Source organism: Mastigoproctus giganteus, chromosome 7, assembly GCF_048544385.1.
Source record: "Mastigoproctus giganteus isolate SK-2022 chromosome 7, ASM4854438v1, whole genome shotgun sequence".
NCBI lineage: Eukaryota > Metazoa > Arthropoda > Arachnida > Uropygi > Thelyphonidae > Mastigoproctus > Mastigoproctus giganteus.
Genome location: NC_143581.1, coordinates 206767591 through 207010973, shown reverse-complemented (window position 1 = coordinate 207010973; position 243383 = coordinate 206767591). Strand labels below are relative to the sequence as shown.

Here is a 243383-nt window from a genome sequence, read left to right as displayed (position 1 = left end):
ATAATAATAATAATAATAATATTTAGATTTACAAAGCTGGGGGTCCTGTAGTTCCGCAGTGCCTAACAACAAGCCACCCCTATACAGGATGATTCACTACCAGTGCGACAAACTTGCAGGAGGTGTAGGGGGCACAAAGACGAATTCGAATCACATAGCATTGCAGGGTCCGAAATGCCTTCGTCATGCGGTAGAGGACGTTGAACGGGAGGTCGCGTGAACAGCGATCCCGCTGAAAGTCAGCATTTTCGAACCGTTTCTGTTGAAGAAACCAAGTAGCAAAAGTCCTCCGGAGTGCATAATACGCAGGCTCCAATGATTGGACGCGTTGCAGATGGTATGAACTCATTTGGTTTGTTGACAGTATCCTCCATACAGTGGATTGGGAAATACCCAATCGTTGGGCTATCGCTCGAGTACTCGAACTCGGATTGCCTTCTGCAAGACATAGGGCATTCTCCTCATTGTCTGGCGTCCTCGTCGTTCGCTCTCGATTCATGGTACCTCTCGTGAAATAACCAGTCTCACGTAACCTTCTGTGCACACGTGCGAAAATCGTATGATGAGGAGCACGCCTGTGCGGGAAACGTTCCTGGTACAAGCGCAGAGCGGCGCGCCCGTTACAATCCGTAGCTCCATACGCGAGGTGCATGTCGGCCAGTTCAACGTTTGAATACTCGTCCATCCTACTGCCTCGGGAACCGGTTCGCAAATGCTGACTTCCAGCAGGATCGCTGTTCACCCGACCTCCCGTTCAACGTCCTCTACCGCATGACGAAGACATTTCGGACCCTGCAATGCTTTGTGATTCGGATTCGTCTTTGTGCCCCCTACACCTCCTGCAAGTTTGTCGCACTGGTAGTGAATCACCCTGTATACTAAGCTAACAGATTTCTATAATACGGTGCTCCTAATTTCAATATCTAGTTTTTACGTTAAACCTTACGGTATCAAATTCGGGATGTATGTTACGCTATTCGGTATCGTATCAGAATGGCAGCAATTTAGGAACGGTAAAATCTACGGACACTAAGTATTAACTTTCAAAATCGCTATATAAATTCAAAATAAACCCAGGAGCTTGACTAAGACTATTAAGCTACTTATACGCTTAATATTCCGGAAAATAACAATTATGTCTATAAAACGGCTAAATATAAATGAAAACTTAGCGTACGCCGGAGGTGCAAAATATTGTCCAACACGTGGAAAACCTCGTACTCCAATTCATATATTGTTGTTGTTTCTGTTTGTTTTGGAGTTTAAGGAGCATCAGCGGCTAAGGCTCTTTTGCTCGTTGTATATTGTCTGGGAATTGCATGTATTCTTGTATCGATTTCGTTTTCTGGACGAAGAACCTGTATTTTCTGGAGTAAAAGCAATGTGCCTCGCCTGGTACCGATTAACAGAGCCACGTTTTGAAAAATACCCATAAATATTCCTTGCATCATTGACAGCATTCCTTCCCGATTTGGGAAGGACGGTTACTGTATCAACTTTGCTACCCATGAGGGTGTTGATATTGGTGGCAGTATGTAAATAACTAGACCTGAGCTAGTTATTTACATATTGTCAGTTTGAGTCTCGTAGATGACGGTAGGAAGTTTATGGACCTTTTCCGCAACGTGGCTGTGTTAGGGTCTCAGTAACGGTAACATAGTCTATCCTCCCACCAACTGGTGTTTTTTCGTCCAGTGAAACAAAAAATTTGGCCTCAGCACTCATCCAATTTACAGACAATATACACGGAGGAATGTGGTCTTAGTTGCTGATGATCCTAAAGATACAACGACAACCTTTTTTTTTTTTTTTAAGTTTTGGAAGTGAAACTGCTGTGCTTTGAAACTTTGGCTAAATATGCCAAATATTTGCCTAACTGCCAAAATTGTTTCAAATGATCTTTTTTACTATTCTCAATTCAATATCTTAATAGGAATTTATTAAACTATTTTCAATTTAATATTCTGTAATTCAAAGATGTTTTTTTCGGATTAATGTATGTCTACAATAAAAGGACATTGTATTTATTAGTTTTTCTATGAAATACAGTTTGCTACTTTAGCGTCCTCTGGCGTTTTGTGAGTACCATTTGAAATCTATTATTAATTAACAATGGTGTGCATGATATTTTAAGATTTTTTCTTTCTTTATGTGATTTGAGTAGATTTTGAATATATCTGAGTGCAGATGTTCTGTTTTTAGTTGTATAGCTTTCTTTTTAAGATTCATCCCCACTTTAGGTTGCGAAGATATTTCTTTCGATAATTTATTGTATTCCCGCTCTGAGACTGTTTGACATTTGGTCAGCTCCGAAATCTTAGAATGGCGGCTTTATTTGCATGTACAAGATGTAATAGTCGCCATCCTTTTGAAGAACTTTCGCAAGGCCAGCAGTTGTGCAAAGTAAGTAAATCCCGAAAGAAGAAAACTTTAGTGGTGACAATAAGTCGGAGATATTTTCGCTTCCGGAAACCACCACAGATATATCCGATGGAGAACCGTACTGAGATGGATTTCTTTTGATGATCTAATTGGATCCTCAGTGGAACCAAATTAGCGTTCAGTTAGTAGTAAAATAGGCTAAACCGAGACAAATGTGCTATTTTGTGGCAAAACAAAAATCATGTAAACCTTTTGTCTTTACTGATGACTTAATTTGGTGGATGAATAGAAATATTCATTTGGGTTTAAACCTTAGCACTGTAAGGTGCCGATTGAAGAATTCCAGTGAAGAATACAGTCGCCTCATATATGTTTATGTGGAACAACAGTTATACTTTTACAACAGTTACAGCCAGCAAAAAAAGTGATGCTAGGATTACTTTAATATAGGTGTTAATGGTAATGCATGTTAATTTTTATTTTCTTGAGAATTATACAGATTGTAATTCTAAATATCCTCACTCCCTCCACTTCACTTCTGTCACAATTAACTTCATTGTGAGGGTAGTAGAAAGCCCCATTTGATGGTAAGATATAACTAAACTGTTGGTAGTACTTATGTGGTATTATGTTAACATGTATCCTTTTACATGTTTAAAAAAAAAAATACCCCTTTTTGTATCCCCCTATTCTTTAAATTTGTATTGATTAAAAGTTTTGTATGTAAAAGCAAATTCCTGTAAGTCAGACTTTTTTTTATATAAAATTAAAAGATTTAATACTTCTCATTTTGGGGAACTAATCCCCCCCTCACGCACGCACACACACACACACCAAACTGTGCATTACACCAAGTTGCAGAAAGAGACATTTGTATTAAATTTCATGCCTTTTTTTTTTTTTTTTCCCAGTGTAGATTCCAAGGCAAAGCTGAAGCTTTTCTTGTTTTATATTTTTATGCATTAGAGATTACTTTTTAAAAAAAATTGTCAACTGAATTTTTCATTAAAGTCATCTTTATATATGTAAATAGATATAGTTTTACTCTGATAAACTAAAGAATTTTTAGTGTTTTTTTCTTGTGAATAAAAATGAAACTTTTTTTATACCTATATATTTTAGGATTGTCGTGGAGCTTTTCCTGTTGTAAAGTGCACATATTGCAGAACAGAATTTCAGCAAGACAGGTATATTTATTTTGTTGGTAGAGATGTAGTGCTTTTTATATTTATATACAAAAAATACATGCATATGAAGCTTATTACCATAAGTGGTAAGAATAAGCTTCATTATAAAAACTATGATGGTTATCACTGTGAGACACAATGTTCCTTGCATTTTTAGGTGCAGCTTTAGCTGAAACTGGATGCATTAAAAAAAATAAATAACTCATGTCAGCCAAGCACATTGGCATACAAGTTTTTTTTAGTGGGGGGAAGGTTAGAAATAATTTAAAATTACATGCTTTAAAGGTTGTTCGTCATTTTAGCAATATAAGGGATATGGGAACAGAAAGTTTAAATATATTTATCTTAATTGTAATAGTGCCAATAATGGCAGACATCATTCTTGGATCAAAAAGTGTTATGCAATCAGTGTCAAGGGTATATGTGAGAGTAAGTTGTGAAAATAACACAAACTCACATGAATGGCATGGTTAATAATTAGTTTAATGAGATTGTATAGAATCACATAAATACTTCAGATTAAACAATCTAAGTAAAATTATTTGTTTGCATTTTGAAGCTGCTTTTAGCTCCCTTGTCAAGACCACGGAAAGGAAGATAAAGGTTAAAATGCCATCTAATAATTACTTGACTAAAATGAATTTAAATAATTTTACATCACATGATAATTGGAATACCTGTACAATGAACTAAATTCCTTACCTGAAAGATATTACTTTGTTGCTGAAAGACGAGGTTTATTTGTTACTGGATGTAAGCTTTCCTAATTGTCCAGTCCCCCCCTCCACCTTTTTTTTTTAACAACTTCATCAATAATTGATCCTAAGATATTTCTTATCTTCACCTGAAAAAAAGAGAAAGGAGGTGATTGGGAAATCATAGTGTTATTATGTAAGCCTGCAATTAAATTTGTAATTAGTTATTAGCACCCTTAACATTTGTGAAAACCTTTTTTTAGAAGCTTAACAATTGGTACGTTCCAGTCCAATTAAAAACAGGTTTTAAACAGTAAAAGATGAATGAGTCTTATATTAGATTCTTCCAGTTTTTGGTTAGAATTTAATATAATTATATCCAAGCGTTTATCTCGAATTTAAAGAAGTCTAGCATCTAGTTTTATTCCTTTGGTCAATCTTAAAATTCAGTTTTATAATTATTTTTGCGATTGTCTAGCAGTTAATGCAGAAATGTGAATAGTTATGTATTGGTATGAATATCTGTATAGTGTAAGGAAGCACCCAGGCTTTTGCTGCACCTACCAGAAAATAATAAAACCAAGCTAGCTTCCGTTGTTGTTGTTGTTATTTTGGTTTTTAGGAGCATTAGCAACTAAGGCCATATTGCTCCGAGGATATGCTATGCTCATTCCCTGACCTTTCCGCATCCTCCGTATTTGGCTATTACAGGCTCGAACCCAAGTCTAATCAAGAAGCGTGTGCTATGCACTGCTGCTCCTGCCCACCTGGCTACGGAGGCACCTTGGTTTCCATTTTCTAGTCACGTGGACCCAGCTGGTTGAGATGCTGAGGCTTTTACAGTTACTAATGGCCTTGCACAGAGTATTCAGTTACCTACCAGAATATTAGATGGTCCCCCCCCCAAATCGCACAATCTGTTAGTGACGTCATTAATTGTTGTTCCTGGCAGGCACACAAACTGGTCCTAGCACACCTGTCCTTATTACAAAAAATGTTGCTCGTTTCTCTGACAATGGAATCTCCCAATAAAACTAAATCCCATGGAATTACCCTGTAAAATTAAATCATATGGAATCAGAGCAATATGCATTTGATTATTTTGTTCTTGGGCCCAGATTGGGGGTACATCACCTGGAATATTGCTAGAACCTTAAGTTCCAACTTACATTTGTCTCTAGGCACGTGCCCATTTCTGCAGTGACACAGATTCTTCTAGCAGTGCAGTGTTAACCCCAAAGGAGTTGTGCATTATTTAAAAAATTAATTTGTGCTTAAAAATATCAAACAATTGTAAGTACAGAAGCTCATACAGAAATATCTAAGTAGTTACTGACAGCACAGCAAATCCTGAATTCCAGATCACCATGCTACCTAATAATTTCTACACTGTTGTTCCAAAGTTTTTCTGTCTTTACTTAGGAAATAATTTTAATTTTCTCGTCTGATGATAATTAAGTGCTAACTAGTATGGCAGCAATTTATTACCAGCAGCACTCTGTTATGTCGCACATCTTTTTGATTGTTAAAAAAGCTGTCATGTATAGCAAATAATAAAGCTGTATAGCCACTTTTAAAAATTAGCCGTCATTTTGATATCACCGAAACAAAAGTTCTCTGATGATATTCTGGTTTAGCAATACAATACATTTGATAAATGGTATCAAATGTAATTGGTATTGTAAATTTTTCAGGGTTTTTCTTCTGCTACGTAAAATATACAGTAATACCCTGACTTATGCAGTTCTTGATTTTTCCATTTGGCAACACTGCCGCCCACTATCTTCAAGGTCATTTTTCATATGCTATCGATATACGGTGGGGAGTGAGAGCGAAAGATGAACAAAATTCAACTTTGCTGCCGCATGAGCTGCACACATATACAAGAATTTGCATTCCAACTGTCATATTTATATGTGTGCGTTCGAATTCGTGCTCAACTTTTGTCGGAAATTACATCGTTTTCATGAATAAAAAAACTTTCCAGGCTTTAAGGTTTCCAAAGACCGAATGACAATGATGGTCAGCAGGAATGCAGCTGGTGGGTGCAAGTTAAAACCTCTCTTAATTTATCGCTCCGAAAACCCAAGAGTTTTAAAAAATATATCTAAAATTAGCTTACCAGTGATTTGGAAGTCAAATCATAAAGCTTGGATGACAGCTTCCATTTTTGAGGACTGGTTCGGTCACCACTTCATACCCGAAGTCGAACGTTATTGCAAGTCTAAACAGATTCCATTTAAATTGATCCTTCTTATTAACAATGCACCCAGTCACCCTCCTGCCACCCTAATTAATTTCGACCGACGTGTGAAAGTTGTGTTTTTGCCTCCAAACACAACCAGCTTGCTTCAACCGATGGACCAGGGAGTCATCAAAACATTCAAGGCCTACTACACGAGGCGTTCGTTTGCACGTCTGAATGAAGCTATGAGACAAAATAGTGAGATATCTGTTAAAGACTTTTGGAAACAATTCAATGTTTTAGATGCCATAAGAATCAGTGAAGAATCTTGGGATGAAATTCACAAAAAAACATTGAATAGTGTCTGGAAGAAACTTTGTCCATTTTTTTTCAAAAATGAGACAAAAACAACGCCAGAAACTGATCATGTCGCTCATATGATAGAAGTTGTTAATCTTGCCAGGCAATTAGATTTGGAAGTCAATGGTGATGATGTCAACGAGCTGTTGGATTTACATAGTGAATCCAACTGCAATTGTATAACCAACTTTATAAATAACTGCAATTTTATTAAATATTTTTCTTTTAAACAATGAATGAGCTCATAGAGATGCGTGAGCAAAACGTCACTGAATTAACCGACACTTCAGACCCAGTTCCACCAGAAAAGCACATGACAATTGCAAGCTTGACAGGTCTCAGCTCAATTGAATGAAAAGGGCTTAAAAATTTTAGAAAACATAGACTCCAACGAAGAACGCGTTATAGCTACAAAGCAAGGAATAAAAAATTATTAGCTTGCTACGAAGAAATTCTGCATGAAAAAAAGAAGGCGCTGTTGTTGTCAGACGAATTTGTTAGATTTTGTGACGCCATCGACATCGAAATAACTTTTTTACGTAACTCATTTATTTTTTTAATACATAATTTGTATTAATATTTATAAATAACTGCAATTTTATTAAATATTTTTCTTTTAAACTAGTGTTTTTGTTAGTCCTTGGTCTCAATTAAACAAAATTTATATGTATTTATATGCAAAGTTGTACCCCGACTTATGCGAATTCGTCGATTTTCGTCGGACCCACCTATTGCGTAACTTCGGGGTATTACTGTATTAGCATTAGTAGAGGCATATGAGGCAAGAAAGCAAGCTTATACGGCATCAGCCAAAAAAAAAAAAAAAAAACACCTTCCCATTTCACCCATCCATTCGCTCCAAATGTTTGTCTAGTTCTGACTTGAATTTATTTAAGCTGTGACATTCTACAATGACAGATGAAGGTTTGTTCCATTGATAAACCACCCGCTGGCTAAAGGCAAATTTCTGCACATCTGTGTTATTCATTTATATAAAAATTTGTAAAGGTAGTAAAGAAGTAACAGTGTACAGTGTTTTTGAAACCTAATGTAGTGCTGCCAACAACTTATATGTTCATAAGAATTTGCTGGTGTTACCAGTGCTTTAAAATTCAAATAAAATAAATTATCTATTAATGTTAATGTGACAAATTCAGTATAGTTAGGGTTTCAATCATTGCCACTGAAGTGAGATGCTTAGCTATTAAATTTGGATAGCAAATATGCACTGATTATTGTTGCATTTTATGCACTGCATGCTCATTCATTTAGTATTTGTCAATTGTATGTTATGTAGTGTTTGACTGGGAAATTTGCAGAAGTAGGATGTAAACACATTTTTTCAGATTTGCATATTTTTTTAAACTTAATTTTTCAAATATGGAGTTTGCAAAGTTTAATTATCACATGAAGTGATGCCACTTGATTGTCATCGGGAAATGTGTTTTGAGATGCTACAGTAAGTTTGTAGTGGTTGTACACATTGACTTTTTTTTTTTTGAGAATGTATTTGATGTACTAGAGTCATTTAGAAATAAAATATTTTAGTTTATTTGAAATTTCTTTTGTCTCATGATTGTTTGCTTGTTAATGTTCACTTGTTTATTGTTAATGTAACTCAGATTTTACCTTTTGTTTAAAATCAAAATGGACTGAACATTTTTTGAAAATTTTTAATCTTGAGAGTGTGCATTTTGGTAATTTTTTAGTAATACAAGCTCTGTATTACTATTACTGGGTAATACATAGCAATCCACCAGGGAAATGAGAAAAATGATCATTATATTAAAAAGTTGCTACATTGATAGTTCGTAAAATCATCAAAAGAATAAAGAAAAGCTTGACCAGTTAATGTAATTCTACTAATATAGCATAGTATAATCAAATTCAGAATAAGTACTACAATATTAAACAAGAAATATTGAGTATTGTGTGTTTTTCATTGATCGTACAATTTAGTAAGATTATGTAAGTTACATGTGTACAGTAATTATTGTATACGCTATACATATGTACAGTAATCTGTGTATATGTGTAAACACACACACTCCCACCAAAAGTTTGGAATCACAGCATATGACAAACAGTTTTCATTAATTTTTTTCAAATTAGTTTTGGTAATGTAAGTTTTGATATAAAAAAACAACAGTACAAAGTATTTTAAGATTTTTTTTATTAAGTATTGGAAAATTTACAGCAAAATATATATTGAAATGATTAATATTAATAACTGTACTGATTTTTCATCAAAATATCCTCCATGAGATTTTATCACTGCCATGCACAGACATGGTATTCTGGCAATTAATTTTATAATAGTGTCATGACTAAGTTTTGACTAACATTATTCCAGGTGACCTGCAAGGTTCCCCCTAAATTTTGTTAAGATGGGCAGAATTCACAGACTTGACGGTTTAGTAAAGTAAAAAAGTAAACTGCAGCCATTGTCAACTCACTGCAGGATGGAAGTCTCCCCATCAATTCATGTTGAAGGGAATGGACCATGATCTGCCATGCTGGTCCAGTGCAGGTTGGCAGATCGACTGTATTTAGCAGTCAGGGGCTTGAACCCCGGTCTACTCAAAGAGCATGTTCTCTTTGAGTAGAGTGGTCAGGGGCACTCCCGCCCCTGACCACTCGGCTACGGAGGCCTTTCTAGATGATCCCATAAAGGCTGTATTGGATTTAAGTTAGGCAATTGGTGTGGCCACACAATAATTTCTAATATCCTATCCCATTGTTTAGTTGCTAGAAAGTCCCTGCACAGCTTGAACTATGCTCTGTCATTAACTTTTGTAATATAAAATTTATTCCATAAAGTCCGGAGGATATTGCATTGTGTTCAGGAATGTTTTTATAGCCTTCTTTTCTTAAAATTCCTTCAATTCTGACAATGTCTCCCATTCCAGAAAAACAGAAGCAACCCCAGTTCTTGATGGCACCATTTTTTCTTTGGTTCATCATCTCACAAACTCTATGCTTTGATCCAAAAATTTCAGATTTGGATTCATCAATCCACAGCACATTTTTCCACTCCTCAGTTATCCAATGTTGATGGCTCTTAACCCGGGCCAACCATGTCTTTCGATTTTCCAGTTTTAATGAGGATTTTCTCGGGCCAATACGTAACCATAAAGTCCTGCTTGTTTAAGACAAAGTTTTACACTGAATGTAGACACAGGAATTTCTCTGTTCCTATTGAACTTAGCTTGGATTTCAGGTGCAGTAAGTTGTTGATTGCACTTAGAAATTAGTGTTGTGGTTTTGTGCTTCCATTGTTCCTTCCTTCCATCCTAATCGCGGTTTTGTCCTTTAAACAGCCAGTCTCCTTGAATCGTCGAATGGTAATTTGTATACCTTTAAATGAAACATTTAGTTTTTTTGTCAATGTTTCTCATGGAATAACTTTCTTTATACAGAGTTGTAATGCTTTTTTCAACACTAAATTCCTTATTTCTTGCCATGTTTAACACGAAACTTGCACAAAACACTCTTTATGAACACTCTTTATTGATTTTATAAGTTACAGCTCTTATTCCTCAATTTATATTACAGTAATACCCCGACTTACGCTACCCCGACTTACGCGAACTCGGAGTTACGCGGTTCTTGATTTTTTCGTTTGGCAACGCTGCCGCCCACTATCTTCAAGGTCGTTTTTCATATGTTATCGATATACGGTGCGACGGCGGAGAATGAGAGCGAAAGATGAACAAAATTCAACTTTGCTGCTTTTATGTTTTTTATATCAGTGAAGGGGAAACACATTTCACCATAATAACATAAAAACCAAAACAATTCCAGCTATCGGTATAATCGCAAATGCAATTAGATCGAGTTTACTACTAGTTTATAACAGATTTCACTAGCAGAAACGCAACTGGATTTTTATTGTTTTATGGTAGTAACCCCTAGAAATGTGAGGTGTTAATAGTGCCTTTATGGTGTTGTTTATTCAGTTGCTACATGCGCGCAGCTTTGTTTATGCGTATCAAGCGTGCCTCCTCGTTTTGTAATTGTGCTTTATTCCCTAAAAATGAATAAAATACTTAATTAAAAGGTGTGAAAAGGAAGCGTCCTGGTGAAGACACTGCAGATTCAGAGAGAAAAAGAAAAGCAATTATCGATAAACAGAGGCGGACTGGGTCAAAAATTCTTACCCGGGAAAATTTATAGTGGCCTCATACTATGGTTTATGGCCAAAATCACACCGGCCCACCGGGGTTACCCCGGTAAGGCTTATGGCCAGACTGCCTCTGTCGATAGAGAAAAAATATGAAATTGTGAAACGCTTTGAACGAAATGAAAGACCATGTGATATTGCACGTGCTACAGGCCTAAATGAAGCAACGGCGAAAAGCACATGACAATTGCAAACTTGACAGTTTGAAAATTGAAAAGGGCTCAATTGTAAAGGGCTTAAAAATTTTAGAAAACAGACTCCAACGAAGAACGCGTTATAGCTACAAAGCAAGGAATAAAAAAATTATTAGCTTGCTACGAAGAAATTCTGCGTGAAAAAAAGAAGGCGCTGTGTCGTCAGACGAATTTGTTGGATTTTATGAAGCCATCGAAATAACTTTTTAACATAAGTCATTTGTTTTTTTAATACATATTTTGTATTAATATGTATAAAGAACTGCAATTTTATTAATATTTTTCTTCTAAACTAGTGTTTTTGTTAGTCCTTGGTCCCAATTAAGTAAAATTTATATGTATTTATATGCAAAGTTGTACCCCGACTTACGCGATTTTCGTCGGACCCACCTATCGCGTAACTTTGGGGTATTACTGTATTGCAAAACACTCTAGAACCATCTACAACTTTCTACTGCATTCAGGAGTCTTCTGTACCTTTAAGAATTTCTGGAATATTCTAGAAATTTCTTAAATATTATTTTAAGTTTTTTGATTTTTATACATAAAAAATATTTTAATAAAAATTGGTAAACAAGTTGGCCCTATTTTAATAGCAATTTTGAAAATTAAGAAAAATGAAACATGATTCCAAACTTTTACGTATTAGTGTATATACACAGAATCAGTTTCAGATTTTAGAATAATCTGTCAGAATATGCTGTTTCAGTGACAGGGCGTGTTTTAAAAGAGAATTATGAAGCCACATGACAGCGATTAATTCACTTTTACAGTTAGGCTGTGCATGAAAAAAATTATGTACAAGTTCTAATCCTTAATGAGTATTCTTCAGTGATGCTCAACCACAGTAGGTTCCTAATTTTCATCACTACAAATTTCAAGTTTCATTACTTCTGCAATGAAATCCTCTTCAGTTGTACATATCCTGAAACATGCAGTGTTTCCATTCACTTTACTGTAGACTTCAAAACATGTTTTCCCCCTCTAAGTTTAGGTGAAGATGCACCTCAAAAATTTCACTATTATGTTCTGTTCTTCATGACTAACAGAGGAAGAAGCATATGAAGCCTCAACTGTTGCATTATTGAAGGAGAAAAATCTAGCATATTTGAAACAGTGGGTGATCACTTTTCATCAACCTCATTCCATCCTGAAACACTTAAATACATTAAATGCATCTCATACATTTTGTATTGTGTTTCGCTTTTGAGACAATGCACAGTTTTTATTTAATAGCATTCTTCAATTGAATGTCTATCCACTGCTTTGAAGTTTCTCTTCAAAGCAGTGGATTAGACCATGATCAAATGGCTGAAGAACTAATGTCATGTTGGTGGCAGGTACTAAACAGTAATTGTACATAGGCTATTCACTTGGCAATGAGGGGTGAAGTTGTCCACAAACAGCAAAATTTTTATTTCTTCCTGCTTATTTTGTAAGCTTCTGGTCCATTTTTCATAGATTTCTGATATCATCCAAAAACTTAGCTAGTAATATCATGAAATCTTTAAAGCATCAGTATTCATATTATTTCTGGTGCAAGTGCTACTAGGGCCGTATTGCACCTAAAATCAGCAGAGCTTTCCCAATGATTAGAGAGGAAGCTTCTATGTGCCAAGTCAAGTTTTGTCAGTGTCAATGGCTGCACTTTCATCACACATTTTTTTGAAGATGGCCCATGATGCATCGTAAATTTCTGGAGCTGTCCATCAGAAGACTTGAAACCTTCAATAAACATCCAATGTGAAAATGATTTAGCCTTGTTTTTTAAAGATTTTCATCTAGAGGAACATTTTCTGCACACATCATCATAAGCCATTCCAAGAGTCACTTTTCAAGGTCAAGATACTTTGCCTTTTGTACAGTCTGTCCTCGTATAGCACGATAGTTGTGTTCCTAGAAAACCTTGTGCAATATAAACAACAGGCCCTATGGGAAAAGTGGGGTTAGGTGCCGACCACCCAAGATTGAACACACATTTGGAACCAAAACATTACCAAACACAATAAATAATCGGGTAATTTTAATCGTTATAAAATACTTCGTATTTTATAACGATTAAAATACGTAATAAAAAATATAATATATATTTTTATTATAATATAATAAATAATAAATATTTTTTATTATTTATTATATTATAATAAAAATATAATAAATTATAATAAATAAACTGGTAGTATTTTTTAAAACTAAAAAAGTATTTTTTACAAATAAAATACGTATGTTATTCTTAAAAAAATTATTATATTAAATAAAATAGTCGTAATAAAATACTTACGTGTTTTATAATACGTAATAGAATATTGCTAATGCTTTTGCTTCTATCGTACGCAAACTTGTTTTGTGTTTGATTTTCTATCCAAACAGATGACAGCCGTTCCATCCCTTCCAATTCTTGTGTCTTAATCTAATGGATTTTAATTACACTTTGAGTTGTTCCTGCTACGAAAGTTGTTTTTATTTTCTCCGCATTCTTTGTAATTCTCGGCGTTGCCTCATTTAGGTCTTTAGCACGTGCAATATCACATGGTCTTTCATTTCGCTCAAAGCATTTCACAATTTCATATTTTTTTCTCTATCGACAGAGGCGGACTGGCCATAAGCCTTATCCGGGAAATCCCGGTGGGCTGGAGGCCGGTGTGATTTTGGCCATAAACCGTAGTATGAGGCTACTATAAATTTTCCCGGGTAAGAATTTTTGATCCAGTCCGCCTCTGTTTATCGATATTGCTTTTTTTTTTTTTCTCTCTCTCTGAATCTGCAGTGTCTTCGCCAGGACACTTCCTTTTCACACCTTTTAAGTATTTTGCTAATTTTTAGGGAATAAAGCGCAATTACAAAACGAGGAGGCACGCTTGATACACATAAACAAAGCTGCTCGCGTATAGCAACTGAATAAACAACACCGTAAAGGCCGAGATACACTATTAACACCCCACATTTTACTAAAGCACATTTCTGGGGGTTACTACCATAAAACAATAAAAACAATTTCCAGTTTCGTTTCTGCTAGTGGAATCTGTTATAAACTGGTAGTAAACTCCATCTAATTGCACTTGCGATTATATCGATAGCTGGAATTGTGTTGGTTTTTACGTTATTATGGTGAAATATGTTTCCCCTTCACTGATATAAAACACATAAATACATTTTCAGAATCTTCTTCATTCCTATCGTGTTGCGTTCGGTTGGGTGATTCCGCGTTCGACTGCCATTTCTTGTAAACACAAAGGCGAATCGTGCATAAGCGAATTCGGTTCGTGTTATATAAGATATCGTTCCCCTATTTATAAATCGTGTATGATCGAATTCGTGTAATGTAAACACGTGTTATACGAGGACCGACTGTATTCTGATTCTACTAGTGTAGCAGATTTCCCTAAATTTTCGATCTTTCAGAATGGTGAACGATGCACTCTTAGGAATGCTAAACTGTTTGGTGATGTCGGCTTTAAACTGCATCTAGCAAGCAATTGGCACATCGATAAATACACAGTCTATATAACAAATAGGAACTTCTAGTCAAAGGTTACTTTCATTTACATTGAGTGTGAGAAATTGCCAGTGAGTTTAGGAAATTGCCAAATAAGTCACTTCCATGGTCAGCCTGCAAGCTCATCATTAGCTTCAATAAATTATAGTGTTCTTTCAATTTGAAATGTGAATATTACAATAAAAAAATATTAAAAACAAAATAGTGATGGAAAATTTTAGATTGTTGTAGAGATTTGTCTTTTGAGGTTTGTCATTTGTTATAACGAATGTAAAATAGCATTAAGTTTATGGGAAATCAACTGGGACCTACCACATAGGTCATTATAATATGCTGGGATGTTAAAAAGAGGGTTGAAAATTACCTAAACCCATAAGAAATTATTGCACAAGGCAATAATTTCTTATGGGTTTAGGTAATTAACTATATAATATCAATGTAGATACACCATAGTTTAGGCACAAGGCTTTAGCACTCCTTGTGCCATTAAACAACATACCAACAACACCATAGTTTATCCATAAATTTGGACTGCATATGTAGTGTAAAGGCATTGTTTTAATTGTACCTCATATTGTGGGTGCCTTCACAACAAGAAAGCTGGTATTATACTACTTCAAATAACTAATGCTTCTCTAATAGAGAAGACTACCTGTTATTTATTTTCAGTGGATACCACCACCCAGACGATCGTTTCCAAGCTAGTTGGCTTCATCATCAGTGAGGGGCAGGTACCCTGGTTATGCAACGTGCCATCACAGTTGGGAAGTTATTTCCACAATATGAGAGATGCCAAATGGTGTATACATTATTATTTATTTATTTTTTTTTTTTTTTTTTTTTGATTTGGTAGTTGTTGGCGCATCGGCTTCTGTGGCCATATTGCACCTCCAAAGGTTTTTTGCAGTACAGTGATCCAAGCCCGAGGCGGGAATCGAACCCGCGACCTTTGGGTTGCCGGGCAGGTACTTTACCCACTCGGCTAGCCCGGTCGGCTATTATTATTTATATAGTATGAATCAGAGCTGTACTGCTCAATATGTTCTACGTTGATAATAATATTAGTAAAATAATAAGAGGAGTTTACCTCAGTATATCAATATAGTGCGTAGAACACTTCCATGTGATACCCTCCAGAAATTAAAACGGAAAAAACGAAAAAATCGACAGGAAGGAAAACCGTTTTGAGTATTTTCGTTAGATAGGAAGGAAAACCGTTTTGAATATTTTCGTTAGATAGGAAGGAAAACCGTTTTGAATATTTTCGTTAGAATCTTTTAATTGCGTTAATTTGATTTTTAATTGTTTTAAATTGATTTGAATTGTGTTAAATTGATTATTTAATTATTTATATTTTATTCTAATGTACCGGTAAGTTGTCGATTTTTTTTTTCTTTTTTTTCCGTTTTAATTTCTGGAGGGTATCACACGGAAGTGTTCTACGCACTATATTGAGGTAAACTCCTCTTATTATTTTACTAATATTATTATTTATACACCATTTGGCATCCCTCATATTGTGGAAATAACTTCCCAACTGTGATGGCATGTTGCATTACCAGGGTACTTGCCCACTCAGTGATGAAGAAGCCAAACTAGCTTCGAAACAATCGTCTGGGTGGGCGTATCCACTGAAAATAAATAACAGTAGTCTTCTCCATTAGAGAAGCATTATTTATTTGAAGTTGTGCAATACCAGCTATCTGGTTGTGAAGGCACCCACAATATGAGGTACAATTAAAACGATGCCTTTACACTACATATGTAATCCAAATTTATGGGTAAACTATGGTGTATCTATACTGATATTATATAGCATATTGAAAATATATACAGTGGCAGTACTGTTCCATTACTATAGTTGGATCGATTTGGCAACTGTGCAGTGAGACAAAGTAATCATTCCTTAGTGCAGTCTTCATCACAGCATGTTTCATTGTCATGCAATGAATTGTTTTGTGAAACAATTCATTGCATGACAATGGCAGCCAGAACTGATGTTTTGTATTGTTTGACAAAGAATAGAATTTTGTGCTAAAGTGGATCAGGAGACATACAGGATGATTAAAGAATCTTATAGACACTGTGCTTTCAAAATCAGTGGTATTTAAACAAAATAGAGTGATGGAAAATTTTAGGTTATTGTAGAGAAGTCGTCTTTCAAGGTTGAAATGTTTTTAAAGTGGTTACGGCAGTGCTCAGTACATACTGCTGTAACAGGTGCAAACATTGCAAGGATAAAGTACCTGTTAAAGGATAACAGAAGGCTATCATTGCGAGAATAGGTGAGTACTTCCTTTAAATGTTGTCATAATATCGTTGCTGTGGCATTAATACGTCCTGTAGTTGCATTGTATGGCCTTATGCTCCACAGGCCCTTACAGATCAGTAAACACAAAAATGTTAAAAGTTCACGACACAATTAGGAAAACCCCCAGATTTTTTTATCCTAGTTCTCTTGTGATAAATCATGACATTATGTTCGGAGGCTAGGCAGCAAGCTAGTATTTGGAAGCATAAAGATGGCCACTAAAAAAAATTAATGTTGATTCTTGTTTTTTGACACTAAAGGTATAATTTTACACCAGTTTAATCCAGAAAATTGAACCATATATGGCTCTTGTTATGTTACACTTGCATTTGGGTAAGGCAAAGAAAATTTGAGGGGGAAATAATTGTTTCTTTTGCAGGATAATTCAAGACCTAATATCACCTAGGTGATGTAAAATGCCTTGTCGAGCATCAGCAGAATGCTTTTTGAACGGCCACCCTATAGTTCAGACTTCCCTCCCTGTAAGTTTTGGAATTTCTGAACTTGAAAAACATTGGCCACTGTAGTAAAAACATTCAAAAAAGGCCCGCAGCATATCTTTGAAATGTTATTCAGTTGCTATAAATGGTGAAGAAACTAATTCCAGAGACTAAGAATATCTCCAATTGTGAATAACGAGTACCACCATGCAGTTTTTAATCTGTCCTTGTAAAAAATTTCTCATTTATATTATTATGACTGTGTGCTACTTCTCTCTCTCTCTCTCTCGCTCTTCCCCCCCCCCCTATTTTTTCAAAATTAGATCATCTTAAAGTTGAATTAATTTGGTGCATCTGAAACCTCTAGGGAAGATAAGTTTTTGTACTAATCCTGGCACTTAAATCTGGATAGTTTGTTGATCCCTGGTTATTAGTGTTTTTATAAATTACAAATAGTAATTGAATGGCATTTAATAATTATTTCACTGAATTATTATTGTTAACTATTATTATTAACAATAATTGTTATTATACATTTAATTGGATTTTATTTAATATATATTTAATTGAATTATTATTATTGAATTTCACTGAATTATTATTGTTTATTATTATTTACAATAATAATTATTATTGTTTTAATTTTTTGTTCTTTCCTCTTATTTTGGCTTTCTCTTTAGTAATGTTAAAGGAAGCACTGTCACAATCTGCAAGAAATGTGAGCAGAATGTCAAGCTGTATGGCAAGGTAAGTGAATGCTTTTTTGTTTTTGACATGGCTGAAGAAGAATCTTAGAAAATAAATATTAATTTTTTTTTATTATTATTATTATGGAGATACAAAGTGGATAGAGTATTAGAAATACTGCCCTAGGATGTATAGATCTTTCATTCACCTCTTCAACAGTGGTGATTTACTTTGGCATAGATTCTGTGAGATGCTGTTTCTTTTGGAATATTCTGCTATACAAAGTAGATGATGGACAGAAGGGGATCTTCATTCATAATATCCCTTTTGATCTCATCTCACAAATATTCTATTAATTCTGGGATCTACTTGATCCATGGTTGATCATATTTTATTGAAAGTAAACATGCACCTGTTTTGTTTGTTTTTTTAAGAAAAAAAAAAGAAAGAAAAAACTTTGAATTTTTATTGAAATTTCCAAGCATGCTGGCAGATTTTGGAGAATGATGGTTTAATTTTGCTCCCAGATGATTTTGCCACAAACTTTTGACCCAGTCTAAGATCAGAGCATTGTCTGTACACCCTGGTTTATGTGCTTGAACATTATACATTTTACATAGACTCTTGGTAGTGTCTTTCTTTTTAGGATGGCATATGGAGGCAATTTTCTGCAATCTGCCATGCCACACAACATTGCAGCACATTGTAATTTCTTGTTTCCACCAATTCTTACAATAATGCTAGATTGTTTTAAAGATGAAAAGAACACGTTGGAGCTGTTTACCCAGGATGAGTTGAATGAAGTCATTAGAGATCTAGTCCAAAGATAGTGCTGAACTTGTCTCCTAGAGATGAAAGCAGAAAGACTTGGCTAAGAAGAATGTCAAAGCATCTCATTATTGAATAAAGAAACCAAGTTTTGCCTGCATTCTTTACTGTAAACAGTACACTTTTTACAGTAAAGAATTTCTACTGCTATAATAACAATGGAGTTTTTAGGGAATTGTCACAGGTACACATTACATTTGAATAGTGCCTCTTCATAGACTCCTCACAGCAGCAAAATTTGGAAGCTGTTCTCTTGCATAATGGGAACTTAAATCCATCCATCCCCATTGCCCACTGTTTATTTAAGGGAGACATACTATTATATACGAAGACACTACTCAAGCAATTCAGCATTCGGGGGAACATCTTTGGTAACTTCAACATCATGAGCATGTTAATGGATATGCAAGTGAGTTTGCAAAATATTGTCCCCTACGTCTTGGGACAACCATTCTACTCCAGGCCATTACATCAAATGTGTATGACAGTGTATGCTTGCTTCTCCCCCCCCCCCAAATGTGCAGAAGCAAACACACATTTTAATTAAAAGTGAATATTGTGGGTTAAATGTAAAAATGAACTGTGCAAACAAAGTAATATCTGTGACAGTCTAAGTATACATATATTATATGTATGGGTGATAGATTTCTATCTGGTTATATGCATGTGAGTTAGTAAGTAATTATAAATATTGTTTTTATTTCATGTGCATCTCTATTCAAGTGCTGGGAATTTGTTTGCTTAACCTGCAAATATAGTGTGTGTAGTCCTGTTCTTTGATTACTATAATTAGGGGGATAAGTGTGTGAAAAGGATGGCTGAATGTGAATGTCATATATATGTACATTGTTGTACCCTGAATATGTACATTTAAAAAAAAAGAAAGTTATACTTGCAGATTAAGTTGCATACAGGGAGTCTCAAAAATATTGTGAATGGAACAAAGGGGTGCTCTTACGAAGAAAGGCTTAAGTTTTGCAAATTACAGTGTCTGGAGACTAGGCACCAGCAAGGTGATCTGATAGAGGTGTATAAAGCCTTGAATGGTTTAAGCATGCTCAATGCTGATGGGATTCTTCCTCTAGCTCAGAAAAATCACCTGAAAGGGCATAAATTCAAATTGAGGAAAGACAGATGTAGGATAGACGTGCGGAAATTTGCCTTTAGCCAGCGGGTGGTTGGTTGGTGGAACAGACTTCCATCCCTTGTGGTGGAGGTTGATAGCCTAAATAAGTTTAAGGCTCAGCTGGACAGGTATTTTGAACGAACAGAGGGGTGAAGTGGAAGTGGGTTTTTTTTTTTTTTTTTTTTTTGGCTGATGCTGCATAAGCTTGCTTTCTTGCATCAAATGCCTCTACTAATGCTAATGCTATTGGTACAAACGTTTAGGGGAGGTAGGTAACATCTAAAGGAATGTGAATCGCATAGGAACCCGTCACCGTAAGTCGGTACACGGGCTGTTCATCAGTTCGCGAGAGGGAAAACTTCTGGTTTACTCATTCAAGCAGTAGTCGCTGCACGAAGAGCATGCATCGATATACGAATTGTGAGCTGGCAGACATGCATTTTTCCCCATGCGGCACAACATCGCTTCGCAATAAATGTGTGGGCAGGTATGGTCGGTGACTGCTTAGTCGGCCCATACCTGTTACCATCCTGCATGAACTCTGCTAAATATCGGATCTTTCTTGAACAAGTTCTACCAGGGTTACTTGACGATGTTCCAGCAAATGTGAGATGCAACATTTGGACAATATGGGGTGTCGATGGATTGGCCGTGTTGGACCCGTTGCCTGGCCCCCACGCTCACCTGATTTATCGAGCCTTGATTTCTTTCTGTGGGGGGTCCTCAAATCTATCGTGTATGAATCGCCTGTAGAGATGGAAATAGATCTTGTGGCGAGACTTGTCTGCTCTGCTGCTGCTACTGTCAAAGAAACTCCAGGTGTGTGTTCGACCGTGTCCGCCAATCCATGCTGCGTCGGTGTCGCGCATGCATCATGTCTCATGGTGGAACCTTCGAGCATCTGTTGTAACATCATGAAATGCATCCATCTCGTACTTCATTGTTAATATTATGTCAAATAAATGTTTGCCACTAATTACTGTCTTGTGTCATTTCTGCTTCTTGTGCCTCTGCTACTACTATTTTCCCGTGACGTTTCTGGTTATGGGTTCCTATGCGATTCACATTCCTTTAGATGTTACCTACCTCCCCTAAACGTTTGTACCAATATTTTTGAGACACCCTGTATATGTGAGGAAGTGAATGCCGGTCACCTGTGTAAACTAAGTGGTGACTGAGTGAATGTAAATAATGTATTTATTTTTAAAAAAATGTCTGACAGTTGCCATGTTTAGGTGGCACCTGCGTTCTGTCTGGCTGAATGATGATAAATGCGAGATGGCAGATGTGTGTGTGTGAGAAAGTTGTTCTACCATTCAGTCTGCCAATAAATAAGTTAATATTAAAAAAAAAAAAGAAGAAGAAGTGTGTACGTCTGTATATGTATGTGTGACAGATGTATAGCTAGGTCGAATATATGTGGCGTGTGTGTTCTGACAGCCCTCGCCATGCTGACATCGTGCCTTTTCTCTCCTTGGGGTATGGCATGGGAATGCTGACACCGGCTCCATCTGGTCTGGCTGTTGTGGGATCTTATACAGAGAGCCAATGTGCATCTATGGTGTGATCTCCCCACCCCGTATGTGGAGGATGGGGTCCTTCCACAGGGGTGCGCCTAATTACCTATATCCGGGTGGGCAGTCTTCCTTTCATCCACCTTGTTTATCTTCATCTGTTCCTTCCTACTTTCACTGTCTCTTCTGCTCTCTTTTCACTTTCCAGAGCTTTTACCATCCCTGTGGTTGTACTCCCTGTATTCAAATTCTGCATCCCTTATGTGTGAGTGACACCATGTTTCCAGTATACCTACAATGTTTGCATTTGATGAGTTAATCAGTACTTAAAATTCATAAAATTTAGTTACTATGCTCCTAGCATTAGTGTATGTGCCAGTATACATTCGCCTGTTCTTACTCTAAGATACGCTAACACAGCTCGTGTATTTATTTGTTCCATGATGGCTCTCGCAGTAGGGCTTGACGCCCCTGACACCTTGAGATCCAGGCTGCTGCATGTTCCAGTAGAAGCAGTGTAAAGATCACTTTCACCTTTGCCTGCAGCTCTAGTTAATCTGTTAGTCTGTGTATTCCCCCCCCCCAGTTTTCCAACCCACTTAGCAGTGCCTCGATAGCATCGGCAAATATTCTTTCACCTTCTTCTATTTAAGGGTATCCCATCTCTGTAAAACCAGTCTCCTATTAACAAGCACAGACCATGCTGTTTTGAATAATTTTTGCTTGGTAAAAATTATTCAAAATTTTTGCTTGGTAAAAATTACAACTTGGAGTGTCATCAGTCAGAAAAGACAAATTCAATGAACTCTAAAGACAGTTACAGTTAGACGGGATGCAAATTTAAAAGAGTATACACAGCAGTCAAATGCACCTCCGTAGCCAGGTGGGCAGGAGTGGCAGTGCGCAGCACACTCTTCTTGATTAGACCGAGGTTCGAGCCCATGACCACCAAATATGGAGGACGCTGAAAGGTCAGGGAATGACCACCACTTATCCCGGGAGCAATATGGCCTTAGTTGCTAATGCTCCTAAAATCCAAATAACAACAACAGCAGTCAATATTTAAGAAACCCATTAAAGAGTTTTACTCCTTGATATATGCATCTACAAAACAAGTGAACTTATTAAAGTGTTTGCCATTCCTCAGAATTTTGTTTCAGCCCCTTTTGCGGTGTCCCATCAGTGAAGAAGTAGGTACTATGAGTGAATGGCCTGATGACCCAGTGATAAGAAATCTACAGTATGTAAGATGCTTCTATATCATCAAACATTTCACAATATGTGATATGCATGATGGTGTAGAAATCTTAAAATATCACTGAATTTAGGGCAAAGTCCTGTACTATAAGAGCACTATAAAACATAATGATCCAAGTAGGACATGGCGTCATTCTGTACATACGAGGATTGTTCATTAAAAAAGATCATAATTTTTCATGAACAATCATACTGCTTGCTGTTTCTAGCTGAGCCACAGAATTTAAGACCAAACCAAGCTGCATCAGATAACAACTGTGTAGTTAACTTGTGCACACAGTGTGACCTTGGCGGTTGGTCAAGTTTATGCCTGTGCAATAATTGACATGATACGTGAGGAACACCATGCTGCTCTCAAATTTTGTTTCCGTCTCAAGAAAACATCAGCTGAAGCATACGAAATGGTAAAAGTGGCTTGCTTATGGTGAATCTGTGCTTTCATATAGCGCAACTCTCAGGTAGTTTAGAATGTTTAAGGATGGACATGATTCGATCACAATAATCAGTGGTCCTGGAGCTCAAACCACTGCTGTCACCACAGAAACCATAAACACTGTTTCTGTAGTCATAAGAGAAGATCATCATGTGAGGCAACTGGCAGAGACATTGAGAATATCATTAGAAAGCGCGCGCGCACACACACACACACACACACACACACACACACACACACACACACACACACACACACACACACACACACACACACACACAGTATTCTCCATCACAATTTGCATATGATATGTATTTGTGCATGCTGGGTTCCAGAGTGTGAGCAACAGCAAATTCACATGTCAGTTTTTCAGGAGCCTCAATAGATGGTTACTGAAGATGATGAGGTTCTGCACAAGCTGATAATGATGAATGAGACACGGCTTCATCATTTCAACCCAAAGAGTAAGCAGCAAAGCTATGTTTGGAAGTCTGCATCATTGCCAACACTAAAAAAAGCAAAAGTTCTGACCTCTGCAGAAAAGGTTATGGTCATCTCTTTTATTTATTTATTATTATTTTTTTTTTTTTTAATTTTTTTATTTTTTTTTTTTTGACATTCAAGGAATGGTTTATCAGCATGTTGTGCCATGTTATATGACTGCTACATGATTTTACTACAGAAGTGTACTGCACACTTTATGGAATCGCATTCATCACAAACAACCACAACTGCATGCAAGTGGGTCTGAACATCACGACAGTGTGAGACCTGGCATTGCTCACACTCTCACCGAGTAGTTAGCCAGCATTCTTTTTATTATTATTATTATTTTCTTTTATTTCCCATGTTAATGCAGCTGTGAGGAAAACATTTCCAGTTGTCAGAATTTGTAAAGACGTCAGAGGAGGCGATCCTCGGAAGAAAAAGTGGCTTCCATTATGTTTTTGAAGATGTTTGTTTGGGGATTTATTAGGTGCATTGGCATCTGTGGCTATAGTGTGCCATGTTTTTGAAGAATGGCAGAAACATTGGAGTAAGTATATTTCATCAAATGGAGCCTACTTTGAAAAGACCATCAAAATATAGATGATTAATAAAGGTATGTTGTGAAAAAAAAAAAAAAAATTATGATCATTCTTTATTGAACAGCCCTCGTATAATTGAGAAAACTGAGTTTGCTACTAAGTGCATTAATCTCATATTGTGGAGGTAGTTCACAAAGTGTTGCTTCAATGGAAAAGTATATTGCTATTTATTTAAAATGTGTGCCTTTTCCCACACCCAAGTTTTCTTCCATTTTTTCGAGTCTCTCTTTAGTAGAAAAATAGGAACTGGGTGAATAACTTGGTGACCCAATGATAAATCCAATAAATTACATTGACCAATTTTTATGCATAGATTTCGAAAATAATTCTCATAATTTCACATCATGTCACAATTTTTACATATACAGGTTTTTGTATTTACTCATAATATCTGTATCTTACTATGATTTGGGGAAGCAGATAAATCTTTATTCCCATCATGGAAAGTTGCCAGGGGTTGTGACATGACACTCATCTATTGTATTACCTACAAATAATGCTTGCATGTGCTCAAAGATGGCAATAATGTTGGGGGGGTGGGTAACACATTAACCTTGACTGTCTACCTTCCACCTCTTTCAGCAATAGAAAGACAGTTGTGGATGTGAGTACATGTATAGTTTATCTGTATATCTACTGCATATTGTTTGTTTCTTCAGTGTTTTGCTTACCATTGTATCGTTAAAGGGCTTAAGCAGAAGCAAAGGACATGTCTGAATTACACTGGTTTCTGCTGCATGTGTGGGTTGTTTACAACAAAAACTTTGAGAAAGAAAATCTGCAGTATTACTAAATATGCATATTCTTTGTACTTTGGTTTCAAGATTGGTGATGAGGACAAAACTTGGGCACCATATATATATATATGCTGTATTTCTTGCATCACAAAACTGAGGATGTGGATAACTGGGAAAATTAAAAGTATGCCCTTTGATATTCTTATGGAGTGACGAGAACTATACAACTGCATTGACGATTGCTATTTCTTCACAACATAACTGTCAGGAAAAGCAAGCTCAGCATTAAGTATCCTAACTTATCATCTACAGTAAGAATTGCTCCACATAATGATAACCTGCTGATACCAGATCCTCCAAAATCATGGGATAAAAGAAGCAGTGTGAATATAGTGAAGATTCTTGTGTGTTGTTGCAGATTTTGCTGAACCATTCACTTCAACAGTTTAAACAATGAACAAAACAAAAAATTATAATACGCTGCACTTAATTAATCAAGAAGAGTCAAATGACTTAATTTGTGATTTTAACTTTTTTGTGTCTAAAGAGCAAGCAGAACTCTCTTGTTTTAGGTTATTGCAACAGTTACAACAGGGAACTAAAATTACGGTATATCAAAAATGTCATAAAGTATTTTCAAAATACAGGTGACCCCCGTTTAACGCTGATAATTCATTCCGGAAAAACAGAGCACTAAGTGAATCCGCGCTAAGCAAGCGCCGCATTCCCATAAGGTAACATATGTATTTGTGAGTTGCGGTCGGTGCCATAGCATATTTCCTAATCAATAATAAACGTTAGTGAAAAGATGCACGTCACCACCAAATACGGAGGATGCGGAAAGGTCAGGGAATGACCACCGCATATTCCCGGAGCAATATGGCCTTAGTTGCTAATGCTCCTAAAAACCAAATAACAACAACAAAAGATGCACAAATGTCCATCAAAATATTTATTATTCAAATATTTGTGCATATAAAATATTCTGCATTACATACATATGTAATTATGTGGTAACTACTTACGTATCAAAATTAAACTTAAAATTCCAATTAAAATCATGAATTTAATTGATCTAAATTGATTTAATTTAATTGATGAATTTAATCATGAAAAATGTGTCGATTTTGGGTTGAACTTTGGCCCTCTTCCAAATAAACTAAAAGGGGTATTAATTTTAAATCCCCCGCAGCATTACCACCCAACAATAACGTCACCCGATCCTTTGCCACTTTGAAACCTGGCATGTTTTTTCTCTTCTTTCAATATGAAACTTCTTTTAGGCATTCGTTTCCACAAAAGTCCTGCTTCATCTATGATAAAAACTTGTTGAGAAGTATAACACATAATACCCCTCTTCAATAATTTTAACAAGTTCTTTATTGAAAGTTTCGGCTCCTTGATCTGCACTAGGCTTCTCCCTGGATTTTAAATCTATTCAACCAGCCCTTACTAGTTTTAAATGGTCCCTTTTTTTTTTTTTTTTTTTTAGGTGAGTTTTCTTCAGATCATCATATAGGCTAATCTCTCTCTCTTTTTTTTTTTTTTTTAATTATTATTATTATTTTTTTATAATATTTAACTTAATTGAATTTTGCATTGGATGTTATCTTCAATAAAATTAGTCTTTCCATTTCAGTCCTAATAGCCGGCCTAGTCCTAGTTGCTTGCAGTGGAACAGCTATCTTTCCCGCTGGTAAAATTAATTCTTTATTTTTTTTATAATTGTTCTTACAGTTAAACTTGCAAGTCCTAAATTATGGCACACATCCACTTGTCTTTGACCGAAATCGATTCGCTTCAAAACGTCTAATTTAATTTTTAAATTCAGTCTTTTTCTTACATTTATAGTCTTCGTACTGCGCCCAGACGTTGTTGCTTTTTCATTCTTATTGGCCATTATTAACTCTTCGCAAATGTAACTGCATTGGTTGCATTAATTACGATACAATGTTCAAGTAAAGTGTCCATTATGCACGCTGTATAATACTGTACTAAGTGATGACTAGACTTCGGATAAATGCATATAATGCAAATATTACAAGCAATATACTTGATAATTTTTTTTAAAATGTTGATCTTGGAACTACGTAACAAGTAGTTCCAAGATCAACATTTTAAAAAAAATGTTTTTTTTTCACTGTTCTGCAATTAAATTAGTGCGCGAGAAAATTTCTCAAGTCGGCATGGGAAACGTTTTAACCGTATTTTTATATTCATTTTCAAGCTATCGACTCCATCAAATGAAACGATTTCGTTAAATATGCCAAAAATGCAATCTGTAAAAGAACGTTATGGTGATCTGTGACATCATTATAGTTATAAAGCGAACCGCGTTATAACGGGGGGCTGCTATATTTTGTTATGGAAGATAGTATATTTCCGTAAAGATATTGGTGGTCTTCTGAATGAATTGGGCATTGAACACAGTCCTGATGAATGCATATATATTTATCGATGCCTCACAATTAATTTTAAAAGCAATTTTTCTGCACAGTGGAAATGTATTACCATCAGTTCCTCTCATGCAACAGAAAAATATGATATTGTGTAATGACGGGAACAGGGAGAGGAATTTTTATTAGAGAAAAGTAATATAAAATATGTTCTGCTGATTGAACCAAAAAGTGTTGGTTCGGCCAGTAGGACAAATAAACAAATAAAGCTTGAATTAACGAAGACTTTTGTTAAGGTTTCCCAATTTAACAGATGCAAAACTGAAAGAAGGAATTTTCATTGTGCCTCAAATAAAGAAACTCCTCAATTATGTATTTGAAATAAAGCTACAAGTCACTGAACTGGCAGCTGGGTGATCATTTAAAGCGGTTGCACATAGATTCCTTGGAAGAAGAAGAGAATATAATTAGGACTCTGTCAACGTTACTGCAATGTTATAAAGATATGGGCTGCCGAATGCCATTTGGAAATTCATTTTCTTCATTCCAATCTCAGTTTTTCCCCTCAAAATTTGGGAAATGTAAGTGATGAGCAAGAGAACACTTGTCCTCACATATCCACAATGGAAAAGTGGTATCAGGGTTGCTGGGATACTACTATAATGGAAGATTACCACTGGTTTCTTAAGAGGGAAAGCAAAATGGACTAATTACTTCTGGTTATGATGTGTTTATTAGACTAAAGGCCTGACATAGTCGAGTGGTCAGGAGCAAGGGTGCATAGCACACATTCCTTGAGTGGGCCGGGGTTCAAGCCCGTGACTACTAAATACCATAAATATTTGTATTGGTGATTTATTGTAAACTCTACTGATTTGGTTGTCGTGCCAGAGTATAAACAGAAAATTTAAAGTAACAGGTAAGTAACATTTAAATTTAGAGGTATATTACACAATTCAACTGCCTCTTTGTGAACATACTTTGCTTCAGGAGATTAACCGTTAGGTACAAACAACACAACCTACGGGCTACATGACCTTTTTGCATTTATATTTTATTATATACACACAGAGCCTTAAAAACTAATTATCTGTGTTTACTACCTACTTGCTGAAGATAATTCTGCTTTGAAGTCGAAAATTGCCTAAATAGATCATTAATTTGGCATTATTTTCAAAATCATTATTGCATACAAAAAAAATGAGTCATTTTTTTAATATATGTATTTTTTTTAGTAAAATATCCAAATATGAACAACAAATTACATTGATTCACTAGATCCAGTACCAATCTGTTACTGATTAATATTTTAAAAAATTACATGTTTTAGTAAAATTACACAAAATTTATACGGCTAGTTCATAGTCCCTGCAGACTATTTTGACTGCAGTCTGAATGATCTAATTGGGGTTATCTGGGTGTATTGTATTCCAATTCAGTGATCTTAATTTCTCTGTTGATGAAACCATGAAAAGACTGTAAAAAATACACAACAATCTCACTCTTTACTAGCTGGTAAAGAGTGAAATTCTTAATAAAATCATGCTCATCTCATAGTAAAGTTGTATACTGTTAAATATAAAATGAGAATATTTGCATTCCATTAAAAAAGTAGTATGTAAATTATAAAGAAGGATCACTACATATATGAATTTTTACAACAAATAATGGATTAGACAAATGTTGATCTGTAGGTTGTGCCTCTTGAATATCTGCTGAACTTTTTGTGTTGTGTTATGACTAGATTAAATGGACAACGTCATTATTAATCATCCTTGTTGGTGCGATGGCTTCGCATGGTTCTCTGCTTGTGCTGTAAATACCTGTTGTGACCCCCGGGGTTATTATCAAGTCTTTCCTGATACAGGAAAGCTTGACTTATAACAAAATCAGAGGGAGGGGCAATATCCCCTCCAGTAAATTGCTCTCCATTGCCCACCATAGGCGCAATATGGCGTAAGTAGTCCTTGTGCCAGAAATAACCATACCAATACCAATTGCCCACCAAACAGAAGACAGGTTCTTCCCTCACCTGCTTATAGCACTCAGTACTAAGACAATCGTGATGACAACCAGCTGCACGTAAGCAAGAAAGGTAATGTGAACAGATACTCAGGGCCATAACAGAAACTTGCAGGACAACAAACAGAAACCAGTGATGTTGTCAAGCATCGTAGATGGGCAGAATCCATTGCAAAAGGATGAGCAGCTGTTGTTCTTTGCAGATCTACCTTTGATTTAGTTCAATCTTTGCTGTACTATTGGACTCCGAACTATAGTAAACCTTGAAAAAAAAATGATAATTTTGTTATTTTTTTATTTATTTTATTTTTATTATTTATTTTATTTTTATTATTATTCCTTTTTTTTTTGGAAAATTGGAAATGTAAATTAGTGTTCTCTTTTGTTTAATACTTTAACTGAAGAAGGCCCACAAGGGGGAGGGGTTTGGAATGTGGTATACAGGAACACCCATACAACATGGTACTTCTACAACACAGTTTCGCTCTAACACGTTTTATAAATTGCGGCAATCCTTGCACAACATGGTACTTATATAATACGGTTAGAGAATTTCGGTAAACCTCGCATAACAGGGTATTTTTGAGATTTTGTGCAGAGAAACCCTGCTATTATGTTGGATGTAATTTTTAAATGTTTCCACTCTTTTTGAATTCCCGCTGTTGACTCGCTAGTAAAAAAAAAAAAAAAAAATTGAGAAATCACTGTATTTTATTTTGTTGGGAAATCCCTGTGTTACATTCGGTGCTTGTTAAACGTGTGGGAAAATCTAGATTTCAAAGTTTTATTACTATTGGTTAGCACACCAGGCCATCTAAACATTGAAGTTATATTCCTACCACCACAGTTGTACTAGGTTAATACAACTTCTTTCATTCGGCCATTATATCCACCTTTAAAACTCATTCCACCAGAAAATCGTTACAATGGATTTTGGAAAAAAATTTATTCCCAATCTATTGAAGTAATCGAGGCATGGAAACATTTCTTATTTGTGGACCGTATCAGAATCATAGATTTATTGCTGAAAGAAGTAAAACCACCAATATTAAATGCGTGTGGAAAAATGTATGGAAAAAAGTCAGTTCGTTCAGAAAATATGATCAGACGGGCAGAAAATGGAATCGGTGTGATAGTAGAACTTACTACGTTGGTAGGAGGGGAAAGCTTTGATTATATGAGTACTGAAGCCCTCGTGGGTAGCACAGTTGATAGAATCTCCCTCCTCCCCACACTGGCTGGAAAAAACCCAAGTTCGAATCCTGTCGAAGAAGGGAGGAATTTTTATGGGTTGTTTTCACAAAACGGCTGAAGTAGTCAGGTTCTGGCAAGGGTAGTGTGGTTTTTTTTCCCCGGAAACTCTGGTTTTTCATCCAGAGAAAATCGACCTCAGAACACTCAATTTATAGACAATATATACACAGAGTAACATGGCCTTAGTCGCCTATGCTCCTAAAAAAATAAAAAAAGATATGATTACTGAAGATGTTCAAGAATTACTGGTAGAAAAAGAAGCTAGCATAGTGGATTTGGTGCAAATGGCATCGCAGATAAATCAAATCAATTCAGAGAATGATAGAGCAGATAAATTCTAAACTTCCAAATTTTACACTAAAAGGCATATGGAGAGGCATAACGTTAGCTGAACAATTAGAATCTTATTTTTTGACTACAGATTCTTGAATGAAAGGAGCCCAAAGTTCAAAAGGGAGCTTCAAAAGTGCTTAGTGGCATACGATGCAAGTCACAAAGATTTATTAAGCAAAAGCAAACAAACCCAGATTACTGATTTTTTTTTTTTTTTTTTAAAGAGCATTAGCATTAAGAGAGGCATGTGATGCGAGAAAGCAAGCTTATGCAGCATCAGCCAAAAAAAAACACCTTCCCATTTCATCCCCCCATTCGTTCCAAATGCCTGTGCAGCTCAGCCTTAAATTTATTTGGGCTGTAAACTTCCACAACAAAAGATGGAAGTCTGTTCCTTCAATCAACTACCTGATGGCTAAAGGCAAATTGTGACCCTTAGGTTCTTAATCTGAGCAAGAGGAAGAATCCCATCAACAATGAGCCTGCTCAAACCATCAAGGCCTTATACACCTCACTCAGATCACCTCGCAGGTGCCTACTCTACAGGTGCTCTCATCATATTCTCCTTCCTCTTGTGTCTGGGCAGAATTTCAGACGCTTTCACATTCAACCATAACTTGTTACTTTTTTGAACATTGACCTGTAGTTGATGAGTAAATCTGCATATCTCTTATTCTTAATGTCATTAGTTCCAACGTGTACAACAATATCACCTTTTGTGTCCTTAAAAGATATCTGCTCTACAACATCATCAACTTTTGTCCCTAGCAGATATACCCTTGTCCTGTTCCACCTATTCTTCTTGCAAGTATATTCCCCATCTCCCTATGTAGTAGAAGATACACGAAATCTAGAATGGTGTATTTTTGTTTGCTTTTGGAACGTACCCCCCCCCTTTTGTAATTTTTCTTAGTCCCGTATAACACAGTTTCGCACAACAAGGCATTTTACGGGAACCTAATAACCGTGTTATACGAAGGTTACCTTTACTTCAGAATTTATATTTCAGTCTGATAAAGGTATCTTAGCCAACACAGTGAGGTATTTCTTTGCTTGTAACAAACAGAATAGTTTCTCACTGATACACCAGAAGTGTTTCTCAGATATAACTGTAGGATCATGCATAGCTTACAGTTGCTATGATTTTCTGTGGTCTTTAAGTCTCTCTGGCATACAAAAATCAGATAACTGTACACAAAATAAGCATTCCATATTTAGAAGAGCTAATAAAACTGTACTGTTATGTTAGCAAGTAAAAATATTCATATTGGCTACTGCCTGTATTCTGCACTGTAGCTGACAAATTTGAGATGTGTGCAGATACTACTGACCATCATACTGAATGCTGAGTTTAATAAATATATTTAGATTGTTATTTTTCCACAAAATAGACAGGAAATTTATAGACCTCCATTAGAAATTTGCACTAACCATACTGTTGAACAGTAATAAAAGAATGTGTTTTTGGTATTCTGCATGGAAGGGTTTATGTTGTGTGCCTTACCAAAAGGCTTTCATTTGTGCCTTAAGGTATTTTCAATGCTTATAGATATTGTATAGTAAATTGAAAAATTGTACTTATGCTATTTTATTGCACTATCTGAATAATTGTATCAAACATCTGGATAAACATATTATGCATTCTTTTTAATAGCCAGCTGCTTGTGAATACTGCAACATTATAGCAGCATTTATTGGAAGTAAGTGCCAAAGGTGTACTAATTCAGAAAAGAAATATGGCCCACCTCTTACTTGTGAGCAGTGTAAACAGAGATGTGCTTTTGACAGAAAAGATGATAGTAGAAAAAAGGTAGGTTTCTCTTTTCAGTTTTTAAAGTATTTGATTTTAGTTTCTATGTATCTTACTTTTGTTAAATACACACTGCAGATGACACAGGGTAGAAAATTCCAGACAATTGTTTTTTTATATAATTAAATGAGATGTGATCAAAAAGTTTGGTACTGACTTTATATCTTGAAATTACAACATTTGCAACTTGTTTATATGAGTCACACTGTGACTCATATAAACATTGTAATACATAAATTACCCATTTATCTGAAGTCAGCCTGAATTAGCACATGTTGAATAGAGGGTGTTTTGTTGTATATTAAAATGAGTGATTTTACTGTGCAGCAGATTTGTCTCAAATTTTGTTTCAGATTAGGGAAAGGTTCAGCATAAATCGACAAAATGCAGATCAGCTCTTGGAGGTGTTATGTGTAGTCTGCAAGCTTATGTAGCATCTGCAGGGTGTATGTCAAAAAATAAGATACATAGAAATTAAAATCAATTTACATTGTAATAATACAGTCGACATTGTAATCACAGACATGAGGCTCACAAAGTTGAAGTGGGCCACTTATTTGTCAAAGGTGATCTTCACTCTGCCCTGCCCCCCCCCCCCCCCCCCAACATGCCGCCAACTTCAAAATCAATGATTCTGTTACTCAATGTTTAAAGTTTTAGGCGTATCAGTGACTTACACCATATTGCACTATTACGTATCATGTCTTTACAAGTTCGTTCACTGGTTGATTTGCATGCTGTATGTGCTAGAATAAATGTGGAGAAAATTCCTTCCCCCTGAGATTTCCTAAATACAGCCTAGAAGAACCTTTAGAAATTCCTTCAGTCTGTGATAGAGGAATTTCTAACCAGTGGAAGTGGCAAAACACTACTGTCATGGAGGACTCAATTTCTCGTGTTCATGTGTGATCAGCAGCAATCAACATTTAATTATCTGTTAGGTTGTTTGTGAAATTAATTCTCATGAGGCATACAGTCAATTTTAACACAAGATTTCGGAATCTAAGACATTTCAGCCAATAATCTTCATCAGTGTGCTGCTTCTAATTTACACGTTGTTTCTTCTATCATTAGTGGTGATGAATCGTGGATGTTTGGCTATGACCTGGAAACAAAAACTCAGTCCTCTCATTGGTAGATTCCATCTTCTCCAGGCCCTTTAATGAGGCCCCAAAAACCCAGTCCTCTTTTTACATAGAATGCTACCATAGTCAGTTTTTAGTAATGCCTACTGAGTGACATTCGCTTCTCACCTCAACTGTACCACATGACCTTCCTGTCAATCATTATATGATATATCCATTCTCATCTAACTGGACTTCCAGTAGATGGTTTCATGAATTTTTTTTTTTTTTTTTTAATTTCGTTTGTCATCAATCACATAGCTATATGCTCTTGTATTTTTTTTTCTGAAAAGTAACATACAGGATACATTAATCATAAATTTTCTTTCATGTATATATGAATGAAAGCAGAATAAAAGAAATTCACAAAGTCGTATATTTCTTTAAAGTGATTGATAGGAAAGGTCATGTGATACTGTTGCATTGGCAAGTGAACATCATTGAGTAGGCGGTACTAACAATTCACTATATGGCCAGCGCAGCGAAGTTTGCTGTGTATGTATCGGCAAGAGCTACAGTAGAGTAATTTTTACAATTGCAGAAACAATGTCGAAGAGAAAGTGTTTAAGTATTAATGATAAAGCAAAGATTGTTATGACATTGACCAGGGTTTTAAGAAAAAAGATGTTGCGGAGAAATGTGGCATACCTGCAAGCAGTTTATCTACGATTTAAAAAAAATCGAGAATCAATTTTAAATACAATTGAAGGAGGCGCAGAAAAGAAGATAATTACGTTGTGTATATACAAAGATGTTGATAAAGCTGTTCTAAAATGGGTGCAAACGATACGTGAAAAGAATATACCAATATCGGGCCTAATAATTAAGCAACAAGCTCTGAAATTTGCATAGTCCCTTGGACATACAGAAGTTAATGCGAGCACTGGGTGGCTAGATAAATTTAAAAAGCGCCACAGAATTGTGGAAAAGGTTATTTGTGGAGAAAGTGTTAATGTAAGCGAAGACGATTACAACAGTTGGAGGAACAAGATTTTGGAAGAATATGAGGAGCATAAGGATGTTTTTAATGCTGACGAAATGGGTTTATTCTTAAAATGTTTACCGAATAGAACACTTGCTTTTAAGGATGATAAATGTTTTGGCAGAAAACAAAGAAAAGAAAGAATCACTGTGCTAGTTCAAGAAATATGACAGGAAGTGAAAAATTAAGCCTTTTAGTCATTGGAATATCAAAAAACCCAAGATGTTTTAGAGGCACAAAATCTTTGGAAGTTGACTACACCTTTAATAAAAAAGCATGGATGACAAGTGATATTTTTGAAGAATGGATATTATAAAACTAGACAAGTGTATAACAAAAGAAAAAAGGAAAATCATGTTGGTAACTGACAACTGTCCGGCACATCCTGCTAGTATTTCTGCCAAACTTAAAAGTGCGAAGTTGTTGTTTTTACCACCAAACGTAACGTCAAAACTCCAGCCAAATGGATCAGGGCATTATTAAAAATTTTAAATTTCATTATCGAAAGAGAATAATAATGAAGATTGTCAATGCGTTATCAGAAAATAGAAACTTGGAGGTTACAGTTAACCTTAGAGATTGCATCTCTGAACTGGCAAAAGTTTGGACAAACGATGTCATTGAATACAGAAGTCGAACAAGATGAACTGCCCCTTTCACAACTGAAAAACTTTTGAACATTATTAGAATTGTCCGGAAACATCGAAAATGAAATAACACTGGATAGTTATGTTTATGTAGATCACAGCAGAACATCCAAATGAAGATGAAATACTGCTGAACAGTGTTAGATGCGACCATGATCAAGAAGAAATTAAAGATGATGCTGAAGATTCATCAGAACAACCCATAGAAAAGCCAACTCGCGAAGAAATGATTAATGCTTTTAAAACGGTTCGTATGGATCTACAGTTTTGTGAAAATGTTCCTGGTAATGTTCTTAATGCTCTGAACAAATATGAGGTTTTCTTTGAGAATCAGACAATTTTTTAATTGTACTGTGCAAACGAAAATTGCAGATTTTTTTTTTAATTTGTCATACTTACCGGCGAAAATTGCATAAACGTAATTTAAATAAGTATGGTTTTGAAATAAAATACATTAAAAATAAATGTAGATTCGTTTTCATTTTCTAATTAGATAACAATTTCTAATAAAAAAAGATATTCTCTGTATAATGAAATTTCTCTATAACGAATTTTTTTTGCTGGATTTATCGAATTCGTTATAGGGAAGTTCGACTGTATATATATATATAGTGTTAAGGGGCCCTACTGCAAAGGAGATTAATCCAATAGCCAGCAAGCTTCATCATTTCCAAAGTAATAGTTCAGTCCCCAAATTTTTTGAACACACCTCACATAGCTTTTTAAACAAGAACTCAGACCCAATAAGCTAAAACTAAGATGGGGAAGAAATAATAATTTATATCCAATTAGGAAATGATTTACTTTCCTAAGATATGTGCAAATATGACATTTATATGCGTTCTTTAATCATGTCCTGAAAGAATGGTCATAGACATGAGATCAGTCATACAGAATAAGTACTGGTACCACAGTGACTTAGAAAGTTACTTTAATTTGTAATTTGTGCAGAAAGCCTATACTAAATTATGTTCGTGCTAAAAATGCATATTCTATTTGTTAATTGTACGATATATTGGCTGCCATATGCAGTTACAATGTAGATGTAAACTCTCCTATGAAATTGGTGGTTGTGTCATATAAAACTAAACTTTTTTTTTTTTTTTTTCCCTTATAATATATTGACAACCACATGAGATAATATAACTCATGCAAACATTGAGCCCTGGTGTTAGTTTTAAGTAAATATACTGCAACTCTAGATTGCATTTAATACCATATAGTTACAATATCAATTCATCCTAGAATGCTGTAGCATAATGGATATAAGATTTATTTTAATGAACACTAACAAAATTAATGAGATATATTTAAGAGCCATACTGTGATACTAATGAGTATAAAATTCAAAATCAAATACAGATATCACTTAGCTGTATTCCTCAAAATTATGATATAAATGAAAGCTAATTTTCCCATAGATTACATGTAAATTAAGGAAGTTCTGTTCCCTGGATTATACTCCTAAATTTTTAAGTAATAATTGTTGAATAAATTAATATAATGTACACAATAATCACCCCATATTGCTTGTGTATTACCTATTGAGGATCAAAATTTTATCCAGATTTGGGGTGGAATTTACTTTAGTGGCTTGCTGATGCTTGAGGTCTCAGATGGAAGTTGAAGGTTTTCTCGGAAATAGCATGGAGGACTGAGTTTAATGCTTTCTGTTGCTAGGTCTGTAGTTATTTATGGCAGCTAAAGATAGAATTTTCCTATCTTAATACCAGAGCTCTTCTAGCAGTCTAGATCTTTGCTTCCTAGCTTTGAACAATGAACAATTCTTGCATACATTGGAGCAGTGTAGCATTAGAATAGGATGAGCAGGTGCTTGAAAATTGTTGCCAAGTCCTTGTTCTAACATATATAATAGACCCACCTCATCAGTACTGCACTCTGATTGCTGTTAATATTCATTCCTCCTTCTCCAATACCATAAGAACTTCATTTGTAAGTTCCTCCCTGTGTGAGTATAGCAATTCCTCAATCATCTCCATCACCTTCTCAAAGCTAGCACATGGTGTTCTTTTGACAGTGGCATACCTTGCATTTTTCAGATCTGACCAGGATTCCTTAATTCATTGATAACCTCACACCAGATCTTTCTCCGTGCTCCACTTAGTTATCTTAACATATAACTCTGCCATAAGTCTTATGCTTGATATGTCTTTTACATCAGTGTCATTAGAAGCTTAGCAAAGTTTGTTAATAGTAAGCCTTGAATATTGCAATAAATCCCTGATTCACAGGTTGAATTTGGGGGGGTGAGATGTGAACACTACCTTAATGTTATTGAATACTATATTAATGTTGAGGTTAATAAGGTTGTAAGGATAACTAGGAACATCGTCAAGGAGAAAACTTTAAATCACAATTTTTTTTCTCTTGCAGTAGGCTATCAATTCCCTCAACTTTAGCAGAGCATTTGCTCAGAACATACTGTAATCACACACAAGATATTTAGATAATTGACTGCATGAGATCATCCTTGGATTCAGGCACAGTCCCAATAGTTTGGAGATGTGCAAACATCTCTCTTATTCGCAAAAGTGGCTCAGGTGGTAAATAAGTAACTACAAATCTCTAAGCCTGATTTGTTTTCAGGAAAGATTATGGGGGACTCAGTTAAGGGTGTAATACAGGATCATCTGCAGAGGAATGGAATTATAAGGGAATGGCAGCATGGCTTTTTGTATAGAGAAATCATGTTTAATGTAGCTAATCTCATTAGCTGCTATGAAGTCAGAAGAATTGGATGTAGAGAATAGTTTTGGCATGATTTACCTAGATTTCTATAAAGCTTTTGATACAGTTCCATATGAACAATGAACAATTCTTGCATACATTGGAGCAGTGTGGCATTAGGATAGGATGAGCAGGTGCCTTTGGTGATAACTGCTGGGACAAAACAAATTTAGAACAAGAAAAAACCGGGACATTTTCTAATAAAAACTAGGACAGTGGGTATTTAAAACTTAAGCCTTTCTTCATAAGAGCAATCCTTTGTTCTATTCCCTAATCTTGTTACCCTTCTCTGCACTTGCTCCAGGATTTCTACATCCTTCCTAAAATGAGGCCTCCATCGTTTTTAATATTCTCAAATTAATATGTTTACAGAAGAATATATAAACAATAATTAATTGAAAAGAGAAACAAATTACATATTTCATCAGTGGACAAAATAGTGCAAAAAGTCATATTTTAAATGACTTCTGCCTTCCTTGATCAACTTTTCATCATTTTTATTCATGCTGTGGGAACTTCTGCATGTTAAATTCAAGTTGAATTAACACATAATTATGGAATCGGTGATTTTTATATCCAAGCGATTTCACTCATCAGGCCATTGAATTTATATTTTTATAAATATTCTTTCCACATTTCCATTGTGTGCTGGAATGGCAAACAAAAAGTTATACAATTTCTCAAATTCTGAAGTCTATTCTTGAAATTCAATATTTGAAAAAAAAAAAAAAAAAAAGAGAGAGAGACTACCGGCTGTAGCAAGATCTGTTAAGCCATTCAGCATTCCTTTCTTTCAATTCTTCTGTAATCAAATTTTTAAGCAATTAAAACTGATTAAATAACAAATTTTCGTCAACTTGAAGCCCATGTCATTAACATATTTTGCACATCTTCACAAACTGGGGAACTTTTTAAAAGCGTCCACTCCATATACTTCATTTTCAGTAAGGGTTCGACCCATTTTTTTAAAAATAGTTACGGGTTGTAATGTACATCTCAGAAATTTCCTCTTGAAATGCTTCTGTTTCATCCTTTTTATTATTGTTATCCAATAAAATTCTGAGAGCACCCAGAGGAATAAATTTTTCATCAGTGCGTAATGCAGGTATGTCAGTGGTTTCTTGAATATATATACTTTACCTAAGTTACACTATTTTGCACAACTTCAATTTTCGGGATTTGATTATCAAATAAACCAAGAATGTGTTAAGGATTTCATGGAAATATGCTTCGTTACTGGTGATTCAAAAAAAATTTGCAATAGATTTTGGGGACTTTTCCTCTGAATAAAAATATTTTTTCAGTGTTTCAAACATTTTTGATATTCTCTCAACCACATTGTACAAACTCAAACAGCAAATTTTTGAATGGGTCTAATAGAGAAGAAATATTTTTCAGCCATTCAGTGCATACTATGTAAGTTGAACAGTACGACAGTATTTTTACCATGACCATTTCTGCATCACAGGAAAATCTCTCAGCTCCCAACTGCATTGCATTATGCAAAGTACAAATGTGCAGAACATGCAATGTCTAGTAAATTGATATTCATTTTCTCACATCGTTTTTATGACATTGTTTGTGCCTTTTCTTAATGTCCCAAAAAATTTGTTAGCATTATTTGTTCCATAAGGGATGCATTTTTTTTTTATATCAATACCATACTCGCAGAACGTGTTAATTATGAAATCAACAGTGTAATTAGAAGTTTCATTTGCTAGTTAAAAGTAAAAAAAAAAGTAAAGTGCAGCCATTATCAACCCACTGCAGGGTGGAAGCCTCCTCAACAATTCATGCTGAGGGAAATGCACCATAATCTGCCACGCTGGTCCAGTGCGGGTTGGCAGATCGACCGTATTCAGCAGTCAGGGGCTTGAACCCCGGTCTACTCAAAGAGCATGTGCTACTGCACTCCCGCTCCTGCCCACTTGGCTACGGAGGCCGTTTTTTCTAGTTATTCAATTTTTAATATTTTTATCTGAATTCCTCTTTTTTGCAAAAATAATTAGCATTAGCAAGGGCACATGGTGCAAGAAAGCAAGCTTATATAGCATCAGCCAAAAAAAAAACACAGACCCTTCTCATTTCACCCATCCACTCGCTCCAAATGTTTGTCCAGTTCGACAGATGGAAGTTTGTTCCAGCAATCAACCAGCTGCTGGCTAAAGGCAAACTACCACACATCTATCTTACAACTGTCTTTCCTCAATTTGAATTTATGCCCTCTCAGGCAATTATTTTGAGCAAGAGAAAGAATCCCATCAGCATTGAGCATGCTCAAACTTATACACCTCAATCAAATCACTTTGCAGGTGCCTAGTCTCCAGACACTGCAATTTGCAAAACTTCTCGTTTTGCAATTTGCAAAATCTTCTCGTAAGAGCAGCCCTTTGATCCATTCACTAATCTTGTTGCCCTTCTCTGTACTTGTTCCAACAGCTCTACATCCTTCTTAAAATGAGGCCTCCAGACCTGTATACAGTACTCAAGGTGTGGCCTAACCATCACCTTATACAAGAGGATAATCACCTCCTTATCCCTGCTAGAAAAATTCCTGTATGTCATTGACAAGACACCGTGTGCTACTCTTGCAGACTGTGTACTGCTCAGAATACTTCATATCTGCCTGCACAATTATCCCCGGGTCCTTTTCACTCTCGACTACTGTCAGTGTAGTACCACAGAGTTGATACATTACTCTGGGGTTACTGCTTCCCATATGCAGTACTTTACATTTGTCAATGTTAAAATTCGTTTCCACCTCTCAGCCTGTCTGCTCAACTTTTCTAGATCTGTTGCAGCAGCGTACTGTCATTAGTGTCATTAACAATCCTGCTGACCTTTATATCGTCTGCAAGCCTGATATACCATCGTGAATATCATTGATGAATACAGGAAATAACAATGGACCCAACACTTAACTCTGGGGGACTCCACTAAAAACATTAGTCCACAAAGAGCAGTGTCCATTGATTACCACTCTCTGTCTTCTCCCACTCAACCATCTCTTTATCCATAGCAGCAATTTGCCTCCAGTGCCACATGCTCCAATTTGTGCAGCAGTCTTCCATGTGCAACAGTATCAAAAACCTTTCTAAGATCCAAATATATGATATCAAACTTATTCTTTGCATCCAGTTCCTTTGTGACTACATCATAGTATCCAATCAAATTGGTTAGACAATTTCCCCTTAACAAACCCATGCTGTAACTGAAGTCTTGTGTAGATGATCCCGGAATGCTTCTTTATCCAGCACCTCCATTAATTTCCCTGGAACAAAAGGTAAACTAACAGGTCTGTAATTATCTGTCTCTCCTCTGGATCCTCCTTTGTGGATTCTGGTCACATTTGCACATCTCCAGTCCATGGGTACCTCCCCTGAGTCCAAGGAAGCTCTCATAATTATGGCTAAGGGTTTGCTACCTCCTTTAATATAACTGGATAGATTCCATCCACCCAGATGCCTTGCTTATGTTTATCTTCAACAATTTCTCTTCCAATTTGCTCTTAGTTATTACAAGATCATCCAGCTTACTGCCAGAATTCAGTACACCTCTGGCATTCCCCTCCCTGAATAACTCCTCATGTGTGAATGTAGATGCAAAATATTCATTTAGTTTGTCAATGAACAACTAAAGGGAAAATCATTTCTGTTTTGTGTTGCTTGCATCCGTAGATATTACAAAACTCGGTGAATTTTTTAAATCTGCTAATAAATCTTGTTTACAAAATACCCCAATAATGTTTTTAATAAGAGCTGCAGTTTTAGTTTGTGAGCATGAATATTTACCAACTATTTCTGAGTCAAAATATTTCTTTAAATAGTTAATTGTTGCAATCAGCTGATATGAGGGAACTGTAGTGTTAAGCTATATGATAATCCACTGTCAACTCACTTGCTACAGTAAAATGGTTCTTGATTGGATTTTTTGATCAAAAGTACCGTGTAGTATTTAGCAAAAGAAACAGCATTTCCAGGCTGTGTTTTTTTTATTAACTTGGTCTGTTACTTGCAGATTTAAATTTTTATATTTTAGCAATAAATAGACTCATACACCAACCATGAAAATATAAGTATTTTACTGTAACTAAAATATTTACAAAGAAAATAAAATAAATATTTACAAAAACTGCTATTAAATTAAATTAAATTATGTACATTGTAAAAGGCACCTCCGTAGCCAGGTGGGCAGGAGCAGCAGTGCATAGCACACGCTTCTTGATTAGACCCAGGTTCGAGCCCGTGACCACCAAATACGGAGGATGCGGAAAGGTCAGGGAATGACCACCTCATATCCCCGGAGCAATATGGCCTTAGTTGCTAATGCTCCTAAAAACCAAATAACAAACAAACAAACATTGTAAAAAAAAAAACATTAAAACTATGATGAAAGCCTTGCAATAAAATACACTAAAATAAACCGGTTTAAAAACGATAAAAATCTGGAGCTTTTGGAAGCATCGGCTTCCTTCCTCAGCAGTAACAAAACTTCCTGCGGCGCGTCCTTATATAACGGGCTCACAGTACTTATACACGTGGTTCAGTCGGCCCATGGTCTGAACTGGAAGCGGAAACAGCTCGGGAACGTGTCAAGCAAAACCGTTCATCCGTACTTAGGATGATAGTTTCAAACAGAGGATGCATACGCATACCTTTGTCCCTATTCATAATATTGTGGGCCGATGAACAGATTCGTAGGCTCTCGAGTCATTTACGGTTCCAGAACCCATGCGCTCGATCCACAATAACTGCATCCTCTGGGGAGATATGATGCTGCTTCTCCCAAAAATGTTCGGCCACAGCAGACTTATTGTAATCAGCAGTTTTTATAGCATTTGCATGTTCCCCCAGACGATCTTTGAGCCGTCGTTTTGTCTCGCCCACATAACATTCCCCACAATCCGAGCATTTTATCCTGTATACTACTCCACTACCCAGGTCCTTTGCTATTGGGTCTTTTACCCGAGACAACACTGTGTGCAACCTCTGCCCGGGAAGCTGCACACAGCGTGTTTTATAACCCCGCAAAACTCTAGCAAGATGCTCAGTAAGGCCCAGATAGTAAGGAATGTATGCGGTAGCCACAGGAACAAATGGTTCCTGACGGTTGGACTCTATTCCTCTACTAAACCTGTTTATGATCCTCTGAGGGTATCCGCATTTTCTAAGGTCTGCTGTGACTCATCTAATTTCACATTCTTTGTCCTCAGAGGTAGTGCAGTGTGACCCTGCTCTATCTAGTAGAGCTTTCACTACACTATTCTTATGCTGCCCAGCTTGTGCTGAACTATAATGAGTGTACTGGCCTCTGCACATGGGTTTTTTTAAACACTGAAGTTTTAAGCCTAGGGCCTATCCTAGAGACCAGTACATCCAAGAATGGAAAGGTACTTCCTGTCTCCACCTCTGAGGTAAATTGTATAAATTGGGAGAAGCTATTAAGCCAATGGAGTGCATCATCCTCTCTCCCCTTCTGGACCACGGTGAAGGTATCATCAACATACCTTTTCCATTTCTTTATGGGAAACTGACATCCATTAAAAACCCTCTAGGATGATGCACTCCATTGGCTTAATAGCTTCTTCCAATTTATACTCCATGAGGATTCCAGGTTGGATGAATAATGAAGTTGCCACATTACTTGAGCAGAAAAAGACAGCATGGAAAGTTATGGAGCAATAAAAAGTACTGAAGCCTATAACAGCTACAAATTGATCTGTAATAATGACAGAAAAGGTTAGACCGACAAAGAGAGCGAAGAGTGGGGGTAAGGAATTCTTCGCATATATAAATGCAAAGACAAACCAGATCGGACCCTTACGTAATGGACATGGGATAGTATTAAATACTCCAGCTGATGTCGCAGATGAACTCAAGTTACTTTTCATGTATATTTACAGAAGAAAAACCCTTTATGGAAGTGAAGTTTAAAAATATGTAATTAATGATATTGAAATGTCACACGATTATTTAATGAAAAAACTTTCGAGCATACAGGTAAGTAAGGCTCTTGGGATTGATGGCATGTAATTTTAAAAGGAGCTGGCAAGTGAGTGCATCGAACCATTGAGGCTAATTATGAGAGCATCACTGGACTCAGGAGAGATTCCATTGGATTGGAAAAGTGCCAATGTATTTCCATTACGTAAGGGTGATTCTGAGAGTGTAGTGGGAAATTACCAACCAGTTAGTCTAACTTCAAGTAGTAGGGAAATCATGGAGGCAGTGATCAGGGGTGGATCATTTGGATAGGAATGGAATTCTGAAGGGTAGCTGCATGGTTTTTTAAAGGAACAATCATACTTAACAAATCTGATTAGCTATTTTGACAGGTTCACTCATGAGCTAGATTTAGGGAGTAATTTCGACATTGTTTATTTGGATTTCAGCAAAGCATTTGACTTAGTCCTACATGAGTGGTTACTTCATAAGCTACAACAGGTTGAAATCATAGGAAAATTCCTTAGATGAATAGCAAGGTGGCTTCAGGATAGAAGGCAGAGAGTTATGATAAATGGTTATTCCTCAGATTAGGTTAAAGTAAGAATTGGGGTTCCCCAAGGATCAGCATTTGAACTATTGTTGTTTTTGATATTCTTAAATGACAATGTACAGAAAGGATAGGAAGAGAGGAGGGGTTATGCTGTTAATTAAGAAAAACATAAAATCAAAAGAAGGCATTCAGTGGATGTAGATGGACAGTGCACTGTTGAGTCAGTTTGGTGTAACATAAGCACTGTGAAAACAAAAATAAGAGTAGGAATGTATTATAGGCCTAATGACTCGAATGAGTACAATGAACAATTGTACAGAGAAATAAAGTGGGGTAGTAAATCAGAATGTCTTATAATGGGAGATTTTAACTTCCCAGATATTGACTGGAACATGTGGGTTGGTCACTCGCACACTAGTAAGACTTTTGTGGATTTATTGGGTGATTGTTTTCTGCACCAGCATGTTCGAGAGGCAACCAGAGAGGGTAATACTCTTGATATGGTTATCAGCAGTGATCATTTGTGTATTAAAAATTTGCAGATAAAGGAACCACTAGGTGGCAGTGATCACAGTACTTAAAGATATAATTACCATCAGGGGTAAAGGAAAGGGTTTTTGCTTCCGTAAAGGCGAGTACAGTGGTCTTAGACAGTTTTTAAATTCTGTACAGTTGGACCAACTGATGATGTTACCAACAGCAAATTCTAAGTGGGAAGCATTTCATACGTTTCATACCTATTAAGAAATATTGTTCAAGGTTTAGGCCTAAATGGTTGTCAAATGACCTAATGAGACTCGTGGCAGAGAAGAAAAATGCATGGGATGCATATAAATTATCAGGCGACACTGAAACCTATGGCAGATATAAATTAGTCTGTAATCAAGTCACAAAGGACGTTAGGCAGGCGAAGGCAGATTACTAGAAATCTTTGGCAAAGGATGTTAAAAAAACAGCAATGATTTCTTTACTTATATAAACTCTAAAAGGCAGGGGATGAATCCTTGGATTCAGGCACAGTCCCAATAGTTTGGAGGTGTGCAAACATCTCTCTTATTCACAAAAGTGGCTCAGGTGGTAAATAAGTAACTGCAGATCTCTAAGCCTGATTTGTTTTCAGGAAAGATTATGGGGGCCTCAGTTAAGGGTGTAATACAGGATCATCTGCAGAGGAATGGAATTATAAGGGAATGGCAGCATGGCTTTTGTATAGAGAAATCATGTTTAATGTAGCTAATCTCATTAGCTGCTATGAAGTCAGAAGAATTGGATGTTGAGGTTAATAAGGTTGTAAGGATGACTGGGAACATTGTCAAGAAGAAAACCTTGAATCACTTTTTTTCTCTTGCAGTAGGCTATCAATTTCCTCAACTTTAGCAGAGCATTTGCTTAGAACATACTGTAATCACAAACAAGATATTTAGAGAAGTGACTGCATGGCTATTATAATGAGAACATCCTTGGATTCAGGCACAGTCCCAATAGTTTGGAGGTGTGCAAACATCTCTCTTTTTCACAAAAGTGGCTCAGGTGGTAAATAAGTAACTACAGATCTCTAAGCCTGATTTGTTTTCAGGAAAGATTATGGGATCCTCAGTTAAGGGTGTAATACGGGACCATCTGCAGAGGAATGGAATTATAAGGGAATGGCAGTATGGCTTTTGTAAAGGGGAGATCATGTTTAATGTAGCTGCTATGAAGTCAGAAGAATTGGATGTAGAGGATAGTTTCCGCATGATTTACTTTGATTTCTATAAAGCTTTTGATACAGTTCCATATGAACAATGAACAATTCTTGCATACATTGTTCATATGGAAGGATGAATCAGATTGGTCAACTTGATATCGATGGTTTGACTGTTGATGATCCTGCTCGGATAGCAAACAAACAATAAGTATTTTGCATCTACATTCACACATGAGGAGTTATTAAGGATTGAAAATGCCAGAAGGTTATCAAATTGTAGTAGGGTGCTTAATGATTTTGTAATAACTGAGAGCAAAATGGAGGGAAAATTGTGGAAGTTAAACATAAGAAAGGCACCTGGGGTGGATGGGATCTATCAAGTTATATTAAAGGAGGTGGCAAAGGAACTAAGCAAACCCTTAGCTATAATTATGAGAGCATCCTTGGACTCGGAGGAGGTCCCCATGGATTGGAGATGTGAAAATGTATCCCCAATTCACAAAGGGGATCAACGGTGATACGAGTAATTACAGACCAGTTAGTTTAACTTCTGGCCCGGGAAAATAATGGAGTCGCTGGTTAAAGATGCATTGCAGGATCATCTAGACAAGACTGCAGCAATAATTCAGACAGCAGCATGGGTTTGTTAAGAGAAAGTCTTGTCTGACAAATTTGATTGGATATTATGGTGTGGTTACAAAGGAACTGGATGCAGAAAATAATTTTGATATCATATACTTGGATTTCAAGAAAGCTTTTGACACTGTTGTGCATGGAAGGCTACTGTACAAATTGGAGCAGAATGGTATTAAGGGCAAGTTGCTAGGGGGGGGGGCTCCTTCCCACCAGGCACCTCCGTAGCCAGGTGGGAAGGAGCAGCAGTGCGTAGCACACGCTTCTTGATTAGACCGGGGTTCGAGCCCATCACCACCAAATGCAGAGGATGCGGAAAGGTCAGGGAATGACCACCGCATATCCCGGAGCAATATGGCCTTAGTTGCTAATGCTCCTAAAAACCAAATAACTAACAACAAGCTACAGTGGATAAAAGGATGGTTGAGTGGGAGAAGACAGAGGGTTGTAATCAATGGGCACTGTTCTTTGTGGACTAATGTTTTTAGTGGAGTTCCACAGGGTTCACTGTTGTTTTGTCTATTTATCAATGATATTGATAAAAGGCTTAGTGTCGTGTCAGTGTCGTATATTAGGCTTAGTATCGTATCAGTGTCGTATATTAGGCTTAGTGTCGATTAGTGTAGTTTGCAGATAATACAAAGGTTGGCAGGGTTGTTGATGACAGTAATGGCAGTGTGCTACTGCAACAGGATCTAGAAAATTTGGGAAGATGGGCTGAGAAGTGGCAACTGAAGTTTAACATTGACAAATGCAAAGTCCTGCATATGGGTAGAAGTAACTCCAGAGGAACATGCCAGCTGTGTGGTACTACACTTAGGGTGGTAGAAAATGAAAAATACTTGGGAGTAATTGTGCAGTCAGATATGAAGTTTTCTAAACAATGCAGACAGGCTGCAAGAGCAGGTCATGGGGTTTTGTCAGTGATATATAGGAATTTTACTAGCAGGGAAAAGGAGGTGATTGTCCCTCTGTATAAGGCAATGGTCAGGCCATGCCTTAAGTACTGCGTACACGTCTGGAGGCCTCATTTTAGGAAGAATGTAGATTTGCTTGAGCATGTACAGAGAAGGGCAACAAGATTAGTGAGGAGAATGAAGGGATCCTCTTACTAAGAGAGGCTTAAATTCTGCAAATTGCAGTGGCTGGAGACTAGGCACCTGTGAGGTGATCTGATTGAGGTGTGTAAGGCCTTGAATGGGTTGAGCACACTGAATTCTGATGGGATTCTTTCACTTGTTCAGATTATGAACCAATTAAGGCATAAATTCAAATTGAGGAAAGACAGCTGTAGAATAGATGTGTGGAAATTTGCCTTTAGCCAGCAGGTGGTTAATTGCTGGAACCAACTTCCATCTGTCGTTGTGGACAAAAATTTAGATTGAATGGTTGTGTGAATTTTTTTTTTTTGGCTGATGCTACATAAGCTCATACGCTTGCTTTCTTGCATCATATGCCACGATTACTAGCACTATTACTATTAAGGGATATGGGGCATGATTGTCGAAATTTGCAGCTGATATAAAGATGAGTCGAGTAGTTAATGATCACTGCCAAGCAGAGCTTCTTCAGAGTGATCTAGATAGACTTCAGGGATGGTCAGAAAAGTGGCTGCTATGCTTTAATCCAGCAAAATGCAAGGTCTTGCACCTGGGAAACAGTAACTCCAAAATAGTTTATGCACCTGGTGGAGTTTAACTACAGTCAGTAATGGAAAAAGGGAACTTGGGAGTTATGATACAGTCAAACATGAAATTCTCCAAGCATTGTAGAAAGGTTGAAAGTAAGGCCCATGGTGTCCTATTGATGATTTATCGAACATTTTCTAGTAGAGATAAGGATGTCTCCCTCCTCTGTATAAGGCTATTGTTAGACCACACTTGGAATACTATATTCAAGTGTGGAGACCGCACCTAAAAAAAAAGGCGAAGTGTCTGGAGATGGGCAAGATCAGCAAAAGGATGTCCTTATGAAAAAGACTTCAAATATGTGGGTTGCACAGCTTGGAAACTAGGCATCTTAGAGGTGACTTGATTGAAGTGTTTAAGACTCTGAGAGGCAATAGTAAGATGAATGATGATGAAATTTTCACAGTTATAAATGATTCTAGAACAAGGGGCGTAAATTCAAGTTACGGGGAGAGCTGTTTAGACTGGATTGCAGTACATTTTATTTTAGCCAGTGAGTTATAAATTACTGAAATAAGTTACCTACGTGGGTAGTAGAGGCCAACAGTTTGAGGAAATTCAAAGGTCCGCTGGATAGTTACAGGAGGATGGAAATGCATAGGTTGTCTATTTCCTTTTCTCTTATTATTATTTATTATTTATTTATTTTATATATTTTTTTTTTGGCTGGTGCATCATAAGCTTTAGGCTTCCTTGCACCATATGCCCATTACTAATACTATTAATAAAGGAATCAGTAATAGTTATTACTACATTAATAGTTATAAATGGCCACTGCTCTACATGAACCGATATCAAAAGTAGGATCCCACAAGTTTGTGGGACCTATTTGTCATAAGTCTGGGCCCATGACTGTTTCTAATATTTATTATTGATGCTGTAGATATTTCAAGTTTATGTTTTAAGTTTTCTTATGATACAAAGGTGAGCATTGTGGTTAATGACAGTAATCAGGGTATCCTACTTTAGCAAGTCATAGATGTATTATTTGGATGTGTTGAGAAATGGCAACTCAGTTCTAACACTGAAAATTGCAGTCTTGTATCTGGATAGCAGTAATCCTGGAGTAACATGCCACTTGGTTCTAACACTGAAGCTCAAAATATTTGATAATGAAAGCTGTTGGTATTAGCCAAGTGCAAGCAAGCAACAGGCTTTTGCTTTACTGGCCAAAATAAAAATAAATTAAAAATAGATAAATGGATATTTAAAAAACAAACAACCTATGTGTTTCCTTCTCATATAGATAACTATCCAGTTGACCTTTGAATTTCCTCAAGCTGTCACCTCAAACTTAAATCTAGTCTAAATTTCTTTCCTTGTAATTTGAATTTATGGCTTGTAGATCTGGAATTATTTATAACAATGAAAGTTCTGCCTTCATTGATTCTTCTATCCTGTCTCATCCTTATACACCGAGGCCCCCCCCCTCTCTAAGGTTAGTGTCAGCGTGTGATCCCTTGGTTGGAAAACCGAAAGTGTATAAGGAATCTTGAAATATAACAATTTCTCATAGCAGTGCTGAATGGAAGAGGATATTCAGCCAAGTGAAAAAAGCCAACTCATCACTTCAGATCATCTCTGCTGCAACAGCAGAAATGCCCTTGGCAGCCAAGTTTTTATAAATAAAACTTTGACTGAACATCTCTGAAGAGTGCAAAGGCTGCAGCAGTATCTGTCTTGTAGTAATCATAATCAGTTGATGTCTGACAGACCAAACAGAAATCCAGACAGAAAGAATCCTAGGTGTGCTAATAGTTGAAAGAATTTTGTACCAATGAACAATCTTCTGGGCTGTATTTTAATATAAAATACGTATGCTGTCAGTGAAATTAATTTATAGTGCCAGTGTTGGCTTTAAAACTTCTGCTTTTTTTTTTTTTTTTTGTGGGGGGAAAAAAAAAAAGCTGTTTTCTGCCTGTTTTGTTCAAAAAATCTCCTGTTTTCTTTCCTCCTGCTTAGTTATCCAATCTCCAGCTTTTCAAAAGTTGAGCATTGGCAGGTGTGTAGTAATGAGGCACATGATTAATTCTGGTTTAGTGTATTGCCCATCATTGTTCCAACTTGACTAATCAATTCTCACAGTGTGACCTTCAAAGGTTCAAAGGAGGTATGGACACTTAACTTTTCTGAGTTGATCTTTCCAGCTGGCATATATTTCAGTTGTGCTTTACACATTCTCTGAATAGTAAAATATTAAAATTGTACAGTACAAATCATTTACATTCATAGTAATGTTATAAAGTTTCTGTAATAAAGAGCATATAGAGGGATGAGGGAAACAGAAAACTTCACATTCATATTGATGGAATATTTTCACATTCCCTCAATATGAATGCGAAACTTTCAGATTTCTATATTTTTCAGTTACATAAATCTTGTGATTGCAGAGTTTTGTTTTACTGTATTTTATAATTAATAAGCTAAATATAGAAAATAACTGAAAACTATTGAGATAGTTAATATTGAGTTGCAATTACAGGACAAAAAAAATTAAGCTAAAACCATGTTACAGAAGCAGAAAGAAGCAGCCGGATCTGTTTAAATGAGATCCATTGATTCTAACAAGGCATCTGGTAGACTTGACTCTGCAATTTGTGAAGTCCAGATATAAGTTCTCCAGATGAGTTTCCAAAATTGAAGCAGTTCTTGAGGGGGGAGTTGAGGGATAAGGTTTTACTACCTTGGATTAAATCAATATATCTGTAGTTAATAGTGTGCAAGCACACTGTGAAAGGAATACTTTACTGTGTTAGCCATCTTCTCTAATGATGATAAACAGTTATTAACAACTTTAGATGGGGAGGGAGGCTCTTCTGAAGATTTATAATTGCAATTTGTTCAGATTAATAAATTGTCATTTATGAACACCTGGCAGAACTTATTGATTGGTCCTTCTATTGATATATCATTGTTAAAATCGAGAATTGCTCTTCAGCAGGGTAGTAGTTTTTATTCTGTGAGTTCACTCGCATACTGTTCCTGAGGTCAAGGTGATCTTCCACTGCCCAGTCATAGTAATTTAAAAGAGACGTTTATATAATATATTCTCATTAATTCAGTATCAAATTATTTAAAATGCAATATACAGTTATCTCTCGATTTTTGCGGGGGTTACATTCTGGGAAAACACTGCACAGTCCAAATTCGTGCAATGCGAAACATAGTTTATATGACATAATGAGGGTTCTGTACCTGTACACAAAAAAGAATGCGCAAAAATAAAATTAAATTGGAAAAAAATTGCCTTTATTTGCTAAGAAAAAATAAAAAAATTACAAACATATCCATAAAATTAATCTTGCTAATACGTACCTCTAGATTTTTAATCTAAATTCATTGCTTTTTTTGTCTCTGTTTTCCTCCAATAAACTTGCAACAGTATCCGACACTTTTTGGAAAAAATTAGTTAAAATTAAATTGTTTACTCGGAAGCAAGCTGTTTTTCTCTATAAATTTCTTCATAAGGAAATAAAGCTAATGATAAAGTTCTGCAAAAATTTAAACTCCTCTCCAAATTAGGATCCATATCCAGAGCTTGGCTAAGCTGATTTGCAAGTCTTAAAAACTCAGCTAGTCTCAAAATAAATCGTCACCATCAGCCATTTTCAATCCACTGTAGGATGAAGGCCTCTCCAGCAACTTTCCAGTTTCTTCTGTTTTGTGCAATGGCCATCCATGTACTACCCACAAACTCATGAATTTCATATGTCCATCTCCGTTGTTGTCTTCCAGCTCCTCTTGGGTACCATTCTGTTATTTTCTTAGTCCGTTTGTCATGTCTTTGAGCTGTATCCTGCCCAAGTCCGTTTTAGTTCTTTAGTTTTGATAAGAATGGATCCTAATTTGGGTTTGCTGCCTAAATGGATAAGAATGGATCCTACTTGGGTTTGCTGCCTAATCTATGTGTTTCTCTTCTTATCTAACAGTCTGGTTCCCAATATACAGGTGACCCCCGGTTAAGCGGGGGTTACCTGTATCATTCGTTCCGGAAAAACAGAGCACTAAGTGAATCAGCACTAAGCGAGCGCCGCTTTCCCATAAGGTAACATGTATTTATGAGCTGCGGTCGGTGCCATAGGATATTTCCTAATCAATAATAAACAGTAATGAAAAGATGCACAAATGTTGGTCAAAATATTTAATATTCAAATATTTGCACATATAAAATATTCTGCATTACATACGTATAATTATGTGGTAACTACTTGCGTATCAAAAGTAAACTTAAAATTCCAATTAAAATAATGAATTTAATTGATTTAGTTTAATGGATGAAATTAATGAAAAATGTGTGGATTTTGAGTTGAACTTTGGCCCTCTTCCAAATAAACTAAAAGTGGTATTAATTTTAAATGGCCCGCAGCGTTACCGCCCAACAATAAAGTCAACTGATCCTTCGCCGCTTTGAAACTTGGCATGTTTTTTCTTCTTTCAATATGAAACTTCTTTTAGGCATTCGTTTCCACAAAAGTCCTGCTTCATCTATGTTAAAAACTTGTTGAGAAGTATAACACATAATACCCCTTTTCAATAATTTTAACAAGTTCTTTTTTGAAAGTTTCGGCTCCTTGATCTGCACTAGGCTTCTCCCTGTATTTTAAATCTATTCTACCAGCCCTTACCAGATTTAAATGGTTCCACATTTTTTTTTTTTTTTTTTAGGCGAGTTTTCTTCAGATCATCATATTGGCTAATCTCTTTCGCTCTCGCTCTCTCTCTCTCTCTCTCTCTCTCTCTCTCTCTCTCTCTCTCTCTCTCTCTCTCTCTCTCTCTCTCTCTCTCTCTCTCTTTTAATATTTAACTTAACTGAATTCTGCATGGAATATTACTTCAATAAAATTAGTCTTTCCATTTCAATCCTAATAGCCGGCCTAGCCCTAGTTGCTTGCAGTGGAACAGCTATCTTTCCCGCTGCTAAAATTAATTCTTTATTTTTTTATAATTGTTCTTACAGTTAAAGTTGCAAGTCCTAAATTATGGCACACATCCGCTTGTCGTTGACCGGAATCGATTCGCTCCAAAACGTCTAATTTCATTTTCAAATTCAGTCTTTTTCTTACATTTATAGTCTTCATACTGCACCCAGACATTGTTGCTTTTTCATTCCTATCGGTCATTATTAGCTCTTCGAAAATGTAACTGCGTTGGTTGAATTAATTATGATACAATGTTCAAGTAAACGTTCCGTTACGCACGATGTCTAATACTGTACTGAGTGATGACTAGACTTCGTATAAATGCATATAACTCAAATATTACAAGCAATATATTTGATTATTTTTTAAAATGTTGATCTCGGAACTACGTAACAAGTCATTGTACTGCAATTAAATTAGCGTGCGAGAAAATTTCACTGAGTGTGGGAAAATTTCTCAAGTCGGCATGGGAAACGTTTTAATGCTGTTTTGCTATTCATTTTCAAGCTATCGACTCCATCAAATGAAACGATTTCGTTAAATATGTCAAAAATGTAATCTGTAAAAGAGCGTTATAGTCAGATACGGGTTATAATATAAGAACAGCGTAAAGCGAACCGCGTTATAACGGTGGCCTGCTGTAATTCATTCTGTTCTACGCTGTGTAGTTCTCAGCTTCTCTTCTATTCTTTTGGTGAGTGCCCAAGTTTCACTTCCATAAGTCGTGGGGAGTATACATTGGTTCATTATTTTACGTTTCAGACAAATTGGGATATTGCTCCTCAGTATGTGACTATATTTCCTGAATGCTATCCATCCAAAATTTATCCTTCTCTTGACTTCCAACCATTTATCATTATTACAGCTAATGAATTGTCTCAGATAATTATATGACTCCACCTTTTCAATTACTGCTCCTTCAATCATTATATCCCTTTCTGTGGCATACTTATTCATTCATTTTTAGTCCAAAATCCTTACTAACTCTACGTAACTGATTAAGATTTTCCTCTGATTCTTTGGGATCTTGGCTTGTTACTACAATTGTCATCTGCAAATCATAAATGGCTTAGGTACTTTCCATTCACAATGACTCCTTTCTGAAACCAGTCTAATTCTCTGAAAGTTTCCTCAAGGTCAGCTGTAAACAACCTCGGAGATGTTGTGTCTCCTTGTCGAACTCTTTCTCAATTTTAAATTTGTTACTGTCTTTGTCTAGTCTAATAAAGGAGGTAGCATTCTCATATATTTTCTTCAAAATCATAATATGTGGTGTATCTATGCCTTGTCTTTCCAGTGCCCGAAACATTGCCCTATGCTGTATGGAGTCAAATGCCTTTTCATAATCCACAAATGCCAGGCATAATGGTGTTTTATATTCATTTGGTTTCTCCATTAGCTGTGATATTATGTGAAGGTGATCCATAGTTGAGAATCCTGTCCTAAAGTCAGCTTGCTCTTTCGGTTAATTCTCATCAATTATTCTTTCTAATCTGTTAGTAATGACCCTTGTGAACAACTTGTAGATGTGGGATAACAAGCTAGTTGGTCTATAATTTCCAATTTCTGATTTATCTCCTTCCTTATGCAGCAAAATTATGATTGCATTATTCAACTCCTTAGGTATGACACCTTTTCTAATGCATTTTGTGAAGTCTTGCTAGTTTTTGTGTCATGTCTCTTTCCCCCAATTTTAACAACTCAAGAGTAACTTCATCTTCCCCCAGGGCTTTCTGATTCTTCATTTTCTTCCACGCATGTTCTACCTCATCAGGAAGGATATCGGGTATGTCGTATGTGTTACTAATTTGCAACCCATCTTCCCCGCTGCTGGAATCATTCCCTCGCTCCTTGTATAATTCTCTATAGTAGTCTTCTGCTATTTGTAAGTACACCATCGCTATTCTTCAGTTTCAGTATCATTTGTCTTTCTGTAATACTGCTCATGGCTGCTGATTTAAGTCCTTTGTTTTCCCTTAATGCTTGTTCTACTTGTGTTAAATCTTATGTCCTCTCTGAGTCTCTTTCTAATGGCTTTGCATAACTCAATTTTCTCCTTGTCAGTGTTTGTCTTGCTCTTCATTTGTCGTCTTCAGTTCATCATGACAAGTGTTTTTTGGCTAATTTTTTCTTCTTTGGATTTCTTTTTACCTATAGGTTTCTTGGGCTTTATCACCTTCAGAAAGTTGTAATATTCCTCGTCAATATCTTGGTCCTGAGCAGTCTGTAGAAGCTTAAACTTGTTCTTAAGTTCCAGTACATACTGCTTTTTCTCCTCTTCTGTTATCTCAAAGATCTTCATATTATTATTTACTCGTCAATTTTTCCCTTTCTTTTCTTACATTTATATCAGATGTGCATCTTACCATTCTGTGATCACTTCCAACCTTTTTCACAACGGCAACATTCACGATATATCTTCTGTTAGTAAGGATGAAGTCGATTTCATTATTCCATTTGTTAATCCATTTGGGCTCTTCCATGTCCACTTTTTGTTCACCCTTTTTCTTGAAAAAAATGTTCATCACTGACAGTCCTCGAGATTCTGCAAATTCCACAAGTCTTTCATTTCTTTCGCCAATTGCAAAATTTCCTATAGTTCCCCCCCTTCTGCGCTGTTTTGTCTCTTTCCAACATTTTGTAATTCCTTTTCCAGCATCTAATATCCTGTCTTCACCGATGAGCGATCTTACATTGTAACAGGCCAAGTTCAGTTTTCGTGCATGGTGGTTTGGTCGTACCCAGAAATTCTTAGCACCCTCTGCTTCCACTCTGATCCTCTCGCTGCTGTAAGAGGGGGAGTGAAAACCGCTGGGGACTGATGGCCGTTTGTTTCGTCATGTGCTGGAGGGTTTAGTCTTTTCCTCCGTGCTGACCAGGCTCTTGAAGAGAACCACTCTACACGTTCGTTGCCACCTAAGTGACATAACAAGGCTTACCATCGAGAAGGTGTTCATGAGTGGATTTTAGGGAGGCAGGCCAACCGGACTTCTCCTAAATCTTCTGAAATAGAAAGATATTGCATCCATCCAGTGTTTTAGACTGAGTTTCTGTAACACACAAAATGCCTGTTCCCATCTAAGAGGGCCCTGTTCACAGGATTCATACTGAAAGAAAATTGAGTCACGCTGAGAAATACAGATCAACTCAGTTTATTAAGACACTCAAAAAACACATTAAAATTAGTTAAAGTAGTTAAAATAAATATATAACACCAATAGCTTTCGGATATAAGTCGCCCTTCCTCAGCTGGAAGCGTTAATACAAAATTAAAGAATGCCGTAGGCAGTATGGTGGTCATATGAGGTGAACGACGCGACACAGGTGCAGACAACAATTAGCAGCTGGAAGTAGAGACTTGTGGTTGTAACTGCAAAGCTCGGGTTTGCTATGTAGGCCAACGTTTATCATTCAGAAGGATGGATGCATCTTCCTCGGTTAAAGGAATCATAACAACACAAGGTGTGGAGTGATTCTAACCAAACATATTGATGGTCAAATTGTAATGTCACACCACTGTGGGTCGATGTCGTGCTGGGTAGACTAGAAATGCTCAGAGAGAGAAGACAGAGCAATTTGTCTCAAAGACCTGATCTTTGAGCCGTCTGCCAGATTCATCAATGTAGCAGTCAGTGCAATCTCAGCATGAAATGCAGTACACTGAACCGATCCTGGGGGGGGGGGAATCGGTGTCTTTACCTTTGAGACGAAGGACTGCAATTTCCTGCCTGGAAGCTGCAAGCACTTTATCCCGTAACTCTGTAAGACCTTTGAGAGTTGCTAAGACGGGTTTGGGTAGTATGGGATAAAGGCGATGGAGGTGGGGTCATTACTACATGTGGCCCTATGGTTTGCTCAGTGGTCACAGGCCTGTAGGCCTCACCTATCTAAGGCACTGGCAGGGTAACATATTTGGCCAGATCTGCCTTTACCCTAGTAATCTCAGCATGCCTCTCATTCCCCGCAGGTCAGGAGACTGCCTTTTGTAACACACCTCGACTCTCTTTTGCCCTTTATTCAGTTCACCATTGAACTGGAGTCAGACAGTGCACTTCCATTTTTTTTATACCCTTGTTTGACGCGAGGGCACGCGACCCGAGGGCAAGACCTCAGTCTATCGCAAGCCAATGTGTGCTGGCCAATTCACCAACTACCAGTCAGCACATGCTCACAGTCAACTTCTTAGTACAACGCAAGCCCTACTGACTTGCACCTGGACCTACTCCAGTTCTGTGAATGAGAGGCGTGCTGAGATTAGTAGGGTAAAGACAGATCTGGCCAAATGTGACCTTGCGCCAGTGCCTTAGATAGGTGTGACCGTGCAGAAAACGACTGGACGTAGCGATGACTCCACCTTGACTGCCTCTATCCCATACTACCCAAACCTGTCACAGCAACTCTCAAAAGTCTTACAGAGTTACAGGATAAAGTGCTTGCAGCTTCCAGGCAGGAAACTGCAATCCCTCGTCTCGAGGATAAAGACACTGATCCCCCCATTGCCGAGCGGTTCGGTGCACCACATTTCCTGCTGAGATTGCACTGGCTGCTACATTGGTGAATCTGGCAGAAGGCTCAAGGATTGGGTCTCTGAGCACGAGAGAGCAATCTGCTCTGCTGATTTAGAACACTCAGTAATCGCGGATCACTTCTGGTCTACCTAGCACGACATAACAATTATTGACTAATCTTGTGTTGTTGTGATTCCTTTGACCAGAACAGAGGAGGTTGCATCCATCATTTTGAATGATAAATGTTGGCACGCACAGCAATCCCGAGATTTGCAGTTACAACCACAAGCCTCTACTTCCAGCTGCTAATTGTCTGCACCTGTGTTGCGCGGTTCACCTCGTTCAACTCTTCCAACTGAGGAGGGGCACTTATGTCCGAAAGCTGTTGGTGTTATATATATTTATTAACTACTTTTAACATGTTTATTGAGTGTCTTAATAAATCGTGTTGATCTGTATTTCTCAGCGTGGCACAATTTTCTTTCAGCTAATCTCTTCGTGGTCAAATTTTTGTGTGCATCATCATTTTTATCATTTTTGTTATCTTCTTCACATTGTGAAAAAATATTGTCCAATAATCATTTTGACCATGGCTTCTTTAGTGCAGCTTTGTGGCCACAGCTTTTTCCACACTGCATTCATTGAATTCTTAACTTCATTCCATGCGAACTCAGTATTAAGAATGGTAACTTTCACATTTGGGTGCAGATCAGACAAATGTACAGGATGACTGAGCACATTGTCAAGAATGCGCAATATTTTGGGTGCTATGTTCTTCTTTGGGCAATATCTTTTTGTTTAGATGAAAAAGCAATTTAAAAACCAATCATTGAAGATTTTAGCTATCATCCAGGCTTTTTTGCTCGCTTTCCATTGAACTGGTGAGGAGCTTTTTGATATTCCTTTAAAAGCACGAGGAATTTCTGACATATAAATTGAAGTGGTTTACACTTAAAGTCACCCTCTGCATTGCCACATAACAAAGGTGTTAACCTATCTTTTGCTGCTTTGAAACCTGGGTTGGTTTTCTCTTCTTTTGAAATGAATGTTCAGCTTGGCATACGCTTCCAAAATAAGCCGGTCTCATCATTAAACACTTGACTTGCTAGAAAGCCCTCAGTCGAAATAACATCCTTTAAATTTTTCAGATACAAAGAAGCAGCTTCCGTATCTGCACTGGCTGTTTCGCCCATTAATTTAGATTGTGAAGACAAGAAAATAATTTTTCAGATTTCTCTATTAACGGATTTCTCACTTTTGTAGTGCTTTTTACAGCCAATGATGTGGAAGAGATAACTGAGCTTTTAATTTTCTCAGCATTTTCCCTAATTTGTCAAATGCTAGATGCATTTTTGCTGTATTTCTTGGCCAATGGCACAACCTTTTTCTCTTTTTTTTTTTAACTCCTTAACGATTTTTGATGTTTTTTAAAATGTTCAAACTAACCCTTACTGGCCTGAAAGACATCTGCATTGGATGGACTGGCTTCTTCATGTAAGCGATTAAAAATTTGCAGAGCTTTGGCACAAATAATATCTGAACTAAGAGGCATTCTTTTTTGATTAAGATCTATCCAGAAAGAAAGTAATTTTTCAGTTTTCTCTATTAATGGATTTCTCACTTTTGTAGTGCTTTTTGCAGCCAGTGATGTGGAAGGGATAACTGAACTTTTAATTTTCTCAGCATTTTCCCTAATTCTCGAATTCTAGATTAATTTATGCATTTATTCATTCATTTTTAATTTTTCCTCTAAATTTAAAATTTTTTTCGTTGTATCTTTTTTAATGTTTAATTAATGCCTAAAAACACTTTTTTAGGCATTAATTAAACATGCACTTTATACATACAAGAAATATTAAATCAACAAAAGCAATGCTTACCGATTAAAACATTTTACATTGCGCGAACCATGAAAAGATTCTGTCTGAACAGCTAACATAGGATAACTGATGAAGGGGGTTCCCGAATTACAAAGCTGTTTCAAAAATAACCAGAAAACCACCACGCTACCATTTATTGCTATGTTTAGTTATAATAATCAGTTTTAAACACCTTTGTGATATTTTTCTAAAGCACATTTCTGGAGGTCACAACTAGGGCTTGCAAACCGGTTTTATAAAACCGGTTAAATAGGTTTTCATATTGAGTTGTTAAAACCGAAACCGAGCTTCTAAAACCGGATTCGAATATTTTCTTAGCCCTCGAATATAGTTTTTCGTTACACATTTTCTTTTGTTTGTTCGTTTGTCTGGATCATTCAACTGCTTTATGTTTTAAACATGTTTTATATTTTATTTTATTTTATGTTTAGGTACGAATATCATGGGCAAGTGGCCCAAATCTAGGAGGGGTACCTTTTATCTTCCCACCTGTATCATGGCACGATGCAGGTGTACTCATTTACGAATGAGTCGGGGCGACAGCGTAAAAGAAAATGCTCGACATTTCTCCATTCCATCTATCTTGTTCGGCAGGCAAGTTATGGAACGCGCCTTACTGATGGTTACCCACTATAAAAAAATTCGCTGAATATTGCATCAAATTTCAATCGTAGAAAGTTTTTTGCTTCTTTATTCCTATTAAATTTGAGATCAAATGTTCTCCAAAAAGCAGCTTCACCAAATTTAGCTTTTACATAATTTTTGAAAATACAATAGATTTAATTGAGTAAAAAAAATTGCAAGTAAATAAATAAATAAATTTCTTTCGTGAAAATTTTGAAACTTGCCTCGTTTAGACTCTTCATTCAGTGCTTGCGGGAGTGACGCATAGTATTGTGCATTTGTTGTCTTCAATATTTTTATTTAAAATTGTCGGTGATATAAATTCCTACTAATTAATATTTATCACTCTTAATATGTCTAAGATGAAATCAAATTTATGGAATTATTTTGCTCGAAAAAGCAAAGATGAAGCACAATGTTCGAAATGTCAGAAGATAATGAAGTTGTCTGGAGGATCTACATCATCTTTGATGTTGCATTTAAAGAAAATGCGTCAGATTGACATTAAACAAGATAACAGTGAACCTCCTGTAAAAATAGTAAGAACATTAGAAAACTTATCGTTAAAAAATCTATGGAAGAAGAGATTTCAAAATTAGCTGCTTTAGATGGATTTTCTTTTAATTCAATTGCCAAGAGTGAGTTTATACAATCAAGCCTTCGCCTTCAGAGAAATAAATACGATAAATTACCACCAGCCTCAGTGAATGGAATTAAAAATATGGTTCTGAATTATTATAAAACTAAGAAAGAAGAACTCATTCAGCATTTCAAAAATTCGTTGGTTTTGGGTGCACGGTATTCATCGACTCTAGACCAATATACGTCTATACAAAATAAAAGGTATGTGAATATAAATGTGCATTCAAAAGACAATCATTGGTCGTTAAGTCTTATTGAGATTAATGGTTCACTTGACAGCAGAAGAACTGAGCAAATTGTGAATGGACACTTGAAGGAATTTGGTTTGAACTTGGATGAGGATATTGTTGCCTGCACCACCGATGGAGCAGCAATGATGATTAAGTTTGGCAAGCAAATTACGCCTAATCATCAACAATGTATAGCCCTTTGTATACATCTATCAGTTATAGATGTACTTTATGAAAAATCAATCAATTATGGTGCCACAGTCTCTAAGTCTCCCAAAGACAATGAAGAAAATGAAAATAATGAAGAAAGTAGTGATGATGAAGAAGTTGAAGAAAGACAGCAAGGCTTGCTTTATCAAACCGACTTTACCGATGAGCTCATTTTTATTTCTTCAATCCAATGGCCAATGATGCACAAACTATTAACAAGGTCAGAAAATTTTGCAAGCTTTTTCTAAAATCGCCTACCAAAAATGACATATTACAAAATTTAATGGGAAAGAATATAAACTTATATTAGATTTCAAGATGGGACTAGCACATTCTATATGATTGAGAGATTTTTGAAATTGAAAAATTGCATTCCAAATGCTCTATGTGCAGTACTGTCAAATGAAGCTGTGTCTGACGATGACTGGAAAACACTTGAATTGCTATGTGAAACTTTGCAACCAGTTGAAATGATTCTGAAGGCTATAACCTCAGAAGATACAGACTTACTTAAAGCAGTCTTCAATAGAATTTCTGCTTGCTAAGCTTGATACAGCAGAAAACCCATTTACTTTAAAGTTTCACCAAAACCTTTTGCAGCGTTACAATGCAAGACGAAATTGCCAAACTGTGGCTTTGCTGAGCTATCTACACAACCCAAAAAGGTTAGGAAAGAAGATTTTTCCAAACTTACTTACTTGGAAAATCAAAAGTTCAAGAACTTTTGATTTTCCAAGTAGTAAGTTTGGAAAAAGCATGCTGAAGAGATTTATCAGAGATTATTTGCAAAACATTCCGAAGGAGTCCTAGCATTGAATGAAGAACCTGAAAATAAACGAACTGTTCTTTTAGAAGAAAACAAAGACTCGTCTAGTTCCGATGTTGGAGATACACTCATGCGAGAGTATGATAGTGTAATAAGGATATTAACTGAAGAGCCTTCAAAATATCCGAGTGAATTGGAAATCAGCAAAGAATTTAAAATTTTGGAGGCAACTAGCAGTAGAAGTGAAAAGCTGGAGAAAGTTTATAGAGCACTGCTGACCATTAAACCAACAAGTGTCCAATCTGGGAGAGTGTTTTCGATCACTGGTCTCTTTAACACAAAAATAAGGTCAAGTCTATCAGGAAAAATGCTTAATATACTGTGTTTTTTAAAGGATCATTTTCAGAAAAAAGCTGAGCAATAAATAGTAAAATAATTTTTCCCCAAGCTATTTTTTTTCACATTATTTTTATTTATTTATTATTATTATTATAGGGCTTATTATTTTTTTGTTTACTATACGAGAAGATAGTTTTTATTCAAAGGATTTGAATAAAATTTGTAATTTTGTATAATCCCAAGCTGGTTATTTTTTTGGAGCACTTTAATTTTTTTTATTTTTTTTACTATAAGAGGTGATAGATTTGGTTTAAAAGATTTGATTACGATTTGTATAATCTACCCAAGATAAAATAAATACCTGTGTTATAAGCTTTTAATTATTTTCCCTAAGTCTGAGAAAATCGGTTTTAAGAGTAAACTTCGGTTAAACTCGGTTTTGAAATTTCTTGGTTTTATGCAAGCCCTAGTCACAACCATTAAACAATAAAAACAATTTGCACTTTCCGGTTTATTGGGCTTTTCTGTTAGTGCAATCTAATATAAATGGGTAGTAAACTCAATCTTATTGCATTTTAAATAATCCCGATAGCTAGAATTCTGTGGGATTTTACGTTATTATGGTGAAATGTGTTTCCCCTTCAACGAAATCTTCAATCATGTAAAAAAAAAACGTAAATGAATTTTCAAAATCTGTTCTTCATTCCTATTTTTGAAGCTTTGTAAACCAAAATCGTGCAGGTAGCGAAACCATGCAATAAAAAACCACGCAAATCATATTTCAAAGTCACTATCACTGCCCAACCAGCGATATAAAGTGGCATGTACATTTAAATATGAATTATTTGAATTATATCTACAAAAAATTTAAATTCTTAATTGATTTCCCTACTTGTGTGATTTGTATGATATGCCAAAACGAACTAAAGGCAACATCATTCAAATGAAATTGAATGGAGCTATAATGAAAATTTTCTAACTTACTATATATAGTATCATTATTCAGCATATGGCATCTTTATAGTTTACATTTCTGTTTGCTTCCCCAAGAATTGCAGGTGAAATCATGGAGAATTAACATAATTGTAACTCATATTATGGGTGCACAAGTAATCCAATTTGTTTACATTGTTGGTGGGGGTGATAGCTGATTGCTGACCATGCAAAATGTGCTATTTTCCAAATTCAGGTCACTGCATGTACTCTGTTTCTTGCACTTGATAAGATTGCTGAGTTTTGTTTTTGCAGTCATAATGGAGCCCAATGTATACCAGCTGAAACATAATTGTACATGCCTTCTAGAGAGAAAGTTTCCATATTTTTGGATATTATTTGCTGTTTAATACTTTCAATCCATGCAAAAAGAGGGCTGTTTCTCTCCTGTAAGCATTATCATTATTTACTCAATATCGTAATTTAATTTAAACCACTTTTGCAAATTTCTAAAGTTTCTAAAATTTCTTTCAAATTTCAAAAGCCAGTCATAGAGAGCTTGTGTGAACTTTGGCATTACTTAGATTACTGAGAGTTAAAAGCCGGAAAAAATGTTTGTAAATTCTGTCACTATTTATAGGACAGATTAATCATGGAAGTTGCTTCAAGAACTCAGTACATACTTCTTTGCTAAGGCAAGTCAAAAGATGAAAGATATAAAAATTTTATTGCATACTTCTGTGTTCAATTTGAACATTTTGTTCGCTGTCCTCTGAAAATCTGCTTTTTTTTTTTTTTTTTTTTTTTTGCACTTTATTCTACCACTCAGCTCTTTTAAAGTGATGACAAACTATTTTGTGGCTTATGTAGCATAATTAGCAAGGTTAATTCATGCTTGGTTATAAAGTTTACTGAAAGGAATGATGCAAAAAAAAAAAAGATATGCTTCCTTTCTCTCTTTTTTTTTTTTTTTTTTTTTTGTATATATTACAAATATTAAGCATTAAATAATATCCCAAGATACTGTTTTTAACAGTGGTAGTAGCAAAAACAAAACTTGGCAGTCTTGCTGCAAGTGTGAGAAATTTATCAAAATTTCTCCACTGCACAATTGTTAAATTTTTCACATCAACTGAATTAACATGTTAGCCCTCTATTCACAACTATTTACCACAAAGAAACTAAATGATTAATATTTTAAATAATAATTGCAAAAATGTTTCATGATTATTAATGTCAGCATGTTCTGATCTTGCACAGGTACTTCATACCCATTTACATCAAAGCAGACATTTTCATCTCTTGAACTTCAAATTAACAAGGTGTTACTGTATTAAGTTTAAAAAATATATATAGATAAATAAAAAGCTGGTTTTCTTTTGTGACAAAATAAAGAAAGTAATGGTATGGAATGAGATGTTTAGATGTTTCCAAAAGTTCCCTGTTTAATAATTCATATTTATTTATATAAATAAAATTTATATGTATTTGTATTAAAAATTACAGTGACTTTAGCATTAACGTTTATTTTTACCATCTGGTTTTTCTTTATAGGTTGATGGCAAACTTTTATGTTGGTTGTGTACATTATCATATAAGAGGGCACTAGCAAAAGCAAAACAGAATAGTCCTGCGAGGCATTCATCAGTGTCCCTTCATAAAGTTTCTGGTCATCATCGAACCAGTAGTCAAAATCACAAGCATTCTGCTACCCATAAGTAAGACAAATGTTAATATAATTCTTTTCCCATTTAAAAAAAAATATATACATATATATACAGTGGACTCCGGTTATTTGGGCCACCAGTTAATCGGGACAGCCATTTATTTGGGGCAAATCTTAAAAAACAGGACCCAATCGAGAAAATAGCCAGGGTTTATTTCGCTTAATTGGGACAGCATGCCGTTTAATCGGGGCAGGAGACCGCAGCACTGGAGATTACCCTACGATTGTCTCCAACTGTACCACGTGGTTCAGTTGGATTTCTGGAGGTCACAACCATAAAACAATAAAAACAATTAGCAGTCACCTGTTTATTGGCCTTTTCTGTTAGTGCAATCTATCAAAAACGGATAGTAAACTCAATCTTATTGAATTTGTGATAATACCGACAACTGGAATTCTGTGGGTTATTATGGTGAAATGTGTTTACACTTCCATGAAATTTTCAATCATATAAAAAAATTAATTTTCAGAATCTTCTCTTCGTTCCTATTTTTAAAGCTTCGTAACTTGTTACTCCATTCTCACTTGCGCATATCATGTTACTTGCAATTTGTGTGTGCCGTGATCTTTGTTATTGATTGCATATCTTTTTACTGTTTTAAATTTTAACCCCCACCCAGAAATGTCATTGAACAGAAATGCAACTAGTTAGTATGTACATATTACAGTACATATTCATTATTCCGATTATCACATATATTCTTCCGATTTTCACGTATCATTTAATTTTTTAATTGGTAAAGTAATAAAAGGTAAATTTGTGCTTAATATCTCTTTGCTTTTATAGCCTGTGGATAATATTCCTCCTATTTTCGTTAATTAGAATTGCTGTTTAATAGAATTAAAATTCAATTCACAAACGTGATCACAATGACCGGTGCTTACTACACATCGTATAGTGAACTGTACTTTACTATGATGAGTCCATCATAATGTGATTTCATTGTACAGCGAACCAATTGTAAAGCGGGGGGGGGGGGTCCATTGTATTTTTAACATTTTTTACGTGAAACTTCGGATAACTGGGGCAGCCGCTTAATTGGGCCAAAATGCACTAGTCCCGATGTGTCCCAAATAACCGGAATCGACTGTATATATTCTGTTGGTTTATATGTATATAGGTACATACAGAGTTATCAATCACGTTGTCTGAACAACTCTCGTCTAATGGGGCACTCTTTGAGGTTTCCTCAAAGAGTACTGGTCTTGTCCTTAATTATCTCCTTCAAATTCCTGTTTACATGTTTTCTCTGATGATATTCCTTGCAGATATGACATAAAAAATCTTCTGTTTGACCATATTTGCTCAATCTCTTTACTCCATTCTGAGTTCATTTTATCTCTTTCCCAACTACATATTAATCTCTGATTGTTGACTTGCTATAGTTCACTTCCCTAGCAGTGACATTATTTTTCTTAAAATTTTAATATTCAAGTTTCCTGCTGATTTTTTTTCCATTTGTTCTTACCCAGCTGGTAGGGATGTTGAGGCAGTTGCCATAACTAATGATCTAACACAAATTGTTCACTTATCTACTAAAACAATGCGGGGGGGTGTCAACCCCTATGGTACCATGAGATGATTTCCTTTAACTTCTCTAAGAGACATTACTACAGTTCACTCTTAACTTTTTTCGGAGTTCATCTGACTCTGGGTTGTGGGTTTCCTCATGAAAATTCATAAAAATGAGAACTTTGTGCATAAATGCTTCTAAATATTAAATTCTGAATACACTAGGCCCTCGATTTAACAGACTAATTGGGGAAAGGGGTGTCTGCTATTGCCAAAAGCCCATTAAATCGAATGTATTTTAAAAAAACATACATTCGATTTATAATGAACTTACAATGTACAGTATGTATTAAAATGTTATTATAATGTATAAGTATGAATAAAATATAATTATAATGTACATTAAGTAATTTGTACTAAAACATCTGTTAAAAATATAAAAATAAATTTACAACAGAAACAAAACTTTATTTTAATTAAACATCAAAAACTATACAATGTAACTAATGGAGTGTTTCCACCACTTTTTTTTTTTTTTATTATTATTATTTTTTATTTTCTTAAAGCTCACACAAAGTTGTTTTCAATGTGAACATTAGTTTTTTCATTTAAATCCATTATAGAGGGGGAAAAATACATGGAGTGAGAGGCATTAATTCCTTACTGGTAGAGGGTTCTGGTGAAACAGGTCCAGTTGATGAAGTGGTCTTGAAGAAATCATCAAGCTTCAGTTGCCTTACGCCTTGGTGCTACTTCCTTATTACTGTAGATCAAAATTCTCTAAAATGTTCATAACAAGGAAGCACATCAGGGACTGATGCTGATTCAATATAAAGTATGATGTCATCCATATATTGTTCAAACTTGTTGCTTCTCTTTTGGATATGTTACCTTCTGCATCTATTTATGTATCACTTGATTCAATTTCATCAGCTTTTGTATCTGAATTTCCAGAGAATTTTGGCCTTTGTAAGCAAAGTTAGACATTGGTGGTTGACAATTGCAATCTCCTCTTCTGATTTTAAAATCTGTTTTCATGCTGCCATCTGTTATAAACTGTCTAAAATTGCAAATACACATACAGGGTGGCAGCACTTAAATGAAAGATTTGAAATGACCTTTAAAAACATGTGACACGCGTGTATGTAGGGTGCTAGATGAAAAAAAATACCTGTTTAGAATACAAGAGGTGTGATAACAGGTTGTTGTGTAGTGAGCATGTCAGATAGCGGAAAAACTAGGAGACCCAAATTGCTTGCTGGAAACATATGCCACTGAAAGACAAGTAACATGACCACTTATCTCAGTCTACATAGACCACAATTAATTACCTGAGAACATGTTGATTGGAAACAGATAGTAAGAGGAAATCGCAAACACACTTACTGAACTTGAGACAGCTGGCAAAACTGGGATGAGGATAGGATCCAACAACCATCAGAAAAACACTTCATAACAGGGTTACAGGGTGCAGCTTCTCAATGCAATCATTGCCTATCCTGGTAGAGACAGCAAAACATTGAAAATTACAGCTGTGGCAGGACGCGATGTTAAATAATAAATCGTGTTACATAGTCCAGACATCCGGTGGATGCACCTGATTATGGCATATTCTCAAAGAATGGACTCACCCAGGTTATGCTGCAAGAAGTTTATTGGTGGTAATATGACGTACAGGTTTGTTTTTTGTGATTTGGACTTGCCATGAACTGGCTTTCATTGATGGAACTATGAATTCGGCTGTCTACCAAGAAAGGCTGAAGTGCTGCAAATTGCGGCGTCTGAAGACTAGGCACCTGCAAGGTGATCTGATTGAGGTGTATAAGGCCTTAAATAGGTTGAGCAGGCTCAATTCTGATGGGATTCTTCCTCTTGCTCAGATTACTAACCAGAGGGGCCATAAATTCAAATTGGGGAAAGGCAGTTGTAGAATAGATGTGTGGAAATTTGCCTTTAGCCAGCAAGTAGTTGATTGCTGGAACAAGCTTCCATCTGTAATTGTGGACATTGATAGCTTAAATAAATTCAAGGAGCAACTGGACAAACTTTAGAGGGAATGGATGTGTGAAATTGGATTTTTTTTTTTTTTTTTTGGCTGATGCTACATAAGCTTACTTTCTCCACGTGCCTCTACTATTACTACTACCATGACATTCTAAACAACTTTGCCTTACTTGCACTGGCGGTTCTTTGGAGAGGGGCTGTATTTGTATCAGCATGAAATTGCTGTGTCACAAAGCATGGTCAGTGCTACAGTGCTTTGAGGAACGTGGTGAAACTGCCATTTCCAATCTATCTAGAGTCCAGGTCTGAATCTAATTGTGGATACCTTTGGAATGTTTTTGAAACAACCGGGAGTCAGAAAAAAAGACATCTTAGTTCAAGCAGTAGTCTTAAGGAAGGAGTGAGCAAGATTTCAGTCTCCACACATCAAACACTTGTCCGTGCTTTGTGACACAGCATTGTTGTGCTCGCACAAATACAGCTTCTCTCCAAAGAATTTCCACGGTGCAGGTATGGTGAAGTTGTTTAGAATCTTTGTAAAGAGCTCAGGTTTTGTTGATAACAGCTAGCATACCAACTCCAAACCATGTAAAACAAGCTCATATATCATGGTACCACTACTGAATTTTATTGGTAGTGCAGTATAGTGAAACTATTCTTTGTGTACATCTTGTACTCATGTATATCCATCTGATGCCTGGAGTGTAAGTGAAGCATTAAGCATTATATCAGTAACCTCTGCATATTCCACAGAGGGTTACTAATATCATTGTGGTCATGCTCTCAATATTAAAATTTTTAAACTTATTTTTTCTGACCAGATTTTTTTTTCTACCCTAATTTGCTATGTAGTATTTATAGTTGAGTTGAATGTACAGTATTTAAAAAGACTTCAGAAATATATTTATCTAAAATTTGACTAATTTTAAATTACAGTCGAACTTGGTTATTATGAGCATCAAGGGACCAGCAAAATTTCCTTGTTATAACTATTACTCGCTATATCAGTGATAGCGGAGATGGGGAATCCCCTGGGGTCCATTAGACAATGAACACTTTATATGTGATGAATTAAATATACTTCCTATTTTTTTAAATTCTCAATAACTTGAAAAGATAGATATAGATTCAAATAACAAAAGAAATATTAGAAAGAAAAAAATAATATAAATTTTACATATTATTTGTATTAATATGCTTGTATAAACTACAGTCTGTCCTCGTATAGCACGATAGTTGCGTTCCTAGAAACCCTCGTGCAATGCAAAATCGTGCAATATAAACAACAGGCCCTATGGGAAAAGTAGGGTTAGGTGCCGACCACCCAAGATGGAACACACATTTGGAACCAAAACATTACCAAACACAATAAATAATCGGGTAATTTTAATCGTTATAAAATACTTACGTATTTTATAGCGATTAAAATACGTAATAAAAATAATAATATATTATAATAAAGTATTTTTAGTATTTTTTAATACTAAAAAAGTATTTTTTACGGATAACATACGTATTTTATTCGTAAAAAATTTATTATATTAAATAAAATAGTCGTAACAAAATACTTACGTATTTTATAATACGTAAGTATAAATTATAATACGTAAGTCGTAATAAAATATTGCTAATGCTTTTGCTTCTATCGTAAGCAAACTTGCTTTTTGTTTGATTTTCTATCCAAAGAGATGGCAGCCGTTCCATCTCTTCCAATTCTTTGTGTCTTAATCTAATGGATTTTAATTACACTTTGAGTTATTCCCGCTATGAAAGTTGTTTTTATTTTCTCTGCATTCTTTGTAATTCTCGGCGTTGCCTGATTTAGGTCTGTAGCACGTGCAATATCACATGGTCTTTCATTTCGCTCAAAGCGTTTCACAATTTCATATTTTTTCTCTATCGACAGAAGCGGACTGGCCATAAGCCTTACGGGGGAAACCACGGTGGGCCGGAGGCCGGTGTGATTTTGGCCATAAACCGTAGTATGAGGCCACTACAAATTTTCCCGGGTAAGAATTTTTGACCCAGTCCGCCTCTGTTTATCGATATTGCTTCTTTTTTTTTCTCTCTGAATCTGCAGTGTCTTAGCCAGGACGCTTCCTTTTAAGTATTTTACTGATTTTTAGGGAATAAAGCACAATTACAAACGAGGTGGCACGCTTGATACACAGAAACAAAGCTGCGCGCGTGTAGCAACTGAATAAACAACACCGTAAAGGCCGAGATACACTATTAACACCTCACATTTTACTAAAGCACATTTCTGGGGGTTACTACCATAAAACAATAAAAACAATTTCCAGTTGCGTTTCTGCTAGTGGAATCTGTTATAAACTGGTAGTAAACTGATGGTAGTAAAATAGATGGAGTCATCTAATTGCATTTGCGATTATATCGATAGCTGGAATTGTGTTGGTTTTTACGTTATTATGGTGAAATGTGTGTCCCCTTCACTGATATAAAACACATAAATACATTTTCAGAAACTTCTTCGTTCCTATCGTGTTGCGTTCAGTTGGGGTGATTCCGCATTCGACTGCCATTTCTTGTAAACACAAAGGCGAATCGTGTATAAGCGAATTCGGTTCGTGTTATATAAGATATCGTTCCCCTATTCATAAATCATGTATGATCGAATTCATGTAATGCAAACACGTGTTATACGAGGATCGACTGTACAATACACTTAAAAATAAACATGGTTTCAATTAGTCTTTATTTATGAATCTTAACATTGATGTTTGTTTTAAATCTTTTACTTTGATATTTCTTAATTTTCCCCTTAAAACACTCAATACATTAAGTTTGCCTCATTTCCTTCAGAAAAATTGACTAATGTGTCCATTGTACCTTGAGCTTGTGGAATTGTCGACACTTTCACTTGATATTAATTTACTTGTCATCATATCATCATCACAATCATCGTCATTATCGTCTTTGTTGAGCACAGCATCTACACTGTCATTCTCGTTCAGCAGCATCAGAATTAGCCTTTCATGCCATTAGCGAAAAACATACTTTTTTATTTAACGAAGCCAAAATACTTAATATTCAACGTAATTATACGCGACTATTAATTGCAGAAAGCGTAGAAATTAAATTATACTAGAATTCTGTTAATGTTTGGTGGCCATATTTGATCTCCGATGCATGAACCTTTACGCGCATGCGCAAAGACAAATAATCACTATTTAAGTTTCATTTTCAACCCTATTCGGTAATTTTCATTCCTGTGATCACGACATACGGTCGAAAAGCGTTGTCAGCTTCAGGAAGGAAGATTGTTTTGAATATTTTCGTTAGATTCTTTTTAATTGTGTTAAATTGATTTTTAATTGTTTTAAATTGATTTGAATTGTGTTAAATTGGTTTTTAATTATTTAATGATTTATAATTTTACTCTAATGTACCGATAAGTTATCGTTTTTTTTTTTTTTTTTTTTTTTTTCGGTTTTTAATTTCTGGAGAGTATTATACGGAAGTGTTCTACAAACTATATTGAGGTAAACTCCTCTTATTATTTTTCAAATATTAATATCAACGTAGAATGTATTGAGTATTACAGCTCTGATTCATACTATCTAACTGTCACTCTCTGTAGGAAGACCACTAGTTAACAAGTTGTCATCGACTTGTACAAATTCATTGATATTAATTTGTACAAGTCGATGTTATTATCTGTATTATTATTATATTATTATTATCTGTATTAAAACCTACAATGTTGTTACGTAGCAACCATTCAGATAATGGTAAGTTGTTTTCGTCGTTTCCATAATTTTCATCTACGACTGAAATTTCATTTGATTTTAATTTCATTTCTTGAAGCAGTTTGATATGGTTGTCAAAGTAGTGTTGTTCCACGCATCATTCGATAAATTTATAGCATCCAATTTTGATATAGACTCGGTAAGTTTTTGTTCTCTTTGACTGATCAGATGTAGAACTAGAAATCTCTTATAAAATCCTTTCAAACTTTTGATTACCCCTATGTCCATTGTTTGTAAAATTGATGTCACATCGGGAGGCAGAATGTTGGACAAATTTTGAACCTGGGGATGTGCAGGACAGTTACCAACTAAAAATAAAATTTTTTCTTCTTTTTGAATAGTTCCTTATTCCAATCATTTACATATTGCCGAAAAATATCCAAAGTCATCCAAGCTTTCTTGTTTGCAGTGTAATCCACAGAAAGTTTCCTTACGTTTTTGAAACACTGAGGTTTTAACGATTTTCCGATAACAAACAGTTTTTTTATTTATTTTTTATCAGTTCCTGTCATATTTGTGCGTACGAGCACGGTCAAGCGGGCCTTTGATTTTTTCCTACTGACACGTTTTTCCCCTTTGAATTTAAATGTATTGTCAGGTGTCAAATTATAAAAAAGTCCTGCTTTGTCAGTGTTGTAGATATCTTCATCATCGAAATCTTTCCTGATTTCTGCCCAAACATGGTCGATCCATTTATTTGTAATTATTGGACCAGCATATCAAGATTCTCCACTAATTTTTGCATAAACAGTGTTATGTTGATTTTTAAATCGATCCAGCCAGCCGTTACATAAAAAATCGTTGTGTGCAAGTTGTTTAGCAAATTTTTTCCACTTGAGCCTTCAAGATCGGACCGCCTATTGAAAATCCAACACTTCTTTGTGTAGTGAACCATTGAAGCAATGTTTCATCAACGTTTCGCACTTTCTAAATTTTTTTTTTCCAGTTATGTTCTTTTCCAGTGCCAATATGTAAACATCTTTATTCTTCCACAATGTCGATACATTTGAAGAGGACAAAGGAAACTTTTTATATACTTCATTTTTTTGCACCACATTCTAACTCATGAATAATTTTGACTTTTTCACGAATCAAGAGGCACTTTCTTTTGTTAGTAGACGTTTCCAAAGGAAGGGTTCGTTTCTAACTGATTTTACTTTTAAATGATAAATTGACCTGTATACAAAGTTCTTAGAAACCCAAAATGCATACAAGTTTCTTAGAAGTCCCGAATTGCATACAATGTTCTTAGAGGTCCCGAATTGCATACAATGTTCTTAGAGGTCCCGAATTGCATACAATGTTCTTAGAAGTCCCGAAATGCATAAAGTTCTCCCCTTTTCAAAATTCTTAGAAGTCCCGAAATAGATTTATGGTTCAGTGAATATAAGACAATTTGTAAATATGGTAATGCGACAAGTGGAATGTCAGTGCACTATTGTATAGCCCCCCTGTCCCCGGAAGGACAAGGTCATATACCGGCACCTAATCCAATGCAGGTGGTCATAAAGCTAAGTTCCCCTTTTCGTTTTCAATGGTTGCAAGAATTAAGTTTTTTCGACTACCCGAGCAATTAAGAATGTTTGCACAGTTGCCAAAATATGTTCGGTATATCTGTGTAATATGCTCATTATAACAGTGAGTGATTGAATTGGAATGCATGTAAATTAAAATCATTATGGCTGTTTGCTCATTACAGCCATGATCTCATTATTTCTGTGCTTGTTAAGTTCGATTGTATATCCCTATTTGATAATGGTTTCAGTTCATAATTTGTACAAATCATTGAATGTGAATGCCTTTTATATCCTTCTTTTAGTTAGTAATGCCATCTATGTGACTGCCTCTGTAATTAATCATTACTTCCCATGGGTGTCACAGTGCATTTTGGAGGATAGTTTATGTACGTCTTAATATTCAGATCAACTTAATTTGGATTGTAAAAAATTAAATTACAAAGTGAAAGTAAATAAAAGATTAGTCACAAGCTAAATTCAGCATAAGCACAAGCATGGTTACCAACCAGTTTCCAAAACCCAAAATTTTTTTAAGTGTTTTGCCAGCTTTGCCAATTATTTAATTGAGTAACATCGAGCATGACCAGACATAATTAATAATGTTAATGTTACATTTATGATTGGCTGATATGACCAAAAGTTTTTAAAATATGTGAAATTCTTGCTGTGTAGTTTCCTGGATTCCCAGGTGATTTCCTTTTATATGTGGAAATTTGACTTTTGCATGAAAATATTCAAAGGACTTTGGTGTATGTTTAATTCTACCTGTTCTTTTATTGTGTGTGAAAATTTGGATCTTCAACACAGACAAATTGTGTATTTTGTATGGATCATTCACGTATATGCACCAGCTAAATACAAAATTTTTTCATCTGCTTTGTTTCTAGTTTGTAAACAGCTGGGCAAGTCAGATGTTATTCCTTTTAAATTGTCAAAGAATTTCCAGAATTTATCTGTCTTTACCATCACATGTTATATATCTTGTGCATTTGAATGGTGACCATTTTAGTTTTGGTATTAAAAACACGTATACAGTATACTGTGAGACTTAGGCCTATCATAAGGTGATATTCAGCATAAACAAGAAAAATTGCAATAGAACTGTGTACATAATGATTTTTGTAAAATTAAAACGTAAGTGTTTTTGACACATTGAAGAATTAATTACAAACTGCAACCAGTAGTGCTGATGAGGTGCTAGCTGCCACCATGAGCAAAATTAAAAATAAATTTTACAACTGTAGAAATAATTAATCTACTTTTTATAGTTAATTTGCAATTTTGTTTTATTTTCGTTATTAGATGTTGGTTGCATATTTGCATTTTGGTTTGACTTGTTGATTGGGCGGTCAGCAATTAATTTGCATCTTATCCTTTAGTTTGGTTTGTTTCCTAATTATTAGAATAAACATATTTAAGATATGCTCTCTATTGTTGTGTCTGCCTTGATTACTTGCATCAGGGCAGTTCTTTTGCCATTAGCAAGCCATGTTGACAGAAATGTAAGTGTTTAGGGATTTCCACAGCCAAAGCATTCTTGAAAAAAGTGGTCACTAAGCTTTCTTTTTTAGGTTTTCCTTCTGTAGTGAATGTCTGCATTCACCTTTTGGGTTAAATGGAATTGGGGTTTCTTAGGTTGTTTCTGGTAGCAGTTGCACCAAACTTTAGCAGTAGACTATGCCACTATTTTTTCCTGGGTGACTGTAGGCTTCTGCTTATTTATGAAATTTTTTAATTTTGCTCACGTGCAGGTGGAAGAGGCACCTCATCATCATTTCTTATTACAGTTTTATCATTATAAAAGTTCCTACAAAAATGGATAGTTGTGCGATTATGTACTAGTATGTCACATTAAAATCCCCACCTTATGTACACTTAATTTTACCACTTATTTGCAAATAGGTTACTTATGAAAGCTCCCCCCCCCCCAAGTGCTATGCAAAGTCGTCCCAGCCTATACTGTTAACATGCTTGTACTGCTCCTGAGGTGGTCAACTTTTGCTATTTGTGGAAAAAAATTTTTAGTGTTTCTGAATTCTGATTGGCATACACCAATGTTTTCTAATAGGTTTTAAAAATATACCTTTTACTAATGGATTGCATAAATTTAATGTAATTTTTTTATTTTTTTAATGAAAAATTTGAAAACTTAAAAATATATAACTTTCAGTGAACTAAGACATTAATTCTGTTGAAAAAAAATAAAAAGAAAGTTATAGACATAAATATATAAACATGAAAATTAGGGTGATGCTACCCAGGTGTGTGAAACTAGATGAGTTTGTGAGGAATGCAGCATGTAACATGATGCAGTAAACTACATAGGCATTTTTTGTCAGTTTCAAAATGGATTTCGTTCAGATCGGTTATGTATCAGCACTCTGCATCTATTTAAAAATGAAATCACAAAAAAGAAATCATTGTTGGTAGATCCATCCAATGTTTAGAAGCATTCTAATACTTTTTTTCCCCCTCCATATAAATTTCAGTGTACAAAAAAAGTATCCCGAAAAATTCTTTTCATCAAAGCTATGTATGGACATAGGTAGCTTTCATGTGTTCTGTGCATTTCTGACAGAAAATTGCAAAAACAGATGTGATTATTTTGTCTCCTGTAAGCATAATTCATTTTCATTGTGCTAGCAGGATACATCACTACAGCAAAAGAAACATTGCAATGAGTTGCACTATTATTGCACTACTTTCAAACAAGTGGCTCTGCAAAAAGTGTTTTTCACTGTTCTTTGTCATTTATTTCAAAGCTACCACCTACTGCCTGATAAAGGATCAGAAAATCTTGAAAGAGGCTGTCGTAGCAGTGTCCCATCTTTTAAATAAATGGTAGATTAGCCATTTGTTTGGAAGTAGTGCAGTACCAGGGCAACTGAATTGAGAAGCCTGTTTTGGTTTTCATACAATTAGCAACTTACTGTAGTACCATATTGCACTGTTGTGTATAATGTCCATACACATGCATGTTGTGCAGACAAAGAAACCCAAAACAACTCACTGAGGGCTGCCTACCCTACCTTTCCCTCTTTGGCTGAAATTAGTTAACCATAGCTTACTGATGAGGCCTTTAGAAATTCTTCTAGTGTGTGGTGTGGTTCGAACACAGACACCTCGAAATAACAAGTGGCAAAGCGGCTGTTTATACTGTCACAAAAGACATGTTGAACAGTGAATCTATTCTAATACCTACTGCAAGTTCAGCAGATACATATTATACTTTATAGTATTCATAGCCAAGGTACAGTTTGTTGGATCTCAACTGTTTCATTTGGGGAGGATCTGTCTATCATAAAAAAAGCCTGCTATTTCTCATATACTGGCATTAGCTGACCATTCAGTTCAAGATCTGGCTACTGTGAGCAATAAAACCATTGCATTAACTAGGCAGTATGCTGTTAAGCATACAGAATTTAAAAATTGTGAATTGTATTTGATACTATTAGTTATCTCCATTTGTTTTCAGATTTATTTTAAATTTTGTGTGCCATATATACTAATAGATTTTACAGGTATCTTTTACTAATGGTGTCTACTCTTTATAACTCACTGTATATTAAATTTGTATTTTTAAGGATGGTTAAGCAATGTGATAAACAGTTAATTCAAATATCTAATCAGCCTGCCACCATGGCATTTTTTTTAAAGGAATTTTTATAATTGCATGTTAAAAAAAAAAAAAAAAAAATCACAAAATGTGCTGTCTATAGGATTGCCCTTACCATCCCATGTTCACTCATTAGTCAGTTTTTCTAACACATACACACTGTTATTTTATTTGTTCATAATTTGCTGTGCATCTTTTATATTAATCATGAGTTTTTATTATAGGAACAGTGACCGTTCAAGTCCCAACAAGAAACCAAGACTTGAGCTAGGCAAATCACCTAATGGTAACTTACCATCCAGGTATTTAAAATATATAATTTTTTATATATATATATATATATATAGCAAGTAGTACAGTACTTAATACAAAATAATGCCAGTGTCAATACTGCCATTTGTTTTTGTTACAGTGGCTACTGCTATTATATTCTCAAAAAACAGCCTGTGTACCATATACTCACATCTTGGATCTCTTATATATGTAAGTTGAATTTTGTAACTCTTAGAGCTACAAATAAACTATCCTTTCTGTTTTTTCAGAAAAGACACAAGCTTTGTTGCTTTTAATAAGGTTATTGTTTCTCATATATATATATATATATATATGTGTTCAGCAGGTTTTTTCTGAAATGCACATTTATCACAGAATTGTTTTCCTGTTATTTTAGTTACATTATTTTGATTTCAATTAATATTCAGAACTATTTTAAGTTGAAGAAACAGTGTATTCTGAAAATTGAAGCTTGTTCAGAAAATATTAACAATTTAAATATGGGTACTTTCAACTTAAACTTTTTTTTTTTTTTTTTCCCTAAAGTTATCCAGTACATGGTAGGCATTGTACACCAGTCTTTAGTAGTACTGTTTTTTTTTTTTTTTTTTTTCCTTAAGTTTAATTTTAAACAGTAAAATTATCAACTGGAATAGCATGCTAACCTAGTTTGAGCACTGCTGTGTAAGTAGTGCTTTTTGGACAGATGATCTCACTTTGACTAAATACTTGCATGGGTACAAAAAAATCTATTTAGAAAATTCTAATGCTGCAGAAAATTAGGATTTTCTAATTTCCTTGCATCTTGTAAGTTGAAAATTTTTTATTTATTTAGCTGTAATGTTCGAGTTCAGTTATTTATGAATAATTTTGTGAGTATTTGCAGCAGGATTAATAACTAGCAAAGGAAGCACGAAAATTTGTCTTATTCTGCCTTCTCCCCCTCCCCCAAACACCTGTTATCCTGTAATTTTAAAAAATTAAAAATACAATCAGAATAAATCTCATTGTTATTACCAAAATTAATAACTCACCTCTGAAACCATTGAAAAACATTACTTTATAAATTCCAGAACAGAAAGCATGAAAAATACCAAAATAATAAAGTCCTTATAGAGATGCACAACATTTTAGGCTTGTCATTATTAAATTTTTAGAGATGACATCTATAGTTTCCCTAAACTGCTTTGTTTCAGTTTACATTTTTTTTTTATTTGTAGGAAATGTTTACAGTTCATGATGTATGCTAAGTTTGTTTGTCTCTCTTTTTTATATATATATAAGTTCAAGAAGTGGGAAGTATATATATTTTGTTCAATTGATTTTTAATTATTTGTTACTGTAATGTAAGATTTTCGATTTTTTCATTTTAATTTCTGGAGAGTATCATATGGAAGTGTTCTACGTACTATATTGAGGTAAACTTCTCTTATTATTTTTACAAATCTTTTCAAATGTATAGCAGCAGTCCATTTATGTCTTTGCTGTTAATCCTGATCTAGTTAGTATACATAAATACTCATTAAAATACGTGAAAATCAGCTGAATTCTTCATAAATTTAATCTAATATAAAAAATTCACATTTTTTCCTGGTTTTGTGCTGTGATTTTTTTTTTTTTTTTTTTTCACTTTTATTTATTTTTAACTTAAATTAATTATTGTAATGTCTGTTACCTAATTATCATTCAGATCTGTTATTTCCTTTTTGACTATTAGACTGCCACTTGTCAGTTTTATTGCATAAATAAATATGATTAAGCCCTCATTTCTGTAATGCTTGCTGACACCATCAGTCCACCTTGCTGTTTGTCTGCTGCCAAGTCTGTTATTCATTTTTGTTTCACTTATCTGTTTACCTAATTTTCCTTTCTTTCATCCTACTATTTTAACTATGCTTTATTAATATAAGCTGACTGCAAATATATCAGCCCTCCCTGAATTTACAAAAGTTCTGAAATCTTGGATGAATTATTGCTCATTAAAGAGCAGTAAAATCAAGAAAACCAGACCGTCCTGGCTATCTTAATTATTCTAAATATACTGTACCATGTACAGTTGAAGTTCCCAAATCTAAAAGATGGGCAGATTCATCAATCAGCAAATTTAGTTCACAGGTGGTGTTGATTGTGCAGGGAGGAAATTTTTTATAATGTCATGGGATTACCTATTGCTATTCATAAACAACATTGGTGACTCATTTATAATTAGCAAGAGACCCAGAAACTGAGTTTCTGGGTCTCATAATTCATATATATATATATATATATATGAAACATTAAGTTGATTTAACAACTTTTAGATTGCTGTATTTCTAAGCCACATCAACTGTCATTCATTTGTATTTGTCCATATGCTGCCTTAAAGAAAAGCAAGTGGCTGGGAAGTTTGTAATGGTTCGAAGTGCAAACCCAAGTCATTATCTGTTATTTAAAAGTCTTTATTGTTAAATAAATTAAACAAGGTGGGACGTTGAGGTCTGATTTCTATGAAAATATTTAGTGTTGGTTCATCAACTGTCTGTATATGATATATTTTGGAATATATATATATATATATATATATATATATATATATGTAGATTTTTTAAAAAAAAGGTTTTTTTGAACTGGATGTATCTTTTTCTGCATACATCCACTGAGAGGTAAACTGTCTCTTTGTGGCTTAGTTAACTTCTTCATAAAAGTCATATTTCTTGCTTTGGAAATGCTGCTTAAGTTTTGAGAAAAAAAAAAAAAAAACTTGACTGAACTATGAGCTAGCGGAGGATGTAGTACAACTTCAAATTCCAGTGAGTTTTTTCTTGCCATTGTTGCGCAGCTTGAGTGAGGTCTTACATCGTCATATTAAAGCAACATTGTTGTATTGCTAAGCCTACTTGTTTGTTTCTCTTTTTAAGCTTTTTCAATATCTTAGTGTAGTGCATCAGACTGAATTGATTATGGTCCCTTTTTTTTTGTTTTCTTCAAAAATTAGGCATGAATAAAATCTATAGAGTTACAAAAAAAACAATTGACATTGATTTTTCAGCCAATGTACTTGGACTCGGAAATATTTTTGAAGAATAAATAAACTTTAAAAATTAAAAATAATAATTTTTATTTTGTAAAGTTTATTTATTCTTTTATTCTTCCTTCTGGTCTCTATCGGATCAGCTATGATGTATGCATATACTTTTTATGCGTACATCATAACAGAAACAGAGACCTGAGTTATTGCAGTGGCTCCTACGATTTTCGCTGCCAATCCCTAGAAGTAGTTAAAGTCCTGGGACCCACAGCTTTAGGTACTTACCATAATTATGCTTATGTTGATTGCATTTTATTTCAGGTAATTTGTTTTTTAGCATACAGGTGCTCTCAGTTCTTCCCTGGTTATTACACCTGATTGCTCAGCTCCCCTACCAAATACACTGATAATAACTTTTTTGTCTATATATATATATATATATGTAATATGAAAACGAAGAAGTGGAAAAAAAGGAAAAACAGGAAAAACAGTACGTGTACCTGAATGCGCAAAGCAGCAAAACAGGATACATGTATATAAATAAGTGTCACCGATTAAAATAAAAATAAATATAGATGGAGAAGTTATTAAACACAAAATGCCGAGCCTAGTTGAAGAAAAAAAAAGAAAAAAAGAATGTTAAGAACCTATATAAATTAAGTAGAATTAAATCTGAATTAATGCCGAATTAACAGGCCAATCATATGTACAAAAGCTGAAAGAAAAAGAGGGGAGGGTAACAGAGATAAAAATTATAAAATAAAAATTAAAATTGTAAAATAAAAATTAAAGAATTAAAAATTAAAAATTGGTACATAGATCAGGTATTTCATCAGGGGGCTACACCTGATCATGTACCAAACACTGTGTTTCTATGCAAACTCATGCTGATGGAGAAGCTATAAAAATGAAATGGATATAAAAAAATGAAATAGATATATATAAAAAAAATTAAATGGATATAAAAATAATTTTTTAAAATTTTTAAAATTTTTAAAACTCCAGAAACATGAGTGAGGTAGCCCCAACGCAGTGTATTTAGATTAATAAATTATGTAACGTAGTGTATTTAGAAATAAATTGAGTCGATAGTATGTAAGAACGCAAACGCAGTGTGTTTAGTAAATTAAGTGTGTAAGAACGTAAGTTTAAATCAAAAGTATGTAAGTTAAATAATAATGAATAACAAGATAACAAGATAGCGGTATAGAAAAAGGAAGCAATGCAAGGTAGGGGAGGGAAAAGGAGTTAAAAATATAGAGGCGAAGATAGTGAGAATAAGAAAAGTGAGAATGTCCGAATCACCCTCGTATTACACTAATAGTTCAACGGACGGAAAAACGAAGATCAGAAAGTAGAAAGATGTAAAGAGAAGGAAAAGAGTTTAAAGGATGCTAGGCAAGCTGGGTGTGTAAGTACCCAACCTCATAGAGAGGGCCTTGGCTATGAGAGTGTTAGTAGAAGTGGAAATTAATACCACTAGCTTGTAGTGTATATTTTGAGTGATAAACATGAAATATAATAAAAAATATGAAGAGGAGAAAAATTAAATACCTATGATATTTGGCAGAAATAAGTTGAGTGAAATATAATCAAGAAATGAAGATACAAATTTGCGATCATGATTAATAAGATACAATTATGCGAATATGATTAATAAGAATGGAATGTACACAGAGGGAAAACTATGACAACGATGGTGGAGTTGCTCAGAAGAGAAGAACTGTGGGAGCCCTCTGTGGTTAAAATAAAATAGAGAAAATAAGATTGGACATAAATAAATACTGATATTAAATTAAGAAAAATGAAAAGAAAAACTTACATCGTTCTAATAGAAGTCATAATGTGTGATCACTTTCCAAGCAGTGGAAATACCACCATTCAAATGTACAACTATACAGGTATCGAATTAACCCTAATCAAGGTGGAACCGAATTTTTCTTTAATGAAATCAGAGAGATGTTTTATAATAAAATTTAAAAAATTAATGGGAATGTCATTATTGCGAAGTTTGGTATAAAGATCATTTAAAGCACCAGCGAAAAGTGATTGATTGCTACTAATATTAGCCAAACGGATAATTTGTGTGTAGATTATATTTTTATGAACCTTAATCGAAATGTTTGAGTTCCAATTTGTTAAATAGATAATATTAAAATTAAATTCGCTTCTTTTGTCGAATAGTTCCAAATTGTGACGAAGAGGAGGACTATTTAGAGTAATACTTAAATCTGGAAAATTTGCATGTTGGTTGCCAAGGTTTTCTATATTGAGAGTGAGTTCAGTTGGATATATGGATTTAGCAATATTTTCAAAATGAATGTTGAGAATAAGAATGTCATCAACATAGCAGAATGCATAAAAATTAAGGTTCGGATTGTTATGCATATATAGATGTTCGTAATAATGAAGAAATAGATTAGCTACTATGCTAGAAATTTGTGAACCCATGGGAACTCCTATGGATTGTTTATAAGCATATTTACCATCGTAGATAAAATTGTTTAGAATACAGAGGTTGATATAGTTATTCCAAGTAACCTCATCTGTTGGTATAACATTTTTGTATTTGAGGAACAATTGATGAAGTACATTAACAATCAAGTGATGCGGTAAGGAGGTAAATAAGTTGATGAAGTCATATGTTTCAATACTAAATATGCTGGAATATGTATTGGAATTGGAATTAAAAATTTTGATGATACTGTGGTTATTGTTAATGATCCAAGTGGAAGGGATATTGATAAGAATGGTAGTTAACAATTTGAAAAATTGTTTACCTGGATGATAACAGCCACTTTTTTTGGCACTAGTGATGAATCTGAAGCCAACTGGATGTTTATGGAATTTGGCAATTTCTTGTATATGATAGCCAAATTCCATAAACATCCAGTGATTGTTAATGTACTTCATCAATTGTTCCTCAAATACAAAAACGTTATACCATATGTATAGTTGTACATTTGAATGGTGGTATTTCCACTGCTTGGAAAGTGATCACACATTATGACTTCTATTAGAACGATGTAAGTTTTTCTTTTCATTTTTCTTAATTTAATATCAGTATTTATTTATGTCCAATCTTATTTTCTCTATTTTATTTTAACCACAGAGGGCTCCCACAGTTCTTCTCTTCTGAGCAACTCCACCATCGTTGTCATAGTTTTCCCTCTGTGTACATTCCATTCTTATTAATCATATTCGCATAATTGTATCTTATTAATCATGATCGCAAATTTGTATCTTCATTTCTTGATTATATTTCACTCAACTTATTTCTGCCAAATATCATAGGTATTTAATTTTTCTCCTCTTCATATTTTTTATTATATTTCATGTTTATCACTCAAAATATACACTACAAGCTAGTGGTATTAATTTCCACTTCTACTAACACTCTCATAGCCAAGGCCCTCTCTATGAGGTTGGGTACTTACACACCCAGCTTGCCTAGCATCCTTTAAACTCTTTTCCTTCTCTTTACATCTTTCTACTTTCTGATCTTCGTTTTTCCGTCCGTTGAACTATTAGTGTAATACGAGGGTGATTCGGACATTCTCACTTTTCTTATTCTCACTATCTTCGCCTCTATATTTTTAACTCCTTTTCCCTCCCCTACCTTGCATTGCTTCCTTTTTCTATACCGCTATCTTGTTATCTTGTTATTCATTATTATTTAACTTACATACTTTTGATTTAAACTTACGTTCTTACATACTATCGACTCAATTTATTTCTAAATACACTACGTTACATAATTTATTAATCTAAATACACTGCATTGGGGCTACCTCACTCATGTTTCTGGAGTTTTAAAAATTTTAAAAATTTAAAAAAATTATTTTTATATCCATTTAATTTTTTTTATATATATCTATTTCATTTTTTTATATCCATTTCATTTTTATAGCTTCTCCATCAGCATGAGTTTGCATAGAAACACAGTGTTTGGTACATTGATCAGGTGTAGCCCCCTGATGAAATACCTGATCTATGTATTAATTTTTAATTTTTATTTTATAATTTTTATCTCTGTTACCCTCCCCTCTTTTTCTTTCAGCTTTTGTACATATGATTGGCCTGTTAATTCGGCATTAATTCAGATTTAATTCTACTTAATTTATATAGGTTCTTAACATTCTTTTTTTCTGTTTTTTTTCTTCAACTAGGCTTGGCATTTTGTGTTTAATAACTTCTCCATCTATATTTATTTTTATTTTTATTTTATTTTATTTTACTTTCATCGGTGACACTTTTATTTATATATATATATATGTGAGGTAAACTGGCTGATGTTTTTATTTTAAATATCATATTTATTTTAATTATCAGATATATATATATATATATATATATATATAGTCAAGAATAATGATATTACCAAGTGTCTTTTCGCACATGTACCTTATGCATACAGAGCATGTCGGAAACAGAAGTAAGAGCATTGCTGTCTTTTTCGTTATTTTGGTGGATGACCTCTGATGAAGACACAGAAATTATGAAAGAAACTGCAGTGTTATTTCCACCTTGATCGTTCATTCAGAATCTTTCGAGTTTTTTCGAAATCTTAAAATTTTTCAAAATTTATTTGGTATTGTTTCAATCTGTGCAAATCTTATCGTTTTATTTTCCTGTTCATTTCACCCCTCTTTATTTCACAACATATATCGCTCCCAGTATATACCGTATATTCATCAGTTTTAATTTTTACATAAAGCTCGTTAACATGTTCTACCTACAAAATTTTATATATATATATGTATATAGCACTATTGGACCAGACAACATCCATTGTGAAATAATTAAATATCTTTCACCAAAATCCATGGACCACCTGCTCCTCTTATACAACAGAATATTCCTTGAAGAGCAGTTTCCAGCCATCTGTCACAAGGTGATTATTCTTGCCTTTGCTAAGCCAGGAAAGGACCCTTACATACTAGTTTCCAATAAATTACCACCCTATTACTCTGACTAGCTGTTTGCCCAAAATATTGGATACCATAGAACACTTGTGTTTTATGGTACTTAGAATAAAATTCCCTTCTCTCTCTCTCTCTCTCTCTCTCTCTCTCTCTCTCTCTCACACACACACACACACACATTCAATACAGCTTCCAAAGGAACAAGTCCACTTTGGACCACTTAATTAGAATGAAAACATCTATCCGAGATGCTTTCCTAAAAAAGGGAGTGCCCATCTTTGATATGGAAAAAGCATATGATACAACTTAGAGATTTGGTATTTTAAGAGACCTTTATAAACTCGGAATAAGAGGACACCCATTTTTATCAAAAACTTTTTATCCTGTAGTTTTTTTCCAAGTTCGAGTAGGATCCATTCTTGCTTGGTCCTTTTGCCAATGGGAGGGAGTATTGCAAAGATCCGTTTTAAGTGTTATGCATTTTTGCTAACTAAATTTGAATTTGAAAACTCCATTTTTTACTCAGTTTGAATTTATGCCCCCTCAAGTGTATAATCTGAACAAGAGGAAGAATATCATTAGCATTGTGCTTGCTCAAGCCATTCAAAGCCTTAAACACCTCAATCAGATCACCTCACCTATAATTTGAACTGTAGCCTCTCTTGGCAGCCCTTTGTTCCCCTCATTGCTCTTTGCTGTACTCGTTCCAGCAGCTCTACATCCTTTCTAAAATGAGGCCTCCAGGCCTGTATGCAGTACTCAAGGTATGACCTGACCAGTGCCTTATACAAAGGAATAATCACCTGCTTATCCTTGCTAGCAAAATTCCTGTATATCATTGACTAAACCCCATGAGCTGTCCTGGCAGCCTGTCTGCACTCTCAGAGAACTTCATATCTGACTGCACAATTATCCTTGTCATTTTCATTCTCCACCACCCTGAGTAAGTATCACACAATTGGTGCATTCCTCTGGTGTTACCAACACAAACACTTAGAGACTGCACTGATAACATTAGTCCATGAAGAGCAGTGTCCCTTTATTACCACTCTCTGTCTTCACCAACTCAACCATTCCTTTATCCATAGCAGCAACTCGCCCTTAATGCCACGCTGCTCCAATTTATACAGCAGTTTTTATGTGCAACAGTAGCAAAAGCTTTCCTGAAATTCAAGTATATGATATCAAAATTATTCTTTGCATCCAGTTCCTTTGTGACTACATCGTAGTATCCAATCAAATTCAGACATGATTTCCCCTTAACAAACCCATGCTGTGTCTGAACTATAACTGCAGTCCTGTCTGGATGATATCCTGCATTACTTTGTTTACCAGTAACTCCATTATTTACTCTGTAATTACTCATGTCATTCTTTATGAATTATTTGCACTTCTCCAGTCCGTGGGGACTTCCCCTGAATCCAAATTTGCTCTCATAATTATGCCTAAGGTTTTGCTTACTTCCTTTGCTACCTCCATTAGTATAATTGTCTCCCTGTTAGAGTTTGATCAACTCCTGGCCTCCACTTTCCTACAGAATGTTTCTTGTGAATGTCGATGCAAAATACTCATTCAGTTTGTCAGCTATCTGAGCAGGATCGTCAACGATTGAACCATTGATGTCAAGTGGACCAATCTGATTCATCCCTTTCCTTCTAGAGATTATATAAATAAAGATTTCTTTAATCTGCCTTCACTTGCCTAACCTCCTTTGTGAATTCATTACAGACTAGTTTATATCTACCCTAGGCTTCTGTGTCACCTTATTATTTATATGCCTCCCATGCATTTTTCTTTCTTGCTATGAGTCTCGTCAGTTCATCTGACAACCATTTAGGCCTATACCTTGAAGTGTATTTCTTTGTTGGTATGAAAAGCCCATGTATTTTGTTTTCCATGATGACTCTCAGCAGTCCTTGAAATTCCTGGCACCTTGCTATTACTGCTGGTGCTTTCAGAACATAAAGTTGTCTAAAGTCCATATGTCAAAGCAAATGACCCATCCTTGTTGCTTCAACAAAACCAATTGTCTATACAGTATGCTTTTAAGCTGAACTCCCTGCCAGACCACCCCACGTGGACCTCCATTTGTCCTTTTGGTATTCATGTTGAAGAGCTAATCATAGGGCTGAACCTCAAGTTAGATAAGGTTGTGCGATCAGCAAAACAACCTCTTCTACCTTGGTGTGCTAAAATACCAGAATGAAACTTCTCCCCTGAGAACTGGATGCAGTCTGTTGCATCTTCCTTCAGCTGTGTTCAGAACACCAAGCCGAAAATTCTGACCTGTTGACTATACACAGATGACTTAAGTCACAATCATGTGTGGGATCTGCTGCTGTCTTCTCAGACTATATTTTACTGAGCAGATTCCACCTGAATGCAGCATATACACTGCAGAGCTGTATGCTATAGAGTATCTTTGGATCACATAAGAATTTGCGAATACCAGCAGTTTATCATATGCACCAACTCATTTAGGTTTTATCAGCAATGTAGTACACTATTCATCCAACCATGTCCCGATTTCAGCAGATGATATGCACTCTGAATGAAAGTGAATTTGATGTCTGCTTCTACTGAATCCCTAACCACGTTGAATTAAAGGAAATGATTTCGCTGATACCACAGCCAAATCAGCAGCTCTAACAAATAATCTTGACCTGTCAGTCTCCTATCCAAACTGCTGGCAAGTAATCCATAATAAGTTATATTTGCAGTGGTGAGATTCGTGGCATTAGCATTAGTAGAGGCATATGATGCAAGAAAGTAAGTTTATTCAGCATCAACTAAAAAAAAAAAAAAAAACCTTCCCATTTCACCCATCCATTCGCTCCAAATGTTTGTCTAGTTCTGCATTGAATTTATTTAAGCCGTCAACTTTTACTACAACTACATATGGAAGTTTGTTCCGGCAATCAACCATCCGCTGTCTAAAGACAAATTTCCGCACATCTATTCTATAACTGCCTTTCCTCAATTTGAATTTATGTCCCCTCAGGGCGATTAATCTGGGCAAGAGGAAAAATCCCATTGTTAGGTGACAAACTAACTATATCAGATTAAGCCTGTGATTAACCTATTGCAGTCTAGTCTGCACAGGGATTGTAAAGAGGAAGTTCATGCTCAGCTTTGCATAGGACACTGTTGTCTGATACATATTTTAACCAAATATACTAATTTAGGAAATGCTCGTTTTGCCCCTTTTTAACTATCTGACTAAGCCCCTTTTTGTCCCTTTTTAACTATCTGACAGTCAGATGTTGTCCAACAATGACTATGTGTCGGCAGTTTTTAAAAGCCATTAATATATACAATTTACTACTGTCATACTGCTTTGTATTTATTTATTTATATATAATCTTTTGACGAGGTGGCCCTTTAAAGTTAACCAAAATCTTGGTCTGTTTGAAATTTTAATTTAACTCTGATGCAGTTATCTTTTATATGCAAAGTTTTTTGAATATTTCAAAAGCAATGCCATTTCAGTGTATACCTAGTAAAAAAAACTATCACAGAAATGCAGTAAGTTTTTATTTTATTTTGTTTTTTTATGAGAGTTATGACCATCCAAAAAAAATTTAAAGATATGTCAGAGATCAAGGCTCAAAATTGTCCAGTTTTGGAGGTTCGATTGTACCTTATTCCTTACATAATCTTTAATGCTGCCACATTTATTCTTGATCTGGGACTCGTTCAATTTTGCAGTCAACTTTAAAGGTGAAATTTTCTAAGATGTTTTTTTTTGTTTTTTTTTTTTTTTTTTTTTCAATAGGAATAAACTGAGTTGGCTTTGTTTTTAAGAAAAACACAAAAATATTTTGTATATAAATGACAAAGCCAAGGTAATATTGATATATCTTGTGTATAAGCAAATAGACAAAGTTAGCATTTTAGATTCTTATTTATTTTATTATAATTAGACAAATGTGGTTGTCTTCAAGACTAATATTTTAAAAAAATGCTAATTACATAAATTAAATTAATGCCAGAATTAGGGGTAATCAAGGCAAGGTGCAGTTTTTCTACCTGAATACCAAAACATCACAATATTAAAATAAAATCATAAAATAAGAAAAGACAAAGTAATACTTTCTCTCAGCTGTGTAAGCACATGTAATTTCACAAGGTGTGCATTCTCAGAAAGGTTAATACTAATAATATTTGTGATTTCTTTTTAGGGTTGCATAAACATTGGTAAATGCATAATTTTTATATATATATATATATATATATATATATATATATATTTTTTTTTTTTTTTTTTTCATAAGAAACACTTTCATTAGCAAATTGTCTGAAGGAGCCAAAGGATGTACAGATAAATGTTGTGAAGATCTACATCTTTTTACACTAGCCCTGTAATGAACTGGTTTACATTTACATTTGTTTAAAGGCATATCCACATTGTCTGAATACATAAAAATATTTGTTTGTGTGCATTCAGCCAGTTAGGTCATTACTCTTACTGATGCAAGATTGCATTGCTATAAAGTAGGAATGATTACAATATGAAATCTTCGTCCAAATTTAGTGCTATACATCAAATGCAGATGTGGTGAACTGAGTATTGAATGTTTGTGAGTGTTCATAATTGTGTATTAAGGAAGTCTGGATATGCCTTAAGCTTGAAAGGATGCCTGTGATATTTTTTTACTAACCCTTGCTTGGTTACCACACAGTTATATCTGAGTTTTCTGTGATTATTTTAAATGCTTTAAGCTATTTATAAGAATAATCACAGTTATAAGATGACTTGAAGCTTCAGTTCATGCAGTAGAAGGAACATGGAATCAGATAGATAGTAAGTGGTTTAGTGGTACTCTGCAACTTGCTGCATAATTAAGTTCTTTTATGCATATAATTATTACTTCTGTTATTTGGTTTAGCTTTCACCTATTGTGGTACTCTGCATTGAGCATAATTTACTCTAGAATTTCTTATATACTGAGGCACACTGCTGTCTTTATCATTTGATGCAAATGATTGACTTTTGATTTACTTTTAAATGTATAATAGATTTTATTTTAAATTATATTATTGCAGGTTTTTTTTTTTTTTTTAATGAAACCCTCAAACACAAAAAGTATTGGAACCTATGGTACTTAGTACCATGCATGGGTTGAAGGTTGAGAAGATGAAACACGATACTTGTTGACATACTCTGAAAATACGTGTGAAGGGAAGTTGGACCGTAAAGAGACGCTGACTGTTTGCAGCACTTATTCAGACTGGTTTGGAAGAGAGAGAGAGAGAGAGAGAGAGAATTACAGAAGCCAGTTCATGAAAGTATCTATAGAAAGTGCTTGTGGCAGAAACAGAATGTGAGAGAGAGAGAGGCTTTGTAAGAGATGGGTCATTAACCTAACTACCCTCTTTTAAATAAAGTCTGAAACCAGACAGAGGTTATGGGGGAAGTACTCCAGATGCAGGAACAATATTCCATGGCAGGACAGATATGAGATTTGTACAGAGTGAGTAGCTGTTTAGAAGAAAAGTAGTGCTGAGAGCAAAAGAGAAGACCCAGTTGTTAAGATTCAGAGGAAGCAATATTTGCCTAAAGAGATTAGAAGTAAGTGTAATCCATAATAGAAATATGTTATCTTGTCTAGAAATCAAAGTGTAGGAGCAGAAGAATTTTTTTTCCAAGATATAAGACAGGACTGAGTGTTAGGATTGAAATCAGGTAAGTTGTCTTTGCCTCACTGAAGATATTTAAGCAATTGTTAGTGGATATTCAACAAGTTGAAGCTCTTTGTGCAGGCAAGGTTTCTCAAACTGGAAGGTGGAATGCAATATGCATTTATGTAACTCACTGCCCTTGTTTCATAAAAAGTAGGCAGTTTCATTGGCATAAGCTCATTGCCTCAGTTTCGTAAATGGTAGATGATTTGGTTTCAATGCTTGTACAGCAGACTTAGAATTAGCAAACTAAGGTCCCAAAATGATGCAAGGAAGCAAGATTACGCAGCATCAACAAAAAATATATATACAGTCGAACTTCCATATAATGAAATCGATCATTCGCTTTAAAAAATTCGTTATACAGAAATTCTGTTATAAAGAAATATGCCTTTTTCAACAATAAGAAATATTGTAATTCAACTCAGAAATAAGTGGAAGTGAATAAATATTCTAACATTTTTAAAACTTAATTTATTAATTTTTTTTTTAATGTTTTTATGTAAACCCCAAACACGAGAGGTATTAGAACCTATAGTACTTAGTACTGTGCTTGGGTTGGAGGTTGAGAAAACACAAGAAGATATTTGTTGACATTGGACTTGAACTTCTGTAGACTGTAATTTTCAGGAAATATGTATGAAGGAAGGTTGTTCCAGAAAACTGCAGTTGAATGAATTAAATGAGGAAGATGAAAAGTTGGTTCTGTGAGTTTGAAGTTGGACAGTAAATGGATGTTGGCTGGTGGCGGAACGTGTTTGGGCTGTTTTGGAAGAGAGAGAGCGGGAATTGTAGAAGAGACATGCAGCAGAAACAGTATGTCTATGAGACAGTGAGTGGAGAGAGACTTAGAGATGAATCATTAATTAACCTAACTGCCCTCTTCTGAATGGAATCAAGAAGCCTGAAAGAGGTTTTGGGGCACCACCCCAGATGTGGGAACAATATTCCATGGTGGGGCGGATTTGCGATTTGTACAGAGTGAGCAGCTGTTTCGAAGAAAAGTAACGCCGAGAGCGAAAGAGAAAACAAAGTTTTTTTAGATGCAGAGGAAGCAATATTTGTAATGTGCTTGTGCCAAGAGAGATTAAAAGTCAGGGTAATCCCCAAGAGAGAGAGATATATCATTTTGCCTAGAAATCGGAGTGTCACCAAAGATAAGCATAGGAGCAGAAGAATCCTTTTCGCGAGATATAAGACAAGACTGAGTTTTAGAAGGATTGAAATCAACTAAATTGTCTTTGCTCAACTGGAAAATTACCTAGAGATCGGCATTTATGGAATTGGTAGCGGATATTAGAGAAGTTTAAGCTGATTGAGCAGGGCAAGTTTTCTCAAACTGGAAAGTGGAATGCAATGTGCTGTCGTCGGCAAAATAATGGATAGGATTTCCAGTCAATGAAAGAAGGTCATTAATATACAAGAGGAAAACCATGGAGGGAAAGAACTGAACCTTGGGGTACACCAGCATTAGCAGTGAAGTTAGAAGACAACAGAGCCATCTACCATTACCCTCAGTGAGCAGTCAGAGAGAAAACTGGATAACCAATTACAAAAAACAGTAGGCAAACCATAAGACGGAAGCTTGTTAAGAAGACCTTTATGCCAAAAACGATCGAAAGCCTTTGAGGTGTCAAGAGCAACTGCTTGTGTTTCATTGAATTAGTCCATAAATGGGTAACATAAGCCAGAATATCACCAGTAGATCGACACTGATGGAATTAATACTGGCGATCGTTGATTAATTGATTTCTCCATTACTTTAGAAATAGTAGAAGTAATTGCAATGGGACGATGATTGATTTGTCACCCTTTTTAGGAACTGGCTGGATATGAGCAAATTTCCAAGCAGAAAGAACAACACCTTTGGAATAAGAAAGTGGAAAAAGGTGGCAAAGAACAGGAGTAAGTTCAGGAGCACAGGTCTTGAGAACAAGTGGAGAAATACCATCAGGACCTGGAGCTTTCTTAGCATTAAGGTTTGTCAAAATCCTTCTGACATCCTTTTGACGGAAGGTCACAGGAAGCATTGAATGGAGCATGTTGGGAATGGTGGGAGTTGTTTTACCAAGATCATTAATACATGAGTTGGAAGGAAAATGGGATGCTAGCAGGTCAACTTTATCCTTGGTTGAAGTGACAACAGAACCATCTGTTTTGGACAGAGGTGGGAGCAAACATGTGATAAAGTTGCAGCCAATAGCTTTGGCAAGAGACCAAAATGCTCGCCTATGATTAGGGCAAGAAGCAAGTTTTCTACTCTTAGCCTGTTCAAACTCTAGTTTGGACCGATTAATAACTGCTTTACAATTGTTGCAAGCTTTGGTGTAGGCAGAATATGAAACTGAAAAATTAGTAACAAGCCAATTACGATATGCAACGTTCTTCTCTTGAACATTCTTCTCTTAGCACATTTATTGGAAAACCAAGGTTTAGATAAAGGACGAGATTTGAAAGTGGAGTGTGGGATAAAGGATTCCATTCCTGCAAGAATAATTTCATTGACACGATGTGAGCAAACGTTAACATCAGAAGTTTTGAAACAGTAATCCGACCAAGGAAAAGAAGAAAAAAATCTCGCAGGTCATCCCATTTTGCATTCTTGTAATGCCAAACAATACGAGGTTGGGAATAGCCATGAGATAAAGGCTTCATTGGAGAAGAGACAATCATCAAGTTGTGATCTGAGGTGCCTAAAGGACCTCTCACTTCGACCGTGTACTTAGAAGGGTTGTTCATGAAAAAAAAGATCAAGTGTGTTGACTGTATGGTTAGGATTGTCCAGTATTCTTGTAGGTAAATGAACAGTCTGTGCAAGGTCATTAGTAATTGCAAAAGCCTCAGCATCTCAACCAGCTGGGTCAGTGTGACTAGAAAACGGAAGCCAGCTGGAGTTGTGAACATTAAAATCACCAGAACTGGGAGAATTACCTCACTATTAGGAAAGTTGGACTGGAGAAAGTCAAGTTGCAAAGAGAGGAAGTCAAACAGCTCCAAGTGATTAGTGGAGTTGGGAGAACGGTAGAGAACAGATGAATTTGACACAATGAGGTAGAGAGATTTTAAGCCAGAGAAGATCGAAAAGAGGAGATTAAATTACAGTCTCTGACAGGGAATATTGGAATGGACATATGCACAAGTATCACCTTTGAGGAGAAAGCAATCATACAGCAAATAATTTGAGCAACTGAGATGATCAGTAGTTGAATCAACCGATAACTGAGATTATGTCAGAAAAAATACATAGGGTTTAGCAGACTGCAAGTGGAAATGGACATTGTTAAAATTAGAATTGAGACCACGTATATTTGTGAAATGAATTAGGTAGTGTTTGGGAGGTTTAGTTCTTTTCGCAGATAAGCTTGCTCTTAGTTTGAAAATTCATGGTGTATTCAATAGCAAGAAAAAGTTGGTTGGAAATGCTGTATGAAGTAATGAAATTTTTGGATATGGCATACACATTGGTAAGAATATACCCAGATCCTTGACATAATGTGGCCTTGACAATGCCCCCCACATGCACACTACTCGGACTCCCTCCAGTCACTATCTGCAGAGTAGAGGTAGCAAGATTATGCACTAGCTGATCCGGAAGCCTCCTAGAGAATTACCAATAGGTTCAGTCCAGCGTACTAACTAGCAGCTGGCCTGCGAACACCGTTTTAGAGCTGTACCCGCTAAATGTAAGGAAGATTGGATCTCGCCACGATGTTCATCATAACCTCAAAAGTTATCAATCATACTGCATGATGGAAGAGATGGAGAATGGTTGACCGGAATTTAGTTCTGCAGACTAAACATGGATTCCACCACTTCAAGCCTCCAATAAGCAAAGTGGTGGTATTACACCGGTTGATGAGTCGTCTACCACCTAGTACTGCTGCCCCCCTGGTAACAGCGAGGGGCAGCATTCCTTTATGTGGTGTGGGCGCCACACCTCGACCGCTGCTTACGTTGGTTCACACCTTTGTGGTCACCCAACGTGTGCTTGTGCATGGAGGTTATACCCGGGATTAGGATTTGGCTGTCACAGACCATTCGGACTTCGCTGAAATTGGGTCCACTTGACTTGAGTGTCACCCGAATATCAGTTCCATCAGTATTTTGAACTTCCAGGTAGCAAGTACAGCTTATCTGGCATATCTGAGAGAATGTCTGTGACAACCTCAAGGACAAAGGTTGTCACAGACAAATACACACTAGATTAATACACACATATTAAAAAATGACTACTTACATGATGCACACAAAATATTTGTACACTTTTAAGAATTATTTCGTAAAATATATTGTTATTTTTTGTTGTAAACTGAATTTTACTGTACACCGTTCATAAAAATGTTCGCATTTGTTTATGCACTCAAATATATTTTCTGGCACATTTTTTTCATGCTGAAAACCTCGACACAAAGTTTCAAATGGTGCCAATATTTCATGTTTGGAATGTTTAATGTTGCCTTCATTTTCATCTGTCTCATCGTCGATATTGTCATTAGTTCTTTGAATACTATCTGTTGATGTCATTCGGATATTCAGCTACTATGACATTAGAATTAAACATTAGCATTAGCTTAGGCATATAACGCAAGAAAGCAAGCTTATACAGCATCACCAAAAAAAAAAAAAAATCTTCCCATTTCAACCGTCAGGTCACTCCAAATGTGTCTCTAATTCTCCCTTAAATTTATTTAAGCTGTCAACTTCCACAACAGCAGATGGAAGTCTGTTCCAGCAATCAACTACCCACTGGCTAAAGGCAAATTTCCACACATCTATTCTACAACTGTCTTTCCTCAATATGAATCTACGTTCCTTCAGGTTCTTAATCCTAGGAAGTGGAAGTATCCCGTCAGCATTCAGCCTGCTCAAACCATTCAAGTCCTTATACACCTCAATCAGATCACCTCGCAGGTGCCTAGTCTCCAGCTGTTGCAACTTGCAGAACTTAAGCCTTTCTTCGTAATCTCACCCCTTTGTTCCTCTCACCAAACTTGTTGCCCTTCTCTGTACTCGTTCTAGCAACTCTACATCCTTCCTAAAATGAGGCCTCCAGACCTGTACACAGTACTCAAGGTGTGGCCTGACCATTGCCTTATACAACAGGATAATCATCTCCTTGTCTCTGCTAGCAAAATTCCTATATATGATTGACAAAACTCCATGGCCTACTCTGGCATACCGTCTGCACTACTCAGAGAACTTCATATCTGACTGCACAGTTACCCCCCCCCCCAGGTCTTTTTCCTTTTCAATCTCCCTGAGTGTAGTACCACACAGTTGGTATGTTTCTCGTGGATTACTGCTACCCATATGGGGTACTTTGCATTTGTCAATGTTCAACTTCAGTTGCCACTTCTCAGCCCATCTGCTTAACTTTTCTAGATCCCTGTTGCAGTAGCATACTGTCTTTACTGTCATTAACAACCCTGCCAACCTTTGTGTCGTCTGAAAACTTGGCCATTATGCCTGATATACCATCATCAGTATCATTGATAAATACATAAAACAACAATTGGCCTATCACCGAACCCTGGGGGACTCCGCTAATAACATTAGTCCACGATCAGCACTGTCCAATTTTTACCATCTTTGCTGTCTCCCACTCAAACATCCCTTTATCCATCAGTAACTTGCCCTTAATGCTATACCACTCCAATTTGTACAGCACTCTTCCATGTGCAACAGTATCAAAAGCTTTTTTGAAATCCAAGTATATTGCATCAAAATTATTTTTAGCATCCATTTCCTTTGTGACCACATACTAGTATCCAATCAAATTGGTCAGACAAGACCTCCCCTTAACAAACCCATGCTGTGTCTGTAGTTCAGACCCATGCTGTGTCTGAACTACACTGGTGTGCAAAACTTAAGGACCAACACTATTTCTAAAGGTTACAATCCCACAAAATCAAACGAAAAAACCTGTGGCGATTTGCATAACTGTGGCTGTTCAGTAGAAAGCTGGTGCACATGCAAAAATTTGAATCGTGACAAGCGAGCTCACATAAACAGATAAAAGCAGCAGTTCAATAGTTATGTGCAAATTACCGAATGGTGAGAGTGATTGTTACAGATGTTTGATTGGTTTCATACAGTGCTACAGACAGTGAAATGGCTATTAGACAACATCTGGATGACTTTACCCAGGGTGGAATAATTGGGAAGCTCAAGGAAGATCGAAGTGCAAGGAGTGTGGTTGCAGAGTTCGATATTGTCTCACATGTGTGGTCGTCCTTCAGAACTACGGGTACAGCCGTTCGAAGGACCAGTGGTGGTCGTCCATGAAAAAACAATGCCCACTGATGACTGCTGTATACTCCTATAGGTCAAGAGGGACCGACACCAGATGGCGGGATCCATTGCAAACCAGCTGCATAGTATGCAGGGTATCGCGGTTTACTGTGGCCAGGTGACTCCACAAAGGTGCGGTGTTTGCCTAACGGCCAGTACGCTGTGTCCTTTTAACACCTGCTCATTGGAGACACCGTTTACAGTGGTGCATCTAGCACAAGGACTGGACAGCAGCACAATGGGGTAAGGTACTCTTTGCCAATGAGAGTAGATTCAGTCTCAGCAGCGATTCTGGACATTAGCTAATCTGGTGAGAGGTTGGCACACGGTATCACCCCACAAACATCACTGAAAGGAATCGATATGGCGGTCGAGGTGTTCTCGTCTGGGAGGTGTTATCTTGGATGGACATACACAACTCCAGATACTGGAAGGCGGTACTTTAACTGGTGCACACTACTGTACTGAGGTAATCCTTCCCCATGTGTGTCTATTCTGAGGTGCCATTGGCCCCAAGTTCACGTTTATGGATGATAACCCCACACCCCATCGCACTGCAGCTGTTGATATACTTTTGGAAAGTGAGGACATTGTTCATATGGATTGGCCTGCCCGTTTCCCCCGATCTAAATCTCATTGAACACATATGGGATGGTCTGGGGAGTCGCTTAGCAGCACATCCACACCCACTAGAAATTGTTCACCAGCTGAAGATGGTGCTGTACAGAGGAATGGACGATATTACTGCAAGAACTTATCAAGAACATTGTTCTAAGTATGGACAGGTGGTGCAAAGCCTGCATCGACATTAGGAGTAGCCATATCTCCTACTGAGGACCACCTCTTCCCTTTGTTCCATCCTGGCAGTGATGCATCTGTATCATGGCAGCCAGTGCTATGTTGCCATTTTTGAATAAAGTCCCTCTGTACCATTTGGTTTCCGTTGTTATGTCGGTGTTGTTTCCTTCATCATTTCTTTACCTCGCGAGGTTCCTTTGGTTTGCTTTTCCCATATCCAGGCCACTCCTATGAGAAGCTACAGGTAAAAACCTGACTGGTCCTTGAGTTTTGCATACCAGTGTATTACTGCTGTCTTGTCTAGGTGATCCTGTATCACCTCTTTAACTAGTGGCTCCATTATTTTCCCCGAAACAGAAGTTAAACTAACAGGTCTATAATTTGTGTCATCCTTTGTGAACTGGGGATATATTTGCACATCTCCAGTCAATGAGGACCCACCGCTGACTCTAAGGATTCTCTCATAATTATGGCTGAGGGTTTGCTTACTTCCCTTGCTGCCTCCTTCATTATAACTGGATAGATTCCATCTGCCCCAGATCCTGTTTTGCTCTGTTATCAATTCCTAAAAATCCTTCAAGTACAGTTTCTGCACTGATCAAACCTCTCGCTTGGAGTTTGTCCCAATATTGATCAATGTCTTGTAGCAGATCATCGCTGTTAATTGGCATTTTAGCAAAACCTGCTTTTGCAAAACAATTCTAAATCGTTGTTTCTGATATGCACATCTGCAAATCTATATGTCGGTTGGTTTCTATTCTCAGTATAATTTTTTTTCAGTATGTGCCTTCAGTAGTGCATTTTCAAATTCTTGATTAATACCTTGGTCCATTGGCTGCAATTTAGACGAGGTATTCAGAGGGAAGAAAACAAGCTTTGCACTTGTAAGTTCGAAATTACCGAGTGAAGGTAGGCAGGGCAGTTGTCGGCAGTCAAAGCGATTTTTCTGTTTTCTTTTTTTTCATCTTTCTATTGAAATTCAAAATCCACAGTTCAAAAATTTCACTTTTCGCCCAAGCTTTTTTGTTCTAGTTGTAGTTCAAATCTAACGACTTTACTCCTTTGAAACATTGGGGTTGTTTACTTTTTTTGCCTATTACTAAAAGCTTCAGTTTTTCATTACAGCCATATTTGCACCAACCAAGGCTGTAATTCTTTTCTTACAGTTTTTACCACCTAAACATTTGTCACCTTTAAAAATCAGAGTCCTGTTTCGTCAACGCTGAATATGTCTCTGGGCTCGTAGTCCTCCATATTTTTTTTTTTTTTTTTTTTTTTTCAAAACTGTTTCTTTCCAGTGGGTACAGTCTTCTTCAATTACAACACTACTTTCACCAGAAACAACTTTTACTAGTAAGCCATGGTGCTTTTTAAATTTGTTCGGCCAACCAGAACTGGCTTGGATAGTTTTATGCCCCAGAAAAGATGTGTACTCCATAGCCTTTTCTTTTATTAATAGCCCTGATATCGGCATGTTTTGGTCTCGAATCAACTTCACCACACTTCAAAACTGCTTCATCCACATCTTCATACAGGCATAATTTTGCACGCTTCCGACTGTTTCCTCAAAAAGTTTGAGAATCGAAACACTTTTTCAGAATGGTTGACACACTACTGGCAGGGATACCGAATTTTAAAGCAATTTCTTTCTTTTTCTTTCTTTTTTTTTTTTTTTTTATGCCTCGATCTACACTATTAAGCACTTCCACTTTTTCCACTACACTCAAGGATTTCCTCTTAGACATTGTAAGGTTACTTGCACACCAGCTAAAACAAAACTGGTTTATGGGCCACTTGTCCTACCTTACAGAGACAGGTGAAAGTGTGGATGATTCATTTCTGTGAAACAACAGGTGAATTTCCGGGATAAAGGAAAATCTCTCTCATAATTCTCTAATAAGCTGCTTGAAATAGAAAACAGGCTGACCAGAGCCAATGTCCATTTGGGAATATTCCTTAATCTTTACTGATGGCTGTGGACACATAGATAGCAGTTTCCCAGTGCGACTTCTCAGTACAGTAAATGCTTTACAGGCATCACTAAATTTTGGAATGCTGTTAAGAATTAAAGCCTTTAGCTATTAAAAGCTAAAGTGATTGTCTTAATTCGTGGTTTCTACAGCGTCAGCTCTATTGCTTTAAAGGCCAGAGGTGCGAACATTGTGTACCCGGGTCTCTCGAAATTAATTCGGTATATGGAAACTTTCTTTGTTATACAGAGACTATTTTCAGCGTAATGACCAGGGGGAAATCAAAAAGTTTGCTACGTAGAAAAATTCGCTATATGGAAGTTCGTTAAAGAGAGGTCCAAATGTAGATATATGTATTGTGGTGATTGTCAGATCATTATCTCTTATAATAATTATATACAACCTTTAAATTTATTCAAAACTCCTGGACTGCTTCCATAACACTAGGAGAAAAGTTTATTCCTATAATTGATTACTCTCTGATGGAGGGCAAATTTCTGACGTCAATCCTGCAACCATTCTTTTTTATTATTTAAATTTATGCCATCAATGTTTATTATACTCAGATTTTCCTTGGTAAGAATACCCTTTTCTGCCCCTTACAAATCTTGTTGCACTTCTCTGCACTCTTCATTCTTTCCATCAGATCTCTGTCCTTTGTAAAATTACATTTCCAAGTCTCTGTGTGGAATATATGGCCTAACCCCTGCACTATACAGCAGAGTATAGTAATGTAGAGTAATGACTTTTGTCCCTGTTTGCAAAGTTCCTGTATATCATTTACAGAACCTCATGAACTGTTCTAGTAACTTGTATACTGTTCAGAAAATTTCATGTCATTCTTTATAATTATTCCAAAGTCTTTTCATGATTGAGCACTTTGAATTCGTTTGTTATCTTGGGATTACTGCTACACGTATGCAGTAGTACCTTTCATTTATCAATGTTATACTTCAGTTGCCACTTTTCGACCCAACCAACTAGTTTTTTTAGATCATGTTGAAGAGCATACATTGATTAATATCATTGACCGATCTGTCCACTTTTGTATTATGCAACAAAATTAGACATTAAACATTAGACTTGAAATAACTTAGTCAATATCATTAATAAATATTAGAAAGAATAAGAGACCAAACACTGTGGAACTCTATTGATAACATTAGTCCATAAAGAGCAGTGACCATCTATATAACTATCTTTCTCTTACCACTTAAATTTTATTTTTTTTTCCCTCCTCCCATAGTAGTAAATTGCCATATTCCTCTAATTTGTGCAAAAATTGTTCATTCGTGTGGAACTGTATATAAAGCTTTACTAAAATCTAAGTAAATGATGTCAGAATTGTTCTTTGTATCTAATTTCTTTTTTATAACCTCATAATAGCTAATTAGATTAGTCAGGTATGATCTACTCCTTATCATATCTGTACTGTGATTGTGTGACAGTTCCATTCCGTTCCTGTCCAGATTATCTTGAATTACTTCTTTTAACTATTGACTCTATAATTTTCCCTGGCACACAACTCAAACTTTTGGCCCTGTAATTACGCACTTCCCTTTGAACTACCTTTATAAACAGATATACATTTACACATCTCCAATCTGTAAAGACCTCTCGATCCAAGGATGCTTTCATCATTGCCAAGAGTTTATCTCTTTTGCTGCTGCTTTTAATATAATTGAATGGACAACACTTGAATATTTACATTGTGTAATTAATAGTTTAGCTAGTCTAACATTATACAGCTATTTGGGGATTAGGATCATTTTACAGCAATGTGACCTTAGTGGTATTATATCAATACAGTTGTTCTGAATATTGTTGTTCTGAATTCTGATACTGAAATTTATGGAACTCAAATCTTTCTTGGTAACAATACCTTTTATACCTCTAACTATTCTTGTTGCTCTTCTTTACACCTGTTCAAACAGATTCCCAACCTTCCAAAAATGGTACCTCCGTAGCCAGGTGGGGAGGAGCGGCAGTGTGTAGCACAAGCTTCTTGATTAGCCTGGGATTAAAGTCCGTGACCACCAAATACGGAGGATGCAGAGAGGTCAGGGAATGACCACTGCATATCCCTGGAGCAATATTATTATTGTTAGCTATAGGGTGCAAGGGAGCCTGAGGCTTATGCTGCACCAGCCAAAAAAAAAAAAAAAAAAATTCCCAAGAGAGAAGTAGAAAGGAATCGCCATCGCCAAGAAAGAGAAGAATGATGATATCCAGCTCAGGACCCTGAGTGCCAAATAACAACAACCTTCCTAAAATGAGACTTGCAGGTCTGCATGCACTTGCAGTAATAAAGATGTGTCCAAACCATTGTTTTAAACAGTGGAATAGTCACCTCCTTATTCCTGCTAGCAAAATTCCTGTATATCATTGGCAAAATCTCGTGAGCTGCTCTAGTAGCCTGTCAGTGCTGTTCACAGGACTTCATATCTGTCCTACATTATAATTACCTCCAGATTTTTATTATTCTTCATTACCCTGAGTGTGATATCACACAAGAGCAAGAATAGGTCATACTCACCTAACCCACCTTATTTACTCACAGGATATGATCCACCACAGTGTCCTCATTGTTATATAAATATGACTCTTAAACACGTTCTCCTTGATTGCCCCAAACAAGACAGAATTTCAACCCTGCAATAATCGCTGGTTAACATTCACTCTAGAGAATTTGATTGGGGACAAAGCCAATATTTCTAAATTCCTAAAGCAAACTGGAATTTTTAATCTTTTCTGAACAGCCAAGTAGCTTATGCACCGTGAAATCCCCATAACAACAACAGTATCTTGCAATTTGTCAATGTTAAACATCAGTTGCCACTTCTCAGCCCACCTGCCTAATTTTTAGGTCCGTTTGCATATATATATATGCTAAGTGCCTATTGTCTTCACCATATTCAAATATAAAAACTCAACTCTCAGGTTTGAGAGGAACAATGAGAGTAGCCTGTGCGGACGTAGCTTATTGTCGCTCCTGGAACAGAGAAGTTTTTTCTAATTTATTTTCTGTTTTATTAGCTTAAATTGGCATATTAACTTATTTTCTAGAGTAGCTTTATATTCCTAGTTACGATACTTAGTTTAAAGTTTAACTTAGAGATTTTGTGGGTATTACTTAGTATCGGTAAGAGTATCAAATCCACGTGTTACAAGTTGAAGCTCTTTGAACGAGAGGTTTTTTTTTTTTAACCATATCTAGCCGATTTATTAACCAATTGTTATATCAAATTATTTTCTGTAAGTAGCTAGTCGGGATCCTTAGTTTATTCTGAATTAAGACAGCGAGATTTGGAAGTTAATCGATACTTAAGTGTCCGTAGATTTACCGTTCATAAATTGCCGCCATTGTTACCCGATACAAAATATCTCGAACTAGATAGCATAAGCTTAGTATAGTATATTACATAACATAATATTGTCAATTAATCAGTAAATCTATTAATCTTGTTGAACTTCATTGTCAATTAAATTGTACTTTTAACTATATATATATATAACGACTTAGGTTACGTAACATAAATAATTAGCAAAAATAAATAATTAATACTTAACTTGATACGGAAGATATATAAAGGGATTTCGTAGATAACGGTTGATACGAAAACATAAATATAGCGTTGTAACTGTGTTGGGATACAAGTTTAGGGTTTTAATTTTGTACTGAAATTGAAATTTTATTGAAATTAAATCGAAATCATGACTCAGAGCAGCAAAGCAAAAGGCTAAAGCTAATTGGAGTGCTGTGGCTCAGGGGGAGAACTGAGGTGGGAGGCAGTTGCCCTCTGAATCACAGCCTTTTAAAATGCACTATTTGCTTGATGTTTGTGGAGCAGTCAGGTACTGGACATGATACTGCCAATGGGGATGTCTTTGTATGTGCGCAATGCAAGGAGTGTAAGGAAATCAGGCGACAACTCAGCGTTGTTATGGGCCTATATGAGATCTTGAAGGACAAGGTGGATGCCCTCGAAGGATTAAAAGTGAGGGCCCATCAAGCTTTCAGCTGCCCACACCAACGCCGGAGCTTGCACTTGGGCATCACACAACACAGCGGCAACCCCCAAGGCAGAATGCGCTGCCCCAAAGGAACTACTAGTAGTTGTTGGTGACTCTATTGTCAGGGAAAAGGAAAAATATGCTTTGTAAAAAGGATAGGTGGAACAGGACCAGGGTATATCTGCCAGGGGCAAAGGTTGATGACGTTGTAGTTCGGATGTCATCTTTTATGGGCACAAAAGGTGATATAGTTGTACACAATGGCACTAATGATATTAAGAGTAGGAGACCGGCGCAATTACTTAACAAGTACAGGTCACTGTTGAAAAAAAGCTGTGAATTAGGGTTGAATTTGAAAGTGTCTGCAACTCTGCCCAGACATGATAGGAGGGAGTATATGATGAGAGAACTGTCGATCAATTCGGCCCTGGAAAGATTGTGCAAAGCTCAAGGGGTAGAATTTTTTTCAGCCTGGTCTATACTTGTTAACAGGAGAGACTGCTTCTACATGGATGAGAAATACTTAAATAGAAAGGGTGCAAGAATATTTGCTGATGCTATCAAGGCAGTGTTAGGTGGGTCGGAAAACTGCTAGATTGGGGGGGGATACAAGGACTAATAGATTAACAGTAGCCACTGGCAGAAGTGAAAGTGATTCTTGCACTGCTTCTATTGGAATGAGCAGAAGCTTGGAAAATAAGATGTAGGATATTTCAGAGAATGCTGTGGTCATTGGGGTACAAGTAAACACATGGGTTGTGTTAGGGTAGCTAAGAAAAAGAACAGGTGCATGTATACTTGCGTGTACACCATGCTAGGAGTTTTGTAAATAAATTTGATGAATTTTAGGTATTGCTCAAAGCATCAAAGGCAGATATTGTTGGGATATCAGAGACGTGGTGTCACACAGATATAAGTAATGCCGAACTCGAATTTGGGGAGTACAATGTCTACAGAAAGGATAGGAAGGGAGGAGGAGTTATGCTATTAGTTAAGAAACACATAAAATCCAAGGAAGTGAAGCCAGTCGACATTGCTGGATTGTGCAGTGTCGAGTCAGTTTGGTGTGACATAAGCATTGGGAGATCAAAATTGAGAGTAGGAGTGTGCTGTAGGCCTATTGACTCTGATGAGTATAATAAGAAACTGTACAGGGAAATAGAGTGGGCCATCAGAGAGTCTTATAATGGGGGATTTTAATTTCTCAGATATTGACTGGAATTTGTGGGTTGGTCACTCACATACTAGCCAGGCTTTTGTGGATTTATTGGATGATTGTTTTCTAAATCAGCATGTTCAGGAAGCAACTAGAGGGAGCAATACTCTTGATTTGATTATCAGTAGTGATTCTTCATGCATTAAGAATCTGCAGATACAGGAACCACTAGGTGGCAGCGATCACAGTGTGCTGAAGTGGGATTTACTCAAGGAGGTAACTACCATAAGGGGTAAAGGGAAGGGTTATTGCTTTCGTAAAGACAACTACGATGGTCTGAAACAGTATTTAAATTTTATACAGTGGGACCAACTGATGATGTTATCAACAGCAAACTCAAAATGGGAAGCATTCATAGAAATTATCTTGGAAGCTACTAGGCTTTAAATACAACTAAGAAATATTGTTCAAGGTTCAGGCCTAAATGGATGTCAGATGAACTAATGAGACATATGGCAGAGAAGAAAAATGCATGGCATACATATAAATTAACACGTGACACAGAAGCCTATGATAGATATAAGTTGATCTGTAACCAAGTTACAAAGGAGGTTAGGCAGGCGAAGGCAGATTACGAGAAATCTTTGGCAAGTGATGCAAAGAAAAACAGCAAGGAGTTCTTTACCTATGTAAACTCTAGAAGGAAGGGGATGAATCAGATTGGTCCACTTGATATTGATGGTTCAACTGTTCATGATATTGCTCAGGTAGCTAACAAACTAAATCAATATTTTGCATCTACATTCACACATGAGGAGTTATTCAGGAAGGGGAATGCCATAGATGGAGTAAACACTGGCAGTGAGCTAGATGATCTTGTAATAATTGAAAGTAAAGTGGAGGAGAAATTGTTGAATATAAATACAAGAAAGGCACCTGGGGTGGATGGGATCTATCCAGTTATATTAAAGGAGGCAGCAAAGGAAGTAAGTAATCCATTAGCCATAATTATGAGAGCTTCCTTGGACTCAGGGGAGGTACCCACAGACTGGAGATGTGCATATGTAACCCCAATTCACAAAGGAGGATCAAAGGCTGACACAAGTAATTATAGACCTGTGAGTTTAACTTCTGTTCCAGGAAAATTAATGGAAGCACTGCTTAAAGAAGCACTACAGGATCATCTTGAGAAGAATTCAGTTATAGCTCTGACACAGCATGGTTTTGTTAAGGAAAGGTTTGATTGGATACTATGATGTAGTCACAAAAGAACTGGATGCAGGGAATAACTTTGATGTTATATATTTGGATCTTAGAAAGGCTTTTGATACTGTTGCACATGGAAGACTGCTGCACAAATTGGAGCAGTGTGGCATTGGTGGCAAATTATTGCTATGGATAAAGGGATGGTTGAGTGGCAGAAAACAGAGTGTGGTAATTAATGGACACTGCTCATCGTGGACTAATATTTTTATTAGTGGAGTCCCTCAGGGTTTGGTTTTGGGTCCATTATTGTTTTCTGTATTTATAAATAATATTGATGATGGTATATCAAGCTTAATGTCCAAGTTTGCAGACGGTACAAAGGTTGGCAGGGTTGTTAAGGACGTTACTGACACTATGCTGCTGCAACAGGATCTGGAAAGGTTGAGCAGATGGGATAAGAGAGGTGGCAAATGAAGTTTAACATTGACAAATGTAAAGTACTACACATGGGGAAACAGCAACCCCATTGATTAGACCGAGGTTCGAGCTCGTCACCACCAAATACGGAGGATGTGGAAAGGTCAGCGAATGACCACCGCATATCCCAGAGCAATATGGCCTTAGTTGCTAATGCTCCTAAAAACCAAACAACAACAGCAACCCCAGAGCAACATATCAACTCTGTGGTACTGCACTGACAGTGATAGAGAATAAAAAGGACCTGGGGGTAATTGTGCAGGCAGATATGAAGTTCTCTGAGCAGTGCAGACGGGCTGCAAGAGTAGCTCATGGTATCTTATCAATGATATACAGGAATTTTACTAGCAGGCATCGGGAAGTGATTATTCCCTTGTATAAGGCAATGGTTAGGCCGCACCTTGAGTATTGTATACAAGTCTGGAGGCCTCATTTCAAGAAGGATGTAGAGCTGCTGGAACGAGTACAGAGAAGGGCAACAAGATTAGTGAACGGAACGAAGGGTTACTCTTACGAAGAAAGGCTTAAGTTTTGCAAATTACAGTGTCTGGAGACTAGCACTGGCGAGGTGATCTGATAGAGGTGTACAAAGCCTTGAATGATTTGAGCATGCTCAATGCTGATGGGATACTGCCTCTTGCTCAGAATAATCACCTGAGAGGGCATAAATTCAAATTGAGGAAAGACAGATGTAGGATAGATGTGCGGAAATTTGCCTTTAGCCAGCGGGTAGTTGGTTGGTGGAACAGACTTCCATCCCTTGTTGTGGAAGTTGATAGCCTAAATAAATTTAAGGCTCAGCTGGACAGGTATTTCGAACAAACGGAGGGGTGAAGTGAAAGGGGTTGTTTTTTGTTTTTTTTTTTGGCTGGTGCTGCATAAGCTTGCTTTCTTGCATCATATGCCTCTACTAATGCTAATGGGTGCATTTTTGTTAAATTTTATATTTGGACCTTTTAGAATATTTTTCAAGCCATTCCAAATTTTATCAAAATTGGATAAATCAAAATCTGGCAATTATTATTTATTTTTTTCTGCACAGTTTATATGTTAAAAAGGAATTCATAGATTACATGTAGTTTAATGAAGTATTGTTAGCTTTAGTCTGTCCGTGCATACTTCATATGTATTGTTGTGTAAGACTTGTGAAACACCCGATGGATGAACCTTAATGAAAAAAAACAGTGTACGAGAGAATAGAGTAATAAATTTAATACAGTTATAATTAAACTGAATGTCTAGATTTAGAGAACAAAAAAAATTGTAGTTTTATTGAGTGTTCTATAAATTTATAATGTTAGTAATTAACTGATAAGGAGTTCACTGTATTTAACTTTTACTTCTATTAATCACAGAAAAGAAGGTGGGAAATTCAATAATTTAAGAAAAAATCTATAATGTGCCTTGTAATGCACTGCATAAATTAACCAACTTGCTGTAGATTTTATTGATTAACTGTTATTAACCACCCTTCCAACCTTTATATCATCTGAAAACTTAGACATTAAGCTTGATTGCCTTCAGTATTATTAGTAAATATTGAAAACAACAATGGACTCATCACTGAAACCTGGAGGGCTCCACTAATAACACTGGCCAGCATCAATTTCCTTCCTGAAATAATTTCAACAGATTCTCGTAAGAAATATGTTTATGATTTGTTATTTTTTTCTAGAACATTCTGGAGCTTTCTACAACATTCTAGAGTATCATTACATGCCGAAGAAAGGTCGGGATGTTTCTGGAAGGTTCTAGAACTTTTGATGGAGTTCTCTAGAAACATGGTAAACCTTCTAAAAACTTCTCTACTGGTATAATTATGGGTGGGTTCATCACCAAGCAAGCATTTTGTATTTCAGAAAGTGCATTTGTTTCAGAGAGCGAGTGGTGAACAAGTGTTGTGTGCATAAGTGTAAACCATGAATTGTGTTCTTATGTGCACGTACCTCAACCATAAATGAAATATGTGGTGTTCTTGCCGAAATAAGCCTGATAGGTTTTGCTATGTTTGCGGAGAAGTGGTATTAAAATCTCATTGGAAGCCACTGTCGCAACCTGTGAGAAATGCTAATGAACTCTGTTTTGGATATAAGGTTGAAGATCAAGATAAAGTATAGGCTCCAAAGATTTCCTGTAGCTCATGTTTGAGGACATTAACAGGCTGGCTTAGAGGTAATAAATCAATGCATTTTTGCTGTTCCAGTGATATGGCAGGAACCTCAAGACCACATGAAAGATTGTTACTTTTGCATGACCAACATTTCTGGTTTTTCTGGGAAATTGAAGCATAAAGTAGAGTATCCAACATACCTCATCATGTGAGTATGTTGGGATACTCATCCATATTTGAGTCAGCTACTGTGACAAGATCTAGGAAAATTGGATCGGTGGGCTGAGAAATGGCAGCTGAAGTTTAACATTGACAAATGCAAAGTACTGCATATGGATAGCAGTAACCCCAGAGTAACTTATCGACTGTGTATCACTACACTCAGGGTAGTGGAGAAGAAAAAGATGTGGGGGTAATTGTGCTGTCAGACATGAATTTCTCTGCAGTGCAGACATGCTACTGGGACAGCTCATTGGGTTTTGTCAATGATATACAGAAACTTTGCTGGTGGGGGATAAGGCGGTAATTATCCCTTTGTATAAGACCATGGTCGGGCTGCATCTTGAGTACAGTATACAGGTCTGGAGGCCTCACTTTAGGAAGAACGTAGATCTGCTAGAATGGGTGCAGAGAAGGGCATCCAGATTAGTGAAGAGAACAAAAGAGTGCTCTTATCTAGAAAGGCTTCAGTTCTGCAAATTAGCATTAGTAATGGCCATATGATGCAAGGAAAGGCTTATGCTGCACCAGCCAAATAAAAATATTTTTTTTTTTACAGCCAGATACCCTTCCTGATGCCAATCCTCACCCTTTATCTGGGCTGGGGATATGAGGTGATCATTCCCTAACCTTCCACATCCTCCATATTTGGTGGTCACAGGCTTGAACCAAGGTCTAATCAGGAAGTATGTGCTACGCACTGCTGCTCCTGCCCACCTGGCTACAAAGGTGGCAAAAATAAAAAAATAATAATATAATTAATAAATATTAATAAAAGAAAATGAAATAGACAACCTATGCTTTTCCCTCCTCCTGCAGGTAGCTATCCAGCTGACCTTTGAATTTCCCCCAAACTGTCAAGCTTGACTGGATTGAGTAAGCTGAATGTTAATAGTATTCTACTGCTTGCTGAGACTAAACACAAGGGGACATAAATTCAAGTTGAGGAAGGATGGTTGTAGGATAGATGTGCAGAAGTTTGCCTTCATCCAATGAGTGTTTGATTGTTGGAACAGGCTTTCTTCTGTTGTTATGGAATTGGAGGTGTTGAATAAATTCAAGGGCTAACTAGACAAATTCTTGGAGGATATGGATGGGTGAACTGGTGGATTTTTTTTTTTTTTTTGGCTTATGTTATATAAGTTTACTTTCTTGCATCATTTTCCATTACTACTGCTACTTCTGCTCTAAGGCTGGTTCCTCAAGAGGATACAGTGCCAAAGCCGCCAAAAACTTATGGACCTCACTCTGATTCAGGATCAGAAAAGGAGTCTCCAGAAGGTGCAGAACCCAGAACGAGTACAGATCACAGCTTCAGCAGTGAGATCTCCTTGAAAAGGGTGTCAAGGTGTCTTTTTATAGGAAGAGGCAATCTAACATACTGACCTATTACTCTATGGATGATGCTTTTGTTTATTGTAACAATGTCTAGGAATTAATGAAAGAGTTACATCTGGAGCACATACCCGAGCAGTGGAGGCTCTCATTGATTCATTCGAGGTCAGTTTGAAAGCTGTTCTACTCCATAATGTAAATAAGTATCCATCTATACCCATAGGCACATGCAGTTCACGTGAAGGAAATGTACAAGAACCTACAGGTTCTTCTTTTGCACAAAATGAGCTATCAAGAATACAAATGGAAGATCTGTGCCGACCTAAAGGTGGGGAAGCTTTACTGACTGGGTTGCTAGGTGGATACACTAAATGCTACTGCTTTTTATGCAAATGGGACAGCTGAGTGAAGGATTCTCCCTACAGGGTAAAAAAATACCCAGCAACTACACCATTCCAGAAAAATGTAGCACATTCCATTCGGTTGGTTGGTTGCACGTTGCAACTAAGGCCATGATGTGCCAAGTCAACTATTCGGTGGATTAGTCAAAAATCTGTTTACCTCCATTGCACTCCAAGCTAGGTTTGATAAAAAATATTTGTGAAAGCGCTGGACAAAAAAGAGAAGGATTTTCCTGTGTGAGGCAAAAGTTTCCTCAAATCAAACTGCTATAGAAAGAAGAGCCTGGAAGGCATTCGAAAACATCTGCCAGAACTTTTTAGGCAATGAGAAATTGCAAAATAACAGTGAAATTGTGGATGAGCTAATTTTAGCATACAGAGAGTTGAGATGCAACGTGTTGTTAAAGTTTCAGTTCCTACATTCCCATTTGGAAACTTGGGAGTGGTCTTCAATGAACACAGCAAAAGGTTTCGCCAAGATATTTCTCAAATGGAAAAAAGATACGAGGGAAAATGGAGTCCAAATATGTTGGCAGACTACTGTTGGAACCTTGTACGGGAGACACCAATGACTATTATAAAAGGCAAAAAACAACAAAATAAACATTTTGTTATCAGATAAGCATTTTTTTGTAAATAGAATATGGTTAATAGACCCATTGTTCACTATTTAGTACTGTATGTGCCATTTCTTAAAATATATGGATTTTTTTTTTTTTTTTTTTAATAGTAACTTAGTTTTTGACTTTAATCCCTTCTCCCTTAAAATTGATGAGTGTTACAGCAATATGGTTACTAAATTTGAATTCAGAAACGTGAAATCTACAAGTATGCCCCTGAATTTCAACAGGGGAGGGAATGTTGGGTGTTTTTTTTTTTTGTTTGTTTTTTTCCTCGACCAGTGTAATATTAGTTCAATAAGAGCACTGCATAGCATTGATAACCACTCTGCCTTCTCCCACTCAACCATCCCTTTATCCATAGCAGTAACTTGCCCTAATGCTACGCTGTTCCAATTTGTACAGCGGTCTTTTATATGAAACAGTATCAAAAGCTTTTCAGAAATCATAAGTATATGATGGCAGAATTATTTTTTGCATCCAGTTCCTTTATTACTACATCAGAGTATCCAATCAGATTAGTCAGAACAAGATCGGCCCTTAACAAATCCATGCTGTGACCCCTGTAAAATTGTATTCCTGTGTGTGTGTGTGTGTGTGTGTGTGTGTGTGTGTGTGTGTGTGTGTGTGTGTGTGTGTGTGTGTGTGTGTGTGTGTGTGTGTGTGTGTGTGTGAACCTAAAACATGAAAGGTATTAGAATCTATAGGGGTTGAAGGTTGAGAAGACTAAAGATACTGATTACCTTAGACTTGAATTTCTATAAATTATAATTTTCAGGAAATACATCTGAAGAAAGGTTATGAAAAACAGAAGTTTAAGGGTAAAATGAGAGAAGAAGAAAAGTTGGCTCTGTGATTTTGAAGTTGAACAATAAATGGATTGCAGCACATGTTGGACTGGTTTGGAAGAGAGTGGAGAATTAGATGCCAGTTCAGAACAGTAGTGCCCATGGAAGTATCTGTAGAAAAAACATGCAACAGAAACAGAACATCTATGAAACAGAGAGCGGAAAGACTTTATAAGAGATAGGTCATTAATTAACCTGACTGCCATCTTTTGAATGGAGTCCAGAAGCCTCTGAGAGATTTTGGGGGGACACCACCACAGATGAGGAAACAGTATTCCATTGTAGGCTGGATTTGAGATTTTACAGAGTGAATAGTTGTTTAGAAGTAAAGTAACACCAAGATCGAAAGAGAAAATCCTCTTTTTTAGATGCAGAAGAAGCAATATATGTGATGTGCTTATACCAAAATGTTAGAATTTAGAATGTGATCCCTAATAGTGATATGTATTCTTGATACTGAGGTAGCTAGTTATCTCAGACGAGAGAACATGAGTTTGGAGTTCTGGCCCACAAAACATGATACACTAAAGGTGATACACTTAGCTTTATAAAATTTCAGTAATCACTTCGTAAGGCCCAGTATATTAAAATACAGTGCAACCTTAATGTAATGCACCTCTTCATACTGTGGTTTCGAATATACTGCAGTGTGATCGTGTCCCTCAAAACGAATTATGAAAAAAAAAAAAAAAGTAGTGTGTTCAGAGGACTAGCAATTTCATACTGGAAATTGGAAAAAGTGAATAATGTATATATTCATACATACTGTGCGTCCTACTGCCATATTTCTAAGAGGGGGAAATTAGCTAAAAATTGGATATATATTCAGTATTCCGTTGCAGAATAATTACTCTAAATACCCAGTTTCTCCCCTCATTTAGAGATGTGATAAAAGAGTATATGAGCGGAACACTAATTACAAACATCTACATCTGGAGAAGAATACAGCTAGCGTTCGTTAAGTGAGCTACATTAGTTACAAAGCAAATTTTTGTAAAAAAACAGCACGTGACATCCTTTTTTTTTTTTCAACTAAATGTTACACTTAGGTGGAAAAAACTGCTAAAGGCTAAACTAAACAAATATACACGAAGTAATTTATGGAGAAATCATGTAATGTCTCTTCAGCACTATGATAGGCTGGACAGGTTGGCTTTGATTGTTTTCTCCAAACACAGAAAATTCTAGGGCGCTGGAAATAAATACATGGCAAAATTAGTCAATCAGTAGGACTGGAGTATTAGCTGTCAAAAGAGTTGAGAGTGGTGGAACAAAATAAGGTATATTTTGCAAGTGTGGAATTCCAGAAGAAACAATCCACAGTTGGATGAAAGAGGAAGAAAAATAGCATTCATTCTTAGACTCCATATAAGATGAAGCAGGCTCCAGAGGATGGGGGGGGGGGAACTAGACTTTGAAAGCAGTGAGTTGAATCAATGCTTATAAAGTGGTTTCTACAGAAGCATAGTGAAGGAGTAAAGTGGGGTAATTTTGAAAGCACAGGCAATTAAATTTCATAAGCTACTTGGTGGAGATGGAAGGCTTATGACAGGATATTCTAAGTTATTCAAGTAGACGAATCTGCATTTGGTGACATTACAGCAGCAGAAGCGTTTCCTGAATTCCTTCATAATGTAATTCAGGATGGTGAATTCACAGATGAATAATTATACAACTGTGACAAAACAGCACTGTACTATAAACTTATTCCTGACAAGACACTGAATTGTGCATTGGTAAAAGTTGAAGTCTCACTGATGGTAAGAATATATACATTATATTCTTACCATCAGTGAGATGCTACTTGCTTTTCAAAAAACTTGAAGAAAAGACTGTTACTGTTGGTTCACTGCTCAGCTCATCCTTTGGCTGATGTTTGTTCTGAAATTGAAAATTGCATGGTCAGAGTCTCGTTTCTGCCAAGGAACACAACTACACTAATTCAGCCCACGGATCAGGGTATTATTCAAGTCTTCAAAGCCTACTGTCATGGTGAGCTACTTGCTGGTGTTGTGAACTCAGAAATTCAAGTTGTAGAATTTCTGAAAACATTAACACTGAAAGACATTGCAAATATTGGATTTGCATGGGAAAAATGTATTGGAAAAGACAAGATCAATAATAATCTTGAATTTGCAGTATTTTCAGAACAAGAAGCAAAGGCTGTTTGTGACATATTTGGTGGTAGACTTTTGAAGTAAGTGATTTGGCTGTTTGGATTGAGGTGGATGCTGAAGCTCCATTTGCACATTACCTAAACAAGAAAGAAATTGCAGCCTCTGCGAACAGTGGGAAGGCAACAAACAGAAGGCCACCGACATAGAAAGTGACTAAGAAGTCAATGTGGATGACTCATGTAATGAAATAGGACCAGAAATTAACAAAATGCTTGAAAACAGTAATGAGGTGATGCCACGGTTAGAACATCACAGTGATAGTGAACACCTTTGTTTATTACACCTGGCCACTATTAAGAATTATGTACTAAAAAAACACTGTCATCAGTTCTGGCAAACTAAAATACATGACTGTTTCAGAATGGATGCATATAATATAAGTCCATAACAGCATTTTGTATTAGTAGAATGTAAAGGGAATGATTTAACCTTTAATACTTTGTCTTTTAGTCAGTATATCATAAAAAAAAAAATTGGTTTAAAAAGACTGAAAAAAAATGGTAAAAAATTTTCGGCTATAAACATGCTTTGCTTATAACATGGGCATTAAAATTCTCTGATATCCACTTTATATCGAGATTGCACTGTATTATTTATTTGTTTATTTTATTTTGCTGAGGCAACAAAAGCATAGTTCTTCCTTGCACGGGCGCCTCCGTAGCCAGGTGGGAAGGAGCAGCAGTGCGTAGCACACGCTTCTTGATTAGACCGGGGTTCGAGCCCGTCACCACCAAATACGGGATGCGGAAAGGTCAGGGAATGACCACCGCATATCCCCGAGCAATATGGCCTTAGTTGCTAATGCTCCTAAAAACCAAACAACAAACAACTTCCTTGCACAGTATGACTAATGCCAATTCTAACAGAAAAGTAATCAGGCCATTTACTTTTTCCATTATAAAAATATTTAAGCATTTTTTAAAGATAATTACAATAAATAAAGAAGCCCAGCCCATATCTGCTGGTATCAACAAATACAGGTAATATAATAACATAGCTTGTAGACTATCAACATATAACCTGTTAACCTGAAATATATGTATATTTTTAATTAACTTAACCCAAAAGTGTTCGGTGGACTTATTAGGTATGCATTCTTTTGTCAGTTCAACTTAATCTACATTTATTCTTATAAAGATGTCTTTCCATTCCAGTGACAGTGCTCTTTTGGATCCTAACAGTAGTGATCATGTAGTAGCAGTCACCCAGTTAAAAGATCAGATAGCTTTATTACAGAAACAGTTGACACAGAAAGACCAGCTACTGCTTTCAAAGGATAAGCAGGTAAAACTAATGGCTTTTATTAATTATATTAAAATATGTTTGATGGTTAATATTTTTAATATGTTGTTTATGCATTTTCCCCCTTTCCCAAATTCAAGTATTCTGTTTAAAAATAAGTATTTTAAATAGTTTTTGTTGTGTCCACCGTGCTTTTCTTCAGTTATTTATCTTAATGACACCATAAATTTACAAATGCATTTAAAAAGACCTGTTCCTTTCAGTTCTGCATCTTGGAAACTTCTTTTGACATTTGATGAAATAGAGTTGTTGTTGTTGTTGTTTGGTTTTAAGGAGCATTAGCAACTAAGGCCATATTGCTCCGGGGATATGTGGTGGTCACGGGCTTGAACCCCGGTCTAATCAAGAAGCGTGTGTTACGCACTGCTGCTCCTGCCCACCTGGCTACGGAGGCGCCGTGAAATAGAGAATCTGACAGTAAAATTGAAAAGTAATTTATTTTGTCCATTTTATGCAAGATGCAGTTTAAAGGAATAAATGTGTCCACTTAAATTAAATTTCACGAAGCCTCAGAATATTTATTTTCATATCACTGAACAATTTCACCTTTCTTGAAAATTATCCTTCAACACAGATTCCTGCATTGTGTGACGTGAGATATGATGTACTTTGATATGATTACTAAAGGGCATATTTTTCATGCAGGTGTAAAAAAATTACTTCAGTAAGAATTACTTTAAACAAGGGGGAGCTGTCCCACTCCTTGCAGAACTGTTTGTAGCAAACTTCAAATCCGCTATTCTATCCAGATTGCCAGATTCCTCTAGATTGCAAGATAGCCTTGCAATCTAGAGGCATTAGGATCATTCCATACCCACATCATTTGCCCAGCCCATCCAAGAGCTTTAACAGTAACATGGGTGGGTTGCTGTTACCTTTACTTCCAACCCCATATGGATGTTGTCACTATAACATGGAACCGATCGTGGTAGTGTCCATCATGTTCTAGCAAGTAACACATTCATTTCATGTAAGATTTATCTTGTACAAGAGCCTCGTGATGATGACAACATTGATCTCGGGAAGTCTTCAGAAGGATTTCTGCAGGATGAATGTCACTCTGTATTGTTTAGTGACAAGGCCTTATTTCATCTTAATAATTGTGTCAACAGATATAACTTGATCTTTGTAAACAGTTTCTAATAAATGAATTTGAAGATGAAGGAAGGAAGAATGTGCACTGTGTTTGCCAGATATGACACCACTCAGTTGCTTCCTCTGGAGACATTTCAGATCTGTTGCATATCAGATGTCCAAGAACAAAAGCATAATTACAATGAAAAATCATATCTGAATGTGCAAAGGTCAATGAAAGGCATATCACTGAGGGTTCAAATGCTGTGTCCACAGAATCAGGAAGTGTTCAGAAGTTGTCAGAATGATGGAATATGTGAAAATTAGCTGTAATTTAGCATATGATCCTGAACTGAAGTCAACACATAAACATTATTTGTCAAGTTATTACATTGCAATCTGAGTGTACTGTGCCTATTTATAATGCAAATGTGATCATATCCACCAAGAGGGACATAAAAAATACAGTTTATGGCAAAACACAAATTTTATAATAGACCCTATCAGAAGCAAGTTCTATACTTCACAGAGTGGAACCAGTTACCGCAGTGGTTGTGGACCACTGAGCTATTGTATTTATTCTCTCCTGCAGTATATTCCCTCAATTAGAATTAAATTTTTATAAACAGATGATCTTGGTTTTTGCCTATGCAATAATTTCCAGGAATATCTTATATACTCAATGGGTAGCTCTTAGTGAAACACAAAAACGTTTTGCTCCCTTGTATATGACCATTCAGCTACGGTGGCTGTTAGATTGTAGTCTATGATTATGTGGCCAAGTTGTTTCTTATTTCCTTTTTATGTGCCTATACTGTAAACTAGATTCTCTGTAAATGTGTTTCATTTAGTTCTAGAATTTTTAAACATTAGAAATTTTTAAATTTTATTTTTTGAAGTGTCATTGTGCTGTTTAATATTTTTAAAGTACATCATTATTTAAAAAAAAAAAGTCTGCAAAAAAAATTAAAAGGCTACTATAAAAATGCTTGCTTAGTATGCAGTTTTTTGGTCATTATTTGTTCATGTTACAAAATTAGAAAAGTCTTGGTGAATTTATTTTTGGCTGTAATGTGCTACATTTATAATGCAAGTATTAAAATTATCCCTTGACACCCGTGTTGTATCCATATTGCACTGTATAAACCACCTTTTCATGCATATTCAACAAATTGTCAGCAGTCCAGAGGCATATGACAGGTTTTCACCAATCGGAGAATATTGAGTTCTATATTAGACTCAGGATGCACTCAGCCAGCTAGTTATTGCAGGCTTTGGTTTTATGACTTGAGTAGGTAGAACACTATGTAGATAAAGTAATCAGTTCAGCATCTCTGTGCCATGTAAGTTTATATGTGAAGTATAACCTGTATTTTGCTACAGTAGAAGGGCTTGAAGCACACTCTGAAACATGTAGCTTTTAAATAAAATTAATGTAATTCTATATTAAATCTTTAATTTACCTAAAAATGTAAAGTGTGCGCGCCTCTCTTTCGAGTAAAGTATTTCTCTAAAGCAGTGATAGATAATCCCAAGGTGGTAAACTCTTTCCTCTTCCTTTTCATTACTATTTTCATCCTCCTTTCCCCAGGAGACCGCAGCACTGAAGATTACCCTACGATTGTCTCCAGTGGTACCACGTGGTTTGGTTGAAATTCTGGAGGTCACAACCATAAAACAATAAAAACAATTAGCAATCACCTGTTTATTGGGCTTTTCTGTTAGTGAAATCTATCATAAATGGACAATGAACTTGATCTTACTCAATTTGCAATAATACCAACAGCTGGAATTCTTTGGGTTATTATGGTGAAATGTGTTTACACTTCCATGAAATCTTCAATCATATAAAAAAATTAATTTTCAGATCTTCTTCATTTGTATTTTTAAAGCTTTGTAACTCATTACTTGGTTCTCAGTTGCACGTATTGTGTTACTTGCAATTTGTGTGCACCGTGTTCTTTGTTATTGATAGCTTATCTTTTTACTGTTTTAAATTTTAACCCCCACCCACAAATGTCAGTGAACAGAAATGTCAACTAGTTTGTATGTACATATTACAGTAAGTATTAATTATTCCGATTATCACGTATATTCTTCCAAATTTCATGTATCATTTCATTTTTTAATTGGTAGGTAAGGTAATAAAGGGTAAATTTGTGCTTAATATATCTTTACTTTTATAGCCTGTGGATAATATTCCTCCTATTTTTGCTAATTAGAATCGCTGTTTAATAAATTAAAATTCAATTCACAAACATGATCACAGTGACCGGTGCTTACTGCACATCATATAGTAAATGGTACTTTACTATGTTGAGTTCGTCGTAACGTGATTTGATTGTACAGTGAACCAATTGTAAAGGGGGGATACATTGTATTTTTAACTATTTGCATGCAGATAATTGGGGCATCCGCTTAATCGGGCCAAAATGCACTAGTCCCAAATAACCTGAATGGACTGTACTAATAAGAAATAAAAATAATAGTCTTGTTTATGTTTTCTTCTATTTATAAGATAAACTAAGAAAAAAGAAACAACATGATTTAAATAAAAATATAACACATGTAATTAGTATCACAAAGTAATAAAAGAATGTCTTAATATTAAAGGAAACATGCAAATCAATTAATATTTTAATTGAAATTAATTAATTTAATGAAAGAATCTAATTTTATATCCAATAATTGTTTCTTTATCAACATTTCTGTAGGCCAACACATTTTGGGCCTCTTTTTTAGAAGGCAGAGTGTGTACAACTTCATTTTGTGCAGCAGTTCTTCTGGTGTTGGCATTACTGCAGTAGCAACTTCATCATCACCGTACAATCTCCTTAAATTTGCCAACAAAAACCCTTTGCTCCTTCAAAGTTCCCCATGCCTCAATGTTGCTATTGGCTGCAAATTGTTCGTTCCTCTGTAATGGATCAAGTACAGGTGGGCTCTATATGCTCTCTTGAGGTAATAAATAATTCCTTTATCCAGTGGTTGCGTTAAACTAAGGAGTACTGAAAACAACAGCCATACATTCATCTTAAGGACCTTAGCAGAGTGAGCTGTGTAATAGTCTCTAAATCATCAAAATGCTTTTTTTTTTTTTTTTTTTTTTTTTTTTTTTGAAGACATTCTCTCCACCCTCAGTAACAAAGACTGGAAAATTTTGGGCATAAGCCAAGCACTCCAGTTCCTCAATTGTACAGAAGTTGGTTAATTCTTTTAAAACATCTTAGCTTGGAAAATTTACCAACTGCAAGTGGTTGTGGTTTTGTAGTGCCATCTGCATTGCAGCATAACAGAATAGTGATCTTTATTTACTTAATTTTTTATCATTACAAGACTACTCAAACAGCAAGTGTTTTGTTCAACAGTGCATTATAAAATATACCAGTCTCATCAAGATTAAAAATATCTTTTGCTTCATGTTTTTCGAGAATGAACCATACAAAACATAACTAGTCTCTAGCTTTTTTTTTTTTTTTTTCCCAACTTATATAGACTGTCTTCAACTTCTTGTTCTTAAATCTTTAGCACCAGCCATGATTCTAAAGATTTAAGAATTTAATAACTGCAGTTGAAGTCATTAAACCCATTGTGTTAGATAATCAGCCTTTTCTTGCAAAATTGGACCTGATACTGGCAAATTAGATGCACGCACTTGTTGGTACCACTCAAGATTTCAAGCTCATGGTTTGCACTATGAATTTCTTTTCATGTTTGCTGTTGCTACTCCAGTACTTCGGGGTGTGTTCAAAAAATAGATTTTAACAAAGGACTCTGAATACTACATTGCCAATTGCCTTGATGATTTTCTGGGTGTATTTATGCTGTAACTGCTATAAACCGACTTTATTTATATTTAAAAAAATTCTAACAAATCGGTACTATCTTAAATCTGTAGCTATATATTTTAGTATTTGGTAATTTATTTATTTAGTTTTTAGTATTTTCATGTTGAAGTGCTCAGACACGTGCTTTCATTGTTATGATCTAATGATATTGAGATTTGTTTGAGCTATTGCATAGTTCTTGGTCCATCCCTCACTGGCTGTGCATCATACCATTATGTCAGGATTGTGTTTCGAGGGCAGGGCTCAAACTCATTTTCATAGTTACTGGAGATTTTTTTTTTTTTTTTTTTAACTGGTTTGTGGTTGCTGCTTTTAACGTGTGGCATGGTGTGAAACAAGTGCCTGTTAAAATAATTGTTGGGGCTTATTGTACAATTTGAATGTACAGTGGGCCAAAGTCAGCTTTGCAGCCCACTATTCAGTGGTTGACTTCAGGTGGGGGTAAGTTCTAATGCTGTTCCTGACTTCTTCCAGACCTGTCAGTGCTTATCGGATGCAGCTTGTGCATACTGCTAAAATCATCTTTTAGTGTTTTAATATTGCAGTATAAGTATTCAGTATTTGTCACAGCTAAAGATGGCTGCAAGGTATGTATTATTCTTGTTTGTTTTGTTTTTGTTATTATTTATTATGTTTATGATTTTTGATCATTCAAAACTTTTTATTTTTTTTTTCAGTCATGGCTCCATAATTTCTCTGTGTTGGATACATTGAGTTTTTTATTTGTTTTGAACCCCAGAATATATATCCCAGAATTTTTTGCACATACTTATGGAATGCCCTCTGCATGTGTGTGAGGGAGAGAGAGAATTGTATTCATCCAGGCACTTACACCAACCCTTCTTTAGAAATGTTGAATAGGTTTAAAATTTAATATTTGACTGGGGTGGGGGAGTAGCAAGAAATAGTTAAAATTCAAACTTTGTAAATCTGTTCTTCATTCTGACACTGTATTAGATAATGTCTTTAGTAACAATAATCCTCTTATCCAAAAAAATATGTATATTTTCCAAATGCTGCACTTCCAACAAACAGCAAAGAAATCAAGCTTAAACCAAAACTGAGTGTACGTTATAGGATGCCACTTTACAAATCAGCTAATGAGTGAATGTGTGGATTTGTACAAAAATGATTTTTTTTTTTTTTTTTTTTTCCAGCTGTACTTGTCCAATTAAAAAAATAATCAGTGATGTAGATTAAAACTGAAGCCCAAACTGGAGGAATACTAAAATTTACACCAAAGTAATTAAAATGTTATAGACATTTTAATTTTTAAGTTTAATTTTTTTCTTGTTGCTAGGTTAACTTTATGTTAACTTTGTCAGTTTCGAAAGGCCAAATAGCAAAAATTATTTCTCCTTCCCCTTTGATTATGGCATTGTTTCATAATGTTAGGTGTATAAATTTAATGATTTTTCTTTAAAATTTTATTTAAAAACAAAAATATAAATTTTGCGATGAAACTTGAACGTTTCATTTTCTTACTAAAGTACAATGTGTTAGATAAAGAGATCCAGCGAATGAGATATACTGCAATGCGTGCGAACGCTGCATTATGATTCGCCATGAGCTGAATGCTAGAGTTGGTTGTTTTATGAACTGAGTCTGAAGTCTGATTCAGTTACTGTACAGTTGATGTGGCTTGATCATATAGTCTTCTGAAGAATGACATACAGGGATTTTTTTTTTTTTTTTTTTTTTTGTCATTCATATATGTATTATACAGGGTTATTCAAAATGAAGTCCGGTGTTTCAAAAAATTCCTGTACTGAAACCCGGACTTCATTTTGAATAACCCTGTAGATATAACATGTACATGTGAGTTTATGATCGATCTCTACCATTTAGATTAATTAATTTTTACGGGATTAAATATATAAATTTAAATTTACATAATTTCAGTATTTAAAAATTAAAAGAAGAAATTTTCATTAAATACAAAATGAGCAAAAAACTCAAGCAAACAACATTAAATAGATTTCTTGATAAAAAAACTGAAAACTGTGCAAGAAAATGTACTACAAACGTGTAGAAATGATAACAACATGACCTCTTTTTCCATCGAGATCTAAAGATGAAAGAAACAGTGACACGAATTAAAATTTAATTGGCCCCACATTTTGAATGCTGACATGTGGACTGAGAAGAAAAAAAGCACATCATTGGCTTATATGCAATGCCAGAAAATTAGGATGTTTGACTTGTGCTGCTGTAAAAAAAATTAGGGTGTCTAAAATGCAGGGAGTTAGCATTTCAAAGGAATGGAGTTTGGTAGTGGTATCATCTTATGGCAAAGATAGAAGTGCACAATTGACATCTTTGCATAAGAAAATTTATGAACATTCAAAAAGTACTTTACATATACAGGCTGAAAAAATCTTGCAAGCTGCAAATGAACGACATTTAGAAGTGGTAATTGATCAAATGAATAACTCTGAAATTTCTAGCACCTGTAAGGTTTTTAGAACTGCATATTATATTGCGAAACATGAGCGACCATATTCTGACCATTTTGAGTTGTACAACTTCAAGAATTGAATGGCACTGGTATTGCTCACCATTTGCATTCAAGATTAAGTGCTACTAATATAATAGAGCAAATGAAATTAAAATTGTGCCAACAAATTGTGGACATACGTGGAAACATCAGTTCTCATTGATGAGTCTACCACCCTAAGCAAGAAATGTACTCTGATTATTTATTTAAAATATGAAACCAATAAAATGAAAGATCCACATTACTTGTTTCTTGATTTAATCGAATTGTTGGTCTAACAGCTTTCACAATAGCAGCATGTCTTTTAAATGTCTTGAAAAATACGGATTTGACGACAGTTATTTAAAACACTATTTAATTTCTTTTACGAGCGATGAGGTAAGTGTTATGTTGGGCAGAAAACCTGGAGTTGGAATAAATTATTAGAAAAATATCCAAATTTGATCATATGGCACTGTTTAAACCATCGGCTTGAGTTATCAGTTGGAGATGCAATATCCGAAGTTCATGGAATTAACCATTTTCAAATATTTTCAAGCTGTACACTTTGTACAGTCAATCTCAAAAAAACTAGAGCGAAATAGAAGGATGTGCTACCAGCATTGGTGAAGAAATTAAAAGGATGTAAGGTGGGTGGCCAGCTCCTTTAGGACCATATCAGCAGTTTGGCAAAATTTTGCATCCTGATGCTATCATTTTGAAAATGCCAGTAAAGATAACAACCAAAACAAAACTGAACAATCCATGTTCACCGGATTATATAAATGACTTTCATCCAAACAGTTTGAGCTATCGATTCTTTCAGAGTCGTTGCAAAAAAGAGATACGACAATAGTATATGCAGACAAATTGATTCGTCGTACAGTTCGTTACTTGGAATTTTTAAAAGATCCTCGAAAAGGGGGGAAAAGTTGTTAGAAGCCTCAGATGCTATTAAAAAAAATACAATTATTTTCAGTAACATTAACAGACAATAACAAAGTAACATTAATTCATAGAAATCAATTTCTAAACAGTATTATTAATAATATGAAGCATAGACTGAGCGTTAATACAGATTCTACTGAATTTACTGAAGCAATTTCAACTTCAGACATTATAAAAGAGTTGCGAATTCTTGAACCAAGCAATTGGCCATCTGAAATTGATCTTTAATTTGGATAAAATGAAATAGAATCTTCCTGTAAACGTTTTAATTTATCTTTCACAAAATGTTTGAATGCCTACAGGGATTATTTAGCTAATGGTGGTCGTAGCATGCCCACAGATTTGGAACATTTTAAAAATGTATTCCAAAATTATAGCTTGCAGTTCTTCTGAATGCAAACGTGTCTTCAGCAGTATGAATTTAATATTAACTGAGAAAAGATCCCGTATTCTTATCAAACATGTGGCAAGTTTGTTGTTTTTTAAACTACACAGTCCACCATTAGAATTATGGAATCCAAATTTTTACGTCCAAACTTGGTTGCAGCTGCATCGTTTCTGCTGTTGACAACAAACAAAAAGGGTAGTCACACAAGAATACGTAATCGATCCTGTATGGGAATTTCTATGATTCTTCTGAACAGTACTTTTTAAATTATTTTTATTTTTTTTTTTTATTTTTTCTTTTCTGATTTGGTCTTAGTTTTTTACTTTTGAAATTTTTATTTAATAGCTATAAATAAATACTGAACAAATATTCTAATCTTTGACTTATTTATTTTTGCAAATGAAAAAAAGCATAGGTAACTATTTGTAGTTAATCGACAAGCGTTCCGGTACTATTTTTTTTTAGCAATACACCTCTGGGTACATAGTTGTCTTTTCATAAAAACTTAAATACATGTCTGTTAATTTGTACCAGCTGATAAACAGAAAAGTTATCCCCAGCGGCTCTTCCCCCCCCAGACATTGAAATTTACAAAACTAGAAGAATATTTCCTTAAGAATTCATATGCAAGAATACTTCTTTTTTTCAATAACTAACCCCCCCCCCCCTTTTTTTTTTTTTTTCTTTTTTTTTTTTTTTTTTTTGTACTTTCAGACAGGGCCACATCATTTCTGAAATGAGCTTTTTCAACTTTTGCAATACTTGATGTGGTTTGGCTACTGCTTTATACAAAGAAATAATCAGTTTGTTCTTACAGGTAGAATTTTCATATGTTATAAATAGAAGTTTCATTGTGTTGCCTGTCTTTTCCTGTAAGTTATTCTGGGTGTTTTAGCCCTTGAAAGACACTGGTAAAGACATAATACATTGGCACATTGTGGTATAAGATAAGCTGGTGTGCTGTTAAAACAACAACTGTCTACACTGCTGAGAGAAATTCATAATTACCTTTTAATCTTTCTTTTTTTTTTTAATACCTTAAGTTTGTCACCGTTAGTGCAATCTTAGGATATCCAATTTGGACAACAAACTTGCTATAGCCTCAAGCCAAGGGTGTGTTCTAACAGGAAATAATATTATTCCCACTTATTATTAGTGGGAATGGTATTATTAGCCTCAAAAATGGATATAGTGAAACTGTATCAGGAACACTATGACTCAGCAGTGGCAGTAAAAAATGTCAAAGTAGTCATTTATTTCAGTGAGTGTTTTCAGAATATATAATCAGTTACCTCATTATACCATTTAAAAATTTTGAATAATACTGATAACTTGTTATTTGAAAGAGCCTGGAGGTTTCTACTGGTGTGAACTTCAAAGTATAATTTTTGCCCAAACACCTCAGAAAGACTAGATTGTAACACTTTGTAATCTCCCATTTACAAGGGATGTTCAATAAAAAATGATCATAGGGTGTGTGTTTTTTTTTTTTTTTTTACAACATGTCTTTATTAATCATCCATATTTTGTTAGTCCTTTTCAAACTAGCCCCCATTTGGTGAATTGCTCTTACTCCAACATTTCTGCCATTTTTTGACGTGTTTGGGAATCGCCTCCGATGTCTTTACAACTTCTGACGACTGGAAATATTTTCCTTGCAGCTCCTTCTCTATCTCTGGAAATGAGAAAAAAAATACCCCGCAGAATGCAGCTGTAGGATGATTGATGAACACAGTTGACAGTAATGCTGGCTAAGTACTCAATGACAGTGTGAGGTCTCACATAGTTGTGATTCAGAAGTTTAATATTTCTTTTTTTATTTATAAATCATTTACATGGAAGGCATTATATCTAAAATCAATATAATTTTAAAAGATCACAAATAAAAAAATACAATTTAACAAAATTAAATAGAAGTTCAAGTACAAAATGATAAGAAATCATTAATGTAACCAAGTGTAGTAAATATAATGCAGTACTATTTGTTTTATTTATAAATAATTTACGTGGTATGCATTATATCTAGATTATATATCAGTGTGGGAAACAGCCCTCACAATTTTATTGAGGATTATCTCGCACACCCCACTTTGGAGACTACTGGTATATACTTCCAAAGAGAGCTTTGTTGCTTACTCTCTGGATCGAAATGATAAAGCCATATCTAATCTGCTGTTATCACCTTCTGCAGAACCTCACCATCTTCAGTTACCATATGCTGCAGCTCTTGACACACACCTCCTTGCGAATTTGCTGTTGCGTGGGTGTGAGTAACCTTGGAACCCAGTGTGAACAAACGTGTCATATGCAAATGATCATGGAGAATACTGTGCATGCTTCCTACTGATATTTTCAATATCTCTGCCAGTTGCCGTACTGTTATAAGACGTTCTTCTCTTACAATTACAGGAGCAGCGAATATGGTTTCTGTGGTGACAGCAGTGGTTGTAGCTCCAGGACCACCTATTTTTATGATTGAATCACGTTCATCTTTAAACATTCTAAACCACTTTGCGAGCTGTGCCATGTGGAGGTGTAGATTCACATAAGCATCTTTTAGTATTTCATAAAAATATGTTTCAGTTGATGTTTTCTTGGGGTGGAAACAAAATTTGAAAGCAGCACACTGTTCCTTGCATGTCACGTCCATTGTTATGTAAGTGAAACTGAAAAGGCATAAATTTGACTGACTGCCAAGGTAACACCTTGTGCAGTTGCTATGTGATGCAACTTGGTTTGTTCTTAAATTCCTTAGCTAAGCTAGAAATAGCAAGCAGTACAGTTGTTCCTGAAAAGTTATGATCATTTTTATTGAACAGCCCTCATAAATATAGCAAACAAATGGCATGTAAAAGAACACTTTTATGTATCTTACAGATGCATGAGCTAAAAGCACAGCATTCCCAAATTGAAAAAGAGTTGAGAGGGAAAATACAGCAAATGCAAAAACAGCATTCAGATCAAATTCAGGAGTTACAGGTAATTAATTTGATTAAATTTGATTTTTATTTTTTAAAACTAAAATAAGTCGTTCGTTTTTGCCAGATCTATTAATACAAAATTAATTCTCTTGTGTGTCCTTTTGATTTGAAGCAAAAAAAAATCTTTACAACCACAAGTTCATTTGCAGATTAATAATAAGTGCTTAATCAAAAATGTTTTTTTTTTTTTTTTTTAAATTGTTTACTAATCCCTAAATTAATTTACTGTTGATTGGTAGAACCTTAACAAGAATGAAGAAAGTTAGTAATATTAGATTTCAAGTTTTAATGAGTACAATTTTCAGGGAATGTATTATTGAAATATGATTCTATACCTCATATGTTAGATCTTCCTGGATGGACCCCAAGTGAATGACTGTAGTGATTCGGTGATTTTTAAGCATCGTCCCCTCTCATAAATAATTTGATTTTGAAGAGTATTAAAGATTATTAATGTGTACTGGGTTTTTATTTTATTTTTTGTTCTCTAAATAAAGAAGTTAACTAACTAAAAATAAAAAAGACACCTTTCATCTTGTGTAACTAACCAAATTAACACACTAACCTATCACTTGGCCATTGGTGACATTACTCATGCCTTCACATGATAAGATTGAAATCCTGGAGGTGAGGGTAGGGGAGAGTAACATTTCCAGCACCAAAAAAAGCAGACATGAGTAGTGAAAGCCCTACTATTGCTGGGCTTCAACAGACAGTCCCACCACATCAAAAAAACATACAAAGTAGACATGGACCTTTCAAGAGCACCTAGATATACAGTCCTCCAAAGTCAGGTATCTTGGATCTGATGATATACCAGTGGAAACAGCTAATCCCAAACACTCAAAAACATCAATAAAGTTGTTAGCAACAACAAAAAAAAAAAAAAAAAAGGAACAGGCAAAATGGAGGAAGGTATATTTGTGCAACATGAAACAAGAATGGGATAACATGTATACAAAATTTTGTGGGGCAACAGTGATGAGATCTTGTGAAGTTCACATTTGAGTAGCATGTTGTTAATTTGAATAAGTTGCCTCCCAAGGTAGCTGAAGTTGCTAGTCAGAATTCAAGCCAGAATTGGATAATTAATGATAGTCAGATTGTGACTAAGTGAGGTTGTTTCTGATTCAGAATAAGTTTGCTTTCTTGCATTGTTTGGCCTAATTACTACAATTCCAAAGATGACTGGTTAATATGGAAACTAGCCATTCTTGATACTGCATTGAAACAAAGAAAACAGTTCAAATTCATAGAGATAAACAGTCTATTGGAAGAGCCCTTTGCCACTGTTAACAAAACAGTCATACGCTGCAGAATATTTGACCTACAAACAGAAAGTTGAGAAAGACAGACAATACAGAAAGAATCGAATTATATAATCACCCAATTACACAACACGAACTTCACAAAGTTCAAAAGTTCATATTATGTAATTGGCTGTGTAATGTGTTATTATGTAACAAATAGGACATGCTCATTCTGTTCTTTGCCCCACAAAGACTGCTGCTGTAGCTTTCATGTGTACAGTAGTGTGACCAGATGTACTGGAAATGCCGGAACATTCCTGGATTTTGACTTAATGTCCTGCTGTCCTGAAGAACTCTTAACAGCTATTTGTCCTGGATTACTCATTTCTGTTACACAAAATATCAAAATTGGCAATTTTATTGAATATATTTAAATGGAATCACATGATATTGGCCAAATTCACCTACGAAAACTAAAATGATAACTATAATAAAATTTTCATTGAGATTTGGGACATGACCACCATGGCGCATGGATAGAATGATGGTCTAGCTTTGTTACATTGTCACAAACTGTTGCAAGTACTTACTAGCTGCACGGACGTAATACGGGAGTAAAATTGTGCACTTCTCAGAATGTTGCAATTAGAAGGAACACAGGAATTTTTGACATTGTGAGTTGAAAAATAGGATAAAGTGTTATGTGATGTGTGCTCCACCATGCCTATGCAATCCAACACTACTCTTGAACAGCCCCCAAAAAATCTTACAATTAATGGACACTCTTTTTTAACCTCCTTCTTCCAAAATACTCATCTTAGATAACAGTGTCTTCGTCTTACTCTCAGTTGCAATTTTATCTCCTTTGTTTCTTGTGTCACATTGTATCGACACGTGTTGCATTATTTAGACACTTGCTTACAACTTATCTAGTGAGACTGACTTCATCAGTTGCTCACCACTCTTAATGCATAGTGGGTGTGGTATACTAGTATGAATGTACCATTCGTGTAGTGCACTTGACCATTTAGTGACAACTAAAAATATAGCCAAAGTGTGGCCTATATGTTAACTGAAATGTGAAAAGAAAGGAATTTCATTTTATAAAAAAAAAAAGAAAGCATGAAGAAAACGTTGAGTGCTCTCTGTGTGGTGCCGTATTTTCTATTGGACATAGAGGATGATCAGATAAACAGGATCATTTAAAGTAAAAAAAAAAAAAAAAAAAAAAGTTCAGTGGTATTCAAGAGCTATCATCAAGGACTCACAAAATTCCTTGTTTCTGTGATTTCCCGAGGCTGAGTATTTATGGCTTGCTGCTGCAGAAGGTACCTTCACATTTCACAGTGTTGCCCACAACCAAAGTTTTAGATCAGTGGGCTCCTTAAAAAAGATTATATTATAAAAACTTTACATCTGCTCATACTAAAAACAAGCTATTGTAAAAAAAATTCTCTTGGGCCTTTTGTAGTGAATCAAATCATAAAAGAATTATAAAATGCAAATTTTGTATCTGTTGTGATTAATTCATTCAATCATAGTGATCTTAAACTTGTTCCTTTAATAGTACAATTTTTTTATGTGTATCAAGGAATCAAAATTAGTTTTGGAATTTGCAAATCTCCCAGGTGAAACTTCCGAAATAATTACAAAATATGTTATCAAAGTTTTGGGAAGATGGTCCTTGAATGAAAAAGTAATAGCATTATCAGGTGATAATGTAATTACAAAAATTTTTGAGGTTTTAAACAGAAAAGGGAAAAACAGTGTTTTTTTATAAGGTAACTGACATTCTAAAGAGAGGGATTATTGGTGTGAATTGTGTCGCCCATGTCATTCACGGTAGTAGTAGTAAAACAGCCTCTGATTGCCTTCCAGTTGACATTGAAGTCATTGTGAATAAGCTTTTTCAGTTTTTTCATTCACAGTAAGGGTTGAAGAACTGAAAGAGTTTTGTGATTTAGTTAGTGGTGAATATATAAATTTGCAAGGACACTCCAAAATGTGATGGCTAACATTACTTAAATGTGTGAAAAAGATTATTGCACTATATGATGCATTGAAGTGTAATTTTATGTCCTTAGAAAAATGTCCAACCCTGATCAAAACTTTTTTTTGACAATCTGCTTTTGTATTTTTGGCTTAATTTCATTCAAAGTCAACTGTTCAATACAGCAGGCCCTCGTTATAATGTGATTCGCTATAATGCTGTTCTTATATTATAACCCGTATCTGATTATAACGCTGTCACAAATCACTATAATGCTCTTTTACCAGCATTACAGATTACATTTTTGGCATATTTAACGAAAACGTTTCATCTGATGGAATTGATAGCTTGAAAATGAATTGCAAAACAGCATTAAAACATTTCCCACACTTAGTGAAATATTCTCGCACACTAATTTAATTGCAGTACAGTGACTTGGTACGTAGTTCCGAGATCAACATTTTAAAAAAATGATCAAGTATATTGCTTGTAATATTTGCGTTATATGCATTTATCCGAAGTCTTGTCATCACTCAGTATAGTATAGAGATTGTGCATAACGGACAGTTTATTCGAACATTGTATCGTAATTAATGCAACCAACACAGTTACATTTTCGAAGAGTTAGTAATGGCAGATAAGAATGAAAAAGCAACAACGTCTGGGCGCAGTACGAAGGCTATAAATGTTAGAAAAGGACTGAATTTGAAAATTAAATTAGACGTTTTGAAGCGAATCGATTCCGGTCAATGACAAGCGGATGTGTGCCATAATTTAGGACTGCAAGAACAATTATAAAAAATAAAGAATTAATTTTAGCGCAGAAAGACAGCTGTTCAACTGCAAGCAACTAGGGTAGGTCGGCTATTAGGATTGAAATAGAATTTTAACTAATTTTATTGAAGATAATATCCAATGCAGAATTCAGTTAAGTTAAATATTATAAAAAATAAATAAAATAGATTAACCTATATGATGATCTGAAGGAAGCTCACCTAAAAAAAAAAATGTGGAACCATTTAAAACTAGTAAGGGCTGGTCGAATAGATTTAAAATCCAGGGAGAAGTCGCAAGTGCAGATCAGGGAGCTGAACCTATTAAAATTATTGAAGAGGGGTGTTATACTTCTCAACAAGTTTTTAACAAAGATGAAGCAGGACTTTTTTGAAAACGAATGCCTAAAAGAAATTTCTTATTGAAAAAAGAAAAAAACATGCCTGGTTTCAAAGTGACGAAGGATCGGTTGACTTTATTTTTTGGTGGTAATGCTGCAGAGGATTTTAATTCCGCTTCGGCGTTCTGGGTAATTAATTACCCAGATCAAATTTCAATTCATAAATTTTTTAATTTTTACTCTAATTACAGAGCTGGAACCAGAACTGTTTTCTTGAATTTCACGCAAATGACAAAAATGTGACATCAAGTATGCATTTTTTTAGGCCTTTTCAATTTATTTTTCTACCCTGCCCTAATCAGCCTAGAGCTTATGAAACCCGGCACTTGGTTCATTTCTTGGTGTAGAGCGCACGAATTTCTTTTTACAGAGAGTATCAGTTCTGATAAACAACTTCGCCTGTCATGAGCGTTCCCACAGTTCGCTCATAACAGGCAAATTACGTCACATCGCTCCGCACAGCTACATCAGGACCACAAAGAAAAACAAACAAAAGACAACCTCAAGCTACTGTTAGTTGACATAAGAACCAATAAAGTGAAACAGTAGCAACAACTGTTTATGAAAGGCGAACAGATCGTATTTCCTTTCTTCAATTTGCACTACAAACAGAAAATCAAGGAAATTCATCTGTTGGAAATGGGAAAAATGGTGTAAAACTGATAACACTGCAATGCCCATTTGATAAATAAATAAAAAAAAGTTTGCTCTATATTGTAATTGTTTTTAGCAATATCAGAACAGTAGTTTCCTGGGTTTGATCTTCTAATGAAATTTCAAGAAAATATTTCTATTTATAGTTGTGTTATAAACTTCGAAAACTGGTGTGCAAAAGAAGGGGGAAAAAATCATAACGGATTGTTTCTTGAAATGTGTCTTCTTCACAAAACTGCAATATTTCTAACAATACAAAGCTAACAGATTACGACTAACGGCTGCTCAAAAAGTATTCTTAGAAAATATTTGCTTGTTACACTTTGATATCATTACAAAGGGAGAAATTCTGTTTTAGCACAGAAGCCGAATAAATTCACCATCCACGGTCGTATGCTGTTCTGAGCTGTAATAAAAAGATAAACCCTGCTGAAAAATAGATTTTCTCCCCATCACTTCTTTTGTTTTACTGTGGTTTTTGGCAAATGTGTATTTTCACACAATCAATCAATGGTGACTGCTAAACACAGTGCAATTTCTTGTATTCTCTCTCGCTCTGTTGGGATCTTCTCTGACCATATGGTCGTCCCGGAGTATAAACAGAAAATTTGTTTGTCGGAATGCTGCCCACCAATGGCACCAATTATCAACTCTTTTACTTGACCTTCTAATCTACATTGTGTTCAAATGATCCACTTTGCGAAAATTTGAAAGCGCTACATCAATTAGGAGCAAAAACCATTTCCCCCAACATAACAAATTACTTTGTTAATTTAGGTACAATAAAGGACGGCTACTGGTGACTTTACTGACTGGAAGGAAGTGTCCACAATAAAACATCTGTACAAAGGCGGTCACTCCAAGGAAGTCATTTGTATTCAGGGACAAGCTATACAGTGATATTTGAATGTATAATGCAATTCACTCGCTAATATTTCCAGAGGGATTTTTGGAAAATATTGTTCCCGAAAACAATTACAAAAAAAGCACAATGGTTTTTTTATGAAATGCGCACCAGACAAAAATCAGACTAATCCGAACTTAGGCATCTTATGATGAAGCTGACTTGTTAGAACTTTAGCATCTGTTGTGAAACTGAATGCAATAAAGAAATAGACTTATTAGAACTTCCATATACGCGATGAAAGTTACAGCTCTGGCCCCACCAAAAAATTACTTTCTCTCTCTCTCTCTCTCTCTCTCTCTCTCTCGTCTGACTGGAAAGGGTGAACTCCCTCCCCTAAGGAGTTTGTTTTCCTTCATTCGGTAAACAGCTACTCTGTCAGTGCAAGAGAAGTGAAATTACATTTGCAGCTCAGAATGAAATTCGAGCATATGACATTTTATGCTGAATTTTTCAGGCATGTGTGATAATGAAAATTTTTTGATGGTATCAAATTGCTGCTGAAACTGCTGTTCCGATATAGTCCTCTAAAAACAATTACAATAAAGCGAACTTTTTTGTTATCAAATGTGCATTATAGTGATCAGTTTTAAGAGGGTTTTTTTTTTTTTTTTTCCTTCCGTTTCCAGTATGGCTTGCAATAGATGAATTTCCTTGATTTATTTGTTAGTAGATACAATACATACCGAAGAAAGGAAAGAAGATATTTTTGTTTTTCAAAAACAATTCATACGAAAGAATTTGCAGTTCTTTCGTACAACAATTACGAAAAGCAGTAAAGCAAAATGTTGTGAGAACGCCATGCAAAATATTGTTCGCAAGTAATGATGCTCAACTGTTTCCCGCGAAAGTTGTTTACATTTTTATTTTCTCTTTGGATCATCTTGGTAACACTAATGACGTAAGCGTGACCAGTCAATCATATCTCCTCATGTGTTGATTTGTTTTAGACAGATGAAACGGGAATTTTGAACTAATGCAGTAACACGTAACATGATAAAACGTGCTTGCCATCATTTTTTGCTTTCATAATTTCATAAATTGATATGTGATCTTACATTTTTGCTGTTTTCGAGTGAATTAATAGTTTTTGCTGAACGCTAAAGGTAGGAAATCAAAAAATATACTTCTGTTTATGTATATTGAGAGTTTCAATTTTGTAAATTGAGTAGAAAATATGGAAATTATTAGTTTCTTTCATTGGGGGGCAATTTAAAGTTAGGGTTTAAAGTAGGTTTAAAAAAGAACTGGACCGAAGCAGAGTTAAATTAAAATCCCTTTTAGTTTACCAGGAAGAGGGCCAAAGTACAACCCAAAATCGACACGTTTTCTCGATTAAATTAAATCAATTTAGATCAATTAAATTCATAATTTTAATTGGAATTTTAAGTTTAATTTTGATACATAAGTAGTTACCACATAATTATATTCATATGCAATGCAGAATATTTTATGTGTACTGTACAAATATTTGAATATTAAATAATTTGACCGACATTTGTGCATTTTTTTCACTACCCTTTTGTTATTGATTAGGAAATATCCAATGGCACCGACCGCAACTCAAAAATACATATGTTACCTTATGGGAATGCGGCGCTCGCTTAGCGCCGATTCACTTAGCACTCTGTTTTTCTGGAACAAATTATCAGTGTTAAGCTGGGGTCACCTGTATTACTATTTTGGAAACAAGAAACAAGATATTTCCAGTGCAGAAATAATGTTGATGATTGGCAGCTTCATTAAAAAATTACAAACTTGTAAATCAGAAACGTTTTTAACAAATGTAACTAAAAATATTCTTGAAGTGAGTGATATAGGACACATTAGTGTTGATAACTTCCCCCAATTCTTCAGTCTGCTTTGAAACTTGTATAGAATCGATTAAAAGATGGTCCTCTAATTACCAGGAATTAAAACCTTTCATTTGGATTTTGCCCAAGGAAAAACCCATTTGGAAATTGGTAATAATCTAAAGAGTAATAATCCAAATTCTCTAGACGAAAATAATTTATTTGACGAAGTGCAAAGTGCTCATAAATTTCTTTGTGGGGAAATTGGAAAATGGGCTGAAAATAAAACACTGATTGCAGAAAAATGAGTTTCATTATTTGTGCATTTTGAAAAAGAAGGTATTCCATGCGATAATATTAAACTCATAGTTGAATTTGCACTAGCATTGCCTGGAAGCAGTGCACCAGTCCAAAGAATTTTTTTGTTAACAAGCAAAATTTAGACAGAAGAAAAAAAGATTGGATGTAACTACTATAAAAGCCATCATAGGAGTGAAGGTAAGACATACTTTAAGTTTTCATGCTAAGATTTCCATTCTTGCCAGAAAATAAAAATCTTTTGTCAGAAATTCACTCTTCAAACAAGTATTTTGCGGCCATTGAATTGCTCTTAAACAAAATGAGGTGAATAGACAGTTTTAAACAAAACCATTTCCATGTTTAGTTTTGTGATTGTATTATGTCACCTATTACAAATGATAATAATTATTATTATGGAAGCTAGTAAATGCTTAATATTTATTTTTTGTAAAAAACAATATTATTCAGTTTTTCATGCAGAATAGCTCTATCTTAATAGCTTTTAAATTATAAAAAACCTTATTCAAAATATGCGTTATTCATTCATTTTGCCCTTATATGTGTTTAACTAACAAAAATACAAAACCATATGTGGTCCCAAGTTTTTTTCTGGCTGTGTCCTGGTTATGTCCTGGATTTTCCTATTTGTGTCCCAGTTTTCATCTCTGAAAATATGATCACCTTAGTGTACAAGTAAAACAGTCAATTTAACACAATTGCACACGAAGTCCCAGATATACCAATTGTACCATTTTGTTACACAACAATGCACAATCACACACACACAGCTTAACATACTGTGACAACCATTCAGAAATTATACTCAGGCTTATTGTCCTACAATTTTTATGGTTTTGGAAGACTGAAATATGATCTGACAGGATATAGTACCATATAGATGGTGAAGCAATGTAAACCATCAAACAGTGGCACCAGCCGCAACCAAAATACAGTGGTACCTCGGGCCATGAACTTAATTCGTTCTTTGACTTCGTTCGCGAACCGAAACAATTTTTCCCATTGAAATTAATGCAAATCCAATTAATCCGTTCGCCTGCCCCAGAAACATTGTTTTTTTGACTTTTATGGATTTATGTGTGGCAAAAATATATAATATAAAATATACAGTGTAACTTTACCTTTGTGGTTGATAGTTGCTGGCACAGATAGATGGTAGAGGAGGAGGAGGAAGACTACTCCTTCGAAGGAGAGTCCCATTCCATAATAACATCGGGCATTTCTGGTGTTTTCACAAGATAACGATCCAGAGACATTTGTCTTTTTCTTTGTTGGATAATTTTCCGAAAAAGGGACATCACATTGTCATTTAAAATGTCCACTGCTCTGCTGGTCACAGTTTTGTTAGGGTGATGCTTCTCAATGAAAACCTCCACTTGCTACAAATTTCTTTGATCTCAGCACTTGAAACATGTACCACCTCTTCCTCCTCCTCTCCCGAGTGCTCCTCCTGCATAACTTCCATCTGTTCACGTTGCAACTCAACAAGTTCTTCTGTGTTGAGTTCTTGTCTGTGGTCACAATCTCATTTACTAGAGTTACATCTGTCTCCTCGAAGTCTCTATCAGGCACGCAACCTGGCCAAAGTCTCCTCCAGGCAGATTGAAATGTGCGGTTAGAGACATTGTTCCATGCCTTTTCAATGAGGTTTATGCAGTGGAGGATATGGGAGTGATCCTTCCAAAAATCACACAGGGTCAAATCCGTGTCATTGGTCACCTGGAAACACTTGGAAAAAAGAGCCTTTGTATATAACTTCTTGAAGTTGGAAATTACTTGCTGGTCCGTGGGCTGGATGAGAGGAGTGGTGTTAGGAGGCAGAAATCTGACTTTTATGAAGTCGTATTCAACATCAAGGTCTTCTTCCATACTTGGAGGATGGGCAGCAGACACTTAAGGGGCAAATTATTTTCCTCAAGGTATTTCTTGACAGTTGGCGTAAAAACTTCAGTCAACCACTCCATAAAAAGTAATCATGTTACCCAAGCCTTGCTATTCGCTCTCCACAATACCGGAAGTTTACCCTTTAGCACTTTATTGCGTTTAAAAGCGTGCGGATTTTCAGAATGGTAAACTAAAAGAGGCTTAATCTTACAATCCCCACTTGCATTAGCGCACAATAAAAGTGTAAGCCTGTCCTTGATTGGTTTGTGGCCAGGCAGTGACTTCCTCTTGGGTTATGTAGGTCCTTCTTGGCATTTTTTTCCAAAAAAAGTCCAGTTTCATTGCAATTAAAAACTTGATGCGGTACGTAACCTTCAGAGTTGATGAAGTTTGCAAATTCCTCCACATAGACATCTGCTGCTTTTTTGTCCGAACTAGCTGCCTCTCCAAGCCTAACAACACTGAATTCCAGTTCGTCGACAAAACTTCTCGAACCAGCCTCTACTTGCTTTAAATTCGTCAACGCTAACATCACTTGTATTCGGTGTTTTCGCCACTAAATCAATGTGCAAGAGTAAAGCCTTCTCGCATATTAGGGTCTCGCTAACACTATCTCCAGCAAGCTGCTTTTCATTAATCCAAACTAACAATTTTTCTACTTCTTCTAACACTTGAGACCTTTGCTTCATTAACATAGTCACTCCTTTAGCCACATCAACCGTCTTTAGTGCATCTTTGTTCTTTAAGATAGTACAGATCGTAGATTTAGCCATGTCGTACTGCTCATGTTTAGTTATTATTTCCTTCGTTTCTACTGCAATGCGCTTAAGCTTCTTTACACACTGTCACTAACACTTTTCACTTTCTTGGGAGCCATAATGAGGGTTAATTTAATGCAAAAAGCAAATAAAAATTGTATTAAGAACAATGCAAACAAGCAGTGTTCACAGCACGCAAACCTGAGTACAACTGATGCTGTTCGCGAGCCGAAAACATGGCGCCAAAGCCATGTTCGTGCACCGAGGCATTGTTCGCGGGTTGAGTCAAGATTTGTTCGGAAATTGTGTTCGTTGGCCGATTTGTTTGTGACCCGAGGTACCACTGTACTCTTTATTGTACAACAAGAAAAATGAACACTACTTTTGTACAAACCTTTCACAGCCAGAAGTCCAAAAGTCTTATGAGCCGGATATAAAAAATTTGGTGTGCATAGTGGTTAGACCATGGTGCTTAAATAAAATACCAGTTATTCATTAAAAATAGATAATTCTCATTTTCCTCTGACTTGCCCTCATCTTATCAAACTCCTTTATTTCCATGTGAGAATTAGATACTTAAAGTGATCTACCTTTAAACCTGGCAGGATTTAGCTCAAAATTAATCTGTGCTTGTTTTAACTTTATTTTAACATTAATGAAATAATTGCCAAAGATCAAATTTTTTAATGCTGTAATATACTCTATATCTATTTATTTATCATTTGATTCAGCTTCCTTAAACTCAAATTTTACAGCAGTGGCAGAGAATTGCCACTCACCTCCTATGATTCTCAACACTGTTTTCATGCTGCCCTCTATTAAAACTGTGTTTGCTATCAGTTGGAATACAGAAAGATGGCAGGACATACTGGAAGAATGTGCTGCCATCTGATTGTTCAAAAACAATCTGTATGATAATGTACACTAAGTATGAATTGTATGTGAAATGACCTTGGAAAGTATAAATTTAAGTACATGCAAAGCGGAAATTTACATATATGTTTACATGCATATTCCAGAAAGGGTTAAATACGCTTCCCAGAGACAGTATCAAACTTACGTTGACTTCATTTGTTATTGATACATATTGTAGATATGCATTCATAATGCTCACATTTGGTGACGGAAAATAAAACTATGCCTTTATGCAAATCTTGAATTCAGAAATCTCAAGTGGATCTCACAGAGAGGCCACATGAAGCCTCAGCTCCATGACTACTTGTTGTAAAACTATTATAACTGTGATTGTTGGAACATTATAATCATTTGCATTTTCAGTAATCTCTCATCATAAGACTGTGCTTGGTTATGACATTCTGTAGTAAGGCTGTGCTTACTACAGAATGTCAAAATTCTTTGAAGAAATTATCCAGCTGGTCACTGAACATCCAAGTCAAAGAAGAGATGATATTGTAACAGAAGGTTTACGATAACATTATAAAGAATCATTTGCAAACTATGTAATGCAGGAAAGAGGACACAGGGTGAAATGATGAATATTACAAAGGGATCAAGTGATGTCTTATAACAGGCTCTCTCTTGCTCCTCCTCCCTTCTATAAATCTTACTTATGATAAATTAGTGTTTCATTATGTAATAATGGGGAGGGGACAAAGTTCTTCGTGTAGACAGTTTTGTGGGGGGGGGTATACATCTTTAATATAGTAATTTAACAATATAGCAATATTTATGCACAGAGTATGTCACATTAGTAGTCTTCTCAGTATTATGTACTAAGAAGACTAATGTGACAGTATTTGAGATATTCATGGAACTAGTACTATTCAATTTCATCAGTGGCCATATGTATTGTGTAAACCTTGAATTTGACACATAGCATGTGTGTAGTGACTTCAGAATACACTTCACGGATTCAGTGTAATTTGCAAATGTGTATGAAACACAGTAGTTTAAATGCTGCTGTGGCCTAATGAACACCAATAAAATTACATTATTTCCATTAGATGTGTTATTATTCAAAGCCCTTTGCTCTCTTTTCTCTATGATAAAAAATTTTATTTTATAATCAAAGTTTTATCCTTCCAGGTTAAACTTCGCACAATGCAAAAACAAGTTGCTACTCTCTCCAAGGCAAATAAGAAAGGAAGTACTGACAGCCCCCAAATCACATGAAAGCATTGCATATTAGTTGAAGAAATCTTCCCTGAAACACATCACTGCAATTCCCGAGTGTGGTGTGTGTGTGTGTAAATAAGCATTTCTGTTTTTATTATTTTTTACATGACTAACTCAGGTATCTGTGACTGAATTTTAAAATAAGGCATTTTGCTTTGGGGTATTAGGTATATTTCTTTAAAATGATAAACCTTTTATTTAGTCATTTTTAATGAAGACTTCTCAGTGTAAATAACATTAATATACAATTTCATGATAGTTTTTAAAGATGTACTTAAGTTTTATAAATTTGGAATTTCTTAGGGAATCTACTTCACATGTGTATATTAGTTTTTACCATGTCAGTGTTGTAATGGTGTAGTTGATATTATGCAGTTAAGACTGCTTTACTTCACAAATATTAATCATAAAAAAATTTTATTATACCTAAATATAAAATCTCTGAAGGTTATTTTATTTGTTTATATTAATTGACAGTATTATAATAAGGTTGTTAGCAAAAATTACTTTATCAAAATTAATACAAATTTCTTCTACACATGACTTGTACCTTACAGATTGTGTACATTTAATCCATATACATTAATCTTTCTTCTTAGACATGATACGCACACTATAAACATGTGGTAATATTTATGCATTTATAGCTTTTTAAGTTATTGTGTGCGGCTCATCATTAATTCTCCTTTAAGTATCAGTTTTTCTCATAGTGTACAGAATTTGTATTATGAAAGGTGATTATTTCTCTTTCTCCTCATAGACATATTTATTATTTAACTATCATATGTATAATTATAATAATGAATAATTTATTATAAATTGCCAGTTGATCCATTTGGAAATCCAAAATACATGCTAAGAAAATTGATTAATGGAATAAAAATTTACTGGCAATATAGTAATATCTTCCACCTAAACAGAGAAAATGTTCCCAAAGATTCCATATGACTTGCTGGATTCTTATGTTAATTGACAACTGCTTTCAGCCACAATGTCTCAAATAAGTTACCACACCATCCCTCAATGAGAATGATGGCTTATTCACACACCCCGCCACCAACACCAACTTGCTTGGTTACTTTTATTAATATATATAACACTCAACATCTTAGGCAGTGGGAATTTCAACATACAGCTGGTTTTCTTGATATGCCTTCCATTGTGTTCATCTCTTCCTTTCTTCCCCACCCCCAAACAATTCCAGCACTAGAGGAACACTGAAAAACAAACTGTCCCTGATAACATTTGGCATTCAGAGAACTGTAGGTAGAAAGTGGGCCATCTCTATGTGAAATGGAAAAATGTACCAGATAGAGGTGTGTCACACAGAGTAAAGACTTTTTTTTTTATCCTGTGCTTGGCCAGTTTGCTAGGGATATATTGTTTGAATGTATGCCTTCCTGAACCTGCTAGAAGGGGCATTGTTTCTTTGATATGAGTGAATGTATAGGAATTTGCACCTTGTCCACAACACTTGCAATATGGCCACATTTTAATATTTTTCATAAATTTTGTTTATTTATTTTTTTTTTTTCCTAGTTAACACTTTGCTAACTTTAAAACATCATATTCATAAAAGTCATAGTTAAAAAAATAATAAAATATATATATATATATATATATTTTTTTTTTATGTTAATTTTCGCTCTACAGTTTTTGCCATACTACTGGCTTATGTTTTATTTTATTTAATTTAAAATATTGGATGTACTTCAGCTTCATATGGAGGAATTGCATGTTGCTGCCTCTAATGAACGCCTAATTATTTATTTATTTATTTATTATAATTTAATTTATGTTAATATTTAATATAATTCAATGATAGTATATATATATATACATCATTTAAATGGTTTTAAGAGCTGGTTTTTCTCTCCTGCTATTTAAATACATAATGACAGCTGGAATATGTGGCCAAACAAGCAAATTTTCACATCCCAGTGAAATCTTATAAATTTAAACTTGTTCAGCTAGTCAGAAATGCTTATGCTATTGATTCATAAGTATTGTATTCTAAAATACAGCAGTTACTAAAAAAAAATAATAATAAAATAAAAAGTTTTATACAGTTGGTTACATATTTCACTCCAACATATAACAACTTATAACACACGTGTCACAAAGTAAATGTGTGACACCTGTGCAGTTCCAAAGCTAGTGCAACACCAAATTATGTGCCATTATAGGTAGCAAAGGGACCATCTAGCTGTTGTCCACAGTATCATTTCATGAGTGAGCATGGAATTATACTGTGGAATAATACATCCATTGACAGTGTAAATACATTGATTATACAAATCTAAAAAAAAAAAAAAAGTAACTAGTAACAGAAAAAGACAGCAGTATGGTAGATGTATTGTACTGACTCGATGGAAAGAGCTCAGCATTCCTCTTTCCCTTGAAATAGATAAACAAATGTTGAGCTGTTTTTGTGGAGTCAGTACAAGGGAGAGAAATAGAGAGAGGCTATTACAGTGTGGTACATTCAACAAAAGCACCACAGCATTTTTACAAAAATGTTGTGGTGTTGAATTTTCTCAAAATTCAACATTTTGAGAAGCAACTCATTTATGGAACTTAGGTCTGGTGAGACTGAGACCAAAAAGAGTGATTTGCTGCCATCAGGGAAATTTTGGCACAAAAGCTAGTGCTACACATTTTATTTATTTACTGTCTCTTCTGTTGTATTTGTGATTATTTGCTAGTAGTAGGATTGATGGCATCATAATACATCATTGATTTCAAAAATAACATTCTGTTCTTTAGAATGTTTGAGATGATGATAGTATCTTTCTGCAAGCCAAAAACACTGCTCTTTTCCTCTCTTCTACTAGAGATGACAGTTCTTTCTTAATTTTGCTTACTGTACCAACTAGTGTTAGTCTTTCCACAGTGCTCATGCTAAAAACACACTACAAAACCAGTTATCTATCACCGTGCTACAGAAAGTTCTTTCGGTTGGGCATACAAGAGTGTGCAAAATCTCTGATCCACACAGCCATTTTCAGTGCCTATTAATAGTGGAATATTTGCTATTGCAATGCAGTGCTTTTGTGAATGAACAAAATACCAATCAGACAGTTTCTGACAGGTTTGTCCATCATCTTCCTCTCTTTTCTGCAGTGGAAAAATAGGGGAACGTTTTGGGAGACATGGTAGTGAGGAAGATATAGTACGGATCTTGGTGCCCCCAATACCACCATATTTCGTTGGCCAAAGCAACGGGCTTCACTCAGCAGCAAGATTTCATAGTTCCTGTTTATGTATTAGTGTTCTTTATTATACCTTGACTCATCTCTCTAATAAAGCATTCCAATAGTGAATTTTTTTTTTTTTTTTTCCCCTCTCTCTCTCTCTCCTTTCACACCAGGGAGATGAATGAGTGAAGAAGATATAGACCTCTTGCTCTAACATTTCCTTGTGTGGGGATTTTCCACTCAGTAATGCAATGCCATCCTAGCCAAAATAATAATCATGGAAGGAACTGATACTCATCATAGCTCCAACTTTTCCTTCTATCTTTGTATCGGCGCCTCCGTAGCCAGGTGGGAAGGAGCAGCAGTGCGTAGCTCACGCTTCTTGATTAGACCGGGGTTCGAGCCCATCACCACCAAATACGGAAAGGTCTGGGAATGACCACCGCATATCCCGGAGCAATATGGCCTTAGTTGCTAATGCTCCTAAAAACCAAAACAACAACAACATCTTTGTATCGCTGCAATGAAGGAACTTTTTACAGCGGTTGTCCTCCTCCTGAATAGGAGATTAAACCTGAAAATGTTTTGATATCATGTAACTTCTTTTGCTCACTTTTTACTCAATATAAACTAACATAAGGAAAATAGGAAGATGAAAAATATATATTCAGTGTGATCTTGCTGAGGGGGGAGGAAAGTGAGCTCTCTTTCAAAGAACAAAACCAGTGTCACAGAGCAATTACCTCCTGTAATTTATATTATATATCTTTATTTCTTGATATAAGCCAGCAAAAACTAGAAATAATGTGTGCCATCATCATTCTGATTTAGTGCCCCTACAAAAGTGGGCATCTTGAAATGAATTTTTCCTTGACTAACCTTGCCGTGATGAATGTCAGCAGATTTCACTGCTGTCAGTACAAAAATTCAAAATTTTATTTGAAGATGAGAATTTCAGAGAGATGGCCAAAAATTACTTGCATTTAAATGATTTTTTTTAGGCATTGAGGATTATTATTCCTGTGTACCTGCTAGCAAGTTAAACGATACCAGCTGCTTATCTGTTGTGCTACATTCTAGTAGTTTACATTTTCTGACCGTTTTTAACAAATATTTCTCTCTGAAAGGGTGCCAATTGGTCCAGATTTTTTTTTTTTTTTTTTTTTCCCTCTTGCTGCCACATATCATCATTTAAGTTTAAACAACACACAAAAAAAAAAAAAAAAAACACACTTCAGAGACATCTAAAGCATTTCTATGCCAGAGCCATCTGGCTTAGATAAGTCTGCCAGATTTTAGTTGACATAAGACACACTAGCCAAAGGTAACTGTTCTATTGCAACTTCCATTTCCTCTTTGTTAGTCAGCTTAGGATCTCTCTCTTTCTCCTCCCACTGCCCATACATTGATATGATATACATTAGAATATAAAACCAAGGTGTTATTAGTTATGAACAACCAAAACCATTCAAGGAGTGAATGGGCTCATCCAGCATAATTTAATAAGTTTATTTTGAATATTATAAAATATGCAGTGATTTGGTTTCCCAGCCATGGATAGTAGTTTTAAATTTATACTGAATGTATAAATCTCACAATGACTTTCTTGTCAAGTTGTCCCCCCCCCATGGTTCCTCATTGAGCCAGTATTCAGTCCAATCATTAAAATATACATCACAGTATTTGAGACTATGTAATAATTTATATTGATGAAGTTAATGGTGGGACTGTAAGGATAACAAGTAGACTGGAAACATTTAAAATAAGATCCTGTGTGCAGAATATATCCTCACTTTAATCACTTAATAATTTTTGTTTGTAAGTATTTTGAACTTCTTAATGGGTCAGTTGACTAATTTGTTAATTATTTTCATTGTTATATTTCAATATTAGGTTCCTGTTTCATTATTCAGTTTCTAGGTGGGTGGGTGGGTGTGCACACCCACCCACCCAGAAACTGAATATTGAAACACCCAGGAGATGTTTGACAATGACTGTAAACAGATTTTGTTTTATTTATTAGAGTAAGCTCTAACAAAATAAACTCTGTAGAGAAAAAAATTTCATGGTTATCTGATTGATACAACAGTTTGATATGACAGATCTTTGTAGATGTCTAAAAATTGATATTGATCTGTAATCAGTTTTTCCCAATGTGAGGTAACAGGGGCAAGAGCCGAGTTAATGTCTGTCAGGTTATTCATTATGTTCACAAACGAGGAAGGAGGTTGCATCTAACTTGAAGGTTTCTTTTATGTGGAAGGGCTTAGTTTTCTAATGTGCCCAAAACTACACTGCCACTTTCATTTTTGAGCTGCCCTTCTGATATTCAGAATGTTCATTTGAGAAGTTTAGAACTCAATTTCACCATTGTAATGTTTCCAGTTCCCAATATATGAAACAAAGCTTCATTGCTAAGCAGTTTTGCCACCTTATCAAACCTTGCAAACTGTTTATATCCTATGATGTAGTCCACTATCTGCAGTTTAGAGTATATCCTCATTAATATGTGTCAGATTATTCAAAATGCAATGTATTTAGAAGTCATTACTGTTCTTTGACCAAAGGTTTTATGTGTATTTTAGTATAGATTATTTGAAATATGTCTACAATGAAATTGATTATGAATGGGCTCCTGTTACTTGTAAACAGCATGTCTAATTTAAAAGATTGCAAACATCATTATAACAAAAATTTTCTAGTATATTCCATACAGCAGTGGTTCCCAAACTACTGAGATCTACAGACCCTTTCAAAAATCAAAAAAAAATTTTTTACAGACCCCTTCAAAAATCAGAAAAGATTTGCGGACACCTATATATATATATATATATATATATATATATATATATATATATATATATATATATATATATATATGCATATATGTATGAACACTGGGTTTTCTGAAAATAAAATTCAAAGTTTTATGTTTAAAACAACTCAACTTTATTCTTATTTTTATATAAATATATAATGATTTTACCAGTTCAAGAGGGTTCGTTTTGCGACCCCAGGTTTGGTAAATGCTGCCATGCAGTATCATTGCACATTTATATTTATTTCCCCAAGAACTGCATGTGGAATTGCAGAAAATTCACATAACTGTAACTTGATTGTGAGTGCACTTCAAATATATTTTGTTTGGGTATAAGAGCAGGGGCACTGATCACTAATAGCACAAACCATGTGATTTCAAACAGGTGCTCTGCATTTTCAAGTGTGTGCATGTATGCACTCAATTTGAGGTAGAATGATAATAACGTGCTTTCACATTGGAGAATTTAAATAATAATAATAATAATTAATAATTCTTAAAGGAATTCACAATGAGGTATATGAAATCTGTTTTAATTTCTTATGCATAATAACAGAGGTTTCATTTTTACTGCCATAAAAATAATGCAGCTCAATGTATACAGGCTGTACATTAAAACAAGCACTGTGCTGTTTATTATATATAATTATATATACCTTCTAAAGAGAGAGAGAGAGTACTCATATTTTGGAATATTATTTGTTTATGTATGATCTATGAAAAAAATGGTGCAATTTCTCTCTTATATCACTGCCACTCATTCAGTAAATTTGTAACATAATGCTAAGCCAGTCCATATATCAGCCAAACTATTCTTGCTAATTACAGCTACATATGGTTATCATAGAATGCTTGTGAGCTAGTGACCACTTTGGTGTTACTTTAAAGTAGCTAAGAGAGAGAGAGAGAGAGAGAGAGAGAGAGAGAGAGAGAGAGAGAGAGAGAGAGAGAAAATATGCTCAGTGTGTGGGTAGAAATTTAAAATTATATATTTGATTAACATTTGTGAAATTTTACCTTTCTTGTGTAGTATAGAATTAAATTATTTTTTTTTTTTTTGTGTATATAAATTAATTTGAGAGCTTTCTCTTGTTTTCAGTATTACTTTTCTGAGTTAAATTAAGACTAAAGTATAAAACTTCCATTCCAATTGAACAGTTCTGACATCCTGAAAATTAGTGTGTGTGTTTTGTTATGCATTATTTTAGTGTATAGTTGCATGCACTATTTTCCTTTCACTCAGCTTCCATGGTTAATCTTTTCTATAGAGAATTTCCACACACACACACACACACACACACAAAAAGATATCTTTTTCTCCTGTACTCAGAAATTGTCTGTCTGCTCCTCTCAGATGTTCTAAAAGAGAGAGAAATGTCACCCATTTTTACGCAGATTACAGGTATTAAGCAGTAAATAATATTCCAAAATATGGATAATTTCTTAATCTTTAGAAGACATACAAATATATACAATAAATAACATTTATTTATTGTATTTCTCCACACACAGCACAATTTTTATCTTTCTCATTGTGACTAAACTAATGCGTTTCTGTCTATTTGTGGTCAGATCTCTTATTAACACTGCAGAATTATGAAAATTTTTCGGTGACTAAAAATTTCTCTTGATTGATTAATTAATACTGGAGTGCTCTGAACTTGTATGGGTACTTTGAACCTGTCTAAGTGAAAACAGACGTATTTTAATCATTTGGAATTCAAATTAAACCAGGTTTTGTTGTATGTACTCTGGCTTTATTGCAGCCTTTTATGAAGCACATCATGCTGATGTTTGTTGTTTTGGGAACATTCATCTTCAGCCTTTCTTGTGTAATTTTCTGGTATTCCTAGAAAGGTTTGAATGCACATAATGTTTTTTGAGCCATCCTACTGTGTTTCACTAAATTAGTTTTATTGTATTACAATAAATGTAAGGTAATGTCTCTCTAAATTAGTTTTTATAATACAGTCTAAGTGTGCGCAATTTAAAATCATGTGCAGATTATTGCAAGTTCCTCTATGAATTTTTTGGGGAATCCAAGTATAAAAATATATAATTTTAAAATGTTTAAAGTTTAATAGCAAACAATATCATTGATTTAATTCATTTTTGTTATTGTGCTTAAATTTCAATGAAGGAATATTTTTAGTTGTGAATCATCATCAGAATGCCATATTTAAAATATAAATTTTTTATTAACAAATGTTTTCTTGCTCTATTTTGTTTGAACTGAAGCACTTGAGAGCTATTTTATTTGCCAATTGAAGGTTAGAGTATAAATATCACAGATAAGAAAGTTTTACATGTTTGTTGAGTAAAACCAAAATATTTATCCAGTGCTCACCTGTTCATAAAAATATTTTCTTCAAAGATGAAATTCGTGATTCTTTAATATAGTATGGACCAAAATCAGGACAGATCAATCAGTTTTGGAACAGTTTCTTTAACAGTGTATAGAAGACTAGCAAACATTTTGGAATTTGTTCCTTATATATTTGTATGTTACAAAAACATAAAAGTACATTATAAACATATAAAGCACAATTTATATGTAAATGTTTTATTGGCTTTTTTAATTCATCTGACTTTTGGTTCATACTGTTGCTAATGTATGAGTTAAGCATTACTTCACATGCTTACATGCAAACCCTTTGTTACGGCCACAGTTGGGGTGAAAACAAAGGCAAAAATCCTACTTATAGCCAGAGTCAAACACATGAAAAGAATTGAGGGGGAGAGATGTCTTTCCACACAATTTCCTAGCTTGCCACAGGTCAAACATGATTGACTGGACACATGAACATTCCTCTCTACCCTCCGATTTTTTTTTTTTTTTTTTATCATATGATGTGAGCAATACAAGAAGGAACCAGCTTTTTCCTGCTTCCTTTGTGTATCGTGACCATGTGAGGTCCAACCGGAGAGTACAGCACCATCATAATATCCAAGCCCGAGGCGGGGTTTGAAGCTGCGACCTTTGGGTTGCAGGGCAGGCACTTTACCCAGTCGGCCACCCCATAACATATATACAATTAAAATTAAAAGTGATACAGTTGAATCTTTGAATGGTCACATAGTCATAGAAAAGCAAAAAGTGGTAGTATTTCTTATACTGCAATTGATTGTGCATTGTATTACAATAAATGTAAGGTAATGTACAAAACATAAAGTAATATATTTTGGTAAAAAAAAAAATTATTTCCCCTTCCTAAATATACAGTATATAGAGTGTTTTATAACATACTTTCAGAACTTGAAAACAATGAAAAAGTTCATATAAATATATTTGATTCTGAAATAAGGAAATGTAGCTGCTTGAAAAATAGCCATGGAGTTTTCAGTGGTAAAAAAATAAATAAAAATAATGTATCTAGTATGAATAAACATTTTACTAGCTAGGTGTGTGCTTATTCTTATTTATTACCATTTAAAACTCCATAGTCATTTTTTAAAATCCAAACAGTCATAGCTCCTTAACTGTTCAGAATCAGACATGTTTATATAAACTTTTTTCATTAGTTTTCATACTAAATCAATCCTGAAAGTAAAGCCCACACATTATGAAACACCCCATATTTTTGAAAGGAGAAATAATTGTCGTTTGTTGTCTATACACCTTTTGTCGATGTGACAAGACTTCATTAAACTCTCTGTTGGTGTCTTGAAAATACAACGACTTTAGTTAATTTCGAATGGTCACAATTCTCAAGCCCACTTAATTTTATTTTAGGCAGCATATGGGCCAGTGGTGTGAAACTACCATATTGCTAGGTTGCTATTGCTGGGGGGGGAGTAGAACAGCTGGTTTGGTGTGACTGCTAAAAAAGAGTTCACTAAACAGTAAACAAACATGTTTTGTGAATCGTTACCTCAATCTAATGCTTCATGCGTAAATTGTAAAACTTAGAAACTTGAATAATCCATCATATATTATCAGTGAGTCTCTAATCATATTTATGTATAGCAATTCAACACCCAACAAATATCTCAATCATTAGAGCACAATAAAGAATTTTTATGGCTCTGAAATCTCCACCTTTGACAGTCTGTTTCAAATTGCTAATCTAAGAACTTAATCCTTTCTGATGGTGTTGTGGTTTGCCATTATCACTTGTTTGGAGAGGTCTGGGTTCGAAGGGTGGATAATTATTAAAGGCCTCTCCAATTGGGACTGTAAATAGCCCAGACTGGGGAAATGAAATTCCCCATTGAGTCATTCCGTTTTGTTAGCCCATCTGTACATACATACATACATTACACCGTAAAGAACAAGAATTAGAACTAATATTCCAATTTTCAAATGGTTTTCCAGATAATGTATTACCAGATTTGGGAATTTTCAAGTCCACCAGTTAAATGTTAGGTACTTGCATAAAATTTCTGTTTGTTGCCTTTTCACAATTTAGATGTAGATTGTGTAACCTTCATGACTGTTTATCTTTTATTCATTATTTCTTTAATAAATTATTTGACAGTCCACTTAGAGCAGCATTTACCATTTTAGGTTAATACATATGACATTCATGCACACTGATATGCAAGATTAATTTCTGACACATTAATTGAAAAGATAGTAAATATGAGTAAAATAAAAATGAAGGCTTCAAATAAACATTAAATCAGTTTCCCCCTCGTAAAAAATTTTGAATCCCATTACAATCATGTTTGTTTTCTCAAATTTCTTCATGTTATTCTTGTAAAGATAAATCTAGAAACTGGAGTGGTTTGAGATTTACCTGGACTTATTTTTTTACAAAACAAAATACATACTACAAACATCAAACTTATTACTCTTTTTAGGATATCGTCCCTCTACACTGACACATTTTTGTGCTGTGCTTGAGTTTATCTGCCCTACCAAATGCTCCTTCACTGTTTCAAACACATAACTAATCACTGAGGCCTAAATCTGGACTCTAAGACAGGTGGATTGGATTTGAAAGGCATTTTCTTATGAACTGCACTACTTCTACCACATTCAACAGCTTTAACTGTTGAATGTGGTAGAAAAAGCAATGAAAATCACCCCTTCTATACCCCAAAATACACTTGCCATGATTTTGCCAGATGAGGGCTATCTTTAATTTTTTGGGTAGTGACAATTGGATACTCTGTTGTACCATTCCATACTGGACCACTTTGATTCTAAAGTGATAGTGTACCTATGTCTTATCACAATTCATTGCAGAATTGTTTCCCCTCCAGTTCAAACTGGGTGAAATATCAGCATCTTTGGGATCCACTTTGTGTGCACTTTTGATTCAGTATCACGCACTGTAGTTTGTTTGCTTTTCAAAATCAGCTATTTGATACAGTAAGTTAGCAACTTCACGACCTTAGGAAAACTTTTTGCACCAGTCATACACTTAGCCTGCTGAGAATTTCAGCCAGTCTCTCTCTCTTTTGAATGAAATTTGATGATACAGTGCTGCTCTACACTTTAATTACAGTCTAGCACCGTGTATACTGCTTCTAATGCACATGTCATGGTACAGCTAGGAGAAGCATTCTCACCTTCTGCCATAACTTTTCAACACATACATTGTGTAAAAATGAAAGTTCATGTGAACCTTGAGCCACATACAGGGTGTTTCAGTTAAACGTTTCAGAACTTCTAAGAGGGGTAGGATACATCCTGACAACTCGAAATCATATAGCAATGTGGGGTCGGAAATGCTTTCCTGAAGTGGTGTTGTACACAGAAGCACCATAAAGAAAAGAGACCGTAAGTGAGAAATCGTTTTAATACTACATGAAAAGAAGCAAAAGGTACATGGATTAAAGTAAGTGTTCGAAGTTTCTTCCACGGGCTACAATGCACGTCTCACATCTCCAACGCATGGACATCCGAACATTCTGGAATACTCCAGGCGAATTTCGAATTTCTTCGGCAGCTACTGCGATTCTTGCAACCAGCTCCTCAGCATTGTCAACAGGGGTGTCATAAACTAGCGATTTCATATGACCCCAGAAATAAAAATCAAGACATGATAGGTCGGGTGACCGAGCAGGCCAACGCACGGGACCACCACGTCCGATCCACTGTTGACCAAATGTGACAACCAGGTAGTTACGAACATCTCCGCTATAATGGGCAGGGGCTCCATCGTGTTGGAACCACATTGTCTGTTGCGTCGATGCAGAAATCTGTTCAGCTCTCAAAAGTTGTGGCAATACTTGCTGCAGAAAGATCAAGTAGATAGGTCCGGTTAGACGACACGGTAACAGGTAAGGTCCGATGAGGTGATCTCGCAGGCCAATGCACGGGACATGGTGGTCCCGTGCGTTGGCCTGCTCGGTCACCCGACCTATCATGTCTTGATTTTTATTTCTGGGGTCATATGAAATCGCTAGTTTATGACACCCCTGTTGACAATGCTGAGGAGCTGGTTGCAAGAATCGCAGTAGCTGCCGAAGAAATTGCGAAATTCGCCTGGAGTATTCCAGAATGTTCGGATGTCCATGCGTCGGAGATGTGAGGCGTGCATTGTAGCCCGTGGAAGAAACTTCGAACACTTACTTTAATCCATGTACCTTTTGCTTCTTTTCATGTATTATTAAAACGATTTCTCACTTACGGTCTCTTTTCTTTATGGTGCTTCTGTGTACAACACCGCTTCAGGAAAGCATTTCCGACCCCACATTGCTATATGATTTCGAGTTGTCAGGATGTACTCTACCCCTCTTAGAAGTTCTGAAACGTTTAACTGAAACACCCTGTATATCATCAGTGAAGTTTATAAAAGTGTACACTTCAATGACAATATAAAACTAGGCTATGCAACATACCACAACAGTAAGTAGTATGTTGAATGGCCTAGTCTACCATCTTACGGTAGTTCATTATTAATTCATTCTTTCCTTTAGTTATATATACATATGTGTTTTTTAGAAATGATAGCCCAAACTTCAGGTGTTGCTATGATTTTGAATTGAAAATCATACATTAGCATGTATCCCATACTCAAGCATATTATAGAAGAACTAATAAATAATCTATAAATAGAAAAATCGTAAGTCGTGCAAACTTAGTTCCATTGCTTGAACCAAACTGAGCTTTCCAGTTCAACACCCACAGATAACCCCAATAATGGACAATTAGCCAACTACATGACACCTTATTTGAAGTTAAAGGATGAATTTTTGTAGTATTCAGAAAATAATTCAGAATATACAGACCAAGAACAATTGCAAAAGTTATAAAAACAACCACAAAACTTTAACTCATAAAACCTTCCCATTGTACAGAATAAAGCCATTTATTACTAAGTCAAACACAAGTGAAAAGAATCCCACTGGGTGAAGTAAACTTGCAAACCCTGAAGTGTAACACAAGCAACTTTAGTACTGCTTTTTTCAAATGCATAAACTGACTTGAAGAACAGACCTCACTTATAGTTTCAATAGAATCTGTTGTATTATCTTAGCCAGGAAGAGGGAACAGGTGGGATATTTATTCTAAAAACAAAAAAATGAAGAGAAAAAGAGAATTCCTCTGTATGGTAATCCTATCCATGGTCTCTTAAATGTGTTTACTAGTTTAAACATATTCTTGGCATTCATAGGTCATAAGTCTGCTCTTTCTAACAATTCTAATTCATTATTTAAATCCTCTTCTAAAGAAGAATATTTGAAAGTACTTGTAAATTTGAGCTGTAGCTATGGATTTTTTGTTCTGCTGGACCATACTTTCATAATGAATAATTTCTTTTGTTTATAGTGTAATTTGGTAATGATTTTATCAATGTCTGATCAAGAAAATTTTAAATGCTCTATCTCTCCCACCACAACACACACGTGGTATAGCAGCAGAAGTAGTATCCAAAATAGTAAAATAATTGCTTGTAGAGATAGACATAATTAATGAATAATTTTTGAATGGAGAAAGTTGAAACCTATGAAGGAGGGAAATAACATATTATTACTTAAAGGAATGATGGGAAGCATAAAGAATGCAAAAACTATTTGCACTGTCAATTCATATTTCACTGTTGTATTCTTGATAGATAAAATGTAGAATTGCATATTCTTTGAAATGAATCGTAACGTATTTAAATCAATAAAAATTCAGTCTAGTATTTGTGCTTATATTGTTTTTGTTGTGATAAACCATGGTAGGTTCTGCACACATTCATCCAGTGTGTAACCGTTTTGTTAAGGTCATAAAAGTTGCAGGTGCTTTAGATATTAGTAACTCTGAAAAAAGTAGGATGTTGAATAAAGAGAACTTTATAAGTAATAGTGTACTGTTGCTAGCTCTTGTTTATTTAATCATAAATAACCATTTGTTGTTAATACCATTTAAATTCTTTGTGATTTTATTTTTATTTAGTCTTCAAAAGAATAAAATAAGCTGTATTTGGTACATTTGTTGAAAACAAGCATTTATTTTATGATTAAATTTTGGGGTGTCTTGTTCCCAAAACTGAACTTCCTATAAAAGTGTTGGCAATATGCCAGGTAGTGATGTGTTTTAGAGATTTCACACTCCATTTTTCAGGATTTTGAAAAATCCTTACCATAACTTGTAAAGCAACATTGGATATTTTACTATATTGTTTTACCACTGTTAATAATTCACCATAAAAACATCTGTGTATAAGCATCCTATTCATTTATTGTGGTAGTATTTATTATCACAGTATTTTTTTAAAATAAATTTTCTCTTTGTACATTTGTCTTTCTTTTGTTGATAACTACACAGTTCATTTTACTTCAATTACAGTTTTTCCTCTAGCATGCCCCTCAGATACTTTTATGTATGCCTGCGGTGCATCATCAAGCTTGAAAACACTCTCTACTACTGAACGAATCTGTAATAATAATAAAAAAAAGTGCTTCTTAAATCTTTTAGACAAATGATAAATATATACAAGATGTAAAGCTATACAGTTGCCTTGAAATATATTATGCCTAGCATGAATTCAAATTGTGTATCAATGACATTAACACTTCCTGGACATTATATGCTATTCATGTGTTGATGTAGTAAGAAAGCAAAAACTGACAAGTAATTATCATGATTTAATTTATATTCCTTATACAATAGTCTATTTAACATTTTCTTTTCATTCGTATTTGCATTGACCTCATTTTTTGAGGACACTGCAGCAAATTACCTCAGTGTGAAAACTACAAATAAATATACATCCATCGTAAAACCCATGAAAAATAGGTTTCTATAAAATTCAAAAATATTTTGCTTCTAAGTTGTGCTCTTTACCACTTAATTCCTTACAAATTACAGCAGACTCTCGATTTACTGGGATCGGATTAACCTGGACACTTCAAGACTCAAAATAAAAAAAAAAATCAACCAACCTGAAATCATAAAATTCTAGTAATAACTAGAATACCTAACAGATATTTTGCAAGTCGTAAATAAGTGACAAGGAGTGGCGTTATAGGTCGTCATTGGGAGATTAATGTGCCTATTACTTGCAACCCCCGCTCAACAAAAAAAAAAGAGAGAGAGAGAACAAATGTTTAGTTTGTTTTAGTGCGTCGCACCGCAAAAAGACAAATTTTGTTTCGTTATTTATAAGTCAGGGATGTTGAAATTTTTTTTATAGTAATTTTTTTTTTTTTTTTTTTTTGTTTAGAAATCGCAAAAATGATGGGTGAATGAAAAAGAGTTGCGCTTTCAGTTAAACAAAGACTTGAAATTATTCAAGTTTGAAAACTGTGCATCTGTTAAATCACTAATGAACCATTATAATGTTGGTGAGCAAACCATAAGCGACATTGTAAAAAATAAAGGAAAACATCGTATTGGACACACGAGTAGTATATGGTAAGTTTTTTTTATCTATCACCATATTTTTTACGTAGGTTGCTGAACATTTTTCGATACAGTAAGTCCCCGACTTACCCAACTACATATATTTATGTAAATTTGGTTTTCACTCACGACGATCACCACACACGCAAATTGCACAAGTGAGTTCAGAGTAACAAGCAAAAAAAAAGAGAAGATTCTTGCAATTATTTTATTTATTTATTTATTTATTTTTATTTTTTTTTTTTTTCATATGACTGAAGATTTCAGCGAATGGGACACACATTTCGCCATAATAACGTAAAAACCTACAGAATTCCGGCTATTGGTATTGCAATAAGATCGAGTTTACTACCTGTTTATAATAGATTGCGCTAACAGAAATGCCCAATAAAACGGAAAGTTGACCTCCAGAAATGTGCATTAGTAAAATGTGGGCTCTTGCGGGGTGATAATAGCGAGTTTTCACCTTAACCCTGTGAAGTTCTTTACAGAAAATTTCATTTTGACCGTTATCATGGTGCCGACTAAGAGAATAAGTGACAGCGCTATTAGTAAATCTACCAACAAAAGGAAAGCGATCGATTTGGATCACAAAAGTAAACTAATAAGAATGTATGAAAATGGTCAAACATTAGCAAGTATCGTGCTGAATTCAGATTTGTCAATAATATAGTAGCAATATGTTACTAGTCATTCCCGAGTTACTTAAAACTTGATCAAGTAAGAAGTTCTGGAACGTACCTCTTACGTGTGTCGGGGGACTTATGTATTTTTGGATTAACCGGGGAAATTGATTATACAGGATTTGTTTTTTACCATCTATCCTGGAAAATCGAGAGTCTACTGTATTCAGATAGTATTTTGTTCTTGTGCTTGTTAACAAGAGCCCCGGGTGCCAAGCTTTATAGTGATCAAGCAATTCTCCGAGTGTTTTCTGAAGGAATACAGTTTTGTTCAGTTGTAAAAGTTTTCTTACGTTCCTATTAATTAATAGTAAACTTCGTCTTATGAACTTTAAGTTTCAAATAGGAAAACTGCCTTTCTTTTTCCCTTTAAAAACTTCTATACCACTTGGTCACTCTAGCAGCACTGCTCCTGCCTCCCTTTCCCGGGCCATATAACCTGCAAAAAGAAATTTACTCTCCCAAGGTTGAAAGGAGCAAAGATGGATAACACTATGTTTCCTCCTTTAGAGCCATCGAGCTCAAGACTAGAGGAAATGACTTTTCTCAACCCAAGGGGTTGAAATAATCCCCCAAGAGGAGATACCAGAATTCCTCATTTTGCACTCTCTGTCAGACCAGCCCCTGAGTATTTATCTTCATTCCTTGTTCAGAAATGCATTGAGTCTGGAGATCTTCTGGTAGAGGCCATAAAATCCCAAAATTCTGCAAAACTATTAAAGCCAACTTTACCTACAGGAGGAGGGAAATGCATAGGTTATCTATTTCCTTTTTTTTTTTTTTTTCTTCTTTTTTTTTTTTTTTTTTTTATTATTATTTTTTGGCTGGTGCAACATAAGCCTTAGGCTTCCTTGCACCATATAGCCATTACTAACACTAATCTGGGCCAGATTTACACATAAGCCAAACAAGCTACAGCTTGGGGCCTTGCACCATAAAAATTATTTTTTAATATTGTCACAATGAACCAGTGAAGGGCCTCTTACATGTTATAGTTTAGGGTCACAACAAGTTTAAATCCAGCTCTGATACTAATACTAACTACTTTTGGCAGACAACCAATAAAAGCTACTCACCATGCCACTCTAAACTCCTCAAAGGGAGTAATTGCAGAGTAGGACTTAGTTAACTGTAGCAGATGAGAAATTTTCCAAGAGCTATGTGAACAAAGTCATCCAAACAAGGAAAATTATGACTCAGAAAGACAGTATTCTTGTTCTGAAAGGAGCATAATTCTCACTTTTAGCTCTCCCATCTTACCAACATCTGTCAGAGTAGGCCATCTCCATTGCAGTGTTCTTCCTTACATCCTGAACCCCATCAGGTGTTACAAATGCTAAAAATAAACACTCCCAAACTGCACATAGAAGTGAGGCAGTATGTCCTAACTGGAATGAAGAGCACAATCACTCGATCTGATTGCAATGCTACCACTCATTATCCAAATTGTTTGGAGAACGCTGGGTAATCACCCAGCATTTTCCAAAATGTGTGAACTATGGAAGCAAGGGGGGGAAAATCCAGAAATATAAAGTGGAGAACAAAGTCACATACTCAGAGGCAAAAAGACAATCAAAATAGAGCCAAAGCTGCTCAGCATTTTCAATCAGTAGATATTCAAAAAGTTGTTACAGTTCCTCCAAATATATCTATTGCCAACTGGGCACGTTCCTTGCTCTCCACATCCAATGTCCTTTGTAACAAAAAAACTGAACAAGCCAGTAATACCCCAATTTCCATTCCAGCCGATGTACCTCCAACAGAGAAAAAGAAAAAAACAAAGAGTAACAAAAACCACGAAACTGCACCCACTGGATGGATATTGATGAACAGAATGAATCCAGATAACTGAATTTTAGAGCTTCGTGCAACCGATGAGATGGACACGCCGCGTCCCTTCTTTCTAAGAAAAACAAAGCGAAGGTATCTAATAATCTCCAATTGATACAAGCAGTCAGAAACAAAATTGCATAATGGAAAGAATCCTTTAACAGAATTGTAGAGGCTTTCACAATACAAAAGACAATTTACATGATCTTACTGGCCGATATAAATCAGCAGGCATATGCCCACAGGAAACTTATTTAAATCCGTGGTGTCCTACCGTTAAAAATTACACTCTCTTCAGACGAGATAGGAGTACTGATTTTCCAGCCTGTGGGTGGGATGGTCATTCTTGTTAAAAACAATGTTGCTCATCAGACTATGAAGTAGTAACAGTGTGCACTGGAATTGGTATTACTATTACAATAGTATCTATGTATATTCCTTCTAATTTCTCAATCTCCTCAGATAACCTAGAAAATCTAATAGACCAACTACATCTCCAATTCTACTACTCGGAAATTTCAGTGCTCATACTCCACTGTGAGGATCTCCAACAAAAGAGAGGTAAACCAATAGAATTGCTTCCTAATGCTTGTCAGTGTAACCTCTTGAACACTGGTTAGTATCCTATATTCATTTTTCTACAGGATTGATGAGTGCAGTAGATCTTTCGATCTGTTCTCCACTCCACATATGGAGTGGTCTCTTCTTGATAACCCACCAAATAGTGATCGCTTACTGATTCTCTGCAAGCTCCAAACACAAGCAAACTTTCCTACACTGCATCACTCCACTTGGAAATTTTGTAGGGCACACTAGAATGAATATGCCTCTCACATCCAGTGTGATGATGAAATAGTCAAATCCCAGCACAAGCCAATGTCACTGAACATATAACTAATCAGATATTACAAGCTGCTACCTCTGCAATACTGTGTCATATTGCCTCTGTAAATATGGCACAATATTGCATATCTGTGCCTGGAAAATACAAACAGTAATTACTAGTGGAATCAGAATTGTATACATGCTAAACAGGGGGGAAAAATAGAGCTTGGAATTTGTTTCACAAATTCCCCACAACTAGTGACCTAATTAACTTTAAACTGAAACCAAGTTCTGCCAAATAAGAAGAAAAGCAAAAAAAAAAAAAAAAAGATGTCTGGATTAGCTTTTCCTCAAGTATAAACAAGGACATGGACACCATACTCATCTGGAGGAAAATACAAACACTTAATGTCAAATATGTGCAGTCCCTAGTTTCAATACTAAACTGGGAAGGGAAGGAGATGTCTTCAGGAAAAATAGCAAATGCCTTAGCCGAATCATTTACCAGTATATCGGCAGTATCCACCTACAACCCAATTTTTCTATGATAATTTCACACCCATATAACCAGCCATTCACATTAACACAACTTTTAGGGTCTCTCGATAAAACATCCAGTAGTGCTGCTGGTCTTCCCGAAGCAAGGAAAGGATCGTACCTTCCACATAACTACAGGTTGCTTTCTCTGACTATCTGTTTAGGCAAAAGTCCTGGGGAAAAAATGGCTCGCAGGCAGCTAACATGGTTCCTGGAAACTAACAACTCGTTAAACAGTAACCAGTATGGGTTTTGAAAGAATCAGTCCACATTAGATGTGATGATAAAGCAGAAGCAAAGATATGTAATGCCTTCATAAGGGGACAACATCTGGTCATGGTTAATCTTGATATCGAAAATGCCTTTGATACCACCTGGTAACATGGTGTACTTCCAAGATTTTCATTCTTTTGGCTTCAGACGTCAATTTATCTAAATCATTTGAACAAGAGGAGAGTATACCACAGGGTTCCATTCTCAGTGTGACATTATTTGCAATAAGAATTACAAACAAGACCTGGGATGTACCAAATGCGTTAGAATTTGGTCATCGTTTGCTGATGACCTCATTATCTGTCAATCCCAAACTATGAATACCATTGAAAGGCAACTTCAAATGTCCATATCTAAAATAGAATCACGGGCACTATGGAATGGTTATTTCTTAGCAGAAAAGAAATCCACCACAATTTATTTCTGTGAAAAACACAAACTATATCTGGATCCAGAAATATATTTAAAAAACAGCCCAATTCCTGTTACCAATAATTTCCATCCATTGGGATTATATTTAGACAATAAACTTAATTTTGCTATTCATATAGCTTATCTTCGGGTGACTTGCCTTTAAGAAACTGAATATTAGCATTAGTGGAGGCATACGAGCAAGAAAGCAAGCTTATGCAGCATCAGCCAAAAAAAACTCCCATTTCGCACCTCCATTCATTCCAAATGCCTGTCCAGCTCAGCCTTAAATTTATTTAGTCTATCAACTTCCATAACATAAGATGGAAATCTGTTCCACCAATTAACTACCTGCTGGCTAAAGGCAAATTTCCACACATCTGTTCTACAACTGTCTTCCCTCAATTTGAATCTATGCCCCCTCAGGTTCTTAATCTGAGCAAGAGGAAGAATCCCATCAGCATTCAGCTTGCCAAACCCATTCAAGGCTTTATACACCTCAATCAGATCATAGGTGCCTACTCTCCAGGTGCTGCAATTTTCAGAACTTAAGCCTTTCTTGGTAAGAGCACCCCTTTGTTCCCCTCACCAATCTTGTAACCCTTCTTTGTACTTGTTCTAGCAACTCTACATCCTTCCTAAAATGAGGCCTCCAGACCTGTACACAGTACTCTAGGTGTAGCCTGATCATTGTCTTGTACAATGGAATAATCACCTCCCTGTCCCAGCTCACATCCTAAGAGTCGTCTCCATTGTGTCCTGGGGTGCTGATAGAAGCTCCCTCCCATATCTCTATAGAACCTTAATAAAGTCACACTTGGATTATGGATTACTAGGAAAAGTTCTCTGTTAACATCTGAATATCACCAGCATAGTTCCCTTAGGATAGCTGTGGGAGCCTTCAGAACATCTCCAGTCCACAGCCTGTATATTGAGACAAAGGAATCCCCCTCTACATCTCAGGCGAAAATCCTTATTGTGTAATTATGCAGTGAAGATTAAAAGTATTCCATCCCACTCCAGCTGGCAGTATCTGTTTGATCCTCAATATACCATGCTATACCAAAATAAACCTAATGAAAACTGCCCTGCAGGGCTTCATTTGCAAGAGCTCACAGTCAGTTGGGTCATTATATATCTTCCAAGACATTGCTACTCTTGGACTCAATTCTCACCTCTTTGTGACAATTTCTTTATAAGATGGGAAAAATCCTCCCTAGCAAACACCAACTTTCAACTACATAAAGCACATATCTATACTGATGGCTCTAAAACAGATTCAGCTGTAGGTGCTACAGCAGTTTCTTCCACCTTCTCAGTAGTTGCATCTCTTCCTATTGAATGCAGTATCTATACCACAGAATTGTTTGCAATAAAACTAGCTCAGATAACAAACCACCACCATATCAAGCAATCTGATATATACAGATGCCTTAAATGCAATTGCTACCATTCATTCAACTTGTTTTCCCTCTCATCGTATTCTTAAAGACATCCAGTCTATATTTATGTCATTATCAAACAGACAACCACGTTACCTTCTGTTGGTCATGTCGTTATCCCAAATAACGAACAAACATGGATGATGCTGCTAAACATTCAGACACCAGATCTTTCTGTCAACTAAAAGTGCCTTGCAGTGATTACAAATCCATTATTAAAACAACGTGAGAATCTGTAGTCTCAACTCTAGCAAACTCAAATCAATAATAAACTGCTACAGATAAAAAAAAAAAAAAAAAATGAGCCACAGCTGTGGACATCTAGTTTCGGGAAAATCAGATGAGAAGTGATTCTGACAAAACTCCACATTGGTCATTCCCATTCAAAGAGAACCCACCTCAGTATTTCTTTTGCCCCGGTCGCAGCTAACAATAAAGCACATTCTCACTGAATGTCCTCAACTATCTGAAAATCTACCTTTAGCATATTCTTGGCAATGGTGCAAATTTTGAAGAACTGTTTAAAACATAAATTTGTATAATTGTCTCAGATCATAATAACACGTTAGAATTAATCATAAGTAAATCATGAACAGATACAATATGGCCCAAAAGGCCCTTGTGCCAAAACCCCCAAATGCAACAAAAACAGCTTGTTAACAACTGCATTAACAGTAATATTTAATAGCAGTCAATAAGGTATAACAACACCCTAACATTTAATTTTATTAATCTTGAATACTATAAGGAAAGTAACAACAATTAAATTATCTTTATTTTTTATTTTTTGAATTTCTCTTCAATATAATCAATGCAGCCTGATGAATATATGAAGGCATATATTACATTTCTTGTTAAAACATGCTTCTGGTTGAAAAAGTCAGTATTCCAATTACTAAAAGTTGGCAGGTGTGTTTACGTTCTTTGCAGTTAGCACACTTTTAGTGTTTTAGTAAGTAAACACTGATCTTATGATACTCACAAGAACAACTTGGCATTCATAAGCTGCCTTAAAATTCAACTGTTAAAAAATACTTGAAGTTTTTCACTTCTCAGAGATGTAAAAAAAAGCACAAATGTGCTGTTGTTTTGATAAATCTCACATCTGTAGTACAGACAAAAACCTCAAAATTTGAGATCTGCTAATATTCATAAGGATCACCAAGTGGTGATGTTTGAGGCTACAACATAGCCGAGTGGTTAGAAGTGCAAATGCAGTGGGACTGGGGTTCAAGCCCGTGACTACTAAGTACAATAAAACGTTTGCATTGATGTTAGGTGAAGGAGACACCAAAATAAAACCAAGAGTGTTAGGCCTAACCAGCTGGCTTGTAAAAATTCTAGCTAGAGGAACCACAAGCATTCCATCCATATTGCTGACCCCTAACCGGGACAAACAGCGTGGATATATTTTTTTTATCACCAGGTGATGGTGTCATACGTGCCAAATGTCTATTTGCATATTTTGTCATCTTCCTCTGAGTTGTGATATCATGCAGGTGCATTGCTCAGAAATACATTTCCTGATAGTGAAATAGCAAAATAGAAAGAAGAAAAAAAAACTCGTGGAAGAACAAAAACAACTAGCCCTGTTAGTGAAATGACATGGACAAGGAAAGAAGAGATAGTGATTACTCAGAAAATTGGACCATTTTTAATTGCTACAGATGGCAGTAATCAAAGTGAATCCAAGCTATATCCACTACAGTGACCTTTTGATTAAAGAAACCAAAAGCAGCTCACTCTCAGTGCCAGCATTGGAAAGTGACTCTACAGGATACAATGTTAGACATCTGAACAATCTCAAAGCATGTGGGATTCTTTCAAAAAATCTGTCTGATACTTAGTATTGATAATGCACCTGTTCATAGTAGACCTAAAAAATGGAGTAACAAGGGTATTAAAGGAGAAGAATTGAGCACTTGGTGATAAGTCTGTCACTGTCATTTTATTAAATTGTGTGCTAAATAGGGAGCTGCGTGCCTTCCTGTGAACATTAACTACTATCTAGAAAACAATGCTAAAAGGAAAAATAGATTTAAACAATTTCAACTGATGCATGCCACTGAAGTAAAAAAGATTTTGAAGTACAGGGTTGTTAAAATTAAAGTATCCCTATGTAGAGGGCTCTAGAGTGAGTTCTAAGGCTCGTACTGAAGACAAATTTGGACAACAGGTACAATAAAGAATGCATCGCCATTTATTGGGGGGGGGAAATTAGTTACAAAATTTGTCACTGTATGGCACGTAACTATCTTAGTTATGATTATGCAAATAACATAAGTTATTGCCACTACTCAGCTCTATTGTACTGTAAGCGGGGTTGCCACTGGTTGGCTGAGACCGCTTTAAGTGATAAATAATCAATGATAAATTTAAAAAATAATCTACTGTACTCCAAAAAAAGCAAAGCAGTCTCTTCAAAATCATTCAGTAGATGTTTGCCTGCACTACAGCAGCAATGCCAAAAACGTTGCAGGAAAAGGGTGCTATTAGTGAAGCTGCACTATCAGAACAGCAACAATGCAGCTGCGGCTATCAGAGAATTCCGGCGTTAGAAGCACATAAGGCATGGACCTATGACTATTGGTGCTGTCCACAAAATGATTGCGAAATTTGAAGCGACGGGACATCTTGGTGTTCAACCAGGTAGAAGTCAAAAACGAGTGGACTCCTCTCATGAAGATGTAGACTATGGCTTTCGTGGATTTATCAAGTCAATCTCCATGTAGTAGCACAAGTATGCCAGATGTTTCTTGTGAAGTGGACATGTCGTATTCCACTGTAAGACTAGTAATGTGTCAGGTGTTGCGGTACTATCCTTACAAGGTGCACATGCTGCAGAGCTAAAACATGGTGATGCAGATATTCGTTTCACATAGGCACTTCAGTTTCTGGCACGAATGACAGCGGATATCACTTGGCCATGGAACATCCTTTGGAGTTGATGAAGCCCACTTCTGCTTAAATGGACAAGTGAATACGCAGAACTGTTGCATTTGGGCAACAGAAAACCCCCAAGTTATCCAAGAGAGCCCGCTGCATTCTCCAAAAGTGATTGTGGTGTGGATTTACAGCCACATTCATGATTGGGCCATATTTTTTTGAACAGGTAACACTGGACCCCACACCTGTTCCGTCACTGGACAGCGATATTATGAAATGTTGGCAAATTTTGCAATACCAGAGTAACAATGTGGATGCCTTCAGGATACCATATTCATGCAAGATGGTGTGCCACCACTGTGTCCAAAGATTGCTAAGGCAACACTTTACAGACAAACCGGTCATCAGCCATTGTTTCCAACCATCTTGGCCACCCCGATCACCGGACCTCACCTCATGCGACTTCTGGTTGTGGGGTTTTTTGAAGAACCAGGTGTATCGGGAAGAATGTCAAACTCTAGCAGATCTGAAGGACAGCATTAGACATCATGTGCTGACTATTCCAGTTGACGTGTTAGGTTCTGCTCTAGAAAATGCTGTTCTTCAAATGGAAACTGTTGTTGACCAAAATGGAGGACACATTGAACAATTTTAGTGCTGTTCAAGTTATTTGTATTGCCACAGCACCATATAGTGACAAATTTTTTTAACTTTTGTTTTTTCCCCAATAAATGGCAAACACATTCTTTATTGTACCTATTGTCCAAATTTCTCTTCAGTACGAGCCTTAGAACTCACCCCAGAGCCCTCTACATAGGGGTACTTTAATTTTAACAACCCTGTATATGTGTACACCGGAGGTTCCCAATCTTTTGTCACTCGAGTCACACTTTAAGTTAAAAGGTGAATATTAACTCGATGGAATTTTTCCTAATCTTGCGGCATGCTTGAAAAGGGTCGTGGCACATTGGCTGTCTGATAGAACAGTGGCAACCTTTAACAAGTCTGGTTTAAAGAAGAGGGTAGGACTGCTTTAAAAAACAACATGAGCACTTTTCAACGTTACCAAATTGAAAACTACGAGCATTCACTAATGAGTAGCAGTGACTTGTGTTCAAATCCAGTTCACAATCCAATTGTTTTTAAAGAAGACAAATTGATGAACTCAAGAAAAAACTTCCAAACTGTAAAACTGTTAAGGGCAGACCAAGAAGCTGATAATTCCAGGTATGTTATCTTCACTCTGAAGAATATCTGTTCACGTTTCTCTCTTCTGGCTTGAATAAAGCAATTTGCTTGTTTTCATTTAAATGTTATGCCAATATTTGAAAATTCAAACACAGTAATGTGTCTTGTATCCATGTACTAAGGCCACTGCTCCTAGATATACTAAAGAGTGTTATGTGCAAATTTATTTTACAGGTCATCCATATCCATTTTGGAAATTGAATACCATAGCAGACTAAACCAGAAGGGTGATTTTAACTTGTGCATTTCTAAAACAAGAGAAGTTTTCTGTTCTTTTGCTCAGTGAGTAAGTACTTCGTGGCTACATGGTGCTTAAGTTCCCACTGAAAAATTATGTGCTTATAAAATGCTGAGGTAGCACAAATATCAGTTCCCATCTAAGGATTTGGGAACTGACAAGTGCACAAGGAAGCTTGAAATATAACAGATTATCCCAAATCGTGCTTGGCATTTTAACAATTCCTCATCAAGTCTGAGTGTAGGATAATATTCAGATACATTAGAAAAATATAAACTGAGTTCAGATCTCTTTTTGGGAAAAGCTTTGGAAATAATCTAGACAGCACAGCCATTGTTATGGACAAAACTGATTAAACATTTATGAAGAGGGAAAAATCTGTACTGCTATCTTTCTTGAAGTAATCAAAATCAGTTGATGTTTAACAGAACATCTAATCAGAAATCCACAGACAGAAAAATGTTAGGAAAGATAATTTTTAAAAGCATACCATACTGGTAAGCAATCCTATGGCTGTATTTTAATATATAAAATGTGTATTTTGCCAGTGAAGTTTAATTTTTAATTCAGTGTGGACTTTTAAAAAAAACTCCTGTTTTTTTTTGCCTGTTTTCCTCCTGCTTATACAATGCCTTATCTCCAGTTTTTAAACTAATAGCATGGAAAAAAATAATAAAGGAAGGATAAACTGTATTACTCTAGAATTGTTATTTCATCCCACAATTATGAACTATCAACTATAAAATAATTCATCTGTAAACAAAAAAAATATATAAATAAAATAATAAACCAGCACAGGTTCATTTATTATTTTGAATTAAATTACTAGTTAACAAGTTGGTTAATGTATGCAGTGCAATACATATCAGGCGCGTTAGTAAATAGTAATAATTCACGATTTATAACAAAAATAATTAGCAAAAACCAATGACTTTTATATGTGAACTACGAAAATTTCATTTCTGCTCCCAAGCATTGCCCATTCATTCCTCCAACCAGTGCATCAGCTACAATATATTTGCCCATTCATTCCTCCAACCAGTGCATCAGCTACAATATATGGATATGAATAGCCTATGTGATATGTATGAAATAAAGATATAATTTCCAGATTTCTATCAGTCCAATTTTAATAAAATTTGGGAATGCGTAAGTTCTAAAAGAGCCGAATACAGTCGGACCTCTCTTTAACAAACTTCCACATAGCAAATTTTTTTATGTAGCGAACGTTTTGATTTCCCCCTGGTCATTACATTGAAAATAGTTTCTGTATAATGAAAACTTCCATATAATGAGCTGATTTCGAGAGACCTGGGTACGCGTTGTTTGCACCTCTGGCCTTTTGGCAATAGAGTTGATGCTATAGAAAGCATGAATTAAGAGCTAAAAGGATTAAGAATTAATCACTAGCTTTTAATAGCTAAAGGGTTTAATTCTTTAGAGCATTCCAAAATTTAGTATTGCCCGTAAAGCATTTGTTTGTTTGTTTGTTATTTGGTTTTTAGGAGTATTAGCAACTAAGGCCATATTGCTCCGGGAATATGCGGTGATCATTCCCTGATCTTTCCGCATCCCCGTATTTGGTGGTGATGGGATCGAACCCCGGTCTAATCAAGAAGCGTGCGTTACGCACTGCTGCTTCTTCCCACCTGGCTACGGAGGCGCCACCGTAAAGCATTTATTATACCGAGAAGTCACACTGGGCAACTGCTATTCATGTGTCCCCAGCCATTGGCAAAGATTAAGGAATATTCCCGACACGGACATTGATTCTGTACAGCCTGTTTTCTATTGCAAGCATCCTACTAGAGAATTAGGAGAGAGTGATTTTTCTTTATCCCGGAAATTCATCTGTTGTTTTGCAGAAATGAGTCATCCATACTTTCACTAAATTTCACCTGTCTCTGTATGGAAGGTACAAGTTATCTGTAAATCAGTTTTGTTTTAGCTGCTGTGCAAGTAACCTTACAATGTCTAAGAGGAAATCGTTGAGTGTAGTGGAAAAAGTAGAAGTGCTTAATAGTGTAGATTGGGGCATTAAAAAAAAAAGGAAATCGCTTTAAAATTTGGTATCCCTGCCAGTAGTGTGTCAACCATTCTGAAAAACCGTGTTTCGATTCTCAAACTGTTTGAGGAAACAGGACTCAGTCGAACGCGTGCAAAATTATGCCTGCATGAAGATGTAGATGAAGCAGTTTTTAAGTGGGTGAATTTGATTCAAGGCCAAAACATGCCGATATCAGGGCTATTAACAAAAGAAAAGGCTATGGAGTACTCATCTTTTCTGGGGCATAAAACTTTAAGTCAGTTCTGGTTGGCTGGACAAATTTAAAAAGTGCTATGGCTTACTCGAAAAAGTTATTTCTTGTGAAAAGGGGTTGTAATTGAAGAAGACTGCACCCATTGGAAAGAAACAGTTTTGAAAAAAATTATCGACTAGGAGCACAAAGACATATTCAACATTGATGAAACAAGTCTATTTTTTAAATGTTTGCCAAACAGGACACTGACTTTTAAAGGTGACAAATGCGTAGGTGGTAAAAAATAGTAAGGAAAGAATTATAGTCTTGGTTTGTGCAAATATAGCTGGTAATAAAAAAACAGGCTTTTGGTAATAGGCTAACAGCCCCAATGTTTCAAAGGAATAAAGTTGTTAGAGTTGGATGAAAAGTTAAATTTTTGAACAGTGGATTTTAAATTTTGATTGAAAGATGATGAAAGAAAACAGAAAAATTGTTTTGATTGTCGACAATTATGCTGCTCACCTTCAATCGATAATTTCAAAACTTACGAGTGTGAAGCTTGTTTTCTTCCCTCCGCATACCTCATCTAAACTGCAGCCAAAGGACCAAGGCATTATCAAGAATTTGAAAATGCACTACCGAAGGCGCATACTGAAAAAAATTATACTGAGAATAGAAACCAACCAACCTATAGATTCTGTTATAGATTTGTACATATCAGAGTTGGCAAAAGTGTGGAGTCAAGATGTGACAGAAACAACAATTAAGAATTTTCGCAAAGGCAGGTTTTGCTAAAACAGCAATGAGAGGAATGAACTGCTACAAGACATTGAGCAATCTTGGGTCGAACTCCAAGTGAGAGGTCTGATCAGTGGAGTAATGGTTCTTGAAGAATTTTTAGGAGTTGATAACGATGTCATAGTAGCTGAATATCTGAGTGACTCCAACATTTTGGAGAGTATTTAAAGAACTGGTGAATATCAAGGATGAGATGGATGAAAATGAGGGCAATAGTAAACCTTCCAAACATAAAATGTTGGCAGCATTTGAAACTGCGTTGAAGCCTTCAGTGTGAAGAAAATGTGCCAGAAAATATATTTGAGTGCTTAAACAAATGCAAACATTTTTATGAACGATGTACAGTAAAATCCAGTGTACAACAAAAAATAATCAAATATTTTACGACATAATTCTTAAAAGTGTACTAATATATTGTGCGCATCATGTAAATAGTCATTTCTTAATATGTGTGCCAGATTCATTCCCACTTATTTCTGAGTTGAATTACAATATTTTTCATTGTTAAAAGGGTCATATTTCTTTATGACGAAATTTCTGTATAACAAATTTTTAGGCGAACAATCGATTTTGTTATATTCAGTTCTGACTGTGTACAATTTCACATAGATCTATCCACTGGGAGTTGAGTTATTATGTTTCAACGGATGAACAAAGAAATAAATATCAGATTTCTATTGGTCAATTTTAATGAAATTTGGGATTGCTCTTTAAATATTTTTTAAAGGAGAAAATATAAAATTTCATGAAATCCATGTACAGTACTGGGAAAAGAGTTATAACGAAGTTAGAAAAAAATAATTGCCAGATTTCTATTGGTCAGATTTTAATGAAATTTGAAATGTCTTGACATATTTGGGAATCAAGTTGTTACATGTGGGCAGATGGACATAAAAACAACTGGCACATTATGCTTATATACTAACAGACCTAAAAAAAAAAATACAAATGTGCCTCAATAAACTTTTTAACCCAGTAGTGGTGGTGGCACCCCAAAGTACAGAAAGGTGGTAGTGGAGCACCTGACAAGTTGTTCAACTTTCTTTTTAATTTCTGTAAAACAAAAGGGTTTTTTGAATTCTGCTTGGACAATACCAATATTTCATTTTTGTTTTAATGACTGTTCGATACTATTAGTTATTTCCATTTTGAGATTTATTTAAAATTTGAACCGTTACGAAGCATTTAAAATTTGAGAATAATGCATGTAAAATTACCCATAGAGCAGTATTAGACACCTTGAGTGAACATCATGTTTCAGTTTCTTGTTTTGATTATGGAAAAACAATAAATCTTTCAAAAACAACTTGTGTAAGACTAATAGGACCAGTAGGATGGAATAGCAAGTAATCCATAACTATAAACAAATATATCAGCTCCTGTTGGGTCTTATGCTACTCTTCAAAAAAAATAGTTGCAGACAATGGAAATGCACCTGACAGCTTCTAGTACACAGTTACTTTTTTTTTTTTTTTTTTTTTTATATCCATAAAAACTTGTGTTTCTACATGGATCATATGTCCTATACCTTTGTGTTACCTAATGTTACAGTAATTTTAATAATTATTCAAGTCTATCCATAACGAGAAAGGCACCTAGGGTGGATGGGATCTATACAGTTATATTAAAGGAGGTGGCAAAGGAAGTAAGCAAATGCTTAGTCATAATTATGAGAGCATCCTTCACTCAGGGGAAGTCCCCACAGACTGGAGATGTACAAATGTATCCCCAATTCACAAAGGGGAGATCAAAAGGTGACATGAATAATTACAGATCCGTTAGTTTAACTTCAGTTCTGGGAAAAATAATGGAGTCACTGGTTAAAGAAGCATTGCAGGATCATCTAGACAAGACTGCAGGAATAATTCAGACACAGCATGGGTTTGTTAAGGGAAGGTCTTGTCTGACAAATTTGATTGGATACTATGATCTTGTTATAAAGGAACTGGATGCAAATTTCCTGAAATCCTGGAATTGGATTTCAGGAAAACTTTTGATGCTGTTGCACATGGAAGACTACTATACAAATTGGAGCAGTATGGTATTAATGGTAAGTTGCTACAATAAATAAAAGGGTGGTTGAGTGGGCAACGACAGAGAGTGGTAATCAGTGGATGCTGCTCTTCATGAACTAATGTTATTAGTGGAGTCCCCCAGAGTTCAGTGTTGGGCCCTCTATTATTTTATATATTTATCAATGATATTGATGAAAATGTATCAGGCTTAATGTTCAAGTATACAGATGATACAGTGGTTGGCAGAGTTGCTAATGACAGTAATGGCAGTGTGCTACTGCAACAGGATCTAGATAATTTGGGCAGATGGGCTGAGAAGTGGCAACTGAAGTTTAATATTGACAAATGTAAAGTACTGCATTTGGGTAGAAGTAACCCCCAGAAATGTACCAACTGTGTGGTACTACATTTAGGGTGGTAGAAAATGAAAAAGGCCTGAGAGTAATTGTGCAATCAGATATGAAGTTTTCAGAGCAGTGCAGACAGGCTGCCAGAGCAGCTCACCGGGTCTTGTCAATGATATACAGGAACTTTACTAGCAGGGATAAGAAGGTGATTATCCCTTTGTATAAGACAATGGTCAAGCCATACCTTGAGTACTGCGTACAGGTCTGGGGGTCTCATTTTAAGAAGGATGTAGCATTTCTTGGGCAACTACAGAGAAGGGTAACAAGATTGGTGAGGAGAACGAAGGGGTCCTCTTACCAAGAAAGGCTTAAGTTCTGCAATTTGCAGCAGCTGGAGACTAGGCACCTGCAAGGTGATCTGACTGAGGTGTATAAGGCCTTGAATGGTTTGAGCAGGCTCAATGCTGACGGGATACTCCCACTTGTTCAGATTACGAACCTGAGGGGACATAAATTCAAATTGAGGAAGATGTGCAGAAATTTGCCTTTAGACAGCAGGTAGTTGATTGCTGGAACTGTCATGAAAGTTGATAGCTTACATAAATTTGGGGAACTGGACAAACTTTTAGAGGGAATGGATGTGTGAAATTGATTTTTGATTTTTTTTTTTTTTTTTGGCTAATGCTACATAAGCTCATACGCTTGCTTTCTTACATCACATGCCTACTACTATAGCAAATTATAATATTTTGTTAATTATGCAACAGAATTTAATTTATGCTGAAACTGACAACAATCAGAATTTAGTTTTTTTTTCTTTGCAGCAATCCTCATTTTCTTGAGTCAATTTAAATAATTCTATTTTACTTCCTAAGGATCAGGAAATAAAATTTTTAGGTATTGTCTTGAATTATAAACTTACTTTCTGCTTAAAGAAAATACTTAGAGCTCTGTGGCTATTTAAACAGATTTTTATAAACTAATTACATCATTCCATTATATACTTATGCATCTCTCTGCTAGTACAAGAGTGGGGCAGATACCCCACTCCACCCATGGGTGTAACAATCCATAAAAAATACAACTACAGGCATTCTGTAATTGGGATGGGGAGCACTGATTTGGTATTCTGCCGAGATGCAAAACACCTAGTTTTGGCAGTGATGCAGCACCTATTTGGCCTTCATCCCCTCTCTAATCATTCTATTATTTACTTGTGCATTGCAGTGCCAGAATAAAGGTGAGGCAGATGGGGTACAGCTACAAATCTATAATTGGGGAGAGAGCAAAAATAGTTATACCTCTGATTCGTCACGTGTTTTTTGATCTATACAGTTATATTATACTGTCTTCCTTATACTGTCTTATTTTTCAACTTAAATTACTCCCATTAAACATTTATAGATTGTTTCAACTAATAAAGTTAATTATTAATTTGTTATTTTGCAAGGATCATTATATTAGTCTGGAATCTTGCCCAGTGGTCTATTTAAGTTGAAGAAAATCTAAGGCGTTTATTAATGCTGCTTATTAAGTCCATACTTGCCGCCAGTGGCGGATCCAGAAAAAAATGACAGGAGGGGCACCATTTTGTGCCTTTTTTGTGTAGAAACAAGGCACAAAATAAATGCACAGAACAAAACAAATATGACACTCAAACATAATGTGACTGGTGGACACAGGCACAGCTAAAGTCTGAATTACTTTGAAGTAAACATTACACATGACCAAACTGTGTGAGGCCTCGAACTGGAATGACAATCGCATCAGTATTGCCAACTGTAGTCAGTTGAAAATAGTTGAGCCACAATGCAAAAATAGATAAAATCCTATGTTAGCAATGAAAAAAATATATTTTTTGTAGCTAAAGGGAATTTAAAAATTTAAAATTCACCAATTTAAAAGATTGGTGAATATTATATTAAACTACCCTGTATCCGCTACTGCTTCAATGTGATAACAGTTTATGTTAGTATTTGTCATGTGTATGGGAGGGTTGTTTTGTAAAGAGAACAAACATCTGTGAAAAGACTTGAAATGCCTCAAAAGTTTACTTCCTAATTCGTTCCACAAATATATATGGTCTCAGTTCTAATCTCAGTGATGCCCATTCAATCTACAATCTGTCAATTGCCACTTACTTTTTCTGACAAAAATTTCAATTATTGGTTGTCTCAACCACCACATCTCATTTGTCTAAAATTTTTGCCATGTGATTCCTCCAATTGTTAATGCACATGCAGTAAAGCTGAAAAGCCCTTATATAACAGCCAAACCATTCCCCCCTTTCCCTGCTATTCATCTTTTATAAAGCCAGCTGTGAAAAATTCTGGAGACATAGCAGTATCAATATGATCAGTCCAACAGTTAAAGAACACCTGTTTCGTTAATATGCCTATAATCCCGACCCCACCTTGGGGATCACTCCACAATCACGATTTAAAAAAAATGAGACAAATGTGAATACCTTTAACATGGTTTTCATAATCAACTAAACTATCACACTGATGTCCCAGAGGTCTGTTATGCCAAAATCACTAGCATTATAAAAGAATAGGGGAAAAAAAGTTGTGGTCTGCATGGCTGTTATATGATGGCTTTTTTTAGCTTATTGTGTCTGCACTGATGATCAGTTAGCTGCCATACTGGATGTTATATATGTGAGGTGTCATACAATTATACCAGTGATAAAGACTGGATAATCTGTGAAAAGCTCCTGTATCTATTTGGTTGTTTTGGATTTTATTTTTATCTTATTTATTATTTTAACTGAAAACAGCAATTTTTAGTTTACAGTCAATAAAGCTTTAGTAATTTTTATCTGATAGCAAGTCGGTGATACTACAGAATAGAAAGATGCATCAGGCATGATATTCTCTAAAAAATAATGGTTTCCATTAGTTTGTCCACTCCTGTCCCTCTTGCATAATAATTCTGAAAATTATCCTACCTCATGATTATCTACCATTCTTGCAATCTTTTGTAGACCATGTTGGTTGGGACTGAAAAATGCCCACCTCGTGCTTCGCCCATCCTTTAAACTCTGTAATAACAGCAAGTATTATAGAAAAATTTAATTTTAGAAAATAATACCAACAGTAAAAATTATTCTTGCTTATACTAAAAATCTTATTTAATTTCAGCTTACTGGCTTTATACAAATATTAAAAACTAAAACTAGGACTCTAAACTAAAAGTTTAAAATCCTGATCAGAATTGACAAAAGCCTTTTGCAAATCTTAAATTTAATTCTGAGAACAAGCAATGCAGAACTAACCTTTACCAACAATTTAATTTAGGAATAATATTTGTAAATGCCAATTACACATGGTGTAGTTAGCATTTATAACTGCCCAAATAACAGTAAAATCCTCCATTATCCAATACCTGCCAGTTATGTTATCTGGTTTGCCTCATGATTTTATTTTTTTTTCCCCCGCCCTTTCCTAATATTGTGTGTCTCTACTTGGATAACTTTTAAAATCATTCATTTCATGCAAGCTAATTTCATTTTGTTTTGTAAATTTAACTATCTGTGAATTTCAGTAACCATTGTGAGGTGGGGTGCTCGAATGAAAGTGCACGCACAACACACACACACACACACACACTTCATGTCAAAGTTCTCGATGACAGCAGAATAAGTTCCCCAATTTTCACTCATCTGGAGAAGTCTGGATTCAAAACTTTGCTAGGAGAAGGGACAGAGGTAATTATTCCATTATATCAATAAATGGTTGGGCCATTATCAGGAATACTGCATACAGGTTTGGAAACCTCATTTTAGGAAAGATGTTGGCCTGTTGAAAAAGAAGAGCAACAAGATCAGTTAATACTAATTCCTAAAGGCCTCTTCAATCAGGCTGTAACTAACTGATCTCACACAGGAGTAAGATTTTTCAGCACACAACATACAAATTGCTTCGTGAACATACACATAGAGACATGATAAGAAGATCACATGTAATTTATAACTGGCACAATATAATCAAATAACTTATATACCAAGCACAAATAACTGCATGTTCAAATCAACACAATGCTACACAAAATTCATGGCTCAATGTAAATTCTTGTTGCTTTATAATAAGCAGTCCCCAAGTATAAAGAAAAACATATTTTTAAAATATATATTGAAAAACTTCTATTTTTTGATATTGTTTGTTACTCTATACTAGAATACTGAAGACTGTCGAAACCTTCAATATTCTAAATTAGTTGAGCAATCAGAAGAAAAAAACTTTTTGACACTACACTGGACCTGAATTTAACATGGGATATAATTTTTAGGAAACACTGATGAAAGTTAGGAAAACAAAAGCAGTGGGAATGAATAAGAAAATGTTAATTCAGTGTATGTGAAGTTGGACCATAAATAGGTGCTGGTTACTTAATAATAAAAGGCTTGTCAAATTGTGGGTCATGCCCATCTAGGGATTGCAAATTTTACCTCTAGTTTTAAATTTGTTTTATTTGATATACAGATTAAATTTTAATTATTAAAAATAACTGATACACTGTAGACCTGATATAATGCAGGCAATGGGGTCCAAAATTTTGGACAGCATTATAAGTGAGTCCATGTTTTATTGGTGGTTAGAAACCACCAATCTAAAGGACATAACTACAAATAATGATCGTTACACATGAATGAGCAAAAACATATGTAGTAATCGTGTACATTTTTTTTTGGATGCTAGAAATAAAGATTTCACTCAAATTTTTTGTGATTTTACTGCTAAGAACAAGAATTCACATACAACCAAGACCACACGTAAAATTCAAAATTACCTGCACTCTGTCATTATCAATTTAAAAAAAACATCAATAAGCACCTAAAAATCAAGATTAAGAAATTACAAGACACACGTTTTGACATTGAAATAACAATCTGATATGAGTACTTTATGGAGTCTAAATAGTACCTGATTTATTAAAAAAAAACCACAAAAGAGTTAACTGCTTCATTGTCTCCCATTTCTTCTTTTTTGCAATTTCAATAATTAATTTCAAATGAAGGATGTGAATTCTATAACTATATTCTCTGATTCTAGCCATTGAAGTGCAGTTTCCATAGCTGTTAAAGCCTCTGTTACTCAGAGGAAGTGGTGTGTCACCATCCTCTTCATTACTGCTTATACAAGATGTGGTTTCAGTTTGGACCTGGAGACTGAGCATTTGCTGTAATCATCTGGTCAGTTAAGCTTTCATAAGTAGGAGACAATCATCAATATGAATCCAGTCATAAATGTTGTGACCGCCTGCATTTGCCTTGTCGACATTCTCTTGAGTAAACCCCTCCTCTTCTTCTGAGTCAGACTCTTCTCCCTCATCTTTTTCTTGTTTCTCTGGGTCAGGTGCAATTGCAAATGCTTCATGCAAACATCGCTCCCAACACTTCTCAATTGTAGAAGGTGATATGATTCCCCATGCCTTCTCTGCCAAGTCAAAAACACTAGGTAGTGTGAACTTCTTGAGGCATTCTGTTATGGATACTTCCTCATAAATTATTTGTTTGATTAAATTTTTCCTGTAGTGCATCTTGAAGGTCGATATAATGCCTTCATCCAAAAGTTGGACCTTTGAGGTTGTATTCTTTGCCAAATAGTTCACCTTTATTTTACCGTCACAGTTTGAGGTTTTCTGCAGGAATGGGCAAGACAGTTGTCCAGCAGCAAAAGTGCTTTAGGTTCCATATTTTCTTTCTTAAATGAGCAAGCACAGATGGTATAAAAAGTATGAAACCATTCCTTGAAAATCGCTGCTGTCATCCAGGCATTCTTACTGTAGCAATACGAAAATGCTACACCTGCATGTTTTTGTGGTAGAAACACCTTGGTGCTCTCAATTTTCTGGTTTTATTGACACAAAACAGCAATGTCACCCTGTCCTTCATCACTTTAAAGCTCTGTCCTTTTGTTCATCAGATATACAAGCTCATGTCTTATTGGGAAGCATGCAATAACAAAGTCCTGTTTTGCTGCAACCGTAAATTTGTTCAGGAACATAACTGCCTTCTTGTGTGATAACTTTTAATTGTGATGGATAGTCAGCAGCAGCAGCCTTAGTGTCTGCAGATCGAATTTCACCCAGAATTGCAAACTGAATTCCATGCCTCTGTTTCCACCAGCTGAGCCAGACCTTCCATGCTTAATTTGAATTCTTTCTCATACGCTTACTCTGCACTGGTTGTCTAAGTTTTTCAGCTTGACTCCTGATAATTTCACCAGATATATGTGTTCCTTTTTATGTTTTTGCGTAAACCATATGAACATGGCCTTATCCCTTATCCAGTGGACTGTTGCTTGCTTCCACTGAAGACCTTCACTAGTATCAATCACTTCTTGCTTGCCATAGGTTAGCTTCATCTTTTATCCATCCCCTGAGAGTGGATTCCTCCACACCTATGTGTCAAGACACCTCCACTTTTGTCTTTCCCCATTTTAGTAAGTCTAGTTCAGCTAGCTTTTCTTGAAATGACCATGCGTTTCTTTTTGATAACTTTCCGTGGACATTAATTTTATTTTTTAAAAAGGAAAGAAAAGAAAACAATCTGAAAACACACTAGCGTTATGTAGAGTAAGCTTATGTCCAATTTCCAAACAGCACATGCAAACTTTACCACTGTTGCATCTTTCCAGGACAGCTTAATGAGTTTATTCGCATCACTGAACTTACATTCTAAAGCTGTAGTTCAACCAATAAAGTAAAATAAAATAAAGACAAAAATATTAAAGAGAATTATTATTTGACCATCTTTGTAAATTAGTCACAGGTGCTTCCAACATAGGCTGTATTTGCCTAATACAAGGCAAATGAAAGATTAAGATGACTGAAACAACAAGAAATTAAAGTGGTATTATAAAGTTCATTCATAGGACATGTTTACAGATAGAAATTGTGCAAATCGCTCCATGAGGCCTGTAAAAAATCATAACTGGTTCACCAAACCAGTAAATGCAATGGAACAAACTGCAAATCAATCAAATTTGAAGCACGTCAAAAATAGGGAGGGGGGAATTGGGGGTCCAACCTTTGGCTGCATTATACAGGGTGTTTCAGTTAAACGTTTCAGAACTTCTAAGAGGGGTAGGGTACATCCTGACAACTCGAAATCATATAGCAATGTGGGGTCGGAAATGTTTTCCTGAAGCGGTGTTGTACACAGAAGCACCATAAAGAAAAGAGACCGTAAGTGAGAAATCGTTTTAATAATACATGGATTAAAGTAAGTGTTCGAAGTTTCTTCCACGGGCTACAATGCACGCCTCATATCTCCGATGCATGGACATCCAAACATTCTGGAATACTCCAGGCGAATTTCGAATTTCTTCAGCAGCTACTGCGATTCTTGCAACCAGCTCCTCAGCATTGTCAACAGGGGTGTCATAAACTAGCGATTTCATATGACCCCAGAAATAAAAATCAAGACATGATAGGTCGGGTGACCGAGCAGGCCAACGCACGGGACCACCACGTCCGATCCACTGTTGACCAAATGTGACATCCAGGTAGTTACGAACATCTCCGCTATAATGGGTTCCATCGTGTTGGAACCACATTGTCTGTTGCGTCGATGCAGAAATCTGTTCATCTCTCAAAAGTTGTGGCAATACTTGCTGCAGAAAGATCAAGTAGATAGGTCCGGTTAGACGACACGGTAACAGGTAAGGTCCGATGAGGTGATCTCCCATAATACCGGCCCATTCATTGACCGAAAATCGAATCTGTGCTGCACGACGACTTCTGTGTACAATACCGCTTCAGGAAAGCATTTCCGACCCCACATTGCTATATGATTTCGAGTTGTCAGGATGTACCCTACCCCTCTTAGAAGTTCTGAAACGTTTAACTGAAACACCCTGTATTGAGTGATGTTATATTGGGTCTACAGAGTGTAAATTTATTTCTTACCTAATTATTCATGGGGGTAGATTACACAAAATGCAGTCAGCAGAAACTGAACATCGGTTTATGGTAGGGAAGAGAATGCATTTGTGAGAGAGAGGGATCATTGATTAGCCTGATTGCTCTCTTTTGAATTGTTTTAGAGAAGTTTGGAACTTCTCTAAACTTTAGAGAACTTAAAGTTAAGTTCTCTTTTGTCTCATCAGAGATTAACATTTAAAGTACACTGATACCTCACTGAATGCTCAGCATGCATTCCTAAAAAACTTTGACTCAGCACAATCTGAATAAATCAAGTGCAATGTATAGAATAAATGTGTTTCACTGAAGTAGTGTAGATTAGTACAATTGGTAATGTGATGTGTCACTCATCATGGCAATTTAACCAATAAAAACATCATACTGAAATTTGAAATTTGGTTGTTCATTTGATTGTTCATTCAAATTTGCAAAAAAAAAAAAAATCAGATCTAAGCAGAATGGCAGTCAGCCAGGTATCACTATACTTGGCATAGAAATTCAAGTGGTGTTGGTGGTAGTTTATACAAAGCAAGGTTTATCAAACCAAAAAGTGATGTAGTGTGCTAATATTAGCATAACCACAGAACGGATTTCCAGCCTTTAGTATTTCAGCTGTATGAAATACTGATTGAAAATTCATGAAGGGAAAGTTGTACTATATTATATAAATATATTTACTATAAAAATTCCCAGTTTTTTTTTATCACACATTTTTACACAAATACCTTATGTGCTGTCCTTACAAACTAAGTTTCCTGAACTAACTTATCCAGCTTTCTGTGTATGAGACTGAAACTTGGCTTACAAACTAGTTAAAAGTAGAGTGATAATCTCAGCTGTACTCATAAAATACAATTCAATTGCTAATGATGATACTGTTTCTGCAGGAGAGCCAAAAATAGTGTATTTACATTTCTTTCTTTTGTAAAATAATAAGAGGAGTTTACCTCAATATAGTATGTAGAACACTTGTATGATACCCTCTAGAAATTAAAACGGAAAAAACAAAAAAATTGACAACTTACCGGTACATTAGAGTAAAATATAAATAATTAAAAACCAATTTAACACAATTAAAATCAGTTTAAAACAATTAAAAATCAAATTAACGCAATTAAAAGAATCTAACGAAAATATTCAAAACGATTTTCCTTCCTGAAGCTGACAACGCTTTTCGACCGTATGTCGTGATCACAGGAATTAAAATTACCGAATCGGGTTAAATTGAAACTTAAATAGTAATTATTTGTCTTCGCGCATGCACGTAAAGGTCCACGCATCGGAGATCAAATATGGCCACCAAACATTAACAGAATTCTCGTGTAATTTAATTTCTACGGTTTCTGCAATTAATAGTTGCGTATAATTACGTTGAACATTAAGTATTTTGGCCTCGTTAAATAAAAAAGTGTTTTTCGTTAATGGCATGACAGGCTAATTCTGACACTGCTCAACGAGAAGCACGAACTGAGGCGTCATGTTGATTTACACGAATATTAAGAGAAAACTGCGTCGAACCTTGGTAAGACGAGTCACAGTCACCGCAAGAAATGTTGTAAACCAGATCATTAATTTGTGTTGCGAACACGGAAAGAACCAAGCGATTGTTCAGTATAGTGTGTAACTTCCGTATTGGCCTGGCTACAATTTTAAATTCGGTATCTTTAAAGAATCTATTAAGTTGTTTGTGCCACTGTTCAACATTTGGAACAGAAATAAAGTATTTTTTTATATTACTATTGTTGGTCGGTGTAGTATTTTGTATCCTATCCTTGGCGTGTACCCTAATTCGGTTTATTGTGGCAATGGAATAACCCTTGTTTAAGAACCTGCTAGTTAATATTTGTATTTCTGAGTCCAAAGCAGATTCCGTCGTTGAATATTTATAGGCATTTAGAAATTGATTAAAGATAATCGACCTTTTGTAGGTGAGCAGGTGATAGTTTTTATAATGTAGAAGCATACCGGTGTTTGTAGGTTTTCAATAGATGCTACATTGTATTTTATTCGAGTCCCGGGTAAGCGTGAAATTTAGAAAGTTTAATGACTTTGTATCCGTATCCTCTCTTTCCAATGTAAATTTGAGTCTAGAATGAATATTATTAAACGAATGTAAAATGTCTTGGATAGTACTACTATCAGTAATAACTAGAACATCGTCTAAATACCTCCCATAGTATGTGATATGGGGTCGAAAAGGTGTCAAATGTATATGCTCATCGTTGAGAAATAGATTTCTGACATTAAGCCGCTCAGGCTTAAACCCATTGGTAATCCAAAAATTTGTTTGTACACCTTGTCTCGAAAGGTGATGTAGTTGGCCTCGACTAACAGTTTAATTAAGTGAAAAATTTCCTTAATAGGTAGCTTCGTATAATTAATCGGTGTCGAGTTTTTATTTAACATATCACAAATAATATCTAATGTGTATTCAACGTTTACATTTGTATATAACGAGGTAACATCTAGTGAGAATAAATTGTCATTGTCGCCGAGTCTAGTCTTTAAGATTATTAAATAATGTATCGTAGTTCTTAATCCCAAATTGTATTACCTGTCTAAAGGGTTTTATAATGTTATATACATGTGTGGCTATGGATGAAAATGCCAAGTTCCTGTAGGAAACAATAGGTCGAATAGGAAATCCAGTCTTGTGTAATTTTACCTGACCGAAAAGTGCAGGAATGTTCTGGCCTAATTAAAATTAAATTACACGAGAATTCTGTTAATGTTCGGTGGCCATATTTGATCTCCGATGCGTGGACCTTTACACGCATGCGTGAAGACAAATAATCACTATCACTATTTAAGTTTCAGGTTTAACCCGATTCGGTAATTTTCATTCCTGTGATTACGACATACGGTCGAAAAGCATTGTCAGCTTCAGGAAGGAAAATCGTTTTGAATATTTTCATTAGATTCTTTTAATTGCGTTAATTTGATTTTTAATTGTTTTACACTGATTTTAATTGTGTTAAATTGGTTTTTTAATTATTTAATTATTTATATTTTACTCTAATGTACCAGTAACTTGTCAATTTTTTTGTTTTTTCCATTTTAATTTCTGGAGGGTATCATAAGGAAGTGTTCTACATACTATATTGAGGTAAACTCCTCTTATTATTTTACAAATAATATTATTATCAACATAGAACGTATTGAGTATTACAGCTCTGATTCATACTATCTATTTCTTTCTTTTCTAACCATGCTTTTTCTCCCAATTGTACATGCATGCACACATACATGTACAATTGGTCAGGCCACGCATTGCTTGAGTGTGTACAAATAAGGGCAATAAGATTGGTGAGGGGAATGAAGGAGTCCTCTTACCAAGCAAGGCTTAAGTTCTGCAAATTGCAGCGATTGGAGACTAGGCACCTGCGAGGTGATCTGATTGAGGTGTATAAGACCTTGGATGGGTTGAGCACACTGAATTCTGATGGTATTGCTTGCTCAGATTACAAACCTGAGGGGGCATAAATTCAAATTAAGGAAAGATAGTTATAGAATAGATGTGCGGAAATCTGCCTTTAGCCAGTGGGTGGTTAATTGCTGGAACAAACTTCCATCTGTCATTGTGGAAGTTGATTGCTTAAATAATTTCAAGGAGAAACTGGACAAACTTTTAGAGGGAATGGATGTGTGAAATTGTTTTTTTTTTTTTTTTTTCTTTTTTTTGGCTGTTGCTACATAAACTCATACGCTTGCTTTCTTGCATCACATGCCTTCATTACTACTACTACATGCGTGTGCACACCAATTTATTAACTTTGAAATAAACTAGCACTGTGAGCTGGAAACAACCTATGCAAACAAATTTTATCACAGAAGACTCAATTCTTTTACAAGTTTCCTTTAATTTAAAATCATTAGATGACATTCAATCTTTTTATCTTTAGCTACATAAACAATCATATCGCACCAAGCTCTGATGGAATACAGGATGGTCAATAAGTAAGGAAACATGTTTGACTATAAATAACAAAATTATTTAAATATGTATTGTAATTAATGGCAGCAAAACAAAAAAGGCACACATAAACTTAAAAAAAAAAAAAAAAATTACATCTGTTTGATGTGGCCACCATTTTGGTCTTTACAAAATTGTAGTCTTTTGGGCAGAGAATGACACACGGCAAGGCACAATGAAATGTTCTCAAATTCTAAACTATCGACTGCTGAAGTGCCAGAACAAACCTGTGCTTATTACTTAATACTTTATCCTTTAAGAATCCCACAAAAAGTAATCACAGTGTTAAATCTGCAAAGTGAAGTGGCCATTCGGTGGAACCCTGCAGTCCAATCCATTGACCTGGGAACTTTTCATCTAAGAATTAGCATTAGCATTAGTAGAGGCATTTGATGCAAGAAAGCAAGCTTATGCAGCATCAGCCAAAAAAAAAAAAAAAAAAAAAAAACCCACTTCCACTTCACCCCTCTGTTCGTTCAAAATACCTGTCCAGCTGAGCCTTAAACTTATTTAGGCTATCAACCTCCACCACAAGGGATGGCAGTCTGTTCCACCAACCAACCACCCGCTGGCTAAAGGCAAATTTCCACACGTCTATCCTACATCTGTCTTTCCTCAATTTGAATTTATGCCCTCTCAGGTGAATTTTCTGAGCTAGAGGAAGAATCCCATCAGCATTGAGCATGCTTAAACCATTCAAGGCTTTATACACCTCTATCAGATCACCTCGCTGGTGCCTAGTCTCCAGACACTATAATTTGCAAAACTTAAGCCTTTCTTCGTAAGAGCACCCCTTTGTTCCATTCACTAATCTTGTTGCCCTTCTCTGTACTCGTTCCAGCAGCTCTACATCCTTCTTGAAATGAGGCCTCCAGACCTGTATACAGTACTCTAGGTGTGGCCTGACCATTGCCTTATACAATGGAATAATCACCTCCTTATCCCTGCTGGAAAAATTCCTGTATATCATTGACAATACTCCATGAGCTACTCTTGCAGCCCGTCTGCACTGCTCAGAGAACTTCATATCTGCCTGCACAATCACCCCCAAGTCCCTTTCATTCTCTACCACTGTCAGTGTAGTACCACAGAGTTGATACGTTGCTCTGGGGTTGCTGTTTCCCATGTGTAGTACTTTACATTTGTCAATGTTAAACTTCATTTGCCACCTCTCAGCCCATTTGCTCAACCTTTCCAGATCCTGTTGCAGCAGCATAGTGTCAGTAGTGTACTTGACAACTCTGCCAACCTTTGTATCATCTGCAAAGTTGGACATTAAGCTTGATATACCATCATCAATATCATTTATAAATACAGAAAACAATAATGGACCCAACACTGAGCCCTGAGGGACTCCACTAATAACATTAGTCCACGATGAGCAGTGTCCATTGATTACCACTCTCTGTCTTCTCCCCCTCAACCACCCCTTTATCCATAGCAGCAATTTGCCTCCAATGCCACACTGCTCCAATTTGTGCAGCAGTCTTCCATGTGCAACAGTATCAAAAGCCTTTCTAAGATCCAAGTATATAATATCAAAGTTATTCCCTGCATCCAGTTCTTTTGTGACTGCATCATAATATCCAATCAAGTTGGTCAGGCAAGACTTCCCCTTAACAAAACCATGCTGTGTCTGAGCTATAACTGAAGTCTTGTCTAAATGATCCTGCAGTGCTTCTTTAACCAGTACCTCCATTAATTTTCCGGGAACAGAAGTTAAGCTCACAGGTCTATAATTACTTGTGTCAGCCTTTGATCCTCCTTTGTGAATTGGGGTCACATTTGCACATTTCCAGTCTATGGGTACCTCCCCTGAGTCCAAGGAAGCTCTCATAATTATGGCTAAGGGTTTGCTTACCTCCTTTGCTGCCTCCTTTAATATAACTGGATAGATCCCATCCACCCCAGGTGCCTTTCTTGTGTTTATCTTCAACAGTTTCTCCTCCACTTTACTCCCAGTTATTTCAAGATTCTCTAGCTTACTGCTAGAGTTGAATACACCTCTGGCATTCCCCTTGCTGAATAACTCCTCATGTGTGAATGTCGATGCAAAATATTCATTTAGTTTGTTAGCTACCTGAGCAGGATCATCAACAGTTGACCCATCAATATCAAGTGGACCAATCTGATTCATCCCCTTCCTTCTAGAGTTTACATAAGTAAAGAACTCTTTGCTGTTTTTCTTTGCATCCCTTGCCAAGGATTTCTCGTAATCTGCCTTCGCCTGCCTAACCTCCTTTGTAACCTGGTTGCATATCAACTTGTATCTATCATAGGCTTCTGTGTCATGTGTTAATTTGTAAGTATCCCATGCATTTTTCTTCTCTGCCATATGCCTCATTAGTTCATCTGACATCCATTTTGGCCTAAACCTTGAACAATATTTCTTAGTTGGTATGTAAAGCCTAGTAGCTTCCAGGATAAGTTCTTTGAATGCTTCCCATTTTGAATTTGCTGTTGGTAACATCATCAGTTAGTCCCACTGTATAGAATTTAAATACTGTCTCAGTCCATCGTAGTCGCCTTTACGGAAGCAATAACCCTTCCCTTTACCCCTAATGGTAGTTACCTCTTTCAGTAAATCCCACTTCAGCACACTGTGATCACTGCCACCTAATGGTTCATTTATCTGCAGATTCTTAATGCATGAAGAATCACTGCTGATAATCAAATCAAGAGTATTACTCCCTCTAGTTGCCTCCCGAACATGCTGATGTAGAAAACAATCATCCAATAAATCCACAAAAGCCCTGCTAGTGTGTGAGTAACCAGCCCCCAAATTCCAGTCAATATCTGGGAAATTAAAATCTCCCATTATAAGACTCTCTGATTTACTGGCCCACTCTATTTCCCTGTACAGTTCCTTATTATACTCATCAGAGTCATTAGGCCTATAGCACACTCCTACTCTCAATTTTGATCTCCCAATGCTTATGTCACACCAAACTGACTCAACACTGAACTGTCCAGCGATGTCGACTGGCTTCACTTCCTTGGTTTTTATGTGTTTCTTAACTAATAGCATAACCCCTCCCCCCTTCCTATCCTGTCTATCCTTTCTGTAGACGTTGTACTCCCCAAATTGCAGTGACACCACGTCTCTGATATCCCAACAATATCTGCCTTTGATGTTTTGAGCAATACCTCAAATTCATCAAATTTATTTACTAAACTCCTAGCATTGGTGTACACGCAAGTATACCTGCACCTGTTTCTATTCTTAGCTACCCTAACACAACCCATGTGTTTACTTGTACCGCAATGGCTCCCAGCAGTCTCTGAAATACCATACATCTTGTTTTTCAGGCTTCTGCTCATTCTAATAGAAGCAGTGCAAGAATCTCTTTCACCTCTGCCAGTGGCTACTGTCAATCTATTGGTCTTTGTCTCCCCCCAAGCTAGCAGTTTTCCGACCCACCTAACACTGCCTCGATAGCATCAGCAAATATTCTTGCACCCTTTCTATTTAAGTGTATCCCATCCCTGTAGAAGCAATCTCTCCTGTTAACAAGTACAGTCCAGGCTGAAAAAAATTCTACCCCTTGAGCCTTGCACAATCTTTCCAGGGCCGAATTGATCGACAAGGCTCTCATCATATACTCCCTCCTATCGTGTCTGGGCAGAATTGCAGACACTTTCAAATTCAATCCTAATTCTCGGCTTTTGTTCAACAGTGACCTGTACTTGTTAAGTAATTCTGCCGGTCTCCTACTCTTAATATTATTAGTGCCAACGTGTACAACTATATCACCTTTTGTGCCCTTAAAAGATGATATTCGCTCTACAACGTCATCAACCTTTGCCCCTGGCAGACATACCCTGGTCCTGTTTCACCTATCTTTTTTACAAAGTATGTTCCCCGTTTCCCTGACAATAGAGTCACCAACAACTACTAGTTCCTTCGGGACCAGCGCATTCTGCCTTGGGGGTTGTCTCTGTGTCACGCGATGCCCAAGTGCAAGCTCTGGCGTTGATGTGGGCAGCTGAGAGCTTGATGGGCCCCTCAATTTAGTTTCTTCGAGGGCATCCACCCTGTCCTTCAAGCTCTCATATAGGCCCACAAGAACGCCGAGTTGTTGCCTGATATCGATACACTCCTTGCATCGCGCACACACAAAGACATCCCCCTTGGCAGTATCATGTCCCGTACCCGATTGCTCTGCAAACATCAAGCAAACAGTGCATTTTATAAGGCTGTGAGTCAGAGGACAACTGCCCCCCTCAGTTCTGGATAATTCATGGATAATTTTTGCACAATGGGTAGATGCTTTATCCAGCATTAAAAAAAAAAAAAAAAAAAGCTAAAAATTCTGGACAGCATTAATGGAATGATTTTGGCTTTTAGCAGTTGTGAGTAACTTTCTGTTGTGACAGTTCCCTCAAAGAAAAAAGGTCTAAGAACACTTCCCGTCCAAATTTCAGCCCAGACTATCAAGCCAGGAGTTTAAATCCTTCTTAAAGAATAAATGGGGGTTGTTAAGAGAGTAATAAACACAGTTGTGACAATTAACAGTTCCATTTAGTTTAAATGGCTTCATCAGTCCACAAAACATTGTCAACAATATATGGGCTTGTAACACTCATGGCAAAAAACTTGCAAATTCCAATCTTCTAATTGGGTTGTCTCCATTCAAACTTTGTAGTGATGTAGGATGATAAATCTTGTTTTTAAGTTCCTTTATAATTCTATTTAAGCTTGTTTTAGGTATTTTAAGTTCCAAACTTTGCTTTATTTCAGATTATTATGACTTCTTTCAATTTCCTCTCTTACAAGTTCCAAAATAGCCAGATGTCTTTGAGATGCTTGGTCTACCAGGTTTTAGTAGATAGTGCACCCTTTCCACTTTATCACATTTCTTTACAATTTGCTTCATAGTCCTTTATTGTGGGAGTTTTTTGTCCAAAACACTTCTGGAACTTGCATGCATGTAACATTTTCATATTAATTCTCTCCTTCATTATATGGCTCATGGTACTTTTCCTATGTTCAAATTATTCTGAAACAATAAAAAAAATAGATTATAAACTATTTTTCAAATAGCTTTTACATATTTACAATAGTTTCCTCACTTACAGACCACCCTGTATATCCATTTGTACAAATGTCATGGCAAAATAAAAACAACAAAAGCACTTTTGATTCGCCTTAACAACACAAAACAAAAGTTAATACATACCTTCTATAGATTTAAAATTAACAGGATGGAGTGAAAATCAAAAGATATACACAAATTTCCTCTGGCATCCCATCATCATTCCATTTCCTTCTGCTGAGTAACGTAGCCAAAAAAGGCATTCTCAGAAAATTCAGAAAGTCCTCCTTACTGCAGTAAATATTGCAATCTCATAATGTTGTAAGCATTGTAAATTCATGGCTCTATAACCATACATTTAACATAAAAAAAAACTAGAACATCAAAGTAGTAACCCCAATAATCAGGCTTGGAGACTTGGCCATCAAGATCCCAAGATTTAATGCTTCATGCTTACACTGCAGGAACTGAAGAAATGGATCATAGTAGTTGCACCACAGACTCTGTGATATATGTAAGTTGATTACTGATCTGATTAAATATTCATTCACATGAGGCACCAAAACAGCTGTACAATATAAAAAATAACCTATTTGAGTTCTTGAAATTGGATTATTTGCACTTTTCACATTAACTGTATGGTCATTATGCTATACGTTTTTTTTTATGTCTATAACATTACGAAAGAATGAGCACAATGTGGTGGCAACAATGGGAGTCTTAATTCCAAGTACACACTAAATTTATATTACAGCTTCATTTATATATTAATTTTTCTTTAACAAATAAAGTTGTTTGTTCATTTTAGTAATGCAAAATTATACATAAAATTTTCTTGTATAATTAAATTTAATAAATTTATGGAAGATACAAAATAAATCTTGTAAAATAATCGAAAACAATATTTACAAAAAATGGTTTCAATATTTACCTTTGCAGTATCTAAAACAGCTTGGGTAGCCGAGATAAAAATGCCAGGTAAAAGGCCAAATTTATCAGTATTTCTCAGCAAAGGAGGCACAATAGTTATATACTTGCTGTTTCTCCATGGTTTTAACAGATTCAAAGCAAATTCATCAGTGCTTTGTCCAAGTGTGTCTAATATGATGTCAAACCTAAAATTTTAATAGTTTTCCTGCTTATTAAAAGTGTTTCCTTCTATTTAAATTTTAAATGATGGCTTAATGAAAATTAGATTACCATTTATTTAAATTATTACCTCGATTACCTTTTTTATTAAAATTATTACCTTGATTACCTTTTTTATTAAAATTATTACCTTGATTACCTTTTTTATTAAAATTAGATTATTATCTTTCAGAAAAGCACTAATTTGTTAATGAAACAACTGTAATGAAGGATTATTGGGTCATCAGTAAATGACTTAATATTTTACGTTGTGAACACTTCACTTCTTTGGCATTTTGTGTTATGTTGTTTATGTTTTTTTTTTAAAATAGTTTCAGTTTATCTTAATTATTTTTTTTTTTTTTTTCAGGTGAAGATGGCATCCTAAGATTGAGGAGCAAAGGATGTTTACTATAAACTACTTTTTTGGAAATGCAAGCGAGAGTTTTAATGGTGCAAAAGGTCCTTCAAGAAAAATCAACAGCCTGTTGAACAAGTCTGATGAGAGGATCTGTCAAATAAATTAGGAAACAGCAAAAATGATTCTAAAGGACCTGAAAAGTTCATCACACATAGATATGGTACAAATAATAGGTGATTGTACATGTTGAACATAATTTCTTTCTAGCTTGAAGCTTTTGCCATAGACTTAACTACAATGAGCAATTATAATTATTACAAAGATCACTGTACAGACCTCTGCAGTCTATTCTCACATTTTCTTCAAAGAAATGGTAAGAAAAGAAATACCATCAACAAAATTTCATTTGGAGACAAAGCCCATTTTTCAGTTGAACAATTATGTTTGCAAACAAAAAATGCATTTCTGAGCAACAGAAAATAGGCATGAATATGTTGTTATTGTTATTTGGTTTTTAGGAGCATTAGCAACTAAAGCCATATTGCTCCGGGTATATGTGGTGGTCATTCCCTGACCTTTCCGCATCCTCCGTATTTGGTGGTCATGGGCTCAAACCCCAATCTAATCAAGAAGCGTGTGCTACGCACTGCTGCTCCTGCCCACCTGGCTACGGAGGCGCCTGGCATGAATATGAAGTTACCACAGAATTGTGCAAACTACACATTGTGTTGAGTGTTTTGCTTTGGTAATACTGGATTTTTTTTAAGAAACTGTGAGCTCTCGACACTATACTGGACTTCTGACAGAATCTTTTATACCTTTGGTAGAAGATAGTATGGACTGTGGTCAGAATGGAATGTTCCTCCAACAAAACAGGGCCCACCAACACACTGCCAATTCTGTTTTTGACATTCTAAATATGTGATTTAACAATGGAGTGATTTAGCCTGCCAGTGAGCATGTCAAGTCTTATAACACAAGTAAATGCATGGAGACAATGGCTATTCCAAAATGTAAATACTTATAATGCAGCCATTTATGAGTATTCCTCTTAAATATTTTGCTCACTAATAAACAATACTATATGGCTTATAAAAATAAAATATCATTTTCATATTGATAACAGCTGCTTTTCAAAAAATATTTTTGTATCTAAAGTAGTGTTTTCCAGCAAATTTATCAAGTCTATAAAGCAGCCACCGCAATATTATATATTTCTTATTGAATTTTTTTCCTTAGTCCACAATACTATAGACATTATAAAATGAAATTATCATAATTATTAGTGCAGTATTTATTTTTTATCACAAAAATTAAAAGAATAACTGCCATAATGATTATAACTCAGCTACACACAAATATTTTTCGATAAGTTTTTCTTGAATTGCCCACAGTACCATGTAAAAATAAAATATTATTATCACAGTTGTAAGATAAATTTAAAAAAATTCTATCATCTCATCCCATTTTTAGAAGTTTTATCTGTCACTCTTTTGTGAAATACTCTTGCAAAGGCTACTCTACAATAAAAAAAAAAAAAAAATCGAAACAACTTAATTATAAACACAAAACATGGTTGTTTCGAAAGTATTCTAGAAGGGAAAAAAAAAATACTATTAAGGATCGAGAGTATGGTTAATTATCAATACCAAGTGGCCTCCTTCAAGATAACTTGGACAAGGCTTCAGGAATGGCCAGAAAAGGTGCAGCAATGTTTTAATGCAAAAAAATGCAGGGGGAATAGCAACCCCAAATTAACTTATACACTTTGTGGTGCAAAATTAAAAACTGGAGGAGAAAGAGTTTAGGGAGTTAGTTAGGGAGAAGTATTAGCCACATGGTGCAAGAAAGCCTATGGCTTATGCTGCACCAGCCAAAAAAAAAAAAAAAAAAAACCGAACAAAACAATGAAAAAAAAAAATAATAATAAATAATAATAATTAATAAAAAAAAAGGAAATTAAACCTATCATCCTATGAGCTTCCCTGACCCGAAGGTACTATCCAGATGACCTTTGAATTTCCCCAAACTGTCAGCCTCTACCACCCATGTAGGCAACTTATTCCAGTGATTTATAACTCACTGGCTAAAATAAATAAATAAAACATAAATAAAATAAAAATAAATAAAATAAAACTTCCTGCAGTCCAATCTAAACATTTCCTCCCGTAACTTGAATTTATGTCCCCTAGTTCTAACATCATTTATAATCTTGAAAATTTCGTCCTCATTCATTTTACTGATGCCTCTCAGAGCCTTAAACACCTCAATCAAATCTCCTCTAAGGTGTCCAATTTCCAAACTCTGCAACCCACATATTCAAAGTCTTTCTTCATAAGGATGCCCTTTTGCCGATCTCACCAGCCGAGTGACCCGTCTTTGCACCCTTTCAAGAAGCTTGATACCTTTCTTTAGGTGCGGTTTCCATACTTGAACACAGTATTCCAAGTGTGGTCTAACAAAAGCCTTATATAATGGGATTATCATGTCCCTATCTCTACTTGCAAAAGTTCGACAGATCATCGATAGGATACCATGGGCTTTCCTTGCAACCTGTTTACAATGCTCAGAGAATTTCATGTCTGACCGTATCGTAACACCCAAGTCCCTTTCCTCCAATGCTGGGTTTAGTTGAATTCCACCAAGTGAATAAGTTATTTTGGAATTACTGTTTCATGGCTTTAATCCAACACTTTGTTGGATTAAAGCATAGCTGCCATTTTTCTGACCATTCCTGAAGTCCATCTAGGTCTCTCTGAAGAAGCTCAGCTTGACAGTGACCATTAACCACTCTACCAATTTTAACATCATCTGTAAATTTATACATCACGCCCTCTATCCCTTCATCAATGTCGTTTATGAAAATTAAAAACAACAGTGATCCTAATACTGATCCTTGGGGAACCCCACTTCTTACAACAACCCAATCTGAGGATTCCCTAAATCCAGCTTGTGAGTGACCCTTTCGAAATAGCGAACCAGATTTGTTAAACATGATTTTCCCTTTACAAAACCATGCTGAGTATCCTTGAGAATTTCAATTCGATCCAAATGATCCTGAATTCCACCCTTGATCATTGCCTCCATGATTTTCCCTACCACTGAAGTCAGACTGACAGGTCGATAATTTCCCACTTCACTTTTAGAGCCACCCTTATGTATGGGAGATACATTTGCACTTTTCCAATCCAAGGAATCTCCCCAGAGTCTAGTGATGCTCGCATAATTAGCCTCAATGGTTCAATGCACTTACTTGCCGCTTCCCTTAAGATTATGGGGTATATTCCATCAACTCCAGGAGCCTTACTGAGCCAGGAGTTACAATACAGTTAAATATGAAGTTCTCCACAATTTAGACAGGCAACAAGGAGGGATCATGGTGTCCTATCAATGATTTAATGAACATTTTCTTGTTGGAATAAGGAAATCATAATCCAGTGTACAAGGTTATTGCAAGACCATCAGAATAGCTGAAATACTGTGTCAAAGTGTGGCACCTAAAAAAAGACATCAAGCTTCTTGAAAAGGGTTCAAAGATGGGTGATCAGAAAGACTTTGAATATGTGGGCTACAAAGCCTAGTAACCAGGCACCTCAGAGATGAGCCTGATTGAGGTCTATAAGGCTCTAAGAGGTAGCAGAATGAATGAGGGTGTAATTTGCACTGTTATAAATGATTCCAGAACAAAAGGCCATAAATTTAAACTATAAGGAAATAAATTTAGACTGGCTTATGGAACGTTTGCTTTTAGCCAATAAGTTATCACAGGGATAATTGAGGATGAATAGTTAGTTACCTACATAAGGAGGGAAACATATAGGTTATTTTTTTTTTTATAGATTTATTTTTTATATTTATTGTTAATTTTATTATTTATTTTTATTTATTATTTTTTTTAATTTAGTTATGTTTTTTATTTTGTGGCCAGTGTTGCAAAAGCTGATGGCTTCCTTGCACTATGTGGTTAATACTAATAAGCAAATAAAGCTGCTAAATGTGTAAATTTTGATGTTGACAACTGCTGAATTGACTAATCAAACTAAATGCAAATGGAAAAAATAAAGTAAACTGAATCATGCTACAAATAAAAGGAATTACTAAAGAAATGCTCTTCAGTATAACTAATCAATTAAAATAAAAATTAACCAAAAAACTTAATGAAGAGGATTGGGTGGGGGATATGAATGCTTTCAATATATGATACTGTTTCTGTATATAAATGGAAGGAAAAGTGGGGCTAGAAACAGCAGATTACTAAATTTAAAAATAGGGCCCCTTTGACTGTTCCCCACCTGCCATGGAGGCCGACCGGGCAGTATGGTAGCATCTAGTGTCTATACAAAAACCGACTTTTGAAAAAAAAACGGTTTTGGAATTCCAGTATTTCCAAAAAAACCAGTTAAACCAGTTTTCGAATTTTTACAAAAAATATTTATACTTATTTTAAAATTTTTCAGTTTATTTAATATTTATGGAACTACAAAAATATAACAAAATAAAATATACTCCATACAAAACCAAATAAAAAAACACTAAAATAACTAAAATCCGTACAAAATATAAATTATAAATTTTTATTTCGTTTAGTATTTTACTTCAGAAAATATGATTTCAAAAAACAAAATGTCCACTGCACAATTACTTAATCTTGTTCTTATTCTTATTCTAGATACAAAATTGCCTGAAATATAAAATACTCTCTCACTGGCTACTGAACTTCGTTTTATCGTTTTTCAGGGCATCAAATAATAAATCTAAATTCTTTGTTCTTTTATTGGTTGCCTCAACTACTGTAAATTCGGCCTTCAGTGTCTTTGGATTTGATATTATTTCTTCAGGTTCCTCAAGAAACCTATGATTGATTTTTCCATGGCTTCTTTTAGAGCATTGCCCTGATTAATAGTTTCTCCATCTCCAATATATTCATCATCGGAATCTGTTTCCACACAAGAATTTGGATATATTCTAGACAATATTTTCCCAAATAACTTAATAATATCGTGTTTTGAAACTAATGGAAATACATTAGATTTCTTTGTTGAAATGTTTTGTGGATTTTGCAAATATAGCAAAGGGTTACCAATCCAACTTGTCTTCTTTCTTGAATTTGTACTTCTAAAGCATTTAATAATTTGGAACTAATTTCAGTCTTCAATTTTTTTAGTTCATTTAACAGAAATTCAAATATGCCTTCACTTGTTAATAAATTGGCATCTTGCCGCCCTAAGGTCCCAGTAATAATATCACTAGTCCCAACACTTTAAGAAGCTCCATGATTTTAGGATATTGAGCTTTATTCCACATATGATTTTGATTGATTGATTTTTTTTTTTTTTTTTTTGATTTGGTAGTTGTTGGCGCATCGGCTTCTGTGGCCATATTGCACCTCCTAAGGTTTTTGCAGTAATTTGATCCAAGCCCGAGGCGCGAATCGAACCCGCGACCTTTGGGTTGCCGGGCAGGTACTTTACCCACTCGGCTAGCCCGGTCGGCTCCACATATGAGAAGCACCAATATCATTCAAAGCTAAAACAACCCATTCTTTTAATGTTATAAATCTTTCAATCATGGCCTCTACACTATTCCATCTCATTTGGTAGTCAAGAATCAGACTTAATTCCTTTCCTTTTTCTTGTTTTACATAATTCTGAAGGATGCTATCTCTTACAGGAGATTTTCTAAAAAATTTGCAAATTTTTCTAATTTGGGAAATTCATTGTTTGTAATTGTCAGACAACATAGGGAATCCACAGTCGTTATCTAGATCAAGAGAATTTAAAAAATCCTCGCAATAGTCATCTTCACACTCTACGTCATCTTCCGATTCCTCACTTGTAACATATACATCAGTTTCAGCAATTTCTTTATTTTTATATAACACATCAGTAACTGCTAAGTGTATGGTGTGTGAATAGCATAGTTGATTAATTATAGGTGATAATTGGCCAAATTTTTTCATAACAGTGGCACCATCATTTGTCACTGCAACTACGTCAGTTGCTAGATCCAAGTTAAAAATCTGTAGCCGCTCAGAAATTTTCTAATGTTTTCTGAGCATCGCAGGAACCAGCTATTGGAACTAAGACAAAATTAAAATCTTCTGCAAAATGGTGTACATTGATATTCAAATATCTGTGATTTCTTTTGCTAGTCCACTCGTCTAAAGTTATAGAAAAATTTTTCCCATTCTTCTTAATACAATCCAATTCATTTATAGTTTCACGTTTGACACTGTCATAAAACATATGAATGAGATCCATTACTCGAGTGTCGTTTTTTGGTGACGAATATCCCAGTTGTTGCAAAGACTCTCGTATGAACAAGCTTGTTGTAATGCTATTAATGGACAATCCATCCATTGCAGTAATTGCTATAATTTCTTCTAAACTGCTCCTTTTTACAAAATTAAAAATACTGGCTTGTTTTTGTGGGCAGGAGGAGGGTCCAAGTGTTTCTTGCTTGTCGATCATTTCTGTTTTCTTGTCGATTATTATTTTATGAACTGCCTTGAGATGATTATGGAGATTGCTCGTAGATGATCCTTTGCGGCTCAATATTTTATTACAATGATTGCAGCATGCCTTGTCTTTCCAACCTTTTTGAAATCATCCCAAACCTCCAACTTATTTGCAACATTCATTTTGGTCTAAAAATCAAATGAAACATTTTAAATATTTTTATCAATGATATTAATATTTAATAATGAAAGAATATTATATTATTAGAATAGACATTAATATATTTACTTCTGTTGTTTTTGTTTTTACTAACTAAAACAAGAATAATAACATAAACTTCCTATTCCTGCTTGTGATCAAACTCAAGTGAACGGAGCTGTTGTTGTGTGTTGTGTACGGATAGTACGCAGGACTAAACTGGTCTGATCTGGTGGGGTACACGTGAGCAACACAGCTGATGTCATCAGTCAGTCTGTGTGATGCCACACAGAATAGCATAATAAAATGTGTTTGTGGATTTGCATGTCAAACAGTCACCTGACTTGTGAAGATTAGTTTTACTACAATATGCTTGGGCCCAAAGCAATTTCAAGTCAAAATGTTAACATTTTTAATTAAATAATTAATTAATTTTTACATATTAATTCTAGTATCCAAAACCAGTTTTTAAAATTTAAAAACTGGTTTTCGAATTTTACAAATTTATCCAAAAAAAAATGGTTTTTAAAAATCGACAACCCCTAGAAGCATCAATAGTGTTACCATACCTGGCAGCACCATTACTCTGCAAAAACTGCTCTACTCTAGAATTTAATCACAAAAAAGCAAAAGAAGAGATACAAGACCATCATCGGACCAGTAGTAATTATGGCTTCATGATACTCTGTTATCTCTAATTTTATCTCATACCAGAGATAACAGACTTCCAGTGTGCACGATGGGATGTATTTAATCCAGAAGTTAGTTCATGTGTAGTGCCAAGGGTCTCGGGTGTTTCCTAACAAAACATTCCCCCAAACACATGGTTTTGCAATGTATCTTTTTTTTTTTTTTTTTTTTTTTATGTGAACCCCCAAACACGAGAGGTATTAGAACCTATAGTACTTAGTACCATGCTTGGGTTGGAGGTTGAGAAGACGAAAGAAGATATTTGTTGACATTGGACTTGAACTTCTGTAGATTGTAATTTTCAGGAAATATGTATGAAGAAAGGTTGTTCCAGAAAACGGCAGTTGAATGAATAAATGAGGAAGATGAAAAGTTGGTTCTAGGGGTTTGAAGTTAGACAGTAAATGGATGTTGGCTGGTGGCAGAACGTGTTCGGACTGTTTTGAAAGAGAGAGTGGGAATTATAAAAGCCAATTCAGAAGAACAGTGCCCATGGAAGTATCTGTAGAAGAGGCATGCAACAGAAACGGTACGTCTATGAGAAAGCGAGTGGAGAGACTCTGTTAGAGATGAATCATTAATTAACCTAACTGCCCTCTTCTGAATGGAATCAAGAAGCCTGACAGAGATTTTGGGGGCACCACCCCAGATGTGGGAACAATATTCCATGGCAGGGCAGATTTGCGATTTATACAGAGTGAACAGTTGTTTGGAAGAAAAGTAACGCCGAGAGCGAAAGAGAAAACCAAGTTTTTTAGATGCAGAGGAAGCAATATTCGTAATGTGCTTGTGCAAGAGAACAATCCCCAAAAGAGATATATTGTTTTGTCTAGAAATCGGAGTGTCACCAAAGATAAGCATAGGAGCAGAAGAATCCTTTTTGCGAGATATAAGACAAGACTGAGTTTTAGAAGGGTGGAAATCAACTAAATTGTCTTTGCCCCACTGGACAATTATCTGAAGATTGGCATTTAAGGAATTGGTAGCAGATTTTTGAGAAGTTGAAGCTGATTGAGCAGGACAAGGTTTCTCAAAATGGAAAGTGGAATGCAATGTGCTATCATCGGCAAAACAATGGATAGGATTTCCAGTCAATGGAAGAAGGTCATTAATATACAAGAGAAAAAGAGTGGGAGAAAGAACTGAACTTTGAGGGACACTAGCATTAGTCGAGAAGTTAGAAGACAGAGAGCCATCTAGCATCACCCTCAGTGAGCGATCAGAAAGAAAACTGGATAACCAATTACAAAAAACAGTTGGCAAACCATAAGATGGAAACTTGTTTAGAAGACCTTTATGCCAAACACGATCGAAAGCCTTTGAGATGTCAAGAGAAACTACTTGTGTTTCACCGAACCTTTCCATTGAATTAGTCCATAAGTGGGTAACATAATCCAGAATATCACCAGTGGATCGACACTGACAGAATCCATACTGGCGATCGTTGATCAGACGGAAGGTTTCTAGGTAGTTTAAGAGTTGCCGGTTAATTGATTTCTCCATTACTTTAGAAAGAGTAGAAGTAATTGCAATGGGACGATAATTGGATGGGAGGGATTTGTCACCCTTTTTAGGAACTGGCTGGATATGAGCAAATTTCCAAGCAGAAGGAAAAACACCTTTGGAATAAGAAAGTGAAAAAAGGCGGCAGAGAATAGGAGTAAGTTCAGGAGCACAGGTTTTGAGAACAAGGGGAGAAATACCATCGGGACCTGGAGCTTTCTTAGCATCAAGATTCATCAAAATCCTTCTGATATCCTTTTGACGGAAGACCACAGGAGGCATTGAATGGAGCATGTTGGGAATGGTGGGAGGTGTTTTACCAAGATCATTAATACATGAGCTGGAAGAAAAATGGGATGCTAGCAGTCAGCTTTATCCTTGGCTGAAGTGACAACAGAACCATCTGGTTTGGACAGAGGTGGGAGCAGAGATGGGCAAAAGTTGCGGCCAATAGTTTTGGCAAGAGACCAGAATGATCGACAACCATTAAGGCAAGAAGCAAGTTTTCTACTCTTAGCCTGTTCAAACTCAAGTTTGGACTGATTAATAACTGCTTTACAATTGTTGCGAGCTTTGGTGTAGGCAGAAAATGAAACTGAAGAATTAGAAACAAGCCAATTACGATATGCAACATTCTTCTCTTGAACAGCCTTAGCACATTTATTGGAAAACCAAGGTTTAGATAAAGGACGAGATTTTAAAGTGGACTGTGGGATAAAGGATTCCATTCCTGTAAAAATAATTTCACTGACACGATCTGAGCAAATGTTGACATCAGAAGTTTTGAAACAGTAATCCGACCAAGGAAAAGAAGTCTCACAGGTCATCCCATTTTGCATTCTTGTAATGCCAAACAACACGAGGTTGGGAATAGCCATGAGATAAAGGTTCCATTGGAGAAGAAGCAATCGCCAAGTTGTGATCTGAAGTGCCTAAAGGACCTCTCACTTCGACCGTGCACTTAGAAGGGTTGTTTGTGAGAAAAAGATCAAGCGTATTGGCAGTATGATTAGGATTGTCCGGTATTCTTGTAGGTAAATGAACAATCTGTGCTAGGTCATTGGTAATTGCAAAAGCCTCAGCATCTCGACCTGCTGGGTCGGTGTGACTAGAAAATGGAAGCCAGCTGGAGTTGTGAACATTAAAATCACCAAGGAAAATTACCTCACTGTTAGGAAAGTGGACTAGAGAAAGTCAAGTTGCAAAGAGAGGAAGTCAAAGAGCTCCAAGTGATTAATGGAGTTGGGAAAACGGTAGAGACAACAGATGAATTTGACACAATGAGGTAGAAAGATTTTAAGCCAGAGAAGATCAAAGAGAGGAGATTCCAAATTGCCAAGTCTCTGACAGGGAATATCAGAACGGACATATGCACAAGTACCACCTTTGAGGCGAAAGGAATCATACAGCGAATAATTTGGGCATCTGAGATGAGCAGTAGTTGAATAAACCAATAACTGAGATTCTGTCAGAAAAAGTACATGGGGTTTGGCAGACTGCAAGTGGAAATGGACATCGCTGAGATTAGAATTGAGACTACGTATATTTGTGAAATGAATTAGGAAGTGCTTCTAGCATGATGGAGAAATGGTACATGTCACTTTCTCCATATTTTCGCCCATCATCTATGTGATGCAACATATTTTTTGGAATTCATCAGACCCGACAACCCTTTTCCAGTGTATTTCCTCGATCCACATTTTTCTCTGTTACATGTAGACAGCAGTGACATATGATGCAGTTCTACCCTGTTGTATTCAATACTTGACCCATCGTGCATTAAAATGGCAGTTGGTGTAGTCCACAATTGTATTTGTGTCATCCTGATTATTTCCAGTCACGAGTTTTGTGCCAACTGCCAATTTTGACTATGAGCCATTCCCTCTTGATACTGTTTCTGCATGTGTAATGAAATGCTATTATCCAGAATTGCTACTATCAGCCTATACACCAATGGTTTTCGACCTTTTTTTTAATTATGACAACCCTAAGTAATTTATTTTATTTTGTGGCACCCCTACTCAATTTTCTGCCTGTTAGATCCGATTCTGTGTGTGTGTGTGTGTGTGTGTGTGTGTTATTAAAAAAATATGTTATATGATAGTTATTACAATAATATAGCTATAAACAAAATTACAATTCATGATACAAATTATATATAATAATTTTATAATTTTATTTTTTATATAGATGTACTAAATAAACATCAATTATAGATCACCACAAAATTAAAAAGATGCAGTACACCTTTTTATAATGAAATAAATATATAAATTAAAAAAAAAAAAAAAAAAATAGTTTAAGTAACTTAAACTCAAATTATGTGGCACTCCTGTAATGTTGTTGAGGCATCCTTCAGTGCCACTGCACCCCGGTTGAAAATCACTACTACACACACACACACACACAGCCACAAAATCATAACGTTAGCACATAGAGATACATTCAGTTTGTTTATGGAGAAGTAATGCTCCGAACTAAATGTACAAAATAGTAAAGAGCATCTTCCAAAAAACCTGCATATACCATTACAAAGTACATCTTTCTTATTAGGATTAAATCAGAACCAGTTAAAAATTTATATAAGCTCATAGTGTATCTGACATATATTTCTTAAAACTTGTGCCAATGCTGCAACCATCAGAGGAACTGGCACTACAGTTTTATATATAGAATTGGTAATCATAATGATGGGCCAAAGAAATTAATTTATACTTACCCCTCCAATGCTTTGAGCTCTTTTTCTATATCTTGAGTCCTGTAATCTATAACATAGCGAACTCCTAAATTATATAGCATGTCAACAGCATCTGTACTACAAGTGGCAGTTACATCAGCTCCCCAGGTTTTAAGCAGCTATATCAATAACAAAGCCATAACAAATATATTTTTTATTAAGCAATGGTTAAAAGAACCTCATGCCATTTCACTAAATCTTGAAATGTATATTGTGCATTTCTAAAGTTATATTGTGCATTTCTCAAATTTTGTAACATAAAGTTAGTACTGTATTAACTTTAGACAATAAAATCTTTTTTTTTTTGTTAACACTGCATTAGATTACAAATTTCTAAATAGTATTTATGTGGCCAAAAATTTCAAAGTGCTGTTCGCTTCTACGACAAAAGAAAATTACGTAAATAAAAACTACTTACATGTTGCATGGACTATGAATAAAAGGCAAAAGTTGCATTCTAGTCAACATGTAAGTAGATTGTTTTATTTATGTAATTTCACAGAAGTTAACAGTACTTTGAAACATTTGGCCACATTTTATATTAGTTTTATTATTAAATTTACAAATTTCTATATAATGCAGTGTAATGAAAATGTCTTCAAATGTCTTTATAATAGCAATACACTGAAATATGTAAAACTTTGATATACACACATAGACCAATACCTGGATCGTAAAGCCTATTTTAGAGGTCACTGAAGATCAGGTGCTTCCCATCATGGTGAGACTCAATCCCCTTTCTCCTTAGTGATGGTTGATTCCAGTAGTATAATAAATTATGCCATTGGGCTGTTAGGTACTATCTTGAGCTATGTCATTGGGCAGTATCTAGTATGAGGGATTCTTGGAGCTTGAGAGTGACTTTACTCTATTTCCCCCTAGCCTGAACAGTTTCCTGGTTCTCAGCCCAATGGAATACATGGAAATGATTAAACAATGCTGAATTCAGGGAGAGATCCCTCCCCATTCTGGGGTAAAAAAAATTCCCCACCTGGAATAAAATGTTAAGTTAGAATTTTTATTATTACTTTCCCCTCCTCGCTTTAAATTTCTATATAATGGTGAAAAAGTCTGGATGAAGGAACATTCAGACATGAATTCCAGGAATGAAGGAACATTGTCTTCATCTCATGCCACAGCAATTAACTACTTATCCAGAAGCAAAAAGACTGGATTCGACATGGATTATAAAAGTTAACAAATGTGAACAACTTCCATCCACTTCAAGGAACATCATCATATTTACACTCATTGGAGCGTTCCCTGAGCAAAAGCTCAACAACGCAATTAAACTATTTACATCGACCTATTTGGCCTTCCATGCTGCAAGGACTCGCCCTGCTGCTGGGAAGTTTACCATCCCTAGCCCCGTGGAGGCAGGTCGCTACTACCCTTAAATTTTCACCAACTGTTTAATTCTAAGTTCATAGAATTAAGATTGCTTTGATCAAACCGCAATCTAAAAAACTATATGAATTTAGAAGTAAAAAGAAATTTTTATACATCAATTTAGAAGTCAAAACGTATCATGTACATATGATACAAAATTAAATAAGCAATGACAAGCAGTTGCAACACAATGCTAACATCCGCAAGCATGCAGGAATAAAGTCAACTCTTCGGTTCAGGTAGTGCTCTGAGCACTACGAATAATATTTACATTTTTTAGATACATCAAGAAAACTTTATACAGTAATACCCCAAAGTTACGCGATAGGTGGGTCCGACGAAAATCGCTTAAGTCGAATTCGCGTAAGTCGGGGTACAACTTTGCATATAAATACATATAAATTTTGTTTAATTGGGACCAAGGACTAACAAAAACACTAGTTTAGAAGAAAAATATTAATAAAATTGCAGTTCTTTATACATATTAATACAAAATATGTATTAAAAAAATAAATGACTTACGTAAAAAAGTTATTTCGATGTCAATGGCTTCATAAAATCTAACAAATTCGTCTGACGACACAGAGACTTCTTTTTTCCACGCAGAATTTCTTCATAGCAAGCTAATAATTTTTTTTATTCCTTGTTTTGTAGCTATAATGCGTTCTTCGTTGTAGTTTATGTTTTCTAAAATTTTTAAGCCCTTTTCAATTGAGCTGAGACCTTCTGTCAAGTTTGCAATTGTCATGTGCTTTTCGCCGTTGCCTCATTTAGGCCTGTAGCACGTGCAATATCACATGGTCTTTCATTTCGCTCAAAGCGTTTCACAATTTCATATTTTTTCTCTATTGACAGAGGCAGACTGGCCATAAGCCTTGCCGGGGAAACCCCGGTGGGCCGGAGGCCGGTGTGATTTTGGCCATAAACCATAGTACGAGGCCACTATAAATTTTCCCGGGTAAGAATTTTTGACCCAGTCCGCCTCTGTTTATCGATAATTGCTTTTCTTTTTCTCTCTGAATCTGCAGTGTCTTCACCAGTACGCTTCCTTTTCATACCTTTTAAGTATTTTACTCATTTTTAGGGAAAAAAGCACAATTACAAAACGAGGAGGCACGCTTGATACGCATAAACAAAGCTGCGCGCATGTAGCAACTGAATAAACAACACCATAAAGGCAGAGATACACTATTAACACCTCACATTTCACATCACATTCATAAAACAATAAAAATCCAGTTGCGTTTCTGCTAGTGGAATCTGTTATAAACTGGTAGTAAACTCCATCTAATTGCATACTGATATCTGGAATTGTGTTGGTTTTTACGTTATTATGGTGAAATGTGTTTCCCCTAAAACAAATACATTTTCAGAATCTTCTCTTCATTCCTATCATGTTGCGTTCGGTTGGGGTGATTCTGCGTTCGACTGCCATTTCTTGTAAACACAAAGGCGAATTGTGCATAAGCCAATTCGGTTCGTGTTATATTATAAGATATCGTTACCGTATTTATAAATAGTGTATGATCGAATTTGTGTAGTGTAAACACGTGTTATACGAGGACTGACTGTATACGGCTCGACCGACGTGATCCATTTCTCTCGTGAAAACGATGTAATTTCCGACAAACGTTGAGCATGAATTCGAATGCACACATATAAATAAAGTTGTAATACAAATTCTTGTATATGTGTGCAGCTCATGCGCAGTAAAGTTGAATTTTGTTCATCTTTCGCTCTCACTCTCTGCCGTCGCACCGTATATCGATAACATGTGAAAAACGACCTTGAAGATAGTGGGCGGCAGTGTTCCCAAACGAAAAAATCAAGAACCGCGTAACTCCGAGTTCGCGTAAGTCGGAGTATTACTGTATATACTTTCATCGGCAAAAAGCCTTTGCATTTCATGGGGAGAGGAAACCCCTAAACGGCCAAGAAGCCTTTGCCTTGGTATGTTATACAGCTGACATTGAAAAATTACATGATGACTATCCTCAATCTGCCCGCAACGACAGCGATCACTGTCCGCAAGGCCTAGTTGATGTAGCCACAACCGAAGTCCGTGTCCAGTAACAACCATAACTTCAAGGAACAGAGGAATACTGTCATCATCTTATACCAAGACAAATAAACTGTATTTGTCTTATCCAGTATTTGTGCTTATCCAGGGGCAAAAAGGCTGGATTCAACATGAATTAAAAGAGCTGTCAAACAAGTGGGCTGATTTCCATCCACTTCCAGGAAGAGAGGAATGCCATCATCATCTAATGTCAAGACAAATTAATTGCCTCTCCGAGGGCAAACAGAGGTCCTGCACAATACCAGAATGGTATTTATAACAGTGTCCACTGAGCAAGAAGCTAATATGTGAGAAAGGCATTACATGAGATGAATACTCAAATTTATATAAAATTAGATGCATGATTCCCCATCTGTTTTGCAATTTTATATGATTTACTGGGCATCAAAAGTAGAAATACTTGAAAACTTTTACCTGCCAATAGGCATGTTCAATATGCTGAGTAACATTACACTAACGTTGACTGATATCTAATCCAACAGTATCAAGACAAAAGTGAAAGAAAAGAATACATAAATAAATAGTAATGCAGCTATCATTAATTAATTTCATAAACTTCCTGCCCTAAACTTTTACTGTGTGATCTAACACCCTGCTAAAAACCTTAGATGTGGAGAGAGCACAATTCAACTAAATTGAGTCTTTTTAACTGAATCATTAAAGCTGTTTTATTACATAAGAGAATGAAATTAGATGTGTTCCACTATTTGAGAAAGATATGTTTGTAAAACTGGAGAAACGTATTCCACACACATATATATAAATTTTTCAAGTGGTAATTTATGAAATATTTATAAAATTCACATAAAAGGCCCACAACATTTTTTTTTTTTTTTTTTATGAAAACCCCAAACACGAAAGGTATCAAAACCTATAGTACTTAGTACCGTGCATGGGTTGAAGGAGAAGTATGGAGGAAGGGGGGGTGCCGGAAACCTTGCTCTAGAGACTAAACATGGGTTTCACCACTTCAAGCCTCCAATAAGCAAAGTAGTAGTATTTCACCGGTTGATGAAAGCCATCTACCACCTTTCCCACATAGAAAGAGGCATATTGGTATTTTTCCCTTTATTCCTGCTAACAAGATCAATGCTATGGAAACAATTTCAAGAGACAGAAACATGTAACTGCACAAAAGGTGAAAGCCATCCACAACCAATAACTGACCTTAACAGTCAAATGCAAACAGAAAAATACCTACATACCAACAACTTGCATTATAGCCTATAATTTGTGTTCCTCTAATACAGACCTTCAACTTTTTAAGCTGCAGGTTACTTAAAGAATTACCAGTGTTTTTGTGGGCCAAATTATTTTATTTTAGATATTCAAATCTTTTTTGGTCCTGTACTTTTTGTGCATATTTTTGTGCATGTACATTCTTTATTACAAAAAATGAAATGTGCTATAAACTCCAAGTATAATATTCCTGCTTAGAGCGTGCTTGTTTGTAATGCTATTTTCTTCTAACCCCATGGTCAACCTTATGGAGTGTCATGCATTTTTCAGATCCCCAGAAGGTAAAAAAACCTAGATACAGCTCTTCTTCCTCTTGATTCTTGGTTTTGGGAAAGGGATGACTAAATTCTAGGAATCACATATGGTGCAGGTGGTTTTAGCATTAGCATTAGTAGAGGCATATGATGCAAGAAAGCAAGATTATTCAGCATCAGCCAAAAAAAAAAAAAAACACACCACTCCCATTTCACCCCTCCGTTCGTTCGAAATACCTGTCCAGTTGAGCCTTAAATTTGTTTAGGCTATCAACTTCAACAACAAGTGATGGAAGTCGGTTCCACCAACCAACCACCCGCTGGCCAAAGGCAAATTTCCGCACATCTATCCGACATCCGTCCTTCCTCAATTTGAATTTATGCCCTCTGAGGTGATTATTCTGAGCAAGAGGAAGAATCCCATTGGCATTGAGCATGCTCAAACCATTCAAAGCCTTATACACCTCTATCAGATCACCTCGCCGGTGCCTAGTCTCCAGACTCTGTAATTTGCAAAACTTAAGCCTTTCTTCGTAAGAGCAACCCTTTGTTCCATTCACTAATCTTGTTGCCCTTCTCTGTACCCGTTCCAGCAGCTCTACATCCTTCTTGAAATGAGGCCTCCAGACCTGTATACAGTACTCAAGATGTGGCCTAACCATTGCCTTATACAAGGGAATAATCACCTCCTTATCCCTGCTAGAAAAATTCCTGTATATCATTGACAAGACACCATGAGCTACTCTTGCAGCTCGTCTGCACTGCTCAGAGAACTTCATATCTGCCTGCACAATTACCCCCAGGTCCACCACTGTCAGTGTAGTACCGCAGAGTTGATACGTTGCTCTGGGGTTACTGTTTCCCATATGTAGTACTTTACATTTGTCAATGTTAAACTTCATTTGCCACCTCTCAGCCCATCTGTTCAACCTTTCCAGATCCTGTTGCAGCAGCACAGCGTCAGTAGTGTCCTTAACAACCCTGTCAACCTTTGTATCATCTGCAAACTTGGACATTAAACTTGATATACCATCATCAATATCATTCATAAACACCGAAAACAAAAACGGACCCAACACTGAACCCTGAGGAACTCCACTAATAACATTAGTCCCCGTTGAGCAGTGTCCATTGTTTACCACTCTCTGTCTTCTGCCACTCAACCATCCCCTTATCCATAGCAGCAATTTGCCTCCAATGCCACACTGCTCCAATTTTTGCAGCAGTCTTCCATGTGCAACAGTATAAAAAGCCTTTCTAAGATCCAAATATATAATATCAAAGTTATTCCCTGCATCCAGTTCTTTTGTGACTACATCATAGTATCCAATCAAATTGGTCAGGCAAGACCTGCCCTTAACAAAACCATGCTGCGTCTGAGCTATAACTGAATTCTTGTCTAGATGATCCTGCAATGCTTCTTTAACCAGTGCCTCCATTTATTTTCCTGGAACAGAAGTTAAACTAACAGGTCTATAATTACTTGTGTCAGCCTTTGATCCTCCTTTGTGAATTGGGGTTACATTTGCACTTCTCCAGTCTATGGGTACCTCCCCAGTCCAACGAAGCTCTCATAATTATGGCTAGGGGTTTGCTTACTTCCTTTGCTGCCTCCTTTAATATAACTGGATAGATCCCATCCACCCCAGGTGCCTTTTTTATGTTTATCCTCAACAATCTCTCCTCCACTTTCCTCTCAGTTATTACAAAATCATCTAGCTCACTGCCAATGTTTACTTTACCTACATCATTCTCCTTCCTGAATAACTCCTCATGCGTGAATGTAGATGCAAAATACTCGTTTAGATGGTTATCCACCTGAGCAGGATCCTCAACTGTTGAACCATCAATATCCGGTGGACCCATCTGATTCATCCCTTTCCTTCTTGAGTTTAAATAGGTAAAGAACTCTTTTCTGTTTTTCTTTGCATCCTTTGCCAAAGATTTTTCGTAGTCTGACTTTGCCTGCCTAATCTCCTTTGTGACTTGGTTACAGACCAACTTATATCTATCATAGGCTTCCATGTCGCCCATTAATTTGTATGTATCCCATGCATTTTTCTTCTCTGCCACATGTCTCATTAGTTCATCTGACAACCATTTAGGCCTAAACCTTGAACAATATTTCTTAGTTGGTATGTAAAGCCTGGTAGCTTCCAAGATTAGTTCCTTGTATGCTTCCCATTTTGAGTTTGCTGTTGGTAACATCATCAGTTGGTCCCACTGTATAGAATTTAAATATTGTCTCAGACCATCATAGTCGCCTTTACGAAAACAAAAACCCTTCCCTTTACCTCTGATGGTGGTTACCTCCTTGAGTAAATCCCACTTCAACTCACTGTGATCACTGCTACCTAGTGGTTCATTTATCTGCAGATTCTTAATGCATGAAGAATCACTACTAATAATCAGATCAAGAGTATTGCTCCCTCTTGTTGCCTCACGAACATGCTGATGTAGAAAACAATCATCCAATAAATCCACAAAAGCCTGGCTAGTGTGTGAGTGACCAACCCACAAATTCCAGTCAATATCTGGGAAATTAAAATCCCCCATTATAAGACTCTCTGATTTACTGGCCCACTCCATTTCCCTGTACAATATCTTATTATACTCATCAGAGTCATTAGGCCTATAGCACACTCCTACTTTCAATTTTGATTTCCCTATGCTTGTGTCATACCAAACTGACTCGACACTGCCCTGTCCATCGATGTTGACTGGCTTCACTTCCTTGGATTTTATGTGTTTCTTAACTAATAGCATAACCCCTCCTCCCCTCCTGTCCTGTCTGTCCTTTCAATACACATTGTATTCCCCAAATTCCAGTTCCGCATTCCTTATATCTGTGTGACACCACGTCTCTGATATCCCAACAATATCTGCCTTTGATGTTTTGAGTAATACCTCAAATTCATCAAATTTATTTACCAAACTCCTAGCATTGGTGTACACGCAAGTATGCATGCACCTGTTTCTATTCTTAGCTACCCTAACACAACCCATGTGTTTACTTGTACCGCAATGACTCCCAACAGTTTCTGAAATATCCTGCATCTTGTTTTTCAGGCTTCTGCCCGTTTCAATAGAAGCAGTGCAAGAATCACTTCCACCTCTACCGGTGGCTACTGTTAATCTATTAGTCCTTGTGTCCCCCCCAACTAGCAGTTTTCCGACCCACCTAACACTGCCTCGACAGCATCAGCAAAAATTCTTGCACCCTTTCTATTTAAGTGTATCCCATCCCTGTAGAAGCAGTCTCTCCTGTTAACAAGTACAGACCAGGCTGAAAAAAATTCTACCCCTTGAGCCTTGCACAATCCCTCCAGGGCCGAATTGATTGACAAGGCTCTCATCATATACTCCCTCCTATCATGTCTGGGCAGAATTGCAGACACTTTCAAATTCAACCCTAATTCACGGCTTTTTTTCAACAGTGACCTGTACTTGCTAAGTAATTCCGCCGGTCTCCTACTCTTAATATCATTAGTGCCAACGTATACAACTATATCACCTTTTGTGCCCTTAAAAGATGATATCCACTCTACAACGTCATCAACCTTTGCCCCTGGCAGACATACCCTGGTCCTATTCCACCTATCCTTTTTACAAAGCATGTTCCCCGTTTCCCTGACAATAGAGTCACCAACAACTACTAGTTCCTGTGGGACCAGCGCATTCTGCCTAGCTAATTTCTGAGCTAATTTCATAATTAGCTCAGAGATAGAGGTAGAAACACCACTCTTTAGCTCAGTGTCTATTCATTTATTGTTGACTCACGTGCTCTCCTTAGCTTTCTCTTTTTTTTTTTTAAATCCAATAGTTTTTATTCACTTTCCTTGCTGGTATAGCAGTCTATGTCTTTTTCATTTGTGCTGAACATGGCATTAATAAATTTCATTAATGACGGTATTATTATCATTATGTTAACATTGCATTTTTTGTCTGTAATACTCAAAATATTTGTATGCATAGTTTAATAAAATCTTTTTAAAAAATTTTTATTATTTTTTAATAACATGCAACAGAGGTTGAAAATGCCAAAAAAGCAAAGCACTGTATATTAAATGTGCAGATTTTCAACTTACATATAAACTATTGCTTCATAAACACATTGCAAAAAAAAATAATAAATAAAACTGAAAAATCAATGTTATCTACTAATATATGAAAAACATTGTACCACTTAAAACAGTTTCCTTATAGCACTCTTTAGGGCTAATCCTCTAGAAAAGTGTATAATGAGAGTTCACTATATGTATAAAACACAAAATCAAAATAATTTGTTATTTTCCTAAACACTGCACAAAACAAAACAATGGTAACAATTAATACTATTGCATTAAAAGAAAATACAATATATAACCAATATTAATAATAATGAGAAATATCAAATTTCATTAGATGAAATCATACAATTAATTAATGGGAAGTTTTAATGTTTTTTTTTTTTTTTTTTTTTTTTTTTGGTACTACAAACACAAAACTTTGGCTAAAACCAAAGTTTTGTGTTTGTAGTACCCACTTTAAAAATAGGAACTACAAACTGGTAGTTTGTTTAAAAATTGGTTACATAATTTGATTTAATGTACTGTACTTAATTCTTGAGAATGTCTTCTTGCAAATATATGTGTCAGCAAAAATCAAACTCATGCTGCAAGCAAATTTTCTTATTTTCAGAAATTTCCTTTTCATCCAGGTAAAAATAAATATTGCCTAATTCCTTTGCATCTTACAGTCCAAAGGTGTACTAAGTGCATGCAGTGATATATATATCACCTCGTGCACTTAGTACTTATTGTTTACTTCTGTTGCCTAGCATATCCAAGTAAGCTTCACACTTCTCACTATAACTCATCCTTATTCTCAAGAAAAAGATTGATAAAACCTTACTCCCTTCTAGAAACCTGAAATCTTTTAAGAAATGTCAAATCAGCAATGCTCTTGGTGGTACTCAAAATGACACATCCTTTGAAAAAAGTGAAAGTCCAGTTCATAACATCAGTAATAATGAGTATGTTATTAGTAAAAAGAAATATTTGAGGTTCTATGACATTAAAATCTTTGTACTACATTGACATTCCCTGACATTTTGTTTAGTAAGCACTTATAAATTTGTTTCAGATACATGTAATGAAATTTTTTTTTTTTCCAAAATTTTCTTTATAAAACCTAAGGACATCTTATGGTCCAGTGCATTTCGTGGACCAGAAACAGTAACTTTATTTACTTATCTTTCCGAAGGTCATTACTTTGAGTTATTTAAATTCAGGCATTTGTTATTCATTTGCTAATTTTGTTTAACTTCATGACTAAATGGAGTTTGAAAAAACAATTTATTTCTCTGTGTTATCCTTTTGTGTACACTAATATCCTCAGTACCTTCAAATTAAACTATGATATTTGTTTTAGTAACAGTAAAATCTGTTTACCTGCTGTCACATGGAGAAACATAGCCAGAAATCATAATACCATTCAAATAAATTAAATAAAATTTGTACACTAAAACATACAAATCAAGTGCAGTAAACTGCACTTCATTTTCAATCATGAGGATTATTCTACTACCACTGAATACCAAGACCAAGTATTTTGCATTAAGACTTATGGGCTTATGTTCAGCTTAGAAACAAATGCTGTTATCCACAATTCTGCTTATACAGTTTCTTGGCTTCTTTCAGAAATATCAATATTCAGTGGTAGATCCAGTAGGAGAAAATCAGGATAATTGCCCTCCTCTCCAGAGCCCGAGTAAATTGAAACAAATATCATATGTTTTATGATATTAATTCAATTACATGCATCCTTGTAATTATATGCCCCCCCACTAGAAAAACAGTCTATCTGACCCTGCCGCTGTTTCACTTTGATGGTAGCCAACCATGCAGAAAACTATGAAAAACTTGAGACATTCTTCTGAAAGCAGCATGATACATACCCACATTGTGCTATGTTCAACTTAAAGACAAATTATCCATGGTTCTACCATGTCGAAAAGCTTCAGCCATTCTTGTGAAAGCTGCATGAGCATCACACTGCTTTCACATAAGAATGAATATCAATAACAGAATTTTATATTCTCTATTCCACCAGGACAGTGATCAGAACAAGTTATCTTTGGTTTGTTTATTTATAATACTGTCTTTATAACGAAGCCACTTTTGAAGGTAATAGATGAATTTTCTTACAAAAAAAAAAAAAAAAAAAAAGGAATTGCAGTTATGAAAGAGATGTTTTATTTTTACAGTGCCTATGATAACGTACTGGCCAGCCCAAAAAAGTATTTATAAAGAGCCAAACTGTCTTGAGGGCCATGTTTTAAATAGTTATGTATAAATAAAAAAAACCCCTACTACAACAATTATGAATACAATAATACTTTATTTTGCAAAGGTCACAATAATACTGATCAAAGAAATAAATTCAATGAGAAATAACTACTGACTTTAGTTTTGACAATGATCATTATCAATCTCCCTTAGCAAGCAATGTACTATCGTGCTGAATGAAACAGGCACATTGATCACTTGGCTCAAAATGCCACATTCTCCATAGTCATGTCTCAGGCACCTTATCTGCATGAATGGTAAGTGAGGAGAAAAAGCCTCTCTGTCACTAAATCCAACTTCAGTAAATGCAATGGAATTTCTGGGTAGACAAAGCCATTAAACTTAGATAAGGCTAGAATAAAATAAAAAATGTTCTTAAGTGATCCTCTACAGCTATTACACATAAGGATCCTGGCAACATCAACATCAGGAAATGCAGTGCATTGTGAACCCTAAACGATCACAAATGTAGCATACAGAACAGAAATCATTTTTCATAAATATCCTTTCAAACTCTCGATGCACGTTCTTATGTAAATAGTAGTTGGTGTAAGGAAAGGAACTAGATCATTTAACTCACCTGCACCACAATTGGAGAAACATTCCACTGTGTAATTAATACTCACTTCAGGTATATCATTGTTAAATGGAGTGGCATTGCTGGTTGAAGGCACTGCTAAATCCAACACTTGCTTTTCTATTTGTCTTTTATGCAATCTCAATAGTCTTTGTCGTTCCCGCGCACTCATTGCTAACTCCATCTTTATTTTCTTAGGTTGGCTTGCCTGATACTCTCGACAATGCTCTGCATTTGACTTCAACATCGTTGAACACTCAGCTATAGCAGTGTGGCATTCAGTCCCTTTCACTAATCAGAAAATTATTGATGTGAAAACATCTATAGCAGCACCTAACAATGGAATGTAATGAAAATGAGGATTGCAACAATACAAATACTTGTTTTTGTTGTTGTTATTTGGTTTTTAGGAGCATTAGATTTAGACCATGCAATCGGAAAAGTAATTCCTAATGTCATAACACAAACTAAACACATTTGGATGTTCCTTCTCTCCTCGACTGGATTTTGTACTTCCTATCTAACATAACTGATGTGTTTTCGCTGTCGTTGAAATTGAATTGGAAATAGAAAAGATGACTCTTTTCTATTTCCAATCATTTCAGATGTTCGCTAAAGTTACCTCCATGGAGCCTCTCTTTTTCATCTGTTTTGTAGCTGACGTCACTGTACCTCTTTGGAGGTCAGAAGCTCTGTGCTGATGACCTGGCTGAAAATCCATAAAGCCATCACCTCTTCAAATGATAGTCCTTCACTGCAGCATTGCCTGTTAACGCTATTGGTCACACAAGAATTCCATGATTTTGAACTTTGCTAAATATGGGTGTTGTTGATTCAGTGCAAGATGAAAGCACATTTCTTTAATCCATTATGATTAATTCATTGATGGTAAAGCTGAAAACCACATTGAGTACGTTGTTGATGTACATACGCAGTGCTGCCACTTTATTAGGTACACCCCTGCTGTGCACACAAATGGTTTGTCCCACAACATTGTAAGTCACATGACCACAGTTGTGGATATAAATGCAGCAGAACAACCTTTCTAGTATCAGTTAAGTGTGCAAACCATAGCAAGAACGGGGAAAAGGAGTGAGCTAACGGACTTCGAACGTGGCATAGTAGGAGGTGCAAGACGTGCTGGACAAAGCACCTCTGAAATGGCAGTTCTCCTGAACTTTTCATGCACCACAGTTTCAAGGGTGTATCGAGAATGGTGCAACAAACAGAAAACATCCTCTCAACAGCACTCCTGTGGAAGAAAATCGCTTGTTGATGAGAGAGGTCAGAGGAGGATGGCTAGAATTGTGCAAGCAAATAGACAGGCCACAATGTCGCACATCACGTCAGAATACAACCTTGGTGCATAGAACAAAATATAGCAATGGACCACTAGTCGCACTTTGTCGCGAATGGGCTACAACAGCCGACAGCCACATTGTGTACCTTTGTTATCAATCAAGAACAAGAGAGCACGCCTCCTGAGGGCACAGCAACACCAGCACTGGACTATCAAGGATTGGAAAACAGTCGCTTGGTCTGACGAGTAGAAGTTCCTGGTGCATCATATTGATGGAAGGCTCAGAATTTGGCAAAAACAACATGAACCCGTCATGTCTGACGACTACTGTGCAAGGTGGTGGGGCAGTGTTATGGTGTGGGGAATGTTTTCTTGGCACAAGTTGGGTCCATTGATACCCACAGATTCACGTCTGAATGCCACATCATACCTAAACATCATTGCTAATCAAGTGCATCCGTTCATGTTGGCAGTTTATCCTCAGTCAGATGGTTACTTCTAGCAAGATAATGTGCTGGTGTACAAAGCCCGAATCACTATGAAATAGTTCCAGGAACATGACAATGACTTTTCTTTGCTGCAGTGGGCCACTCAGTCCCTGGATCTCAATCCTATTGAACATCTTTGGGATGAGCTGGAAAGAGCTGTTCGCTGCAGGCAACCTCCGTAAAATTTCAAGATTCAATTCAACCTCCGTCAAATCTCAAGAAACTGCGTGACACACTTATGTCTGCATAGTACTCCATTCCTGCATTTTGTTCAATCCATGCCTAAATGAATTCAGGCTGTTTTGAAGGCTAAAGGAGGCTCAACACGCTACTAGGTAGGTGTATCTAATAAATTGGCAGCACAGTGCATATCAGATACTATTAGTCACTTCCATATTCAACTTTATATAATCATCAAACCTATGATGCGCACAAAATTTTAAAATTACTGCTAGCAGAAGCCTATGGACACATGTATTTTTTTGTAATAAATCAAACATAAAAAAAATTGAAAAACTAGAATACTTTCACTTCACAAAGCTAAATGCAAAAATAATTACAAGAAGGATTTCAGGGACCAACCCTACCAAGAATTCTCACACATTTTCAGCTAATTATCCCACAAAATTATCCTCCTTCCAAGCTGAGCCTATGCCAAATTTTAATAAAAGTTAGAAAGCATATTAGTGATCATTTTGAACTAGAATGGTAATTGTTCAATGCACATTCAAAAATCAGACCAGGACCTGTGAAATCTAAGCACAACAACTTACAAAATAAGTTGAGTGCACCTGACAGGTTCTGTAATTCTCTGTGAAAATCATAAAATATCACTTCAAAAACAGCTTCGGTAAAACTGCTGCATCTATATTTAGGAACGTAGAGAAAGTTTCAGTTATTAATCTTGAACCAACAAAAAATTGTACAAAACCTTTTCTCGTGAATCACCTGATAGGTCCTGGATGACCACCCATGGGTACTATAACACCTAAGTAATTTTATTTCCAATTACCTGAACAGCAAACGTTCCAATTCCTCCTGATGCTCCAAACACGAGCGCCCTGAAAACAATCCAACAAAGCTTTTATTTTAGATATTTAAGGATTGGAAAATGGAGGGAGTACATATTATACATTAAAGTTGCTAAATTTTTCCTGTAGATGATATTATAAATGCAATTCATAAGGAAATTAAAGTTAGTTTTTACTGTGGTCTAAAATTTTATCATATTCTGCACTATAAAAAACTGTACAGAATGTGGCATTTCAGGTCATCTCTCTGTTCATTTATTAAATATTCCAAATTAAAAGGCACTACTGATGATGGCCCAATAATTGGGTCATTCTCAGTAGTGGCTTGACTTTTTTTTTTTTTTTTTTTTTTTTTCCTGTACAGTTGAGAAGATACCTGTTAATGTTCTTGAATGGCCATAGATATTAATTTTCAAGAAATACATGAGATAAATAGTTGTTCCAAAGAACAGAAGTAGAAGAAATAAATAACATTCACTATTACTGGATGCTAGTAATAGCATGGATGTCCTCTACATGAATTTGTCAAAAGCTTCTACTATTGCATCATGTTTTGTCAATTCTGTAACCATTCACTTAACAAATCTTATGCTGGCCTAGCTAAAAAAATATTTAGGTAGGAGAGTTTGTAATGCAACTATAAATGTAGTTTTCTCTTCCTTTTTCAGACAACTACCAGGTTCCACACAGTTCAACCTTGTTGAAACCCTGTAGTTGTAACTGGGAATACTGTTGTTCAGTATTTACGATATTTACAGTTCAATATTTTCAAATACAGGGGCTTAGAGGGAAACAGGTATTCTGTGTGTTATCAGAAACTTGGTCTAAAACACTGATGGATCCAATATCTTTCTATTACAGAAGATTTAGGAGAAGTCCAGTTGGCCTGCCTCCCTAAAATCCACTCATGCACACCTTCTCGATGGTAAGCCCTGTTACATCATTTGGGTGGCAACAAACATGTAGAGTGGTTCTCTTCAAGACACCTGGTCAGCATCAAGAGGAAAAGGCCAAACCCTCCAGCACAATGAAACAAATTTTATTATTATTATTAATATCCATATGATGCAAGGAAGCCTGAGGCTTATGCTGCACCAGGAAAAAAAAAAAGTTCCCAAGTAACCCTGAGAGAGAGAGAGAGAGAGAGAGAGAGAGAGAGAGAGAGAGAGAGAGTCAATGGCCCTCAGTCCCCAGCGGTTTTCACTCCCCCTCTTACGGCAGCGAGAGGATCAGAGTGGAAGCAGAGGGTGCTAAAAATCTCTAGGTACGACCAGGCTGCCATGCGCGGAAACTGAACTTGGTGTGTTACAATGTAAGATTACTCATCGGTGAAGACGAGATATTAGAGCTGGAAAAGGAATTAGAAAATATGAATTGGAATATGATCAGTTTGGCTGAAAGAAATGAATCACTTATAAGTTTATCAAGTGGAAATCTGCTGTACACTAATAGAAACAGAGAAAGGAGCAAAGGTGGAGTTGGCTTTCTGGTCCATAAAAATATAAAAAACAACATTTTGGAATTCAAAAGTACATCACCAAGGGTGTCAAGACTAATACTCAGGATTTCTAAGAGGCACAAGCTAAAGGCTATAATAATGATGAAGAGGTTGAAGAAATGTACACCAAATTTGAGAGTCTTCTAGATGAGCAGAAAACCCACTACACTATCATTATGGGGAACTTCGATGATAAGGTTGAAAAAAGACAAAATAGCGCAGAAAGGAAATTTTGGAATTGGTGAAAGACTCGTGGAATTTGCAGAATGTTGAGGATTGTCAGTAATGAACACTTTTTTCAAGAAAAGGGTGAACAGAAAGTGGACATGGAAGAGTCCAAACGGATTAACAACTAATGAAATAGACTTCATCCTCACTAACAGAAGATATATCGTGAATGATGTTACCATCCTGAATACAAGTGATCACAGAATGGTAAGATGCACACTTGATATAGATGTAAGAAAAGAAAAGGAAAAAACTGACTCGAGTAAATAATACAAAGGTCTTTGAGATAACAGAAGAGGAGAAAAAGCAGTATGTACTGGAACTTAAGAACAAGTATGAGCTTCTGCAGACTGCTCAGGACCAAGATATTGACGAGGAATATTACAACTTTCTGAAAGTGATAAAGCCCAAGAAACCTACAGGTAAAAATAAATCCAAAGAAGAAAAAATCAGTCAAGAAACACTTGTCATGATGAACCAAAGGCGTCAAATGAAGAGCAAGATAAACACTGACAAGGAGAAAATTTAGTATACTGAGTTATGCAAAGCCATTAGAAAGACACTCAGAGAGGACATAAGAAAATTTAACACAAGAAAAGTAGAACAAGCATTAAGGGAAAACTTAAATCAGCAGCCATGAGCAGTAATACAGAAAGACAAATGATACTGAAACTGAAGAACAGCAATGGTGTACTTACAAATAACATTTATAAGTAGTTATAAATAATATATAAACAGCAATGGTGTACTTATAAATAAAGGAAGAACATGCGTGGAAGAAAATGAAAAATCAGAAAGCCCAGGGGGGAAGACGAAGTTACTGTAGAGTTGTTAAAATTGGGAGGAAGAGACATGACACAAAAACTAGCAAGACACTTCACAAAATTCATTAGAAGAGGTGTGACACCTAAGGAGTGGAATAATGCAATCACAGTTTTGCTGCATAAGAAAGGAGATAAATCAGAAATAGGAAATTATAGACCAATCAGCTTGTTATCCCATATCTACAAGTTGTTCACAAGGGTCATTACTAACAGATTAGAAAGAATACTTGATTAGAATCAAACGAAAGGGCAAGTGGCTTTAGGATAGGATTCTCAACTATGGATCACCTTCACGTAATATCACAGCTAATGGAGAAAGCAAATGAATATAAAACACCATTATATTTAGCATTTAGCATTAGTAGAGGCATTTGATGCAAGAAAGCAAGCTTATGCAGCATCAGCCAAAAAAAAAAAAAAACCCACTGCCACCTCACCCCTCTGTTCGTTCCAAATACCTGTCCAGCTGAGCCTTAAACTTATTTAGGCTATCAACCTCCACCACAAGGGATGGAAGTCTGTTCCACCAACCAACCACCCGCTGGCTAAAGGCAAATTTCCTCGCGTCTATCCTACATCTGTCTTTCCTCAATTTGAATTTATGCCCTCTCAGGTGATTTTTCTGAGCTAGAGGAGGAATCCCATCAGCATTAAGCATGCTTAAACCATTCAAGGCTTTATACACCTCTATCAGATCACCTCGCTGGTGCCTAGTCTCCAGACACTGTAATTTGCAAAACTTAAGCCTTTCTTCGTAAGAGCACCCCTTTGTTCCATTCACTAATCTTGTTGCCCTTCTCTGTACTCGTTCCAGCAGCTCTACATCCTTCTTGAAATGAGGCCTCCAGACCTGTATACAGTACTCTAGGTGTGGCCTGACCATTGCCTTATACAATGGAATAATCACCTCCTTATCCCTGCTGGAAAAATTCCTGTATATCATTGACAATACTCCATGAGCTACTCTTGCAGCCCGTCTACACTGCTCAGAGAACTTCATATCTGCCTGCACAACCACCCCCAAGTCCCTTTCATTCTCTACCACTGTTAGTGTAGTACCACAGAGTTGATACGTTGCTCTGGGGTTGCTGTTTCCCATGTGTAGTACTTTACATTTGTCAATGTTAAACTTCATTTGCCACCTCTCAGCCCATCTGCTCAACCTTTCCAGATCCTGTTGCAGCAGCATAGTGTCAGTAGTGTCCTTGACAACCCTGCCAACCTTTGTATCATCTGCAAACTTGGACATTAAGCTTGATATACCATCATCAATATCATTTATAAATACAGAAAACAATAATGGACCCAGCACTGAGCCCTGAGGGACTCCACTAATAACATTAGTCCACGATGAGCAGTGTCCATTGATTACCACTCTCTGTCTTCTCCCCCTCAACCACCCCTTTATCCATAGCAGCAATTTGCCTCCGATGTCACACTGCTCCAATTTGTGTAGCAGTCTTCCATGTGCAACAGTATCAAAAGCCTTTCTAAGATCCAAGTATATAATGTCAAAGTTATTCCCTGCATCCAGTTCTTTTGTGACTGCATCATAATATCCAATCAAGTTGGTCAGGCAAGACTTCCCCTTAACAAAACCATGCTGTGTCTGAGCTATAACTGAAGTCTTGTCTAAATGATCCTGCAGTGCTTCTTTAACCAGTGCCTCCATTAATTTTCCTGGAACAGAAGTTAAGCTCACAGGTCTATAATTACTTGTGTCAGCCTTTGATCCTCCTTTGTGAATTGGGGTCACATTTGCACATTTCCAGTCTATGGGTACCTCCCCTGAGTCCAAGGAAGCTCTCATAATTATGGCTAAGGGTTTGCTTACTTCCTTTGCTGCTTCCTTTAATATAACTGGATAGATCCCATCCACCCCAGGTGCCTTTCTTGTATTTATCTTCAACAGTTTCTCCTCCACTTTACTCCCAGTTATTTCAAGATTCTCTAGCTTACTGCTAGAGTTGAATACACCTCTGGCATTCCCCTTGCTGAATAACTCCTCATGTGTGAATGTCGATGCAAAATATTCATTTAGTTTGTTAGCTACCTGAGCAGGATCATCAACAGTTGACCCATCAATATCAAGTGGACCAATCTGATTCATCCCCTTCCTTCTAGAGTTTACATAAGTAAAGAACTCTTTGCTGTTTTTCTTTGCATCCCTTGCCAAGGATTTCTCATAATCTGCCTTCGCCTGCCTAACCTCCTTTGTAACCTGGTTGCATATCAACTTGTATCTATCATAGGCTTCTGTGTCATGTGTTAATTTGTAAGTATCCCATGCATTTTTCTTCTCTGCCATATGCCTCATTAGTTCATCTGACATCCATTTTGGCCTAAACCTTGAACAATATTTCTTAGTTGGTATGTAAAGCCTAGTAGCTTCCAAGATAAGTTCTTTGAATGCTTCCCATTTTGAATTTGCTGTTGGTAACATCATCAGTTGGTCCCACTGTATAGAATTTAAATACTGTCTCAGTCCATCGTAGTCACCTTTACGGAAGCAATAACCCTTCCCTTTACCCCTCATGGTAGTTACCTCTTTGAGTAAATCCCACTTCAGCACACTGTGATCACTGCCACCTAGTGGTTCGTTTATCTGCAGATTCTTAATGCATGAAGAATCACTGCTGATAATCAAATCAAGAGTATTACTCCCTCTAGTTGCCTCCCGAACATGCTGATGTAGAAAACAATCATCCAATAAATCCACAAAAGCCCTGCTAGTGTGTCAGTAACCAGCCCCCAAATTCCAGTCAATATCTGGGAAATTAAAATCTCCCATTATAAGACTCTCTGATTTACTGGCCCACTCTATTTCCCTGTACAGTTCCTTATTATACTCATCAGAGTCATTAGGCCTATAGCACACTCCTACTCTCAATTTTGATCTCCCAATGCTTATGTCACACCAAACTGACTCAACACTGCACTGTCCGGCGATGTCGACTGGCTTCACTTCCTTGGATTTTATGTGTTTCTTAACTAATAGCATAACCCCTCCCCCCTTCCTATCCTGTCTATCCTTTCTGTAGACGTTGTACTCCCTAAATTGCAGTTCTGCATCCCTTATATCTGTGTGACACCACATCTCTGATATCCCAACAATATCTGCCTTTGATGTTTTGAGCAATACCTCAAATTCATCAAATTTATTTACTAAACTCCTAGCATTGGTGTACACGCAAGTATACCTGCACCTGTTTCTATTCTTAGCTACCCTAACACAACCCATGTGTTTACTTGTACCGCAATGGCTCCCAGCAGTCTCTGAAATACCATGCATCTTGTTTTCCAGGCTTCTGCTCATTCTAATAGAATTTGTGGATTATGAAAAGGAATTTGACTCCATACAGCAAAGGGCACTGAAAAAACAAGGCACAGATACCCCATATATTATGATTTTGAATAAAATATATGAGAACGCCACTTACTTTATTAGATTAGACAAAGACAGTAGCAAATTTAAAATTGAGAAAGGAGTTCGACAAGGAGACACAAATCTCCGAAGTTGTTTACTGCTGCCCTTGAAGAAGCTTTCAGAAGATTAGACTGGTTGCAGAAAGGAGTCACTGTGAATGGAGAGTACCTAAACCATTTACGATTTGCAGATGACATTGTGGTCATAAGCCACGATCCCAAAGGATTAGAGGAAAATCTTAATCAGTTATGCACGGTTAGTAAGGATTTTGGACTAAAGATGAATATGCTAAAACAAAAGTAATGATGAATAAATATGCCACAGAAAGGGAAATAATGATTGAAGGAGCAGTAATTGAAAAGATGGAGTCATATACTTATCTGGGACAAGTTATTAGCTGTAATAATAATAAATGGCTGGAAGTCAAGAGAAGAATAGATTTTGGATGGATAGCATTCAGGAAATATAGTCACATACTGAAGAGCAATATCCCAGTTTGTCTGAAATGTAAAATAATGAACCAATGTATACTCCCCACCATGACTTATGGAAGTGAAACAACTTTTACTTATGGAAGTGAAACTTGGGCAATCACCAAAAGAATGGATGAGAAGCTGAGAACTACACAGCGAAGAATGGAACAAATTATATTGGGAATCAGACTGTTAGATAAGAAAAGAAACACGTGGATTATAGGCAGTAAACCCAAGTAAAGGACATTCTTTCAAAATTAAAGAACTAAAATTGTCTGGGCAGGACACATAGCTCGAAGACATGATGACAGATGGACTAAGAAAATAACAGAATGGTACCCAAGAGGAGCTAGGAGAAAACCTGGAAGACAACGGCGGAGATGGACAGATGAAATTCATGAGTTTGTGGGTAGTAAATGGATTGCCATTGCACAAAACAGAAGGAACTGGAAAGTTGCTGGAGAGGCCTTCATCCTGCAGTGGATTGAAAATGGCTAATGATGATGATGATGATGATTTTCAAATACTACAATTAAAGTAATCTCTTATACACATGTGTAAGTAATCTACACACACACATGTAAGTGATATAAAACTATATACAGTGATATTTGTAAATATTAATAAATGTAGTTGATTCTCTTCCTTTTCAGACAACTACTGGGGCTCCACACAGTTCAACCTTGTTAGTGGGAATTTCAGTAGTTTCAAATACTGAAACTAAAGAGATTTCGTACACAGATGATATAATGTTATATACAGGACAAATACTAAATCACACATAGTACAGGAATTTCAAAACATATATCTGAAGAGTCCAAAAGTTTCTTACTTTTGAAAATAAAATTTTATTTATAACTTAATTAATAACTTTTATTACTTTTCGTTGCAACTTTTCTTTATAGCTTTTCGGTAACTTTTATTAATAATAAATTTATTAATAATATTTATTAATAACTTCTTTACTAAAGATTTATTTATGTTATTGTTTTTTTTTATTTTATTTATTTATTTTTTTTTTGTTTATGCTCCAGGATGGGAATATAAGGTCAGACAAGTTTACAAGATAGAGATAACACAAATAATGCCATTATTTTGTGAATCACACAGTTTCAAACACACGGTGTAAGTAACTCTTGTAGTAAGTAAATGAGCAAGTTGTGTAATATCATTAACCACTTGTCTGATTTGTCCACATAGGGTCAGGCAGATGAAGCAATCGAAAATTGATTTTCCCATATGTTGTTCATGCTCTGCATCTTTCAATATCTGTTTTGTTTTGAATGCAAGTATTCACTATCATAGCATTATTTGATTTGCCTGTACAATGAGTTGTTTTTTCTGTAATCATAATTTGGTGACTATAATTACGTGGCTCTACTTTGGCTTACTTTCTCTACTTACATATATGTTACATTTCATGTGAATGCATAGGCAAAGATTCCTTTGACTAGTGTTGGGATGTTTGCTTTTGTCATTTTAGAAGGGGAGCATTCGAAAAGTTCATAGCTTAAGCATGAAAGGTTAATTTGAGGAGTCTAGTAACATGCTACTTTTCAACATACAGTCAGTTCTACTATAATGCGATACATGTGTTCCTAAAAATTTCCGCATCATGGTATTTCTCGTATTAAAAACAACAGGGCTTATGGAAAAAATAGGGATAGGGGCAGAGCACTCAAAAAAATGTTCAGTCTGGTAAGAAAAACACAAAAAAAAAAAAGTTAGAAATCCAATAAAATTGCTAACACAGGTTTAATATCATAAATTTCTACTAAATAAATAAATATTACAGTAAATATAGCACTTTACCTTGACAAGCTATGTTTTGCTTGATTGATATTTCTTCACTAACATTTTATTTTCTTTTTTCAATTGTAAAATTTTAAACAGTAAAAAAAAAAAATAAGTAATCAATAACAACTAACACAGGACGCACAAATTGCTCAAATGAGACAAGTTTACAAAGCTTAAAAAATAGAAATGAAGAGTAGATTCTGAAAATTTATTTGTTTTTTATATGATCGAAGATTTCATGGAAGGGGAAACACATTTTACCATAATAACATAAAAATCCACTCAATTCCAGCTATCAGCATTATAGCAAATGCAGTAAGATGAAGTTTACTACCTGTTTATAATTATATTGCACTAACAGAAAAGCCCAATAAACTGGGAACTGCAAATTATTTTTATTGTTTTATGGTAGTGACCTACAGAAATGTGCTCCTCCGCTCATGCTATCCCCGCCTCACGAAATTTCTGTTCGAACAGAAAAATGTGAGCTACTGAAAACACGAGTCCACCTACAACATCACGTGTTACCTTGTGAATACAACGAATCACAAGTGTGTCTCCAACCAATACAACTACAGTAAATGGGAAATATAGCTCTCACACATTTGATGCATTTTAAGCTTCGTAAACTTGTACGTATTGCTGCGCAGGTCGCTATTCAGCTTGGTGCGAGTTTTCATCTGCGAGTAACCTGGTGTTACTCACAGATGAAATTGCACATGAACCAATGCAAAAGCCGCATTATACTGCATTGTTCCCTAATATATCAGTCGCGTTGGAGCAAATTTGCATTGCGAAAATGCACATTATAGCAGAACTGGCTGTAGTTCCTTTTGTAGTCGATACACTTTTGCCACTGATGCTAAAATGCATTTATTCTGCAAAGAAAGTTTTCTCTTGGGCCTCCAGGACTGCAACCACTGCTGCAAGGATATCAGTGGGAAAATGGATATCAGCCAGGTATTTTTTCAAATTAGGAAATACTTCAAAGTCTGATGACCCTGGATCTGATGAATATGGGAGATGGTCTAAGATTTCAAAGCTGCACTCATGCAGTGCAGCCATGGCAATCACAGATTTGTGAGCAGGCATGTTGTTCTTCTGAAACAAGACTTCTTTGCTGAGTTTTCCTTGGTGCTTGCCTTTGATGTTTTTGTGCAAACACCTCATAAGGTCCAAATAATATGCCCCATGACTGTCTAGCCTTTCTGAAGGTAATCTACTAGCAACACTCCATTAACATTCCAAAAAACTAATGCCATCACCTTGCCAACAGAAAGAACTGACTTGGCTTTCTTTGGAGAAGAGCTGTATTTATGCTGTTTGGACTGTTCCTTTGTCTCTGTCTGAAAATAATGAATCCATGATCACAAACCTTGCAAGGCAATTTGCTAGATCTGTTTGAAAATGATGGAAATGTTCACTTGACTTTGATAACTCTTGTGCATTTTTGATTTGCTGTCAACAACTTTGGGTCCCCCCCCATGCTGACAACTTTTCATAGCAAGAAGCTCTGTTATTGTGTTACACACATTCAGAGGAAATGCCTAAGACAATGTACCGAACTGCATTCATCGATTGCTCATCACCAGATCGTGCACACTCTCTGGGTTATCTTTCAGGATTTCTCTCCCTCATTTAAATTCTGCTGCCCACTTCTCAACCATGGAATGGGAAGGGATATTTTCCCCCAATGCTATAAACATATCCTCATGAATTGCCTTTGGCATTAGTCCCTTTTTTTTTCCCCCAAACACTAGATAACCAAACAGTGACTGATCTTGTCCATTTTTCCTCATTCACATAACTTTGTTGATTTCAGAACCCGTAATTAAAAAATGACATCATTGAAACTGCATGAAACTTGATAGGTTACTAATTGCAGTTATGCATTCATTAAATACAGAAATTGTTAACACTGTACCACTGTCCTTTTATACTCAAACCACAAACTTTTCAAACACCTCTCAAAAATAACATGTTTCAGCCTTTCTTCTCAGAGTAGGTATAATTATTTTTATATTACATTCATTTTCATAATGTAATATGAAATATTCTTTTCAGCATAAAATTCATTAATCATCAGGTGTATCATTTGTGCTCATATCCTTTCATTATTACAATTAGAGAATCTGTTAGGACTTACCATTATTATTTTCTGGTTAATAATCAGCGGCATAGTCAGACATCCAATTTGCAATAGGGAGAATATACATTTAAGGGGAAACCAATTGAAAAAGCCAAGAGAAAACATCTCTTCCATCGTTTTCTTCACTCCACACTCAACCCATTCCTTTTCTATCTTCCCCTCACTTCCCAACCCTCACCTACTCGTCAACCCATTCTTTCATTTCTCATAGTTTCTCCTCTTATTGTGGTATTTTCACATCTGCCGTTTTGGCCTTTTTTTTTTTTTTCTCTCACCCAACTTACCTTTTGTCCCTCCACACAACACTATATTACATTACACTGAATATTTTAGATCAATTTTGTATCCATGTACAGTTCTAAGACATTCTAATACAACTTGCTACTAATCTTTCAAACTTACTACTTGTGAATAAGATAATATTAATTTTCATATTAGCATATGAAAATTAATATTATCTTATTTACAAGTTATATAGCACCCTCTGATGCTTGAATTTAGAATATGGCTGCATCAAGGATTCAAATGCATCAAAGCACAGAAAATTTCTCAGCAACATCGTAACTATAAGTGTGATATCAGCCACTACAGAAAATACCACCAATTTCCTAACTACTAATGATATTGCATCTTCTACCAAGAGCTCTACTATCATCACTAGTAATTATTAGTAATTATCACATCACTTCTTTCTTTGCAATTCTTTTTTGAAACTTCTGGTTGCTTCAAAGGATGAAAGACATGCTTTTTTGGCAGTGAAAATAGCTCCACACAAAAGCCATCACAGGTTGCTATATTACTCAGGCCACATCACAGATCACTTACAACAACTTTTGTTATGTATGTAATAAAATATAGTTATGCATGTAATAAAAAACATAAGAAGGGATACTAATGACCTATGTCTATTTTTTCAATGCTCCTCATGACAGCAAACAGACAAAAATTATTCAAATCAGAATTAAACCTTATTTTAGTTTTTCTTTAACTAAAAATTTACTTACCTTCTTCCTCGTGTTGTGTTTTCACTAAGACCCCCAATAAGGCATAATGCTGACCACACAGTCGAAGCAACATATGGTAAAGATGCTGCTTCAGTATGAGATAATGTTGCTGGCTTTACAGATATCTTTAAAATACAGAAACTCATTTGTAAATAATGAATTAATAACATTATTAAAATATACATAAAAGACTTAATTTATATGGATTATCTCATTTAATAGACATTTATGTATTTTGCAAGAAATGAATAACATAAAAAATACTCACAGCATCTTCACTGGCCAAAACATATTCAGCATGAGATCCTTGCCTTTGAAGTCCTGTCACACCCCACACCTTATAAAAATTAATTACTAAATATTAGTTATCAATTAATGACTTCTAATTAAGGCACATCAGTTCTTATTTAGTTATCCAGACTACAGAGTAGCTCTTTAGTCAGAAAAATGCTCAATAGGAATCCCAACTCTAAATTTAAATCTAAGAGGAAAAACCAACAAAACTATTTTTTATGTGAGTTCTTATTTGTTAGTGTGTACTTTCATAGACAGAATTCTATTATATTTATTTTGGGACTAAGAAAGCAAAAAAAATTACAACCATAAAATTATTTGAAACTTTGTTTTTAACTGTTTAGAATATTACAATTAATATTCTGAAAGATTCAGCTATAGTGCTGCAAATATAAAAAATAACTATTCCATGCTTTGACATGGAAGGACACAAATGATGAATAAGAAATAATGCATAGGAGAGGTTGTTGTTATTTGGTTTTTAGGAGCATTAGCAACTAAGGCCATATTGCTCCGGGATATGCGGTGGTCATTCCCTGACCTTTCCGCATCCTCCATATTTGGTGGTGACGGGCTCGAACCCCGGTCTAATCAAGAAGCGTGTGCTAACGCACCGCTGCTCCTTCCCACCTGGCTACGGAGGCGCCGCGCATAGGAGAGGATACAAAGCTAAAATAAAAAACAAAAGGCAGTTAAAAATAAAGGAAATATAACATGTATCCAGAGAATTACTCACATTCCTATTTATTCCTTGATATGCATCTTATTTATGTACTGATTAAAATATGAGGGACACTTAAAATGTTATTTTCTGAATTTGGATGCCCAAAATTGCACAAAATGCACTTATTTCATTCTTACTTGAAAATTATTAAGAATGCCAAATAAAAGTGTGATGGTTACTTTAAAATATACAGAACTCATATACAGAAATAAATGGATTAATACCATTCATTTAAACATACATACAGGATTTAATTTATTTGGATTATCTCATTTAATAGACATTTAAGTGTTCTGTAAGAAATAAATAAGATAAAAAACATTTGAAGTGCTGCAGATGTGCAATATGATGTGACCATAATTCTTGAATTGTGGTCACATCTGTAGCATTTCAAAAACCAGCAACTGCACAATGTCCAGGCGAATAGAAACAACTAGAAGTTAGATCAGATCAAGAAGATAAGTGAATCAATTTATAGAAAAAAACATTCTTAAAATAACATAAAATTTAAGACAGTAATTTTGTGAGTCATATCTCCATAAGAACTCCATCATTACTCCAAAAAATAGTGACCGTGATTCTTGGTAACTGTTGAACTTTGAAAATTTTTTGGACAGTACTAATATTACTACTAGTAGTAGTATTGTAGTATTTGCCTCACCTTTTCCAGGAAAGGAGCACCCAGGAGTTCTCATATCCCAAGTCCAGGCCTCCTACTGTGCAGCAGTTCAGCCATAAGAGAAGTCAGCAGAAAGCGTGAGGTCCCTGTGAGGACAACCATAAAATTACAGGCTGATTTTTCAAGTTCAAGTCCTGGTTTACTGGTGGACAGAGCCAGCAGTGAACTTGGAATTCACAGTGACCTGACAACGTGTTATCCTTAAGGAAGATGGCACATCATCACGCTACAGGAATGTTGGAGAGCTTCACTCCTTGAATGAGGCTTGGGTGGAAGGAAATGACACGCTGAAAAACATCCTTACTTCTCCTCCATTTGGACGTTATCCAACATGTCCCTTCCTGCCATTAATATGAGACAGATATGACTCCAAGTGCAATTCATGCTTTTTTTAAGCTGTTTCTTCATTCGCATAGTCTTATGCTGACTAAAAATCAAATATGTTAAAGCCAAGGCTGTGGCTTCCAATGTAAGTTTATCATTTTGCTCATAGATTAATTTTTCTCATTTCTGCTTACAATTTAGGGTTATCAGAGATGCATCTTTAATTTCTCTAATGAGTTAATGTTATTTCAATTCCATTTTTTATTTTCATTATTCTTTTATCTTCCTTCTTTAATCTCCATAATTTTTTTCAAAATATTAATATGCATTGACAAGGTAAGTTTAGCTCTCTCAAGTTTTAACTGTAACCTTTTATTATTTTATCTAACACAATGCCGATAACAGGAAATTCAATCTCGTGTGTCTGACTGAAAACCATGAAATATAAACCAAATGTATTAATGCTAACCACTCAAAGTCTGCTCCCACCCCAGAACACCATTAAAAATCTATACAATATTTAAAATGAAATTTAGAACTCCATTACATATTTATTCTATTAATATTTGTAGAAGAATAAGAGAAATTTACCTCAATGTAATACGTATAACATTTCGAGGAAGGAAATCGTTTTTCAAAATTTACAGTAAACTTTTTAAATTAATTTTATTTTTTAATTGTTTTTTGAATTTTTAATTGATTTTTTATTGTAATCATTTTACATTGATCTTTTATTCATCTTAATTTCTGGAGCGTATCATACGGATGTGTTCTACATAATTAGTTTGATATATGATTTTACTGGTATATGACATTAGCAGTATATAATATAAGCAGCAATGGTTATTATGCACCAAGACAAGGTAAAAATAGATTCTTGGTAACTTTTAAGGAGGTTAAGGATATGTTTAAATAAAAGGTGGTATATACATTCTAAAAATGTATGCTTTATTTTATATATATGTATATACAGCAGGCCCCCGTTATAACGCGGTTCGCTTTACACTGATTCGCTATAACACTGTTCTTATATTATAACCCGTATCTGACTATAACGCTGTCACAGATTACTATAACGCTCTTTTACAGATTGCATTTTTGGCAAATTTAACGAAATCATTTCATTTGATGGAGTCAATAGTTTGAAAATGAATAGCAAAACAGCATTAAAACGTTTCCCATGCCGACTTGAGAAATTTTCCCACGATCAGTGAAATTTTCTTGCACGCTAATTTAATTGCAGTACAGTGACTTGTTATGTAGTTCCAAGATCAACATTTTAAAAAATAATCAAGTATATTGCTTATAATATTTGCGTTGTAACATTGTATCGTAATTAATGCAACCAACGCAGTTACATTTTCAAAGAGTTAATAATGGCCGATAAGAATGAAAAAGCAACAACGTCTGGACACAGTACGAAGACTATAAATGCAAGAAAAAGACTGAATTTGAAAATTAAAAATTGAACGTTTTGGAGCAAATCAAGTACGGTCAACGACAAGTGGATGTGTGCCATAATTTAGGACTTGCAAGTTTAACTGTAAGGACAATTATATTTGTAGTCTTCTCTGCATTGAGTTGCGAATCCTCTCAGGCATTCCTGGATCATTTCCGATTTGCTGAAAGGCTATAGATGAAGCAGGACTTTTGTGGAAACAAATGCCTAAAAGAAGTTTCATATTAAAAGAATTAAAAAACATGCCACGTTTCAAAGCGGCGAAGGATCGGGTGACTTTATTGTTGGGTAGTAACGCTGCGGGGGATTTAAAATTAATATCCCTTTTAGTTTATTTGGAAGAGGGCCAAAGTTCAACCCAAAATATCGACACATTTTTCATTTTCATCAATTAAATTAAATCAATTAAATTCATGATTTTAATTGGAATTTTAAGTTTAATTTTGATACGCAAGTAGTTACCACATAATTATATACTTATGTAATGCAGAATATTTTATATGTACAAATATTTGAATATTAAATATTTTGACCGACATTTGTGCATCTTTTCACTACCGTTTATTATTGATTAGGAAATATCCTATGGCACCGACCGCAACTTACAAATAATATATGTTACCTTATGGAAAAGTGGTGCTCGCTTAGCGTGGATTCACTTAGCGCTTTGTTTTTCCGGAACTAATTATCAGCATTAAGCGGGGGTCACCTGTAAATTAATAAGTTGTAAAAATGTAAAAACAGCTGACACACTGTCATTGTCAGATAAAATCTGACTGAGTGTATAAGACTCAGTCAGATGGTTAAAAGTGGTAAAATGCATATATTTAAAATCTGGGCACTCAATTAAAATATGTCTCAGAGATAAAACATAGGAGGGTGTTTGTTATAGCTGGTTTGATAAACCAGCTATAACAAATAAGTTATGGCTGGTTTATCTAAACAACACATTGCACACATAAGCACATATGCACACTTACCTCATCACCAGGCTTTATATTTTTAACTGCTCTTCCAGTGTCCATTACCACACCAGAAAAATCTCTGCCTAAAATCAGTGGAAATTCAGTGTAATCATTAGGAAATGTACAGACTGCCCTCATAACATTAATAATTGAAGACCCATAACCTTCTGCAAAAAAATAAATAAACATATATTATATATATATGTAAGTACATGTGCACGTATATATAATAACATCAATATATACAGATATATATGTACAATACTGGATGAGCATAATAAAGCAATAAATAAAATTAAGGAAATGAAAAATAAAGAATTTAGAAAAAAGTTTATGATATTACTAATTTCAACAAGGAATGACTACTAAACACACATGACTATCATTACATGTGACTATGCTTAAATTCTTTGTGGATCAAATGGCTAAGATAATCAAAGAGTCACCCCTATATTGTACAAAAAACAACCAGTTATAGGAGTTCAGATGGAAAAAGGAAAGCAATTTAAAAATCACTTATCACAGTCAGGGCTCTCAGCTTAGAATGGAAAGGAAACCAGTAACTATGGAAGGAAATATAATGCTGCTATGTGTTGCTTTAAAACTGATTAACTCATGCATAAGTAACGAATTAACCAGATTTTATTGTTAAATCATATAATTTAATATAATATGTAGGATGGCACAATAATCTGTACAAAAGATATAACTATATTACATATTTTTATAATGATATGCACAAAAAAACTATATTACATAATTTTTCAGTATGCATTCATAAAACACATTATTTTCAGAGTATGAATTTTTAGGATCCGTATCACATTATTGCTTACTAAATTATTAGCAGGGTAGAAGGGATAATTTTTAGATAATATATCAGGGTATATGCCAATTATCATGTGGTTGCATAATCATGCAGAGAAATGAGATAAAGTAAAATAAAATAATTAGGTCTCAAAATTAGACCTTTTTCTTTTGACATAATTATAAAATTTAAATAATATGAAATAAAGTGTAATAGAATTTATTTTGTTTTAGCATTTTTATAAGATCATCAAGAGCAAGCACTAGAGAATTGTTTTTGGTATATGCATTAGCTATTTTAATGTCCTGGTTAATTAAAGTATTGCAAAAATTTTAACTGATATACAAGTAATGTCTGAAATCCAGCTAGAAATTTTGAAATAAAGCACTTGTTCTCTGTGCAGAACTGTTGGATGGCAAACTGGGTTCTAAGAGCTTGCTTCACTATATACACTTAACATATGAATGAGCAGATTCATAAGTTGTTCTCTGTCCTTGGTTTGGCCTAAAAATGTCATTGGTGTACTTTTGAAATGAACATACACTGATTTTACTTGAAGAAAAAATAATAATAACACAGAGGTAATGTGAAGGGATATAACACAAACAGCCCTTACAACCAGCTGCTATACAGCTAAATGCATGTACTGAACGGCAAACATCACATAAAACAGTTATGCTTTGATTTTACCCCTCAAATAAAATTGGTTTACATTCAAAAGTACTGATAATGTGCTTAGACCAAACTGAGGATGGAAAACAACTTTCCCACTAGGAAAAAAGCAGCTGATTATGTAAAATTTTAATTTGTAAATCATTATATCTAAACAGGAATACTTAGTCCAATTTTAACATGAAATTTAAAAATTTCACCTGAAATAACAAAAAAGGTTGTGACGAGTCTAAACCAAAAATTAAATAAAATAGACCGTGGTGCCTCTTAATTGAAGCATTCTGTATATGTATATATAATTGCAAACATGCAATTATATATACTTTTATGTATATATAATACTGCCTTATCCTTTTATTTTTTTCACCTTGCATAGAAAAATGCTATTATGTTATATCTTGTATCAGAAAGTATCGCCTTTTTTTTGAGAGGTGCTCTAGGCATTGCACAAATTTCAAACTAATAACACTGCTGGGGTTTGTTTAAAGAATGAGAACAACTGCTATGATAGCCTATTTCTGGACTCACTGATCACTCTTCAGCTACCTAGTGATATCTAGTGACAATTCCTAAGTAAAACAATGAAAAAAAAATTGTCCGATGTGAGCTATCACAGGGTATACAAAAGAATATACTTCATGATATCATAAAATAGCTGAAGTTATTTATTAATATTAAGTAGGCCAAACAGCATTAGCTATTTTATAATTTATTTTGATCTCTCTCTCTCTCTCTCTCTACTTATTCCTCTAAAATGATTAATTAATTGTTTATAATTAAGTATGTAAAAGATTATCAAATAAATATCATTTGAAAAATGATTACCTAGCATTCTTATATCAATTGGATTAACACTTGTTGCATACACCTGAATAAGAACATCATTTGGATGTGAAATCACAGGAATATCAACTGTTGCCAAATACAGCTCTTCTGGTCCTCCAAACTTCTGTATCTGCCATGCTTTCATATTTCTTTGAACATACTGACTCATAAGTCTATGATTATTATGAAAACACTTCATAAATTTTGGAAGTACTGTACTCATAAATAACTTCATTCCTAAAAAAAAATTATATATCATTATTCAATTGCCCAAAAGTTAAATAATTTGAAATTTCCATATGTTCACAAAACCATACTGGGGAAGCCAGCTGACAAGACTTAATTTACAATGAGTGACAATCATCTATACATTATAAAAATACACTGCTCCCTAGCTTTAAATTTTAATTAAGCATTTCTTAATGCTTAACTAAAATGTACATTTCTTTTACCATAATAGCAGCCTAAGATTGTACTGTAGCATTACAAGAATATAACAGAAATCAGTTTTGATAATTTTAGCATTACCCCAGGCCAGGGACTCACATCTGGTGAATATGGGCTTGGTGCAGCTAAACCTCAGACTTCCTTGTACCATATGGCTAGTAATAATAATAATAATAATAATTAATCCAAGGTCACCCCTTACAAAAAAAATGTTTCACCTATGTAATAACTTCATAGGTGTCAAAACAAAAATGTCAATTAAGTTTTTTATTTCATTAAAAGCTGTTTAAACATAAGTTTAAAAAATATGAAACCTTTTTTTAATTGACTGTATAATTTTTTACAGATTTAAAATATTCATTATGGTAATTGTTTTTCAGAAATGATGACAAGAAAGAAAACTTATAATGCATCAACCAAAAGAAAAAAAAAAAAAAAAACTTCCCACATCACTTGTCCATCCCCTCCAATAATTTTGCTATTTGGAACAAATTTCAATCTGTTGTTGTGGAAGTGGGTAGCTTGAATAAATTAAAGAAACAACTAGCAAAATTATTGGAGGGGATGGACAAGTGATGTGGGAAGTTTTATTTTTTTTTTCTTTTGGTTGATGCATTATAAGTTTTCTTTCTTGTCATCATTTCTGAAAAACAATTACCACAATGAATATTTTAAATCTGTAAAAAATTATACAGTTTCAATTAAAAAAGGGTTTCATATTTTTTAAACTTATGTTTAAACAGGGCGTGTTACTACTCTGTGCCTGCAACTAACCTTCCTCAAATTGAGGAAGATTAAGGCAATCTGAGACCTGACAACTTCGGCATCTCAATACAGGGGTTGGCTGCAATAGGGAGAGTATGATAAATTTTGCGTGTGAGATCAACATTATGTCACCCGCGCTGGTTATAAATGTATTTTTCGGAAGTCACTTTTCTCCGTCCTGCCGCTAAAATATCAAAAGTCGATACCTATGCAGGCCATATTTTCAAACCTAACTTATTATAAGGAATAGTTACAAAGTCAAACTGCGATAAACTAATTTAAACGTTAAGTTCATATTTCTTCTCGTTTTATCTAACTAAATCGTACACAATTAAATTTATATACCGGCTTGTAGGGCATAAATTCTTCAATTTCAATCACAGTAGAACGGGAAAGTTTAAATTGGTAAACGCAAAGCAGTTTTTTTATGTATTTATATTTGACTATTTTGTGAGTAGTTGCGCTGATATTCGTTCTTGCCCATTACACATCGCCAGAAAATACACAATACCCATTGTTAACTTTTCTGCGGGCATACCGGCTGAAATACAAGAATTATTATTTCGAAATTATTATGGCCAGTAACCGCAACTTATTTAACAAGAAATATCACTCGTTGCACAGAGTATATTACTCTGTCTCCTTGCCACTATATCATTACTCTGAATTCATACCAGGTAATCAGTGTTACCAACTCCTCCACATTCCAACTAAAATAATGCTGTTTATTTATAAATAGTATTATTTTAGAAAGCAGTTGCTCAAGCCACGGAGTAGTAAGATACTATTCATGGTCTTTATACCTTTATATTATTATTATTAGCCATATGGTGCAAGGAAGCCTGAAGCTTATGCTGTACCAGCCAAAAAAAAAAAAAAAAAAAAAATCCGCATTGCCCTGAGAGAGAGAGAGAGAGAATCAGAAGTAGAAGGGAATATCATAAGAGTCTTTATCTCATAAGGGTTTATTACGAAAAAAAGCCATTAATGCATAAATAATAAGTACTTAGCTTATTACTGTTCCTGATTAAAACAGTATTATGTAGATTTGATTAGGAACGCTCTGAAGCGTAACTGGATGTAAAGATATACGAAATATAATTTATTTCTCAATTTTCCTCAATTTGTTACATTTAGAGAGAGAGAGAGAGAAAAGAGGCTAATTTTTCTGCATTCTGTCATAAAGGGCCAACAGGGCCTTTAGCATTCATAACCAGAATGTTTTGTTGTTGTTATTTGGTGTTTTAGGAGCATTAGCAACTAAGGCCATATTGCTCCGGGATATGCGGTGGTCATTCCCTGACCTTTCCGTAACTTCCGTATTTGGTGGTGACGGGCTCGAACCCCGGTCTAATCAAGGAGCGTGTGCTACGCACTGCTGCTCCTTCCCACCTGGCTACGGAGGCGCGTAACCAGAATGAAGTTCTTTTACATTTCCAAACATCGCGATTTCTTTAGTGCAGAATAGATGTGCAGAATTATCATTCAGCCAAAGAGTAATCAATTGTTAGAATAAATTTCCACTTAATGTTGTAGATTAACCCCAGGGTCTCACATCTGTGAGTATGGGCTTGGCACACCCAGGGTCCTCAGCTGGATATCATCATTCTTCTCTTTCTTGATGATTCCCTTCTTCTCTCTCTCTCTCTCTCTCTCTCTCTCTCTCTCTGGGTAACTCAATTTTTTTTTTTTTTTATTGGCTGGTGCAGCATAAGCCTCAGGCTTCCTTGCACCATATGGCTAATAATAATAATGATTATTATTATTATTATTAGCCTGAGGCTTATGCTGCACCAGCCAAAAAAAAAAAAAATTGAGTTACCTGAGAGAGAGAGAGAAAGTAGAAGGAAATCACCAAGAAAGAGAACAATGATGATATCCATTTCAGAACCCTGGGTGTGCCAAGTCCATACTCACCAGATGTGAGCCCCTAGATTACCAGCCTAATGGACCCGGGTTCGAATCCCGCATTGGTGGAAGCGAACGCGCCTCTATTACGCTGTGAGATATAATAATAATATTAAATCATAGAAAAAAAAAAAACATCACAAAAGTTACCCCATTGAACTTACATTCCCCAAGGTCGGAGTGCCGGTTGAGGCGCCATCTGGTGTCACTCGCGAGAACTAATAAATAAATAAATAAACCACTGGACATAAGCCGAAGTTAAACAAATTCACCTCCATAGATGAATGATATCGCAGATAAATATTATTCAGACTGCATCGAGTGTGGCGCAGTATAAAATCATTCGCATTCAGGTCTTAGGCAGAGGGGTCGGTTCGAAAAGTTTGAGACAATCTCCCGAGCAAGACAGTGGCAAGTAGTGCTGTCCCCCGTAAGGCTACCACAAGAAAAGGGCAAGACCATCCAGTCCACCAACTGGAAGTGTTTCCTGCGCTGGTGACCACCCAGGAAGGAAGAAAACGCCAACGCATGAAGTGGAGCATTGAAATGAATACATACATCATGGGAGCATACTAGGAAATAACCAGGCTAGAGACCGATATGACAATGTACAGATCGCGACTACATACCAAGTGGTTAGAACGATACTCGGATATTGAGGTCACTGAAAAGGGATTAGCAGACCAGAGAAGGACCATCGTCACGAAGGACCTAATAGCTCTTGCCATCTTGCAAAAAATCAAACAGGATGTCAGCGATCTGCTACGAATGAGCCCAAAGAATGTGGTCAATATGGAACCGGAGGAGGAACAACAAGAAGAAATACAACCCAGAGTAATGAAGTGGAAAGAGACGAAGTCGTGCTATCCAGAATACAAGACGAGTGGAAGAAGGCCCTAACAGAATTCGAAGGAATGGACCCCACAAGAACCAACGTGATACCTAAGCAGAGGCCAAGTAAAATCCTGTGGAGAGTAACAGAGCACCTCAATCGGCAAATAATGCCACATTACCTTGACAACAATGGTGCAACGCTGGAGGCTATCCACACAGCCGTATACTGTGCTGCCATAGCAGCCACTAGGATTAATGGAAAGGAAACGAGAGACCAACAGCAAAAGAACCGAAAACAGAAGGAACCGCCATCTTGGGAAGGAAGACTTCAGCACAAAATAGAAGAATTAAGATAGGTCAGTTGATCCAGTACCAACAGGGTAATAGAAGTAAGAAATTGATTGGAAAAGTGAAGAGCATCCTCAAGAGAGACCGCGTCCACAGCAGACCAGAAATCAGAGAATAGGAGAATATTTAGACGCACTGAAGCAGAACCTCATCGCACTCAGCAAGAGACTACCTCGATATAAAGAGATCTCCCGTAGGAAAATAAACAACCGAATCTTCGATGAGGACCAAAGAGTCTTCTACAGAAAACTGGGTGAAGATGAGAAAGCAAAGAACGGACCACCCAAGAAGAAGACGATCGAAGAGTTCTGGGGAATATCTGGAGCAGTGAAGTAAAACATAACAGCAGAACACAATGGATAGAAGTAGAACGGAAGTAAACCACGGACATACAAGAGATGAGAGAGTGGGAGATTCGAGAAGAAGAAGTAAAACAGTCAATCAGGAACACCCACAACTGGCGAACCCCAGAAATTGATAACGTCCACAACAACTGGTATAAGAAGCTCGCCTGCACACATAAGCACCAGCAGAGCAGTTCACTGGAATCGTAAGGCACCCTGAGGCAATCCCCTAGTTTCTAACTGAAGGAGTCACATATCTGAAGCCTAAAGATGAAGATACAAGAAACACGACGAAACACAGGCCAATCACATGGCTCCCAACGATGTACAAGATCCTGACCAGCTGCATTACTAAGAAGATATCAGACCACTTACAGTGTAAGAACTTAATGGCCGAACAGAAGAAAGGATGCAAGCGGAGGAGCAAAGGATGCAAGCGGAGGAGCAATTAACCATAGAATCCGCAGTTACGGAGGAAGCCTTCAAGAAGCACCGCAACCTATACACGGCCTACATCGATTACCGCAAGGTCTTTCTTCGTATCTCAAATCTGGCTAATAGAGACCCTGAAGGTCTCTATTAGCAAGGTCATTTCAATAGTGACAAACTTCCTAGGAGCAACAATGGCGAAATGGAGTTCCACCATTAAGGTCGAGAACATCACAACCAGGATAATCCCCATTAGAAGAGGAATCTTTCAGGTAGATGCTCTGAGCCCACTATGGTTCTGTCTAGCACTCAACCCGCTATCCACCATGCTCAACGGCAGCAACTATCGATATAACCTCAAAGAAGGAAGGAAGAACCTATACATCCTCACCCAACTGATGTACATGGATGACATCAAGCTCTACGCGGCAACCGAGAAGCAACTCCAGCAACTACTCCGGATCACTGAAGAATTCAGCAAGGACATCAGGATGGAATTTGTTCTAGAAAAATGCAATACCCACACACTGCACCAGGGAAAATTAGTTGACCGAAACTACCAGCTGCTAAATGGTAAAGAGATCGAAGCTATGACAGAAGGAGGTACCTATAAATACCTAGGGATGATGTAGGCTCAGCAGTTGGATCACAAAGAAATCAAGAAGTGCTTGACCGATAAATGTCATCAGAGACTCAGAAGCCTGCTGAAAGCAAAATTGAACACAGGGAACACAGTTAAAGACATAAACACATATGCAGCTCCACTAATAACATACACATTCGGGGTCATAGATTGGACTAACACCGAGCTAGAAGACATCATATGAAAGACAAGGACAATGATGACCATGAGTCGCCAACACCAGCCGAAGTCAGCAGTGGAGAGAATAACAATAAACGGAAGGGGCCTGATAGACCTGACAGAACAACAGAAAACAGCGATAGTTAACCTGAAAGATTACTTCGAGAACAACACAGCACTACTCAACTAGGCCATAAGGAAGATAGATAAATGGTATACCCACTCAACCTAAGCAAGGAAACCCCTCCCGCCCAAACGGTACAAGAAACGAAGATAAAAAGATGGGCAAAGAAGACACTCCATGGCAGACACTACAATGACCTCCATCAAGATCACATCGATAACATTGCTTCTAATGCATGGCTGACAAGCGGGACGCTCTTTCTCGAGACTGAACGATTCATACTGGTCATCCAAGACCAGGTAATCAACAGCAGAAACTATAGAAAATACATCGCAAAGGAGCTCGGAATGTCAGATGACACATGTCGACGATGCCACCTGGTCTCAGAAACGATGCAACACATCACCGCAGGGTGCAAGGTGATCACCCAGACTGAGTACACTCATAGACACGACCAGGTAGCCAGGATAATATATCAGAAGCTAGCGAGAAAATACCAGTTGACCAAAGAAAGTGTACCATACTACAAGTACGAACCCCAGGCAGTACTAGAGACCCGAACCCACAAACTGTACTGGGTCCGCGCCATAATAACGGTTAAGACCATCCAGCACAACAGACTGGACATAACCCTTGTGGACAAGATGGAAAAGGATACCTACCTGATTGACATAGTGGTGCCCAACACTAGCAATGTTCAGAAAAACCATGAGAAAAGAATTAGGAAGTAGACGAACACATCAGGTCAAGGAGATGTGGCATATGCAAGAAGTATCGACCATCCCAATCATCGTGTCAACCACCGGTATGGTGCCAAAGACTCTACATAGTAGCCTAGCGGCAATAGGTCTCCCAGAGAACACCTACAAGGAACTCCAGAAAGTCGCAATCCTGAACACTTCTATAATAGTCAGAGAGTTCCTCGACCAACAGTAACAACAACCACTCTGTGTACTTGGTAGCAATACCCGTCACGAGGTGGAACCCCCAATCAGGGAGAAATAATAATAATAATAATAATAATAATAATAATAATAATGTGGCGCAGGATAAAGTCACTCGCGTTCAGGACTTAGGCAGAGGGGTCGGTTCGAAAAATCAGAGACGATCTCCCGAGGAAGAGAGTGGAACGAGTGGCGCTGTCACCCGTATGGCTACCACAAGAGAAGGGCTAGACCATCCAGCCTCACAAACTAGAAGTATTTCCGGCTTAACTGCCCACCCAGGAGGGAAGAAAACGCAACGCATGAAGTGGAGCATCGAAATGAATACGTACATCATGCAAGCATAGTACGAAATAACGAAGCTGGAGACCGATATGACAACTTACAGGGCGAGACTACATATCAAGTGGCTGAAACGATTCCCGGATATTCAGGTCATCGAACAGCGAATAGCGGACCAAAGAAGAACCGTCGTCACGAAGAACCTGATAGCTCCTGCAATCTTGG

The 243383-nt window shown here is 35.7% G+C and overlaps 2 protein-coding genes across 3 annotated transcripts; one reads left to right on the top strand and one right to left on the bottom strand.

The window, feature by feature from the left end:
* The first annotated feature begins 2322 nt into the window (after positions 1–2322).
* LOC150083618 (protein FAM76A) lies at positions 2323–141555 on the top strand. The gene is made up of 9 exons (XM_090378542.1): positions 2323–2403; positions 3505–3569; positions 18114–18180; positions 32763–32918; positions 65528–65691; positions 78344–78421; positions 116783–116912; positions 128542–128643; positions 141417–141555. The coding sequence occupies exons 1-9, from the start codon at positions 2323–2325 to the stop codon at positions 141501–141503; spliced, it is 930 nt and encodes a 309-aa protein (XP_090234668.1). The 3' UTR covers positions 141504–141555.
* A 14638-nt stretch (positions 141556–156193) lies between these two features.
* Positions 156194–237790, bottom strand: LOC150083617 (NAD(P)H oxidoreductase RTN4IP1, mitochondrial-like). Of its 2 annotated transcripts, none has more exons than XM_090377386.1 (10): positions 237489–237790; positions 235932–236168; positions 233642–233793; positions 229450–229518; positions 229182–229306; positions 217763–217811; positions 203077–203213; positions 190951–191134; positions 176032–176124; positions 156194–156337 (listed from the first exon to the last, which is right to left on the bottom strand). In XM_090377386.1, exons 2-10 carry the CDS (start codon positions 236164–236166, stop codon positions 156230–156232), a joined length of 1152 nt encoding a protein of 383 aa, XP_090233512.1. In that variant the 5' UTR covers positions 236167–236168; positions 237489–237790; the 3' UTR covers positions 156194–156229. The 2 variants fall into 2 exon arrangements, with proteins under 2 accessions (XP_090233512.1, XP_090233513.1); XM_090377387.1 differs by lacking the exon at positions 237489–237790 and adding an exon at positions 236460–236500.
* Positions 237791–243383: the final 5593 nt, after the last annotated feature.

Excerpts from the sequence above, each read along its gene's own strand:
- LOC150083618 (XM_090378542.1), top strand. The coding sequence starts at position 2,323 with ATGGCGGCTTTATTTGCATGTACAAGATGTAATAGTCGCCATCCTTTT. Across the intron at positions 32,919-65,527 it reads AAGATGATAGTAGAAAAAAG|GTTGATGGCAAACTTTTATG; the intron begins GTAGGTTTCTCT and ends TTTTCTTTATAG. Across the intron at positions 128,644-141,416 it reads ATCAAATTCAGGAGTTACAG|GTTAAACTTCGCACAATGCA; the intron begins GTAATTAATTTG and ends TTATCCTTCCAG.
- LOC150083617 (XM_090377386.1), bottom strand. The coding sequence starts at position 236,166 with ATGAAGTTATTTATGAGTACAGTACTTCCAAAATTTATGAAGTGTTTT. Across the intron at positions 176,125-190,950 it reads CTGTTTTAGATACTGCAAAG|AGTTTAAAGGATGGGCGAAG; the intron begins GTAAATATTGAA and ends CTGTTATTACAG. Across the intron at positions 156,338-176,031 it reads GAATGGTAGATAATCATGAG|ATTCGTTCAGTAGTAGAGAG; the intron begins GTAGGATAATTT and ends TTATTATTACAG.